The following is a 288358-nucleotide window of genomic DNA, read 5'->3' on the forward strand; positions in this document are numbered from 1 at the left end:
TAACTAAATAAATAAATAAAGTGATGTGCCACGTTCACTCATCATTTTCTCAGACTCAGAGACCTAACCTGTCAAAGGACATTAGCTTCAGACAATTTATACCTTTGCAATAGATTACTATCCAAAATTGGTTGGATCATTTTGGAAAATATTAGGAGATTTAGGAGCTATTAGAATAAAAATTATTTTATCCTTAGAGACTACAAGTGTGAAGTTGTAGGTTGGAGAATATTTTCAGTTGTTCCTTTAAATAATAGGCCTGGTAGCAACAAATACCAGTTCTGTGTGTTAGCAAATGTTTCACAGTAGAAATATGAAATATACATACTTCTTTTTACCTGGTTCAAAATATAAGTGTGTAGGCTGAAGACAAATACTTATTCCTACCTTAGTGTTTGAAAATATGGTGCTCTGTATTTTAGTTCATCTTGAAAAATAACTCCAGGGAAAATGCTAAGTCAAGTATTGTTGTAATGAGATAGTTCTAAAATTCTAAGATCATTGTTCTTTCATTTTACAGATCTAGGAAGGGAACTTAGGGCCGGCTAGACAGGAGTGCAGCCATTGAGCTACACCCCATCCCAAAACTTTTATAAAACCTTGCTTTAGAGGGCGTAGAGGCAGCTCAGTGGAAGACAGTTGCCTGCTATGTCAAGCCCATGTTCACTCTTTACATCAACCAAACAGCAAGAAGAGCAAACAAAAGTCTAATCTTCACTAAAAGTTTTGGGGATATATATTAACAGAGTTAATAATAATAATAACAATTATTATTATTATTCTTGTTGTTATTAATAAGTATTTTGTGAGTGCAAACTAAGTCCCACAGTAACTGCTTCATCTTTTCTGTGTAATATATTACATTCTCATTTTATTTCAATCCTAAAAATCAGGAAGGTGTGAAATGTAAATTCTTTTATAAAAATTTTGCCTTTACACTAAAATTAACTAATTACCTAATTAATTAATTAAGAAAAATTATAACTGCTTCCAACAGAAAAGAATTTTGGATAAACATGCCAATTTCCTGATACTTTACAAGGGTAGTAACTGTAACCTTTCTAAAAGTATATGGAAAGACAGATTCGGGATGATTTTTAGTACCTAGTCACCTCCCTAAAGTAAGAACTCCATTAATTTTTAAAATACATTGTTTCTACAGACAATTTATTGGTCTTCTCACAAAATAAAAGTATAAAAGCTCCTCCTAGAGTTATTTTATTGTTCTATTTTCCTCAAAGTGTTGAATAAATAACCAGAAACTTTTTAACACATTTATATTTATATATGCCACTGTAGTGACTGTTAAAAACTGTTTGCTGGGGTTGGGGATTTAGCTTAGTGGTAGAGCGCTTGCCTAGCAAGCACAAGGCCCTGGGTTCGGTCCCCAGCTCCGAAAAAAAGAAAAGGAAAAAAAACTGTTTGCTGAGTTGACCTTGTCTCATGATATTTCAGAGGGAAAATTAGAAGAATTTTTAAAAATAGTACAAAAATTAAATATGTAAATCAAGTAGAGTATGAACATCAGTATGGATATAAACTTTAAACATTGCATTGTTTGAAATATTTATTTTTTCATCTTTATTAACTTGAGAATTTATTATTTACATTTCAACTTTTACTCCCCTTCCCAGTTTCCAGGCCAACATCCTCCTAATTCCCCCTCCCCTTCTATATGGGTGTTCTTTTCCCCATCCTACCCCGATTACTGCCCTCCCCCCAACAATCACCTTCACTGGGGGTTCAGTCTTGGCAGGACCAAGGACTTCCCCTTCCACTGGTGCTCTTACTAGGCTATTAATTTCTACGTTGCAATTGGAGTCCAGGGTAAGTCCATGTATAGCCTTTGGGTAGTGGCTTAGTCCCTGGAAGCTCCGGTTGGTTGGCATTGCTGTTCATATGGAATCTCAAGCCCCTTCAAGCTCTTTCATTCCTTTCTAAGATTCCTTCAACCAGGGTCCCATTCTCAGTTCAGTGGTTTAATGATGGCATTCGCCTATGTATTTGCTGTATTCTGGCTGTGACCCTCAGGAGAGATCTACATCCAGTTCCTGTCGGCCTGCACTTCTTTGCTTCATCCATCTTATCTAGTTTGGTGGCTGTATATGTATGGGCCACATGTGGGGCAGGATCTGAATGGGTGTTCCTTCTGCCTCTGTTCTGAACTTTGCCTCCCTATTCCCTCTTCTTTGCCATTTAAAAAAGGAGTGAAGCATTCACATTTTGGTCATCCATCTTGAGTTTCATGTGTTCTGTGCATTTAGGATAATTCGAACATTTGGGCAAAATATCCACTTACCAAAGAGTGTATACCATCTGTGTTTTTCTGTGATTGGGTTACCTCACTCAGGATGATATTTTCCAGTTCCATCCATATGACTATGAATTTCATAATGTCTTATTTTTGATAGCTGAGTAATATTCCATTGTATAGATGTACCACTTTTTCTGTATCCAATCCTCTGTTGAAGGGCATCTGTGCTCTTCCCAGCTTCTGGCTATTATACATAAGGCTGCTATGAACATAGTGGAGCATGTGTCTTTGTTATATGTTGGATCATCTTTTGGGTATATGCCCAAGAGAGGTATAGCTGGGTCCTCAGGTATTTCAATGTCCAATTTTCTGAGGAACCTCCAGACTGATTTCCAGAATGGTTGTACCAGTCTACAATTCCACCAACAATGGAGGAATGTTCCTCTTTCTCCACATCCTCAGAAGCATTTGCTGTTACCTGAGTTTTTGATCTTGGTTATTCTCACTGTTGTAAGGTGAAATCTCAGGGTTGTTTTGATTTGCATTTCCCTTATGACTAAAGATGTTGAACATTTCTTTAGGTGTTTCTCAACCATTCGGCATTCCTGAGCTGTAAATTCTGTTTAGCTCTGAACCTCATTTTTTAATAGGGTTATTTATCTCCCTGAGGTCTAACTTCTTGAGTTCTTTTTTTATTTTGGATATAAGGCCTCTATCAGTTGTAGGATTTGTAAAGATCTTTTCCCAATTGGTTGGTTGTCATTTTGTCCTGACGAAATTGTCCATTGCCTTACAGAAGCTTTGCAGTTTTATGAGATCCCATTTGTCAATTCTTGATCTTAGAGTATAAGCCACTGGTGTTTTGTTCAGGAAATTTTCTTCAGTGCCCATGTGTTCGAGATGCTTCCTCATTTTACTTCTATTAGTTTGAGTTTATCTGGTTTGATGTGGAGGTCTTTGACAAACTTGGACTTAAGCTTTGTACAGGGTGATAAGCATGGATCAATCTGCATTCTTCTACATGCTGACCTCCAGCTGAACCAGCACCATTTGCTGAAAATGCTATCTTTTTTCCATTGGATGGTTTTGGCTCCTTTCTCAAAACTCAAGTGACCATAGGTGTATGGGTTCATTTCTGGGTCTTCAATTTCATTCCACTGGTCTATCTGTCTGTCTCTGTACCAATACCATGCAGTTTTTATCACTATTGCTCTGTAATAATGCTTGAATTCAGGGATAGTGATTCCCCTGGAAGTCCTTTTATTGTTGAGGATAGTTTTAGATATCCTGGGTTTTTTTTCATTCCCAAAGAATTTGGAAATTGTTCTGCCTAACTCTCTGAAGAATTGGATTGTTATTTTGATGGAGATTGCATTGAATCTTTAGATCGCTTTTGGTAAAATGGCTATTTTTACTATATTAATCCTGCCAATCCATGAGCATGGAATATCTTTCCATCTTCTGAGATCTTCTTCAATTTCTTTCTTCAGAGACTTGAAGTTCTTATCATACAGATATTTTATATGCTTGGATAAAATCACACCGAAGTATTTTACATTATTTGGGACTATTATGACTATTATGTGTCGTTTCCCTAATTTCTTTTTGGCTAGTTTCCCTTTTGTGTAGAAGAAGGCTACACATTTATTTGAATTAATTTTATACCAAGCCACTTTGCTGAAAGTGTTTATCAGGTTTAGTAGTTCTGTGGTGGAACTTTTCTGATCACATAAATATACTATCATATCATATGGGAATAGCGATATATTGACTTCTTCATTTCCAATCTGTATTCCTTTGATCTCCTTTTGTTGTCTGATTGCTCTGGCTAGAACTTCAAGAACTATATTGACTATGTAGGGAGAGAGTGGGCAGCCCTGTCTCGCCCTGATTTTAGTGGGATTGCTTCAAGTTTCTCTCCATTTAGTTTAATGTTAGTGACTGGTTTGCTGTATATGGCTTTTACTATGTTTAGGTATGGGCCTTGAATTCCTATTCTTTCCAGGACTTTTATCATGAAGGGGTGTTGAATTTTGTCAAATGCTTTCTCAGTATCTAATGAAATGATCATGTGGGTTTAATTCTTTCAGTTTGTTTATATAATGAATTATGTTGAAGCTTTTCCATATATTAAACCATCACTGCATGCCTGGGATGAAGCCTACTTGATCATGGTGGATGATTGTTTTGATGTGCTTTTGGATTCGGTTTGCCAGAATTTTATTGAGTATTTTTCTGTCAATATTCACAAGGTAAATTGGTGTGAAGTTCTCTTTCTTTGTTGGGTCTTTGTGTGGTTTAGGTTTAGGAGTAATTTTGGCTTTATAGACGGAATTCGGTAGAACTCTGTCTGTTTCAATTTTGTGGAATAGTTCAGATAGTACAGGTTTGAGGTCTTCTATGAAGGTCTGATAGAAATCTGCACTGAACCCATCTGGACCTGGGCTCCTTTTGGTTGGGAGACTTTTCATGACTGCTTCTATTTCTTTAGGACTTTTAGGGTTGTTTAAATTGTTTATTTTATCCTGATTTATCTTCTGTACATGCTGTCTGTCTAGGAAATTGTCCATTTCCTCCAGATTTTCAAGTTTTGTTGAATATAGGCTTTTGTAGTAGGATCTGATGATTTTTTGAATTTCCTCTGTTTCTGTAGTTGTCTCCCTTTTCATTTCTGATTTTGTTAATTTGGACACACTCTCTGTGTCCTCTTGTTAGTCTTGTTAAGGGTTTATCTATCTTGTTGATTTTCTCAAAGAACTAACTTTTGGTTCTGTTGATGCTTTATATAGTCCTTTTTGTTTCTACTTGGTTGATTGTATCTCTGAGTTTGATTATATCCCGCCTTCTACTCCTCCTGGGTGTATTTGCTGCTTTTTTTCTAGAGTTTTTATGTGTGCTGTTAAGCTGCTGACATATGCTCTCTCCTGTTTCTTTCTGCAGGCACTCAGATCTGTGACTTTTCCTCTTAAAACGCCTTTCATTGTGTCCCATAAATTTGGGTATGTTGTACCTTCATTTTCATTAAATTCTAAGAAGTTTTTAATTCCTTTCTTTCTTCTTTGACCAGGTTATCATTTAGTAGAGCATTGTTCAATTTACATGTATATATGGGCATTCTTCCCTTATTGTTGTTGAAGACCAGCTTTAGCCCGTGGTGGTCTGATAAGACGCATGGGATTATTTCTATATTTCTGTATCTATTGAGGCCTGTTTTATGACCTATTATATGGTCAATTTTGGAGAAAGTACCATGAGGTAGTATCCTTTTGTTTTAGGATAGAATGTTCTATAAATATCTGTTAAGTCCATTTGGTTCATGACTTCTCTTAGTCTGTCTATGTCTTTGTTTAATTTCTGTTTCCATCATCTGTCCATTAATGACAGTGGGTCTTGAAATCTCCTACTATTATTTTGTGAGGTGCAATGTGTGCTTTGAGCTTTAGTAAGGTTTCTTTTATGTATGTAGGCGCTATTGTATTTTGAGCATATATATTTAGGATTGAGAGTGCATCTTGGTGGATTTTTCCTTTGATTAATATGAAGTGTCCTTCCTTATCCTTTTTGATGACTTTTAGTTGAAAATTGATTTTATTCGCTATTAGAATGGTTACTCAAGCTTGCTTCTTCAGAACATTTGCTTGGAATGTTGTTTTCCATTCTTTCACTCTGAGGTACTGTCTGTCTTTTTCTATGAGGTGTGTTTCCTGTAGGCAGCAGAATGCAGGGTCCTTATTCCATATCCAATTTGTTAATCTATGACTTTTTACTGGGGAGTTGAGTCCATTGATGTTGAGAGATATTAATGAATAGTGTTTGTTGTTTCCTGTTATATTCGTATTTGGATGGGAGATTATGTTTGTGTGCTCTTCTTCTCTTTGTTTTGTTGCCAAGATGACTAGTTTCTTGCTTTTTCTATGGTGTAGCTTGCCTTCTTATGTTGGGCTTTGCTATTTATTATCCTTTGTAGGGCTGGATTTGTAGAAAGATATTGTGTAAATTTGGTTTTGTCATGGAATGTCTTGGTTTCTCCATCTATGTTAATTGAAAGTTTGCTGGATACAGTAACATGGACTAACATTTGTGTTCTCTTAGGATCTGTATACCATCTGTCCAGGATCTTCTGGCTTTCAAAGTCTCTGGTGAGAAGTCTGGTGTGATTCTGATAAGTCTGCCTTTATATGTTACTTGACCTTTTTCCCTTACTGCTTTTAATATTTTTTCTTTGTTTTGTGCATTGGGTGTTTTGAGTATTATGTGACGGGAGGAATTTCTTTTCTGGTCCAATCTATTTGGAGTTCTGTAGATTTCTTGTATGTTTATGGGCATCTCTTTATTTAGTTTAGGGAAATTTTCTTCTATGCTTTTTTTTGAAGATATTTACTGGTCCTTTGAGCTGGGAGTCTTCACTCTCTTCTATACTTATTATCCTTAGATTTGATCTTCTCATTGAGTCCTGGATTTCCTGTATGTTTTGGACCAGTAACTTTTTCTGTTTTACATTATTTTTGGCAGTTGTGTCAATGATTTCTATGGAATCTTCTGTTCCTAAGATTCTCTCTTCTATCTCTTGTATTCTGTTGCTGATGCTTGTATGTACGGCTCCTTGTCTCTTTATTTGGTTTTCTATATCCAGGGTTGTTTCCCTTTGTGCTTTCTTCATTGCTTCTATTTCCATTTTTTAATTCCTTCACCTGTTTGATTGTGTTTTCCTGGAATTCTTTCAGGGACTTTTTGTGATTTCTCTCTATAGGCTTCTATTTGTTTATGTTTTCCTCTGTTTCTCTAAGGGAGTTCTTTATGTCTTTCTTGAAGTCCTCCATCATCATGATCAAATGTGATTTTCAATCTAGATCTTGCTTTTCTGGTGTGTTTGTATGTTCACTGTTTGCTTTGGTGGGAGAATTGGGCTCCAATGGTGCCATTCAGTCTTGGTTTCTGTTGCTTGGGTTCCTGTGCTTACCTCTAGCCATCAGGTTGTCTCTGGTGTTAACTTGTTCTGCTATTTCTGACAGTGGCTAGACCGTCCTATAGGCCTGTGTTTCAGGAGTGCTATCGACCTGTGTTCCTGTTTTCTTTCAACCAGTTATGGGAACACAGTGTTCTGCTTTCAGGCGTGTAGGCTTTCTTGTCCATTGGTCTTCAGCTGTTCCTGTGGGCCTGTGTCCTGAGTCCACCAGGCAGGATGCTTGGAGCAGAAAAGTTGGTCCTGTGGCTGAAGTGGTTCCTGGGCAGCTGCTTTGAGATCTCCGTGAGGGCAGCAACCAGAAGGGCCTGCACTGCCTTTTCCAGGGGCCCTGTGCACCAGGGTCCCAGATGGCGTTAGGTGTTTTCCACTGTGGTCCTGCGGCTGAAGTCAAATATTTACTTTTGTTTTTACACTGTGAGCCTATGACTATATGTACTTGTGCGCATGTTACTACATTGGCCCTGGTGAGCATAAGAGGGTTTTAGATTTTTGGAGATGGTTGTGAGTTATTTAAAGAAGGTGCTATGAATGAAACTTTGCTTCTTTGTAAAAGCAGTAGGCATTCTTAATTGTTAGTCATATTTGCATGTGTATATATGCAAATATAATACATATATATGTATACACACACACATACACATATATATATATATACATATATATATATATATATATATATAACAATGGAGGAGAGGTGAAGAGAAAGAAAATGTTGTGAGTAAATTACAATCCCAAGCTTATCAGAAAAGAAATAGGAAGAGATCAAATCTTTGAAAGGATCAGGAGTCTTCTAAGTAAATGAAGCATATAGTCTTTCATAATTATTATTCCTTTGCTGTAAATATGCACTATGACCAAGGCAAATCTTATGAAAAAGATCATGCAATTGGGAGCTTGCTTACAGGTTCAGAGGCATAGCCCCTTGTCATCATGGCAAGAACATCATGGCACAGCTGAGAGCTACATTCTGGTCCAGAGACCAAGAGAGACACTGTGCCTGACTTGGGCTTTTAAAATCGCAAATTCCACTACTAATGACACACTTCTTCCAAAAAAAAGCCACACCACGCCAATAAGGTCCCACTTCACCCTCCATATAACCTTTCAAATGGTGTTATTCCCTGGTAACTAAGATTCAAATATGTGTGGATGGAAATTCTTATTCAAGCCATAACAGAATAACGGAAGGTAAAAGTGGAGTAGTTTAGGTTTATAATGACCAGAAGAAAAACAAATTTTCTTCAAGTTGATAGAGAGGTGCATGTGAAAAAGAGAGTTATTCCTTGATAAACAACAGAAGAAAACAATAATAAAGTGTTGGGAGTGGTGCCCTAAAAACCCTCCATTATTGATGTTAATATTATGGTCAGAGTTAAGCATGACTGGGTTCATGGAAAACCCCCAGCCAGGTGTAGAAGACTAATGCAAATCTGGTTCTCAGGATGCCCAGTGATATGACAAACCTGTAACCTTTCTGAAAAATCTAACATTTTTTTGATATCAACTGACCACATGAGTACTATGTCCTTGGCCTGTGAAAATGTTTCCCATTTCCCCCCTCTCTCTGTTACCCCTCTTATGGTATAAATACAGCCTTGGAAAAAAAATGTTGCCTTGATCAGACTCTTGTCTTCATGTCCTTCTTCATGACTCTTGTGCCCCATTTTTTCCCGGTACCCTCTGCACCCTTGTTGACTGTCTTGCAGGATGGAACAACTGGAGTTCAATATGTGGCTGTTTGGGGGTCTCCTGGTGGAGAATATCATCCCCCGGTGAAGAGACAGGCCTGTCTTCCTTCTCATGCAGAACCTTTGCTCCTCTCGGAGCCTTTGCTCCCCCCTCGAAGCCTTTGCTTCCCCTTCGGAGCCTTTGCTCTCCCCCTTCTGGCAACTGTGGACCACCGACCTTGGTTTAGCTGCTTGGTGTGTTTCTCCCCGGACTATACAGATCTCAGTGGTGAGTGATGGGACAAGCATTCTACAGTCACCTTTTGTGACAGGACTCAGGGAGTCACTCAGGATGTGAGGAATAGTGTTAAGAAAATAGATTTAAAGAAATTCTTAGACTTTGTAGGAAATATGTGTCCATGATTCCCTAAGGAGGGAACAATTGATTCAAAAAGATACGGTAGAGTTAGTGATTGTTTTAAAGACTATTATGAGACTTTTGGCCCTGAAAAAATTCCAGGAGCCTGCCTCCCTCCCCTTATCCGCTGGCCCTATTCCAGGAGAGGAGTCAGTCTCTGGTATTAAGTCATCTTCCTCATCAGTCACCATTGACATGGAGAGTGCCTCTGTTTCTATCCCCACAGCAGCCAGTTCCTGCTCCTGTGGTCAAAATGCCCCACGTTGGGGGGCAGGGGAACCCCTAAAGTAGTTCCAGAAATAATCTGCAGCAAACTGAGAGGAACTTTGTTTCTCTAGACAGAATTCGGAACAGGCTTTGGCTATGTTTACCCTATGATGCTATCTGGAGAAAATCTTGGCACCCGCTCTTCAGCCTACTCCAACTGGGGGCTGTGTCCAAGGTCAGGATTAATGTTTTCATTTCCATGGGCCTTTAACCCAGTGAGACAGCTTAGTGAGGGGCTGGAGACTTGCTACTGGAGTCCTGGATTTCAGAGGCACAGAGAGGGCTTTAGTTCTATTAAAGGTCAGTATTCCAGTGTTAGCAATCTCCTTATTGGATGTAAGAGGCAGGAAGGCCAGCTCAAGTGTGACTCCTGCCTCAGGAATGACAGTGGGAAGAGTCCTTATAGATCCAGGCGAGCCAATTATCTCCGACTATAGCTAACTCTCTGATACCCAAAACTTCAATTGGATCACACACACCCTGAGCGAGCCTCCCTTCAACACTAGAGGTTCAAATGCTTTTCTCCCCTGGTTTCTTGACTCAAGGTCACCAGGCATATCTGACAGCCTGGGAAAAACTTCCCCCTAAATCTGACTTTTCTCCCGTGCTCACCAACGTGCTCCAGGGAGCTGACGAACCAGTTCTTTTGTCAGACATTTGACATCTAGCCCCTAGGTCCTAACCATCTCTCCATCCATTTGTTATTAGTTCTTACTGGAAGCCTAGTGTCGTTTAGAAGCTGGGTCTCTTGAGAGGCAGAGCCACAGAGCTGACACTGAAGGGAGATACTCCTTAAGGGAGACTCTAAGTCCAGAGAGAAAGTCAGTAACAGACACCAGCTACCCCTTTGCTCACCTTTCTGTTTCTCAGGCACAAAGCTTACATTTGTTTTTGCACTTGTCTTTTCATCCCAAGAAAGCTTCCTGGTTTAGCTGTGTGACTGAATGCTATTTGTCTACTGATCTGGTTGTTCCACCAGGTCTCACCGGGCTACCCCCTAGCTTTTATGCCTGGCTCCTTTCTTCTGTTCTTAAGAATTTTATCACCTAATACACTGTGTTGTTAGACTTATAATACCTCCCATCCTACTAATACACATGTCCCAGATTCCCGTTGTGAAGGTTCTAATTCTAAAACAAGGGGATGGTGCATCCCTCTAAATATTAAATTTACTTCCACGGGTCAAAACGAGCATTGAACAGATGGATATACTTGGGCCCTTAAAATGTTTCAGTCAGGTGCCGATGCAGGGATCATATTTACCGTAAAATTGTTAAAAGAATTTACGCATTTCTACTCCCCGGCTTCTGGGACTCACCCCAAGAAGGAGTCCATGGAGGTGCCGAACACAAACAAGGTTCAGGGCACATGTAACTTCATCTACAGCCTGCACTCCACCGAGAGGAGCTGCCTGCTCAAATAGCTGCACCGCTTTGAGTCCATTGCCATTGTACAAGAAAAATTCGAAGTTCTACCACCCACTTCAAGACAGCTGAGATGTCTTCTTCCACAATGCGATAACTTTCTTAGGGTTTGTCTTTTTGGATAACGCAATTATGATTGTGGCAGGAACCCAGATTGAATTGTCTATTTGAGTTATTTTGGGGAATTTCAACAATGGCAGTCAATATGTTATCTTTTCCTTCTATGTATCAACGTATTTAATTTTCAGTTATTGATACTATACTGTACTGACATGGGGTTCGCTTATTTCTTATATAACATGCACAGAATACCTATTGTTATCTTTATTTTTTTCTGATGGTTATAATTTAATGCTGAGGTTTCTCCAAATTATTTAACATGTTTAATATCAGTTAAAGTTATAATTTCCTGCTGGTGGTATCCCTTCTGTGATATTTCACGGTAAACATTTATAATCATATAAATTCATTCAATTTTTAACTTCCACATCTATCCAAAATGGAGCAGTGTTTTAAGTATATCTGTCTATTTCAATTTCGACCCACACTGTCTTTAAGAGTCAGAGGGTTAATCAGAAAGAACAATTGTCTGGCCCCCCTTTTTACATAAACTACATGCTAATGGTATACTTATTTCTGGTCAGCTTTTTACCTTTAATTTCCCAACTTTGAGTAAGCACAGTGAATTCTGGTTTGTGAGAGAAAGGCAGTGCTTGGATACTTCCTGTGTTTTAGAATAGTGTTAAAGAGAGCATGAAACAGGTCAGAGAAGGCTTAGGAAAGAGAAAACAAGAAAGAGAAAAACTGAGAACTGGTATCAAAATTGGTTCTCCACCTCCCCTTGGTCGTCCATCCTGCTTCCTTTTCTGTTGAGCCCCCTAGTAGGCCTTCTTTTGCTTATATTTTTTGGCCCATGGGCATTTAATCACTTAACCAGCTTTATTAAACAACAGGTAGATAATATAGCAGCAAAACCTATTCAGGTATATTATCATAGGCTAACTATGGAGGATGCATTTGGTGAGGGCCAAGCTCACCTATACATCTCCTCCCATCCCAAGCAAAGGATCTTTTTGTCCTTGAGCCAAATGAGGCCAACATTCTTTTCTGTGTGCTGTCCTGATGCTTTTGGTGAAACATCAACAAATCATCACCCCTGTGTGCTGAGCTTGATAGTCAGTGACGGGTAAGAGAGTGATATATTCACAAATAAAGGGCCTAAGACAGGAGGACCGCCATTAGCTGCTGCCTTATCCCATGATGGACCCTGGTCATGAGATTCTCTAGGCCATGTGACAATTATTGCTCCAAACTAAAACAGACGCAGTTCCCGAGGACCATTGGCCACCTTTTCATTTGATTATAAGGAAGAGGGAGATGTTGGGAGTGATGCCCTAAAAACCCTCCATTACTGATGTTAATAGTCTAGTCAGAGTTAAGTATGACTGGTTTCATGGAAAATTCCCAGCCAGCTGCAGAAGACTAATACAAATGTGGTGGTCAGGATGCCCAGTGATATTACAAACCTGTAACATTTCTGAGAAACCAACATCATGCTGACTAATTATATGACAAACCTGTAACCTTTCTGAAAAAACCAACATTTTTTGACATCAACTGACTACATGAGTACTGTGTCCTTGGCCTGTGCAAATGTTTCCCACTTCCCCCCTCTCTCTGTTACCCCTGTTATAGTATAAATTCAGCCTTGAAAAAAATAAAATTGTTGTCTTGATCAGACTCTTGTCTTGGCATTCTTCTTTGTGTCTCTTGTCCCCCATTCTCTTCTAGGTACCCTCTGCACCCTCATTGACTGTCCTGCAGGTCGGAACAGCTGGACAAGAAAATAAAGTACAATGTTATCAGCTTAGGTTACATATGATTGCTTATGGTTGTTGTTCTCAAAAGTAGACTATGTTAATTTCATCTCTTTCTGGGTGAATGTTTATTTATTAAACCCATGGCATTATTTGATACATATTTAACATTTTGTATAATGATTTAACATAAAACATTACTTGAAGTTTCAGTTCTTGTTATCTAGCAGGGATATTAAGGAAAAGAGGATTATGATTTCAGAAAATATTCATAAAAGCTATATGTATGTGACAGCAAGGTTTGAAGAGATTTTTTTCTCTTCACCATATCTCTCTGATGACTAAAATGTAAGTTCAATTGATGGTCTACACTAAATTATATTATATATTAGTACTACATATAAAGTATGATAGGTTTGATTTACTGAAACTTCATAGAGCATGTTTTTAACATACATGGAATTAAATTTGATCATTTTGCCAAGTATAATATATCAAAAAATGAGAGTGTCTTCATTGAAGTACTTTGTGAATAGCCAGCTTCCTAAATGTCCAGGTTTTTCATGGCAGCTTTTATTTTATTTCTCTGTATTCAGTCCTTATTTTATTTTCTTAGACAGTGTATAATTTCTTAGTATGGGCTGCTTTAAAGATGATTTGACTTTTAATTCAACAAGTGTACTCTCAACAGGGTGAGATTAAGTGTGCTGACTTCAATGACTCATCTTGGGCTATTACATCAGACTGTACATATCTTATTCTATAAAGCTAATCTTACTCAATTCTCTACTTATTTAGCATTCTCATTACTACTTTTGCATAATAGGCTGAGAACATTATATCAATTTGCATAATTATTCTGACTTATAAAATAATAGCCATTTGCCACTGATTTTTGTTGCTACTTAGATGCTATGCAAAATAAGATACCATATAGCATGAAAATTTAAAAACAAAGATATCATCTGATTTATAATATCCATGATTTCACAAGTGTTTTATTTTTTTATTTTTTTGAGAAGATTCTGAAGGAAATATAGAAAATAGAATGATTGACCATAAGTTTAAGAGGCAGAGCATGAGGATGCTCTAAATTCTGGACCATATTATATAGTTAGTAGCAATGAGGAAATACACTGATTACCAAGCCTGATCGAGCCTGGAGCATGCCAAGTACAGACATCACCTTTTACATTTTTTGATACACAATTAAGTGTTGGAACAGCCTTCTAGATGCACAAAGAAAATGTTATTAATATTTTCACAAGGCTGTTAAGTCATCAATACAATGTTAATGTATTCACAAGGCTGTGACTACATCAAATAATGCCATGGGTTTAATAAATGAGCATTCACCCAGAAAGAGATGAAATTAACATAGTCTAATAAGTAATCAATACAATACTTTTACACTCTACCTTAAAGAAACCTCATGGTCATTAGCAGTTATAATTTCCTCCCTCCAGCTCCAGGCATCCACTAACCTTTCTGTCTATACAGACTTACTTGTACTGACACTTAGTATAACTGAAATTTCATTTGTGACCTTTTATTAGTGACTACCTTCCCTTAAAACAATGGCTTCAGGATTCATCAGTGTTACAGCTTGGATCAGTACATTACTTTTTTTTTAAATACATGAATCATATCGCAGCATTGGAATATATTCATTGGTTATATCTAGCCAGTATTATTTCTATTTTGGCAAATACACATAAAACCACCATGACATTTAAGCATATTGAACTGTGAGACCATATCTTTTGGGTTCAGACTCCATATTAGAGAACCTGTCCTAAGGTTGACACACTGGCACCAACACCAGTTTCCAGGTTACCTGCAACAAGACCTATGTCTAGCATCAGTTTCCAGGTTATTCCCCAACAAATCTACATCTCCAGTATAAAAAACTGCCCCTGACACTTTGCTTCCTACCAACCACTGATCAGGAGAAAAGAAGTTACATTTATGGTTTGGCTCCTAATACCATCCAGTTATGTTAAAAACCATAATTGTCCACAATCAGATTGTACCAGGCTAGATACCCCTCTTGCTTCTATAAATACTTGCCTGAAACTAGGCTCTGGACCCTCTCCTATTCTTCTGCATCAGAGACAGTGGTGTAGTGCAATCTATAGCATAAATAAAAAGACCTTAATGCAATTACATCTAAATAGGCTCCTTGGTAGTCTGTTTGGGATTAACACTTCCCTGGCACAAGAGAAGTGTTTAATTGTGTAATTCAATCACTAATAACTCTAAGTACAGATTTTTGTTTAATTTTTAAACTAGCTTTATAGTGAAATATTTTCATGAGGAAAATAGGAGAAATTCCCTATCCCACCCCCACATTTTTGCAAATTATTCTTGTATTTTTTGTAGTCTAATAATTTTTACATTTTAGACATTTCAAATGTAATTTTAAAAAGTATCTCAGCCAATTTTGGTTTTCAGTTCTGATGACAAATGAGGTTGAGCCTTTTTTGAGTCCTGCTAAGAATGAGCATTTCTCCATGTGGTAATGATGCTGAGGCTCTAAGCATCTTCTAACTTTGGAGGCACCCAAATTCATCCTTTTACACGTTCATATCGGGTTGCATCATGGCATTTGTTGAAAACACTGTTACTTCCCCGTTTAAAACTGTTAAAATAGTATTCTTGAAAAGTCTATTGACTGTATGTGGTTGTGTTTATTTTTGGACCTTTACCCTTATTTGCATATTGCCATTTTTAGGACAATATTTCAAAGCCTTGGTTATTTTAGGTCAGTAGTAAATTTGTAAATCAAGATATGAAAGTCTATAAATTTTGTCCTTTAAAAAGTACTTTATATTTTATGTTCTCATTACATTCTTATATAATTTTTAATTAATTTATTTATTTTTACACTCCATAATTTCCCCCCCCCCCCGGTCAGAGTTTCACATCCCTCCTTTTCCCCCCTGCACTCGTCCACTTTTTCTCCAAAAGGATTTACCCACCACCCACCCCACCCACCCCACCCAGCCCATCCACCCCACCAGACCTTTGAACTTTCTTGGACCTCCAGTCTCTTGAGGGTTAGGTGCATCTTCTCTCACTGAACCCAGACCAAGGAGTCCTCTGCTTTATATGTGTTGGGGGCCTCATCTCAGCTGGTCTATGCTGCCTGGTTGGTGATCCAGTGTCTAAATGATTTCAGGGGTCCAGGTTAATTGAGACTGCTGGTCCTCCTACAGGGTTGCCCTCCTCCTTAGCTTCCTCCAGATTTTCCCTAATATAACCAGAGGAGTCAGCAGGACAGGTTTTAAACTTCTACCAAAAACTGTAGAAGTTTTAAAAGAGACCTTTATATTTGAAGATAAAGTTAATTGAAAATTTTTACTATTTTAAACGCATTTATTGCCTAGAGAACAGATTACTTCTAAGATTTTAAAAATATTTTTAGTAATATTTATTCTTTGTGATCTACATATATGCAAATATTTTCAAGTTTATTTTATCTATTTAAGTTTATTTTATATTGTATTTTATATTTTGTTGTTTGGTTGAGTAGAATGATAAAATTCCTTTTTTTCCCCTCGGAGCTGAGGACTGAGCCCAGGGCCTTGTGCTTGCTAGGCAAGCACTCTACCACTGAGCTAAGTCCCCAACCCCGGAATTATTATTTGCATATTCATATATTTCATTTTGTATTACATAATAATACAAATAAGTAATTTCACATATTATAGACTTTCTTATAACTATACTCTATTTGCTGACTAGTACTGAGCATATGCATAGGAGAATTCTTTGGCTGATGCTAACAGTGTGGCTAAGTCACATGTAATTATGAATAATTTTAAATTTTTTCTATTAAAAGACTTTATTTCATCTTCTTGCTCAATGGGCCTGGCTAGAAACTCCACTTCTCAGCTTCTTCCAGTTTTTGCTGGTTTTTATTACATAGTATCTTCTATATCTATCTATCTATCTATCTATCTATCTATCTATCTATCTATCTACCTATCAATCCATCCATCTATCTATCATCTATCTGTCCATCCATTCTACCATCTATCTATATCTATCATCTATCTATATCTATCGATCATCTATCTATCTAGAGAGACTTAAGGTGTAATTCCTTTTGCTTTTGATATTGATTTATGTCATGGATTTCACATTAGTGAGAGGTAAATCCCACCTGGCCATAACATACAATCATTTTACACATTCCTGGGTTTTAATTTGCAAGTATTTTGTTGAATATTTTGGCATTCTATTTGCCTGCACTTTTCATGCAGTAACTTTCTTTCATTTTGCTCCTTCAGCCTCACTGGTGGAAGCATCCATTTTCTGATTATCTTATAGATTTGTGCAAAACTGCTGCTAATTCTTTAAATTCCTGCTTGAATTCATCAAACAAAACATCTAATTTATGTATTTTCTTCATAGTAATTGACTTGTAATTGTTCAATGGTTACGTACATTATACACATCATGCACATTTTCTATTTCTCTTAAGTAAGTTTTATTCTATCTAGAAATTATTAATTTTTTCTATGTTATTTAATCTGTATACATTAAGTGACTCAGAGTATTACTTTGTAATATTTTATATCGCAAAGTTCAGCATATTTGGTCTTCACTTTGTCCTCCTTTCTTCCAGATATTTCCCTCTATCTCTGCCTTTTCCCCGTCAAGGCTCTGTATTATGTCTATATCTGAATTCTGCTTAAGCTTGCATCTTATTTCACCTTAAGTTTACAGTAAGTTGATTTCTGCTTATATAATACCTTTTAGCTTAATGGCCTATGTCTTCACCATGAACTCATTGTACATGTTGTTCCATGTGCTTAGAACTCTAAAATTTAAACTTTGTTGCTATTTGTTCAATGAGTTTTTTATTTGAGATTTATATATTCACTAAATAATAATAATTAAAATATTTCACATATATAATATATATATATGAAATTAGGAACCCAACCATATCAATATATTGGCACAAGTTTATATAACTAAAATAATTTTCTGAAGAACCAAAGAATTATTTTGCTTGGTTCTAAAGTTTAACAGTTCCTATGTGTTTAATGATTTTATATATATATATGATATATATAATATATTTACATATATATAATATATATTTATATATATGTAAGATATATATATCTTTTTAGCACTATCCATTTTCCTACATTGTATGTATACCAAATAAAATATGCAATTTATATTCTTTATTCAAATATTTAAAAGCAATAGGTAATATTGTTTCATTTTTTCATATCTGGTATAGCCATCCCTCCCTTAGAATTCCTTTGAAACTAAACTTGAAACTACATCACTGACACAGACTTTTCTCATGGCCTGAAATGGTATCATCAAAGGAGTCAATCTATTTTCACTCTTTGCTTCTAAATCCTGACTCACCCTCCGTGAAGAAGGAAGTATTCTAAGCACAAATGCAGAGCAGTTTTCTTTGATTTTCATATTCTAAAGTATAGCTCACTCAATGAATGTAGTGAAATACCATTGATTGTTTTAAAGCACTACCCTGGGAGTTGACTGCGAGGCCAAAATAAGTCACATTATCTGTGTGACATTGAGCCAGTGTTCCAAATACTTTTGCATCAGTTTTTGTTTTTGTTTTCTACAAAATGCCAATAATGAGAGAAGATCTCCTTACATTAATAACCGTACACAAATTTTTAAACCAATTAAAACCCTTCTTGGCAATTTCAAAATGATAAGTCCCTGTTTATTTTTGTTTTATAACTGTGGCTTAATAAATTTACGATTATATGTTTATGCAGCTGTGTATGTGTGAACTTGTAAACATTCCTATCAATCAGATTTTTTAATTTATTTTTAAAGAGGATAAAGTAGATGTGCTTTGCTTTCATGAACCCTATATATTTTCTTAGTGCATCTACACAAAACACAGAAAATTTAAATGAAAAATATTAAGAACTGTTTCAATTATGTAAAATTAGGTGAATGAGAGATTTCATGATTGTTTGTTATAAAAGTGAAAAGCATTCTGTTTATATCCTAAATATTAGATAAGTTTAGAAAATGGTTCTGGAAGAAATATTAAATGTGGCATTTGTTTACATGAATGTATCTATACAATCTTGTATGAGTATGCACATATAAGTATTTAATGCACATATTCATATATTACATACATAAAGTTGTATGGTTTACTTAACAGACTTGAGCAAATCTGTGCACTTAACCCAATCACCACCATTTCTTTCTGGATTTGCAAGACTGTGAAGCAAGTCTGAGAAAGTCTCTGAATTACATTTTACTAAATAGACTTCCATTGAGTTATAAAAAGCTATAGTAATGTGAGTAAATGGAATTTACTAATCTTAGAATGGAGTAATAGTTGAATATAGTCATCATGGATATAAAAGATCATGGCAACTCCTGGTAAGCTTTACTCTGATTTTCTTCTGTTCCCAATTTATCATCTTGATTACTGACCATGCTGATCAACCTGATTTCAGGGCTTCCATGCCATCTGGGAGTATGAACCCAGATATTTAGTAACTACCTAGAAGGAAGGGGAATCCTACTTTGCTGTCTCCCATTGATAATCCTAGTTTAACAGGTCTTTTCTTACATTTCTTCTGAACTTCATGCTAATCATGTGTACAAAATCTCCTGAAAAAAAAGATAAGTACTCTCTTATCCTCCATCCCAACTTTCTATCTTTACAATCTTTCTAGCATAAGCAATTATTTCCTAATACAGGTGATGCTGAAGCTAGATGATTTATCCATTTTAATTTTTACTTATTTTTCACAACTGTACTGTCGCTGAAGTATCCGCAATTTTTTAAGTACACTATAGCTGTTCAGACACAACAGAAGAGGGCATCAGATCTCATTATGGATGGTTGTGAGTTACAGTGTGGTTGCTGGGGTTTGAACTCAGGACCTCTGGAAGAGCAGACAGTGCTCTAACCACAGAGTCATGACTCCAGCCCCCTCATTTACTTTTAAAACACGTGCAGTCTTGATCAGTTGAGACCCATGAGGGGAATATGATTTTCTATAATATGCTGATTTTATGGGGAATATGATAGCATACAGATAAAGGTTAGAATAAAGAAAATAGTCTATTTCATCAAATAATAGAATTTTATAGGAACCTCTTTGCAATGTTCCCTTTCTTATTTCTGTTAGATTCGGGATGAACTTTAAAGGTTTCACACACTATCTACTCTAAATTTTTTGGGGAGGAAAGGAGAGATTCTAATTTCACTTTCCAAACATAAGCACATTATAATTTTTAACTAATAATGTGGTCAGCTTGACATTAACTAGAATTCAAAACTGGCTTTATAATGCAAGGCTCTGTTCCTTAGAATGTTAAATATTTTCCCATAATGAGCCATTTTCAAGAACTAAATATTACAATTTTTCTCATAAAATCAGGTCTACTTTCCTTTTATCATTTCATTTGCTGGGACAAGTTGAGGAGGAGGGCTACTCCATAGGAAAACCAACAGTGTCAGCCAACTCAGACACTAAGCCACTAAACAGGTAGTATGCAGTATCTGGTTTAAGGCCCCTTAAACATGTACAGCAGTGAAAGGAGCAGTACTTAACCCTAAAAAAAATTGAGGGCCCATGGACTGGGGAGGTCTGGTGTGGTAGGAAGGGTGGGAAGGTAGGTACATCCTCTTGAAGATGGTATAGCAGGAGAAGGAATGGGATGAGGAAATATTGGAGCATAGACTGGGAGGATAAGGGCTGGACTGTAAAAACGATTGAAGATAATTTTTATAGGATTTTTTTTTACATTTCAAATGCTATTCCCTTACAGGGTTCCCTGACCATAAGACCCTCCCTGTGGGAGCCATATTGGATTTGGGCCTGGTTGCTTTGTCACTGTTTGGCCTTAGTCTTAGATTGTAGGATCAAAAGCCTCTCCCTGTAATTTATGGCACAAGAAGTTTACATTCATGGAACGTTTTCAGCCAGAACAAGACCCTTCTGGGTCTCCAGCAAGGTACTTATCACCTGAGTCAAAGAATTAGGTTGGCCTTCCTGGTTATTTTCCTAATTTATTCAGGTCACATAGTAGGTCCTTTGTTACCAAAGTCTCAGCCAGGGTTCCCCACTGTGCTTGACAGATACCTGCTAAGTGGTGTTCTTTGGATATATAGTTTGGTCAATAAAGAAACAAGAAGCTATCTTCCTCTTCTCGCTTGAGACGAATAACCTGTGTGTGTGTGTGTGTGTGTGTGTGTGTGTGTGTGTGTGTGTGTGTGTGTGTGTGCTTCTTTCATCCCACAGGCTTTCTCCTGATTCTCGGTACCCTGTTGGTGCTGGCGCCGACACCTCCCACTTATTTATGAGGGTGTTCCCCCTTGAAAAACACCCCCCTGCCACCCTGACATTCCCCTACACTGGGAGTTCCAGCCTTGACAGGACAAAAGGCTTCTCCTCCCATTTGTGCACAACAAGGCCATCCTCTACTACATATGCAGCTGGAATCATGTTGTCTGTCCAAATGTACTCTTTGGGTAGTTGTTTAGTCCCTAGGAGTTCTGGTTGGTTCGTATAGTCATTCTTATGGGGTTGCAAGGCCATTCAGCTCCCTCAAACCTTTCTCTAACTCCTGTTCTAAGTTCAATGATATTGGGCTGGGGATTTAGCTTAGTGGTAGAGCGCTTACCTAAGAAGCGCAAGGCCCTGGGTTCAGTCCCCAGCTCCGAAAAAAAAGAACCAAAAAAAAAAAAAAAAAAAACTAAGTTCAATGATAGGCTGCTAGCATTCGCCTCTGTATTTGTCATGTTCTGGCTTAGCCTCTAAGGAGACAGCTATATCAGACTCTTTGCCATCTTGTTTTCATCAATATTGTCAATGTTTGGTGGTTGTATATATATATATATATATATATATATATATATATATATATATATATATATATATATATATATATATGGGATGGATCCCAAAGTGATGCAGACTCTGGATGGTTATTCCTTCTGTCTCTGCTCCAAACTTTATTTCCCGTTTTAAGAAGGACTGAAGCAACTGAACTTTGGTCATCCTTTTGGAGCTTCATGTGGTCTGTGGATTATATCTTGGGTATTTAGATCTTTTTGGCTAATATCCAATTATCAGTGAGTGCACACCATGTCTGTTTTGCCGTGATTATGTCACCTCCCTCAGGAAGAGATTTTCTAGATCCCTCCAATTGTCTATGAATTTCATGATGTAATTGATTTTGATAGCTGAGTACTCCATTGTGTAGACATACCACCTTTTCTCTGTCCATTCCTCTTTTGAAGGGCATCTGGATGCTTTACAGCTTCTGTCTATTATAAATAAGGATACTATGAACATAATGGAGCATGTGTATTTGTTATGTGTTGGTGCATTATTTGGGTATATTCCCTGGAGTGGAATAGCTGGGTCCTCGGGTAGTACTAGATCCAATTTTCTGAGGAATCTCCCAACTGATATCCAGAGTGGCTGTACCAACTGACAATAACACCAACAATGGAGGAGTGTGCCTCTTTTCCACATTCTTGCAAGCATCTGTTGTCAACTGATTTTTTTTTTACCTTAGTCATTCTGACTGGTGTGAGGTGAAATTTCAGGGTTGTTTTGATTTGCTTTTCCCTGATTACTAAGTGTTTTGGACATTTCTTTATGTACTTCTCAGCTGAGAATTCTTTATTTACATTTATACCCCATTTTAAATAGGGTTATTTGACTCTCTGTAGTCTAACTTCTTGAGTTCATTGTACATATTAGATATTAGCCCTCTATCAGAGGTAGAATTGGTAAAGATGATTTTCCTATCTGTTAGTTACCATTTTGTCCTAATGCTAGTTTTATAAGGTCCCATTTGTTAATTCTTGATCTTAGAGCATAAGCCGATGCTGTTTTGTCCAGGAAATTTTCCCCAGTGCCCATGTGTTTGAGGCTCTTCCTCACTTTTTCTTCCATTACTTTGAGTGCATCTAGTTTGATGTGGAGGTCTTGATCCACTTGGACTTAAGCTTTCTACGGGGCCATAAAAATGGGTTGATTTTCATTCTTCTACATGCAGACCTCCAGTTGAATCAGTACCATTTGTTTTGAAATGCTATCATTTTTATACTGGATGGTTTTAGAACCTTTGTCAAAGATCAAGTGACCATAGGCGTGTGGGTTCATTTCTGGGTATTCAATTCTATTCCATAGATCTTCCCACCTGTCTCAGTACCAATGCCATACAGTTTTTATCACTACTGCTCTGTAATACAGCATGAGGTCATGTGTGGTGATTCTCTGAGAAATTCTTTTAGTGTTGAGGATAGCTTTAGCTATCTTGGGTTTTATGTTTTTCCAGATGAATTAGCAAATTGTTCTTTCTAACTCTATGAGGAATTGAGTTGTAATTTCGATGGAGATTGTCTTGAAACTATAGACTGATTTTGGTAAAATGGCATTTTTTTTACTCCATTAATCCTGCCAAGCCATGAGCATGGGGGATCTTTCGATATTCTGATATCTTCTTCAATTTCTTTGATCAGAGTCTTGAAGTTCTGGTCTTACAGATCTTTCACTTGCTTGGTTAAAGTCTTACCACAGTATTTTCTGTTATTAGTGACTACTGTGAAGGATATCATTTCCCTAATTTCTTTCTCAGCCTGTTTATCCCTTGAACAGAGGAAGGCTACTGAATTGTTTGGGTAAATTTTATACCCAGTCACTTTGCGGAAGCTGTTTATCAGATTTAGTATTCCTGTGGTAGAACTTTGACGGTCACTAAAATGTACTATCATATCATCTGCAAATAGTTATATTTTGACTTCTTCCTTTCCCTTTGATGTCCTTTTGTTGTCTGATTGCTCTGGCTAGTACTTTGAGTACTATATTGAATAAACACGGAGAGAGTGGACAGTCTTTTCTAGTTCCTGATTTTAGTGAGATTGCTCCAAGTTTCTCTCCATTTAGTTTAATGTTGCCTACTGCATTTCTGTATATTGCTTTTACTATGTTTAGGTATGGGCCTTGAATTCCTGATAATCCTGGACTTTTACCCTGAAGGGATGTTGAATTTTGTCTAATGCTTTCTCAGGATCTATTGAGATGATCAAGTGGTGTTTTTTTCCTTTGAGTTTGTTTACATTGTGGATTACTTTGGTGGATTTCCATATATTGAACCATTCCTGCATCCCTGGGAAGAAACCTACTTGATAATTATGGATGATCATTTTGATGTGTTCTTAGATTTGGTTTGCCAGAATTTTGTTGAATACTTTTGTATCAATAATCATAAGGGAAATTAGTTTGAACTTCTCTTTCTTTGTTGGGTATTTGGGTGGTTTAGGCAAAAATATAATTGTGGCTTCATAGAATAAATTGGGTAATCTATCTTCTACTTCTATTTTGTGTAATAGTTTGGACAGTATTTGTACTAGGTCTTCTATGAAGGTCTGATAGAATTCTGCATAGAACCCGTTTGGTCCTGGGTTATTTTTGGTTGAGAGACTTTTCATAACTGCTTCTATTTCTTTAGGAGTTATGGGAGTTTAGATGATTTATCTGATACTTATTTAACTTTGGTACCTGGTATCTGTCTAGAAAATTGCCCATTTCATCGAGACTTTCTAGTTTTGTTGAATATAGGCTTTTGAAGTAGGATCTGGTGATTTTTTTAATTTCCTCAGATTCCATTGTGATGTCTCCCATTTCCTTTCTGATTTTGTTCATTTTGATACACTCTCTGTGCCCCCGGTTATTTTGGCTAAGAGTTTATCTATCCTGTTGATTTTCTCAAAGAACCAGCTCACGGTTTTGTTCTTTGTATAGTTCTTGTTTACACTCGGTTGACTTCAGCCCTGAGTTTGATTATTTTCAGCTTTCTACTCCTCTTGGGTGTATTTGTTTTTTTTTTTTTTGTTGTTGTTCTAGTGCTTTTATATGTGCTGTCAAACTGCTGATGTATGTTTCTTTGGAGGCACTCACATCTATGAGTTTTACTCTGCGCACCTCTTTCATTTTATCCCATTAAGTTTGGGTATATTGTGCTATCCTGGTCTTTAAATTCTAAAAAGTCTTTAATATCTTTATTTCTTCCTTGACCAAGTTATCACTGAGTAGAGCTTTGTTCAACTTCCATGTGTATGTGCGCTTTCTGTCATTATTTTTATTATTGAATATGAGCCTTAGTCTGTGGTGATCTGATAAGATCCATGGGATTATTTCAATCTTCTTGTATCTGTGGAAGCCTCTTTTGTGGGTGATATGGTCACTTTTATACAATGATGATGAGGTACTGAGAAGAAGGTATATTCTTTTGTTTTAGGATGAAATGTTCTTTAATTATCTGTCAAATTCATTTGGTTCATAACTTCTATTAGTTTCTCTATGCCTCTGCTTAGTTTCTGTTTCCATGATCTGTCCATTGATGAGAGTGGAGTGCTGAAATCTCCAACTATTGTTGTGTGAGGTGCAATGTGTGCTTTGAGCTTTAGTAAGGTTTCTTTTATGAATGTAGGTGCCCTTGAATTTGGGTCAGAGACATTCATGATTGAGAGTTCATCTTGGTGGACTTTTCCTTTGATGGATATGAAGTGTTCCTTATCCTTTTGATAACTTTTGGTTGAAAGTCAATTTTATTGGACATTAGAATTTATACTCCAGCTTGTTTCTTGGGACCATTTGCTTGGAAAATTATTTTCCAGCCTTTGAAGTAATGTCTGTCTTTGTCACTGAGGTATGTTTCATGTATGCAGACCAATGCTGCATTTTCTTTATGTATCCAGTCTGTTAGTCTATGTCCTTTTATTAGTAAATTGATACCATTGATGTTAAGAGATATTAAGGAATACTAATTGTTTCCTGTTATTTTTTATTGTTAGAGGTGGAGTTATGTTTGTGTGTTTCTCTTCTTTTGAGTTTGTTGCAAGAAGATTGCTTATTTGCTTTTTCTAGGATGTAGTTTCCCTCCTTGTGTTGGAGTTTTCCATCTATTGTCCTTTGTACGGCTGGGTTTATGGAAAGATTTTGTGTAAATTTTGTTTCCTCATGGAATATCTTGGTTTCTCCATCTATGTTAATTGAGAGCTTTGCTGGGTATAGTATCCTGGGCTGCCATTTGTGTTCTCTTAGGGTCTGTATGCCATCTGTCCAGGATCTTCTGGCTTTCATAGTCTGTGGTGAGAAATCAGGTGTAATTCTGATAGGTCTGCTTTTATGTTACTTGATCTTTTTCCCTTATTTCTTTTAAAATTATTTCCTTGTTTTGTGCTGTTTGTGTTTTTACTATTAAGTGACAGGAGGAGTTTCTTTTCTTCTCCATTCTATTTGGAGTTCTGTAGGCTTCTTGTATGATATTAGGCATCTATTTCTTTAGGTTAGGAAAGTTTTCTTCTATAATTTTTTGAAGATATCTTTGGCACTTTATTTTGGAAGGATTCACTCTCTTCTATACCTGTTATCCTTAGGTTTGACATTCTCATGCTGTCCAGGAGTTCATGGGTGTTTTGTGTTAGGAGTTGTTTGGGTTTTACATTTTCTTTGATGCTTCTGTCAATATTTTCTATAGTATCTTCTGCCCCAGAGATTCTCTCTTCTATCTCTTAAATTCTTTTGGTGATGCTTTTGTCTATGACTCCTGATCTCTTTTCTAGTTTTCCTATCTCCAGAGTTATCTCCTTTTGTGATTTTTTTATTGTTTCTTTTTCCACTTTAAAATCCTGGATGGTTTTCTTCAATTCCTTCACCTGTTTGTGTTTTCTGTAGTTTTTTTGAGGGATTTTTGTGTTTCCTCTTTAAGGGCTTCTACTTGTTTACCTGTGTTGTCTTTTATTTCTTTAAGGGAGTTATTTATGTTCTTCTTAACGTCCTCTGTAATCATCATGAGATGTGATTTTATATCCAAATCTTGCTTTCCGGTGTGTCTGGATTTCCGTATTTTCTCTGGTGGGAGAACTAGACTCTGATGATGCCAAGTGCCTTGGTTTCTGTTACTTAGGTTCCTGAGCTTGCCTCTGGCCATCTAGTTGTTTCTGGTCTTGGCTTGTCTTGCTTTATCTGACAGTGGCTGAACCCTTTCTGTAAGCCTGAGTGTCAGCATTCTTGTAGACCTTTTCTTACTGCCATATGCAAACGGGGAGCTGTGAGACTGGTTCAACTCTGGGTGCAGTGGGTTTGTGTGTCCTGAGGCCTCCAGGTGAGTAGTTTGGAGCAGAAACATTAGTCTTATCTCTGCTCTCAGGTGTCAGTGCTCCTGGCAACTAGTTAGCTTTCACCTCTGGGCACAGGCAGAAACCAGCAGTTTCCAGCCCCTGACTGCTCCTAGCTTTCCATTGTCAGAGGCACTAGACAGGTTCCTGTTGGTCAGGAATATGACCAAATTGAGGTCACCCCTGAGCTCTCACGAATGTCCACAGTTCTGAGAATCCAGCTCTCTCCCCCATGGGATTTAGATATAGAGAGCTGTGGGACTGGTTCAGCTCCGGATGCAGGCAGAAACCAAAAGTGTTCTTTCCCAGATTGCTCCTGGGTTTCTGTGTCCTTAGGTCTGCAGTCAGGTCGCTTGGACCAGAAGAGTGGTCTTACCTCTGTTCTCAGGTATGTCAGTGCTCCTGGTGGCTGACTTTCAGGTCTGGGCACAGGCAGAAAATGGGTCCTGCCGCTGAGTATTCCTTGTTTCCTGTGTCCAGTGGGCACTAGGCAAGTTCCTGGAACTAGTGGAGCTAAAGTGGAGGTCTCCCCTGAGCTTTTGGGATGTCTGCACTTCTGAGAATCCAGATTTCCCCCCCCACAGGATTTGGTAAAGATGAGTTTTTTTAAAAAATGAAAACAAAGCTGATTGTTCTTACTTCCTGACATCTTAGCATCCTTTTATGCTGCCTGCTAGAGAAAACTTTTTTTTTATTAACTTGAGTATTTCTTATATACATTTCGAGTGTTATTCCCTTTCCAGGTTTCCGGGCAAACATCCCCCTCCCCCCTCCCCTTCCTTATGGGTGTTCTCCTCCCAACCCTCCCCAGATTGCCGCCCTCCCCCCAACAGTCTAGTTCACTGGGGGTTCAGTCTCTGAGGTGAGTTTCCTGTAGGCAGCAGAATGCAGGGTCCTCGTTGCGTATCCAGTTTGTTAATCTATGTCTTTTTATTGGGTAGCTGAGGCCATTGATGTTAAGAGATATTAAGGAATAGTGATTATTGCTTCCTGTTATATTCATATTTGGATGTGAGGTTATGTTTGTGTGCTTTTCTTCTCTTTGCTTTGTTGCCAAGATGATTAGTTTCTTGCTTCTTCTAGGGTATAGCTTGCCTCCTTATGTTGGGCTTTACCATTTATTATCCTTTGTAGTGCTGGATTTGTAGAAAGATATTGTGTAAATTTGGTTTTGTCATGGAATATCTTGGTTTCTCCATCTATGTTAATTGAGAGTTTTGCAGGATACAGTAACCTGGCCTGGCGTTTGTGTTCTCTTAGGGTCTGTATGACATCTCTCCAGGATCTTCTGGCTTTCATAGTTTCTGGGAGAAATCTGGGGGTAATTCTGATAGGTCTGCCTTTATATGTTACTTGACCTTTTTCCCTTACTGCTTTTAATATTCTTTCTTTATTTTGTGCATTTGTTGTTTTGACTATTATCTGACTGGAGGTTTTTCTTTTCTGGTCCAATCTATTTGGAGTTCTGTAGGCTTGTTGTATGCATATGGGTATCTCTTTTTTTAGGTTAGGGAAGTTTTCTTCTATGATTTTGTTGAAGATATTTACTGGTCCTTTGAGCTGGGAGTCTTCACTCTCTTCTATACCTATTATCCTTAGGTTTGAACTTCTCATTGAGTCCTGGATTTCCTGTATGTTTTCTGCTTTACATTATCTTTGACAGTTGAGTCAATGATTTCTATGGAATCTTCTGCTCCTGAGATTCTCTCTTCCATCTCTTGTATTCTGTTGTTGAAGCTCGTATCTACAGCTCCTTGTCTCTTATTTGGTTTTCTATATCCAGGGTTTTTTCCATGTGTTCTTTCTTGATTGCTTCTATTTCCATTTTTAATTCCTTCAACTGTTTGATTGTGTTTTCCTGGAATTCTTTCAGGGATTTTTGTGACTCCTCTCTATGGGCTTCTACTTGTTTATTTATGTTTTCCTGGAATTCTTTCAGGGATTTTTGCTATTCCTCTCTGTAGGCTTCTACTTGTTTATTAATGTGTTCCTGTGTTTCTCTAAGGGAGTTCTTCACGTCTTTCTTGAAGTCCTCCAGCATCATGATCAAATATGATTTTGAAACTAGATCTTGCTTTTCTGGTGTGTTTGGATATTCCATGTTTGTTTTGATGGGAGAATTGGGCTCCGATGGTGACATGTAGTCTTGGTTTCTGTTGCTTGGGTTCCTGTGTTTGCCTCTCGCCATCAGATTATCTCTAGTGTTACTTTGTTCTGCTATTCCTGACAGTGGCTAGACTGTCCTATAAGCCTGTGTGTCAGGAGTGCTATAGACCTGTTTTCCTGTTTTCTTTCAACCAGTTATGAACAGAGTGTTCTGCTTTCGGGCATGTAGTTTTTCCTCTCTACAGGTCTTCAGCTGTTCCTGTGGGCCTGTGTCTTGAGTTCACCAGGCAGGTCACTTGCAGCAGAAAAGTTGGTCTTACCTGTGGTCCCGAGGCTCAAGTTCGCTCGCAGGGTGCTGCCCAGTAGCTCTCTGCGGCGGCAGCAATCAGGAAGATCTGCGCTGCTGTTTCTGGGAGCTTCTGTGCACCAGGGTTCCAGATGGTGTTTGGTGTTTTCCTCTGGAATGAGTAATGTGTGGAGAGTGCAGTCTCTTCTGGTTTCCCAGGCGTGTCTGCCTCTCTGAAGGTTTAGCTCTCCCTCCCACAGGATTTGAATGTAGAGAACTGTTTATCCGGTAGATCCCTTCAGGTTCTGGAGGTGTCTCAGACACAGTGGTCCTGCTGCTCTTGGGCCCTCCTCCATGGGAACGAGAAAACTTTTTTTTGTTGTTGTTGTTGGTTTGTTTAAGAGTTTCCTAGTATTAGATTAAACCTATATAACATTCTTCCCAATTTAAAGAGAATGGAGTCACAAGAATAGCTTAAGGACAGTGTTTTACTGTGTCCTTGGCCCCTATAATTGGAATAAAACATCTTTTAGGAGCATTTTTAGAATTTATTCTTACCACAATCAAATTTTAAGACAATTACTTTTGGGGTAATTTTCCAATCCTTAAATAATGAACTATTTTGTCCTTTTATCTCATGGAATTTTTCCTGTATTAAAGGTTTGTCTCACAATACTGGATTAATTAAAATGAGGCTTAGACATTCTTGATTCGCAGTACAACTTGAAAAGAATAAATGATCTTCATGACAAATGCTGTTAATGCCATAATTTGAGCCTAGTACTGACTAGTAAACTGTACTTGCTGCTTAAAAAAACAGGTGGATGCCAAAATAATTCAATATACATAAGGATATTTTCCTAAGTATATCTTTTTCTTGATTTAAAGGCTTTAAATAAGAAAACTGATGTAAACAATGACATCGTTTCCTGTTAGGTGTAATTAGTAAATATTAATAAGATATTATAATTATTTTTATTTGTTTTAAGAATTGGTACTTCTCACTATATATACCAGTGTGACCTCAAATTCATGTTAATGAGGGAACACTCCCTACATAGTTCTGGTTGGTAACATAACAACTTGCTGCTACGTTTCATTAACTAAATTAACTATTGCACAATTTCTATTTCTTCTAGTACCAATTCTGTCCAATGGTCTGTCACATTAAAGAAACAAAATTATTTTCAATTTCTCAATATGAGTATTTTGAATATATGTACCTAGTTGTGATAAAAGTACACTATATCTTATAGCATTTTAAACATTTGCAAGCAATGATATTATCCTATTGTTATCATTTGCAACTTCTATAAATTAAACAGCAGTTTCAATATATTTCTAAAGTGATAAAAGAGGCCTATTATACATCATAAAACACGTTGATAGTATGAAGAAATATTTTAAATATGATATTAAGAACATAAACAATAAGATAAAAAAATGATAGTTTGAACAAAGTATACATGTAAAGATTTTATAGAGCATAATAAGTCAGACTAGAAGACTTTTGAAACATTTATACCTGAAAATGTTTCACTTTTGAGAGTGTACTCATAAATCAATGTAGACAAATAAAATTCTAATTTAAAAAACTTGCCAAATACAGTACCATGTGATTCTTATAGGCTTTATTAATGAAAAACCGAAGATATGTGTTTAGAGGTGTTGCTCAAGCAAAGTAGTAGGATTTTGTAATTAAGACTTCATTTAAGCTTGCTTTATTTCCAGACAATATCACATACAAACACAGATGTGTCCTAATATTGGGACCAGGTTATTCACAAAAACTGAATACCCTTTTATGTGAAACTTCAGCAGTGCTCCTAGGCAGATTATTTAAGAACATTTTCAGAGGCTAAAACTTAGAAGAATAAGTTTCCCTTCGAATGAAAACTAAGAAGAACAACATACTTCCAGAAGGTCAGCACCCCTATAAGTCTGGGGCACAGAATGACTGTGTGCACTGCTTGATAGCAGAGTCAGGAGAAGAAAGAGGCAGGGTTAAGAGAACACAAATACTCTTGCAGTCCATTTAGAGCTGAGCTATTTAAGGACAGACATGTACTCAAAAGCTTTTGATTTCACTTTGATTTGTTACCATTTTCACTTCAGAGCTATCTCACATATCATGGAAAGCAGAAAGTTGTAATGGAGGGAATATATAGATCATATATCTTTTTATTGTAAAATAGAATTCACCAGACACACTTCTTACAATGATATTAGTTATTCAAGTTGTATAACTCCACTTATTTTGATTCCATTTTCATTTTATTTGTTAATAGAGTATACAGTAACAAATACCATGGCTCAAGTGGCTTAAAAACGTACAAGTTTTTACAGTTCAAGATGCTGGAAATTCAAGCCCAAGGTTTTGTGTAAAATTTTCTTCTTGGCTTACTATATTCTTACCTTTTTATTAAGATGTGTGTGTGTGTGTGTGTGTGTGTGTGTGTGTGTGTGTGTATGTGTGTGTGTCTATGTGTGTCCATGTTTGTATTCTATCTCAGAAGATGTTAGTCATATTGTACTAAGATATACCCAGCAGATTGCACTCCAACTATGTCTTTCTAAACATAACATTTTTATTGATTCTCTGGGAATTTCACATCACGTACCTGATCATCACTGTATAGTCTTTCTTTGTCTGCCCCCTCACACACTTTTGACCTCTACCCTCACAAAAGTAAAAATAGGAATAAAAAATATAAAAATAAAAGTAAGCCATTACAATTTGGAGCATGGTTTAACCTTCAGTTTCATGGCCCTTAAATAGAACTGAGTCTTTCCCCTCTCACACACTTTTTTAAGGCAACCATCTAGGTAGAACATAGAGCACAGACTACATGAATCTCATGTTCTATAGTACTGTCAGTAATGCTGGGTAACTGACAGTTCCTAGTAAGCACTCTAGGAATAGAGAGAATAAAATGACCATTCCATTCTTCAGTCTAACCAGGGACAATCAACAGTCATGAGAGGAGACAAAGATACCTTTGTTTTTACCACTGCATCTGCCAACTAGTCACATGTCAAAAATACTACCTTATATTTTTTATTCATCATTTCAAACCAAATATACTTCCCTTTTTTCTGGTTTTAGAATATTAAGAGCCAAACTGTCTATTTAATTTGTAGTAATTACTTTCCCTTTTTATGAGCATGATTTCTTCACAAAGCATGAAGCATTGTTTTGTCAAGGAAACATGATTGTGACCTGGTGCCATGATATTTAAAACTAACAGTATATATTGCCCAAGCAACTGATCCAGAATTATGATCACAGTAAGACTTCCCTAAGAAGACCTCGCTACACACCAGTGCTAGCTGACATGCAGTTTAGTGGTAGAAAACATGGTGAATATGCCTCATGTGCAGATCTGGGGCCTGAATCCCAAGTGAAAACAATTTTTAAGTAAACTTTGAATTTATTTTTACCCTGCCCGTTATTTATTCATTTTAGGAATAAAAATGTTAAACCTATTCCATACACTTAAATCTTCTCAAGTGTCATATATAGTTTAGTCACAGAGAATATAGTTGAAGTATATATTGGTATGTGAAACTTTGAGCAAATATATAAAATTAAAAATTGTAAATATATCCAGTAAAATAGTGAACTTTCTCAGAATGACAAAAAAGAATGAAATTTTTAAAGAGAGGAACAAGAAGACTCGGCTTACTGTAACAATACAAATACAAAGCTTTGAATTTAAAGCAAATACGATGACTGCTTATTTATAACCTTGATATCTTCAAAAATAAAACTTCCCCACACAGAAATTCGAAGTTATCCCAAGTGGAATCCTGGAGTTTTGTTCAATGGGTCTAAGTTCATCACAGTAACAAGCTACCTAACTCACCTCACTCTGGGTCTTTAAAGGTCTCTAGTCAGCTATGAGATATTTACTATCTGTCTCTCAGAGAATAATGCACACTCAACCTCCCTATCATCTTGTGTGCTTCAAAAGGCAGAAAGAATCTTCATATGCTGTTACTAAACAAAAGGAATGAAGATTATTTTCTTAAAAGTGGTTCATTATTTAAATACATGTTTCATTAGAAATAAACGTTGGAAACTTACTCAATTTGCTGATGGTAACATCTTAGAACAAAAGTGAAAATTTTTTTGAAAAAAATTGCCAATTTGTTTTTTTTTTTTGCCAATAGCCCAAGTTGTGCTAGGGTTCTTTTTCTCTTCTCTCTCTCTCTCTCTCTCTCTCTCTCTCTCTCTCTCTCTCTCTCTCTCTCTCACACACACACACACACACACACACACACACACACAAACACAAACACATTTCCATACACAAACATACGTATGCAAACATAATACACACAAACATAATTTACCTCTCAGTAGTTTCCTTTTGATTAATGTATATGCCCTCTGTGATACTGAAGATAATAATAAAGGATTATATTGTGATAAAAAGCAACATTATACAAATGAGACAAAGAGAGGTGGGCAAAGTGCTTTTACTAAGTTCCTCTGGGCAACATGAACTCTATGACACTTTGTCTGGATACAATTAGATTATATTGAAGAACTGGTCTACCTTGCAGGGGAGAGCTTGAAGGCAGAGGTTTATATGCAGGCTGCTCAGTTTGCTTCTCTAGATTAGGCTATATCCAAAAATATTTGAATCAAGTTAGATACAGAGCTAGAGATGATGACTAAGAAGAGACATTGTGCTAGAAAGAGATGAGATTTTTTTCTAAATGACACTAAGACTGACTGTCCCATTAAGAAAATGGCAATGTTATATTACTTTTAAAATCTGCTACAGAAAATGGGATTATGTATGTCTGTCTTTTCTTTAGCCTCTTAACCCCCAATTCTAAAATATAAGGATTATACTTTTATAGAAAGTTTTGTGGAAATATGTTGGAGTGAGATTAACTTTTCAAGTTTATGTAGCTACAGAGCAGTGATGTTTAGGTTTAAGTACATAAACTTCTTGTTAAATTTTACTTATTTTCTTTTGTGCATGTGTCTATGTGAATGTATGCACATGCATGAATGTGCAGATAGCACCACTCTGTGTGTTTGTGTGTGTGTGTGTGTGTGTGTGTGTGTGTGTGTGTGTAAGACCCTCAGGATCCTCAGGAAAAGGGGAAACAAAAGAGCATGACTGGTAAGAAAGAGGCTCTTTAAGGTCTAACGCAATGAAGGCCAGCCCTTGGCATGCCATCTCATTTGATTCAGTGGGGCCTGGAAGATAACCTTCAGGAGGTGTCCTTTAAATACACACAAAAGACACTTTTGATGTGTGAATTAGGAAGACTTTTCCTTGGAATAAGCTCTCACACAAACTCTAAATAAAGCCACAGGTTAGGGTGAGATTGCAGCGTTTCTATTCTCAGACATTACTCATTCCTTCATGTATCCATTCCTCTCCTCTGGGAGTAGCAATTGCAGTCCAAGTGAAGCAGCAGCAGACTCCAGATTCCATTGTCAGTCCTTGTCTCTTCTGTTCACTTGCAGTTTGTGATGACCTGAACTAAATTATGTGCAGACTCCAAAGCTGTCTATGTAGCTAAACCAATAAATGTGAGTGAGCAGAACACTTGTTCTTAAATTCTCATTTAAACTCTGACTCACAATCTTGTCTCTCGTGAAAAGCCTGGAAGTATCCAAATAAAAAGAGAGAAAGACGTCAGGAAGGTGCAGAGCTTTGTTTCCACACAACACAGGCTACCTTCTTCTGGGTGAACTAAAGCCCCACCTGCTGTGTGGTCACATTGGTACCTTCACAGTGAAGATGGCGAACTCCAGCCATAGCAGCAGAACCGTCTTTGAGATGAAATTAGGAGAGAAATACAGAGGTGAGCATGAATTTCTCTTAGTAGCTGTGATAATTCCTATTTTCCATTTTAAAAAATATTCTGGTTAAGAATGTGGTACCCTTTTCTTTTGCATAAAACTCCTCAGTTTTTTAAAAATCCTTTAGTAAATCTTAATGTTTACCTTCCATTCCCTACATGTTTCCAGACACATATTGAATGATTTTTATAAGCAGAGACAGAGAGAAAAAGAGAGAGAGAGAATTCTGACGTGTTCAAAACATTAATGTTTTATTTGCATATGTATAAGCACAAAGTTTATCCTTTTCAAGAGCAATTCAGATATGGAAGACTTTTGCAGTTAAATAGGTCCCACTGTTTTGCAGCATTTTAAGCTATTACAGAGAAAAATCTCACTTGCCAATCTGCAACTTGTAATTTGAGAATATCTAGGAGTAGTGGAACACTTCACAATGTAACGCAAGCTGTACACTCCACAGCATTAAAAACACATTTCTGGGATACACTGCACACTTTGAACTCACTATTGTGCTAGGATTTTCTCTACTGATTAACTAGATTAGAAGTTTTAAACTTCCTGACTAAATTATAAAGTTCTAAATTCCTTAGTTTGCTTCATGGGCTCCTAAATGCTCCCTTCTCCTTATTTCTCTGTTTCACTGCCTCTGCTTCAAACTAAGAACATTGCTTTTTGCCGAATACTAAAGACAACATTAATAAATTATGAGCTTGTTCATAAGATATGGATAGTATATTATAGAAGACAAAATTTAACCAAATGAACTAATTAAAAAGCGTTAAACATAACAAGCTCAAATAATAACACTTAAAAATGATCAAAAATTATAAATTAAGCTTTTGGAATTGAATGTTGGAAATTTGTATCAAGTCTTTAAATTATTTTTCTTTTGTATCATATGACTCATCATTTTTTGCTTTACAATCCATACTATATTTAAAACATAATTGAATGAGGGAGACAGAAGAGCATATCTGATGTGCAAAGACAGTGACAGGCCTCAGTGTGAAGAAGGGACATCAGCAGAAGCACTAGCCACTGTGGGATGACAGAAGTAAGTTGACATGAATGCTTACCAAAAGCCTTCATGAAACACTGGAGTGGAAACAGTCCTTTCACAAAAATCCATCTGTACGACTGCATGTTCATTCGTATATTGAAATGTTCACAGTTAATTTTTTTCACTGATAATTTTACAAACTTGTTTAATAACCACAACTATAAAATTTTCTATAAAAGACATTTGCACAATTGTGAAATTGCATATGTCAGATATAAATTTAGAAATTAATTCTGGTGTAGGCTGTAGTTTTAAGTCTTAGCTTAGTAGATAAAGGTTATTAAATAGTACCCAGGGAGCACACTTAACAATCTCTTTGTCCATGTTTTGTATACTGTTCTATAGAAAATAAAATTCTTTATAACTTAAGCTAAATAATAAGATAATTTAAAAATCTCAATGTGTGTTTACATGAGTACAAGTGTTTGTATGTCACTGTGTGGGTACATATGTGTGTGCCTGTATTTGTGTATTTGTGTTGTGCATGTGTGTATGAATGTGTTTGTGGGGCCATATACTTGTGTGTGTGTGTGTGTGTGTATGTTTATCTGCATGCAATAGTGGTAAAAAGTATAAAAAAGATGCATTTTAGTATCACATACATATCAACAATATCATCATTGAAATTATAAAATAACCAGAGGAAAAGCCACTTAAGAAAAGGAAATGCCAGATGTGGTTCAGCTCTCAAGAGGTAGAAGCAGCAGATCTTTTTGATTTTGCGGCTAGGCTGGTTAATGAAGCAAGGACCAGACTGTCGAGATGCAGCAGTGAAAAGAAGTGAACACACAAAAAGTTCTGGAACATATTGTGAAAGCAAGCTCAGGTCAATGTGCTCAAGCACAGATGCCCAGTATCCTCAAGCTACAAGTCCAAAGTGGAACCCAACAAGCCAAGATTTATTTGGTTTATTTTTCCTGTGCATCTCATAGAAATCAGGATTATTATTTCACAGATTTGTACATCACCATTTCAAAAGAAGCTACAGTGAATATAGTAACCTGGAAAAAGATAGTATTTTATTCATTATTTTGTTAGCATACTAAATCAAGATCATCTGAAGCAAAGGGTTAATGTTCCAAATTACTAATTAAAATTCTTATTTTTAAACATGCTAAATATAAGAACAAATTCATTCTAAACCAAGGTAGCAAAATAATCAACCCTAACAACATACATAAAAGTAATATTATGCATGTTGAGAAGGTTTTACCCATATATCTATGAATATATAAAGGGAATACATTTACGTATTATATATGAGGCAAACATAACACTTAAAAAACTCTATGCAACAAATTTGAAAGGTATGTGGGAAGATAGGAGGGAAATAAAGAAGAAAAAGAAAGAAAGGAGTGATGTTATTGCAATCTCCAAAGAAAAAACAAAAAATATTTGAAAGTACATTAAAGAAATGATTGAAAAGTTTAAAAATACTGGTAAAAAGTTAACCAATAATTAAATGACCCATAACATGTAAATATATATATATATATATTACATATATACATATATAGTGCATAGTACTATGTTATATAATATACTATCACATGATTCCCACTCCCCACTCAATACTTTGCTACCCTGCTCTTAGTGATCTCTAATTTTTGTTACTCCTTTTGGTTTGTCAGAGAATGGACCTGAGTCACCTTCAAGAACAAGAGTTTCAGTGAGTCACTGCCAACAGATACTGGTTTCTGAACTCTGTCCTTCCTGTTATAGACGCCTCAACTTAGGTGGGTTGATCTAGGCTGATGAGTCTCTACTAAGGGTTTATAAGTATGGACCAGTGCTCCAAAGAACATTGTTTCACTGTTGTTTGATTAAACCTTTGTTCATTCAGATGTCCTTGATGACCTAGCAGTCATGAATGTGCATGCTTACTTTTTTGGTTCTGTTTTTTTCAGTGTTGAGAAAGCATTTTGAGTTGAATATTTATGGCTCTTCTTGTCTTTATGAACCCCAAAGGACACCTATCTTCCTACCAGAGTCCTTGCATATTTATTTTATATGTACTTTGTAAGAATGATTCCACTCTTTTCGGACTGAATAAGCCAGGATAGCCATGTTTTCCCTATATGCCAACAGTCTATATATTCTCATAATACAAATGATTAGATGGCTGCACTCCATTGGCTTGGAACATATAGTATAATTTTATGTTAATACAACTTTATGAAGAGTTTGTGAATGACTAGGTACACCTAGTGTTTATATCTGCTATTATACTTAGTAGTATGAATAGTGGTAAACAAGAAGACTTTTAAAACATATTTTAATAGTGCGTGCAAATTTTGTGTATACATTCTTACTACGGAGAATATTAAATTATTATCAGTATTAAAAACAAGTTAGGGATATTTAAAAACTTCATCCTTAGCTCATAAAGGCTAGTAAGAGCTTCAACATAGCAGATTCTTTAGGAATTTGAACCAGATCTTTAACTCTCACCTCACTGTTAAAGTCACTTAAAAATGTAATGGGTGACTTGCTTAAATCATAGGTTTGAGACTTTAACCCAAGCATCAAAGACTATGGATCGAACAGCTACCTAGTCATACCTGGTCTGTACTATCTAAATTCATCTTGATTGGAATTGGCTAATTAAACCAGATAAATGGAAATTAAATGGCTTAATTTAAAATAAATTCAGAAAAGATAGAAGTGAAAACACAGACACTTTGAGCAATCAGAAATCCCCGAAGCTATCTGGATTCTCTTCACTAATCCCTGGATGATTTCAAGAAATCACATGTGTTATTTCCTACTGTGTATTGTGATTACTTATCCTATGGCTCATATGTAATGCAAAACAGAAAATTTGAAATTATGAAAACATATGTTTTGAATACAAATTTACTTAGAAGAACTTTCCGCATTTAGAGAGTCCCAAGAGAATTCCTTCAACCCAGCTTGGCTCTAGTGCTCAGCAGATACTTAACAAATGTCTTTCCCTATGGTAAGGCAGGAATTTCTTAAGAAGAAATGCAATATATTGGGTTGATACTCCAACAGGGATCTGCAGCGTTAATGTATCTGCATGTTTTTAAAACAATATGACATTAATTATTTGTGAATATAAACACATAATAATTGTACTAAATTAGTTTTTAATTTAACACTTAAGGGAAAGATCACTTTGGTTACTGTTCCTTGTTGATATAAGTGTTAATAATGGATGGGCTCGCTTAGCTACCAGAAACTTCCAATCCTCTGGTGAAAACATAGAAACAATATATATTTGACTACAAAATCAAAAGTATATTATCATGAATTCCTTTTGTAGTAATTTTAAGTTCTTCCCTTTGCCTGCCCTCCTCATGCTGCAAACATACATATGCAAACAAAATGCAAACGATCCTGTACAAAATAATTTATTTTTTTTTCATTTGAGGAGGAAAGCCATGAGCCAATAATCATGGGAGAGCAAAACTCTGAAACAGTGATGCTATTCACAACAAGACACATGCCTTACATACATGAGCTGAAAACTGTCTTGGGCTTAAAGTAATGGACATCAGTGATTAAAGGAACAGGTAGAGCTTTTAAATATTAAATAATAATATGCTGTAAAAATGCAAAAGGCAGTCATGTAAAGAAAACAGTTTTAGGACATCTCTGGATAATGGTAAGAGATTAGCTCTTTCATCTATTTAAATAAAATATGAAAAAATAAAAATAGCAATATGAAAACTAGGGATAGATAAATTCTTAATAGAACAAACTGAAAGCCGAGAAACATATCCAGGATCATATGTAAGATACACAGTCATTCAACATATGTTGGGTTGAGACAATCAGCCTATTTCAAAGGAAAAGTAATGCTGAGTTTATGTTCTCTTTGTTAAGATGAAAACAGATTCCAGCTACAAGAAACAAAACAAAACCCAGAACTTTTAAGCAGAAAAGATATGATTTTGAAACATATAATTTACTTATTTTTCAATTCTAGAAGGAGCAATGTTTTTCTTTTCTTTAATTGGATCTTTTTCTTTTCCTTTCTTTTCTTTTTTTTTTTTTTTTTTTGGTTTACATTTCAAATGTCATCTCCTTACCCAATTTCCCACCCATAACTCCCCTATCCTCTCCCCCTCCCCCTGCTTCTATAGGGGTGTTCCTCCAACTACCCATCCACCTCTTCCTGCCTCCCTGCCCTGTCATTCCCCCACACTGGAGCATCGAGCCTTGGCAGAACCAATGGCTTCTCCTCTCATTGGTACACAACAAGGTCATCCTCTGCTACATATGCAGTTGTAGCATGGGTCTGTCCATGTGTACCCTGTGTATGGTGGTTTAACACTGAGAATTCTAGTTTGTTGGTATTGTTGTTCTTATGGGGTTGCAAACACCTTTAGCTCCTTCAATCCTTTATCTCCTCTAATATGGACCCCATTCTCACTTCAATGGTTGGTTATGAACATTCACCTCTGTATTTGTCATGCTCTGGCAAAGCCTCTCAGGAGACAGCTATATCAGGCTCTTTTCAGCTTGCACTTCTTGGCTTCGGAAATATTGTTTGGGCTTGGTGGCTGTATTTGGGCTGGATCCCCATGTAGGGCAGTTTCTAGATGGCCTTTCTTTCAGTCTCTGCTCCAAACTTTGTCTCCATATTTCCTCCTGTGATTATCTTTGTTCTCCCTGCTAAGAAGGACTGAAGCATTTGTACTTTGTTCATCCTTCTTCTTGAGCTTCATGTGTGATATCTTGGGTAGTACAAGCTTTTAGACTAATATACACTTCTCAGTGAGTGCATACCATGTGTGTTTCTTTGTGATCAGGTTACCTCACTCAGGATGATATTTTCTAGTTCCATTTGCCTATGAATTTTATGAAGTCATTGTTTTTAATAGCTGAGTAGTACTCTATTATGTAAATGTATCACATTTTCTGTATCTATTCCTCTGTTGAGGGACATCTGGGTTCTTTCCAGCTTCTGGCTATTATAAATAAGGCTGCTATGAACATAGTGGAACATGTGTCCTTGTTATATATTGAAACGTCTTTTGGGTGTATGCCCAGGAAAGGTACAGCTGGGTCCTCAGGTAGTGTGCTACAACTTTTTTCTTAAAACAGGAAACAACCTTTAAAATATACAATTTAGAAACAAAGCTTAATTTACAACACATATATTAATACCTATCTTACAAGACTTCAAGAATAAAATAAAAGGAGATGGGGTTAAATTGCTTCTTGTTTTCTTTTATTCATTGTTTTTATTTTGCCTAGTTTAAATGTCATGTACTTTCATGGGAGATGCCAGGATTCAATTGCATGGTTCATTTGAGGAAAAGAGGACCCAGGAATTCTTTCTGCTCTGAGCCCCTAGTGAGCAAAAGAGAGTAAGCCCTCCTCTTTTTATTTTATTTATTAATAAATGATTTTATTTATTATTAATTTAATAATTTTGTTGTTTATATTTCAAATACTATCTCCCTTCCAGTCTCCCCTCCACAAGCCCGCCTATACCCTTCCCTTTTGGCTCTAAGATAGTGTTCTCCCACTCACCTAGCTACTCCTGCTTCACTCTTCGAGTGTCCTCCTTCTCTGGGACATCAAGCCAACACAGGACCAAGTGCCTTCCCTCCCGCTGGTGCCAGGAGAGGCACTGTTTTGCTACATATATAATGGAAGCCATGGATCTACCCATGTCTACTCTTTGTTGGTGCTTTAGTCCCTAGAAGCCTTGAGGGGTCCATTTAATTAATAATATTGTTCTTCCTATGGAATCGCAATCTCTTTCACTCCTTCAGCCCTTCTCCTAACTCTTCCATTGGGGTCTCTGGACTCAGTCAATGTGATTATCAGCATCTGTCTTAGTCAAGGGCTGACAGAGCCTCAAAGAGGACAGGCATGCAAGTTTCCTGTCTGCAAGTATATCTTTGCTCAGTAATAGTGTTGGGGTTTAGTGACTGCAGATGGAATGGATCACATGATGGGATGGACTCTGAATGGCCTTTCCTTCTGCCAATGCTTCATTTTTTCCCTGTGTTTCCTTTAGATAGGGATAATTCTGGGTTAAACTTTTTGAGATGGTTGGGTGGCCACATCCCTCTACTCCGGGCCATTTCTATCTACTGGAGGTTGTGTCTTCAGGTTGTATCTATCTGCTGTTGGGTATTTTGGCTAATGTCCTCCCAATGGGTCCTAGAAGCTTTTTGAATCTCTGGCATGTTTTCTAGTGGTTACCCAAATTTCCCACATCCCAAATACTACTTATTTCTATTTTTTTCTCTGGGTCCTTTAGATTTCTCTCCTATCTCTTCCCATACCTAGTCCTGACCCCCTTTTTTCCTCCCAACACCTCTCCCACCCATCTTCCCTCCCTCTGCCTCCTGTGATTTTTTTCATACCCTTTCTAAATGGATTTGAAGCATATGCACTTTGAATTTCCTTCTTGTTGACCTTATTATGATCTATGAGTTGTGTCATGGATATTCTGAGTTTTGGACTAATATCCACTTATCAGTGAGTACATACAGTGTATGTCCTTTTGGTCTAGGTTACCTTATTCAGGGTGATATTTTCTTCTTCCATCCATTTGCCTACAAAATTTGTGAAATTGACATTTTTTACTAGCTGAGTACAAGTCCCTTCTACCACATTCTCTGTACCCATTCTTTGGTTCAGAGACACCTCAGTTGCTTACAGCTTCTGACCATTATAAATAAGGCTGCTATACACATAGAAGAGCATGATTTCTTGTTAAATTTTGCACACCTCTTGAGTATATGCCCAGGAGTGATATATCTGGATCTTCAGCTAGAACTATTTGCAATTTATTAAGAAACTGCCAGACTGATTTCCATACTGTTTTTAATAGTTTACAATCCCACCAAGAATGGAAGAGTTCTCCTCATTTTCCCTATCCTCTACAGCATCTATCTTCATATGCATTTTTGATCTTAGCCAATCTGATTGGTGTAAGGGGGAATCTAAGTGATGACTAAGGATGTTGAACAATTATTTAGGTGCTTTTCAGCCATTTGAGATTCCTCAGTTGAGAATTCTCTCTTTAATCTCTACTCCATGCTTTAACTGGGTTATTTGGTTTTCTGGAGTTTAACTTCTTGAGTCCTTTGTAGATTTTGTATATTAACCCTCTATCTGATATAGGGCAGTTAAAGATCTTTTCCCAATCTGTAGAAATCTGTTTTGTCCTATTGAAAATGTCCTTTGCCTTTCAGAAGCTTTTCAAATTTATGAGGTTTCATTTGGCAATTGTTGATCATAGAGCCTGAGCTATTGGTGTTCTGTTCAGGAAAATTTCCCCTGGGCCTATGTGTTCTAAGTTCTTTCCCACTTTCTCTTCTATTTCATTCTTCATATCTGGCTTTATGTGGAGGTGCTTGATCCACTTGGACTTAAACTTTATAAAAGGAGATAAAAACGGATCAGTTTATATTCTCCATGAAGACCACCAGTTACACCAGCACCATTTGTTGAAAATGCTGTCTTTTGTGGTTAGGACAAAACGGCAACCAACAGATTGGGAAAAGATCTTTACCAATCCTACAACAGATAGAGGCCTTATATCCAAAATATACAAAGAACTCAAGAAGTTAGACCGCAGGGAAACAAATAACCCTATTAAAAAATGGGGTTCAGAGCTAAACAAAGAATTCACAGCTGAGGAATGCCGAATGGCTGAGAAACACCTAAAGAAATGTTCACCATCTTTAGTCATAAGGGAAATGCAAATCAAAACAACCCTGAGATTTCACCTCACACCAGTGAGAATGGCTAAGATCAAAAACTCAGGTGACAGCAGATGCTGGAGAGGATGTGGAGAAAGAGGAACACTCCTCCATTGTTGGTGGGATGGCAGACTGGTAAAACCATTCTGGAAATCAGTCTGGAGGTTCCTCAGAAAATTGGACATTGAACTGCCTGAGGATCCAGCTATACCTCTCTTGGGCATATACCCAAAAGATGCCTCAACATATAAAAGAGACACGTGCTCCACTATGTTCATCGCAGCCTTATTTATAATAGCCAGAAACTGGAAAGAACCCAGATGCCCTTCAACAGAGGAATGGATACAGAAAATGTGGTACATCTACACAATGGAATATTACTCAGCTATCAAAAACAACGAGTTTATGAAATTCGTAGGCAAATGGTTGGAACTGGAAAATATCATCCTGAGTGAGATAACCCAATCACAGAAGGACATACATGGTATGCACTCATTGATAAGTGGCTATTAGCCCAAATGCTTGAATTACCCTAGATCCCTAGAACAAACGAAACTCAAGACAGATGATCAAAATGTGAATGCTTCACTCCTTCTTTAAATGAGGAAAAAGAATACCCTTGGCAGGGAAGAGAGAGGCAAAGATTAAAACAGAGACTGAAGGAACACCCATTCAGAGCCTGCCCCACATGTGGCCCATACATATACAGCCACCCAATTAGACAAGATGGATGAAGCAAAGAAGTGCAGACCGACAGGTGCCGGATGTAGATCGCTCCTGAGAGACACAGCCAGAATACAGCAAATACAGAGGCGAATGCCAGCAGCAAACCACTGAACTGAGAATAGGTCCCCCGTTGAAGGAATCAGAGAAAGAACTGGAAGAGCTTGAAGGGGCTCGAGACCCCAAAAGTACAACAATGTCAAGCAACCAGAGCTTCCAGGAACTAAGCCACTACCTAAAGACTATACATGGACTGACCCTGGACTCTGACCTCATAGGTAGCAATGAATATCCTAGTAAGAGCACCAGTGGAAGGGGAAGCCGTGGGTCCTGCTAAGACTGAACCCCCAGTGAACTAGACTATGGGGGGAGGGCGGCAATGGGGGGAGGGTTGGGAGGGGAACACCCATAAAGAAGGGGAGGGGGGAGGGGGATGTTTGCCCGGAAGCCGGGAAAGGGAATAACACTTGAAATGTATATAAGAAATACTCAAGTTAATAAAAAAAAATGCTGTCTTTTTTTTCCACTGTGTAGTTTGATTTGTCAAAAAAAATCACATGACCATGGGTGTGGGGCTTATTACTGGGTATTCAATTTTCTTCCATTGATCTACCTATCTGTCTCTGTACCAATATCATAAGGTTTTTTTTTTTTTAATAGCTGTTGCTCAGTAGTATAGCTTGGAATCAAGGATGGTGATTCCACCAGAAGTTCTTTTATTGTTAAGGATGGTTTTTGCTATCCTGGGGTTTTGGTTTTTTTGTTTTTTGTTTTTTGTTTGTTTTTTGTTTTTCCAGATGAGGTTCAGAATTGCTCTTTCTATCTCTGTGAAGACCTAAGTTAGACTTTGGATGGGGATTGCATTAAATCTGTAGGTTGCTTTGGGTATGATGGCTACTTTTACTATGTTAATTCCACTGATCGATTCGCTGGGGAAATTTTTCTGTTTTCTGAGGATTTCTTTCTTCAGAGATGTAAAGTTTTTGTCATACAGATTTTTCACTTGATTGGTTAGACTTACACAGAGATATTTTATATTATTTATGGCTATTGTGAAGAGTACTGTTTCCTTAATTTCTTTCTTAGCCTGTTTATCCTTTGTATAAAGAAAGGCTACTGATTTGTTTGAATTAATTTTATATCCACCAACTTTGCTGAAGGTCTTATCGGGTATAGGAGTTCTCTGGCAGAATTTTTGGATCACTTATGTATATTATCATATCATCTGCAAATAGTGATACCTTGACATCTTCCTTTCTGATTTGTATCCCTTTGACTTTTTTATGTGATCTTATTGCTCCATCTAGAACTTTGAGTACTACACTGAATAAATCTAGAGAGCGTAGGCAGCCTTTCTTGTCTTGATTTTAGTGGGATTGCTTAAGTTTCTCTCCATTTAGATTGATGTTGGCTGCTGGTTTGCTGAATATTACTTTTGTTATGTTTAGGAATGTGATTTGAATTTCCAATCTTTCCAAGAATTTTAAAAGGGGCACTGTAATTTTTCAAAAGAGTTTCCAGCATCTGATGAGATGGTCATGTGATTTTTTTCATTAAGCTTGTTTATATAGTGGGTTATGCTGATGAATTTCTATGTTTTGAACCACCCTGCATTCCTAGGATGAAGCCCAATTGATCATGGTGTACGATCATTTGGATATATTCTTGTATTCTATTAGTGAGAATTTTATTGAGTATTTTTTGCATCGATATTCTTAAAGGGAATTCATATGAAGTACTCTTTCTTTTTTGGGTCTTTGTGGGGTTTAGGTATCATCTTAAATGTGGCTTCATAGAATGAACTAGATAGTATTCATTTTGCTTCAATTTGTGGAATAGTATAAGTACTGATATTGGGTCTTATTGGGTCCGATAAAATTCAGCAGCAAATTTTACAACCATCTGGCCATGGACTTATTTTGGTTGTGAGAATTTGAATGACTGTTTCTACTTCCATAGGGTTTATTAGAATGTTTAGTTTATCTGATTTAACTCTCATACCTGGTATCTTTCTAAAATCATCCATTTCATGTAGATTTTCCAGTTTTGTTGAGCATAGGCTTTTGTAGTGAGATCTGATGGCTTTTTGAATTTCCTCAGTTTCTGTTGTTAAGTCTTTCATTTTCATTTCTGATTATGTTAATTTGAATACTGTCTTTGTGCCCTTTAGTTAGTTAGGCTAAGTGGTTATCTTGTTGATTTTCTCAAAGAACCAGCTCTTGGTTTTGTTGATGTTTGTATCGTTCTCTTTGTTTCTAACTGGTTGATTTCATCTCTGCATTTGACTATTTCCGCCTCTACTTCTCTTGGGTATGTTTGCTTCTTTTGGATCTAGAGTTTTGAAATGTAAGTTGCTAGTGTAGTATTTCTCCAATTTGTGTGTGTGTGTGTGTGTGTGTGTGTGTGTGTGTTTGTGAATGTAATTAGTGCTACGAATTTTCTTATCATTGCTTGCATAATACCCCATATGTTTAGATATACTATGCCTTCATTTTCATTAAATTCTAAAGACTTTAATTTCTTTCTTTCTTCCCCAACCAAGATATCATTCAGTAGAGTGTTATTCAGATTCCTTGAGTATGTGGGCTTTCTGTCGTTTTGTTGATATTGAAGAACAGCCTTTGTTTATGCTGATCTGACAGAATTCTTGGGATTATTTCAACTTTCTTGTATGTGTTCAGGCTTAGGGTTTGTTTTTGGGTTTTGTTTTTGTTTGTTTTTTGGTCGGATTATATGGTCAAATTTGAAGAAGGTACGCTGAGGTGCTGAGAAGACTGTGTACTCTTTTGTTTAAGGGTGAAATGTTCTGTATATATCTGTTAATTCCATTTTCTTCATAGCTTCCTTCAGTTTCACTGTGTGTGCGTTTAATTCTTCTCTGATCTGCCCTGTAGTGATAGTGGGGCGTTAAAGTCTCCCACTATTGTTGTGTTAGGATCAATGTGTTTTGAGATTTAGTAATCTCTCTTTTACAAATGAACGTGCTCTTGCATTTGGGGCATAGGTGCTCAGAATTGAAAGCTCATCTTGTTGGATTTTTCCTTTTATTAGTATGATGTGTCCTTCACCATCTCTTGATAAATTTTGGTTGAAAGTATATTATAAGGGGCTGGAGGGGGGCTATAGCTACATGAGAGGGGCCTGATCTCCTGGGAGACTAGGAATGCTCCTGCCATTCCTTAGGATCCCCAGGGATTCTGATTCCATTGTGTAAAGAGATATTAAAGACAAGTGATTGTTGGCTCCTGTTATTTTTGCTGGTAGTGGTCCTGTTTATGTATCTAGTCTGTTAGCCTATGATCTGTATTGGTTATCTGAATCCATTGAACTTGAGAGATATTAAAAACAAATGATTGTTAGCTCCTGTTATTTTTGTTGGTAGTGGTGGTATTGTGTTTCTGTTGTTCTTTCCTTTTGGATTTGTTGTTAGATGATTAATTTCTTTTTTTTTTCTGGGATGGAGTTTCCCTCTTTGTTTTGAAGTTTTCCTTCTATAACCCACCGAAGGGCTGGATTACTGGAAAGATGTTGTTTAAATTTGTTTTTTTCATGGAATATCTTTGGTTCACTATCTATGGTGATTGAGAGTTTTGTTAGGTATAGTAGCCTGTGTTGGCATTTGTATTCTCTTAGGTTCTGCATTATATCTGTCCAAGATCTTCTGGTTTTTCAAGTCTCTGTTGAGAAGTGTGATGTAATTCTGTTGGTCTGTTTTTATATGTTACTAGACCTTTTTTCCTTACCACTTTAATATTCTTTTCTGTGCAATTCAAGATTTGGTTATTATTTAACTTTTCTGGTTAAATCTATTTGGTCTTCTGTAGGCTTCTTGTATAGTTTTGATCATCTCCTTCTTTAGTTTAGTGAAGTTTTCTTCTACCATTCTGTTGAAGATGTTTCCCAGCCTTTACCTTGGGGAATTTTCTGTCTCATCTATTCCTATTATCATTAGGTCTGGTCTTTCCATTGAATCCTGCATTTCCTGAATGTTTGGCTTAAGAGATTCTTGCACTCTGTATCTTATTTGATTGTTGTGTCAATATTTTCCATTGTCTCTTCTATGCCTGAGAATCTCTCTTCTACACCTTGTATTCTGTTGTTGATGCTTACATCTGGAACTCCTGATCTTTTTCCTAGGTCATCCATTTAAAAGGTTATCTCCTTTTCTGCTTTCATTACTATTTATTTCTATTTCCATTTTAGATCCTGGACAGTTTTGTTCAATTCCTTCAACTGCTTGATTATGTTTTCCTGTATTTCTTTAAGGGATTCATGTTTTCTCTTTAAAGGATTTTACCTGTTTACCTGTGTTCTGCTCTCTTTTTTTAAGAGAGTTATTTATGTCCTCTTTAATGTCCTCTATCATCTTCATGAGTTAAATATTTACATTGGAGTAAAATTTTAAGGGGGTGTTAGGGTATCCCGCACTTGCTGTGGTGAGAGAACTCAGTTTTGATGGTGTCAAAGACATTTGTTCCTATTGCATATGTTCTTGCGTTTGTCTTTCACCATTCAGTTAACTCAGGTGTTAATTGGCCTTGATGTGTCTTATTGGACCCAGTTTGTCTTGTCAGCCTGTGAGCCAGATTGTCATGGACCTCCTTGGAGTCAAGCTCCCTCTGGGAGCAGAATGGGTTCTGGAGCCTCCTCCACAGGTGAGGATGTGACCTGTGGTCACATAGGCTTGAGACAGGTCAGTCATGTAGAAGCAGGACCACATTCCGAAATAAGTAAATGAGGTATTCCCAAGCTCTCAGGTCAATCCAATAGGAAATACCTGCTATCATACCCTGCTCCATCTTGAAACTGTGTTTAAGAATCCTATTCAAAAGGGTTAAAGGTGTAGTAATGACTCCATCCTCTGAGAGCTTCTGTCATAGGAGCTGTAACATCGGTGCTTGGGGAAGAGGTTTGCTTTCCCGAAATCACTGCCAGAAGCTCCACTGCACCCCTCGCCAGATAGTCAGTTCCCTGTTAGCTCTGCCTGGCCTGATGTTCTGCAGCAGAGGCAGAGACAGAGGCAGAGCAGCACTGGCAGAGGAGGCAGTGGAAGGTGTTCCCGCTCCCTGCCTGAGTTTTCTCCTTTCATCTGAACCTGTGCACCTAGTTGGACCAGAGATCTTCGCGAAAGCCTCCAACATACACACCCACATATTTTCTCTTTAAAAAGCTGTGAAAGTATTATATAAAATTGTCTTATTTCTATCTTACGTTTTTATTAAATAGGCATATATCTTACTCAAAATAATTGGAAGATATTCCAATTGCTATCACTAGTATGTAGAAAACTAATTTGCACATTAAACCATGCACATAATTGTGAGATGCCACATGTAATTTATATGTGTGTGTGTGTGTGTGTGTGTGCGCGCGTGTGTGTGTGTGTGTGTGTACTAAAGTACTAATTAAGGTAAATATATCTATATCTATAAACATGCTCCAGTTTTCTGTAACTAAGAACATTGCATTTGTGATCTATTCTTACTTATGTATAGGGAAACATATAAAGGGAATTAATTAATTTTAAATTATCTTATCACTTTCCCTTTTATTTTCCTTCTCAGCATTAGTAAAGTAATTTAATAAATAAAGTGATTCTTTGAAGTATGTAGAAGAATTTAGTGTTTAAACTGAATCAATCAATGGAAGAAATTTCCTTTTGGATGTTCCAGTTTCCAATCATCATAGATACAGTGTGTTTAATATACATTTCCTTGGATGTGACTTTGTGGAGAACCTGGATTCTATGTTTATGAGGAATCTTTAGTGTTGCCTATAATATGGACTTATATATGACTAAACAGTTCTCTGCACCCAAATCCCGTGGGAGGGAGAGCTAAACCTTCAGAGAGGCAGACACGCCTGGGAAACCAGAAGAGACTGCACTGTCAACACATTACTGATTCCAGAGGAAAACACCAAACGCCATCTGGAACCCTGGTGCACTGAAGCTCCCGGAAACTGCAGCACAGATCTTCCTGGTTGCTGCCGCCGCAGAGAGCTACTGGGCAGCACCCCGTGAGCGAACTTGAGCCTCGGGACCACAGGTAAGACCAACTTTTCTGCTGCAAGTGACCTGCCTGTTGAACTCAAGACACAGGCCCACAGGAACAGTTGAAGACCTGTAGAGAGGAAAAACTACATGCCCGAAAGCAGAACACTCTGTTCATAACTGGTTGAAAGAAAACAGGAAAACAGGTCTATAGCACTCCTCACACACAGGCTTATAGGACAGTCTGGTCACTGTCAGGAATAGCAGAACAAAGTAACACTAGAGATAATCTAATGGCGAGAGGCAAACACAGGAACCCAAGCAACAGAAAACAACATGGCATCATTGGAGCCCAATTCTCCCATCAAAACAAACATGGAATATCCAAACACACCAGACAGGCAAGATCTAGTTTCAAAATCATATTTGATCATGATGCTGGAGGACTTCAAGAAAGACGTGAAGAACTCCCTTAGAGAACAAGTAGAAGCCTACAGAGAGGAATCGTAAAAGTGCCTGAAAGAATTCCAGGAAAACATAAATAAACAAGTAGAAGCCCATAGAGAGGAGACACAAAAATCCCTAAAAGAATTCCAGGAAAACATAAATAAACAAGTAGAAGCCCATAGAGAGGAGACACAAAAATCCTTGAAAGAATTCCAGGAAAACACAAACTTTTGAAGGAATTAAAAATGGAAATAGAAGCAATCAAGAAAGAACACATGGAAACAACCCTGGATATAGAAAACCAAAAGAAGAGACAAGGAGTTGTAGATACAAGCTTCACCAACAGAATACAAGAGATGGAAGAGAGAATCACAGGAGCAGAAGATTCCATAGAAATCGTTCACTCAACTGTCAAAGATAATGTAAAGTAGAAAAAGCTACTGGTCCAAAACATACAGGAAATCCAGGACTCAATGAGAAGATCAAACCTAAGGATAATAGGTATAGAAGAGAGTGAAGACTCCCAGCTCAAAGGACCAGTAAATATCTTCAACAAAATCATAGAAGAAAACTTCCCTAACCTAAAAAAAGAGATACCCATAGGCATACAAGAAGCCTACAGAACTCAAAATAGATTGGATCAGAAAAGAAACACCTCCCGTCACAAAATAGTCAAAACACCAAACACACAAAATAAAGAAAGATTAAAAGCAGTAAGGGAAAAAGGTCAAGTAACATATAAAGGGAGACCTATCAGAATCACACCAGACTTCTCGCCAGAAACTATGAAGGCCAGAAGATCCTGGACTGATGTCATACAGACCCTAAGAGAACACAAATGCCAGGCCAGGTTACTGTATCCTACAAAACTCTCAATTAACATAGATGGAGAAACCAAGATATTCCATGACAAAACCACATTTACACAATATCTTTCTACAAATCCAGCACTACAAAGGATAATAAAGGGTAAAGCCCAACATAAGGAGGCAAGCTATACCCTAGAAGAAGCAAGAAACTAATCGTCTTGGCAACAAAGCAAAGAGAATGAAAGCACACAAACATAACCTCACATCCAAATATGAATATAACAGGAAGCAATAATCACTATTCCTTAATATCTCTCAATATCAATGGCCTCAGCTCCCCAATAAAAAGACATAGATTAACAAACTGGATACGCAACGAGGACCCTGCATTCTGCTGCCTACAGGAAACACACCTCAGAGACAAAGACAGACACTACCTCAGAGTGAAAAGCTGGAAAACAACTTTCCAAGCAAATGGTCGGAAGAAGCAAGCTGGAGTAGCCATTCTAATATCAAATAAAATCAATTTTCAGCTAAAATTCATCAAAAAAGATAAGGAAGGACACTTCATATTCATCAAAGGAAAAATCCACCAAGATGAACTCTCAATCCTAAATATCTATGCCCAAATACAAGGGCACCTACATACGTAAAAGAAACCTTACTAAAGCTCAAAACACACATTGCACCTCACACAATAATAGTAGGAGATTTCAACACCCCACTCTCATCAATGGACAGATCATGGAAACAGAAATTAAACAGAGACGTAGACAGACTAAGTGAAGTCATGAGCCAAATGGACTTAACAGATATTTATAGAACATTCTATCCTAAAGCAAAAGGATATACCTTCTTCTCAACTCCTCATGGTACTTTCTCCAAAATTGACCATATAATTGGTCAATCAACGGGCTTCAACAGGTACAGAAAGATAGAAATAATCCCATGCGTGCTATCGGACCACCACGGTCTAAAACTGGTCTTCAATAACAATAAGGGAAGAATGCCCACATATATGTGGAAATTGAACAATGCTCTACTCAATGATAACCTGGCCAAGGAAGAAATAAAGAAAGAAATTAAAGAGCAGCTCTCTGCCTCCAAACCCCGTGGGAGAGAGACCTCACCGCCTGATCAGGTGGGCACTCCTGAGGCTGCAGAGCGGAGGAGACCACCAACACTGCCCACCCCTGCCCACATCCCTGGCCCTAGAGGCAACTGTATAAGGCCTCTGGGTTCCCGTAGGGGAGGGCCCAGGAGCGGCAGGACCCCTGCGCCTGAGACACCGCCGGAACCTGAAGGAAACAGACCGGATAAAGAGTTCTCTGCACCCAAATCCCGTGGGAGGGAAAGCTAAACCTTCAGAGAGGCGGACACGCCTGGGAAACCAGAAGAGACTGAACTCTGTGCACATCCAGACGCCAGAGGAAAACACCAAATGTCACCTGGAACCCTGGTGCACGGAGGCTCCCGGAAAGAGTGGCGCAGATCTTCCCGGTTGCTGCCGCTGCGGAGAGGAATTAGGCAGTACCCCACGAGCAAATTTGAGCCTTGGAACCGCAGGTAGGACCAACTTTTCCCCTGCAAGAAACCTGCCTGGTGAACTGAGGACACACAGAGGCAAAATTCCTCTAGGACCAGGCACTTCCTCTGTTTACCTGAAGTCCCACACCTGCGGATCCCAGCCCGCAGCAGCTCTCTGCTCCCAAACCCCGTGGGAGAGAGACCTCACCGCCTGATCAGGTGGGCACTCCTGAGGCTGCAGAGAGGAGGAGAACAACAACAATGCCAACCCCTGCCCACATCCCTGGCCCAAGAGGCAACTGTATAAGGCCTCTGGGTTCCCGTAGGGGAGGGCCCAGGAGCGGCAGGATCCCTGCGCCTGAGACACCACCGGAACCTGAAGGAAACAGACCGGATAAACAGTTCTCTGCACCCAAATCCCTTGGGAGGGAGAGCTAAACCTTCAGAGAGGCAGACATGCCTGGGAAACCAGAAGAGACTGCACTCTGTGCACATCCAGACGCCAGAGGAAAACACCAAATGTCATCTGGAACCCTGGTGCACGGAGGCTCCCGGAAAGAGCGGCGCAGATCTTCCCCGTTGCTGCCGACGCGGAGAGGACTTAGGCAGTACCCCACGAGCAAACTTGAGCCTTGGAACCACAGGTAGGGCCAACTTTTCCCCTGCAAGAAACCTGCCTGGTGAACTCAAGACACAGGCCCACAGGAACAGCTGAAGACCTGTAGAGAGGAAAAACTACACGCCCGAAAGCAGAACACTCTGTCCCCATAACTGGCTGAAAGAAAACAGGAAAACACGTCTACAGCACTCCTGACACACAGGCTTATAGGACAGTCTAGCCACTGTCAGAAATAGCAGAACAAAGTAACACTAGAGATAATCTGATGGCGAGAGGCAAGCGCAGGAACCCAAGCAACAGAAACCAAGACTACATGGCACCATCGGAACCCAATTCTCCCATCAAAACAAATATGGAATATCCAAACACACCAGAAAAGCAAGATCTAGTCCAAAATCATTTTTGATCATGATGCTGGAGGACTTCAAGAAAGACGTGAAGAACTCCCTTAGAGAACAAGTAGAAGCCTACAGAGAGGAATCGCAAAAATCCCTGAAAGAATTCCAGGAAAACACAATCAAACAGTTGAAGGAATTAAAAATGGAAATAGAAGCAATCAAGAAAGAACACATGGAAACATCCCTGGACATAGAAAATCAAAAGAAAAGACAAGGAGCTGTAGATACAAGCTTCACCAACAGAATACAAGAGATGGAAGAGAGAATCTCAGGAGCAGAAGATTCCATAGAAATCATTGACTCAACTGTCAAAGATAATGTAAAGCGGAAAAAGCTACTGGTCCAAAACATACAGGAAATCCAGGACTCAATGAGAAGATCAAACCTAAGGATAATATTGGTCTATTGGTCTAGAAATGTTGAACTTAAGTTTTTTCCATTTGTACAGGGGTAACACACTGTATTAAATATGTATTGGTCTAGAAATGTTGAACTTAAGTTTTTTCCATTTGTACAGGGGTAACACACTGTATTAAATATGTGAGGTCTTATATATGTGGGTTTGATTACAAAAACTAATAAAGTATTCTCTAAATTAAAAAAAAAAAGAAATTAAAAACTTTTTAGAATTTAATGAAAATTAAGGTACAACATACCCAAACTTATGGGACACAATGAAAGCTGTGCTAAGAGGAAAACTCATAGCGCTGAGTGCCTGCAGAAAGAAACAGGAAAGAGCATATGTCAGCAGCTTGACAGCACACCTAAAAGCTCTAGAACAAAAAGAAGCAAATACACCCAGGAGGAGTAGAAGGCAGGAAATATTCAAACTCAGAGCTGAAATCAACCAAGTAAACAAAAAGGACCATAGAAAGAATCAACAGAACCAAAAGTTGGTTCTTTGAGAAAATCAACAAGATAGATAAACCCTTAGCCAGACTAACGAGAGGACAAAGAGAGGGTTTCCAAATTAACAAAATTAGAAATGAAAAGGGAGACATAACTACAGATTCCAAGGAAATTCAAAAATCATCAGATCGTACAATAAAAGCCTATATTCAACAAAACTTGAAAATCTGCAGGAAATGGACAATTTCCTAGACAGATACCAGGTATCGAAGTTAAATCAGAAACAGATAAACCAGTTAAACAACCCCCAAATTCCTAAGGAAATAGAAGCAGTCATTAAAGGTCTCCCAACCAAAAAGAGCCCAGGTCCAGACGGGTTTAGTGGAGAATTCTATCAGACCTTCATAGAAGACCTCGTACCAATATTATCCAAACTATTCCACAAAATTGAAACAGATGGAGCCCTACCGAATTCCTTCTATGAAGCCACAATTACTCTTATACCTAAACCACACAAAGACCCAACAAAAAAAGAGAACTTCAGACCAATTTCCCTTATGAATATTGACACAAATATACTCAATAAAATTCTGGCAAACCGAATCCAAGAGCACATCAAAACAATCATCCACCATGATCAAGTGGGCTTCATCCCAGGCATGCAGGGATGGTTTAATATAAGGAAAACCATAAACGTGATCCATTCTATAAACAAACTGAAAGAACAAAACCACGTGATCCTTTCATTAGATGCTGAGAAAGCATTTGACAAAATTCAACACCCCTTCATGATAAAAGTCCTGGAAAGAATAGGAATTCAAGGCCCATACCTAAACATAGTAAAAGCCATATACAGCAAACCAGTCACTAACATTAAATAAATGGAGAGAAACTTGAAGCAATCCCACTAAAATCAGGGACTAGACAAGGCTGCCCACGCTCTCCCTACCTATTCAATATAGTTCTTGAAGTTCTAGCCAGAGCAATCAGACAACAAAAGGAGGTCAAGGGGATACAGATTGGAAAAGAAGAAGTCAAAATATCACTATTTGCAGATGATATGATAGTATATTTAAGTGATCCCAAAAGTTCCACCAGAGAACTACTAAAGCTGATAAACAACTTCAGCAAAGTGGCTGGGTATAAAATTAACTCAAATAAATCAGTTGCCTTCCTCTATACAAAAGAGAAACAAGCCGAGAAAGAAATTAGGGAAACGACACCCTTCATAATAGACCCAAATAATATAAAGTACCTCGGTGTGACTTTAACCAAGCAAGTAAAAGATGTGTACAATAAGAAATTCAAGACACTGAGGAAAGAAATTGAAGAAGACCTCAGAAGATGGAAAGATCTCTCATGCTCATGGATTGGCAGGATTAATATAGTAAAAATGGCCATTTTACCAAAAGCGATCTACAGATTCAATGCAATCCCCATCAAAATACCAATCCAATTCTTCAAAGAGTTAGACAGAACAATTTGCAAATTCATCTGGAATAACAAAAAACCCAAGATAGCTAAAACTATCCTCAACAATGAAAGGACTTCAGGGGGAATCACTATCCCTGAACTCAAGCAGTATTACAGAGCAATAGTGATAAAAACTGCATGGTATTGGTACAGAGACAGACAGATAGACCAATGGAATAGAATTGAAGACCCAGAAATGAACCCACACACCTATGGTCACTTGATTTTTGACAAAGGAGCCAAAACCATCCAATGGAAAAAAGAGCATTTTCAGCAAATGGTGCTGGTTCAACTGGAGGTCAACTTGTAGAAAAATGCAGATCGATCCATGCTTATCACCCTGTACAAAGCTTAAGTCCAAGTGGATCAAGAACCTCCACATCAAACCAGACACACTCAAACTAATAGAAGAAAAACTAGGGGAGCATCTGGAACACATGGGCACTGGAAAAAATTTCCTGAACAAAACACCAATGGCTTATGCTCTAAGATCAAGAATCGACAAATGGGATCTCATAAAACTTCAAAGCCTCTGTCAGGCAAAGGACACTCTGGTTAGGACAAAAGGGCAGGCAACAGATTGGGAAAAGATCTTTACCAATCCTACAACAGATAGAGGCCTTATATCCAAAATATACAAAGAACTCAAGAAGTTAGACCGCAGGGAGGCAAATAACCCTATTAAAAAATGGGGTTCAGAGCTAAACAAAGAATTCACAGCTCAGGAATGCTGAATGGCTGAGAAACACCTAAAGAAATGTTCAACATCTTTAGTCATAAGGGAAATGCAAATCAAAACAACCCTGAGATTTCACCTCACACCAGTGAGAATGGCTAAGATCAAAAACTCAGGTGACAGCAGATGCTGGAGAGGATGCAGAGAACGAGGAACACTCCTCCATTTTTGGTGGGGTTGCAGACTGGTACAACCATTCTGGAAATCAGTCTGGAGGTTCGTCAGAAAATTGGACATTGAATTGCCTGAGGATTCAGCTATACCTCTCTTGGGCATATACCCAAAAGATGCCCCAACATATAAAAAAGACACGTGCTCCACTATGTTCATCACAGCCTTATTTATAATAGCCAGAAGTTGGAAAGAACCCAGATGCCCTTCAACAGAGGAATGGATACAGAAAATGTGGTACATCTACACAATGGAATATTACTCAGCTATCAAAAACAATGACTTTATGAAATTCGTAGGCAAATGGTTGGAACTGGAAAATATCATCCTGAGTGAAATAACCCAATCACAGAAAGACATAAATGGTATGCACTCATTGATAAGTGGCTATTAGCCCAAATGCTTGAATTACCCTAGATGCCTAGAACAAATGAAACTCAAGACGGATGATCAAAATATGAATGCTTCACTCCTTCTTTAAATGAGGAAAAAGAATACCCTTTGCAGGAAGGGAGAGGCAAAGATTAAAACAGAGACTGAAGGAACACCCATTCAGAGCCTGCCCCACATCTGGCCCATACATATACAGCCACCCAATTAGACAAGATGGATGAAGCAAAGAAGTGCAGACCGACAGGAGCTGGATGTAGATCGCTCCTGAGAGACACAGCCAGAATACAGCAAATACAGAGGCGAATACCAGCAGCAAACCACTGAACTGAGAATAGAACCCCCGTTGAAGGAATCAGAGAAAGAACTGGAAGAGTTTGAAGGGGCTCGAGACCCCAAAAGTACAACAATGTCAAGCAACCAGAGCTTCCAGGGACTAAGCCACTACCTAAAGACTATACATGGACTGACCCTGGACTCTGACCTCCTAGGTAGCAATGAATATCCTAGTAAGAGCACCAGTGGAAGGGGAAGCCCTGGGTCCTGCTAAGACTGAACCCCCAGTGAACTAGACTGTTGGGGGGAGGGCGGCAATGGGGAGAGGGTGGGGAGGGAACACCCGTAAGGAAGGGGAGGTGGGAGGGGGATGTTTGCCTGGAAACCGGGAAAGGTAATAACACTCGAAATGTATATAAGATATACTCAAGTTAATAAAAAAAAAAAGATGGACTTTTATAAAATTGGAGTAGAGACTGTGAGTACAGACAGCCAATGACTTCCCCAAGTTGAGATGAGATGCAAGTGGGAGAAAGGACTTTTTTTCCTCCATCTTTATTAAATTGGTTATTCCTTATTTACCTTTTAATTGTTATTCCCTTTCCCAGTTTACAGGCCAACATCCCCATAACCTCTCCTCCTCCCCTTCTATATGAGTGTTACCCTCCCCATCTTCCCCCCATTACCGCCCTCTCCCCAACAATCACGTTCACTAGGGATTCAGTTTTTCCCCTTCCACTGTGCTCTTACTAGGCTATTCATTGCTACCTATGTAGTTGGAGCCCAGGGTCAGTCCATGTATGAATGAATGTATGAATTTATTATCATTTTCTTATTAAAAAACCTTTATATTTAAATATATTTTGATCATATTCTTCTCTGTCTCCAACCGTAATTCCTTCAGTTCTTTCTGTTGAGCTTATATTTCGTGACTTTTTTAAAAAAAATTTTAAAGGGGGCTTTGCTTTCTAGGTTTTTGGGTTTTGTTGTTGTGTTGGTGGTTTGTGTGTTTATTTATTTATTTGTTTTTGATAATAAAAAAGTTAAAATGTGGTAGATAAGAATTGAAGTTTTTTTAAGGAAAAGAAAAAACTACACTCTCTACACTATATTCTTTCTGACTTGGAAGAAAACTTTAGAGAAATATTCAATGATGAGGTGGCAAAAATGTGTTATTACAACATATTTGTGGTATACTCACAATACTGTAGGAATGAGATATCCTGCTTAATCATCGAAATCTCACTATGAAGAAGACCAGATATACCAGTTAGTGAAAGTGACCCATGGACCATGCCCTAAATCTAGGCAGTTAGCAAGCCACGGCACCATCAATACTTGAAAAAGTCCTCAAATTATGGCCGAAGATCTCATTTTCCAGACAAAGACACAGGTGTCTCAAGAAAAAATGTCAGACTGAAACTTACATTGAGGCTACTGAATCCTCAGCCAATCCCTTGGCTGCATAATAACACATTAGTACCTAGAGACTCATGGTCCTATGACGCAGTCTACTCTCTCACTATTTTTTTTTCATCTGTTTCTTGCCTCATTCACAGAATGGATATATTCTTGATTTATAAGCAAAAGGACCAGGATTAAATTCCTCAGAACACACAAAAAATCTGGGAAAGTGTGGCAGCCAGCCACCTGCATTCCTAGCACTCAGGAACCAGAGGCAAGGGGTCACCAGCTCAAGAGGATTTACTTGACTGGCTGGCATTATAGAGTTCTAGGTCCAACCAGAGTGTCTGCTTCAATAAATAAAGTGAAGAGAAGTGATCAAGAAGAATAACTCATATCAACCTCTGGACTACATCACTATCCCCCCACCCCCGACACACACTCCAGAAAGAGAGAGAGAGAGAGAGAGAGAGAGAGAGAGAGAGAGAGAGCGCCTTTGTTTTTCCACCCATACCAATGTCTGTATGCATTCACACACAAAACCCATACACATATGCATACATAAAAATAAACTATGTGCATATGATACTAATGGGCTAAGTACTACTAAGTCCTTACTAGGTGTTGACCCATTTGGAATGAAGCATTTCAGAAATGTCTGGTTTTGGTTATAATGCTTCCAATTTACTTTGCATATGTTATTCTAAAGCATCCATTTCACTTATTAGTTAAAAACAATGCTTCCTTCTTGATGTTTCTCACATAGGATATTCTTAGAGATATTATTTCTGTTCCATATAATAATTAATTGTAAGTGCAGAAGATCCATGTCCTTTATTAATTTATTTATTCATGTGCTCAGTTTCAGTATCAAAATGTTCTAAATTTTCATTCTGTGAGTGGAAGACACCAGTGAACACAACACATCTATTTGTACCTCTTATGTTTCAAAGAAAAAAAATGAGGAGACAGTGTCTTTTTTCCACATTATTTTGATGAATGTTATTTAAAATAAGAACTTTACTTTTCTAAACATAATGGTAATGTTTCACATATGCTTGGTTCAGGGAGTGCTACTATTAGACGGTGTGGCCTTGTTGGAAAAAGTGTGTCACTGTGGTTGTGGTCTTGGAGACCCTCCTCCTAGTTGCCTGAGGATGCTCAGTCTGTTCCTGTAGAAATCTCAGCTCCTCCTACACCATGCCTGCCTGGATGCTGCCATGCTCCTGACTTGATGATAATGGACTGAACCTCTGAACCTGTAAGCCAGCCCCAATTAAATATTGTCCTTTATAAAACTGACATTGATCAGGGTGTTTGTACACAGCAATAAAACCCACTTTAAGCCAGCATTTTCTATAAATTAAGAAAATTGTATTTTTCAGATTTACTTTATTAACCTATATTAACCATAATGTGAATTTCAGTGTGATATTTACACATATATGCCATATGCAGTGACCAATTCTTACTTCCTCCCATCTCCTTCATACACATTGCTATACACAAACCTCACACAAAACTGATGACATATGTGGAGGAAAAGTATGGAATTATAGAACAGGTCAAAGAAACTTTAGGAAAGTCACATTGTTACAGTCAACAACTTTCTAGGTATCCTTACATTCACAGAAATCAAAGCCTTAATAAATACATGGAATTATATTGAACATTTTGGGATGGAGTGGGTTGAAAAAGCACGGGACTGATGTGCTGACCATTTAATAATTTTAATAATAGAATGATGGAAGTAATTATTGGAATTAATGGAATTAATGACCAGAACATAGGAGTGAAATCTAACATTAAAATTACATTTGCTATCATAAGGAGTAGTAATATTTTTTGGTTAATATTAAGTCCCAAGCCTGTAATGTTACCCACAAACATTAGTTTCTTATTTGTTTAGTTCTTATAGCAGTGCAGAAGATAAGCCAATTCTAAACCAGTATAATTCTTGCCCATCTAGGAAATCTCCAACTTTATGAAAACAATATTGGAATGGATCAAATTATTAGTGAGTACATTCTACATAGCACATTTTCAATATTTTTACTCAGGATCCTAAATGAATACTAAATCAACTAGATTATATATAAGGATATGCATACAACCATGAAAACATAGAGAATGTTCCTAATGCAAACTTCTGCTATGTGTTAATTTCATAAACCTTTACATCCCCAGTATCGTGGTTTAAAAACCTGAGGTTTTGCAGAAATGAAATACTGCAGACTTTAGTACTCTGCATCAACTGGAGTGTGCAGTGCTATATTTGCAATATGCTATAAGGTTAAAGTTTTAGAAGCTTATGTTCAGTAGCTGCAAAGAAATTTATTAGGGAGGAGGGAAAAAGAGGGAGATCAGGATGGAGAGAGAGAGAAAAGTTGGAGGAAGTAACATACAGCTAGACTCAAGCATAACATGGAACATTTGAATTAATGAAGTTTGGCATGGTGGCATTTCTTGGTTGTCAACTTGTCAAGATCTAGAAACAAATAAAACCCAAATGAATATGCATACCTGTGAGGGACTTTTTGCTTTTATTAAATTATGTAAAGTGGGAAGACTCAATTTTAATCCAAATTTCTGAGGTGAAAAGACAGACCTGTCATCCGGATCTTTTGAGGTAGAAAGATCCACTGTCTGCTGTATGTAAAGGACACAGAAGAATGAAGCTATTTGCTTGCTTGCTCTTCAAAGTCGACTTTAACAAGTCCATTTCTTCAGAGTCATTAGAACCTTCTTTCTCACTATCCCAGAATATCTGAATACCAGAGGAGACACCCAGACTCATAGACTCAAAATGACTGGAATCTTGGACCTTTGATTCATGGGCAGCAATTGTTAGACCAGCTGGACAATAACCTGTAAATCAATCTAAAAAAATCCCCTTTCTGGTATACATAAAAAATTTCATTATAATATTTTTGTTACTCTAGAGAACCCTGAGTTCTCCAGAATCCAGTAAATAAACTGAGATAAAACTATGATTTTTACAATTAGAAAAATAATGAAAATTACCTGATGCATTGTATTTTGTCAGAAAATATCTACTATGTTCCATTATTATCCCTAGAAAGATGTCCACTATCAGAATAATTAACTTTTCATTCTTCACAGCACAATGTAAGCATTCAAAACCTTTTACAAAATTAAGTAGTAACTTAGAAACATTTGGGTATTGTTCTATACCCTAATAACACTTTTTTGTCTGCATTGTAACAGCTAAAGCCTTATCCATTTGCATTGCCTTTGGATCTTTGGCCCGAAAGCCTAGCTCCCAGGACAAAACACAGGAGAAAGGATTCGATCTGATCATTATACAAAAAGATGCAGAAACTTGCATAGGATGATAGAAAACAGTTGCAGGCTCTTTCCAGAAATTAATTAAAATATGATTCTTATTTCATATTCGTCAACTGTACTTACTCTCAGAGCGTGTGTGGTTAATGTGCAAAGATCACAGTATACCTTAAGAACAAAATAAAAATCAAGTAATTCATGAGTTACTGTTTTTTAGTATTATTTTACTTCTCTTTCTTTGCTTTTCTTTTATTTTTGTTCTCCTTCAACCCTCCCTTCTTTATTTTTTTCTGTTTTGACTTCCAAACCACTGGTATATAAGCCAAAGATGATGTTCATTGCTGGAAAAAGTGGCGTATCATGTTGACAATGGTTTAGTATGACAAAGCAGATGAAAACCCAAACGCTGAAAAGTCTGGAGACTCTGACTCTCTTGATACAAGAAGTTATAGTGAATGAACCTGTGAGGTTTAACTTTAATAAAACAGTTTACTGAAGGTATCCGATCATAGGGTCACAGGATTGGAAAAGTGGGAGAGGTTATTGTTTCACTCCCAAGGAAACTACTGCAACTGAGCTGTCAGATCACATCTGCAATGCAAATTCCACAGGGCTATACAGAACCCAGTTTATCTTGAGTGCCCCTCATTCTGCTAAGTATTGCAACATCGCTCTTTGCTTTATGAACTTGTATTATTTTATCTGTGACCAATTCATACCACATGCACCATTTACCTTAATCCATGAGGAAACTCAAATATAGGGTCATGTTTTAGACTTTAATATATAGAAAGATGGGATTTTCCAGAGAGTTTCCTTCTTGTTTGTACTGCGCCAAATAGTTACCATGGGAAGTCATGTGTGACTCTGATATTTATTAATCACCTTTTCTTCTATACAAGTTACCTCAAAAGAATTGAACGTTTTGTAGGTTAGCTTTCTTTCTTTATTATAAAATCATTTTAACACAGAAAACATGTATAATACAATTAAGTAACAAGAGGAGGATTCCACACTGAAAGAGCTCAGTTAACTATTGATATCATTCACCAATTGTGATTAAATTAATGGACTGCCACTGACACATTATCTTCTGGACTCAATAGCTGACATTAAGATTTGCTATTGGGATACATATTATGAATTTAGGGATATCTATCTTGGTATGAAGTACTATTGGAATATTCTGAAGAATACCTATCAGCTTTAAATTCCTTTAAGCTTTAACCATTTCTCTTTATATCCTCCAAAAACCACTGCTAAACACTATATATGTATATATTTGTCTATCTGTCTGTCTGTCTATCACTCTATCTATCTAATCTATCTATCTATTTATCTATTTTCTCAGACTCAATAGATTTTTCAGTTTTTAATATGTGAGGTACGTGGAACCAGGCTTTGAAGATTTGAATTTTTATTATGAACTGAACTTTACTTCATGCTATGTGATGTTATGAAGGCTAATTTCTGTTTTTACTTTCAATTAGTCATGAAGATATTTCATTAATATTTTATTAATGATATTTTATTAATGATGTTATTAGGTATATATTTCATATTCTGTCTTTCCCCATGTTTTTACACAAATTTTATTTGTTTTTATTTCACATTTAGGTCCATGATTCATTTTGAGTTAATTTTTGCAGGTGGGTGCTCAGTGTCCCTGTGCCATTAGCTGAGATGAGTTTTGTTGCTGTCTAATATCGTTCTTGTTCCTTGGTAAAGTATTAATTTTCTATGTCTATATGGATGCGCTCCTGGGCCCCCTATCTGCTTCCATTTATATGTGGTCCCTGGTCTTGATTCCTATAATTTTCTACAAATTTTGGCTGGACATTATAAGTCCTCCAACATTTTTCTCCTATCCCTAGCATTAAGTATGCTATTCTGAGTCTTCTTTTGCTTCAACATAAAATTTTCTATGTTTTTATCAATACCCACAAATAATTTGCCAAAAAAGAGATTTAATATACAATTTTGATATAGATGACTCAGCATTAGTATTCCTAAAGCAATTTTAAGTATAAACAAGTACAATTTTATTTTGCAGAAGGAGAAAGTACTAAAATACAAATATTCTTTATCATTTTTTATTGAAGGAATTAATATACCTTTACAAGAAAGAAGTTTGCTTCTTGAATGTGAGCCTTTGAGAACAAAATTGCATTCCAGAAACCTCCACATGATAAATTGACTCTAGTTCACCAGCTTGGGGAAAAATTGCTGTGAGCATTATATGTATAAGAAATAAATTTATGAGTATTTACGCTATTAGTAATTGCTTTGTCCCCTGTGGCTGCATTCTTTTGCCAAATCCCATTTATTACAATAACTCCCACTGCTCTAAGTTTGTGAGGGAGTCTGTACTGAGAATAAAAGAAAGCCTTTGGGTGAATATCACTGCTCATTTGGCTTTAAAACAATATTATTTTTTGGGATTTCATTGCAAACTTAGTTATCTATTTGAATATATACACGTGTGTGTGTGTGTGTGTGTGTGTGTGTGTGTGTGATTTTTTTACATAAGGCATATTTTGAAGACCTAAATGTTCTTTCAGTTCTTGCAAGTCTCCTGGATGAACATCTAGTGGGTAGCTGTAATTAGGAAATGACAGTAATAGTCTAAATCACAGCCATCTTTAAGTTTTGCTTTTAAATGTTAGTTCCACACTAAAAGGTATATTCAATAGATTCACATTCTACAGTTTATGTGTTTATATTGCTATAGCATGATATTTTGGAAATACTGAAATGGAAATTAAATTGATATTAAAAGGGAAAGCTATTATATTCAAAACAAGAATTAACCTGAAAAAACAAGAGTGCTAGCTTAAAGTGAAGAGATAGTGGGTGTCCAATGTGGTGTGGTAGTATACTCCTTTATTCTTAGCACTTGTGAGGAAGAGGCTGGCAGCTAGATTTTTATCTTTCAAAAAAAGCAAAAGTGAGAGTGAGAGAGAAATTGATTATTTTGGAGCTCAGGAGGGAGAGTGAGAATGACTGATAATTTAACTATTGATATATGACATTATAGTCATATCTAGAATATCTAGACATATCTAGAATTCTATTTTCTTATGTGAAAAATAACAAAACCCATAAGTTATCTGTTTTAGATACTAACATTCTGGAAGACTTTACTAAAAGAATGTTAAATTACATGTCATTTTTGGAAACTTGCATTTTTAAAATAACAGACACATTGATAAAGAAGTGAGATTGATTTAACATTCTGAGAATTGTTGTTTTCTACTTTTAAATTTATTAATAAAATATTTACTTTAATATTTATGCATTATAAGTTGAGAAAGATGGAGGAATTTGAGTGCTTCAATCTAGTTGTATTAAAATGTTTATTACATAAGCCAAATTTCTTGATCTTGACCTTCGATGTGCATAATTGCATATGTATGTGTGTGTGCATGTGTAACTCTGTGTGTGTATCCCTGTAATAACACTTAATAAAACAAGCAATAGAGAGAACATAGAGCAGGGCTAGCAGAGATTTAATAGAGGGGAGGATTATTATAATTATTTTAGAATCTCAAAACAAGAAAACCACAAGCTTTGGTATATCAGGAAGTGGTGGAAGACTTGGAAAGAATTTTGGAGGAAGAAGGGTAAACATGACCAAAATACACTGTACAAAATTCTCAAAAAATTAAAATGAAAAAAGATTCAAATCAGGAAACCAACAAAGGGAATAACTTTTGAAATGTAAATAAAAAATATCCAATAAAAAATATTTCAAAACTAAAACCAAAACAAATCCTATAGAAATAATAACATGGAGATAAGAAAAAGAGACATAAATATAAAGTATACAATGTAATAAAATGGTAAAATGGAGTTGATTAGATGTTGTGAAAGAGTTTTTTTTTTGGGTGTAGTAGGATTAATTATTCAGCTGGGGAGGTAGCTCAATAGCAGAGTGGCTTCCAAATATGCAGGCAGTTTTCTGTTCCTACCCTAGAAGGATACATTTTTGAGAGAATGGAAACTTAAATCAGGTATGACTCAAATAGTACAACTGTTCAATTTCAGTATCATATATATATATATATATATATATATATATAAAACATGGTTATTTTTTTCTATTTTCAATATGATAACAACAGTTAATATTTTCAAAGTTTTTATTCTAGATACTCTTGTTTTGGTCCCAATTTGAGTAAAATCCTTAGTATTTTCCATCTGTGGTTTGAGGATTGCTTGACTTCAGGCTTTTTTTTTTTTAAAGAAACACATCAAAGAAGTCTATGATCTCTCTAAATAATGCAAGAGCCTAAGAAATCTTCTAGACAGACAAAGAATGCTGGAGGTCAGTGGGGATAGAAATGTGAAGAGATAGTGGGTGTTCAATGATTTGTTGTCCAAATTTAAAATGCTAGAAAAAGGGTTCTAATCGTACATAAACAGAAAGTACTATTAATATTGGACTTTGAGATCCTGTTGTAAAGGATAGTAGTAACTTCAGAATGGAACTGAAATGTACCTCCTCTTCTACTCTAAATATTTTACCATGTCATTACAGCCTCTGTATCTCTGTTTATCCAGTCATACTACCAATCAATAGCACGGGAAGCTTTCCATCCACTTTAAAATGTCTCCTATTGACTTTTATCAAACAATGGTAAAATTTAAAGATAAACAATTTTGGACTTGCTTTATGTGGATATAAGGAGACATAAGAGGAAGTAAAACATACTTCATGAACGTTAACTGTGTTCAGTTTTGAATATCTACTCTGATTCAGTGACTTTCACTAATGCTGTAAGGGACAGAAAACACACATTCCTCAACTCAGCAACTATTCATCAAATAACTACTTTTATTAAGTGTTAATAAAGACATAAAACACAAAACATAAGCAATCATTGTTGAAGATTATATTTTATTTACAACCAATGCATCTGTGTGATACATTTAAGACTGGAAAACTATATAACAATGTAAACTATACAACTATAAAATAATGTAACTATAATCAATAATGAATAAATAATGCAAATCAGCATTCATGTTTGATATAAAATGCAAAACTTGACCAAAGCAACCATATCAGGTATTGCTCTTTATAGAAACAGCTCTCTGGATTGGTGGATGATGAATAGATAGATAACAAACAGCTAGTACCAAAGCATGTAGATAATAGGTAGATAAAGGTTAGGTACATAATAAATGATGAACAGAAAAGTGGCTAGATGATTCATATTCATAAATAGATGATAATTAGAGGAATGAAAGAATAGGAGATAGGCTGACACTGGATAGAGGAAAGATAAAAGAAAATTAGGGGGTAAATGACAGATGGTAGTAAAAATGTTGATTAATTTATGATAATTTATAAATATATGATTGAATAAATAGATCGGTAGCTAAATAGATAAAATGATAGGTAGATATATGATAGATAATATAGTTGATTCTAAATGGTCTGATTCTCTATCGTCATGAAATTTTGTGATTTTCTTTCTCAAACCTAAGAGTGTCAACTAGTCAGTGTTGTTGTTCTAGTGAGAATTTAAAAGTATACGAAGTAGGAAAACAAATAAATATAGCTTGTACTATGCATGCAGTAGAAAATCAAAGTATTTATCAGGCACAGGGAACAAGGTTTAAGAAAATCTCCCTTTGGTTTTACTTAGATCTCTAACAGATTGGATGAGGTACACATATACTATGTAGAAAAGTCTACTTGTTTTAATAATTCAAATATTATTGTTATCTAGAAATAACACAAGAACATTTAACCAAATATGAGATCACCACATAATTGGTAACATTTATACCCAAAATCATGCTCCACAAGGAAGGACTTAGAGACATTTAGGATGCATTATTGAAAATCTTCACCAGTCTGGAAGATAATTTGTGTCCCACCACTGTGACCTCAGAATTACTTGAAGTACCTAGCATAGCATAGCCTAATTATTAAAACAAAAACAAAAAGACATGATTCTGCACCAGAAGGATTTTTCTAAACTATAAAAACACTATCCTTTGGAGCTATATAAGGCAGGTATTGAAGAGACGAACTCTTAGCTAATGGTGAGTTGTTGGTAGTAAAGGGTTAAGCATTATAACCATTTTTCAACATCATTGGAGTAGGAACATACAAATGGCAATAATTTGGCTCACTAGTTATCTAGAGTGTGAGAACTTACAAGTTTTGATGATGGAAATGAGGAAGTCCAGGAAACAGGTGTAATGACACTTACAGTAATAAATTAAGTGTGGCAAATCACGATTTTGGAAAAATTACTCATTACACTGAGCACTATAAACAAATATTCCATCTCAGCTTTCAATACTTGGCTTGTTAACATACTATCCATGGTGTCAAAAGGCTAGGCATAATCTAACATCACAAGTTCCTAATAACTAAAGCAGAGATAGCCAGTGCCACTCTGGAATTCTCAGTGTTCTCATAGTGATGGAATAGTACAAGGGTTTGTACTATTCTCAACAAAATCTACTTGTGGTCAGTTGATAGATTTTTATCATCTCCATATTGGGAGGCAAAATTCATTCCAATGATCCATCTTTTCCCGAAAGACAAATTAACAGGATAGAATGTCTGCAGAATTCCAGAGATCCCTCCTTTGAGTTCTTCTACAATTCATTATATAATTCTAGTAATTCTGGAATTAATTATGGTCATAGGACCTAACAACAAAAGGAATGTGACAATATCTACATTTCCAGAATCATAAAACTTGAAATCACAACTCAGGGGACATTCTTGTGATAACATTCTGTGGAATTTGTACTAAAATGAATGTCTTACTCTGGTTGTTAGGATTCAAGAGTGCATAGAGTGAAGGGAATGAACTACATATGAAATGACTCATGCTCCTCCTGGTTGCCATAAGAGAAAATAGACACAAGGCTGTTAGTGCCTTAAGACCATTTTAATTTCTTCAAGATAATAAGCAATGAACTCAACCAACAAAGTGACAGAGTTAACTAAATTAATTTTTATGAGGCAAGAGATAGTGTGTGACTATACCACAGGCATTCAGAAGAATCTGTCTTGGTGCTTCTGTGGCCCATTGACCCCCATTAAAAACAATATAAATAGTAAAATACTGATAATCCTATGCTAGTTAGAGTTGGCTGTTTTTGATTTTGTTTGGAGATTCCTTCAGACTAGGATCTTGAGGAGCCAGCCCTTAGTAGAAGTAACAAGGGGATGGAGAGGAATTTAGATAAGGAGTCACAATTTTGCCTGAGGAGATGCCTCAGAAATTCAAAATTACAAGGCATGTAAACAAATAAAACATTTTTCTTCGATATTTTTTGCAAGCAATAACTTCAAAAAACATGAAAACTGTACAGCAGACTAATGCCTCAGTAATAATGACTTTTAAGATCAGTAGTAAAATTATAATGAACTGAGAGTAACTCCATAAAACAAAAAGTGTAAGCATTCAGATAGCTTCAAGCTATTTTGGTTTTGCAGTTTTAAGCTTCTTGCCAAATTTTCCTATCTTTTTCCTTTTCCATTCTTTTATTATTGGATATTTTCTTTACTTACATTTCAAATGTTATCTATCCCCTTTCCCCATATTCCCTCTGGAGTCCCCCTATCTCTTCTCCCCTCCATCTTCCTCTATGAGAGTGCCCCCCCGCACCCACTCTCTCCCATCTCTCCCCTCCTTGGCATTCTCATACAAGGGGTGGGAATAATTGAGCCTTCACAGGGTCAAGGGCCTCTCCTCTCATTGATGCCTGATAAGGCTATCCTCTGCTTGTTGGGTCAGATTGGCTGATATTGTTCTTCTTCCAATGGGGTTGCATATTCCTTCAGCTCCTTCAGTCCTTTTACTAACTCCTCCACTGGGGGCCCCAATTTCAGTCCAATGGTTGGTTGAAAGCATATGACTCTATTTCTGAGGCTCTGGCAGAGCTTTGCAGGAAACAGCTATATCAGGTTCCTATCAGAATGTAATTCTTGGCATTCACAATATTGTCTGGGTTTGGTAAGAGTATATGAGATAGATCCCAGGGTGGGACAGTCTCTGGATGACTTTTCCCTCAGTCTTGACTCCACACCTTGCTGCCGTATTTCCTCCTGTGAATATTTCGTTCTGCCTTATAAGAAGGATTGAATCATCCACTCTTTGGTCTTCCACCTTCTTGAGCTTCATGTGGTCTGTAGATTGTATCTTGAGTAATCCTTACCTGTGAGTACATACCATGTATATTATTTTGTGATTGGGTTAGCTCACCCAAGATGAGATTTTATAGTTCCATACATTTGCCTATAAATTTCATGAAGTTATTGTTTTTAATAGCTGCATAGTACTCCATTGCATGAATATTTTCTATATCCATTTCTCTGTTGAATGACATCTGAGTTTTTTCTAGCTTCTGGCTACTATAAATAAAGGTGCTATAAACATAGTGGAGCATGTGTCCTTGTTATATTTTGGAGCATCTTTTGGATATATGCCCAGGAGGGTTATAGCTGGGACCTCAAGTAGTACTATGTCCAATTTTCTGAGGAACATCCAGACTGATTTGTAGAGTGATTGTACCAGTTTGCAATCTCACCAACAATGGAGAAATATTCCTCTTTCTCCACATCCTTTCCAGAATCTGTTGTCCCCTGAATTTTTGGTCTTACACTATTCTAACTGGAATAAAGTGGAATCTCAGAGTTGTTTTGATTTGCATTTCCCTGATGACTAAGGATGTTGAACATTTCTTTAGGTGCTTCTCAGCCATTTGAAATTTTGCAGTTGAGAATTTTTCTTTAGCTCTGTCCCCCATTTTTTAATAGGGTTATTTGATTTTCTAGAGTCTAACTTCTTGACTTCTGGCTTTCTTTGCTATAGAATTCTTTACAATTTTAATGGTCCTATCATCTTTCTAAGGTCTCTTTATTTCTTTACTATGTAATCTTTTCCTCCTTGATTTTATGTTGCTACCTAAATTTCATCATGGATCTTCATCATTATATTTCCTTATACAAGGAATTGTTTACTGTTTACTATGATTCATAAAATATTATTTTATCTCTGCATGCTTCATTAATTTTTCTAAATTATTACAAATAATATTTACATTTTAATATATAATTATATATAATATATAATATTCAACACATAATGAATTTTTATCTATAAAATTTTATAATTTTAAATTATAATTTAATACTAAAAATGTTTGTTTTATATTGTACTTTCTCTTGTAACTCAGCTAATATTTTAAAGATGTGTCCATGATATATACAAATCTCTTAGACCTGAAGGGCATTTTCTAGTCTCTAGGTTACTTCAATACATACCTGCTCACTTCAAGTTAAGGTTTCTTCTGCCATCACTGAAGCCTGCATTTCTCCCTGGTAGATTCTGAAACAGAATTTCTAATTCTAAACTCTAAGTATTAATTTGATGCATATATTTTATGATTGATTTAAGTAAGAAGTGACCAAAATTTTTTAAAGCAGTTTAAGCATTTATTGGTTGGTTCCTGCTTTTTAAAATTTATGTGTTATAAACCATTTGTAAAATCTATTTGTCTAAAATAATTTTTCTAAACAATTCATTTTTGAGATACAAAGGATTTAAAGATAAAGAAAATTAAAAATGTCCTTGTTTTAGTTAGTTTGTTATCTTTTATTATTATTTTTACATTCCTACCACAGTTTCCATACTCTCCTTTCTTCCCAGTACTCCCGTACTCCCTCCAATTTCCCTTGTGCCCCTTCTCATTACTTCTCAATTTCTATTCAGAAAAGGTCAGACCTCCTAAGATATCAACCAAACATGGTATGTTAAGTTGTAGTAAGACTAGGTACTTCCCCTCTTGAGAAAAATGTTCTTAAAAGCAAGAAGGAGAGCCAGAAAACCCTCTGTTCTCACTGTTAGGATTCTCACAAGAAGTCCAAACTATACAACTGTAACTTATATGGAGGGCTTAGAATGGTCTGAAGAAGGCTACCTATATTGTTGGTTCTATGAGTCCCTATGAGCCCTGGTTAGTTGATAATGTGGATTTTCTTATAGTTTTCTTGGCTATTGGCTCCAACGATCCTTTTTCTCTTTTTCTGCAATTTCACCAGCTCAGCCAAATATGTGGTTATGGGTTTCTACTTCTTATTTATATCACTTTCTAGACTGATCTTTTATGAGATGAATACTCTCTGATGAAAATTAGGCTATTTAACAATTTGAGTATAGCAGACTATCACTGCAAATCATTTAAATAACTTTTTTGTCTATTTTTCCAGTTGTGTTTCATTCTATCCTAGGTGTCTAGAAAATCCAGTTTCTGAATCCTGCACCTCCAAGTCATGTCAGAAGTGAGCTCCACCTTGTGGCAAAGGTTTCAGACTAGAACAGTCATCAGTTGTCCACAATTTCTGCACCTCTTTTACAAAAAACATCCTTTAAAAAAGAAAAATTGTAAGTTGAAGAATATATTGCTGTGTTGGTGTCCCAATTTTTCCCCTGAACATCTTGTATGCATTCAAAAAAATTTATAATTTTTAAGGTTCAACTCCTCACTAAATTATGCTACTGTCTTATTATATTCACTTCTTAGTTCTGTAGCTTTATCTTTTTAATTAAGATTTAAATTCATCTACATATTATTAGTGTGTACATTGTGTTATAATTGGGGTATGACTAAAAGTTTTTAATTGTCATATAGTAATAAATAATTCATTCAATCTGAATAACTAAAGAATTTTTAGTTGTACTATTACTTCAGCCATGTAATGTATGGGGACACTTTGCTCAACACCTGCTTTCAAAGGGGAAGGCAGTTTTCCACTGGTGACTGGTCTGGCGCTGCTTGTATTCATGTGCCAAATTGGGCTAAAGATCTGGTTGCCCCATGGTGAAAAATTTCCTCCTACACAGGCCTTTGTTGTGCACACCTTACTGCCCGTCCCCAGTTTAAAACTATTGGTTAAATAAAGCTAATAGCCAGTTACTGGCAGGAATTAGAGAGAGAGTGCTTGAGGTACCCAAGTTCAGGATCATAGGTAGGAAACACAGGGAGAGAGAGAGGAGAAAAGAGAAGGGGAGAAAGAGTACAGAGGATGAGAAAACAAGGAGAACAGAAAGTCTACATTAGATGTGATGGACTAGCAGCATGTGCCCAAGCAAAATGCCTGAAAAGCAGCCAGGACACCAGATTGCTGGAGTAGAAATAACTCACAAAATTTCCAACAGTAAGTATTCAGGAAGCATATTTTTCGAAGTAAGAGAGAAGTGTTAAAGAATTAGATTAGGGTTAGCCCCTAATAATTATGCAGAGCTTAGTAAACAAATAATAGTTTGAGTATCATTAATTTGAAGCTAGATGGAGATAAACATAGTTCATATAAATTTACAGTTTTCTTTATGTTCATAATGCAGACTAAGTACATTATATACACAAATGTGCAACTACAAGCTTTGAATACATTCTATGAGGCATATACAATAAGGAAGTGAACTAACAGCACACATCTCAGAATGTCTCTGTATATAAGCAATGCATAGCTATATTTAGAAATTTTGTTCTTACGTTTAAAATTTATGAATTACTGTTTTTTTTTGTGTGTGTGTGTGTGAGTGAATTTGAGATCTAGAATGGTAGAATAATCCATGATTAGGGCAAACATGCACTAATGGAATTGAGAAGACATCACTGGATACTTAGAGAAAATTATTATTACTTACTTATGTTTTATTCATACTTTAATGTCATTGGAACCAGGAAGATACTAAGAGTAAAATTCATAATTACTAGAAGATTAAATTACTTCCTTGAAAATGTATTTCACATGAAAAGAAAAATAAAATAAATTGTGAATGAAATTAAGAATTTTTCTTGCAAAGCACTTTAATAAAAAGAGTGTGTCATAAATGTATGATGTTTGTGTGTGAAAGTACATGGTTGAGCATGTCACAGCCTTTGTGGAAGTCAGGAGATAATGTTTATTGTCAGTCCTATGCTTTATATTGTTTGGGACATGATCTAGTGTTTTTTTGTTGTTGGGTATGTCATAACTGTACCATATAAAGTCATCCTGCTGGTGATTCTTCTGTCACTGCCTCTCATTTTGTCTTCACTTCCCACTTTGTCTCCACTTACTATTTTGCCATAGACTCGATGGAAATATCCATATTTGTTTCGGTATTCTATTTTGGAGATCTATACTCCACTCCTCTGACTCTGCTCCATTTCCCTTACTGAGACATCTTCATAGAACTCTCATTCTATTGCCAAAATATCTTAAACAAATGTAAATCTAGGAAGACTTACTTCCCTATTTAATAGCAAAACATATAGAAGAAACTTCATAAAATATCTTTGAACTCTGACCAGAACTCATTTATCATATTTGAAATTTTGTATTTCATTGACATGCAAAAGAATTTGCTTCATTGTAACATTTAATAAATATATATGCATAATTACCTTCTTTATATATTTGCCCTTTAACACTATCATTTACACTTCTCTTCTCTTGACTGTCCTCTTCTTTCTTGCTTATGCTTTTATATAAGATTAATTAATATTAAATAATATTAATTTTACGAAAATGAGATTTATATTATTTTAATAGAATACCTCTAATTAATAATGAGCTGAATTTCGTTACAATTACTTGAAATAAGAGAAAGGTCCACAGAAGCCATGACATGCACACACAGAAGCATGCACTTTCGCACATAAACATCATTCATACCTACATGCATGCATACATACATACATACGTATAAAATGACATACTTAATTTGTGACATACACTAATTTATTAAAGTGCTTTGGAAGAAATATTCTCAATTTCATTCATAATTTATTTTATTTTCACATGAAATAAGTTTTCAATAGTGTAATTTAATCTTCTAGTAATTATGAATTTTACTTTTAGTATCTTCCTGGTTCCAATTGTATTGAAGTATCACTCATAAGTAATAATAATTTTCTTTAAACATCCGCTGATGTTTTTCAATTCCATTAGTACATGTTCGCCCTGATCATTGATTAATCTACCATCATACACCGTAAATTCACTGATAAACAAAGAAAATAGTCATGTATAAATATAGAATAAGAACAGATTCTTTCCTTTTTTCTTTTTCTTTTTTTTTTTTGCTTTCTAAACTTTTTTATTGGATATTTTTATTTAAATTTCAAATGTTATTCCATTTCCATGTGTCCCTTCCATAAGCCCCCTATCCTATCCCCCTGTGTTGTTGTAAAATTTTAAAAGGGCTGTCTTTTACCCAGCTAGGTCTGTTACCACAGTGCCCCAAGATATCTGATCGATATCTTGCCAGAAGCATACATCCCAACTCCTTGGCGGCCCAGTGTCTCGGCCGCCACACACTCTCCCAAAGTCAAATCTCCACAATCCAATAACCTTTGATCCAATTAACAAAATATAATAGCCCACCTAAATATACAAAGCCCTGTACACACCCATCCCTTAAGAACATTCTTAATGGACTGGAGAGATGGCTCAGAGGTTAAGAGGACAGACTGCTCTTCCAGAGGTCCCGAGTTCAAATCCCAGCAACCACATGGTGGCTCACAACCATCTGTAATGAGATCTGATGCCCTCTTCTGGTGTCTGAAGACAGCTACAGTGTACTTAAATAAAAAGAACATTCTTAACAACCTGTAAAGGTACAGCATGGAATCTGAACGTCAGCCTCCATGTTCTCTCCTGGTGACTTCTCCTGCAGTCTCGTCTGGTCTCCTGTCCTTTCCATTCCAGTCTCCTCCTCTTCCTTCAGACTTTTTTACTGCCCATTCTTCCTTCTCGTCCAATGATAGGCCTCATTCTATCTTGTACCTGTCTCACCTGTATGACATCATCCCATACCCGCCTCCTTCTTCTATGAGGTATTCTCCCTCCCCAACTATCCCTTCTCACCTTGACATTCAGTGGGGGTCCAGCCTTGGCAGGATCAAGGGCTTCTCTGCCCCTTGATGCCCAAGGCCATCCTCTGATACATATGCAGCTGGAACCATAGGTCTGTTCATGTGTATTTTGGAGTACTGGTTTACTTAGTCCCTGGGACCTCTGATTGGTTGATATTGTTGTTCTTACAGGGTTGCAAGCTCCTTCAGCTCCTTCAACCCTTTCTCTAACTCCTCCAATGGGGACCCTGTTCTCAGTTCAGTGGTTTGCTACTAGCATTCGCCTCTGGATTTGTTATGCTCTGGCTGAGCCTCTCAGGAGACAGCTACCTCCTGTCAGCATTCACTTCTTGGCTTCATCAATATTGTCCAGATATATACATACATACATACATACATACATACATACATACATATATATATGTATATGCATATATATATATATATATATATATATATATATATATATATATATATAGAGAGAGAGAGAGAGAGAGAGAGAGAGAGAGAAAGAGAGAGAGAGAGAGTATTCCAGGTGGGTAGGCTCTGAATTGTCATTTCTTCAGTCTCTGCTCCAAATTTTATCTCCATATTTTTGGTCTCCATATTTCCTCCTATTAATATTTTATTCCCCCTTTTAAGAAAAAAAAACAAAGCATCTGTGCTTTGATCATCCTTCTTCTTGAGTTTGATGTGGTCTGTGGATTATATTGGGTAATTCGAGCTATTGGGCTAATATCCACTTATCAGGGAGTGCATACCATTTGGGGACTTTTTGTGTGATTGGGTTACCTCACAAAGCATGACATTTTCTAGTTCTATTCATTTGCCTATGAATTTCACGAGTCAATGTTTTTCATAGCTGAGTAGTAGTCCATTGTGCATTTGTACCACTTTTTCTGGGACCATTCCACTGTTGAAGGGCATCTGGGTTCTTTCCAGCTTCTGACTATTATAAATAAGGCTTCTATGAACACCATGGAGCATGTGTCCTTGTTATATGTTGGAACATCATTTGGTGATATGTCTAGGTGTGGAATAGCTGGTCCTCAGATAGTAGTAGATCCAGTTTTCTGAGGAATCTGCAGGAAGATTTCCTGAGTGGTTGCAAACCCACCAACAGTGGAAGAGTGGAGAAAAAATTTCTAATTATTGCAATGCCTTGCATATCTATATATATATTCTGAGAAGTGTGATTTTAGATCACTTCCTTATTGTATATGCTTAACAGAAAGTGCACAAAAGTTATAGGTGACATTCGTGTATGTAATATACTTAGTCTTCATTATGAGCTTATAAAAATCTGTAAGTCTTCTTAATTTCTTAATATTAGAAGTGCTTACTTAAAAATTAAGAGCAATCTATTTTTTATAAAATTCCCTAGAATTCTTTTTGTACTTTAAAACTCTAGAATAACTGGTTTGAATAACTTATCTAACCTAATCGACATAGCAACTGCAGCAAGGGATCCAACCCTGCAGGCATATTTTTCACATACAGTGTCCATTCTTATAAATAATAATGCTGGAATAACCAGAACATATACAATATTGTAGAATTGCTACATCTCAAAGACAAGCTCTTGAGATATATATTGAAAACATGCATTCTTAGCTTCACTAATTCTACGCAACTTGATTTCATGTGGTGGCAAATTATCCAAGATTTTTTTGGGGGGGCGAGTTTGAAAATAAATATTGAAAAGTGATCCTAATATGATGTCACAATAAATTTTATCATATTGAATAAAGGATGTTTAATGATCATGTAAGAGATTGAAAAACTTGATTAAAACTAAAACGTAGAATGTAAAACAAGTAGAGTATCCAATACTATTAAAGCCATCTCCAGAATGTGTTAAATTATTCATCATTTATAACTTTAAATGATTTAACATTTATATCAATAAATACACAAGAGGTATAATCTGAGGTAAAAACTTGCTCTTTAATCATTCTTTTTTTTTTTTTGGTTCTTTTTTTCAGAGCTGGGGACCGAACCCAGGGCCTTGAGCTTCCTAGGTAAGCGCTCTACCACTGAGCTAAATCCCCAGCCCCCAGTCTAGTCATTCTTAACTATATCTATTTATAGGCTTGATCCTACAACTAACTTCCTAGGCCTTTAGAAATCTCATTCTACTGAGCTATTCTACCTTTCTCTTGAGTTCATCCTTAAAGGCTTTTTGAAGCAGAGAGGGGCCTTGGAGTGGGAAAAGTGAGAAATTTATATTAAAGGTCAAGCCAAGTCAGTAGGGGCTGGACCATTTCACTTTTAAGGTGGGGTAGCTCAAGGCCACCCAGTTAACTTAACCTAAGGTCATAGATTCAAAGAACCCAAGACCTCTCTTCAGCAACTTGACTTAAAATAGTCAGAAACTTTCCACTTTTAATCATTCTTATCTGTGGAGGCTTCTAGAGGCACAGCCAAAGTACTTCTTTCCAGGATATACCTAAACATATCTGACACATGCAATATCTATTTAAGCTTTCATATTTTGCTAACATTTTTAACAATTGAGTTTCTATGTACAGTAATCAAATATCCTATAATAATCATTGGAACTAAGAATATCATATTTAATATGTTATTTCCTGGTGCTCATGCTTGTGCACCTGTTAAATGGCCGTTATAGCACCTAATAAGTATCCTTCTCTTGGGCATTCATAGTGAGAATCTCCTGTGTAAAGGATGACTAATTTCAGCATAGAGGCCTGTCAGAATTCTCATGTCAGATATTTCTATATTTTACAGTACAATTTAATAATATAGAAAAGAGGAGGGATGACCCATCAGAGACATTCAGTCCATCCCTGTATTTCTACAAATCTGAAGAAAGCAGGGCAAATGAGGAGCCTTGTGTGTGGGAGTAGATTGGGGCTGAGGCCTGAAGATATTAAGGATCACTTTGTGCACCTTGACCACCCACTATATTGCCTCAGGACAGATTGCTTTGGCTGTGAATGCTTTTACACACAATAGGTCACAGCTGCTGTTTGGGCATTCTTCCATATCCACACATGTGCTGGCAGAGTTGCTCTGTGTGAACTCTAAGTGTGGCTGGCACAGGCTGCTTAAGGTTGTTTACTGCACTTGCCATCTTTCTGAGTCTCTGTGAATGGAAGAGGATCAGGCATTTTTATTAGCAGAGATCATAGAAACTTCGCATTCTTGGCATGAAAGATAGACCAGGCCTCAACCTGCATATAGGGGTTTTGAAAGAAAATGACTCAGTGACTATGTAAACACACATTACAAGTCAGATAGAAATAATCTCAGGGGGAAAACAAAGGATTTCACTTAATAAGCTTGAAATAATAGAAACTATAGAAAATTTATTAGCTTATGGACATGAACAATGTATGGAAAAGCAGTATATCGCTGAATAAATTAGGAAGAGTCCTTTTAGTTTTCTTTTTTTTTTTATTATTAACTTGAGTATTTCTTATATACATTTCAAGTGTTATTCCCTTTCCCGGTTTCCGGGCAAACATCCCCCTCCCCCCCTCCCCTTCCTTATGGGTGTCCCCCTCCCAACCCTCCCCCAATTGCCGCCCTCCCCCCATAGTCTAGTTCACTGGGGGTTCAGTCTTAGCAGGACCCAGGGCTTCCCCTTCCACTGGTGCTCTTACTAGGATATCCATTGCTACCTATGGGGTCAGAGTCCAGGGTCAGTCCATGTATAGTATTTAGGTAGTGGCTTAGTCCCTGGAAGCTCTGGTTGCTTGACATTGTTGTACTTTTGGGGTCTCGAGCCCCTTCAAGCTCTTCCAGTTCTTTCTCTGATTCCTTCAACGGGGGACCTATTCTCAGTTCAGTGGTTTGCTGCTGGCATTCGCCTCTGTATTTGCTGTATTCTGGCTGTGTCTCTCAGGAGCGATCTACATCCGGCACCTGTCGGTCTGCACTTCTTTGCTTCATCCATCTTGTCCAATTGGGTGGCTGTATATGTATGGGCCACCTGTGGGGCAGGCTCTGAATGGGTGTTCCTTCAGTCTCTGTTTTAATCTTTGCCTCTCCCTTCCCAGCCAAGGGTATTCTTTTTCCTCATTTAAAGAAGGAGTGAAGCATTCACATTTTGATCATCCGTCTTGAGTTTCATTTGTTCTAGGGATCTAGGGTAATTCAAGCATTTGAGCTAATAGCCATTTATCAATGAGTGCATACCATGTATGTCTTTCTGTGATTGGGTTAGCTCACTCAGGATGATATTTTCCAGTTCCAACCATTTGCCTACGAATTTCATAAACTCGTTGTTTTTGATAGCTGAGTAATATTCCATTGTGTAGATGTACCACATTTTCTGTATCCATTCCTCTTTTGAAGGGCATCTCGGTTCTTTCCATTTTCTGGCTATTATAAATAAGGCTGCGATGAACATAGTGGAGCACGTGTCTCTTTTATATGTTGAGGCATCTTTTGGGTATATGCCCAAGAGAGGTATAGCTGGATCCTCAGGCAGTTCAATGTCCAATTTTCTGAGGAACCTCCAGACTGATTTCCAGAATGGTTTTACCAGTCTGCAATCCCACCAACAATGGAGGAGTGTTCCTCTTTCTCCACATCTTCGCCAGCATCTGCTGTCCCCTGAGTTTTAGATCTTAGCCATTCTCACTGGTGTGAGGTGAAATCTCAGGGTTGTTTTGATTTGCATTTCCCTTATGACTAAAGATGTTGAACATTTCTTTAGGTGTTTCTCAGCCATTTGGCATTCCTCAGCTGTGAATTCTTTGTTTAGCTCTGAACCCCATTTTTTAATAGGGTTATTTGTTTCCCTGCGGTCTAACTTCTTGAGTTCTTTGTATATTTTGGATATAAGGCCTCTATCTGTTGTAGGATTGGTAAAGATCTTTTCCCAATCTGTTGGTTGCCGTTTTGTCCTAACCACAGTGTCCTTTGCCTTACAGAAGCTTTGCAGTTTTATGAGATCCCATTTCTCGATTCTTGATCTTAGAGCATAAGCCATTGTGTTTTGTTCAGGAAATTTTTTCCAGTGCCCATGTGTTCCAGATGCTTCCCTAGTTTTACTTCTATTAGTTTGAGTGTGTCTGGTTTGATGTGGAGGTCCTTGATCCACTTGGACTTAAGCTTTGTACAGGGTGATAAGCATGGGTCAATCTGCATTCTTCTACATGTTGCCCTCCAGTTGAACCAGCACCATTTGCTGAAAATGCTATCTTTTTTCCATTGGATGGTTTTGGCTCCTTTGTCAAAAATCAAGTGACCATAGGTGTGTGGGTTCATTTCTGGGTCTTCAATTCTATTCCATTGGTCTATCTGTCTGTCTCTGTACCAATACCATGCAGTTTTTATCACTATTGCTCTGTAATACTGCTTGAGTTCAGGGATAGTGATTGCCCCTGAAGTCCTTTTATTGTTGAGGATAGCTTTAGCTATCCTGGGTTTTTTGTTATTCCAGATGAATTTGAAAATTGTTCTGTCTAACTCTTTGAAGAATTGGATTGGTATTTTGATGGGGATTGCATTGAATCTGTAGATTGCTTTTGGTAAAATGGCCATTTTTACTAAATTAATCCTGCCAATCTATGAGCATGGGAGATCCTTCCATCTTCTGAGGTCTTCTTCAATTTCTTTCCTCAGTGTCTTGAAGTTCTTATTGTACAGATCTTTTACTTGCTTGGTTAAAGTCACACCGAGGTACTTTATATTATTTGGGTCTATTATGAAGGGTGTCGTTTCCCTATTTCTTTCTCGGCTTGTTTCTCTTTTGTATCGAGGAAGGCAACTGATTTATTTGAGTTAATTTTATACCCAGCCACTTTGCTGAAGTTGTTTATCAGCTTTAGTAGTTCTCTGGTGGAACTTTTGGGATCACTTAAATATACTATCATGTCATCTGCAAATAGTGATATTTTGACCTCTTCTTTTCCGATCTGTATCCCCTTGATCTCCTTTTGTTGTCTGATTGCTCTGGCTAGAACTTCAAGAACTATATTGAATAAGTAGGGAGAGAGTGGGCAGCCTTGTCTAGTCCCTGATTTTAGTGGGATTGCTTCAAGTTTCTCTCCATTTAGTTTAATGTTAGCAACTGGTTTGCTGTATATGGCTTTTACTATGTTTAGGTATGGGCCTTGAATTCCTATTCTTTCCAGGACTTTTATCATGAAGGGGTGTTGCATTTTGTCAAATGCTTTCTCAGCATCTAATGAAATGATCATGTGGTTCTGTTCTTTCAGTTTGTTTATATAATGGATCACGTTGATGGTTTTCCGTGTATTAAACCATCCCTGCATGCCTGGGATGAAGCCTACTTGATCATGGTGGATGATTGTTTTGATGTGCTCTTGAATTCGGTTTGCCAGAATTTTATTGAGTATTTTTGCATCGATATTCATAAGGGAAATTGGTCTGAAGTTCTCTTTCTTTGTTGTGTCTTTGTGTGGTTTAGGTATAAGAGTAATTGTGGCTTCGTAGAAGGAATTCGGTAGTGCTCCATCTGTTTCAATTTTGTGGAATAGTTTGGATAATATTGGTATGAGGTCTTCTATGAAGGTTTGATAGAATTCTGCACTAAACCCGTCTGGACCTGGGTGCTTTTTGGTTGTGAGACCTTTAATGACTCTTCTATTTCCTTAGGAGTTATGGGGTGGTTTAACTGGTTTATCTGTTCCTGATTTAACTTAGATACCTGGTATCTGTCTAAGAAATTGTCCATTTCCTGAAGATTTTCAAGTTTTGTTGAATATAGGTTTTTATAGTAAGATCTGATGATTTTTTGAATTTTCTCTGAATCTGTAGTTATGTCTCCCTTTTCATTTCTGACTTTGTTAATTTGGACGCACTCTCTGTGTCCTCTCGTTAGTCTGGCTAAGGGTTTATCTATCTTGTTGATTTTCTCCAAGAACCAACTTTTGGTTCTGTTGATTCTTTCTATGTTCCTTTTTGTTTCTACTTGGTTGATTTCAGCTCTGAGTTTGATTATTTCCTGCCTTCTACTCCTCCTGGGTGTATTTGTTTCTTTTTGTTCTAGAGCTTTTAGGTGTGCTGTCAAGCTGCTGACATATGCTCTTTCCTGTTTCTTTCTGCAGGCACTCAGCGCTATGAGTTTTCCTCTTAGCACAGCTTTCATTGTGTCCCATAAGTTTGGGTATGTTGTATCTTCATTTTCATTAAATTCTAAAAAGTTTTTAATTTCTTTCTTTATTTCTTCCTTGACCAGGTTATCATTGAGTAGAGCATTGTTCAATTTCCACGTATATGTGGGCATTCTTCCCTTATTGTTATTGAAGACCAGTTTTAGGCCGTGGTGGTCCGATAGCACACATGGGATTATTTCTATCTTTCTGTACCTGTTGAGGCCCGTTTTTTGAACAATTATATGGTCAATTTTGGAGAAAGTACCATGAGGAGCTGAGAAGAAGGTATATCCTTTTGCTTTAGGATAGAATGTTCTATAAATATCCGTTAAGTCCATTTGGCTCATGACTTCTCTTAGTCTGTCGACATCACTGTTTAATTTCTGTTTCCATGATCTGTCCATTGATGAGAGTGGTGTGTTGAAATCTCCCACTATTATTGTGTGAGGTGCAATGTGTGCTTTGAGCTTTAGTAAGGTTTCTTTACGTATGTAGGTGCCCTTGTATTTGGGGCATAGATATTTAGGATTGAGAGTTCATCTTGGTGGATTTTTCCTTTGATGCATATGAAGTGTCCTTCCTTATCTTTTTTGATGACTTTTAGTTGGAAATTGATTTTATTTGATATTAGAATGGCTACTCCAGCTTGCTTCTTCTGACCATTTGCTTGGAAAGTTGTTTTCCAGCCTTTCACTCTGAGGTAGTGTCTGTCTTTGTCTCTGAGGTGTGCTTCCTATAGGCAGCAGAATGCAGGGTCCTCGTTGTGTATCCAGTTTGTTAATCTATGTCTTTTTATTGGGGAGTTGAGGCCATTGATATTGAGAGATATTAAGGAATAGTGATTATTGCTTCCCGTTATATTCATATTTGGATGTGAGGTTATGTTTGTGTGCTTTCATTCTCTTTGTTTTGTTGCCAAGACGATTAGTTTCTTGCTTCTTCTAGGGTATAGCTTGCCTCCTTATGTTGGGCTTTACCATTTATTATCCTTTGTAGTGCTGGATTTGTAGAAAGATATTGTGTAAATTTGGTTTTCTCATGGAATATCTTGGTTTCTCCATCAATGTTAATTGAGAGTTTTGCTGGATACAGTAACCTGGGCTGGCATTTGTGTTCTCTTAGGGTCTGTATGACATCTCTCCAGGATCTTCTGGCTTTCATAGTCTCTGGCGAAAAGTCTGGTGTGATTCTGATAGGTCTCCCTTTATATGTTACTTGACCTTTTTCCCTTACTGCTTTTAATATTCTTTCTTTATTTTGTGCGTTTGGTGTTTTGACAATTATGTGACGGGAGGTGTTTCTTTTCTGGTCCAATCTATTTGGAGTTCTGTAGGCTTCTTGTATGTCTATGGGTATCTCTTTTTTTAGGTTAGGGAAGTTTTCTTCTATGATTTTTGAAGATATTTACTGGTCCTTTGAGCTGGGGGTCTTCACTCTCTTCTATACCTATTATCCTTAGGTTTGATCTTCTCATTGAGTCCTGGATTTCCTGTATGTTTTGGACCAGTAGCTTTTTCCGCTTTACATTATCTTTGACAGTTGAGTCAATGATTTCTATGGAATCTTCTGCTCCTGCGATTCTCTCTTCCATCTCTTGTATTCTGTTGGTGAAGCTTGTATCTACAGCTCCTTGTCTCTTCTTTTGGTTTTCTATATCCAGGGTTGTTTCCATGTGTTCTTTTTTGATTGCTTCTATTTCCATTTTTAATTCCTTCAACTGTTTGATTGTGTTTTCCTAGAATTCTTTCAGGGATTTTTGTGTCTCCTCTCTATGGGCTTCTACTTGTTTATTTATGTTTTCCTGGAATTCTTTCAGGGATTTTTGTGTCTCCTCTCTATGGGCTTCTACTTGTTTATTTATGTTTTCCTGGAATTCTTTCAGGGATTTTTGCGATTCTTTCAGGAATTTTTGCGATTCCTCTCTGTAGGCTTCTACTTGTTCTCTAAGGGAGTTCTTCACGTCTTTCTTGAAGTCCTCCAGCATCATGATCAAAAATGATTTTGGACTAGATCTTGCTTTTCTGGTGTGTTTGGATATTCCATATTTGTTTTGATGGGAGAATTGGGTTCCGATGGTGCCATGTAGTCTTGGTTTCTGTTGCTTGGGTTCCTGCGCTTGCCTCTCGCCATCAGATTATCTCTAGTGTTACTTTGTTCTGCTATTTCTGACAGTGGCTAGACTGTCCTATAAGCCTGTGTGTCAGGAGTGCTGTAGACCTGTTTTCCTCTCTTTCAGTCAGTTATGGGGACAGAGTGTTCTGCTTTCCGGCGTGTAGTTTTTCCTCTCTACAGGTCTTCAGCTGTTCCTGTGGGCCTGTGTCTTGAGTTCACTAGGCAGCTTTCTTGCAGCAGAAAAGTTGGTCTTACCTGTGGTCCCAAGGCTCAAGTTCGCTCGTGGGGTGCTACCCACGGGCTCTCTGCAGCGGCAGCAACCAGGAAGACCTGTGCCGCCCCTTCCGGGAGCTTCAGTGCACCAGGGTTCCAGATGGTCTTTGGCTTTTTCCTCTGGCGTCCGAGATGTGTGTGCAGAGAGCAGTCTCTTCTGGTTTCCCAGGCGTGTCTGCCTCTCTGAAGGTTCAGCTCTCCCTCCCACGGGATTTGGGTGCAGAGAACTGTTTATCCGGTCTGTTTCCTTCTGGTTCTGGTGGTGTCTCAGGCACAGGGGTCCTGCCGCTCCTGGGCCCTCCCCCACGGGAGCCCAGAGGCCTTATACAGTTTCCTCTTGGGCCAGGGATGTGGGCAGGGGTGAGCAGTGTTGGTGGTCTCTTCCGCTCTGCAGCCTCAGGAGTGCCCACCTGACCAGGCGGTTGGGTCTCTCTCTCACAGGGTCTGGGGGCAGAGAGCTGCTGCGGGCCGGGCTTAGTTTTCTAGAAAGAAATAAAAAGTAAAAATATCCCTTACTAGAATATTATACAAAAAATCAAAAGCCTTTTAGAGTGTAATTTTGGAGTTGTCAGTTGTTGGCACTAAAAAGCCATAAAAGGACTGGAAGCATAGCTTATTGGATAAGAGTCCTTGTTACTCTTTCAGAGGAGTAGATTTCAAATCCCAGAACCTCTATGAAAGACTTACAATGGCATATAACTCCAACTCCAGGAGATCTGACACCTGCTTTTGGCACACACACTAAACCACACACATGTTCATATATAAAAAGTAATTCAAAGCCTTAAGATGGGATAAAAAGATTGCTTATTAGTTAAGAGTATACACTGTTATTTCAGATGACCCTAGTTAAAATCCCAACCCCATTTTGGAGCCTGCATAAATAACTGTAATTCCAAATCCAAAGGATAAAAACCCTCTTCTCATTGTAGTTACTACATGCACATAAACTACCACACACACACAAAGTTTAATTAAAAATAAATGACAATTTAAATACACACACACACACACACACACACACACACTCCTAAATACAACCTACTTAATTCATCTGTTACCTGTCTGTATGTTTTCCAGGCTAATAATTTGGTATTGGATAATCAATTGATGTTCTTGTTTCTAGTGAAGACAGATTCTGCTGATCTCAGCATTTCTTAGTTTCTTGTTCATTCTTCAGTATTGATACCTCTCAGATATTCATCGTCCACTTTGTCATGTATGATGTTGTTGTCATTGTTCACATTATGCACAAGAAATCATGTTGGGCAAGCTTCATGGGTAGATCTTCTGATATTCTGAAATGTGTATAACAACATTCATTGAAAGATAAAGAAAGACTATCATTATAAAAGTTAGGAAGTGTATATGTGGTGGTTTAGAGGTAGCAAGGGAAAGAAAATGTGACATAAATACATTAAAATATCAAACTATACAAAAATTGCTAAAAATGAAAATAAATGACTACAAGCATGGCTCAGCAGGTAAAAAAGCTCACTGGTTTCCTAGAGGATCTGGATTCAAATTGTAGCATCCTAATTGAGCTCACAACTTTCAGTGACTCTAGTCCCAGAGCTCCACAGGACACCAGGAGTGCATATGGTGCATTGACATATGTATATATACAGACAAATCCTCCACACATATAAAACAGATAAATACATAACGTAAAAAGAAGTAAAAGGCACTCAAACTGCAGGAATGCTGCAGTCCAGACTCCTCCCTGATGTGAAGGGAACCCGATCAAACAGCTCCCTGAACCCAAATCCCATGGGAGGGAGAACTAGACCTTCAGAGGGGCAGACACGCCTGGGAAGCCAGAGGAGACGACTCTCTGCCCACATTTCTGACTGCAAAGAAAAACGCCTAGCACTATCTGGGCCCACTGTGCACAGGGTACCAAGAGAAGGCTGGGCAGGAACTTCTGGTTGCTGCCCTCATGGAGAGCTGAAACCTGGCCCTGAGGAGCGACTTCAGGCCCAAGACCAGAGGTAAGACCAACTTTTCTGCTCCAAGTGACCTGCCTGGTGGTCTCAGGACACACGACCGCAGGAACACTTGAAGACCAGTAGACAGGAATAACTACACACCTAAAAGCAGAACATGCGCTTCCCATAACTGGCTGAAAGAAAACAAGAAAACAGCACTCCTGACACATAGGCTTATAGGACAGTCTAACTCTGTCAGAAATAGCAGAATAAAGTAACACCAGAGACAACGTGATGACACGAGTCAAGAGCAGGAACCCAAGCAACAGAAACCAAGACTACATGGCATCAACAGAGCCCAATTCTCCCACCAAAGCCAACACTGAATATCCAAACACACCAGAAAAGCAAGATCTAGATTTAAAACCTTCTTCAGTAATAAAATTAGTAATAGAAAATTTGAAAATAATGTTGAAAAAAAGAACAAAAGCAATCATATTTCTAAATAATATCAGGAAACTATGGTGTTGATATAAGTAACCCAAGAAGTAAATTAAAAGGAAAAGGTGAAAGAAGAGCTTTATAAGAACAAATTAAAAGATCAAATATCCTGGGCTGAAAAAAAATGGTCACCACTTAGCATGAATCAGAAACTGAGTAAGACTAAAACACTGCCTTCAATTGCTGAAGGAAAAATCTTACCTATCAATAAATCTAGGAATAGAAGACACTGGTAAAAAAAATTGAGTGGCTAAGTTCAAACTAATTTTCCCTTATGAACATGCATTGGGTACTGTGAGATATTTATGGAAAGTTATTTCAATATATATTTTTTCCTAGAAATGAAAACATGAATTTTAAAATGATGCTGCCATTGAAATGCTGGCTAAACAAGCCCCAGTTTTAGCTGAGAACTATTGTCAATTGATTTTCCTCAGTAGAGGAAGCATCGATTTTAGTTTAAGTATGTGGCCCTTGATAGAATTCCAGTGCTCCAGGGGATCATTCTACATCCACACATACTAAATGGACTCAAAGAGTTAACAAAGGAAACCTGAGGATGAGAGGGTGACTTGACAGAGAGGTACATCTGGCACAGCTTGGAGGCACAAAAATGATCAAAATGCATTGTATAAATATACAAAATTCTCAAAAATGAGTAAATATTTTCAAGTTATGGTAGATTAAAAAAGTCTTAGAGAATCAAAGCTTTGAACACATACCCACATACAATGTACGACAAGAAGAAGAAGACTCAAGTTTCTGTAGGAGTAAAATAAGTAAAAATTCTAGGAAAGATGTTTGAAGTACACCAACAAACACTTGCATTAAAATTTTTTTCTATTTCTTAATTTTATTTATTTTTTTCTTTTTTTTTATTATTAACTTGAGTATTTCTTATATACATTTCGAGTGATATTCCCTTTCCCGGTATCCGGGCAAACATCACTCTCCCCCCTCCCCTTCTTTATGGGTGTTCCCCTCCCAACCCTCCCCCCATTGCCGCCCTCCCCCACCAGTCTAGTTCACTGGGTGTTCAGTCTTAGCAGGACCCAGGGCTTCCCCTTCCACTGGTCCTCTTACTAGGATATTCATTGCTACCTATGAGGTCAGAGTCCAGGGTCAGTCCATGTATAGTCTTTAGTTAGTAGCTTAGTCCCTGGAAGCTCTGGTTGCTTGGCATTGTTGTACATATGGGGTCTCGAGCCCCTTCAAGCTCTTCCAGTTCTTTCTCTGATTCCTTCAACGGGGGTTCTATTCTCAGTTCAGTGGTTTGCTGCTGGTATTCGCCTCTGTATTTGCTGTATTCTGGCTGTGTCTCTCAGGAGCGATCTACATCCGGCTCCTGTTGGTCTGCACTTCTTTGCTTCATCCATCTTGTCTAATTGGGTGGCTGTATATGTATGGGCCACATATGGGGCAGGCTCTGAATGGGTGTTCCTTCAGTCTCTGTTTTAATCTTTGCCTCTCTCTTCCCTGCCAAGGGTATTCTTGTTCCCCTTTTAAAGAAGGAGTGAAGCATTCACGTTTTGATCATCCGTCTTGAGTTTCATTTGTTCTAGGCATCTAGGGTAATTCAAGCATTTGGGCTAATAGCCACTTATCAATGAGTGCATACCATGTATGTCTTTCTGTGATGGGGTTAGCTCACTTGGGATGATGTTTTCCAGTTCCAACCATTTGCCTACGAATTTCATAAACTCGTTGTTTTTGATAGCTGAGTAATATTCCATTGTGTAGATGTACAACATTGTCTGTATCCATTCCTCTTTTGAAGGGCATCTGGGTTCTTTCCAGCTTCTGGCTATTATAAATAAGGCTGCAATGAACATAGTGGAGCACGTGTCTTTCTTATATGTTGGGGCATCTTTTGGGTATATGCCCAAGAGAGGTATAGCTGGATCCTCAGGCAGTTCAATGTCCAATTTTCTAAGGATCCTCCAGACTGATTACCAGAATGGTTGTACCAGTTTGCAATCCCACCAACAATGGAGGAGTGTTCCTCTTTCTCCACATCCTCGCCAGCATCTGCTGTCCCCTGAGTTTTTGATCTTAGCCATTCTCACTGGTGTGAGGTGAAATCTCAGGGTTGTTTTGATTTGCATTTCCCTTATGACTAAAGATGTTGAACATTTCTTTAGGTGTTTCTCAGCCATTCAGCATTCCTCAGCTGTGAATTCTTTATTTAGCTCTGAGCCCCATTTTTTAATAGGGTTATTTGTTTCCCTGCGGTCTAACTTCTTGAGTTCTTTGTATATTTTGGATATAAGGCCTCTATATGTTGTAATACTGGTAAAGATCTTTTCCCAATCTGTTGGTTGCCGTTTTGTCCTAACCACAGTGTCCTTTGCCTTACAGAAGCTTTGAAGTTTTATGAGATCCCATTTGTCGATTCTTGATCTTAGAGCATAAACCATTGGTGTTTTGTTCAGGAAATTTTTTCCAGTGCCCATGTGTTCCAGATGCTTCCCTAGTTTTTCTTCTATTAGTTTGAGTGTATCTGGTTTGATGTGGAGGTCCTTGATCCACTTGGACTTAAGCTTTGTACAGGGTGATAAGCATGGGTCGATCTGCATTCTTCTACATGTTGCCCTCCAGTTGAACCAGCACCATTTGCTGAAAATGCTATCTTTTTTCCATTGGATGGTTTTGGCTCCTTTGTCAAAAATCAAGTGACCATAGGTGTGTGGGTTCATTTCTGGGTCTTCAGTTCTATTCCATTGGTCTATCTGTCTGTCTCTGTACCAATACCATGCAGTTTTTATCACTATTGGTCTGTAATACTGCTTGAGTTCAGGGATAGTGATTCCCCCTGAAGTCCTTTTATTGTTGAGGATAGCTTTAGCTATCCTGGGTTTTTTGTTATTCCAGATGAATTTGCAAATTGTTCTGTCTAACTCTTTGAAGAATTGGATTGGTATTTTGATGGGGATTGCATTGAATATGTAGATCGCTTTTGGTAAAATGGCCATTTTTACTATGTTAATCCTGCCAATCCATGAGCGTAGGATATCTTTCCATCTTCTGAGGTCTTCTTCAATTTCCTTCTTCAGTGTCTTGAAGTTCCTATTATACAGATCTTTTACTTGCTTTGTTAAAGTCACACTGAGGTACTTTATATTATTTGGGTCTATTATGAAGGGTGTCGTTTCCCTAATTTCTTTCTCGGCTTGTTTCTCTTTTGTATAGAGGAAGGCAACTGATTTATTTGAGTTAATTTTATACCCAGCCACTTTGCTGAAGTTGTCTATCAGCTTTAGTAGTTCTCTGGTGGAACTTTTGGGATCACTTAAATATACTATCATATCATCTGCAAATAGTGATATTTTGACTTCTTCTTTTCCAATCTGTATCCCCTTGACCTCCTTTTGTTGTCTGATTGCTCTGGCTAGAACTTCAAGAACTATATTGAATAACTAGGGAGAGAGTGGGCAGCCTTGTCTAGTCCCTGATTTTAGTGGGATTGCTTCAAGTTTCTCTCCATTTAGTTTAATGTTAGCAACTGGTTTGCTGTATATGGCTTTTACTATGTTCAGGTATGGGCCTTGAATTCCTATTCTTTCCAGGACTTTTATCATGAAGGGGTGTTGCATTTTGTCAAATGCTTTCTCAGCCTCTAATGAAATGATCATGTGGTTTTGTTCTTTCAGTTTGTTTATATAATGGATCACGTTGATGGTTTTCTGTATATTAAACCATCCCTGCATGCCTGGGATGAAGCCTACTTGGTCATGGTGGATGATTGTTTTGACGTGCTCTTGGATTCGGTTTGCCAGAATTTTGTTGAGTATTTTTGCGTCGATATTCATAAGGGAAATTGGTCTGAAGTTCTCTTTCTTTGTTGGGTCTTTGTGTGGTTTAGGTATAAGAGTAATTGTGGCTTCATAGAAGGTATTCGGTAGTGATCAATCTGTTTCAATTTTGTGGAATAGTTTGGATAATATTGGTATGAGGTCTTCTATGAAGGTTTGATAGAATTCTGCACTAAACCCGTCTGGACCTGGGCGCTTTTTGGTTGGGAGACCTTTAAAGACTGCTTCTATTTCCTTAGCAGTTATGGGGTTGTTTAACTGGTTTATCTGTTCCTGATTTAACTTCGGTACCTGGTATCTGTCTAGGAAATTGTCCATTTCCCGAAGATTTTCAAGTTTTGTTGAATATAGGTTTTTATAGTAAGATCTGATGATTTTTTGAATTTCCTCTGAATCAGTTGTTATGTCTCCCTTTTCATTTCTGATTTTGTTAATTTGGACGCACTTTCTGTGTCCTCTCGTTAGTCTGGCTAAGGGTTTATCTATCTTGTTGATTTTCTCAAAGAACCAACTTTTGGTTCTGTTGATTCTTTCTTTGGTCCTTTTTGTTTCTACTTGGTTGATTTCAGCTCTGAGTTTGATTATTTCCTGCCTTCTACTCCTCCTGGGTGTATTTGTTTCTTTTTGTTCTAGAGCTTTTAGGTGTGCTGTCAAGCTGCTGACATATGCTCTTTCCTGTTTCTTTCTGCAGGCACTCAGCGCTATGAGTTTTCCTCTTAGCACAGCTTTGTGTCCCATAAGTTTGGGTATGTTGTACCTTCATTTTCATTAAGTTCTAAAAAGTCTTTAATTTCTTTCTTTATTTCTTCCTTGACTAGGTTATCATTGAGTAGAGCATTGTTCAATTTCCACGTATATGTGGACATTCTTCCCTTATTGTTATTGAAGTCCAGCTTTAGGCCGTGGTGGTCCGATAGCACGCATGGGATTATTTCTATCTTTCTGTACCTGTTGAGGCCCGTTTTTTGACCAATTATATGGTCAATTTTGGAGAAAGTACCATGAGGAGCTGAGAAGAAGGTATATCCTTTTGCTTTAGGATAGAATGTTCTATAAATATCCGTTAAGTCCATTTGGCTCATGACTTCTCTTAGTCTGTCGACATCACTGTTTAATTTCTGTTTCCATGATCTGTCCATTGATGAGAGTGGTGTGTTGAAATATCCCACTATTATTGTGTGAGGTGCAATGTGTGTTTTGAGCTTTAGTAAGGTTTCTTTTACATATGTAGGTGCCCTTGTATTTGGGGCATAGTTATTTAGGATTGAGAGTTCATCTTGGTGGATTTTTCCTTTGATGAATATGAAGTATCCTTCCTTATCTTTTTTGATGACTTTTAGTTGGAAATTGATTTTAGTTGATATTAGAATGGCTACTCCAGCTTGCTTCTTCTGACCATTTGCTTGGAAAATTTTTTTACAGCCTTTCACTCTGAGGTAATGTCTGTCTTCGTCTCTGAGTTGTGTTTCCTGTAGGCAGCAGAATGCAGGGTCCTCGTTGCATATCCAGTTTGTTAATCTATGTCTTTTTATTGGGGAGTTGAGGCCATTGATGTTGAGAGATATTAAGGAATAGTGATTATTGCTTCCCATTATATTCATATTTGGATGTGAGTTTATGTTTTTGTGCTTTCATTCTCTTTGTTTTGTTGCCAAGACGATTATTTTCTTGCTTCTTCTAGGGTATAGCTTGCCTCCTTATATTGGGCTTTACCCTTTATTATCCTTTGTAGTGCTGGATTTGTAGAAAGATATTGTGTAAATTTGGTTTTGTCATGGAATATCTTGTTTTCTCCATCTATGTTAATTGAGAGTTTTGCAGGATACAGTAACCTGGGCTGGCATTTGTGTTCTCTTAGGGTCTGTATGACATCTCTCCAGGATCTTCTGGCCTTCATAGTTTCTGGCGAGAAGTCTGGTGTGATTCTGATAGGTCTGCCTTTATATGTTACTTGACCTTTTTCCCTTACTGCTTTTAATATTCTTTCTTTATTTTGTGCGTTTGGTGTTTTGACTATTATGTGACGGGAGGTGTTTCTTTTCTGGTCCAATCTATTTGGAGTTCTGTAGGCTTCTTGTATGCCTATGGGTATCTCTTTTTTTAGGTTAGGGAAGTTTTCTTCTATGATTTTGTTGAAGATATTTACTGGTCCTTTGAGCTGGGAGTCTTCACTCTCTTCTATACCTATTATCCTTAGGTTTGATCTTCTCATTGAGTCCTGGATTTCCTGTATGTTTTGGACCAGTACCTTTTCTGCTTTACATTATCTTTGATAGTTGAGTTATTGATTTCTATGGAATCTTCTCCTCCTGAGATTCTCTCTTCCATCTCTTGTATTCTGTTGGTGAGGCTTGTATCTACAGCTCCTTGTCTTTTCTTTTGGTTTTCTATATCCAGGGTTGTTTCCATGTGTTCTTTCTTGATTGCTTCTATTTCCATTTTTAGTTCCTTCAACTGTTTGATTGTGTTTTCCTGGAATTCTTTCAGGGATTTTTGCGATTCTTTCAGGGATTTTTGCGATTCCTCTCTGTAGGCTTCTACTTGTTTATTAATGTTTTTCTGTGTTTCCCTAAGGGAGTTCTTCATGTCTTTCTTGAAGTCCTCCAGCATCATGATCAAATATGATTTTGAAACTAGATCTTGCTTTTCTGGTGTGTTTGGATATTCCATGTTTATTTTGGTGGGAGAATTGGGCTCCGATGATGCCATGTAGTCTTGATTTCTGTTGTTTGGGTTCCTGTGCTTGCCTCTCGCCATCAGATTATCTCTAGTGTTACTTTGTTCTGCTATTTCTGACAGTGGCTAGACTGTCCTATAAGCCTGTGTGTCAGGAGTGCTGTACACCTGTTTTCCTCTCTTTCAGTCAGTTATGGGGACAGAGTGTTCTGCTTTCGGGCGTGTAGTTTTTCCTCTCTACAGGTCTTCAGCTGTTCCTGTGGGCCTGTGTCTTGAGTTCACCAGGCAGCTTTCTTGCAGCAGAAAGGTTGGTCTTACCTGTGGTCCCGAGGCTCAAGTTCGCTCGTGGGGTGCTGCCCATGGGCTCTCTGCAGTGGCAGCAACCAGGAAGATATGCGCCTCCCCTTCCGGGAGCTTCAGTGCACCAGGGTTCCAGATGGCCTTTGGTGTTTTCCTCTGGCGTCCGAGATGTGTATGCAGAGTGCAGTCTCTTCTGGTTTCCCAGGCGTGTCTGCCTCTCTGAGGGTTTAGCTCTCCCTTCCACGGGATTTGGGTGCAGAGAACTCTTTATCCGGTCTGTTTCCTTCAGGTTCTGGCGGTGTCTCAGGCAGGGGTCCTGCTGCTCCTGGGCCCTCCCCCACGGGAGCCCAGAGGCCTTATACAGTTTCCTCTTGGGCCAGGGATGTGGGCAGGGGTGGGCAGTGTTGGTGGTCTCTTCCGCTCTGCAGCCTTAGGAGTGCCCACCTGACCAGGCGGTGAGGTCTCTTTCCCACAGGGTGTGGGCGCAGAGAGCTGATGCCTCATTAAAATTTTAAATACTATATTTTCCTCATTTTCAATGTGAGTTATGTTAGGCATTACAGTTTTATTAACAGTAAGCAAGAAAATATGGCTCCTTTTCAAATCTCTGTAAAAAATAGGAGGTACTACATTACAGTTTATCTGCCTCGATGGAGAACAGCGTGTATAGTGTGTGTGTGTGTGTGTGTGTGTGTGTGTGTGTGTGTGTGTGTGTGTGTATGAAGGGTTAGATAAAAGAAAATTCATACTTGTGTGAGGAAGTTTGGGTCCAAATTGAACTGGAAGGATACTGGAAGGACATGTTGCCACTGAGTTTACACACTATACTACCTACTCTTGATTCTTTTCCACAAATTCGATTCTCTCTAATAATACATCCTTCTATATGATTTATCACATCTCACATTTTAATGATTAGGTAAAGTGAACAACAGTAAATGTAGTCACACTCCTTCATGCTGACTTGTCTCTGTCAGAGCTTTGAGGCATAGTTATTTCCTACTATACAAGTGATTATTCATAATGCTGCATAATTCATTACCAGCACAGGTTATTTATTTCTATCAGAGGGATGTCTTGATAGAAATGGTGTAGCACAAATGGTTACATAAGCATGTCTGTGATGTTTGGACAGGGGTGCCAAGTGTAATGAGGAAATAAAGAGTTGAGTGAGAAATCCCCCTTCCCCAGACGTCATAGTCAGAAGATGCCAAAGAAGACCCCACAGAGCGATATAGAATGACACAGAATACAAGTAGTTGTAGAACTGCATTGGTCATTGTCAATCCTAGCAAGCTAGGATTGGGGTCCCAATTTGGAGAGAAAGTCCAGTTTAGTAAAAAGAAAAATGCTATCAGCACCTAAAAACTAGAGCTAGTAGTATCATCGAGATCCAGGAAGGAAAGGTTTGAGAAGTCCATGTAGATATAAAGACAAGAGTTCAGGTAAAATGAGAACAGCAAACAGATCATTCAGGAGGACATGTAGGTAGAACCAAAATCATTGGTAAGTTCTGAGTGCTTAGTGTTCACTGCTAAGACACTCACAAAATTCAGATTTCATATAGAAGCTATCAGAAGGCAAATAGCATTTCTTCTTTATGATTAATTTCTATTACATAGACAAGGATAGTGAAAATTCATGGAAGAAAAATATTTTAAAATGAATAAATGGTGAAGAAATACATATTTATGGCAGTAGAAACTAATTAAGAAACACAACAGGAATGAGAGAGAAATACAAATGAATGTTAAAATGCCAAGCAACCAGAGCTTCCAGAGACTAAGCCACTACCTAAAGACTATACATGGACTGACCCTGGACTCTGACCCCATAGGTAGCAATGAATATCCTAGTAAGAGCACCAGTGGAAGGGGAAGCCCTGGGTCCTGCTAAGACTGAACCCCCAGTGAACTAGTCTATGGGGGGAGGGCGGTAATGGGGGGAGGGTTGGGAGGGGAACTCCCATAAGGAAGGGGAGGGGGGAGGGGGATGTTTGCCCGGAAACCGGGAAAGGGAATAACACTCGAAATGTATATAAGAAATACTCAAGTTAATAAAAAAAAAAAACAAAAAAACAAAAAAAACCAAAAAAAACCCAAATGAATGTTAAAGCTGGTGAAAACAGGATATTGATGTGGTCTAAATTAAACCCCACAAAGTGCTTAATACCTAATTTAAAAGGGTGAGAGAGTACAGTAAAAACATCAAGGAAGACACAATAAACAATGTGAGCCTTGCTGAGGTCCAGATATGCCAGCATCAGTTAGTGCTGATGAGCTAACAGTAGTTGCTGTTAATTTGGTGATGTTCTAATAAAATATTAATAGACTCAAGTCAGACAAGGTGAGCAAGATAACTTTTTTATTGTTCAAATGAGAAAAATATGTCCGAGGAACAGATCCTCATTAAAGAGCACATATATACTCAACAAAGTAAAATAGTTTTATCAATTTTATTAAAGTAAATAATGCCAATCTAAGACTGATTTGCATAATAATATAACATCATACAAATGTTCCTGCTTTCATTTCTAGTTGATGAATACAAAATAACCTTGTCTTTAAGGAATTAAAACCTGAAGTATCCAAAGAAAAATAATAATGTATCTTTTTCTCTAAAAGTAATCTATGTATTTGTATGTTTCTTTTGTTTGTTTTTTCCATTTTCCATTTTTTCCATTTTAAATTTTATTCTTTAATCTTTTTTTTAGAGTTCAGACTTTATGCCCATCCTGGTCCACCCTCTGACTGTTCCACATCAAATACCTCTTCCCTAGCTCCCTGCTCCACCGTCTCCGAAAGAATGTCCCTACCATGCAAACCCAACCCCACCATACCTCCCATATCCCTGGTGCCTCAAGTCATTTGAGGGTTAGGTGCACCTATTCTGATTAAGTCAGACATGGCAGTCTTCTGCTGCTGTATATGTGTTGGCAGCCTCATATCAGCTAGTGCAGGATGCCTGGTTGGTGGCTCAGTGTCTGAGAGATCTTGGTAATCCAGGTTAGTTGAGACTGCTAATCTTCCTATATGGTCACCCTCCTACGCAGCTTCTCCCAGTTTTCTATAATTCAACCACAGAGGTCACCAGCTTCTGCCCATCTGACTTGGTCAGCTGCTTCTTGTGTCTTTCAGATAGCTGTCATGATATGCCCCTTTTGGTGAGAATATCATAGTATCAGTAATAGTATCAGGCCTTGGGGTCTCCCCTTGAACTGGATTCCACTTTGGGCCTGTCACTGAACTCATTTTCCTCAGGTTCTTCTCCATTTTTGTCCCTGCTGTTCTTTCAGTCAGGAACAATATTGGGTCAGAGTTTTTGACTGTGGGATGGCAACCCCATCACTCCATTTGATGCCCTGTCTTTCTACTGGAGGTGGGCTCTGCAAGTTCCCTCTCTGCACTGTAGGACGTTTTATCGAAGGTCCCCACTTTGTGCTCTGACCACCCAGGTCTCTAGTACTCTCTAGAAGGTTGGCCCATTTCATATTGCCCATTGTTGCCTGTTTCAATTATTTCTGCTGGTCCTCAGGACCTCAGTCCTATTCCCACCACCCAATACCTGACCATGTTTCTTCTCCTCCCTTCTAGTCCCCTGTCCCTCCCAGATCCTTTTCTCCATCCCTACCTCCGGTGATTGATTATTTCTCCTTCCAAAATGGGATTGAAATATCCTCACTTGTGAGTTTTGGCTTGTTAACCTTGAGTTCTGTGGATTGTATCCTAGGTCTTCTTTATTTTTTTTGTCTAAAATACTTATTAGTGATGACATACCATGCATGCCCTTTTGGGTCTCAGTTATCTCACTCAGGATGATACTTTCTAGTTCAATCCATTTGCCTTCAAAACTCACAATGTCCTCATTCTTGATAACTGAGTAATATTTCATTGTGTAATGAAATGAGCCACGTTTTCTGTATCCATTCTTTTGCTGTGGAACATCTGGGCTATTTCCAGCTTCTGGCTATCAAAAATAAGGCTTCTATTAAAATAGTCGAACAGGTGCCCCTGTGGCATGATGGGGCATCTTTTGGTATATGCCCAAGAGTGGTATAGCTGGGTCTTCAGGTTGATCTATTTCCAATTTTCTGAGGAACATCTAGATTGATTTCCAGAATGGTTGTATCTGTTTGCAATCCTATCAGCAATAGAGGGGTGTTCCTCATTCTGTACATCCTCGCCAGCATATCCTGCTACGTGAGGTTTTGATCTTAGCTATTTTGAGTGGTGTAAGGTGGAATGAGAGGATTAATTTGATTTGCATTTCCCTGGTGACTAAAGGCTTTGAACATTTCTTTAAATTCTTCTCAACCATTCAAGATTCTGCCATTGTGAATTCTCTGTTTAATTCTATACCCCATTTTTTGATTGGGTTGTTTGTGTTATTGGTGGTTAGCTTTTTGAGTTACTTATATATTTTGAATATTAGTCTTTTATTGGATGTGTGGTTAGTGAAGTGTTTTTCCCAAAGTTAGATTGCTAATTTTTCCTATTGGCTGCATCCTTAGCCTTACAGAAGCTTTCCAGTTTCCTGAGGTCCCATTTATTAATTCTTGATTTTAGAGCATGGCCCACTAAAGTTGTGTTTAGGAAATCTCCCCCTGTGCCAATGAGTCTCTTTTCCACTTTATTTTCTATTAGATTCAATGTACCCGGTTTTATGTTGAGGTCCTAGAACTCCTTGGACTTGAGCTTTGTGTAAGGGGATAAATATGAGTCTATTTTCATTTTTCGACATGCTGACTGCAAGTTAGACCAGCAGATCAATTGTCCATATGTGGTTGTTTTATTTCAGGATCTTCAATTGTTTTGAACTGATCAACATGTCTATAGGTATACCAATACCATGCTGTTTATTATCATTGTTGCTCTGTAATATAGCTTGAGATCAGGAACTTTGATTCCCCCCATAGTTTTTTCATTGTTAAAAATTGTCTTTGCAATTTTGAGTTTTTTGTTTTTGTTTTTGTTTTTCTGTATGAAATGAAAAGAGAGACATAACAGAAACTTGGGGATGTTAAAAAATCATCAGATCATACCATAAAAGCTTATAATAAAAAACCCTGAAAAATCTAGATGAAATGGATGATTTTCTAGACAGATACCAGATACCAAAATTAAATCAAGAGCAGGTAAACTATTTATACAGGCCTATATCCACTAAGGAAATGGAAGAATTCATTAATAACCTCCCGACCAAAATAAGTATTTATATATTTCTATATGTTTATATAAGTAAAATTAAGCAAGTTGAATATATGTTATTTACATACATGAAATGAATTTTGAAAAAAATTATCTAGCTTCCCTTATGGATCAATACAAATGTCAAGTCTGTCTAGTGGGTTTGCAATATTTACACGTAGAGGTCTCATGAAAAGAAGTTTATCATTCAGACAGTGACTAGAATTTTGGTATCATGATCCAAACCTTAGGAAAGTCAGTCATCAGAACTAATTTCTTAAGTTCTTAGTGTCCACTGTCTACATATGAATAGAGGTTGAACACTGTTCACCCCCAAGATTACCTGTTTAAGAAGGGGCCTTTCAAAAGCATGAAGGAGCATACTCTTATAGCACAGTAAGTAGCCAATCACTGGGGTCATTATCAGTGACAAGGTACAGAACACACATAAAGATTTCAGGTGATGACTAATTTTTTAAAGTCTATATTTAATATACATGGACTTTATAATCTGATTTATTCAGTCTTTCCTCATTACTGATGCCTGTAGAGGCATGGTCCTATGAACCTTAAGATCCTGTTACTAAATAATAAAAAGAAGAATCCTGTGAATACCATCCAGAAGAAAAAGGGAAGAGAACTGTAACTCTGTGATATGGGTGACCTGTCATAAGATTGTCACTCAAGACAGCAGCCAAAGATCATATTGGAAATTAATGGTCTTGGACAAGCTGAGTCAGCAAATACTCGGGATTTCCCCTGCCACTGGCCTGTACAGAATCTGAAATTACCCATGACACTGTCCTTTTCAGAGTTTGAGTAAAATCGTGGAGGAAGGACTGGACACCTGCCCTGGAGCCAAGGACCAAGAAACTTTTTACCTGTGCATGGGTAGTAAAAATCATAAACAAATACCCTCTTACATCATGAAAGTACATTCAATACTTAGTGATGACCAATGCTGTTCTTTCCTGTTTTGTAAATACAAAAGCATTATCATTAATTCATGAAAATATGGAAAACCCATTATGAGACTATCTTCAAGGAAACAAAGGATTAGTCTTAAAATCAGATTGCTAGTAACCCTTGCAGATTTACTAATCATTCCTTTTCTATAGATGCTAGCAATGTCTTTTGACACATTCACAACAGTCATTTGTGCTCCCTACATTGATAAACAGTTACATTTTGACAGTCTCTCTGAATTGAGTGATTCATTCCAGAGTGCAAATCAACCTACTCCCACCTTTTCCCACTTGAAACCAAGCATCTCCTGAGAAAGAAAAGCAGATTCACTGAAATGTGATGCAGAAGTCTTATTATCAGCCCATCTCTGCATCTATAAACTGAGATTTGCCTGAGGATTTTGCCACAACTTTATTTAGTTTCCTGCCCTGTATTAAGTTTTAATTCCCCATTTCTGTCATTCAATAACAGCAATTTTATTCCAACTAGACAAAAATTTTTATGTCTTTCATTGTTTTGGAGAAATAATTGTGAAATTTTCCTGTAAGAAAGGACTATAAAAAACAATACCATCATATAATTTTTGTTCTAATAATTACTCAGGATCACAGGTACTGATTCTATAAAACGATGAGTTTTAAAACAATCTTCAATATTATCTTTCGCAGAATATAATTTAACCATGTTTTATTATTTATTTAACAGATATTGGTTAAATTCCATAAATGTTTGTCCTAGAGCTCTAATAGAAACAAAATACTAATGATTCTAGGAAAGGACATAGGAGTTTTTAGTTATATGCTTGGAAAATTTGTATTTACCAAATAATTGACAAAGCACAGTTATTCAATGTAGGAAGAAAATAAGAGAGCAACACCCTTAAAGTAGATAAGAACACTGTCAGATACACAACTTACAAATAATGTAATTAGACTCAGCATAAAGTGATGGAGGCATGGAAGTGAAAACTTAGTCACTAAAGGGAGAAGTCAAAGACATGCTTTGGGAAGAGATGGTGTCAGCAGTATGTTCAAAAGTTAAATGAAAAAATTCAAAATAAAAAAGATAAGGAAGATGATTATGCAAGCAGAAATAATACACGTGAGAGGCTGGGTCTTAGAACAGAGATTTTGCCAAATCATGAGATTATCTAGGAAATGAGGGCACGGGTAAGTCTTCAGAGGAAAATATGTGAGCAAAAGAAAGTTATCTTATTTTTAAGGAGCCCTAACTGTGTGCAATGATAACATTGCAACTCTTAGTTTGGTAGTACTTTTGGGAAAGTTTAACTTCTCCAACAAAACTTCTTCAGTGACCACAATAAAATAAAACAACATAAATATGCAAACATCAAATTCATTGTTTAGCTTATTATGAAAAATAGCTCTTACATTGCCATCTATAGTGGAAGCATAAATTCCATACAGTCCTTTATGCTCTTCTATTCAAAGTAAATATTGCACATTTTATGAATTGAAAGGTTGTAACAACATGGCATTGAAAAATTTAGTGGATATACTTTCAACATATGCTCACTGCATATGACTGCTATACTTTTGCAATTTTTAAAACCGGTCAAACTTTATAAGGTATTATGGCTATTATAAGTTCTTTCTGATCAGTGATCTTTGACATTATTATTGTCATTGTTTGAGTCAAATACTTAACTTTTTATAAAAAGGTGATTAACTTAATAAATGTTATATAGGTTTTGGCTCCTTGGTCATTAACCTATACATATGTGCTTTTTCCTTGGAATTCCTAATTTCCTGAGAACTGTCAATAGGCCTGTAATATCCAAATTGAAGGAAGAATCCTATGCCTATCCTAAAAGCTGTTAAACTTTTAGATGAGCAAGACATGTCAAAATTTCTAGTCAACATCTAAGCATCTGGAAAGAAGCAGTTATTTTGTGATACTAAAGAATAATCTTGAAGGGAATTAAAGTTCTCATTAAATAAAAAGGAAAATGAAATAGCTTCTGCAATGATCTATCTACTAATAATGGAGAAAGGTGGATGCACCAATTGACAGACTTTGACTATAGAGAAACTATCTTTGTGTTTAAAGAAGATACCATCTGGAAATCTCACAGCTAAAGAAAAGAAGGCAGTGCCTGAACTTTGGCTGATGCAACTGCTATCTGAATGCTTAATCCAGTGTCCCCTTGAAATTCTTAAAATCCTAAGGGTTGTTTTATGTGGCATGTTAAAAGTTGCAGTTAATATTATTAAATCTAGACTTCTGTGTTCCTTGAGTTGATTAGGAAAGCCTGGATAGTGGTGTATCTGTTTACTACAGTGTTAACTGAAAATATCTAGGATAATTGTAAGATTTTGAGACATAATTTTTTTTACTCCTCTTTTACTCTTTATTTTAACTTTAGTCATTAACATCCTTGATTATGCAACAACTCTGTAACATGCAATGAGAGTTAATAGTGTCCTCATTCCTTGAAGTACAACAATGATTCTGTGGCACATGGATCAAAGACTAAGCCTGATATCTAAAACTTATTTAAGAAATGTACTTATGATGTTAATTTAAACATCCTGCCATAAATTGAAATTCTCAGAACATATTTGAGAAAGGCAGATAGTTCTTCATGGAAAGAAGTCTTAGAGGCTTTAGGGCATATTTGTGACTCATGAGATAGTGAGCTTTAAATATCAAGATAACCAAGGATATGGAAATGTCAATTCTTACTATTATAGATGATTTGGGATTCATTCATTACTTCAGTGGGGTAGGGAAAAAACTACAGACATGTGAACAGTGGTCAGAGTTATAAAGAGTAATGAAGCCTAAAGATGTTGGGGCAGAAGAAGAGTGGCAAAGAATGTCTCTGATTCAGATGAATTCTGTTCCCAGCAGACATGCTGGTAACATTGCAGAGAAAAGAACAGGGTATTTAAAACATCCTGAAAACCAAATTGAAACAGCAGGAAGAGAATATTAGTAGACAGAGTCTAAATTTGGAGTAAGTTTTACTTCAGCATAAATGTTTTCAAGAAACATCTCATGCTTTGGGGAAAAATGTGTGAAATAAGGAGTTAACCTGATTGTCCTCACAAGCAATAAAGCATACAAGATTTGTTGTCCTACTCTGAGTTGTCCCTTTCATAGGCTGCTCCTTCCTTTTTACTTTGAGACTGTTTCCAAGAACTTCAAGTATCTTGTAATTTTCTCTATTTGCCACACAAATTCAATGGACTATGACATGATCTTCCCTGTAAGATGACACCAGATCTGTCTCAAAAATGGTAGAATAATGACATATGTAAGCTTCAGAAATTGATAAATATTCTTTCTTATTTAATATCTTTTATTTAGGTCAATGCAGTTATTAGAATTACACTTACTTAGGATGAAAAATCAAGTTCTGTTACTTACTAACTGGACAAACTAGCAAATGAGAGTTACTCTTTGAGATCTCAAAAATAAAAGTCCACTGTAAAATATTCTGCACTTGTTTCAATGTAGAAAATGGAGATTTTGTATACATACTTTTATCCAGGTAATTGTGCAAATGTCTGTTTTAATTTGATAATTTCTTATTCTGTTTCTTAAAGACAGGGCAACTTCACAATTTTAGGTCATGGTAAACAGTTTTATTGAAAGTTTTCACATAGTGCTATTCCCTCAAGTGTGAGTGGAATAAAATCTATAAAACCCAAAACAGTTAGCTGTTTAAGGGGATGAAAACATTTTCTAAGGAAAAAATAATTAATATTTCCCTTTCTCATTTCTAAAATATAGATTAAAGAACTATAAAGTTTAGCAAATTTTATTTTTATAAAGACATACATTTCTTATAAGTATTATCAGATGAAATTTTACAAACTCGGCCTTAAAACATGATGTATACATATCTACAAAATGAAGTAAGGCAGAGGTATTTGAAAGTCAAATAACTATCTCAGCAATTACAGTATTGGCTGCTCTTGTAGAGGACCCAGATTCAGTATTAGGCATCCACATGGTGGCTCACAACTCTCTGTAAAGCTAGTTCCAGGAGGTCTAGTACCCTTATACATAGAATAAAAATAAATAAATCTTTAAAACAAACAAACAAACAAATAGATCTTCAACAACAACAAAACCACAGCAACAGAAAGGCAACCACAGTTCCTTAAAAGAGAAGAACTGCTCATGGATTAATAATTAAAACAGGGTGCAGTGAAGGTGAAGGGATGCTATTCCCACAAATGAGACTAAGAAAACACAGTAGACATGGACAATGTCAAGCTTGTCTTGGTTTTGGTTTTGTTGCCCTTTAAAATCCAGTTACAAGGAACATAGATATATAACCAGGAAATCTGTAAGATACTGACATAGTTTCAGATATTTCTTGGAACAAGCAGAACTATAACATGTTCCCCAACAGAAGTATAAATCATTCTTTGGCAGAAGTGAATGAATTAAATATCTTATTGAAAAGGAAGGGTTATTTATTATGAAGTTACTTCAATAGCTCTAGATTTATGGTGGTTATACCTGACACCAGGCAGTAAAGAAGATTTGTTCCTTCTGCATCCAGATATACGATTTGAGATATATTTTAAAAAATGCATTTAGATTATGATTATCAATGTTGATATTTGTTGATTTAATTTTCACAAGTTAAGTTATGAAATCACTCTTTAGCAATTTATAAAGTATGAGGTCAGAGTTTGTAGAGATGAATTTGTTAAGAAAAGCAAGAACTGTGTCTTATGTTTATGTGCATAAAGAAACTCAGTACATCTTTGCATTTTGTTTCATATCAGGCAGGAAACATTTGTAATTCAGTTTGTTTAGTTCTCCTCTACAAATTTGCAAACATTAATTCTATTTAGAACTGGTTGCCTTTTGAAAATAAATAATTATTTGCTTTCATTATAGAATTGAGAATTTAAATTCCTTCCTTCCTTCTCTTTCTCTCTCTCTCTCTTTCTCTCTCTCTCTCTCTCTTCCTTTCTTTCTTTCTTTCTTTGTTTTTTATCTGTTATTTGTGCATCTACATCTGTCATAGCTTACATGTGGAGGATAGAGAGCCAACCTGCATAAGTCAGTTTTCTCCTCCTAGTGAGCTATTGTACATGATGAGTTATTTCTTTACCTCAATATTTTTTGGAAAAGATATTTATTATAATTTAGCAGGGTTTTAAACTATGTTCAATACACATTAATAGGAAATAAACACAATAAAGCTAATATTTAATTTAAATGAATGGTATTATTGATTATTTTAATTATTATTATTATACTTCCATGAGAATATTTATGTTGTTTTACAGTTTTTAAACCTATGTATTACTCTTAAGGACTTCCTCAACTCCCTACCTATTTTGATACTTGATAAAAAGTGTCAAAAATGTAAAAATCTTATATATTCGTTCTTCTACATATAGACATCCAGGTAGTCCAGCAACATTTGTTGAAAATGCTTGTATGTGTAGCAAAAACATTCCCTACTTTTATATGAAAAGGGAAGATATGAGAATTCCATACTTCTTGCATGTAAATTTAATGTAATTAAAGTCTAAAAAAATGAATATAATGCTAATTGTGAATATGTGTATAGTATAATTTGTTTGCAATCTGGTGTCGTCATGGTCTCTCTTCAAAGGGTACAATTAAAAACCATAAGTTAGATATTTATAGATCTTTCTATCCTAAAACAAAAGGAACCACACAAAAAGCCAACAAAAAAGAGAACTTCAGACCAATTTCCCTTATAAATATTGACAAAAAAATCATCAATAAAATTCTGGCAAACTGAATCCAAGAACACATCAAAACAATCATCCATGATGTCAAGTAGTCTTCATCCCAGTTATGGAGGGATGGCTTAATATATGGAAAACTATCGACGTAATACACTATATAAACAAATTGTAAGATAAAAACCACATGATAATTTCATTAGATGCTGAGAAAGCATTTGACAAAATTCAACACCCCTTCATGATAAAAGGCCTGGAGAGTATATACCTAAACATAGTAAAAGACAGATACAGCAAACCAGTAGCTAATATTAAACTAAATGGAGAGAAACTTGAAGCATTCCCACTAAAATCAGGGACTAGACAAGGCTGCCCACTTTCTCCCTATTTATTCAATATAGTTTTTGAAGTTCTAGCCAGAGCAATCAGAAAATAGAGATAAAAGGGATACAGATTGGAAATGAAGAAGTCAAAATATCACTATTTGAAGATGATATGATAGTATATTTAAGTGATCCCAAAAGTTCCACCGGAGAACTAATAACCTCATAAATACCTTCAACAAAGTGGGTTGGTATAAAATTTACTCAAATAAATCTACACAAAAGAGAAACCAGATGAGAAAGAAATTAGGGAAACGACACCCTTCAAAATAGTTGCAAATAACATAAAATACCTCAGTGTGACTTTAACCCTTCAAGTTAAAGATCTGTATGATTAGAACTTCAAACCTCTGAAGAAATAAATTGAAGAAGATCTCAGAAGATGGAACGATCTCCCATGCTCATGGAGTGGCAGGATTAATATAGTAAAAATGGTCATTTTACTAAAAGTGATCTACAGATTCAATGTAATCCCATCAAAATACGAATCCAATTCTTCAGAGTGTTAGACAGACCAATTTGGAAGTATGTCTGGAATAACAAAAAAGTCAGGATAGCTAAAACTATACCCCCAAAAAAAGGACTTCTGGGGGAATCACTATCCCTGAACTCAAGCAGTATTACACAACAATAGTGATAAAAACTGCATGGTATTGGTACAGAGATAGACAGATAGACCAGTGGAATAGAATTGAAGACCCAGAAATGAACCCACACACCTATGTTCACTTGATTTTTGACAACGGAGCAAAAACCATCCAATGGAAAAAAGATAGCATTTTAAGCAAATGTTCCTGGTTCAACTGGAGGTCAGCATGTAGAAGAATGCAGATTGATCCATGCTTATCACCCTGTACAAAGCTTAAGTCCAAGTGGATCAAGGACCTCCACCTCAAACCAGATACACTCAAACTAATAGAAGAAAAAGTGGGGAAGCATCTCGAACACATTGACACTGGAGAAAATTTCCTGAACAAAACACCAATGGCTTATGCTGTAAGATCAAGAATCGACAAATGGGATCTCATAAAACTGCAAAGCATCCGTAAGGCAAAGGACATTTTGTTAGGACAAAATGACAACCGACCAATTGGGAAAAGATCTTTACAAATCATACAACAGATAGAGGGCTTATATCCAAAGTGAAAAAAGAACTCAAGAAGATAGACCACAGAGAGACAAATAAACCTATTAAAAAAGGGGTTCAGAGCTAAACAAAGAATTCACAGCTGAGGAATGTCAAATGGCTGAGAAACACCTAAAGAAATGTTCACCATCTTTAGTCATAAGGGAAATGCAAATAAAAACAACCCTGAGATTTCACCTCACACCAGTGAGGATGGCTAAGATCAAAATCTCAGGTGACAGCAAATGCTGACGAGAATGTGGAGAAAGAAAAACACTCTTCCATTGTTGGTGGGATTGTACAACCATTCTGGAAATCAGTCTGGAGGTTTCTCAGAAAATTGGACATTGAACCACCTGAGGACCCAGTTATACCTCTCTTGGGCACATACCCAAAACATATCCCAACATATAACAAACATAAAACATAAACACAAACAAAGACACATGCTCCACTATATTCATAGTAGCCTTATTTATAATAACCAGAAGCTTGAAAGAACCCAGATGCCCTTCAGCAGAGGAATGGATACAGAAAATGTGGTACATCTACACAATGGAATATTACTCAGCTATCAAAAACAATGACCATATGAAATTCATAGAACTGGAAAATGTCATCCTGAGTGAGGTAACCCAATCACAGAAAAATACCCATGGTATGCACTGCACTCATTGATAAGTGGATATTAGCCCAAATACTCGAATTACCCTAGATGCACAGAAAACATGAAACTCAAGAAGGATGACCAAAATGCGAATGCTTTCCTCCTCCTTTAAAAGGGGAACAAGAATACCCTTGAGAGGTTATAGGGAGGCAAAGTTTAAAACAGAGGCAGAAGGAACACCCATTTAGAGCCTGCCCCACATGTGTCCCATACTGATACAGCCACCAAACCAGATAAGATGGATGAAGCAAAGAAGTGCAAGCTGACAGGAACCGGATGTAGATCTGTCCTGAGAGACACAGCCAGAATACAGCAAATACATAGGCGAATGCCATCATTAAACCACTGAACTGAGAACGGGACCCCTGTTGAAGGAATCTTAGAAAGGACTAAAAGACCTTGAAGGGGCTTGAGACCTCATATGAACCACAATGCCAAGCAACCAGAGCTTCCAGGTACTAAGCCACTACCCAAAGACTATACATGGACTGACCCTGGGCTCCAACCTCATAGTTAGCAATGAAAACCCTAGTAAGAGCACCAGTGGAAGGGGAAGCCCTTGGTCCTGCCATGACTGTTCCCCAGTGAAGGTGATTTTTGGGGGAGGGCGGTAATGAGGAAAGGATGGGAAGGGGAATACCTATAGAAAAAGGGAAGGGTAGGGTTTAGGGGGATGTTGGCCAGGAAACCGGGAAAGTGAACAACAATCTAAATGTAAATAAGGAATACCCAAGTTAATAAAGATGAAAAAAGTATGTATGTATGTATGTATGTATGTATTTATTTATTTATTTATTTTCTCAACATAGGGTTTTTTTGTGTAACCAACAGTCCTGGCTGTTGCTCTGTACACCAGGCTGGCCCTGAACTCACAGTGACCCACCTGCCTCTGTCTCTCAAGTGCTGAGATTAAAAATGAATACTTGCATGTGCTGTGTGTCCTTTTAAGAGATTTGGGAGATTTCTTCACAGCAATCAAGGATTTATGTGGAAATGAATCCATCAACATTTGCCAACAAATAGATCATGTGTATATACTTAAAAGAAATATCAACTTAGTTTTGAGTGTGATGCCAGTCTGTTGAACACCGGTCTTGCTGCAGGCCCCAACAGCAGAGCTATTTTTTTCCTCTTTAGATTTGGCCATCCACCTCACTGGGGACATTCTTTCATGCCAAAAGTTATGTTTCAATTCCTAATTTCTCGGGGAAAATGTCAAAACTTATGTGTTCAGCTAGCATTTCTACATTTTTTTTGCTACACTTGATATTTTGATTATTTTAGTTGCTACCCTCAAATATTTTCTACTTTCCATCCCTCCTTTATTAATTTTTCTTTCCCTTGTATATTTTTCACATTATATTGGTTGTCCTGTCCTATATTTTGAAATTATCATAGCTACAAAAAATGAGGAAAAAGTAGATTGCACAAATTTGGCCTTTTGCTTCAAATCTTGGCTATACAATAATAAGCTTTGTAAGAAAGAAAAAAATAAATTAATAATATGATAATATGTATGTACACAAAGGGAAGATTAGAAAATATTTGAGTCTATGGAGAAATTAGTGGGTATATACTAAAATCGTAAAATTCATATTACTCATTGTGTACAACATGTGTTTGGCACAGTCAAAATTATTTGTCAAAGAAAAATTATGAGAATCCAGTATTGCGGGGTTGGGGATTTAGCTCAGTGGTAGAGCGCTTGCCTAGCAAGTGCAAGGCCCTGGGTTCGTTTCCCAGCTCCGAAAAAAAAAAAAGAAAAGAAAAGAAAAGAAAAGAAAAGAAAAGAAAAGGAGAATCCAGTATTGCAGGAAAAGGAGAAGATGGAATAAAAAGAGGGAAAAAATCATTGCCAACATTTTTCTAAATGATCTGAGCAATTCCAGAAAGAATTGAGTTAATAATCAATGTCTCAGCTGTTACTGACAGGTTTACACAGAAACTTTATATACATTTGGAAAATTTTTGAGTATTTAAATCGCCTACATTTAGATAATGTATTGATTCAAGAGACATATTTGGAAACAAATGTTTATAAATTATCTGTTTTACACAATAGGAAGATTTTAGTATCTGACCAAGAAATCATTTTAAGTTCCTCTACAACCAGGAATGGTGGTGCATATCTGTAGTAATCCCAACACATGAAAGTGGGAAGGAGACTGTGAAGAGTTCACACCTAATTTAGACAAGAAGTTCAAACCCAGGCTATACTACATGAGAGTCTCTCAAAACTAAGTAAGTACATACATAAAATTTAAATAAAAAATAAAATAAAGATATATAGGTGAACAAAAACTATGTTCTTAGTGTTATGAATGTCAAGAGCATCCTCTCCATGCCACAACTGTTTACTCTATAGCTGGAATGATACACACAGAAGCCTGTTGTTCTGTGAAAAGTGAAACAGTTTTGATCATGGAGGAAAATCTGCACAGGTTTTGCTTTTTTTTTTTTTCACCTTTTTTTGAATTCTTGTTCTCGGTTAACTAAAATTGTAGGAAAAGAAACTCAAAATAAATTAACAAATGCTAGAAAGTGGTGACACGTTCCTTTAATTCCAGGACCTGCGAGGCAGAAGCAAGAAGATCTCTGAGTTCAAAGTCAGTCTTTTCTACAACATGAGTTTCAGTATAGCCAAGGTTATATAGAGAATATATTAACAAAGACTGTTCCATTTAATTTTCCTACCAAGACAGTTAGCCCTCTAATCTCTAAACCCAGTACTATAAATGTTCTGCAATTAAACCAAAGCGTACTTAAGCATACTTGTTATATGTTTCTTCTTGGGAAGGAAAAGATTTTTATCAAATCTAAGCATTGTCTGGAAAGCAGTTTCAGTACATCATCAAAGTCCAATTTGCCCTTTTGTTTCTATTTTGAGGAGTCTCTGGCACATAATGGGAGATAATATGTTTCACATTAGGAATTTAGTCTTCTGAAGGAAGCATAACAGGTATATTCTTCATAAAGCAAGGCTCAGGATCAGTTACACATGTTTAAAAGTTGAAGAAATAATATATACCTTTTCATTGAATTTTTTCTTCCTAGAAAAATCCATCTTCTTTATAACACAAAAGACTTGTAGAATATTGTGATGCTGTGAGTTGATTTGATATGTCATTGAATAATATATAATGCAATTTGAAATTTTGGATACATTCTATTTTAGAATATATATCCCGTAATTTTCTATTTTCATTTATCTAATTGCAGTCTGAATACTGCATCTGTGTGCTAGGTACTGAAATATTTCAGTTCTTTCTAAGACCTAAAGCCATTTCTAGATCTGAAACAGAAATTGAATCATTTACATTCTTTCCTCAACATGGCTTGGCTAAAGGCCAAGATTAACAGAAGTTCTATTATACCTATTTTAACCCTAGCTTTAAAAAGACCATTGTGGCATCATATGACATCATATCTGTCATTGTGACATCATTATGTCAGAAGTGCAGAAAATCCTGAGGGCTCAGAAAAAACAACTACTTCTGCTTATATTCCTGGCCCAAGAGGAACAAATGAAGTGCCTTCTGTGCCCTCTAGGCACAGGAACCTAGGAGCAGTCAGGAGCAGGAACCTTCTGGTTTCTGCCTGTACCCAGATCTGAAAGCCAGTCACCAGGAGCACTGACACAACTGAAAGCAGAATTATAACCAACTGTTCTGCTCTGAGCAACCTGCCTGTGGCCTCAGGACACACAAACCCAGGAGCAGTCTGGGATAGGACACTACAGTTTCTGTATCTACCCAGAGCTGAACCTGTCCTACAACTCTCTGTACCCAAATCCCATGGGGGAGAGAACTGAACTCTCAGAAGTGGGGACAATCATGAAAGCTCAGAGGAGACCTCCACTTCTGCTCACATTCCTGCCCCAAAAGGAACCTGCCTAGTGCCTTCTGGAAACAGGAAATTAGGAGAAGTTTGCAGAAGGAACTTCCAGTTTCTGCCTGTGCCCAGAGTTGAAAGCCAGTCACCAGAAGCTCTGAAACACATGAGAACACAGTTAAGATCAACTCTTCTGCTCCAAGTGACTTGACTGGAGGTCTCAGGACACAAACCCCGGAGTAGCCAGGACAGGACCCTTCTGGTTTCTTCCTGGATCCTGATCTGATTTGGTCCCACAGCTCTCTGTACCAAGATCCAGCTGAAAGATAGCAGGTCTACAGGAGTGCTGCCACAGAGGTTTACAGAAGGGTAAAGTCACTGTCAGAGATAGCAATACAAGCTAACTAACACCAGAGACAACTTGATGGTGGGAGGAAAGCGCAGGAACCTATGCAACAGAGACCAAGATTATTTGGCATCATCAGAGCCCAGTTCTCCCACCAAAGCAAATATGGGATATACAAATATACCAGAAAAGCAAGACTTAGATTTAAAAATCACATCTTGTAATGATGATAAAGAACTTTAAGGAGGATATAAATAACTTTCTTAAAGAAACAGAACAGGAAAGCTGAAAGCCAGTTGCCAGGAGCACCTACACACCTGAGAGCAGAGGTAAGACCAAATGTTCTGCTCCAAGTGACCTTCCTGGTGAACCCAGGGGACACAAAGCAGAAGTCCTCTAGAACAGGGCACTTCTAATTTCTAGCTGTGCCCAGAACTGAACTGATCTCATCCCACAGCTCCCTGCTTCCAAATCCTGTGGGGGAGAAAGCTGAACATCCAGAAGTGTGGACCATCCTGAGACTACAGGACAGACTGCCACTTCTGCCCAACTTTGCCCATTTCCTTAACCCAAGAGGAAACATAGGAATATAGGAGCAGTTAGCAGCAGGAACCTGCAGTCCAGGTCTGTGCCCAAAACTGAACTAAACCAGTCAAACAGCTCCCTGCATGCTCATCCTGTGGGGGAGAGAGCTGGACCCTCAGAATTTCAAACACTCCTGAGAAATCAGGGGAGACTACTCTCTGTCCACATGCCCCACCTAAGAGGAAATTGCCTAGTGCAATCTATGCCCCGTGGCCACAGGGACATAGGATCAGTAAAGGGCAGGATCCTTCTGGTTTCCTCCTGATCTAAGAACTGAAAGCCCATCATCAGGAGTACATACACACCTAAGAGAATAAGTAAGACAAACTCTTCTGTTTTAAGAGATCTACCTGGAGGTTTGACAAAGTTCAACTCCTCTTCATGGTAAGAGCCTTGGAAAGATCAGGAATTCAAGTCCCATTCCTAAACTTAGTAAAAGCAATATACAGCAATCCAGTAACCAACATCAAACTAAATGGAGAGAAACTTGAAGCACACCCACTAAAATCAGGGTCTAAACAGGGTGGTTCTCTCTCTCTCTCTCTCTCTCTCTCTCTCTCTCTCTCTCTCTCACTCTCTCTCTCTCTACTTATTCAATATAGTCCTTGAATTCCTAGCCAGAACAATCAGACAACACAAGGAGGTCAAAGAAATAAAAATTGGAAAGGAAGAAGTCAAAATATCACTATTTGCAGATGATATGATAATATACTTAAGTGATCCCAAAAGACCCACCAAAGAACTACTAAACATTGTAAACAACAACTTAACCAAAGTGGATGGGTATAAAATTAACTCGCACAAATCAGTAGCCTTCCTCTACTCAAAGGGTAAATAGGCTGAGAAAGAAATTAGGGAAATGACACATGTCATAATAGTCCCAAATAACATAAAATACCTCAGTGTGACTTTAACCAAGCAAGTGAAAGGACTGTCTAAGAACTTCAAGTCACTGAAGAAAGAAATCGAAGATCTCAGAAGATGGAAAGATCTTCCATGCTCACGGATTGGCAGGACTAATATAATAAAAATGGCCATTTTGCTAAAAGCAATCTACAGATTCAATGCAATCCCCATCAAAATTTCAACTCAATTCTTCACAGAGATAGAAAGAGCAAATTGCAAATTCATTCAGAATAACAAAAAATGCATGATAGCAAAAACTATACTCACCATTAAAAATTTCTGGGGGAATCACCCTCCTTGACCTTAAGTAGTATTACAGAGCAATAGTGATAAAAACTGTATGATATTGGTACAGAGACAGGCAGATATATCAGTGGAATAGAATTGAAGACCCAGAAATGAACCCACACACCTGTGGTCACTTGATTTTTGACAAACGAGCATGTAGAAGATTGCAAATTGATTCATTCTTATCCTGTACAAAGCTTAAGGCCAAGTGGATCAAGGACCTCCACATCAAACCAGATATATTCAAACTAGTAGAAGAAAAAGTGGGAAAGAGCCTCGAACACATAGACACAGAGATAAGTTTCCTGAACAAAACACCAATGGCTTTTGCTCTAAGATTAAGAATTGACAAATGGGACTTCATAAAGCTGTAAAGCTTCTGTAGGGCAAAGGACACTGTCATTAGGACAAAACAACAACAAACAGATTAGGAAATGATCTTTACCAACCCTACAACTGATACAGGACTAATATACAGTATATACGTAGAACTCAAGAATTTATACTCCACAGAGCCAAATAACCCTATTAAAAATGGGGTAAAGAGCTAAAGAAAGAATTCTCAGCTGATGAATATCAAATGGCTGAGAAGTACCTAAAGAAATGGTTGACATCCTTAGTCATCAGGGAAATGCAAATCAAAACAACCCTGAGATTCTACTTCACACCAGCCAGAAGGGCCAAAAAAAATCTCAGGTAATAGCAGGTGCTGGAGAGGATGTGGAGAAATAGGTACACTGCTGCATTGATGGTATGATTACAAGCTGGTCCAAGCACTCTGTAAATCAGTCTAGAAGTTCCTCAGAAAACTGCATGTACTACCTGAGGACCTAGAACCACTCCTGGGCATATACCCAAAAGATGCTCCAACATGTAACAAAGACACATGCTCCACCACATGTTCATAACAGCCTTATTTATAATACCCACAAACTGGAAAGAACCCAGATACACTTTAACAGAGTAATGGATACAGAAAATGTGGTACATCTACCCAATGGAGTACTACTCAGCTATCTAAAAAATGACTTCATGACATTCATAGGTAAATGATGGAATTGGAAAATATCATCCTGAGTGAGGTAACCCAATCATAAAAAAAAAACACATGGTATGCACTCACTGACAAGTGAATATTAGCTCAAAAGATCTAATTACCCAAGATACAATCCACAAACCACATGAAGCTCAAGAAAAAGACAATGAAAGTGTCGATCCTTCAGTCCTTTCTAAAAGGGAGAACAAAGTGTTCATAGCGGTAGAAATGGAAACAAAGTTTGGAACTGAGACTGAAGAAATAGCCATTCAGAGCCTGATCTACCTTCAGATCAGCCACCAAACCTAGACAATATTGATGAAACCAAGAAGTGCATGCTGACAGGAGCCTGATATAGCTCTGCTCTGAGAGGCTTAGGCAGAGCATGACAAATACAGAAGCAAATGTTAGCAGCAAATCATTGAACTGAGAATGGGGCCCCATTGGAGGAGTTAGAGAAAGGATTGAAGGGGCTGAAGGGGCTTTCAACTGGATAAGGACAACAATTACAATCAAGCACAGCTCCGAGGGACTAAATCACTACCCAAAGAGTACACAAGAACAGACTTATGGTTCTACCTGTATATGTATCATAGGATGGGCCTCGTTGGGCACCAATGGAAAAGAATCCCTTGGTCCTTCCAAGGGTGGATCCCCTTCCCCCAAGTATATGTAGAGGAATGTCAGAGCAGGGAGGCGGGAATGAGTTGGTTGCGGAGGGTGAATACACTTATAGGAAAAAGGGGGGAATAAATGGGGACTTATTGTCAGGAAAGCATGGAAAGAAATAATATTTGAAATGTAAATAAATAATATCAAATAAAAACAAAAGGAAAAAAGACAATTATTCTGACAAAATATCTTCTATGGTTTATCTAGGTGAGATCTTAGTTTTTCAGTTTGTAATTTATTTGAAAAATACAGTCTCTATGTGTTTTTTACTTCTTGGACTCTATGTTCAGACATAACTTGTTTCAAATGTACATTCTGGTAGTTGGTTGTGTTAATTTTATAAGTCCACCTGAATTTGTTAATAGAATAATTTTCATATTTCTAAAATAAGACATAGATTCTCACAATCTTTCTGCTATTATAATATTCATTAATCCAGTGCATTTGTCAAAACTCCTTAGGGTAAAGTTCTTGACATAGTTGTGGATAAATACTAAATATAAAATGCAAATACAAAAGAAACCTTTTTTTCTCAGCATTGTAGCATTTTGGAATTTGCTTGATTGTAATCACAACACCTTCAAATACTCATGGAAGGATTACCAAAATTTGATAACAGTCTGGTCTAGCTAGCAAGTTCAAGGTCAGTTTCAACTATAGAATAAAACTATGTCTTCAAAACAAAAACCAACCAATTTGTAGAGAGGTTAAGGTGGTAAACTTCTTGCAGAGAAACATGAGGTCATGTGTTCAGGTTATCAGAACTGATGTTGAAAATATGTTGTTGGCACATAGATGGAGGTGAGAACAAAGTATCTTTGAGCTTACTACTCAAGTCTGGGACTTATATGTTTAGCTTGTGACATTGACTCAAAAATGAAGTGGAGAATGATGGAGGTGATAGCTAACATCTCAACATCTACCTGTGCTGGCCAGTACACATGAACCTTTCTGTCTACTGTTTTAGTGAGTATTCTATTACTGTGAAGAGACAGCATGACCAAATAAGTTCTTATAAAATAAAGCATTTAATTGATGCTTACTTGCAATTTCAGAGGTTTAGCCCATTATCACTATGGTGGGGAACATGGCAGCAAACAGGGAGGCATGATATAGGACAAAGTAGCTGAGAGTTTTACATTCATAGAGACTGGAGGAGACACTGGGGTGTGATTAAGCTTTGGAAACCTCAAAACACAACTCCATTTGCAAACTAGGCCATAATCCCTAACCCTTTTCAATTAATGCTGTTTCCTGATGACAAAGCATGTACATAACTGAACCAATAAATGAGGCGCAGTCTTATTCATACCACCGCACATATTATCTAACCACTCATGTAAGAAGATCAATAGCACCCTTCCAGTCTAGAACAGTTCCCTGAGGAGACCTCAGATGCTGGCTCCACACCCAGTCAAACAATCAAACAGCTGAAGGAATTAAAAATGGAAATAGAAGCAATCAAGAAAGAACACATGGAAACAACCCTGGATATAGAAAACCAAAAGAAGAGACAAGGAGCTGTAGATACGAGCTTCACCAACAGAATACAAGAGATGGAAGACAGAATCTCAGGAGCAGATGATTCCATAGAAATCATCGACCCAAATGTCAAAGATAATGTAAAACGGAAAAAGCTACTGGTCCAAAACATACAGGAAATCCAGGACTCAATGAGAAGATCAAACCTAAGGATAATAGGTATAGAAGAGAGTGAAGACTCCCAGCTCAAAGGACCAGTAAATATCTTCAACAAAATCATAGAAGAAAACTTCCCTACCCTAAAGAAAGAGATACCCATAAGGCTACAAGAAGGCTACAGAACTCCAAATAGATTGGACGAGAAAAGAAACTCCTCCCGTCACATAATATTCAAAACACCAAATGCACAAAACAAAGAAAGAATATTAAAAGCAGTAAGGGAAAAAGGTCAAGGAAAATATAAAGGCAGACCTATCAGAATTACACCAGACTTCTCACCAGAGACTATGAAAGCCAGAAGATCCTGGACAGATGTCATAGAGACCCTAAGAGAACACAAATGCCAGCCCAGGTTACTGTATCCTGTAAAACTCTCAATTAACATAGATGGAGAAACCAAGATATTCCATGACAAACCCAAATTTACACAATATCTTTCTACAAATCCAGCACTACAAAGGATAATAAATGGTAAAGCCCAACATAAGGAGGCAAGCTATACCATAGAAGAAGGAAGAAACTAATTGTCTTGGCAACAAAACAAAGAGAAGAAAAGCACACAAACATAAACTCATATCCAAATATGGATATAACAGGAAGCAATAATCACTATTCCTTAATATCTCTCAACATCAATGGCCTCAAATCCACAATAAAAAGACATAGATTAACAAACTGGACACGCAACGAGGACCCTGCATTCTGCTGCCTACAGGAAACACACCTCAGAGACAAAGACAGACACTACCTCAGAGTGAAAGGCTGGAAAACAACTTTCCAAGCAAATGGTCAGAAGAAGCAAGCTGCAGTCGCCATTCTAATATCAAATAAAATCAATTTTCAATTAAAAGTTATCAAAAAAGATAAGGAAGGACACTTCATATTCATCAAAGGAAAATTCCACCAAGATGAACTCTCAATCCTAAATATCTATGCCCCAAATACAAGGGCCCCTACATACGTAAAAGAAACCTTACTAAAGCTCAAAGCACACATTGCACCTCACACAATAATAGTAGGAGATTTCAACACCCCACTCTCATCAATGGACAGATCATGGAAACAGAAAATAAACAGAGACGTAGACAGACTAAGAGAAGTCATGAGCCAAATGGACTTAACAGATATTCATAGAACATTGTATCCTATAGCAAAAGGATATACCTTCTTCTCAGCTTCTCATGGTACTTTCTCCAAAATTGACCATATAATTGGTCAAAAAACTGGCCTCAACAGGTACAGAAAGATAGAAATAATCCCATGCGTGCTATCAGACCACCACAGCCTAAAGCTGGACTTCAATAACAATAAGGGAAGAAAGTCCACATATACGTGGAAATTGAACAATGCTCTACTCAATGATAACCTAGTCAAGGAAGAAATAAAGAAAGAAATTAAAGACTTTTTAGAATTTAATGAAAATTAAGGTACAACATACCCAAACTTATGGGACACAATGAAAGCTGTGCTAAGAGGAAAACTCATAGTGCTGAGTTCCTGCAGAAAGAAACAGGAAAGAGCATATGTCACCTGCTTGACAACACACCTAAAAGCACTAGAACAAAAAGAAGCAAATACACCCAGGAGGAGTAGAAGACAGGAAATAATCAAACTCAGAGCTGAAATCAACCAAGTAGAAACAAAAAGGACCATAGGAAGAATCAACAGAACAAAAAGTTGGTTCTTTGAGAAAATCAACAAGATAGATAAACCCTTAGCCAGACTAATGAGAGGACACAGAGAGTGTGTCCAAATTAACAAAATCAGAAATGAAAAGGGAGACATAACTACAGATTCAGAGGAAATTCAAAAAATCAGATCTTACTCTAAAAGCCTATATTCAACAAAACTTGAAAATCTGCAGGAAATGGACAATTTCCTACACAGATACCAGGTACCGAATTTAACTCAGGAACAGATAAACCAGATAAACAACCCCATAACAGCGAAGGAAATAGAAGCAGTCATTAAAGGTCTCCTAACAAAAAAGAGCCCAGGTCCAGACAGGTTTAGTGTAGAATTCTATCAGACCCTCATAGAAGACCTCATACCAATATTATCCAAACTATTCCACAAAATTGAAACAGATGGAGCACTACCGAATTCCTTCTATGAAGCCACAATTACTCTTACACCTAAACCACACAAAGACACAACAAAGAAAGAGAACTTCAGACCAATTTCCCTTATGAATATCGACGCAAATATACTCAATAAAATTCTGGCAAACCGAATCCAAGAGCACATCAAAACAATCATCCACCATGATCAAGTAGGCTTCATCTCAGACATGCAGGGATGGTTTAATATACGGAAAACCATCAACGTGATCCATTATATAAACAATCTGAAAGAACAAAACCACATGATCATTTTATTAGATGCTGAGAAAGCATTTGACAAAATTCAACACGCCTTCATGATAAAAGTCCTGGAAAGAATAGGAATTCAAGGCCCATACCTAAACATATTAAAAGCCCATTTACACCAAATCAGTTGCTAACATTAAACTAAATGGATAGAAACTTGAAGCAATCCCACTAAAATCAGGGACTAGACAAGGCTCCCCACTCTCTACCTACTTGTTCAATATAGTTCTTGAAGTTCTAGCCAGAGCAATCAGACAACAAAAGGAGGTCAAGGGGATAGAGATCGGAAAAGAAGAAGTCAAAATATCACCATTTGCAGATGTATAGTATATTTAAGTGATACCAAAAGTTCCACCCGAGAACTACTAAAGCTGATAAACAACTTCAGCAAAGTGGTTGGGTATAAAATCAACTCAAATGTTTAGCCTTCCTCTACACAAAAGAGAAACAAGCCGAGAAAGAAATTTGGGAAACGACACCCTTCATTATAGATCCAAATAATATAAAGTACTTCAGTGTGACTTTAACCAAGCAAGTAAAAGATATGTACAATAAGAACTTCAAGACTCTGAAGAAAGAAATTGAAGAAGACCTCAGAAGATGGAAAGATCTCCCATGCTCATGGATTGGCAGGATAATATAGTAAAAATGGCCATTCTACCAAAAGCAATCTACAGATTCAATGCAATCCCCATCAAAATACCAATCCAATTCTTCAAAGAGTTAGACAGAACAATTTGCAAAGTCATCTGGAATAACAGAAAACCCAGGATAGCTAAAACTATCCTCAACAATAAAAAAACTTCAGGGGGAATCACTATCCCTTAACTCAAGCAGTATTACAGAGCAATAGTGATAAAAACTGCATGGTATTGATACAGAGACAGACAGATAGACCAATGGAATAGAATTGAAGATCCAGAAATGAACCCACAAACCTATGGGCACTTGATTTTTGACAAAGGAGCCAAAACCATCACATGGAAAAAAGATAGAATTTTCAGCAAATGGTGCTGGTTCAACTGGAGGTCACCATGTAGAAGAATGCAGATCGATCTATTCTTATCACCCTGTACAAAGCTTAAGTCCAAGTGGATCAAGGACCTCCACATCAAACCAGATACACTCAAAATAATAGAAGAAAAACTTGGGAAGCATCTGGAATACATGGGCACTGGAAAAAATTTCCTGAACAAAACACCAATGGCTTATGCTCTAAGATCAAGAATCGACAAATGTGATCTCATAAAACTGCAAAGCTTCTGTAAGGCAAAGGACACTGTGGTTAGGACAAAATGGCAACCAACAGATTGGGAAAAGATCTTTACCAATCCTACAACAGATAGAGGCCTTATATCCAAAATATACCAAGAACTCAAGAAGTTAGACTGCAGGGAGACAAATAACACTATTAAAAAATGGGGTTCAGAGCTAAACAAAGAATTCACAGCTGAGGAATGCCAAATGGCTGAGAAACACCTAAAGAAATGTTCAACATCTTTAGTCATAAGGGAAATGCAAATCAAAACAACCATGAGATTTCACCTCACACCAGTGAGAATGGCTAAGATCAAAAACTCAGGTGACAGCAAATGCTGGTGAGGATGTGGAGAAAGAGGAACACTCCTCCATTGTTAGTGGGATTGCAGACTGGTACAGCCATTCTGGAAATCAGTCTGGAAGTTCCTCAGAAAATTGGACATTGAACTGCTTGAGGATCCAGCTATACCTCTCTTGGCATATACCCAAAAGATGCCCCAAGATATAAAAAAGACACGTGCTCCACTATGTTCATAGCAGCCTTATTTATAATAGCCAGAAGCTGGAAAGAACCCAGATGCCCTTCAACAGAGGAATGGATACAGAAAATGTGGTATATCTACACAATGGAATATTGCTCAGCTATCAAAAACAATGACTTTTTGAAATTCGTAGGCAAATTGTTGGAACTGGAAAATATCATCCTGAGTGAGGTAACCCAATCACCGAAAGATATACATGGTATGGACTCATTGATAAGTGGCTATTAGCTCAAATGCTTGAATTACCCTAGATGCCTAGAACACATGAAACTCAAGACGTATGATCAAAATGTGAATGCTTCACTCCTTCTTTAAAAGGGGAACAAGATTACCCTTGGGAGGGAATAGAGAGGCAAAGATTAAAACAGAGACTGAAGGAACACCCATTCAGAGCCTGCCCCACATGTGGCCCATACATATACAGCCATCCAATTAGACAAGATGGATGAAGCAAAGAAGTGCAGGCCAACAGGAGACTGATGTAGATCGCTGCTGAGAGACAGAGCCAGAATACAGAAAACACAGAGGCGAATGCCAGCAGCAAACCACTGACCTGAGAATAGGACCCCTGTTGAAGGAATCATAGAAAGAACTCGAAGAGCTTGAAGGAGCTTGAGACCCCTTATGAACAACGATGCCAAGCAACCAGAGCTTCCAGGGACTAAGCCACTACCTAAAGACTATACATGGACTGACCCTGGACTCTGACCTGATAGGTAACAATGAATATTCTAGTAAGATCACCAGAGGAAGGGGAAGCCCTTGGTCCTGCTTAGACTGAACCCCCAGTGAATGATTGTTGTGGGGAGGGTGGCAATGGGGGGAGGATGGGGAGGGGAACACCCATAAAGAAGGGGAGGGCGAGGGATTAGGGGGATGTTTGCCCTGAAACCGGGAAAGGGAGTAACACTTGAAATGTAAATAAGAAACACTCTAGTTAATAAAAAAAAAATAAGCTTTGACAATATCTATCTTTCTAACATTAAAGGTTTTCCGAGCATCAGGCTCATTTTTTTCGGTAACCATAATCATCAACCAAAACATAATTGTATTCCTTTTGTCAGGTCTTGTGCATACTAACCTTAGTAAAGAAGAAGTTGGATACTTGAAAACACCAGGAAGCATATGCGCAAAATCTCGCAACTAAAGTGGAAGGGAAACATTGTTGAGTGTGAACTCCAGACTTGCTAGCCATGCATTTGACTTTTAAATTATGGCCTTAGTCTCAAGCCAAATTCTTGTTGATGGATCCCTTTTGGTGGTTTTGTTTGCTCATTTTATCCTTTGACAATAAAACCATAGATCCTTCCAGTTTGTGGAAGTAGCATGGAAATAGCTTTTGTAGAATATTAATTGGTATATCCTAATATGATTAGAAATGTAATTCTAATTACTGTATACTATATGATTAGTCAATTCTGTTTTGAGTTTAAAGCAAGATAAATGCTAAGTTGAATTAAACATTAATTCAGTAATAAAATGATAATAGATCTTAGTCTTTACATGTATGTGTATATAGGTTATATGTATTCCCGAACAACCATGTACCCCCCCACACACACACACACGACAGACAGACACAGACAGACAAGCAGGCTGGGGGTAAAGAGAGAGAGAGTATATAAAACAGGTCTACTTTCTGATCTTTACTTAATTTTGTTTTGAATCATTCTTTACCATCATAATTTGATTTTGATTAAAAATTATTAAAACACTCAAAAAATCTCACAACTAAAGTTTTCTTTTAAAGCAAAGATCAGAAAAAAGATATATCTGGATAATAAAGCAAAGTTTAGAAATAGGGTTTCTCTTCCTGATAGTCTCTGTAGAAAATAACAGCACTATTCATAAAAAGGTATGAAAAGAGGGGAACGCATGGACACTTACCCTTGTCATACTGTGATAAGCAGAGTCCCCAACCCAGCCTTGGGCAGGGATTGAGAAAAATAGGAGAGCCAGGTCTACTAAGTACATTTTCTCAGCATGATGTCATTAGAGACCATGTGAGATTTCTCTTTCTTATGATGAGGGAACCCTGCAATTCTGCAAAGAATGATGTTTTAGAAAACTGATTTGACAACTGATGAGTTTACTCTTCCACTTGTAGCATTATTGTAAGCTGCTGAAACAGTGACAGCTAGGTATTAGTGAAACCCATTGAGAATTCAGCTTACTTCTCTGTACCTGCATTAATATCAACTTCTTGCAATTCTGCCATTATAGACCCATTGGGATATGTTGACTTTAGTTTCCACCTGGCAAAAACTTTGCCCTGTTATTTTTACACTCAGCAGTGTCAGAAAAATAACTGTTGATACTCAGAAACAAAACAAGATAAACAGTCTCCTAGTATAATAGTTCCGTGTGTTCATGTTTCAATAGAACGTAACTCCTAGCTCTGTTAATCAGAAATAGAAATTCCCCTTGAATGACAAAATTCAATCAACAGATTCAACCATCAGGAGATGGTACAGATGTCAAAATTATTTGGCAAGGATTTCAGAGCACTCAATATAAAATACCTCTACAAACAATTAGAAAATTGATACAAACAAATGGAAAAATAAAAATGAAATACCAAAAAATCTAGAAATAAAAATAAAACATCATTTAAAATCAATATTCGCAGGCAAATGGATGGAACTAGAAAATATTATCCTGAATGACGTAACACAGTCACAAAAGAACACACATAACATGTACTCATTGACAAGTGGATATTATGAAAAAAGCTCTTACTGCCCATGAAACAACTTACAGACCATATGAAGGTCATGAGAAAAGAAGACCAAAGTGTGGATGCCACAATCCTACTTAGAAGGAGAAACAAAATAATCATGGGAGGTATAGGGTCGGTAGGACTTAGGAAGAAGAGAAGGAGAGAAGGAAAAGGGAGAGGCAGGATTGGGTGTGGGAGGAGATGAGGGGATGTACAGAGAGAAAGGAAATTGACCAGAAGTGTGTACTAATGTACAAAGTAACAGATGCCTGGAAAGTAAGAGGATCCCAGGATCCAACAAGGATGACATTAGCTGAAATACGCAACAAAGGGGAGAGAGAACCTTTAGAGACCAAACCCAGAGGTAAGACAACATACATCCTCTTCTGGCCTTTATGAATGTACACGTAAACACAAATATGTGCAAATACCATAAAAGCACATAAGTTTATCCATACACTAAAATTAGTCTATGAGTTTTGTTCCATGGTAATTCCAAAACTACATTCTTAAAGTCTCACAGACACGACTGCCTAATCATAAGGTGAACAAGGGACAACAACAATAACTAATACACACCAAATTATGAGAGAAAGACCATGAGGCCTCAATCCTTCAGAAAAAAATACAGGCAGTTAAGAAATGGAAAGAATGGCAGAAATAATCTTCACCAAACTAGAACACATTTATTCAATACCAATTGAAAAGTTCTGAATACATATATCTGGGTAACTTTATACTTATTGGTAAGACAGTATTTAGGAAGATATATGTTTACAAATTATATATAACAACCATTAGTGGAAACTATAAAATGAATTTGAAAGAGAACAAGCAGCATTTCATGGGAGGGTTTGGAGTAAGGAAGGGGGGAATAATGGAATTGTATGATAATATCAATAAGATTTAGCAAAATGTTTTATAGTATTCAAGCAGGGATAAATACATGCATCAGTGAAATAACAGCGAAGAGATGACTTTTGTACAACTAAGAACAACTGTTTCTTTTTAAGCTGAAATGTAAATTGAGTAAAGACAGAGTTTTAAACACAGGAAGCAATTACACTTAGCCAAAATGAGCACATGGGCAAGTCTATGTAAGGCACTGAGGCACATAAAATTAAACTCTAGGGAGAGAAAATGTTAACCATAAAGCGGTGAATCTTTCAAATCTTTAGAACGTAATGTAGATAAAACTTACAATGTGGGCATATGTGAAAATTTTTATGCACAAATCCAAAGAAACAATCCACAAGAGAAAATTAATTATTTTTACTGTATCTTACTAAAACTCAGAAAATGTACTCTGTAAATATCATTCAAGAACACAAAACAATGAGTTTCAAACCTAAAATATTTGTAACCACACATTTGTAAAAATACTTATACTTAAGAATATAAGAAGGACTCTCAAATTCTAAAACCAACCCAAATACTCTACTTAGATAATAAACTAAGATTCCATAAATGTATTCCTACATGTTATTGCATATTTAGAAGGAAAATAAACATATCAAAATGCACTCCTCATCTGTGACACTAAGAATCATTAAGTTAACTTTGATGTATCCGGTAACAAAACTGTTTAACTGAGAATATAAACAATATGAGTATTGTCAAAAAAAATTGAATACCTGAGGATCTCAAATATTTGCTGTCAAAGTGAACAAATCAGTCACTGACGGCATCTTGAAGTTTACATATTGGCTACCATGGAATTCAGTAATGGCACTTTTCAGATAATTATTTCAGAAAACATAAAGCCAATTTTATATTAACAGTCACGCATGACTGCTCATAGAATCTTTATTTGCCGTAGTCCAACACTAGAGGTAATGAATCATGCAGGAAGGCCTGGGTTCCATACCCAACCTTGTAAATTATGACAGATACAGCAATACATAACTGGAAGTAATCTCAGAGAGGAATCTGATTTAGGCTAGAACAAAGATAGGCTTCAAGAAAGAATATGACTTTGGCCTAGGACAGGGAAGTAGGCTCAGATATTTTTGGTCATCCTTATATAACTTTAGGAACAGTGATCATGGAACTTTGTTTATTGCCTTGTTTGTTCCTTGACTATTTGTGTTTATTGTCTCTTTGTTCCCTTAACCTAGAACGGACCTTATTACTTGCATGCAATTAAAAGAGTATAAAGCAGTCTAGGATAAAATAAATTTGCCTTTTAGCCTTAGAACTGGCTAGGAGTCATGCTACACTGTTGTCTAATTGTCACTTTCTTTTTAAACCTCACTCCACCACTGGAGAACTTGTTGACTGAAGGAGCTGGCTTGATCAGGTGGCATCTCAACGTCCAGCTCCAGTAAGATGATACAGTCAAGGTCACCGGGGGAAAGGAAGCATGCGCAGAGGAAAATTTGGGCCAGGGGTGAATAAACCCTATAAAACTGGGGATTGGTAATGGCAGAATGCCTTTTGTATATATGCTTAAAAATATGCTAAAGGCTAAAGGGGTAAAAATAAGTCAGAAACAAATTACCCAGTTTCTGATTTTTATAGGAGAAATCTGTTCTTGGTTCCCTGGGAAGGGTGCAATAAGTGACAGACATAGGAGGAGGTGGGAGAAGGAATAAAAGGGTACTATACAAAGCATGGTCAGAAAAAGTTCCAATAGAGGCTTTTAGACATTGGACCTTAATTAGAGGTACTTTACCCCCTAGACCTGAGAGAGAGAAAAGCAGTCCTCCCCAACTATCAGGCCATGTTTTGGTGAAAAAGAAGGAAAGTGAATGTAAGCTGTTTCAGAGCTCTCCTAGGGACAAAAGGAGGTCAGGAGAAGTTTTGCCTCCTTTCTGGCTCCTGTTGGAAGAATGCTTAGTTTTTGTTCTGGGTCCCTTAGGTAGGATATCTGGGTCCCTTTGGTGGGACATCATCTAGTTCTCTTCTCTCTCTGTCTATTGTCTGTCCTTGGTGCAGCAATCTATCCATGTCTGTCAATTTTTATGTCTGTGTTTTGTGTTTCATTGCTTGAATGTTGTTCTTTGTTTCATGTTCAAAAAAAATGGTTAAAACATTATCTGCTGGCTATTCATCCCTTGATTTAGTTTTAACCCATTTCAAAAAAAAAAAAAAAAAAAACAGTAAAAGTAAAAAGCAGTCTCAATTGTCCTTTGCAGCCCCGCACTTGTAGCTAGGAGTCTAGCACAGCTGGAGAAGCTCAGCTAGGGGCTGATTGTCTGCACAAGCCAGTATCAAAGGCAGCAGTTTCTCCACTTCTATGGTAAGGAAGCTGATACTTGTTTCTCCTAGAAAAATCTGTGCCTGTAACTATTTAGTTCATCAAGTGACAAGGTGCTCCTCTATTGAAATTGCAGCTGGAAAAAGAAAGACTTTTGTCTGGCTTAAATAAGTAAATGTGTGGCCACTTTTTTGTTTCTAATTGGTTTTAAGTATATAAATATGTTCTGCATGTCTTTTCTTTAGATTACTGGTTTATATGTTATTGGGTATGATTAAAAATTTGTAATATTGGCAAGAGGAAGTTAGCTTAAAACTTGTAACTCAGGGTTAGAGTCATTCAGAACAACATGTGGCATGAGCCAACCAAGAAAAACAGGTCTCTAAAGATATGGCTAACTTGGGTAATATTTTATGTAATACTTATCCTAGAAAACAGACTGAAAAGATAAGGTTTGTTGAGATGTTAGAGGCCGAACCATCGTGTGTTCGTGTGCAGAAATAGGCAGCCAGACTTTGCAGCATGGGAGTGATGCACTTGGTGTTGATTTCACAGAGACAGGATTGTTTGTTGGAGGTTGAATTTTGATTTCCAAACTTGTGATTGTGTACTCTGGTACTGCAAAGGAAATTTGAAGATTGTGATTAAACTGTCAGTCTTCCATTGGCTGCAGTTTGGAGTTCAATCGCAGTCTCAAGATATTTCAAAAAAAAGGCAGGGACCTGGTGAGCCTTTTCAGGAGTTAGTTGATAGACTAAATAAAGCATCAGGGAGAGTGTTTGGAGATGTTAATGCTACAATGCTTTAAGTAAAATAATTGGCTTATGAGAATGCAAACACAGCATGTCAGGGCACTATCAGACTTATAGAAGGACTGGAACTATTATAGACTATATTAGATTATGGTCTGACATTGGTCCCTCTTATATGCCGGATATGGCCATAGTTGCCAAGCTACAGAAAAAAAATGCAACATGTTTGATCTCAACACACTGGAAAAGGAAAAAGGAGGGTTAATGGGCCCCCTGGAAGTTGTTTTGGATGTGGACAGACAGGATATTTAGAGAGGAATTGTCCAAATAAAACTTAGGAAAATAGTGGGGAAAAAAAGGAGTCTGTCCTAGATGCAACAGAGAGGCACACTGAACTAAGGAATGCAGGTCTAAGAGACTTAGGAAATCCTCTCCCTCCAGGAAATGAGAGAGGAGGCCAGCCCCAGACTCTGAAAAAAATGTTATGGGGTAATACAGTTCATTCCCCAGCAAAACAATCCTTTCAGAATCTCTTCTGAGCCACTCCAGGCAGTGCAGGACTGGACCTCAGTCCCTCTACCTACACAGTATTAACTCTTGAAATGGAAATGCAGGCTTTTCCTACTGGAATATGTGGTCTGTTGTTGTCAGGACATGTAGGACTGTTCCTGGGAAGAAGCAGTGCCACTATGGAAAGACTAATGATTGCTCCACAAGGTGTAGGTGCAGATTATACAGAGGAAATTAAAATTATGACTTCACCTACCCACAATTCTGTCACTTAACCTGGACAAAGAATTGCTCAATTATTCCTTGTACCATTGGTTATGACAAAAATAATGTTAAAACTACTGTTCGAGGGGCAAAAGGATTTGGTTCTTCAGATACTTATTGGGTCCAAACAATAAAAGCTGAAAGACCTAAACTAGTTTTAAGAATAAGTAGAAAAATATTTAGAGGCTGCTTGATACACCACCAGATGTATCTGTAATAACATCTGTTCATTGTCCTGGATCTTGACCTAAAACAACTGTAATTACTCTACTACAAGGGATAGGACAAAGTTAAGAGTCCTGCTCAAAGCAGTGATCTCATTGGGAGGATGAGGAAAGTCAACAAGGATGTTTTCAACCTTACATTGTTTCTAGTGTGCTGGTTAATTTATGGGGGCGAGATATAAAAAAGGACATGGGAGTCCTTTTATGAATTTCAAATAGCAAAGTTACAAAACAAATGTTTGACTATGGTTATTTGCATAACCAAGGGTTAGCTATGCAAAATCAGGGAGGATTGGAGCCCATTATAATTACCCCTCAGGAAGGAAATACAGGTCTAGAGTATTTTTAATGGAGACCATTGACAAGCCTATACTCCAAGCAGATAAAATTACTTGGAAAAGTGATGTTCCTGTATGGATGGATCAATGGTCTCTTACTTCAGAAAAAATTGTGGCCATTCAACAGCTAGTGCAGAAGCAATTGCAAGCTGGCCACCTTGAACTTTCTAGTTCCCCCTGTAACTCACCTATATATATATCATTAAGAAAAAAACCAGACAAGTGGAGATTGTTACAAGATTTATGAAAGGATAATGATACTTTGGAACTTATGGGAAAATTACGATCTGGCTTACCTACCCAAGCTGCCATTATAAAAACTACATGTAAAATTATCATAGATTTAAAAGATTGTTTTTATTCTATTCCTGTGCATCCTGATGACTGTAAAAGATTTTCATTTAGTGTGCCTGCTTGTAATTTTAAAGAATCCATGAAGTAATACCCTTGGAAGGTTTTGCTTCAAGGTCTGGCTAACAGCTCTATACTGTGCCAAAAATTTGCTGCTGCTTCAATACAAGAAGTTGGGACTATTATTTCTTCTGTGTATATTGCTCATTATAGAGATGATATTTTATTAGCTGATCCCTCTGAAAGAGTTTTACTACAAGCTTTTGCTCTTATACAGCAAGTTTTAGAATCTTGGTGATTAGTTGTTGTTCCATAAAAGATTCAAAGCATTATCCTTTTCAATATTTGTGTCATCAGTTATATTCTAAAAAAAAAAAACTGTGGCACAGAAAATTCAAATAAAAAGGGATAATTTACTTACTTCAAATGATTTCCAAAAATTGTTAGGAGATGTTATTTAACTAAAACTTCATTTTAAGCTCATGGCAGTCAAACTTAAACCTCTGTTTGATATTCTTAAGGAGGATGCAAATCCTAATTGCCCTCCACAATTAACTGAGGAACAAATAGCTTTGCAAAAAGTAGAGGAAGCTGTTAGCCAATAACATATCCATTATATAGACTAAGATCAATTGTTGACTGTGTTTTTGCTACTTTCTCATGTGCCCTCAGAAGTTCTTTGGCAAAAGGGACCAATAATGTGATTCATCTTTCCTCATCTCCAAGTTTTAGCATCCTATTCTGAAGTTGTTGCTGCGTGAATACAGAATTGTGGGATATAATCACAAAAAATATTTTGGAAAAGAACCTGATGAAATATTTATACTTTATTCCAAACAGCAATTAGATTGAGTGTTGCAGAATATTGATGTTTGGCCTATTGCATGCAGAAACTTTTCAGGCAAAATTGATAATCACTATCCAAAAGACAAGTTAAAAATATTCTTCTATGCATGCTTTTGTATTTCCTGTAAATTTACTCATGCATCCCATAAAGTATGTGCTTACTGTATTTATGGATGGTTCATCTAATGAAAAAGCAGCATGTATGGTTGGTCACATGTTCATTCTCTTAAATTTCCTCCTGCTTCAGCACAAATAATTAAACAATGTGCTGTAGCTACTGTTTTTGGAATGCTGAAAAACATCAAGCTTTTAATTTGTATACTGATAGCCAATATATAGCTCACGGTTTACAATTGCTTGAAACTGTTCCTTTTTTAAATACTGCTAATTCTCAAATTTTGCAATTGCTTATGCAAATACAACTCAATTTAAAAAAATGTACTGCTCCTTATTTTGTAGGACATTTAAGAGTTCATACTGGATTGCCTGGACCCCTTAGTGAGGGCAATGCTACAGCAGATTTGTATACCATGCAGGTTACACATTTTACATAGGAGCAGTTATCCAGGTAATCTCATTCTTTACATCATCAAATAGTAATAACTTGAGAAAACAATTTGGTATTTTTAGAGAATGTTCAAGTCAAATTGTAAAGAGTTGTCCTGAATGTCCTCAATTTTTACCTGTACCACATAATGATGTTAATCCTCCAAGACTCTTACCTAACCAACCAATGGCAAATGGATATTACCCATATTCCTGATTTTAGGAAATTAAAATATGTGCATGTGACAATTGACACCTTTTCAGCCTTTCTAATTGTAACTGCTTTAACAGGAGAAGCAACTAAAAATGTAATTAGTCATTGCCTATGTTGTTTTTCTATACTGGGTGTTCCCAATCAAATTAAAACAGAAAATGGGTGGCTATTGCAGTCATTTGAAATATTGTGTTGACAATTTAATATTACCCATATTACTGGGTTTCCTCATAATCCTCAAGGACAAGGTATTGTGGAACTTTAAAACAATATCTTCATAAAATAAAAAGGGGGAGTTAGATCCCTGTATACCACACAATTAAATTATGTTCTATTCATTTTAAATTTTTAAAAATTTGAATGTCAAGGAACTATCTGAGTGTCTATGGCACACTACAACTAGGCATACTTATGCCTAGGTAAAATGGAAGGATCTATATACTGCCATATGGCATGGTCCTGATCAGGTGTCAATATGGTGAAGATGGCATGTTTGCCTTCTTTCCTCAGGATGATGAAGGAACATGGTACCTGCCAGAGAGAATGGTGAGACATGTTGAAGCTGGAACAAAGAATGATGCTGACTGCAATCTTGACAAGTGCCCTGACAATGATGATGAGAAGCTGTATTGGACATATGTTCCTGACTCACCTTTGCTTGTCTACATCCCAGATTGGACAAGCCGACTTGCTACAAGCTTTTAGACCTTGTGGGACAGAGAATATAGAGACTGGAAATTGCCATTGAAAAAGTAATCAAATAGGAAGTTATAATGACTCTTTCCTTTAATGTGACATTGTCCCGCGCTACGTCTCGCCAGCAGGAACGACGCGGCACACACAGGATCCTACTGCAGAAAAGCTTTAATGCATCTTGAGAGGGAGAGCATAAGCTTACAATGCGGAGATGCCAAGTGAGGAATAACCGTCCCTTATATAGGAAACTATCCTCGCCTGGGACGTGTCACTCTCTGACTGGTCGCTGCCAATTATGCCAGATGACATACCAAAGCATACGGGTCCCTTTGAGTAGGGAAGTTACCAGGCGCCTGCGTATTGCCCTTTTTACTAGGTGCATTCTGCCGGATGCCGGTGCCATCTTGTAATGGAGTATGTGAGGACAGTTCCTCACATCACATTATGCTGAATCAATCATGGGCTGCTCTAGAAATCAAACCAATATTGGAAAAAAAAGGAAATGACAGTCTTCATCAGAAGGCTGGTCCTGGACATTTTCAGAGAAACATTTGGAATTTAGCTGCAGTCCTTTATGAAGATATGTTAGCAATAAATAAAACTGGGACAGGATCTGGACTTTGAACAATTGTTAGTGCATATGTTAAGGCTCCCAATCTTTTATTAATTAGTCATGTTAAAATTACTTTTGTTTCTTCCATAGTATTTAATGTAAGTTGTATTGACTGTACACTTTCTAACTGTTTTAATGTGTTGAAGTCTGACAAATCTGTTATGGTGGTTTATCAACCAGCTTCTGTTTTACTGCTGTGAGGATTACAGGAATTGGTATTCTGGAAAAATTCACAAGTACTGGAAGAAATGAGGCAGGCTTTAGACAGAAGCAAGAGGGGAGTGGGCTTGATTATTGCTGACATAGCAGGTTTAATTAATACATTAATAGATAACACTATTGTTTCTGCAATTGCTTTAACACAAGTTAAGAAAGCTACTTTGTTAATCATTTACCAAAAAATGTTACTAATGTTCTGAGTACTTGAGGATTTAGATAGGCATTTTGATTCTCTTATTGATACTATTCAAATTATTGGAGAGGAATGTCAGAGTTTAAGAGTAAGAAGCCATCTCAAGTGCCATGCCAAATACCAATGAATTTGTGTTACTTCTAAAGTTTACAATGATAGTCACTATAATTGGGAAAAGGATCAAAGACAGTTGTAGGGTATTTGGTATAATACTAACACCAGATTATGAATTTAAAGAATGCTAATCCATTGAGCTTTGATGCTGCACATATTGCAGATAAAAATCACTGATGACCTGAGATAAGTATTTCCATCTTGGTTAAGCTTCAAGAATGACACATATAGCTTGATCATGCTAGTCCTCCTGGTCCTAGGAATACTTTTATTCCTGCCCATTATGATAAAGCTTGCATTTAACAATGTCAACATGTTAGTGGCCAAAATACTTGACTTGGAACTAAGAATGGACTCCCCAAGACTTATTAATGTAACAGGCTGGCAGTCAGATACAGGTAAGTTCTGCACAGAGCCTTACCAACCTAAGACAGAAAGGCGTTGCTTTTGATAATGCATATTCCAGGATGAGTAAGTAAGGCACTCTTGTCAGAATAACCTAAGACATACTCAGTCTTTATGAAATAAAAAATGGGGAGATGTGGTGAATCTTTGGGGCACTTTGCAAGAATTTGACATTAGGCCAGGACAAGGAAGTGAGTATACTTCAGGCAGGAATCTGATTTTAGACTGGAACAAAGAAGTAGGCTTCAAGCAAAAGTATGACTTTGGCTTAGGACAGGGAAGTAGGCTCAGATATTCTTGGTCATTATTATAAGCCCTTAGAAACCATGGTCATGTGACTTTGTTTGTTGCCTTGTTTGTTCCTTGACTATTGTGTTTATTGTCTTGTTTTTTCTCTTAACCTTGAAATGGTCCTATTATATGCATGCAATTAAAAGGATATAAAGCAGACTAGGAAAAAATAAGTTCACCTTTCAGCCTAAGAACTGGCTGGGGGTCATGCTATAGTGTTGTCTAATTGTCTCTTTCTTTTTAGTCTTCACTCCACAGCTGGAGAACTTGTTGACTGACTTAGCTGACTTGGTTAGAGAGAGACAAAGAGAGAGAGAAGAGTAGTAGAGGCCATGAGCATGTAGAAAGAGGGTGGGGAATGGGAAGAAGAAGGGAGAGTAAGGATCTGGAGGAAGAGGAGAGAGGAAGGGGCTGGTTGCAGACCCCCTTTGATTGTGAAGCAGCCATACCTGTTTGTTGCCATGTAACAGTGTGGCTCAGCCTAGACTAAGTGCTAATATTCCCCCAATGTTGGTTTAATTAAAAAAAGAAAAATTAGAAAGAGTTGATGGTGGAGCAGGAATATGGTTATCATGATCTCTAGCTATGTCCTGCTAATTAGGGGGCAATGCATCTCTGGGAAACTTTCAAGTACTAGGAACGTCAGCTGTTTTCTTGGTGTCCAGTGTCTGTGGAACCATCAGTGGATAGATAAGAAGGAACAGGTCCAGTAGAAACATCTGTATCTGTGAGAGAGGATGGGAGGTTCTGAGAGTTGCTTCCCTGAATCTTTCCTGGATGTAGTAAATGTCTGGAATTAACAAGATGCTGAAACACACACATGCACACACACGTACATGCACACATGCATACACACATGCACACACGCGCGCACACACACACACACACACACACACACGTACACGCACACACACACAGTAGAGAATAAAATTAATTATGTTTGGGAGAAAAAAACAAACACCCTTATGTCTTGTTGGTTGTGGGTGAGATGAGTCTAAATCCAAGGAACAGGAAAGGAATGCCATCCTCTGGAATAGGTAGTAGGTGGGAACTTTAGTCTATTGATTAGCAGATGTACTTATATGCATGAAGTCTATTTGGTCCATTAGAGGAAGGTCTAATTAGGTTTTCTATAGCTTATAAATTTACAAAAGGCTTAAATTTATTAATAAAATGAACAATCTTTAAGATAGTTGGTATCAGGAACCAACTTTACCGCTGGTTGCAGATCGCCTCCCAACTCAGTGGTAATGTCACCTATAGGCCACAGGAACCCACACATCTGTTGCCATGGCAATCCCCACACATTCCTACTGTCCATTTGGTTTACCTCCCAATTTTACCTTCAAGTGGTTACATCACAGCCTAAATAAAAGGCAGACCCTTCCTGACCTTTGCTCTTTCCCCTTCTTTCTCTTTTCCCCCTTTGTCCTCATTGTCCCCTTTTGTCCTCTTACCCCACAATAATCCGCTTTCATGTTTAACTGCCTTGGTGTGGTGTGGTGTGTCTGGATTTGAGCTATGATTCTGTCATAACAAAGTTGACTTACAGATGACAAAAACCTTTCATGTAGCAGAAGGAACAAGAAGCACTTTTTCATTCTGTATAGGGGACTGATTACATTACATTTAGAAAAATGAGAAACAATTCAAAGTTTATAATTGAGGGACAAAAGAAACTCAAAAACTTGACCTTGTGAATATTATAGTTGATAAAATAGTTTAGCAAGAGAAACACTTTGTAAGACTAATGAGGGACCAAACCGGTGGATCCCTGCCCGCAGCAGCTCTCTGCTCCCAAACCCCGTGGGAGAGAGACCTCACCGCCTGGTCAGGTGGGCACTCCTGAGACTGCAGAGTGGAAGAGACCACCAACACTGCCCACCCCTGATCCCATGCCTGGCCCAAGAGGAAACTGTTTACGGCCTCTGGGTCCCCGAAGAGGAGGGCCCAGGAGCAGCAGAGCCACTGCGTCTGAGACACCACCAGAACCGGAAGGGACCGACTGGATAAACAGTACTCTGCACTGAAATCCCATGGGAGGGAGAGCTAAACCTTCAGAGAGGCAGACACGCCTGGGAAACCGGAAGAGACTGCACTCTGCACACATCTCTGACACCAGAGGAAAACAACAAACGCCATCTGGAACCCTGGTGCACGGAAGCTCCCGGAAAGGGTGAAGCAGATCTTCCTGGTTGCTGCCACCTCGAAGAGCTCATAGGCAGCACCCCAGGAGCAAACTTGAGCCTCGGAACCACAGGTAAGACCAACTTTTTTGCTGCAAGTGACCTGCCTGGTGAACTCAAGTAACAGGCCCAAAGGAACAGCTGAAGACCTGTAGATAGGAAAAACTACACACCGTAAAGCAGAACACTCTGTCCCCATAACTGGCTGAAAGAAAACAGGAAAACAGGTCTACAGCACTCCTGACACACAGATTTTTAGGACAGTCTAGCCACTGTCAGAAATAGCAGAACAAAGTAACACTAGAGATAATCGGATGGTGAGAGGCAAGCACAGGAACCCAAGCAACAGAAACCAAGAGTACATGGCATCATTGGAGCCCAATTCTCCCACCAAAGCAAACACGGAATATCCAAGCACACCAGAAAAGCAAGATCTAGTTTCAAAATCATACTTGTTCATAATGCTGGAAGACTTCAAGAAAGACGTGAAGAACTCCCTTAGAGAACAAGTAGAAGCCTGCAGAGAGGAATCGCAAAAATCCCTGAAAGAATTCCAGGGAAACATAAATAAACAAGTAGAAGCCAATAGAGAGGAGTCACAAAAATCCCTGAAAGAATTCCAGGAAAACATAAATAAACAAGTAGAAGCCCAAAGAGAGGAGTCACAAAAATCCCTGAAAGAATTCCAGGAAAACATAAATAAACAAGTAGAAGCCCATAGAGAGGAGTCACAAAAATCCCTGAAAGAATTCCAGGAAAACACAATCAAACAGCTGAAGGAATTAAAAATAGAAATAGAAGCAATCAAGAAAGAACACATGGAAACAACCCTGGATGTAGAAAACAAAAAGAAGAGACAAGGAGCTGTAGATATGAGCTTCACCAACAGAATACAAGAGATGGAAGAGAGAATCTCAGGAGCAGAAGATTCCATAGAAATCATTGACTCAACTGTCAAAGATAATGTAAAGCTGAAAAAGCTACTGGTCCAAAACATAGAGGAAATCCAGGACTCAATGAGAAGATCAAACCTAAGGATAATAGGTATAGAAGAGAGTGAAGACTCCCAGCTCAAAGGACCAGTAAATATCTTCAACAAAATCATAGAAGAAAACTTCCCTTACCTTAAAAAAAGAGATACCCATAGGCATACAAGAAGCCTACAGAACTCCAAATAGATTGGACCAGAAAAGAAACACCTCCCGTCACATAATAGTCAAAACACCAAACACACAAAATAAAGAAAGAATATTAAAAGCAGTAAGGGAAAAAGGTCAAGGAACATATAAAGGCAGACCTATCAGAAACACACCAGACTTTTCGCCAGAAACTATGAAAGCCAGAAGATCCTGGAGAGATGTCATACAGACCCTAAGAGAACACAAATGCCAGCTCAGGTTACTGAATCCTGCAAAACTCTCAATTAACATAGATGGAGAAACCAAGATATTCCATGACAAAAACCAAATTTACACAATATCTTTCTACAAATCCAGCACTACAAAGGATAATAACTGGAAAAGCCCAACATAAGGAGGCAAGCTATACCCTAGAAGAAGGAAGAAACTGATCGTCTTGGCAACAAAACAAAGAAAAGAAAAGCACACAAACATAAACTCATATCCAAATATGGATATAACAGGAAGCAATAATCACTATTCCTTAATATCTCTCAATATCAATGGCCTCAACTCCCCAATAAAAAGACATAGATTAACAAACTGGATACGCAACGAGGACCCTGCATTCTGCTGCCTACAGGAAACACACCTCAGAGACAAAGACAGACACTACCTCAGAGTGAAAGGCTGGAAAACAACTTTCCAAGCAAATGGTCAGAAGAAGCAAGCTGGAGTCGCCATTCTAATATCAAATAAAATCAATTTTCAACTAAAAGTGATCAAAAAAGATAAGGAAGGACACTTCATATTCATCAAAGGAAAATTCCACCAAGATGAACTCTCAATCCTAAATATCTATGCCCCAAATACAAGGGCTCCTCCATACGTAAAAGAAACCTTACTAAAGCTCAAAGCCCACATTGCACCTCACACAATAATAGTAGGAGATTTCAACACCCCACTCTCATCAATGGACAGATCATGGAAACAGAAAATAAACAGAGACGTAGACAGACTAAGAGAAGTCATGAGCCAAATGGACTTAACAGATATTTATAGAACATTCTATCCTAAAGCAAAAGGATATACCTTCTTCTCAGCTCCTCATGGTACTTTCTCCAAAATTGACCATATAATTGGTCAAAAAACTGGCCTCAACAGGTACAGAAAGATAGAAATAATCCCATGCGTGCTATCACACCACCGCGGCCTAAAGCTGGACTTCAATAACAATAAGGGAAGAATGTCCACATATACGTGGAAATTGAACAATGCTCTACTCAATGATAACCTAGTCAAGGAAGAAATAAAGAAAGAAATTAAAGACTTTTTAGAACTTAATGAAAATGAAGGTACAACATACCCAAACTTATGGGACACAAAGCTGTGCTAAGAGGAAAACTCATAGCGCTGAGTGCCTGCAGAAAGAAACAGGAAAGAGCATATGTCAGCAGCTTGACAGCACACCTAAAAGCTCTAGAACAAAAGGAAGCAAATACACCCAGGAGGGGTAGAAGGCAGGAAATAATCAAACTCAGAGCTGGACTAGACTACCTGAACATATGTAACAGATATGCAACTTGTTCTTCATGCAGGACCCCTACACCTGGAGAGAAGACTGTTCCTGAATCTGTTGCCTACCTCCCTATGCATCCCATTTCCCTAACTGGATTGCTTTGTTTGACCTCAGTGGGAGAGGATGTGTCTAGTCCTGCCGTGACTTGATGTTTTGAGGGATGATATGATGATGATGATGATGATGATGATGATGATGATGATGATGATGATGATGATGATGATGATGATATTTAGAGGAGAGCTCCCCCTTTTCAGAGGAGAAGGGGAGGGAGGAATGGGGGAAGGTTCTGCATGAGGACATGCTAGGAGTGAAAAGGGGTAATGCTGGGATGTAAGTAAATAAATTAAAATGATTTAAACTCAAGACATTTAGAAAATTGAATTATCATGAATAGTGCACTCAATTGTTAAAACACTAAAAGTTGAAAATAACTGAATGTAATTTAAGTAATTTCAGATATTTTTAAGTTTTTATTTTCTTTCTTCAAAATAAATTCTATTACTCCCCTAGTTGATTATGCTAAAATTTAGAATTGTGAAAATTGTAATTTACACATAGAAAATTCTACAAAACTTTGAATTTAGAAGTGATACTTTAGGTATAATACCAAAGATTATCAATATAGAAAATGTTTGATAAATTCATTTCAACCAAACTGAAGTCAATAATTAATAATAATAATAAAAATAATAATAATAATTTTAAAAAACAAAAAGTAGGACAGGACCTTAGATTATGCATTTGCACAATCCATACCTGATAAATACCTGCTCTCCAGGGTTAAGAAGACAGCTCTGTGGCTAAAGTGCTTATTACTTATTCCTTTATTAATAATAATAATAATAAAAATAATAAGTTTAAAAAACAAAAAGTAGGACAGGACCTTAGATTATGCATTTGCACAATCCATACCTGATAAATACCTGCTATCCAGGGTTAAGAAGACAGCTCTGTGGCTAAAGTGCTTATTACTTATTCCTTTAATAATAATAATAATAATAAAAATAATAAGTTTAAAAAACAAAAAGTAGGACAGGTCCTTAGATTATGCATTTGCACAATCCATACCTGATAAATACCTGCTATCCAGGGTTAAGAAGACAGCTCTGTGGCTAAAGTGCTTATTACTTATTCCTATGGGACAGACTTAAATGCTCAGTATTTGAGTACAAGCTTAGTACAGTGGCATACTACCTAGCTGTAAGTCCTGTGTTGGGGAGATGGAGACAGGAAAAAATTTCTGGCCTTTAGTTCAGACAACACAGCTCAAATGGTGATCTTCAGGTATACCTCAAAATATTTACCTTAAAAAATACTAAAGTAAAAAATATAGTGGAGAACAATAGAATACAGGAAATGCATGAACGGTCAACCCTCGGTCTATACATGCATAGATAAGTACAAAAGCCCCCCACCCCACCCCCACACATACATGCAGAGAGAGAAAGGCAGAGACAGAGACAGAGAGACAGACAGAGAGAGAAAAACAGAGTAAGAGAGTGGGGGAGGGAAAGCGAGAGGAAGGGAGGGAGAGGGAGGGAGAGAGGGAGAGCGAGAGGGAAAGGGAGGGAGAAAGAGAGAATTGCGTGGGGAACAAGAGAGCTTTTATAATTTTTTAAATGTAATGATGAAAAATTGAGAATCTAATCAAACTGATATATTTTAAAATCCACTTGCAGAAAAGACATTTTTAAAAATAAGTCAATTGACTATATCTGTTGCCTTACAGAAGCATTTTAGTTTCACCAGTTCCCATTTATCAGTTTCTGAACTTAAAGAGTGAGCCATTGGAGTTCTGTTTAGGAAATCCTCCTCCCCATATACCATCTAATGAGTTCAAGACTCTTTCCCAGTATGTCTTCTACTAGATTCAGTGTATCTTGTTTTATGTTTAAGTCCTTGATCTAATTGGACATGAGCTTTGTGCAAGGTTACAAATAGGGGTCTATTTTCATTTTTCTACATACCAACTGCCGGCTAAACCAACACCATTTTTGAAGAGGCTTTCTTTTTCCCATTGTGTTTTTTGTCTTCTTTGTAAGAGATCAAGTGTCCATTAGTGTGTGGTTTTATTTCTGCATCTTCAATTCTATTGCATTGATCAACCTGTCTGTCTCTGTATCAACACCACACAGTTTTTATCACTGTTTCTTTATAGTACGGTTTGAAGTCAGGGATGGTGATTTGCCAAGAATTTCTTTTATGGTTAAGAATTATTTTCACTATCTGGAGTTTTTTTGTTTTTATCCTTATGAAAATAAGAATTGCTCTTTTCATGTCTGTAAAGAATTGTGTTGGAATTTTTATGGGTATTGCATTCAAATCAGAAACCTAGAGATTGGGGAAATGGCTTCACTAAAACCACATCCAATAAAAGGCTAATATCAAAAATACATAAAGAGCTCAAGAAGCTAACCTCCAAAAAACCAAACAGCACAATAAAAATGGGGTGTAGAGCTAAACAGAGAATTCACAACAGAGGAGTCTTAAATGGCTGAGAAGCAGTTAAAGAAATGTTCAAAGTCCTTAGTGATCAGGGAAATGTAAATCAAAAGAAGCGTGAGATCCCACCTTACACCAATCAGAATGGGTAAGATCAAAACCTCAGGTGACAGCACATATTGGACAGAATGTGGAGAAAGAGGAACACTCCTCCACTGCTGATGGGATTGCAAACTGATACAACCACTGATTTACAAATCAGTCTGGAGGTTCCTCAGAAAATTGGAAATAGATCTAACTGAAGACCCAGCTATACTACTCTTGGGCATGTACCCAAATGTTGTCCCACCATGCCACAGTGGCACCTGCTCTACTGTGTTCATAGAGGCCTTATATTTGATATCCAGAAGCTGGAAGTAATCCAGATGTCCCACAATGGAAGAATGAATACAGAAAATGTGGCTTATTTACACATTGGAATATCATCCAGCTATTAAGAACAAGGGCACCATATTATTCTCAGTGAGGTAACTCAGACATACATGGTATTTACTCACTAATAAGTGACTATTAGCCAAAGAAATAAAAAGTACATAGAATACAATCCACAGAGCTCAAGAAGCTTAACAAACAGAAGGGCCCAAGGGAGGATGTTTTGGTCTCATTTGAGAGGAATAAGAAAACAATCATGTGAGGAAGAAGGGTGGAACCTAGGTATGAGAGGAAACAGGGAGGGGAAAAGAGGAACATGACCAGTTATGGGGGGAAGACAGGAGTGAAGCCCTGAGGGCCAGCAGAATGAACGGAAACTTGCAACCTTGAACAGTCAGAGGTGGGAGAAGCCTCTAGAAAGTATCAGAGACCTGGCAGGTGAGAGACTCTCAGGACTCAAAGTGTGGGACCTTAGATAAAATATCCAACAGCAGGATGAAAGAACTGGTAGAATTTACCTCCAGTAAAATTCATCAAGTGGAGGGATGGGGTTGCCTTCTCACAGTCAAAATCTATGACCCAATATAATTCCTGTCTACTAGAAATGCAGGGACAAAAATGGAGAAGAGATGGAAGGAAAGGCAGTCAGTTCAGTGACAGGCCCAACTTGTAATCCATCTCAAGGGGAGTCTTCAAGTCCTGACACTACTACTGATGCTATAGTATGCTTAGAGGCAGGAGCCTAGCATGGCTGTCCTCCAAGAGACCCAACAAACAGCTGATTAAGACAGAAGCAAATACACCTAGCCATTGGACTGAATTTGGGGACCCCTGTGATTTTATTAGGGAAAGGCTAGAAGAAGCTAGGAGAGTGAGCCTATGGGAATACCAGAAGTCTGAACTAACCTGAATCTCTGAAATTTCATATTGACCTAACAACCAGGCAACACACACATGCTGGTCTGAGGCTCCAGACACATAAACAGCAGAGGACTGCCTAATCTGGCCTCAGTGGGAGAATCTCAAGAGACTTTAGGCCCCACGGAGTGGGGAGGACTGGCATGGTGGGGTATATTCTATTGGAGACAGGCGGAGGAGACATGGAATGAGCAACTGTGAGAGGGTGGACTAGGAAGGTGGCAATGACTGGACTGTTAAAAATAATGAAAAAATTACTCAAGTTCTTGGCACAACAGAGGCAATTTAAAAGCAATAATAATTTAAATCTCAGGATAAATTATCATCCATAGTCACAAAAAGATGAAAGTGTAGCAGACCAGCCTTTTCTAAAAATGTTTAATTTTCTGTCCTTATGTAAACCTGTAAGTGGTGTTATTAAAAATAATTTAAATAAAAATATGCCTTCCATTAAATTATTATCATTCCTATCAAAGGCTATCTCTCCCAAACCCATGTGTGATTCTTGCTGTCTCTTCCTGTGAATTTCTGGATGAGAGCATAATGATTGTAAGAACCAAAGGACCAAGGCACATGCTGTAAGATAAAGCCATCTATATACACAATAAGGCTCTACCTGTGAAATCTCAAGAGTATGCCTGCCTCTAAAAGGAACAATCACAAGAGCAATTAGCATGTTAACATAGATGTGTGAAATGTTCACAAGGCTTCATTCCTCAGTGAAGTACTACAGGCAATTAATGACTGCCAAGATAGAATTAATGCAACTAAACAGACTCAATGTGCTGTAATTTTATATAACTACACACATGCATAACAACCATTAAAGAGGATAGTGACATTAATTTGAGAGGGGTATATGGCTTGAAAAGGGAGAGAGTAGGTTAGATAAGGTGTAAATAGAATAAATATACATAGGATTAAAATTATTTAAGTTGAAAAAATTGTGACAGTAACAAAGAATAAGTGAATTTGAATCATGCAGAATGTGTAGTATGGAAGATTTACATCTTTTTATAAAACTATATCTTAATATTTTTATCATTGGAATATTTTTAACTAATAGACCATATTTGATAAAGCATGCAGAAATTATTTCTTTTTCACATTGATTAAATTATTTATTTACTTTACATCTCTAATGTAGCTTTTCCTCCTTCCTGTCCTTTCAGTCCCTCCCTTTCCCTACCCTCTCCTAATACTCCTCTTTGTCCTCAAAGAAGGGTAACCTCCCATGGATATCATACAGCGTTGGCCTATCAAATAGCAGTAGGATCAGGCACATCTTCTTCTATTGAGGTTAGACATGGCAGTCCATTTAGGGGAAGGGATCCAAAGGCAGGCAACAGAGTCAGAGACAGCCCATGCTCCTGCTGTTAGAAGTCTCCCCCGCAAAGCAAAGCTGTAAATTGGTTACACATGAGTAGATGGCCTACATTTGTATACTCTCTGGTTGGTGATTCAGTCTCTCTGATACCCTATGAGACGAGATTAGTTAGCTGTGTAGGTTTTCTTGTGGTGTCCTTGACCTCTCTGGCTCCTTTAATTCTTTTTCTCCACCTTCCACTGGATTCCCACGCTCTTCCTAATGTTTGACATTAGGTCTCTGCATGTGCTTTGATCAGCTGCTGTGTGTAACCTCTCAGATAACTACTATGTTAGGTATCTGTCTGCAAATATAGCAGAATATTATTAAGAGTATTAGGAGTGGTCTTTCTCTCAAGGGGTTTTAAGTTGGGCCAGCCATTGGTTTACCATTCTCTCACTTTCTTTTCCAAACTTATCCCTGCACATCTTGTGGGCAGGGCAAATAGCAGATCTAAGGTTTTGTGGCTGAATGAGAATCCCAATCCCTCCATTGAAAGTCTTGCTTTTACAAAATGTAACCAGTTCAGGGGTTCCATTTGTTGGAGTCTTAGCTAGGGTCAGCCTCATACATTATTGTGTTTGAATAATTCTATGTTTCTAGCTTATGCCAGATATGCCCCTCACTCACATATTTTTCCTCCTATATCTCTTTCCCTTCATCCTTTCTACAATCTATCCCTCCTGTTCCCCTCCCCACACTCTATCCTACACAGATCTCTCCCTCCACTCACCCCTAATGTCTATTTTATTTCCTATTCTCAGTGAAATTCACACATCTTCCCTTGAGCCCTCCTTGCTACTTAATATTGTTGGGTATGTGGATTGTAGTATGGTTATCTTGTACTATATGGCTAATACCCACTTATAAATGACTAAATGCCATGTGTGTTTTTCTAGGTCTGAGTTACCTCACTCAGTATGATATTTTATACTTTCATCTATTTGCCTGCAAATTACATGATTTCAATCTTTTAAAGTAGTTGAATAGTATTACATTGTGTAAATGAATCACATTTTCTTTATCTATTCTCCAGTTCAGGGACATATAGATAATGTCTTGTTTTGGCTATTATGATTAAAGCTTCTATGATCTTAATTGAGCAAGTGTCTTTGTGGAATGATGGAGCTTCTTTTGGGTATATGCCTAGGAGTGATATAGGTGGGTCTTAAGATAAAATTATTCCCAATTTCCTAAGAATTGACCAAATTAGTTTCCAGAGATACTACAATTTTCTCTTTTGCAGAATATCTTGCTCACCTCCTTGTCTGCATGAGCTGCCACTTTTTTTAATTTAGCCATTCAGATAAGTATAAGATAGATTCTTAGAGTCATTTTGATTTACATTACCTGTTGACTCAAGATTTTGAACATTTCTTTAAGTACTTCCCAACCATCAGAGATTATTCTGTCAAGAATTCTGTTTAGATCTATACCTCATTTTTTATTGGTTTATCCATTCTGATGGTGTCTAATTTCTTTGGTTCTTATTGTGAAATTAGCCATCTGTAAGATTTAGACCTTTTCCCATCTACAGGCTATCGTATTTTCCTATTGACATTGTCTCTTGCCTTACAGAGATGTTTCAGTTTCATGAGGTCCCATTTATTAATTTTGGATCTTAGTACCTGAGCAGTTGGTATTTGTTCAGGAAGTTGTTTCTTGTACCAATGTGATCAAGGCTGATTCCCATTCTCTGGTCTCTTTGACTTTGTGTATCCAGGTTTATGTTCACCTGCTTGATTAACTAGGTGTTGAGTTTTCTGCAGGATGATCAATACAGGTCTATTTGCATTCTTCTACATATAGACACCAAGTTAGAGCAGCACCATTTATTGAAGATGCTTTCTGGTTTTACATTGTACAGTTTGGTTTCTTTCTCAAAATTAAGTACCCATGGGCATGTACGTTTTCTTCCAGGACTTCTAATATATGAAATTGGTTTTCAGTTTTTATTACTACTACTCTGTAGTCCAATTTGATCAGGGATCGGAATACTTCCTAAAGCTCTTTTATTGTACAAAATTGTTTTATCTTTCCCAGGATCTTCGTTTCTCCAGAAAAGTTGAGTATTTTTTGAATGTCTGTAAAGAATTATGTTATAATTATGATGGAACTTGCATTGTGTCTATACATTAATTTCGGTAAAATGGCCATTTTTTACTGTGTCAACCCAACTAATCCATGAGCATTGGGAGATCTTTTTACCTTCTAATATTTCTTCAATTTCTTTCTTCAAGACTTGAAGTTCTTATCATACATGTCTTTCACTTGTTTTGTTAGGGTTATACCAAGGTCTTTTATTTGTGGCTATTGTGAAGTGTGTTATTTCCCTAATTTTTTCAGCCCATTTATTATATGTATAAAGGAGGCCTACTGATTTTTTTTTCAGTTAATGGGTATCCAGCCATTTTGTTGAAAGTATTTACCAGTGGCAAAAGTTCTCTGATGAAATTTTTGGAGTTACTTATATATACTATCATATCATTTGCAGATAGTAATACTTTGACTTTTTTCCTTTTAATTTGTATCCACTTGATCTCCTTCTGTTGTCTTACTGCTATAACTAAAACCTCTTCTGCTATGTTGAAGAGATATGAGAACAGTGAACAGTCTTGTGTTGTTCTGATTTTAGTGGAATTGCTTTAAATTTTTCTCCATTTAATTTGGTATTGACTATTGGCTAGCTGTACATTATCTTTACTGTGTTTACATATGTGCCTTGTATCCCTGATCTCTCCAACACTTATATCATGAAGACTTTGTCAAAAGTCTTTTCAGGATCGAATAAGATGACTATGTTTTTTTTTCTATCAGTATGTTTATGTGGTGGATTACATTTGAATCTAATTTGTGAGTATTTTATTGAGTGTTTTTGCATTAATATTCATTAGGGAGTAATTCTCACATACCTGTAGGGAAATTTCCCCCTAGTTATTTGATTGGCTGATAAAGACGACAGGAAGCCAATCTTTGGGTGAAGATGTGGTGGCAGTATCTTCTGGGAAGAACAGGAAAGGAAGGGGAGGAGAGTGGGATCAGACCAGGTGGAGGACTGAGAGAGAAGATGAAGGGAGCAGGAGATGAAGATGAACCATAACTACAAGGCCTAGTAGCTAGGGATTTCATAGCTGGACAATACAGTAGTGAAGTGGTATATCTGTCCCATCTAAGCCTGCAGCTTATAATTATATTATTGAGTGGTGTTTTCTTTGCATGGGCATTTTAGGGTTGGAGATTTACTATTACAAAACTGGCTGGTATATTATAAGTCTCTAGAGTTTTTATTTCATGAGACAAATGGGATCTAAGTGAGCAGTAGCTGGCATTCTTCAAGCCAGCCAGAAGGGGTGGCTCCAGGAATTTCAGGAAAGACTGGTTCAGTCAGCTCAGTTAACAGAGATTGAGGAAGCTATCTTGGGAGCTTTTGACCAGAGCAGCTTGGCAGCAGGTTGGCCATGGGAACCATAGCAAGATAGCTGATTAAGGCTAGCCATGGGGGTGGGCAAGACCGCTAAGGCTGGCACATAACCAGATTTAGTGTGGGTTCATTTTTAAAACTACACCCAAGACACACCTTTACTCCATTTGGATAGGATCCTATATACAATTATGGGATGGGCTGGGGTATAACAAGGCATTTCCTATTGGCTTGGTCTGAGATGTTAGGGAAGCACATGTGGAAGCATCTGGGGCATTACCCCTACCTGGTTTATGACCACAGATTTCTCTCTGGGGGACTGTAGCTATGTGACAAAGGCCTGGTGCCAGGAGAGGCAAAGCTCATACCATCCCTTTAGGATGCACAGGACTTCTAGCCTTAGTACAACCTTACCAGACTTCCTTGCATGGTTCACTGTTCTGCAACACATAAGTACGGCATTTATACCATTGCACCCCATCTTTTCTCCCCTCCAACTTCTTAGCGGCACCCCAACTCAACTAAAACCTCTCCTCTAATTACCATTCACAAATACACACACACACACACACACACACACACACACACACACACACACACACACATTTTTCTGCCAAATCCACATAGCATTCCTCTTCAGTGTATGCATGTGCTGGCTAGTCTTGTGTGGAGTTGACACACAAATTAGAGATATCAGAAAGGAGGAAACCTTAATTGAGAAATTGCCTCCTTAAGATCTGACTGTAAGACATTTTAAAATTAGTTATTGATAGGGAAGAGCCAGCTTAATTAGCTCTTAATTAGGGTGTTACTGCTGAAAACAGACACCATGACCATGGCAAGTCTTAAAAAGGACATTCAATTAAGGCTAGCTTACAGGTTCAGAGGTTCATTCCAGTATCATCAAGTAATGAACATCCAGACAGGCATGGTGCAGGAGTAGCTGAGAGTTCTACCTCTTTATCTGAAGGTCCCCAGTGGAAGACTTACTTCTAGGCAGCTAGGGTGAGAATCTTAAGCACACATGCACAGTGACACACCTACTCAAATAAAGTCACATCTCCTAATAGTGTCACTCCCTGGACCAAGAATATATAAACCATCACACCTATCTTTATGTTATTACCAAGACTAAAACTTATAAATTCACATTTATATAGAATACAGAAAAGAAAAGAAAGATCTGGGTCACTAGTTTCAGTTCAAATTAAATCAACATGGTGTACAAGTAAAGTGACTTTTATTGAATGTTTCTGCACAATTCTGCACGATTCTGAAATGATTGCAACCTTTAAGTGACTGTATCAAACATTTGTGGCTTATTTGACATAAAAAGATCATTCTCTACCCCTGAAGAGCCACTTGAAGAATACCATCCACTTTGCTTTTAAAAAAAAAAATTCTGTAAGTCTATTCAAAGCACATTAAATAGTTACTTTTGTGTTGCTCTTTTAAAATTGTTTTTTTCTTACTCAAACATGGAGCAGTTTCTACATATTTTTCACAGAAATAATGCATTGATGGTCATGCTTTTCAAAGTCTCTAACTTTAGAACTGCAGCCTAATTACAGTTAGTGTTGAATGGTCAACAATATAAAATAAATCTAAAAATATTTTAAATAAATTTTTCCATGATTTCTAAATTTTCTATTATGGACCTGATTATTTTGTCTTTTTAAAACTCATACAAACACATCTTTTCTCCAGTTGAAATGCACAGTAGAGATCAACTATAATGATCATAATTAATAGAAATGCCTGCATTCTTTAGTAACATCAAAACACTTGATTGCTGTCTCTAAAATTCTAGCTTCCTATCTTGTGATACCTGCTTTCTTTTCAGTGTGACTAAGCATACAGTAAAAAGTTTACACTCCCTGCAACAAGGAATCCAGGGAGAGAAAAAAAAACATTAAGAACCAAGTTACTACATCTAAACAGAGAAAAGCAAAATCAGGTGTTGGTCACCAAAGTTTAAGTTTCCTGACTTCTACATCTACTTCAAGAATCAAACAGGAACAGCATCATCTTGCCAGATGTGCTACTGAAGCAGCAATCCAAGGAATCTTGACACCTGCACTCTCAAGTGGTTTGAAAAGTGCATCCTGTTCACATCATACCAAACTTCACATTCCTCCCAAGACAGCAAAAGGGGTATTATGACTCATTCATTTTCTCAAGAAAAACTTAACACCTCAACCTATGTTTCACTGAAATGAATAACAAATTCTCATCTGTAGCAGTAAAAAAGTTGTATTAGCCCAGCTAACAATTCATCACATTAATGAATACTTACTCAAGGAAAGATAAATTTGTTTCACAAATGATACTACGATACATCCACTGCATAATTTTTCAATGCTTGAGTGTGTGTGTGTGTGTGTGTGTGTGTGTGTATGTATGTTTGTGTGTGTGTGTGCGTTTTAAAGGTAGATAGGCCACTGAAAACTGCATAACTCATGTCTACCTCTTTCAATGAGATTTTCAACACAGCTAGATAAAAATTAGGTTGAAATTCTAAAATCCATATTCCCATCTCTCTCTCTCTCTCTCCCTCTCTCTCTCTCTCTCTCTCTCTTTCTCTCTCTCTCTTTCTCTCTCTCTCTCTAATTCTAAATGTCATTCATGCCACAAATGAAGTGGCTTTCGGGTTTCCCACTTAAGTTTACGCCCTAGTTCAATCTTCCTTAGATAAATATAGCCCTTGGATTTACCATGATATTCTAGGAAGTCACCTAGTACCAACACTGTTCAAACTATTCCACAAAATAGAAAGAGAAGGAACACTACCCAATTCCTTCTATGAAGCCACAATTATACCTAAACCACACAAAGAACCAAAAAAGAAAGAGAACTTCAGACCAATTTCCCTTATGAATATGCCTTTTATGTGCAAATATTTTAAAACTAAATGTTATTTTATTTCTTCAGAAAATTTCCAATTCAGTTTTCTTCCAAGAGTCAAATTACCTTATTAGCCAGTAGTCACAGAGTCTTGCCTCTTCACATCTTTGTACTGTTGACCCTGCCTTTCCTCTCACTTAATCCTATAGTATAGCCTTCCTCTGTATGGACATCCTTATCAGGGAAAATGATTTTAAAAGTCTGTGTCTAATGCAAGTGTACAGTGATGCTTTGTCTTTTCTAAAGAACAATTTTGTTTACACTAAGACTTCAATGTGAGAGAGCCAAAAAAGTAGTGAATAAAATTAGGAAGATGGTATGAATTTCTTTAATTTTTTATGACATAGGAGGCTTACAATAATAGAGTAGGGCATAACACCTTGATAACAGAAAATGGAAAGCTTTCTTCTCTTTTACTTTTTTAAGAGCTGCCAGTGCCTGAATGATTAGACTTCACTCCTAAACCAGGTAGCATATGGGGATAACCTTGAAAGAGTTAATATCTCCTTTCAAACTCACAACTGTAGTTGCAGTGAGATGAAAACAGGGAGGCATATAAGAAAGAAAGAAAAGTTGAAAATATGGTTACTATATTCTACTGCAGAAATACAACTTTTCTTCTTTATCTGGAGGCACTACATACTTTGGACAATGAAGCAAAGTGAGCTTTGAAACATAGTCAGCCACCATGGTGCTTAAAAAGTATTGAATGATCATGGTAGATATTCTGACCTTTTTCTTTTAATTCTCCTGGGTATTTCTTTAGCTCGTTAAAGAGGTTTTTAAACAATGCTCAGCTTCATTTTCAAAATCTCTCTCTCTCTCTCTCTCTCTCTCTCTCTCTCTCTCTCTCTCTCTCTCTTTGTGTGTGTGTGTGTGTGCATGCCTGTGTGCATGCCTGTGTGCTTGCCTGTGTGTGTGCTTGCCTGTGTGCATACCTGTGTGTGTGTGTGTGTGTGTGTGTGTGTGTGTGTGTGTGTGTGTGTGTGTTGAGGGGATCCTAAGGATCAAACTCTGGTCATGTTTTCTCCCTCACATTTACTCACTGAACCATCTTTCCAGTCTGACTACATGTTTTAAAGAACTGGGAACTGACTACAGAAATTTCCATTGTTCATGAGGAATATGACCAATATATGAAATGGAAGCTCAGAGAGCATGGGTTACTTCCCAGTACATTCTAAGCGAATGTGTGTTACTTAATGTGAATACTCAAGAAAGTAATTTGCACAGCTTACAAGTATAGCCTTCAATAACAACAAAAATGACAGAAAGCCATATACCTATGGGATCTGAACAATGGTCTACACAATCACAACTTGGTGAAGGAAGAAATAGAGAAAGAAATTAAAGACTTTTTAGAATTTAATAAAAATGAAGGCACAACATCCCTAAATTTATGGGATATGATGAAAGCAGTTATAAGAGGCAAATTCATAGCTCTGAGTGCCTCCAAAAAGAAACTGGAGAGAGCATACATTAGCAGCTTGACAGCACAACTAAAAGCTCTAAAACAAAAAGAAGCAAACACACCCAAGAGGAGTAGAAGACAGGAAATAATCAAACTCAGGGATGAAATCAACCAAGTAGAAACAAACAAACAAACAAACAAACAAAGCTATACAAAGAATAACAAAACCAGGAACTGGTTCTTTGAGAAAATCAACAAGATAGATAAACACTTAGCCAGACTAGCCAGAGGACACAGATAAGAGTATCTAAATTAAGAAAATCAGAAATAAAAAGGGAGACATAACAACAGAACCTGAGAAAATTCAAATAATTACCCTATCCTACTACAAAAGCCTATATCCAACAAAACTGAAAAATCTGGATGAAATGGACAATTTTATGGACAGATACCAGGTACCAAAGTTAAATCAGGATCAGACAAACTATATAAACAGTCCCATAGTTGTTAAAGAAATAGAAGCAGTTATTAAAAGTCTCCCAACAAAAAAAGTCCAGGGTTTAGTGGAGAATTCTATCAGTACTTCACAAAAGACCTAATAGCAAAACTGTCCAAACTATTCCACAAAATAGAAAGAGAAGGAATACTGCCTAGTTCCCTCTATGAAGTCACAATTATACCTAAGCCACACAAAGAGCCAACAAAGAAAGAAAACTTCAGATCAATTTCCCCTATGAATATCAGTGCAAAAATATTCAATAACTTTCTTGCAAACAGAATCCAAGAACACATTAAAACAATCATCCATCATGATAAGTAGGCTTCATCCCAGGGATGCAGGGATGGTTCAATATACAGAAATCCATCAACATAACCCACTATATAAACAAATTCAAAGAAAAGAACAAACACTTGGTCATCTCATTAGAGGCTTAGAAAGCATTTGAAAAAATTCAACACCCCTTCATGGTAAAAGTTTTGGAAAAATCAGGAATTCAAGGCCAATACCTAAACATAGTAAAAGCAGTATACAGCAAATCAGTAGCCAACATCAAACTAAATGGAGAGAAACTTGAAGCAATCCCACTAAAATCAGGGACTAGACAAGGCTGCCCACTCTCTCCCTACTTATTTAGTGCAGTACTCAAAGTCCTTTCCAGACCAATCAGACAGCAAAAGGAGGTAAACGGGATACAAATTGGAAAGGAAGTAGTCAAAATATCACTATTTGTGGATGGTATGATAGTATACTTAAGTGACCCTAAAAGTTTCACCAGAGAACAACTAAGCCTGATAAACAACTTCAGCAAGTGGCTGGGTATAAAATTAACTCAGACAAATCAGTAGCCCTTCTCTACACAAAAGATAAACAGGCTGAGAAAGAAATTAGGGAAACAACACCCTTTATAGTAGTCCCAAATAATATAAAATACCTCAGTGTGACTCTAACCAAGGAAGTGAAAGCTCTGTATAAGAACTTCAAGTCTCTGAAGAAAGAAATTGAAGAAGATCTCAGATGATGGAAAGACTTCTCATGCTCATGGAGTGGCAGGATTAATATAGTAAAAATGGCCATTTGGCCAAATGCAATCTGCAGATTTAATGCAATCTCCATCAACATTTCAACTCAATTCTTCATAAGAGACAGAAAGAACAATTTGTAAATTCATTTGGAATAACAAAAAACCCAGGATAGTGAAAACTATCATCCACAATAAAAGAACTTCTTCATAAATCACCATACCTGACCTCAAGCTGTATTACAAAGGAATAATGATAAAAAGTTTATGGTCTTGGTAGAGAGAGAGGCAGGTAGATCAATGGAATAGAATCGAAGACCCAGAAATGAACCCACACACTTGATCCTTGACAAAGGAGCTAAAACCGTCCAGTGTAAAAAAGATAGCATTTTCAACAAATGGTACTGGCTCTGCTGGAGGTCAACATATAGAAGAATGCAAATATATACATTCTTAACACTCTATCTAAGTGGATCAAGGACCTCCACACCAAATCAGATACTCAATCTCATAGAAGAAAAAGTGAAGTAGAGCCTTGAACACCTGGGCACTGGGGAAAATTCCCTGAACAAAAAACCAATGGGTTATGCTCTAATATCAAGTATCGAAATGGGACCTCATAAAATTCCAAAGCTTCTGTCAGTCAAAGGACACTGTCATTAGGACAAAATGGCAATCAACAGATTGGGAAAAGATCTTTACCAATTCTACATTCAATAGAGTGCTAATATCCAATATACACAAAGAACTCAAGAAGTTAGATTCCTGATAATCAAATAGCCCTATTAAAAATGGTGTACAGAGCTAAGCAAAGAAATCTTGTCTGAGGAATATTAAATGGCTGAGAAGTACCTAAAGAAATGTTCAATGTCCTTAGTCATCAGGGAAATGCAAATCAAAACAACCTTGAGAATCCAGCTCAAACCAGTCAGAATGTCTAAGATCAAATAATTAGATATACCAAGAACCCAGGTAAACCACTCCTGGGCATATACCCAAATGATGTTCCAGCATACAACTAGGACACATGCACTATGTTCATAGCAGCCTTATTTATAATAGTCAGAAGCTGGAAAGCACCCTGGTGTCCTTCAACAGAGGAATTGATACAGAAAATGTGGTACATCTACGCAATGGAGTTGTATTAATGTTCTTAAAAGATGGATGTGTATTGGGCTTTGTATGTTTAGGTGGGCAATTATTTCTTATCAATTGGGTCAAACGTTATTGTGTTGTGTGTTCTTTTATGTGACGGTTTGAGTGTAGAAAAGTGTGCGGCAGCTGGAAACACTGGGCCACCACAGAATTGGGATGTGTGTTTCTGGCATGGAAACCTGCCTTGGGAACTAGATAGGTAGACAGATTGCTGCCAGGCTCAGAGAGAGGCCTTTGGCAGTGTGATATGGGATGGAGCAGAGCAGGTGAGACACTTTCCTGACTGAGTTTTACTATGTCTATCAGATATCATGGGGCAGTGCAGTGTAGACCTAGTGGGAATAAAAGACTGTTTTATTTTTTATATTTTTACAACAAATAATCCTTACTCTATTTTGAGTTCATAGTAACTGACAGCAAATACCCACTAAATAAACAGAAGCCCAATACCTTTTATTCCATTCTTTTACAGTCTTTTAGAGTTTATTTAATGTCTGACAATTGTGGTAAAAATAAATGTCAGTATTCTCCAGTCTGACTTCACAGTTATCATCACTAGAATATCCTCAGTACAATGACTATTGAGTACTGAATGCTCAGTTGCAGTTCCATTTCTCCACTTATTCCAAATGCTGTTTTACATCATGGATCCTATTTGGAAGATAACATTACACAACAAAACTCCAAACTCAATTTGTATTGCAAAAATGAGAAAAGGCCTGTGATCTTTAAAATTCCTTGCATACAAATACCAAAGAAACAAGAATCTGATATTACTAAGCATGAACACTGATAGAGAGTGGCTGAGGATTTCTCTAGAGTAAAGGACATTAGGTTTTGTTCTTAAGAGAGTAACAAGAAAACCAATGGATTCAATAATTTTCTTAAGAGACTAGATATGGTAGAGCTCCTTAATATGACTTTCAGAGTTGATCAAGATAATTAGAACTAGGTTATATCTCTTTCAGTCTTTAGCAGTGAATTCCATGTGTAAATTCGTAGTTTTAACAGATCTCACAACCAGATACTTTTTCTTACAATTGAAATAAAACTTTTTCCTGGCCAGCTTTTAGGTAAAGATAAGGGTGTTGAACAAAACTGCATTTTCTACCAGCCAAAATACCTTTTGTCACCATATTATTTCATAATTCAGGTGACTGCATAATGTCTATAATGACATTTATGGTAGTGTAATGAGAACTAGCACCAAACAAGAAACTGGCTATGCCAGATGTCAGAACTAAAATTACATCATTTTTCTTAAAGCTCTTACAGAAACTCTTTCTGGTAATACTGGGTTGAAATCTCAAGAATACAGAGTAAGTTTCAAAATTTGTCCTCAGAAAAATTCCTGGAACACTTTGCCAAGGAAGCTTGTTTGGATAAGATAGTTCATAAATGGAGTGAGGAATAAAATGAAAGGTAAAACTTGTCTTGATGCAAAATATACAGACAGAGGAATAAAAATTACAATCCATTTGTATAATATTCTTAAAGTACCTGGAGGGTTAAAAGTAAGTACTGGTATTTTATAAATCATATTAACAATGATCTTGGCAGGTAGGTATATTCTACTGTGAAAAACATATATGCAATAATGATATAATAATGATATGAGGCACTATATGTTGATGGTACTATCTAAAGGTTTTTGGTGCAAAAGATTTAAAGTCAAAGTTATAACAGCATTAAAGTTTTTTTAATGAGAATTGCAGATTCCAGTGGTGAGAAATGGCCAGAATGTTTACTAGGTCTGACATGAATTATTAATAAGTAGTAAGATTTAGCTGCATATGCGAGGAAAAAGAGGGATAGAAAGTAATTCAAATCCTTTGTGTATGATCAGTGAAAATCATGGACATTTGTCCTAATTCACAATATGGAGTTGTGTTCATTAGTTGTACCCCAGGTATCAGTTCATTCCCCAGTCTCTGCTGTTTTGCAGGAACTGCTATCATTACTCATAGGAAGGAATGAAGAAAGGGCTCTAGAAAAACTAAGCAGTTAACTCAATGTGTATTTTATTCTTATCAGAAGATATTAAGAGCCTGAAGAATGTTCACCTCTAAATGGTGAACACACATACACACACATACACGCATAAATACACATAGGTATGTGGGTTCATTTCTGGGTCTTCAATTCTATTCTATTGATCTACCTGCCTGTCTCTGTACCAATACAATACAGTTTTTATTACTACTGCTCTATAATACTGCTTGAGGTCAGGGATGATGATTACCCCAAAAGTTCTTTCATTGTTGAGTATAGCTTTAGATATCCTGGGATTTTGTCCAAATGAATTTGCAAATTGGTCTTTCTAACTCTATGAAGAATTGAGTTGGAATTTTGATGGTGATTGCACTGAATATGTAGATAGCTTTTGGCAAAATGGCCACTTTACTATATTAATCCTGCCAATCCATGAGTATGGGAGGTCTTTCCATATTTTGAGATCTTTTACAATTTCTTTCCTCAGAGACATGAAGTTCTTGTCAGACAGATATTTCAGTTGCTTAGTTAGAGTGACACCGAGGTATTTTACATTATTTGGGCTTATTATGAAGGGTGTCATTTCCCTAATTTCTTTCTCAGCCTGTTTATCCTTCGAGTAAAGGAAGGTAACTGATTTGTTTGAGTTAATTTTACACCGCGACACTTTGCTGAAGTTGTTTATCGGGTTAAGTATTTCTCTGGTGGAACCTTTGGGGTCACTTAAGTATACTATCATATCATCTGCAAATAATGATATTTTGACTTCTTCATTTCCAATTGGTATCCTTTGACTTACCTCCTTTTGTTGTCTGACTGTTCTGGCTAGGACTTGGAGTACTACATTGAATAAATAGGGAGAGAGTGGGCAGCCTTGTCTAGTCCCTGATTTTAGTGGTATTGCTTCAAGTTTCTATTTAGTTTAATGTTAGCTACTTGTTTGCTGTATATTGCTTTTACTATGTTTTGGTATGGGCCTTGACTTCCTGATCTTTCTAGGACTTTTATCATGAAGGGGTGCTGAATTTTGTCAAATGCTTTCTCAGCATTTAATGAAATGATCATGTTGGTTTTTTTTCTTTGAGTTTGTTTATAAAGTGGATTACATTGATGCATTTCCATATATTGAAACATCCCTGCAACCCTAGGATGAACCCTACTTGACCATGATGGATAATCATTTTGATGTGTTCTTGGATTCGGTTTGCAAGAATTTTGTTGAGTATTTTTGCATCAATATAAGGGAAATTGGTCTGAAGTTCTCTTTCTTTGTTGGGTCTTTCTGTAGTTTAGGTATAAGCGTAATTGTGGCTTTCTAGAAGGAATTGAGTAGTGCTTTGTCTGTCTTTATTTTGTGAATATTTTGGACAGTATTGGTGTGAGGTCTTCTACAAAGGTCTGATAGAACTCTGCACTAAACCCATCTGGTCCTGGACTATTTTTGGTTTGGAGACTTTTAATAAGTTTTAAATGTAAAAATTATTTATTTTAATCTAACATTTTATAACATATGGTAGCTGCTTGAATTCCATTTATAAATCCAGTCCTACAACTGGACTAATAGAACTCTATTTTTCCCAGCTTCCCTGTATTCTAGACCCCCTGAAAACTTACTGTGAGTTCAACCCTTGACAATGGTCACATAATAAAAACTTTCTTCCACAGAGCTATTGTTTTGCTGAAATGTCTATTTAGCCACACTCCTTAACACATAATATGACTTTAGTCTTACCTCTATCTTTTCTAATTAATATTTCTCAATCACATTCTCTGGCATTAAACATGTAAGAATCTACTCAGTGAATTTAGTCTCTATGGTTATTTGAATTCAAGAGAATAATAGTTTGGCTTTGATTATAAATGACAAATATACTAATTAATAAGACATTTTAATACTTTAATATTCCTTAAATAAAATAACATTAGAAATATGTTCAAAAGTGGTAATTAGAATACAAAAGAGAAATATGTTTGTTTTTGATGGCATGTTACATGAGAACACAGGGATTAGATCCCATTGATGAAAAAGAAGAGAACAAGATTCCATGCATAATAGAAGACAGGCAAGTTAAAGTATCAGCTGGTCATAGTCAGACTAATATGCAAACACGATGCACCAAATATACAATAATAAAACTTTATTTTTGGGAACTACAAGTTTAACTGCTTAAACTGAAAATGGCAATAGTTTTAATTCTTGATTCACAGCTTGGAAAAGAGCTATTCTCTTTATTGAAGCATCCTTTTGAGGATTGACATAGAAATTAAGCATATGTCAATCACATTTATGTCATTTCATATTTCAGTTTGCTTATTTATTAATAATATATAGAGTTTTCAAGATGCTTCCACTTTCAATCCACAATTTAAAAATTTGATGATAGAGAATGTGTTTACAGGAGGTATGTGTGACCCGAGGCCTTTGTTTGATTTTTCATTCTAGTAACTCCAGATAACAAAATAGTTTCTTGAATTTGATACATGAGCAATAAATAGTTTTTTATTTTAAATACATGCATTAACATATTTGTAGAAATTATCTCCACCATGCTTTCAACTATCATTTATTTTTTGTATACTATGAACCAGATCTTCTAAGCTTCAGGCTGTAGTTAGTTGCAAGTAAGACCTACACATGCCCCACTCATTTCAGGAGTAGTGATCTAGAGAGGAAGAGAGACAAGGCTCAAAGATGAAAATGTAGAACACCAGGGAGCTCTGCTCAGCACCTACATACAGCCGCTCACAATCACCTGGAACTCTAGTTCTAGAGGATTCAACACTCCCTTTTGACCTCTGCTAGCACATTATTTGGTAGTAAGAATTCCTTTCCTAGGGTGCAGGAAGCCTCATTTCAAGATGTGATTATGTGGAATCAATGACATTTGCCCAATGTCATCCTAAAGTGAAATTTATTTAAAATTAATGTATATTTAAGGACCCCAAATCAATGACTAATGCACAATTATTCCTAGAATGGATTTGTTTAGCCTAGAAATCACTAGGCTATACAGACAAACAGAAAAGAGTATTAGAAAAAATGACAGTCTTTAAAAGTTTATTAAAAGAGCAGAAAACTAAGTAATCTTGCTTTTTCCCAAACACAGGGCACAAAGTCCAGCTTAATCCACACACACAGGGTGGAATTATTCTGCCTGTATTGCTTAGAGATGGAGGGAGATTCAGATCCCTGAAGTGAGGCAACTCCAAAATCTGTTTTTAATATATTTTGAAGAGACAATTTTTTTCAAAAGTCTCCTTTATTCTGAAATCACAGACAGTTGTGAAGATCAACATAATTACAAAATTTTGGCAGGACACAAAGTACTTGGTACATGGGACAAAGATTAATAGGCTAGTATGAGGATTATTAGAGAGGATACTGAACTCTGACATATCATGAGACTTTTCAGTACCAGTTCTTAGGAACAACTGGAAGAACTGAAATATGAGGTGTTTTGGAGTGAGATGAAGAAGAGCATTGTGATGGTAGAAGACAGAATTTAGTGCAAGCAGTGCACTGGAGGCTTAAAATAAGGAATTCATGTTTTCCTCAAGGGGGTGGAATAATTTGTTATCCTCACTGGATCTGAGTCACACAAGCCCTTGTGTGTTTTTAAGGGTCTTTCTAAAGCCATTCAATTGAAGAGCAAAGACATGTCCTTTTGAAATCGGGATGACACTCAGTTGCTCACTAGTTACCTAAACTAAATTAAAAAAAGGAAAAGAGTAAATTGCCTTAGTGTCAATAGATATTTTTTCTCTTTTTCCTGACTAAGAAATAATGGGAACAACTGCCTTACGCTTCTACCTCTCACACTTCCTACTATCGCAGACCTTAACTACTTTATATTTTTTAAAACTTTACTTCACTTGTTCTGATGTATGCATTTGGTGTGTGTGTGTGTGTGTGTGTGTGTGTGTGTGTGTGTGTGTGTGTGTGCGTGTTTGTGTGAGGAACTCTACATCAGGACTTGCATGTGGGTATCAGAATCCAACATGCAAGGATACAATTCTCTCCTTTTACCAGTCATCTTTCAAGGATGGAATCGAGGGCTTCAGAGTAGGCAACACATGTTTTCTCTTCAGTCCCTCTATATTTCTTGTCAAACTTTAAGCCAAGATAAACTTTTTAAATCTCTCTCTCTATATATATATATATATATATATATATATATATATATAGAGAGAGAGAGAGAGATAGATAGATAGATAGATAGATATAGATATAGATATATAGATGTAGATATAGATATAGATATAGTTAGATAGATAGATAGATAGAGACAGATATGTAGATATATAGATATATTAGATAGATAGATAGATAGATAGATAGATAGATAGATAGATAGATAGATAAATCAAATTTGTCACAGCAATGAGAGAAGTAACTCATAAGTTAGGTGCAGAAGCAGTTGCAAGAATCCTTCTTAAGCATGCTGAAAGACTGTTAGATTAAGTTAATTATGCTTTGTGGATTGATGCCTATATGCAGGGCAGGCACAAGCTAAGGCAAGGCTTGTGGTTCAGCAGTGAAATAGTAAGGCAGGAAAAGAGTTTTGGAGAGAGGGAGGAGAAGGAAAAGAACCAAGATGGAGGACAGAAAGGACGACCCAGATCTGTGTAGCCTTAAAGAGCCACAGGTAGCTATGAATATTTCCTAAGAGATGGATTTTTATAGGACAATTTGTCTTATTAAATGGGCAGTTTATGTCAATATTAATTGTCTGAGTTTATTGTATAGATGTTTTGTGGGGTGAGAATTTACTGATATACATCTGATCGAAAAATTACAAGCTAATTTAGTTTTGATTTTACTTGGTTGCTGGGAATGTGAGCAGACTCCACAGCAAGAGAGCCATGGGATGGTCTCTGTATGGGACTGGCAAGGCCCTTGGGAACTAGATAGGTGGCTGCTGATAGGGCTAGCCCTGGCAGCCAAGATAGCTGCAAGGCCAGAGAGTAGTCGGCTGCAGTGTGGCATGGAAATTGGAAACTTAGTAAGTCAGGTTGAGACGTTTTACTGATTGAGATGAAAATGCCCCACAGATGCCATGTGGCCCACCGGTACCAGCAATAGCATGGGTTAGTTTGTCTATTATTAATATTTACTAGAACAATGCTTGTCAGTGAATTCCCTGATAAGATTGAAGACACAAAATGGTACCTCCAAAATATTTATGCAAGAAATATTTCCTAGTTAAGGAAGTTGTGATTTCAGATGAGAAAGTAGTCATTTTTTAAAACTTTTCTCCCTCATTTCTTGGATTTGATTTATATTACATGTACTTTGAATAAGGTTAATTGAGAGTCTCTGAGCTTCAGGGATTGACTCATATCATGTAGAAAACTGATGATCAAGAACTTGCTCTTCCTTAAGTCTGTCCCTTCCACCATAGATTGTAATTGTTGTTCAATGCTCACTGTTTTTCAAAAGACATGCCCAGTACCTTTGGTTTCTCTTCTGTATTAAAAGGGTTACTGGACAGGAAAGCACTCCAGAGCAATTGAAATTCTGTGAATTTTGTCATGTTGATTTGATTATTTATGAGTTTTATGCTTTTAGGATACTAATTCGTGTTCTTCGCAATGCCAATTATAATCTGTATTCTCTAAATTTCCTACTTTTTACACAAACTCATGATTCTGTGACTCTATAAATAGAAGCAGCAGTAAAGTGACAGCATGTTTAAGCAATATACATTGCTTGTTCTGTCGCTGGCATACGCTGAGTTGGCAAAGAGAAGGTCTTTTCATTTTCTTGAGGATCACATTTAGATAGTATTATTAATTCCATTTTGTCTGTGAACCAATTATGCCAGGGTAATATGCCACTCTCTGAAAACACTGTAGGATGATGTCTCACTCTATTGATGGCCAAGGCATGTTCCTAGAAACAATCTGAATACCAAGAGTCAGTAAGTTCTTGCCATCTATTCTATTGAAGATAAAATGGCGGCTATGAGATAGGAGGACTCATTACTGCTATGGAAAAAGAAATAAGAAAATACCAGTGACCCTAGTGTTTACACGAGAAAAAACCCTTACATTTCCATCAAACAAGAGTGTTCTGACTGTCAATTCTAACTTGCTCCTGCCTCCCAGTGCCTGTGGATTTTACACTGTTGTTCACTTCAGTGACAATGAGAGGTATCAGGTTCTTTGTGCAAAAAATGTCTCCTCTGTGCAAAGATCAGTCTGATGTCCCCTCTGTATATTGTCAGCTTCCACCTGGCAAGATTTATGCTTGGAAGGAATTGTGTGATTGTATGAAGTTTACTCAGATAAATCAGCAGAGTGTATTTACCTTATGCTCAATTATTCAGCAATCTTAATCATATCCACAAAGGCTCTTTTACCATGTTACATTACATATAAAAATTTGGCTCAGGAAAGAAAATAACCTGAGGACTAAAACTCAGTCTTTCTCAAATTTTCAATAGAAACAGTATAAAGAAGGAAGAGAATGTGAGATTTGAAGAGAACTTTTATAATTAAGTGAGAATTTGGAATATTAGAACCATAAAGTGCTAGACTCAAAGGTCAAGCATGTACAATTCGTGAAAGAATCAATAAAAAGCCTGATATTGTAAATGTTATGAAGTAGCTCTAGAGATCATTAAATTCAGTGATATCATAGAAGTCTGATGTTCAACAAGAAGATGAAAATCTTTTGTACTATTGCTCATAAAACTAATTGTAACTGAATAGACAAACTGAAAAACTCCCCAGAATTTTTTATTATGATGTCATGGACGAGAGCTCCATAACTCGTAATGAATGCTTTAGTTATGTCTCATTCAGAGACATCAAACATCTTAGCCATTTTAAATATAAAAATCACTAATACAGGAAGATGTTGGAGATTATTGTTGCCTATTTGGCTATTTATGGTCCTATTTGCACTTCTGAATTATGTAGTACATTAAGTAATGATAAGACTTACAAACAAGATGGAAAGTCAGTGAAAGAAAAAAATTAAAATCCATTGTTCCATGTCTGCCTTCCAGTATACATGGTGGTGAAATGTGAGATTGTGAAGTCTTCACTGTCATAACTTCATGCTTCTGATCCTTAGGGGTACATCAGCATTATTAAGAACTGCTACATGTTTGCAAAACTTCCTTTGAAATGAAGATGATGCTGGCATCCACAGTAGCTCCAGTCTTTCTGGATGGCTACAAAACTAGCCATGTGTAGATATGTGAATGAGATGAATGGCCAAAGCTTGCTTGGCCAGTAGACCCAATCAGACTATAACCACAGTGGTTTCTGAGTGTGTAGATGGCTGAGTTCAGAAGAATACTCCCCTGGGCTACTTTGTATCACCAAAATTCCTTGGAGTTTCTGTCTTCAAATAAAATATTTTAAATAAGCTCAAAGCATCATGGCCTTCATCCAACGAAAGGTTGTTTCCAACGCTCTACTATGGTCTTAGAAAGTACTTTCTGTTGATATTAAAGCTTTCCTTTTTCTTGTTAAACAGCAAAATGTTTTTCAAATATTTATGCTCTGTATTATTTTTTGCTCCCAAATTTCACTGTAAATCTGAATAAAACCAGCTCTCACTAACCATGTCTTAAACGGTGACTTCCTTGAAATATCTTTTGTCAAACTGACCCATCCAGCAGGTCAGTTATTCAGGGTCCCGAAGATGTGCTACCTCAGAGTCAAGGGGGGGAGAAAAGAAGGAGACCAAGCAAGGTTCTGTTGTCAAGGTCTCGTTTATTGAGAGGAATGTACAGCATTTAAAGATCTGAAGCAGGAATTGAAGCAGGAACTGAAGCTTAGGGCGGGGGAGTACTGGGAAGTGCCCAAAAACATAAGAGAAATCATTAAACTGCAAGATATTCTCCTTAGACAATGAGGCAACAGTCTTCTGGGGAGAAGTTCTTTGAAAGGTCAAGCCCTTCTCAGGAATCTGCTCAGGGCAGGGCTCTAGCTTTGCTTAGTTCAGATGTCTGGTCCCCGACATCTCCACCTTTCCTTAACTATCAGTGGGAAGAAGTTCTGTCTATATGGTGTGCATCCACAACCAGCACCTGGTCGGTGAAGCCCACTGTCGTAGTCTACACAGGTTGCCCCCACGTCTGGCACTCTCACTTAGGTTTCATTATATCCACCAGGGTGGAAGTAGTGGCCTGAGATAGTTCAAACATGTCTCACAGAGTGCTCAGCCCGGCCATGTTGAGCCACTCTTGCAGTTAGGACTGCACCCCAATGGCTAGGAACAATCTTATGCTTTAACAAACCATTCTGGACTATCCGTGTGTGTTTTGTGAGAATGGGAAACCCAGATCATGGACCCGTGCTTATCGTGTCATAGGGTTACTTCACAGCGGTGAGGTGTGCACCTGGTATGTGGCACCATAATATTCCCATCATTGAGGCTTCCACCAGTGACTGATTTTCCAGCCTGAGTTATAGGTTGTATTTAGGGTGGAGAAGTCCAGGCCAGCCGTTGGCAACCCAAGGGGAGTATCACACTCCCCGGTTGTCTCAGCCTCCTCACAATGGAGGCAGTGGTAATGGACTGAGACCTGTTGGTAGCTGAATCCACCTGGGCCTTGATAAAATCATTTAACTTTTAAGCACCCATGGGCCAAAGTAGACGAGTAGCAGGAGTCCTATAAAGGGACCCAGGATACTGGGTAGAAGAGTGGTGAGCAGGGGAGAGGCAGAAAACCAATTTTTATACCAAGCTTCACTCTTTTCTCTTTCTCTTTGTCTCTTTTGTAGACTTTCTCTTACTTTTCTAGGCTGTTTTCTACTAATCCTGTCTTATCAGCATAAAAGCAACACTCCTTGAGGGCCGCACAGAGCCCTCCCTGTTGGAGAAAGAGAAGATCTAAACCCCTTCTATTTTGTAGAGCAACCTCAGCCAAGGAAGCAACTGAGTCTTTAATATAGGTTATTCCTTGTTATAGCTCACTGATGTCCTTGTCTATGGTGGCACTGAGCTGATGATAACTCTGTTGGGAGGTGATCAGGTAGGCAACCCCAGTTCCTGTCCCCACAGCTGACAGGCCTAGAAGTACTGCAAGAGTCACAGCAGTGACAGGTTGCCTCTTTCCCAGAACTGCAGGAACTCAAAATTGGTCCAGGGAACTCGTGCAGCAATGGTGGAGTTGGCAGACACCACATCTCTGGTGCCATTAAGAATCACCCAGGTATAGTTGAAGATCTGATGAGGCTATGTAGCAAGGGCAGACGTGATGATGCTTCCAAGGATCCAGATGAAGGTTCCCCTGGTCAGCATGGTCTGTAATTAAGCATAGTTAGACTTTTCCTCAGGGTTGTCCCCTGGGTGGGTTAAGGGCCCTAACAAGGTGCTCGGGTAGCCAACGGGTCCCCTCAGTCTTTGAATCATAAATGGAGGCTGATCCATGTCCCCAAATGAGGACCAGATCAGGGCCATATCATTGGGATGTTAATGGGTCCTTCCATAGGACTGGTGCATAATCATAAGAATTATGGGGGTGCCACAGGCGATCTACTGCAGTTTTCCATCTTTGTATATGTAGTTAAGGACAAAGAGTACATGATTTATTAAATTTTTGTGATTACCGAGGAGGGGGAATATTATTCCCCCATTTGACTGTAATTTATGGATCATATTTTTAAGGATTTGGTGAGTTCTTTCAACTATACCTTGTCCCTGAGGATTATAAGGAATGCCCATGACATGTTTAATTCTGAGTTGGGAACAAAAGTCTTTAAAATTAGAGCTAGTATATCAAGGTCCATTATCTGTTTAATAATCTTAGGTTGAGGTAAAACTGTGACGCAAGCCAGAACATGACTTATAACAAATTTGGTGGCTTCCCCTGTCTGCAGGGATGCATAGATAAAGCCGCTAAGGGTATCAATGGTGACAGGAATATATATTAATTTACCAAAGGAGGGTAGATGGGTGACATCCATTTGCCAGAGCTCTCTAGGAACCAGCCCACGGGGGTTGACCCCTAGGTGGGGGTTAGGCAGTAGGGTCACGCAGCCTTTGCAACTACAGAGTATTTTGCGAGCCTGTTCACGGGTAATCTTATATTTAATCCTAAGGGTTTGTGCATTAAGGTGATATAAGTCATGTGCTTTTTGGGCAAGTTTAAGGGGCATAGAGAAGGCCCCCTGGGCCAAGGCCACGAGCCAGGTGAGGTGATCAACGGCATCATTACCATCAGCCAAGGGGCCTGGCAATCCGGTATGTGCTCGAATGTGTCCCACAAAGAAGGGGCAAGAATGCCTCTGAATATACTTTTGTAAGGTGGCAAACAGGGGGGCAGCACTGGTGGTAGGCTGAATATAGGGCACTGTTTCTAACCGGGGGATAGAAAAGGCAAGATATGAACTATCCGTATACAGGTTAAAGGGTGCTTCAGGCAGCGCATGAAATACTGCGAGGATAGCTTGAAGCTCCAACAGCTGAGCAGAATCTAAAGGGGTAGAGAACTGTTGTATTTGACCATCAGTGAAAAATGTGGCTTGTCCATTAGAGGAGCTGTCTGTAAGATAAATGGACTCCTGACATAGGGTGATCACGTATTACCTTTGGAAAGACCACTGGGACTGCAATTTTGTGAAAAAAACTGTATCAACTTATCTGAGGAGTAATGATTATCTCTCTTACCCTGAAAGGCAATGCAGCTAATTGTCCATTCATCTACCTGTTGACTGAGCCAAGAGACTTGGGAGGGGCTACAGGGTAAGATTAAAGCATCGGAGTCCTTTCCAAAGAGCTTATGGGACTGTTCTCTTCCAAGATGTATGATTTGTGCAACCAGCAAGCGATAGGTGGGAAGGACCCTTGTTGAGGAGGCAGGTAAATGTATCAAGTAAAGAGGATATTACTGCCAAAAAACAGCTGTTGGGGAAAAGGAGGTAGTAAGGACATCATTGGAAAATGTCAAGAATACCAGTGAAAAATCACAAGGAGGAGCTTCCTGTTTCTCAAGATTATTTAACTTTATGGTCTGCTTTTTCCTGGGAGAAGCTTCCGGCTTCTCAAGACTGTTCTCTAAGATTTTAATCTAACTTTATGGTCAGCTAGTTCCTGGGAGAGAGTTGTCAAACCGACTGATGTGAATTACCCATTCTATAGCCCTAGGAGAAGCTTCCTGGAACATACAATCCAGGGCCTAACCATATATATATATATATATATATATATATATATATATATATATATATATATTTTGGTTTTGGTTTTGGTTTTCTTTTTTTTTTTTCTACTCTGAACCTTTGTCTAGTGGCGGGAGGCAACTTTAAAACTTCTACCTTTCATTCCCCACTTCTTCTAGTGGCTAGTTCTAATCATAGAACTAAATTAAAACATGACATTGCTGACGTAACATCAAAATCTGAACAGCACTTACTCTTTCTCTAATGAAGGTAGCTAGCTTATTTAACACACATGAACCTATAATCAGAAACAGAAGCAAAATTAAGAAGGGTCCCATAAGGGAAGTTATCAGAGTAGTCATCCAAGGAGAGCTATTAAACCAGCTCTCGAACCATCCCTGATGGTCTCTGTCTCTCTGTCTTTTGTGTAACTTTTCTAAAAGTTTACTCACAGAGTCTTTAATTACTCCTGAATGGTCTACATAGAAGCAACATTTTTCTTTTAGTGTAACACACAGACCTCCTTCTTTAAGGAATATCAGGTCAAATTAATCTTCTCTTATTCTGAAGGACTATCTCTGAGAGGGGGGTTAGGGATTCTTGGAGGTCAGCTAAAAAGTCTTTTTTACTCTTTCTATATCTAAGTCAATGGCAATTCTGAATTCTCCGTAAGCCTTGTGTTGCAGGGCAACAGCAGATGTCTTGTAGCTGCCCTTGCAGCACCTAGATTCAGCCTAAAAATAGCCCTAAGTAATTCTCAACTCTCTTTTGTGTCTTACTAAGTCTTTAGCATCAGGATTCCAATCTGGACACTATCTGAACCTACACACAAAGGTCATGACTGACTTTTAGAACTTCTAAACTTATACAGGTTGTAATCCTTAAGGCACAGTCCCAAGAAGTGTTAGGAGTACTAACATATGCAATATTACATCATTTGCAATAGAAATCAAGCCTATTCCCACACCTATCCCGATGGAAGCCAGGGCAAACATGAAATTCTTGCTTCTAAAGCACATGCCTCATGTGAGCATATAGATTTCCTGTAACAGCTACTAACTAGCATCTCAAGTGGGATGGTGAGAAAACAAGAAGAGAGTCCATAAAATAGAGGTCCACCGAAAAGGACAAAAGCATTCAGTCACACAGAAAGACAATCCAAAGATTAACAGACAGAAAAGCAAAAGCACAAAAACAAAAAACAAGTGACCACCGCAAGATTGTCACAAAAACTGAACTGATTCAGATGGGAGCTTCCATGACCTCACCAAAGACAGATTAAGAGGAGCGGATTCCACAGCATTCCTCCTTCCTAACCAGAATCTTCCCATTGTCAAAGTCACAAGTAACAAAAAACAAAGACCTAAGACACACAGACAAAGACCACTCTGGAAAAACAGACAGCCAGAAAAGCGGGTCTTTTCTCCAATCCAAGAGAATCACTGAATCCTCACTGGCACCCAGACGGGAATCTCCCAGGCATCCCTGGAGTCCCTTCTCACCTCTCCTAGGGCAGCGTAATCGGTGAGCCCCTGGCACATCTACCGCTCAAATTTGCGTCTCTCCTGAGACATGAGCCTCCCTCTCATCCCGAGGTGGGAGCAACTGCAAAACCAGAACTCCAGAACTCCAGAACTCTCGATCAAATACAGACCCAGAGTAGCAAATACAGATTCAGAGTTTAGTTGGCACAAAACACAGAGGCACAAAGACGCAGACACTATTTCCTGAATGGGAACCGCCTTGGATCCTTCTTCTTACAATAAGTCATTTCAACACTTTCCTACCTTATCCCAACTATAGGAGCTACTTTCTGGTCCTTCAATAATAAACCAAGGACAAGTTTCTGACACAAAGACAAAATAATTTAAAGAGATCCTTTTTCATAACTCTTATTCCTCTCTCCCTGAGTGAAAGCTTGATCTCTCCTATGAAACAAGCTTCCTTAGACAATACCTTCCCCATGACAATGGGACGACATTTATTTGGGGGCCCTCTCTTACCTCCCTCTCCAGCGACACACGAGAGATGCGGCCTGAAGAGTCCTCAGTTTTTCCGCAGATGTCCTGTCTCTGTCGTCCGGTAGTTGGCCGTGCTTCACGTCCCTGTTCAGGCGCCACTTGAACCGTCCAGCAGGTCCAGTTATGCAGGGTCCTGAAGAGGCGCTACCTGAGGGTCAAGGGGAGGGGAGAAAAGAAGGAGAGGTTCTGTTGTCAAGGTCTCATTTATTGAGAGGAATATACAGCATTTAAAGATCTGAAGCAGGAATTGAAGCAGGAACTGAAGCTTAGGGCGGTGGAGTACTGGGAAGTGCCCAAGGACATAAGGTAAATCATTAAACTGCAAGATATTCTCCTTACACAATGAGGCAACAGTCTTCTGGGGACAAGTTCTTTGAAAAGTTCAAGTCATTCTCAGGAATCTGCTCAGGGCAGGGCTCTAGCTTTGCTTAGTTCGGACGTCGGGTCCCCAACGACAAATGATTCAGCCCACTATTTTTAGGGTGTTTCTCAAAGTTTCAGGATCTAGAACACACATAATTAAACTCTTATTGAAAATGTAATGCAAACTAGCTCTTGTCCTATTTAAAATAAAATCTTCTTTCTCATCAAAAACTTCATAAGCCACAAAGTATTTGTTGGTTAATTCCTGTTCTTGACTTCTAAGTGTCCATCAGAATTATCCTGCAGCTTCTAGTCAGAGAACTCTACTAGTTCCCTATCCACTGCTCCAAGAACTTACAAATTCTTTTCTTTCTTGTTTCAAAAGTTTCTGAATGACATGGACAATTAGTCACAGCAGGCATCCAACTTGACTGGTACCAATTTCCTGGAAGTATTAGCTTTCTCACCATTGTGAGAAATATACTTAACAGGGACAATATAAGGGAAGAACAATCACTTTATTTGGCACTTTCAGAGTTGTCAAGTCGAGAATTTATAGTGAAGAGAAGATGTTCTTTCCTGTTGGTGCTTTGTTATTTTGTTTTATCCCTGGGTTCCTGATTACACTATAAAAGGATAGAGTTGCTCTCACCCAAAACTATGTATTTAGACCTTTGTATTTCAGCTCTCTTAACATATCCTCATCTGTTTTGTAGCCAACAACGATATTTTCTTTGCTTATCTCTTCTTGCACTTCACAGTGCTTATAATGCAGGAATAAAACTGAAGGTTCAGCACACTTTCCTCTGTTTTTATAAGAAAATTCTACATAATTCCTTCCCCATTTTCTGACAGGAACTATATCATTCATTTTCTAGATTAGACTTCTTTATAAGAAGACTAATTGTTATTTCCTTATTCTTTTTTTTTTTTATTAACTTGAGTATTTCTTATATACATTTCAAGTGTTATTCCCTTTCCCGGTTTCCGGGCAAAATCCCCCTCCCCCCTCCCCTTCCATATGGGTGTTCCCCTCCCAACCCTCCCCCCATTGCCGCCCTCCCCCCATAGTCTAGTTCACTGGGGGTTCAGTCTTAGCAGGACCCAGGGCTTCCCCTTCCACTGGTGCTCTTACTAGGATATTCATTGCTACCTATGGGGTCAGAGTCCAGGGTCAGTCCATATATAGTCTTTAGGTAGTGGCTTAGTCTCTGGAAGCTCTGGTTGCTTGACATTGTTGTACTTTTGGGGTCTCGAGCCCCTTCAAGCTCTTCCAGTTCTTTCTCTGATTCCTTCAACGGGGGACCTATTCTCAGCTCAGTGGTTTGCTGCTGGCATTCGCCTCTGTATTTGCTGTATTCTGGCTGTGTCTCTCAGGAGCGATCTACATCCGGCTCCTGTCGGTCTGCACTTCTTTGCTTCATCCATCTTGTCCAATTGGGTGGCTGTATATGTATGGGCCACCTGTGGGGCAGGCTCTGAATGGGTGTTCCTTCAGTCTCTGTTTTAATCTTTGCCTCTCCCTTCCCAGCCAAGGGTATTCTTTTTCCTCATTTAAAGAAGGAGTGAAGCATTCACATTTTGATCATCCGTCTTGAGTTTCGTTTGTTCTAGGGATCTAGGGTAATTCAAGCATTTGGGCTAATAGCCACTTATCAATGAGTGCATACCATGTATGTCTTTCTGTGATTGGGTTAGCTCACTCAGGATGATATTTTCCAGTTCCAACCATTTGCCTACGAATTTCATAGACTCGTTGTTTTTGATAGCTGAGTAATATTCCATTGTGTAGATGTACCACATTTTCTGTATCCATTCCTCTGTTGAAGGGCATCTCGGTTCTTTCCATTTTCTGGCTATTATAAATAAGGCTGCGATGAACATAGTGGAGCACGTGTCTCTTTTATATGTTGAGGCATCTTTTGGGTATATGCCCAAGAGAGGTATAGCTGGATCCTCAGGCAGTTCAATGTCCAATTTTCTGAGGAACCTCCAGACTGATTTCCAGAGTGGTTTTACCAGTCTGCAATCCCACCAACAATGGAGGAGTGTTCCTCTTTCTCCACATCCTCGCCAGCATCTGCTGTCACCTGAGTTTTTGATCTTAGCCATTCTCACTGGTGTGAGGTGAAATCTCAGGGTTGTTTTGATTTGCATTTCCCTTATGACTAAAGATGTTGAACATTTCTTTAGGTGTTTCTCAGCCATTCGGCATTCCTCAGCTGTGAATTCTTTGTTTAGCTCTGAACCCCATTTTTTAATAGAGTTATTTGTTTCCCTGCGGTCTAACTTCTTGAGTTCTTTGTATATTTTGGATATAAGGCCTCTATCTGTTGTAGGATTGGTAAAGATCTTTTCCCAATCTGTTGGTTGCCGTTTTGTCCTAACCACAGTGTCCTTTGCCTTACAGAAGCTTTGCAGTTTTATGAGATCCCATTTGTCGATTCTTGATCTTAGAGCATAAGCCATTGGTGTTTTGTTCAGGAAATTTTTTCCAGTGCCCATGTGTTCCAGATGCTTCCTTAGTTTTTCTTCTATTAGTTTGAGTGTGTCTGGTTTGATGTGGAGGTCCTTGATCCACTTGGACTTAAGCTTTGTACAGGGTGATAAGCATGGATCGATCTGCATTCTTCTACATGTTGCCCTCCAGTTGAACCAGCACCATTTGCTGAAAATGCTATCTTTTTTCCATTGGATGGTTTTGGCTCCTTTGTCAAAAATCAAGTGACCATAGGTGTGTGGGTTCATTTCTGGGTCTTCAATTCCATTCCATTGGTCTATCTGTCTGTCTCTGTACCAATACCATGCAGTTTTTATCACTATTGCTCTGTAATACTGCTTGAGTTCAGGGATAGTGATTCCCCCTGAAGTCCTTTTATTGTTGAGGATAGCTTTAGCTATCCTGGGTTTTTTGTTATTCCAGATGAATTTGCAAATTGTTCTGTCTAACTCTTTGAAGAATTGGATTGGTATTTTGATGGGGATTGCATTGAATCTGTAGATTGCTTTTGGTAAAATGGCCATTTTTACTATATTAATCCTGCCAATCCATGAGCATGGGAGATCTTTCCATCTTCTGAGGTCTTCTTCAATTTCTTTCCTCAGTGTCTTGAAGTTCTTATTGTTCAGATCTTTTACTTGCTTGGTTAAAGTCACACCGAGGTACTTTATATTATTTGGGTCTATTATGAAGGGTGTCGTTTCCCTAATTTCTTTCTCGGCTTGTTTCTCTTTTGTATAGAGGAAGGCAACTGATTTATTTGAGTTAATTTTATACCCAGCCACTTTGCTGAAGTTGTCTATCAGCTTTAGAAGTTCTCTGGTGGAACTTTTGGGATCACTTAAATATACTATCATGTCATCTGCAAATAGTGATATTTTGACTTCTTCTTTTCCGATCTGTATCCCCTTGATCTCCTTTTGTTGTCTGATTGCTCTGGCTAGAACTTCAAGAACTATATTGAATAAGTAGGGAGAGAGTGGGCAGCGTTGTCTAGTCCCTGATTTTAGTGGGATTGCTTCGAGTTTCTCTCCATTTAGTTTAATGTTAGCAACTGGTTTGCTGTATATGGCTTTTACTATGTTTAGGTATGGGCCTTGAATTCCTATTCTTTCCAGGACTTTTATCATGAAGGGGTGTTGAATTTTGTCAAATGCTTTCTCAGCATCTAATGAAATGATCATGTGGTTTTGTTCTTTCAGTTTGTTTATATGATGGATCACGTTGATGGTTTTCCGTATATTAAACCATCCTTGCATGCCTGGGATGAAGCCTACTTGATAATGGTGGATGATTGTTTTGATGTGCTCTTGAATTCGGTTTGCCAGAATTTTATTGAGTATTTTTGCGTCGATATTCATAAGGGAAATTGGTCTGAAGTTCTCTTTCTTTGTTGTGTCTTTGTGTAGTTTAGGTATAAGAGTAATTGTGGCTTTGTAGAAGGAATTCGGTAGTGCTCCATCTGTTTCAATTTTGTGGAATAGTTTGGATAATATTGGTATGAGGTCTTCTATGAAGGTTTGATAGAATTCTGCACTAAACCCGTCTGGACCTGGCCTCTTTTTGGTTGGAAGACCTTTAATGACTGCTTCTATTTCCTTAGGAGTTATGGGGTTGTTTAACTGGTTTATCTGTTCCTGATTTAACTTCGATACCTGGTATCTGTCTAGGAAATTGCCCATTTCCTGAAGATTTTCAAATTTTGTTGAATATAGGTTTTTATAGTAAGATCTGATGATTTTTTGAATTTCCTCTGAATCTGTAGTTATGTCTCCCTTTTCATTTCTAATTTTGTTAATTTGGACGCACTCTCTGTGTCCTCTCGTTAGTCTGGCTAAGGGTTTATCTATCTTGTTGATTTTCTCAAAGAACCAACTTTTGGTTCTGTTGATTCTTTCTATGGTCCTTTTTGTTTCTACTTGGTTGATTTCAGCTCTGAGTTTGATTATTTCCTGCCTTCTACTCCTCCTGGGTGTATTTGCTTCTTTTTGTTCTAGAGCTTTTAGGTGTGCTGTCAAGCTGCTGACATATGCTCTTTCCTGTTTCTTTCTGCAGGCACTCAGCGCTATGAGTTTTCCTCTTAGCACAGCTTTCATTGTGTCCCATAAGTTTGGGTATGTTGTATCTTCATTTTCATTAAATTCTAAAAAGTTTTTAATTTCTTTCTTTATTTCTTCCTTGACCAGGTTATCATTGAGTAGAGCATTGTTCAATTTCCACGTATATGTGGGCATTCTTCCCTTATTGTTATTGAAGACCAGTTTTAGGCCGTGGTGGTCCGATAGCATGCATGGGATTATCTCTATCTTTCTGTACCTGTTGAGGCCCGTTTTTTGACCAATTATTTGCTCAATTTTGGAGAAAGTACCATGAGGAGCTGAGAAGAAGGTATATCCTTTTGCTTTAGGATAGAATGTTCTATAAATATCCGTTAAGTCCATTTGGCTCATGACTTCTCTTAGTCTGTCGACATCACTGTTTAATTTCTGTTTCCATGATCTGTCCATTGATGAGAGTGGGGTGTTGAAGTCTACCACTATTATTGTGTGAGGTGCAATGTGTGTTTTGAGCTTTAGTAAGGTTTCTTTTACGTATGTAGGTGCCCTTGTATTTGGGGCATAGATATTTAGGATTGAGAGTTAATCTTGGTGGATTTTTCCTTTGATGAATATGAAGTGTCCTTCCTTATCTTTTTTGATGTCTTTTAGTTGGAAATTGATTTTATTTGATATTAGAATGGCTACTCCAGCTTGCTTCTTCTGACCATTTGCTTGGAAAGTTGTTTTCCAGCCTTTCACTCTGAGGTAGTGTCTGTCTTTTTCTCTGAGGTGTGTTTCCTGTAGGCAGCAGAATGCAGGGTCCTCATTGCGTATCCAGTTTGTTAATCTATGTCTTTTTTTGGGGGAGTTGAGGCCATTGATATTGAGAGATATTAAGGAATAGTGATTATTGCTTCCCTTTATATTCATATTTGGATGTGAGGTTATGTTTGTGTGCTTTCATTCTCTTTGTTTTGTTGCCAAGACGATTAGTTTCTTGCTTCTTCTAGGGTATAGCTTGCCTCCTTATGTTGGGCTTTACCATTTATTATCCGTTGTAGTGCTGGATTTGTAGAAAGATATTGTGTAAATTTGGTTTTGTCATGGAATATCTTGGTTTCTCCATCAATGTTAATTGAGAGTTTTGCTGGATACAGTAACCTGGGCTGGCATTTGTGTTCTCTTAGGGTCTGTATGACATCAGTCCAGGATCTTCTGGCCTTCATAGTTTCTGGCGAGAAGTCTGGTGTGATTCTGATAGGTCTCCCTTTATATGTTACTTGACCTTTTTCCCTTACTGCTTTTAATATTCTTTCTTTATTTTGTGCGTTTGGTGTTTTGACAATTATGTGACGGGAGGTGTTTCTTTTCTGGTCCAATCTATTTGGAGTTCTGTAGGCTTCTTGTATGTCTATGGGTATCTCTTTTTTTAGGTTAGGGAAGTTTTCTTCTATGATTTTGTTGAAGATATTTACTGGTCCTTTGAGCTGGGAGTCTTCACTCTCTTCTATACCTATTATCCTTAGGTTTGATCTTCTCATTGAGTCCTGGATTTCCTGTATGTTTTGGACCAGTAGCTTTTTCCGCTTTACATTATCTTTGACAGTTGAGTCAATGATTTCTATGGAATCTTCCGCTCCTGAGATTCTCTCTTCCATCTCTTGAATTCTGTTGGTGAGGCTTGTATCTACAGCTCCTTGTCTCTTCTTTTGGTTTTCTATATCCAGGGTTGTTTCCATGTGTTCTTTCTTGATTGCTTCTATTTCCATTTTTAATTCCTTCAACTGTTTGATTGTGTTTTCCTGGAATTCTTTCAGGGATTTTTGCGATTCCTCTCTGTAGGCTTTTACTTGTTTATTAATGTTTTCCTGTGCTTCCCTAAGTGTGTTCATGTCTTTCTTGAAGTCCTCCAGCATCATGATCAAATATGATTTTGTAACTAGATCTTGCTTTTCTGGTGTGTTTGGATATTCCATGTTTGTTTTGGTGGGAGAATTGGGCTCCGATGATGGCATGTAGTCTTGGTTTCTGTTGCTTGGGTTCCTGCGCTTGCCTCTCGCCATCAGATTATCTCTAGTGTTACTTTGTTCTGCTATTTCTGACAGTGGCTAGACTGTCCTATAAGCCTGTGTGACAGGAGTGCTGTAGACCTGTTTTCCTCTCTTTCAGTCAGTTATGGGGACAGAGTGTTCTGCTTTCTGGCGTGTAGTTTTTCCTCTCTACAGGTCTTCAGCTGTTCCTGTGGGCCTGTGTCTTGAGTTCACCAGGCAGCTTTCTTGCAGTAGAAAATTTGGTCTTACCTGTGGTCCCGAGGCTCAGGTTCGCTCGTGGGGTGCTGCCCACGGGCTCTCTGCAGCGGCAGCAACCAGGAAGACCTGTCCGCCCCTTCCGGGAACTTCAGTGCACCAGGGTTCCAGATGGTCTTTGGCTTTTTCCTCTGGCGTCCGAGATGTGTGTGCAGGGAGCAGTCACTTCTGGTTTCCCAGGCTTGTCTGCCTCTCTGAAGGTTTAGCTCTTCCTCCCACGGGATTTGGGTGCAGAGAACTGTTTATCCGGTCTGTTTCTTTCAGGTTCCGGCGGTGTCTCAGGCACAGGGGTCCTGCCGCTCCTGGGCCCTTCCCCACGGGAGCCCAGAGGCCTTATACAGTTTCCTCTTGGGCCAGGGATGTGGGCAGGGGTGAGCAGAGTTGGTGGTCTCTTCCGCTCTGCAGCCTCAGAAGTGCCCACCTGACCAGGTGGTTGGGTCTCTCTCTCACCGGGTCTGGAAGCCTATTTCCTTATTCTTAAATAAATATAAAATGCTACTTTTATTTTCTATATACTTTTTAAGGATGAAAGATTCAATAATAAATACAAATGTAGTTGGCCAATTATTTCACCATCCTGCCTCCAGTTTTCTTTTATTTTCAGGTGTGTTAACATCATCTGTAGATACTTACTCATTTTAGTTGCCTAGCAAGAGACCAAAATATCTGGTCAGCTTTTGTCTTCCAATGGTAAGCATCTGTGTTTTAACACCTGGTATTTCAAAGGATTGCTGAATTTAAATTTTAAATATTTTTAGTCCTGTTTGCGAGATATAAAATATAACAACATAGAACCCCTGATGACAATTTGATGAGATATGAGTTATAGGATATTAACAAATATTTGAGGGAAGAAAAACTGTCACATAAGGGCTCTAAAGTTGGACCAATCTTCAGTTCCACTCCTAATGCCTTCTCATTACCAAAATTTGATATGCTCTGTCAGAAATAAAACTTGATCTACAATTCATATCCCACAAAATTCAAGCCCCCATACCATACCAAGCTGCCCCCAAATTCGTAACTTTAACTCCTAAGAATGTGTATTCAGAGTATGTCTAACTTTAGAGATCATGTTCTAAAGGGATGATTACATTAAAATGCAGCCAATATTGTCTGATTACAATATTGTCTTACTGGACTCATATTCTTATTTACAGAACAGGTTTGGGAACATTTTGAGTTAACAGGAAGCCATACATAAAGATATGTTAGTGAAGGTCACAAGAAGACAGCACTAACAAGAAAAGGGATGCTTCAGAAAAGACCTAACCAACAGACCTAATCAATATCTTGACATTGTTTTATATCACCCCTAAATTATCCATTCAATAGCTGAAAGAGAGTGAATTAATTCTTTATTCAGGTTTTTAAAATACAGTTCACAGGCAAATTGTTGCTGAGGTAATTGTCCTTAAATATCCTTCGGCATATGCAGAGCAGGAGGATTGGCTCATGTATATTTGTTACAATTATCTATCTAAAAGTCACTGTTTGATCTAAGAAGTAATAAAGAAAGAAATTAAAGAGTTCCTAGAATTCAATGAAAATAAAGACACAACATATCTATATTTATGGGACACAATGAAAGAAGTGCTAACAGGAAAATTGATAGCACTAAGTAGCCTGGTAAAGAAATTGAAGAGATCCTAGTTAGCAACTTAACAACACAGTGAAGAGCTCTAGAACAAAAAGAAGTAAACACACCCAAGAGGAGTAGAAAGCAGGAAATAGTCGAACTCAGAGCAGGAATCAACCAAACAGAAACAAAGAGAGCTATATAACGAATCAACAAAACCAAAAGCTGGTTCTTTGAGAGAATCAACAAGATAGATAAACCCCTAGTCAAACTAAGTAAAGAGACCAGAGACAGTATTCAAATTAACAAAATCAGAAATGAAAAGGGAGATACAACAACAGAAGCTGAGGAAATTAAAAAAATCATCACATACTACTACAAACGCCTATATTCAACCAAACTGGAAAACTTGGGTGATGGAATAGATGATTTTCTAGACAGATATAATGTACCAAAATTAAATCAAGAGCAGATAAACTATCTAAGCAGGCCTATATCATCTAAGGAAATAGAAGACATTCAAAAATCTCCCAACCAAAAAAAGGCCAGGGCCAGATAGATTTAGTGCATAATTCTTGCAGACCTTCAAAGAAGACTTGATACCAACATTCCTCAAAATATTCCACAAAATAGAAACAGAGGGGAACCCTACCTAATTCATTCTATGAAGTCACAATTACTATGAAACCTAAACCACCCAAGGGCCCAACATAAAAAGAAAACTTCAGACCAATTTTCCTTATGAATATCAATGCATAAATACTAAATAAAATTCCCAGAAACTGAGTCCAAGGACACATCAAAACCATCATCCAGCATAATCAACTAAGCATCATCCGAGGGATGCTAGGTCGGTTCAATATATGAAAATCCATTAATGTATTCCAGTATGTTAAAAAAAGAAAGCAAACAAACAAACAAAAAAGCAAAGAAAAAAATCACATGGTCATCTTCTTAGATACTGAAAAAGTATTTGACAAAAATACAAAACCCCTTAATGTTAAAAGTATTATAGGGATCAAAAATTCAAGGCCCATAACTAAACATAATAAAAGCAATTTACAGCAAACCAATAGCCAAAATTAAGTGGAGAGGTGCCTAAAGCAATCCCACTAAAATTAGGGAAAAGACAAAGATGCATATTCTCCCCATATCTATTCAATATAATACTAGAAGCTCTAGCTAGAGCTATAAGACAACAAAAGGAGATCAAGGCAATATAAATTGGGAAAGGAGAAATCGAGGTATCACTATTTGCATATGACAAAATAGTATATATAAGCAACCCCAAATATTTTACCATGGAAACTTCTACAGCTGATAAACAACTTCAGCAAAGTGGCTGGATATATAAGTTACTCAAACAGATCAGTAACCTTCTTCTACTTAAAGGAAAAACAGGCTGAGAAAGAAAGTGGGGTAATAACAACCTTCACAACAGTCACAAATAATATGAAATAGCTTGAAATTACTCTAACCAAACTAGTGAAAGATCTGTTTGACAAGAACAAGACTCACAAAAAAAATCGAAGACCTTAGGATATGGAAAGATCTCCTTTGCTCATATATTAGGAGAATTAACATAGGAAAAGTGGCCATCCTACCAAAATCCCTCAACGTATTCAATGCAATCCCCATGAAAATCGCAACAAAATTCTTCAAACACATGAAAAGACACTTCTCAAATTCATCTGGAAAAGTAAAAAACCCAAAATACTGAAAACAATTTTTAACAATAAAAGAACATCTGGGGGATCACCATCCCTGACCTCAAGCTATACTACAGAGCAATAGTGATAAAAACTACATAATAGTTGTACAGAGACAAGCATGTTGTTCAGGCAAATAGAATTGAAGACCTGGAAATAAAACCATATACTTTTGGAAAATTGATCTTTGATATGCAATGGAAAAAAGAATGTATCTTCAATGAATGGTGCTGGTCCAATTGGCCTTCTGTATGTAGAAAAATGAAAATAGACCCATATTTGTCACCTTGCACAAAGCTCACATCCATATGGATCAAAGCTCTCAACATAAATCCAGATGCACTGAACCTAATAAAAGAGAAAGTGGGAAAGAGCCTTGAAATCATTGGCATAGGGGGAAATTTCCTAAACAGAACTCCTACTGCACTGGAAAGCTTCTGTAAGTCAAAGGCACATCCAGTAAGCAACCTATAAATTGGGAAAAATCTCCACTAACCTGAATACTTTATATATTCAGAATATATAAAGTATTCAAGAAGCTAACTACTAAGAAACCAAACTACCCAATCCAAAAATTGGGTAAATAACCAAATGAAGAATTCACAACAGAGGAATCTTAAATGGCTGAGAAGCATTTAAAGAAATGTTCAAAGTCCTTAGTGATCAGGGAAATGAAAATCAAAATGACCCTGAGATTCCACCTTACACCAATCAGAATGACTAAGATCAAAACTACAGGTTGTCAAGAATGTGGAAAAAGAGGAACACTCCCCATTGCTGGTGGGATTGCAAACTGGCAAAACCACTCTGGAAATCAGTCTGGATATTCCTCAGAAAATTAGATGTAGATCCCAGCTATACTACTCTTAGGCATATAGCCAAAAGATGCCCTACCATGTCTCAGGGGCACATGTTCCACTATATTCATAGCAGGTTTATTTGTGATAGCTAGAAGCTGGAAATGAACTAAATGTCCCACAGCACAATGGACAGAAATGTGGTTCATTTACAGAACGAAAAACTACTGAGTCATAAAGAACAGACATCCTGAGTTTTGCAGGCAAATGGATGGAACTAGGAAATATCATTTTGAGTGAGGAAACTTAGACCCAAAAGAACATGCATGGTATGTACTCCCTAATATGTGAATATTGGTCAAAAAAAAGTACAAAATGAAATACCCAAGATACAGTCCTCAGAACTCAAAATGGTCAACAAGCTGAAGGACCCAAGTTAGGATGCCTCAGTCCCTTAGTCCCTTTCAGATCATGAAAGCAATCACAAACAGGGGTGGGGGGAGGAGGGACTGGGAAGGGAAAGGGGACAGAGGTGGGAGAGGGGAACATGATCTGATGTTGGCATGGGATGGGGTTGCTATCCCACAGTTAAAATTCTGACCCATAATTTTTCCTGTCTGAAAGAACTGCAGGAATGGAAATGGAGAAAATTCTGAGGAAAAGGAAGTCCAGTGGCAGGTCCAAATTGAGTTTGAGCTCAGTGTGAGGCCCCAAGGCCTGACACTGTTACTGAGGCTATGGTGTGCTTACACAGGGACCTATCATTGATGCTTTTCAGATGCTAAGAAGCAGCTGAAAGAGTCAGCTACAGATTTTATACCCAACCAATGATTAGCAGCTGCTGACTCCTGTGATTGAGTCAGGGAAAAGCTGAAAGAATCTGAGGAGGAGGGCAACCACATGAGAAGACCATCAGTCTCAACTAAACTGGACCCTAAGGATCTCTCAGACACTGAGCCACCAATCAGTTAGCATATATTACCTGAAATGAAGCCCCCAACACATATGTAGCAGAAGATGTACCTACTCTCCAGAGAGGTGGGACCCCAGGGAGTGGTGTGTCTGGTGTGGAGGGTACGGGGTGGAGACATCCGCTTGGGGATGGCAATGTGTGGTTAGGGTTGGAAGTATGGGATGTGGAACAGTTGAACGGTGGACTGGTAGGTGGATAACGTCTAGACTGTAACAAAGATTAAGGGATAGAAATAAAAATAAAAGCCACTATTTTCCAAAATCACTGTGTCATTTTAAAATTCTCCTATACAATGTTGCAATTAGTGTACTCAACGTTAGTGTGCTCAAGATTTTTATTTGTATGTTCTAAGTAGATGCTATTATTATTTTGAGTTTTATCTTCCATTTTCTCATGATGTAAAATTGAGCGTATTTTCTGCCATGAGCCTCCATCCTGAAGAGCATACAAAGGAGGCACAAAGGTGTGGCTTTAAATTCTGGGTCTCGAGACATTCTAGCTCTCTCTAACTATACTGAAATGCTGATGATAACTTCTAAAAATTCCTAAAAACGTTCTTGTCATTTTTGAAGGTAAAAAGCTGCTAGTTTAGGAGATTGACACCTGTAGCCAAACAGGGAGGATTACATAATGTGGCCTTTTTTCAGTCTCAGCCGGAATTGTGCAACTCTAACTTTCAGTTTGCTAGTTGGAAGTCACAGGGAAAAAAAGGAGCACTCTGAAAAGTGATTATAGCATTTATTACTAAGTTGTAAAATGTTTCTTATAATAACTCTCTAAGAAAATGGATGAAAACAGAAAGATTATAAATGGGGCAAAGGAAAAATTATTTTTTCTCTTTGTCCTCAGTACTTATACATCTTTCAGAATACATGATAACGTGTTAAAAAGTTCATCACAAGTACACACATTAAATCAAATCATTAATTGAAGCAGAAGTTAGCAATAGAGAATGTTTACATGCATATCATTTAGGAGTAAAACTATCTGTCTAAACATTCATCACTTGTCACAGCTCTACAGTCTTGTTGAAACTTAAAAACTACAAGTTATTAGTGAAGTCTTGTAGAGATAAACCAAGTAAATTTTTTTTCTTTTTTTTTTGTTCTTTTTTTCGGAGCTGGGGACCGAAGCCAGGGCCTTGTGCTTCCTAGGCAAGCGCTCTACCACTGAGCTAAATCCCCAACCCCTCAAGTAAATATTTTATCTTCTGTTCTAGCACCTATAATAAATCATTAGTTTTCTATTTATGACCTTTGGTTAATTGTTTTACAACCTCTTGGACTTTGCCCTGAGTAGTAGTAAGTCTGGATACTATCTAGAAGCAATTAACTGGTGACACATGGGAGACGGACATAGTTCTCATTGTGGTTTTGACAATCAGAAAAGAATCTAGTAGAAGTCCTACTATAAATTCGTAACTTACGGAAAAGTTTTAACTAAGTGATCATACCAAATGTATATGTGTGTATATATCTATATGCACACATATATTTGGATAATTGCATGTTATTATCTTTGTGATTATTATTAACTAGGTATCATCGTGCTTTATTTTCTATAACAGCTTTAAAATTACATTTGATCTGAATTTAAAAATAAGTGCACCAAAGATAAGAGCTGTTAAGTTGCTTAGGATTGTACAGAAACCTGAACCTCCCACTCCTGGGGATCTTATGTTATCTTCAAGTGTCTGTATGCATCTAAACTCATGCATACACATTTCCAATCATATACACATATACAAAAAATCTTTAACATTAAATATAAATGTTAAATGTTTCAAACATTTAAAACTTTAGTGTGTGTGTCTTCATTTGCATGCATGTGTATGTGCCTCTATCTCTCTCTGTGTGTGCTTGTGTGCGTGTGTGTGTGTATTTGTGTGTGTGTGTGTGTGTGTGTGTGTGTGTGTGTGTGTGTGTATTAGAAAGAACATGCCACAGCAATAAGGTGGGGTTTAAAGAATACTTTAAAGGAATCTGTACACTCCTTCTACAATGTGGATCCCAGAAACTAAATCAGGTCACTAGGTTTAAAAGAAAATTATTTTACCTGCTAAAACATCTTACCAGTCTACAAACAAACAGACAAACAGACATACAAAGAAACCAACAGAAAAATGGACAGATAGACATATAGATGAACACAGATACATAGACGCATAACAGTTTGTCATCTATTCCTAATCTACTTCATAAAATTTAATGGGTTGTTGGATGAGCTGTGAAAGAATTCATCAATGGTCACAAATTATATTTAGGATTCACTTTTTCTTTAGCCAGTGCCATTTTAGAATTTTGGTTCTCAAAATAAGATATAAATGTCAACAATGAAGCTGTAGCATAGCTCACAAATGAAAGAAGCAAAGCCAATTACCTAGTTCTTTTCCAACAGGGGAAAGTATTTGTCAGCAGGAAAGTCTTCCCTGATGCTAGCAAGAAATTAGGAGATGCTTGGACTGGGTGAATACTTTTTTATTGAAAAGGATTAGAAGATACAGATTTGTGTGTTTAAAATAGTACATTTAACTTTTTCCAGGCACTCTGTTTGGAAATTGCCATTTCGTTTTCTTAAAGCTCAAATAACCAACCCTGAAGAATACTTCAGCCAAATACTTTGCAGAAAATGGTGACCTTAGACTCTCCAAATAATTAGTCTAGAAATGATTAACCTGGGTGAAACTCATAATGTTGAAGGTATAAGTTCTGATTAATCATTAAGGATTTTATATTGTTTCAAAACTATTTATTGTACAATAAAATTTAAAATAAATTCAAGCATTAAGATGTTCAAATATCAAAAACATAAGTAAAAATAAATTTCATTCAACATCCTTTCTGGATAATATCTCCATACTCAAACTTGTCAACATTGTGTATTTTATTTTTATGTTTTTGCGTTTTTTATGGCACATGAACATCAACATGAGCACATACATGCACATATTTATACATGTAATTTTTTCATAATTATTAAAAAGAATAAGTAATGATTAATAGTTCTAAGTTCATTGCTTTTCTTCTGGGGAATCACAAAAATGTTTACCTATCAGTAGATAGCAAAATATTATAACTTTATATATACTCTCACTGTGTAATTTTTTAAACTTGTTTTCAATCTTTGATATAGGAAATGGCATCATTTAGGTTAAGTTTTGTAAAAGTGCAAAATTATCCCTGCACTGTGACCTCAAGAAATGTGTACATTTAGCAGTCTGTTAATTTCACAGTCATTGAAAACCAAGCTCCCTTCAATACACTGTGCAAATATCCAAATCCAGTTATATTACCTAAAACATATAATTAGCATTAGAGGACTTTGATAATGTAAATACTAGTAATTCCTTTTCTTTATGAAGTATGTCACTTTCTTTATGCTCACTCCTCCTCCACTTTAATAGCTGAGCAGAACTCATCGACAAAGACAGGAACATAGAATTTTCACAGCACAACTAGGGACTGTAAAGCCTGGAATATTAGAGAAAATGTGAGAAAATGCCAGAAGATATGATTATAACAAAGTACAATCATATAAATTCTTTTAGGGAAATATATCTTTCATGTTAATAGGTCAGAAAATTAGGAAATTAAGACATCATTTTAAAAAGTTAGTATTTATACAAATTAGATGAAAGTCTCTTGGATTCAAGGACAAAACCTCAAAAGTGTTTTCCACAAAGAATGATAGAGGTAAAGTTTTCTCTTGCTAAGTTTTTGAAAAATGAAGAATAATGCTATTAAACAAATTTCTTTTTCCCTCAGGGAATATCTTGGACTAATATCAGTAATTCTGCCTTAGAAATTGATAATACAGTGTAATAAAGCATGACAAGGACATCAAGAAATAAAGTCAAGTGTTGGTTGGATGATCAAAATAAAGAAAATCAAGATACTTTGTACAATGGAAAGGACATGACTTTCAAGGAGTCATTTCTTTATTAATGTCAATGTGATTAACAGGTCTCCTAATAACCCATCAAGAAGAGTCATCCAACTGTAACTCAGGAGACAACCAACTGTAAAGAAATGGGCCTTTTCTTAATTGTATGTAGAAATATCACTAAGTGATTGATATAAATTATCACAAACCAATGTTGGCTATTTCTTATTTTGACAGCGCTCCTACTGCTGCCAGATTCAAATGTTTGTACAGGACACAAAGAGGAACTTGAAACCTGAGTCTAAGCACAAAATGACTAGTTGTACACAACGTATATTTTCTGAGCTTTCAAAACCCTTGTGGTCAAAACCTTTCAGATGTGCACGTTCATTAATTTTCAGTGTTTTAAAGAAGCTTAGCACTGTTCTTCACAAAAATTGGTGATTTTTTTTTGAACCTGACATATAGGCTTTCCTGTTTTATCTCTGCTTTTAGCAGCACTATTTTTTCCTTTCCTTTCCTTTCCTTTTCTTTTTTTTTTTTTTTTACTTTCTGACAATAGCCATTGTAACTGGTGATGATAGCTCTTTGTGATTTTGATTTCCATTTCTTTGACCACTAATACAATTAAGGTTTATTCATTTTTCCCACAAACATGCTGGCTGTTTTCTCTTGACAACTATTTATTTATAACATTTGCCCAGATTTAATTGTAGTTTTCTTGTAATTGAGCACTTTCCATTGTTTTGTTCATTTATTTTGTTTCTCATTACCTCTTTGATCAGACTTTTATTCAAATAGGCTGTTTTCTCTTGGGGATGAAACAGATTTTGACAGTTCCTGCAGCACACATTGCTCTTGCAGTATGTTCCTTCTCTGCTGGTTGCTTCTCAGCTATTGGTCTCTTAGTAGCTGCATGCCCTTTCTCTCCGCTCTAAGGCATATTTGGCTTCCTGTGACCCACATATGTCTTGCCTATCTTGAACTTTGACTTCTGGGCAGACACCATGTCTGATTTGGCTTGCAGGTTGCTAACTGTTACTTTCACTTTTTTGATTGAAGTTTGTGATATCTGTCCTGGAGATGAATGTCATTCCTGTGTATAGTCTTTGTATAAGGGTCCAGTTTCAACATAAACCTCATGTTTCTCACTTTATTCTGTTTCAAACCTTCTTGAGTGGTCATGAGCAGTGGGCTCTTTGGATCTCTGGGCTTTTCACATTTCTGTTAGTGTCTGTGTTTATCAGTCCTGTGCATTTGGAGGTTATCATTTCTCTTGACGGAATCAACCTTATACCACATTCCTTTCAACTCATATAACTTTGGAAAGCACTTTTGGTCGAAACACAGCAATGCTCCATACGCCCACCTGGTGATATTTTAAAATGCTCAGCTTGCTTACATTAAGCAGAATAAAACAAGGGATGTTTCTGAAGCCCCTGCACTGGATATGTGTTCAGGTCATTATTTTGCCTTGCCTTCTCTCTTTTGCTGAGAGGCACAGCAATAGATGTCAGTCCCTTAAGTTCTTAAGAAGTAGAGCAGCATTTTCAGTCATCTTGAAGTGGTAAGCACCACTTTCAATCTCCAAAATGGTTCAGAAATTTCCTCAACATGATTACACTTTGGGTATCACCAAAGCTAGGAAGACCAAGTAAGCCAATGAAGAGCAGAGGACTTTGGGGTTGTGTTCACTCTGAGGTGGGAATGACACCAAGTTTCAGTTGGTATCAATTTGTAGCCCTGGCCAGAGCAGTGGGTTTCACTACTTCACACCACAGGATTAAGTACCAGACTGATAGCCTGCTAATTCACTGTCTTACAACAAAGGGCTATTTGTTGTTTTTCTGCCATCTGGTGTGAACAAAGTTCACAAAATCCGATCAAATGGGAACTTTGAAAACACCTAGCAATGCAACATTTTTGCCAGATAGTTCTGCCTTTTCAGAGTACACCAATATGAGGAGGCTGGCATAGACTTTGGTGGGAAGAGACATTGTTTTATTTAGCCTTTTAGAGACAGAGCATCATTTTGCAACTTTGTCTGGCTGAAAGTGCCAGGTAGCCCAGGTTGACCCCCAAATGTATATCTTATTCTATCTTGACCTCCAAAGTGTTGGGTGTGTGTGTGTGTGTGTGTGTGTGTGTGTGTGTGTGTTTCACTCAAACTCTTGTGACTTCAGTAAACACATTGGTTTATTATATTTAAGTAGGCAATAAACAACAAAAACATAGAACATATAATAAATTGTACTATGCCAGGGCAGGGTATGGTAACTATACCACGATAAATTGCATATTTTGTGAGCAATTAGGAGTAATTACCTCTAAGTTTTCAATACTGGAAAATAATGATAAAAGGATAAAAACAGTATGTTAATAAAGAGTTTTTAGTTTAAAGTGTGTATAATAGTCCAAAAAGTAAAGTTAACTTTTGAAATATTTTGATATGTCAAATTATGATATACTACTACACAGTAAATTTGTACAATCAAAATATAAACATACTTATTCTAGTCAATAATTTGTTTATCAGCCCCTGAGATTACATTTATGAAACATATATTTTAGACTTACTAATAGCACACGTATTAGTTGCAGTCCAAAATCAGTATGAAAATTATTAAGTAACCTAATTTTGGCATTAGTTATATGTCATCAATCCAGAACGTATCATCCCAGCAGAAACCCCACTGTTGCTCAGGCAAGATGTGCTTTGTATTCTACTGAGCAGGAAATGCTATAAGGGTGCTCATGCTAAAATTTTCTTTAATCCTTCATTTCAAAATAAAGCAACAGTCCAGTCTCATAGTAATAGAAGCAAATTTTCTGACCTTTGACTTAAATTCATTTCTTACTGCATTCCAATAAACCATAAAAGAAAAGAGAACCTAGTGGTTTGTGTTAGTAAGAGGAAACAGCATCATACCAAGGGGCCCAGCAAATGGGAAGGAGAAGTTTGGCTACTTAGTTTACTTTGTTGGGCAGGTCTACTTCAGCTGAGCCAAAATGAAGTAACTGTGGACATTTTCAAGATTTGATTTTTCCATGTATCCTTTGTGCCTGGCCCAGGCGATTTTCTTATGTTTATTTTTGTCTAGATTACTTTTCCTATTGCTGTGGTAAACATTGTCATAAAAGCTACAAAAGGGACAAAAAGTTCAGGCTCACAGTCCATCAAGGCAGAGCAGTCAAGGGCAAGCAACTGGGCATATTATGTCTACAGCAGGAAAGCAGAGAATAATGGGTAGGTGTACACAAGCATTTAGCTCCTTTCTATATGTATACAGTTCAGGGTGGAAATGGCCCCATCCACAATTAAATAGACCTTCCTACATCAATTAATCTCATCAAGATAACCCCTCACAGCCTTGCTCAGAGGCCATCTTTTAGCTGATTTTATATTTCTTCAAGTTGACAATACTATCACGTCTCATTACTTCTTGAATGATACTAGGGGAAAGAAGCATTTAGACTAGTATTTTAAACCTAGAACATACAAACAAACCCCATTGTGACCTTATCACAATGTCAACCACATGTACAGGTAGACTCAGAGAATCCTTTCTTTTTTTAAAGCTTCTGTAAATTTCAATGTGATATCAACAAACCAGAGCATAGTGAATGCTATACTTGCTGGGATGCTATTTCAAAAAAAGAGGTATGCTTGGGACTTTCTCTAGCATAATCTGCAAACTGAAGTTCATTGTCCTCTTAGAATTCCTCTCATGTGGTTGCTGCCTTGCTTTAGTGAAGGGATCATGATAAGTTTTCCTGTTTCTTGGTGTTATGAGTATATATTTCAGGAATATAATGGTATACAGAGCTTGATGGAAGTCAAAGTATGTTCCAACTGACTGTTGGGACTTGCGGTTCTTGAATCTATCTTACTGTCAAGTGACTAAAAAAATTTGGAAACATATATGTGGTTGCATGCTTGACTAGTACCATGTTATACCTGTTTTCAAAGATATGGCTATGGATGAGGAGAGAGAGAGAGAGAGAGAGAGAGAGAGAGAGAGAGAGAGAGAGAGAGAGAGAGAGAGAAAGGCAGACAGAGAGAGACATAGTGTACTGAAAGAAGACACTCAAGCACTCATGCCACTCCAGGGAAGCCAAAAGACTGGCACCCAATTACCCTCCGTGGAATGCCACTAAGATGTATATAAGTGTTATAGAGAGGGGGAAAAGATAGAGTACATGGTGGAGAGAAAGGAAAGCTTAGTGGATTATACACTGTGGAGACAGCAAGTGAAGACCCTTCAGCTGTGAGAAACAAGATATATTAGGAGGCCATGATGAGTTCCTTCCCTGGGGTGCTGCCAAGAGCCATGTCTAAGTCCATGGTCTTGCTGTAGCTAGGGTCTGTATTGACATATGTGGCCTAAGTTACTACTAAAGGCTAGTCAGATGTCCATAGTTTGAACTGCCACCAGAGAACATGTGGTTATCTGACGACCATGCTTACTCAGAGGAGACATGCTGACCTTAGTGCTATGCTGCCACCTGTGGGCATGGGGACATCCAAGCACATGCTGCTGTCAGAGGCCATGTCTGAGTCCATTTCCCTATGGCATCTGGGGTTTGTGTTTATGTAACCTGGCCCATGGGAAACAAAAGGGCATACATATGTCCCTGATCAGGACTGCTATGCTTAACTGATCCTGTTCCTTGCCAGCCACCACACATAGGAGACTAGTCCCTGCACTTCACCTGAGCAGCACAGTAGAGTTGACTCAAGGACATGAAAGCAAGACAGCTGACCCTGTCCATTGCTGGCTGTGGCATTAGGTGAACTAGTAAGGGCCTTGCTGCAGAGGGCTGACTAACTCAGATATTTGGCCAGATCCAGATATTTGATTTGGCCCACCCCAGCATCTATTCCATGTATGATCTGCTGGAGAATGTGAAAGGGTCAGGCCTGTACATCCAAAATTGTGAGATCTCCATGACGTGAGGCAACAAGAGGATATTCAGGAGAATTTCTCATGAAGATCCAGTATTAATAGTGTAGCAGCAGCCAGAGGTCTTAAAACAAATTAATGACTCATTGCAGTGAACATTTGCAAATGAAGAATATAGTGTGACACTATCAAACACTGCAGTTTCCAGGACATCATTTGGTTGCTGTTGATAATGGTGGTGGTGGTGGTGGTAGTGGTGGTGGTGGTGGTGGTAGTGGTGGTGGTGGTGGTGGTAGTGGTGATGGTTTTCCTTATTTTCTCTGTAGGGGGAATATGAAGTGACAGGAAGATGAATGGAATTGTGGCACATGATATGAAATTCACAAAGAATCAACAAAGTTTAAAGAGATACCATAACAAAAGTCACATTCAATTACTTTTTCTTTGAATTTAGACCTTATCAAGAAAGTTATATCTTTAATATCGAATTTTTTTGATTTTTTAAAAAAGAAAAAACATGCTAATAATAAAGCCTTTGTCTAAGTTTCTTTTATGAAATATGAGCCTTATAGGTAATGTGCTTTGTGAATGAATATGTATTGATCAAGAACTTACTGGTATACAGAGAAACACTTCCTCATAGGCTCCAGATGGCCTCATTGATAAAAAGAATACTTGTGTTTGTTTGGGCATTTTATACTTCAACCACAAGGAAGTAGTTGCCTGTACATTTAATGGTGAGATATCAGTGATCTTCATATGCAAATGAATCATGTAACAGAGAAAACTTGGGAAGTTGTGTTATACTCAGTCATAAATGAGGACGTTTATCCAGCTAAAATAAAAGTCTTATGGTTACTGAGCTTGGATAATGCAAGTTTTGATTCCACGAGTCAGGAGACAGAGAAAGTTGGTTATCTATGAGTCAAGGCCAGTGTGGTATACACATCTTTCAGGAAAGTAGGGCATTTGGGAGACAGTAAAAAAGAAAAGTTGCTAGTTAAAAGAGAGTTTCTAGACTGTTATTGTGAAATTTGTAGAATATGGATTTCAATAAGATAAGCAAATAAGGGCATTTGATATTGTTCAACTATGGGTATTATTTCAAGGAACCATGGAGCAGATACACAATAAAAAAAAGAGAAAAGCAAAGAGTATGAAACAGCAATTTTGCTAATGCTATCTGATTCAGGCCATGATAAAGGGGCTGTGTTTCTGACCTAAACACTCTTTGTGTCCTAAACAGATGACATTCTAAGGGCAAAGAAGCTGTTTGTTTTTTGTTTTTTTTTTTTTTATTTCAGTAAGTTTAGTTATGAGTGATGGTTTGCTTGACAAACTTTTGGAATAAAAATTGCTGAACCATGAGGAGATGGAGAAAATAAAATTTGAAAAGACCACTGTCAAGGTCTTTGGGAAAGACCTGAGTTTGGTACAAAATGGATCTATTTGCAGTATTCTACATACTGACATCCAGGGTTTCCAGCATCTTCATTTGGTGAAGATGCTTTCTTTTTTCCAATGTATATTTTTGGCTTCTTTATTAAATCAAATATACATAGGTGTGTTGATCTACATCTAGGTCTTGGATTAGATTTCATTGACTAATCTGGCTGTTTGTATGCCACTACCATACAGTTTTTTTTACTCTTGTTTTATTGGATAGCTTGAAATCAGGGATGGTGATACATCTGAAAGTTCTGTTATTATACAGGATTGTCTTAGCTCTCTTGGGATTTTTGTTCTTCTACACAAAATTGAATGTCCTTTCAAGGTCTGAAAAGAATTTATTGTAATTTTGATGGATATTGAATTGAATCTGTAAGTTGCTTTTGGTGAGTTAACCATTTTTACTAAATTATTTTACAGATACATGAATATGGGAAATTTTTCCATGTTCTGATATATTTTATTACCCCTGAATATAATATAAGAGAAAGTGAGGAATAGCCTTTATTGCATTGGTACAGAAGACAACTTCCTGTACAGAATATGTGTAGCATAGACACTAAGAGCAAAAACGAATAAATAGGACCTCTTGAAACTGGAAATTTTCTGTAAAGCAAGCACACCATTAACAGGACAGAATAGCAGCCTGCAGAATGAGAAAAGATTTACCAACTCCACGTCTACACAGGGCTAATAGTTAAAATATATTAAAAAACTCAAAAACCAGCTAACAAAAATCAAATAATCCAGGCCGAGAAGCCATGGCAGGACAATGGAGGCTGACGTAAAGATCTCACTCTGTGTATTTACAGGTTGTTATCAATGTTCTTAAGGGATGGATGGTACTGGGCTTTGTATGTTTAGGTGGGCAATTATATCTTATCAATTGAATCTAAGATTATTGTGTTGTGTGATCTTTTATGTGAGGGTTTGAGTGTAGGAAAGTGTGTGGTGGCTGGAGACACTGGGAGGCCGCGGCGGAGATGGGATGTGTTTCCACCAAGATATCTATCAAGTATCTTGGGGCACTGCAGTGCTGAAGCTAGCAAGGTAAAAGACAACCATAGTTCTTTTAGAGTTTTACAACAACAGATGGTGAACCAGTGTCATGGGCAAGAATCCACTAGTAATCCTAAAAGTTGAGAGAAAGTTTTTATTTTCTAAGAGGAGGCCAGGGCCATGTTAAGTCATGTGATACCTCAAGCGTGAGGAAATTAACAAAGAAACAGGGAAATAGCCTGGGCTGGCAGGTTGTCAGTCCTAGGCTGTGTGATAAGTAATGGCAGCTCAGAGAGTTAAAGATTAAAAGCTGCTTTTTAAAGAAAGTTGTTTAGAAAGTCTTTCAGGATACTCATACTCTTTTTAACGTGGGCTCCACAGGAATTTGGGGTTAATTTCCTGATATCACAGAGTACAAAAGCCTATCAGGCTCATTGTTTAGCTTGCTTCCTTTTTTAAAAAAATTGTTTAATCTTCATAATGGGTGTGACTGAGTTTTATGGTTATATTATTACTCTGGGAGAGAGCAAGATACAAGCTTTTCTGGTTACAGATTAAGGAACACAGTATTTTGGGAGAAAGATTTTTGTCTTTGTGTTTTTAAAAAGTGTGATTAGGCTATGGAAACCTCACAGAGTCATACTGATCAGATTTGATAGAGGTAGACTGCCTGAAACATTAATGCAGGAGAATCAAACAAAAAGATATTTCGATTCTAAACTTTTGTCTTGAGAGTTGTATTTTACAGAGTGTGCCTACTAGGATTCTTGGTCTCAAGGACTTTCAGCTGGATCCAGTCAGGACACATCGGCTACAACATTTATTCCATTCTTCCTACCCCCTACCTTCAAGGATATCTCAATGCCCATGTACAGCTTGAAGAAGTTATAGAGGAGTCATCACCCCAATTCCCTGAAAGTGGTTATTCTAAGGTTGTTTTTACAAGGAATTTAGAAATGATTGTAATTTAACAGGGAGGAATTAGCTAGATTGAGTTATACGGTCGTAATGTCATTTGTTAACTAAGCTAAAATCATATCTTTGCTTTGTTATAAAATTTATTTGTTAAAAGTTTAAAAGTACAAGGTTTAGAGCCAGGCCTACTATTTATGTCATTACAAACTTCTGAGTTGATTACACATGTGAGTTAAGGGCCAACATATTGCTGACCTTGTAAAAATACTTTCAAGATATTATTAAGATATAAAGACAATAGTCCAGATTGTCTTATATAGGTAGATGGTTCTCAAAAACGTCAGAAATCCATAAAATTTGAGATTTAAAGTTATTTATCTTTTGTTGAGACGTATCTGCTCCGAATAGTCCCCTTTGGCGGATATAACGAAGAATTTGAACATCTCTACCTCCAGGTAAGGCAATGCTGTGTGGCTAGGCAGCCACTAGACAAAACTGTCTGTTTCATCTGCAGACTATGCTGTCCAGAAAAGGACAAATTATGCAGAATAGTTGACTGATAAACTCTTGCCAAGACAGGGTCATCAGCCCTTCAAAATCTGCATTTCAAGAGTCTGTCAGTTAATTTTGGGCCAGAAAGCTGAAGACTTGCACTCACATGTTGCTAACAGGGACTGTGCTAGTGGAGATTTGTCTTTACAACCTCTCAGTTCTAGAAGCCGTGTTAGGCTTCCCATGTGTATAGATATTTGGTCATTCTCAGATTTCTGACGGGATTGAAGACTGATTATAGTCTTATAGCCTATCAGGCTGTTTAACTCTGAATATACATATTTTATTAGATAGTTATCAAATAGTATACAAGCTAGCCCAGATATAATATAGATTTTAAGCCTTTCTTAAGCTGGAATGGATAACTAAATGTTCTCTTTAACTGATATAGTGTTGGACTGGGTGTTAGATATATTTTATGCTTTTAATTACAAACTGATAATAGTTGTACTCAGCTTATATTTGAGAGAAAAGTTTATTGTTTTTTTTTAATTAGACTGAAAGGGTAAAATGTGGGATGATGTCACAGGTGAGGCAGGTACAAGATAGAAGGAGGCCTGTAATTGGATGAGAAGGAAGGATGGGTGGGAGAAAAGTCTGAAGGAAGAGGAGGAGACTGGAATGAAGAGACAGGAAGAGAAGAGGAGGAGAGGCTGAGAAACCGTGACAGGACAATGGAGGCTGACATAAAGATCTCACTCTGTGTATTTACAGGTTGTTATCAATGTTCTTAAGGGATGGATGGTACTGGGCTTTGTATGTTTAGGTGGGCAATTATATCTTATCAATTGAATCTAAAAAAAATTAAATAATCCAAGTAAAACAGGGTACAGTTCTAAAAGAGAATTCTAGAAAGAGGAATTTGAAATAACCAAGAAATACACAAAGTAATGTTTAACATCCTTAACCATCAAGAAAATGTAAATCATTCTTATACCTGTCAGAATGACTAAGATCAATAACACAAGTGATAGCTGAAGCTGATGAGAACTTGAAGAAAGGGGAACACTTGTCCATAAGATTAAGCTCCTGAGAATGCAAACTTGTACAGCCAGTATGAAAATCAATATGGCAGTTCCTCAGAATGTCGGGAATCAATCTACCCTGCTATACTACTCTTAGGTATATATCCAAAAGACATTTCACCCTAACACAAGGATACTTGTTTAGTTAGATTCATAGAAGCTTTATTCATAGTAGTCAGAAACCGAAAATAACCTTGATGTCCCTCTATCAAAGGATAGAATAAAAAATGTGGTAAATTTACAAAAAAGGAGTATTACTCTGCAGTCAAAAACTATAAAATCATGAAATCCACTGTGCACATAAATAGAACTACAAAAAAATTATAATAAGTAAGGTAACCCAGGCCTGGAAGACAAACATGTACTCCCTTATACATGAATATTAGCCAATAGAGGATAATTATGTTATAATGCACTGACCCAGAGGTGGTAAATAGCAAGGAGGGCTCAAGATTGGACTCCTAGTTCACCCATGAGCTGAGAGATAGATTTTAAGTATGGACTTGGAGTAGATGAGGATTAAAGTGGGAGATATAGGGCAAAGGGTAAAAAGAAAAGAACACTGGTTGACATAATTGGAATATATACATACTCCACATATATGTACATTACTTCAATTCCCAGTTATTCTGCTCCTGCTTTGTGTCATGGAGATCCTGTCAATTATCAATGCCATTATTGGTCCTCTGTTTCTAATAATTTCTGATTCTTTTATACATTGTTTCTTATGTTTCAAATTATTACTCCTATCAAGATAAACTAGTATCAGTACAGTCTGTAAGGGACTGACAAACATTTGTTAGTCCTCTAGTTTGTCTTTGTGTCTTTTTCGGGATTCTCTTACAATCTGAAGACATACCAACTTTCTGCTTTGAGAATTTTAGGCAGTGTGAGCTACAGCCTGGAAAACAACCAGTCTTCATTCTGAATTTTCAGTAATGTGTACATAGACACAGATACACACACACACACACACACACACACACACACACACACACACACACACACACATACATACAAACAGAGAGAGAAAGAGAGAGAGAGAGAGAGAGAGAGAGAGAAGGAGTCTGATATAATGTTTTAGATCTGGGTCTACAATATTTATACTTAACTATAATTAACAAACCTTACCTGGAATGCAACAGAGTAAACCCAAGGAATCCCTTGTCAGAAGCAGACTATCTTCAAAATATATGATTTGAATGTATGAATGGGAGGGTACTCCTGATGCAGCATGCTCTCTGGGGAATACAAATAGACAGAGTTAGTATAGCATGGTGACTGACTAAGACGCCACATCCTTCCTAGGAGAAAAATCAGCATAATTTTGCTTAGTCTGACCTCTATTTGCCTATATTCCAAAGCATGATCTTGTAGAAAGCTCAAGAGAGTTTCTAACTCATTAATTCCTGCCAATTTCATTTTTTTATAGCACAGAGTATCATATATAGTATGTGGATGGTACTAGAAATGAAGACTAACACATTTACTGGAGTTTTCAGTTACTGAACTTCTGATGAGCTCTTCATAGAGCTGAAATAAAATTCAATGTGTTTCCTATTGTATTGAGTTTCCCCACTATGATGGTTTGATATGCTTGTATATGTTCAAGGAATGGTACTGTTAGTTGTGGCCTTAGTGTATCATTTTGAGCATGGGCATGGGCCTAAGACCCTCATCCTAATAGCCTGGAAGTCAGTCTTCTATTAGCAGCATTCAGATGAAGATGTAGAACTCTCAGCTCTGCCTGTACCATGCCTGCCGAGTGCTGCCGTGTACCCACCTTGATCATAATAGACTGAACTTCTAAACCTGTACCCAACCACAATTAAATATTGTCCTTATAAGAGTTGGCTTGGTCATGGTATCTGATAAAAGCAGTAAAATCCTAAGACACACACCAGAAGTCTTAGTGTGAAATCACTTTAGTTTGAAGCCAAATACAATATTGAGTATTTCCAATATTTGTTCCATAGAAGGTTGTGACATTAACAGTGAATTTGTACTTATCTGGGAAATATTTGACAGTATGTTGAAAGTTTTACTAATGACATGAGTTATTTGAAGAACATCGAATATCATTTCCAGGATCAAGAGTTCTGTCTAGGTTCAACGCAGGATAATCATAGGCTATGTGGCCATGTGAAGTTTTCTCACCCTAATTTATCCATGTATAAAATGGAATTAACACTACAGTCCCTTAGAGAACTACAAGATCTTTTAAAGGCCCAACCCATTGCTTGATAGAAGCAGAATCAAAAACAGTGAATTTTTCTTCCAAATATACTATATTTATTGCTCTTAATATCTATAGAAACACAGAGTCATGAGATTGAGTAAAAGAAGATCTAGAAAATATGCATTATAACTTCTTTTGCAAAGATGGCAACTGACTCTCCCTTAACATCATGAACACTACAAAACTTAGAATTATTAAAATGAACATGTAAAGCACATGTTCATTACAAGTAAGTTCAAAGAAAATTAAAGAAGTTTTGGAGAGGCCTCATATTCAGCAAAGCTATGAAAGCAAATGAGGGGCTCAATGTTCCAGCCATGTGCACAGGGCAGCCACTCTTGAGCACTAATGGTAATGACAGTGCCTCAAAGAACAGGCTCAAAGCAGGAGTGTCTGACCTCCTCCACCTAATCTAATTCGTTCTGTGAAGTTCAGAAACTCTTAGTTAACCCTAATCAAGATATGTGTGATGTAAATGAAATTTAAAACTTTAAGAGAGGGCAGTTTAAAATGGTTGCTTTAGTTTCTTCATTCACAACTTCCTTAATCAAGAAAGCTCTCTTTCATAAATATGACAGAGTTCCACTTGCAACTAGAACTTTCCTATTGAAATGATATTTCATTTCAAATAGCTTCATTTAATAGATTTTAAATATGTTTTCAAATGCTAGTTCTCTGTTGCCAGCTTACCTGCTACATTTGTTACTTTTATCAATGTTATGACAAATACTTAAAAATAACAAATGAAGAAACACAAAATTACTTTCACTCACAGTTAAGGTAGAGCACAGTCACCATCAAGGCAGGCCAGAACATGTGAACATGAGACCCTCGTCCTATTACTATCAAAGTCATAAAGTAGCAGCTGTCAAATTCCAGTAATTGAACTTGTTACCACCATTTTTATTTCTTTTGAGTTTTAATGAACATGATGGCTCTGTCTTCTCAAGTATACTTATGGAATTAAGGAATTCTCATTGTAAGCCTCTGGTGTACTGCTTGCATCAAAATCTGACTTCTTTCATCAGGATACTCTCCTTGAACTCACCCAATATACCCACAGCTACTTGCAAAGACACTGAAATCTTGAGTTCTCACACCTCTCATGCAAACTGTAGGGGAGCCTTTACTATGTCCTTCAGCATCTTAAACTTCAGCATCTAATCCAATATCCCTCACACTAGTATCATATCACTTACTCTCCAAAATACCTGTTCTTCTTATTAAATCTTAACTTTCAATTTTTAAATTTATATTTATTTTCATAATTGTCTGTAGTTTGGGTATAAAAGAAAAAAATTTTAAGCACACCTAAAAAAAGAGTAAAAGGATTATTATCTAATCCAAGCATTATGAGGATTTATATAGGGCTTGGTTTGGACCTTTGCACCCTAAGATTATAGGGAAGCAAGGTTACTTGATTTCCTTATTCCACAGTAAACATTTACAAGACTATGTCAAAGTGAAGAGGCTCTTTTTTCCTTTTGCTTGTGTCAAGCTGATATAAAACTAGGGAGGACAACACCCAAACTCATAAGCTACGTAAATTGTTTCTTTCCTTGAGTATATACCCTAGCATCCCAATCTTTCATTTACCACCTGACTCTGCATTGCCTAGCTTCTGTATTGCCATGTCTTTCCCCCAATATTTGCTCAATGGAATGTGTTTTCTAGATCTCTGTCTTCCTTTCTAGACTAGAGCTTCTACCTTGAATGAGAAGCAAGAAACTATCTCTTGAAACTTCGTAATAGTGTTGTAGATATAGCTCATAACAGGTAAACAAAGCCAGTAGTTGAGGCCAGCCCTTTCTTTTGTTAATAATTTAAGTAAAACTTATATTTACTGAATTTGTATGTTACAGTAACCAAAACAAAGAAGCCAAGAACTAAGGCATCTAATCACAGGGTGAAAGAAAATCCCAGAAAAGAAGTTATATCTCGCTATGAACAGAAACTTCCTGGAATAAGGTTTTGTGTCTGCAGAGATGGACAGACCAATTGGAATGGCTGTACTGTAGAAATGTTGGAATTTTGTAGGTTCAGAGGCTGATTACTTCATCTTAGACTAGTGTTAGCCTTCTAGAAAACCCATTCCTGTTCCACTCTACACCTGAAGTAGCACCTTATGATAATAAATTAAAACCTCACAGAAGCTAGTAACATAGAAGAACATGCGATTTAACCAATTAGAAAGGTAAGATTGTCATCAGATGACACTGTATGACTATAGCAAAGCTTTTCCCCACATCAGTGTGTCTGTATCTTCTTCTTAAGCTTGCCAATGCATTTTAAACTTACCTTGATTTATAACTTTCTTTGTTCTCCAAAACTAGAAAAGCATTATGAAACTACTTCCATATTGGAAATTGGAATTTGGGGTAAACTAAATCTGTGTACTTGGGTGCTGGTCATTCAAAATGGCTCCAAAATGAACTATCTCTCCCTTGTTACCTTTAAGGTGAAAGCTGTGGTTTTTTTGATGACACAAGCAGTTCACCTTGATGTATCCTTATTACCCTACCAACACCCTTTGTTCTCCCATGCCTAGCAGGCACCCTTGCTAATTCAAGGGCCTCCCCCACGAGGGAAACAAGTAGTTTGATATCAAACACACAACTCTCCTTCTGCTCCTCTGAGTCCAATCCTGCTGTCTTTCTTTCTTTTTTTTTAAATTTAGCAAAAGTATGCATTTAATTTCAGTTTAGTTATAAGAGAGACAAAGAATGACATTGTTGGTAATCACCTATAAAGAGTTTCCATTGGTAAATGCATTATAAATTTTGGTGATTTGTATTTTTGTTGTTGTTTGTTTGTTTGTTTGTTTTTTCTCTTACTGGGTACTTTTTATTAACATTTCAAATATTATTCCCTATCCCAGTTTCCCAGACATAAGCCCCCTATCCCATTCTCCTCCTCGTTTCCTATAAGTGTGTTCCCCTCCCTATCCTATCCAACCCCCTTTTTGCTCCCACCCCCAACATTCCCCTACACTGGGGATCCAACCTTGGCAGGACCAAGGGCTTCTTTTTCCTTGGTTGCCCACAAGGCCATCTTCTGCTACATGTGCAGCTGGAGACATGGTTCAGTCTATGTATAGTCCTTTAGTACTACTTTAGTCCCTGGGAGCTCTGGTTTGTTGGCATTGTTGTTCTTAGGGTATTGCAAGCCCCTTCAGCTCTTCCAATCCTTTCTCTAATTCCCCTAACGGAGATCCTGTTCTCAGTTCAATGGTTTGCTGCTAGCATTCGCCTCTGTATTTGACATTCTCTGGCTGTGTCTCTCAGGAGACATTTATATAGGCTCCTGTCAGCATACACTTCTTAGCTTCATCAACCTTATCTAGTTTTGGTGGTTACATATGGCCCTGCTGCCTTTCTAACTCTGCAACAGAACAGGAACAGTAACTTCAGGAACCTCTTCTGACCTGCCTCCTACCCTTTTTTCCACTACTCATTGCTTAAATCTAGCCCCCAACTGCAAAAGGCACCCCTGCTAGCCAACAGGTCTTACAAGCCAGACAGTAGTATACTGACTACAGATCTTCTCTTCTCCCTTTGTTCTCCCACCTCCAATCTCAGAGTCTCAGCACCAGGCCTGCAGCAGAAACACCTGTGGCAGCCTTTCCTGCCCACTTGTTCACTTGTTCGATCTCCTGTGAAACCACAGGTCTTCTACCTTCTCTTCCTGGGCTTGTTGCTTTGTTACAGCTCATTTCTTTCTTGATGGCTAAGACTCACTCCCTTCCTTTCCTGAGCCCTTCCAAGTGTTGAGGAAAGATCATTATCAGGGTTGACCCCTTGGCACTTAAACTTAAGTTAAATTAGAGAAATAAACATGCGCACACAGTAATTGTGGTTATTTCTCAATCTGCATTCCCGCCCTGTTGGAAAGGAAGTTGCTAGATGCTTTCAGTTTCAGTAGCTCTGCATTATAGGAGAGAAACGCCATGGCTGGTGAGTTTTCTCAGTTGTTAAAGGGGCTCGTTTGGGGAATAAGTCAATTGGAAAAAGACTCATTTCTCTGAAAGCCATCATTAGTTTCTGGAGTTATTTAGCTGAGCTGAATCTGGGCAAAGGGAAGACTGTAGATGTCTGCACAGAAGATTCTTGAAGCCGTAGTGTCTGGCTAAGGCTAGAAAGGAAATGGTGTTTTACTTGTATCCTGCCATCGTTGCCATCATTTTTGCAATCTTTTCTTTTAAGTCTCTAATCTGACAGAGGGAACTGGATGAGTAACAGAGATGGTGACAGCAAAAGAAAATGGTTTATGCTTCTTGAGTTCTAACAGAAAGACGGTAACTCGGTACATGTGCCTCACACTGTATGTTTTTGTGTAATATTAAAGGGCAAATGTGAAGCAGAGATAGAAAAAAGGAGCAGGGAAACGATGTATGTGAGAGGGACATTATGCTGATTCACTCTGAAAGAGAGCAGGCCTTCTTTACTACATGAAAGGAACATTCAACTGTTTTCTTGACTTGAGAATTCTTTGTGCCTTAAACAGACAAGATCCTGAGGGCAAAGAGGAAGCAATTTATCAACTCAGTGAGTGTAGGGACAATAAATGGATTGCTGGATGAACTTTTAGAGAAGAGAGTCCTGAACCAGGAAGAGATGGATACAATCAAACTTGCAAATATCACTGTTATGGAAAAGGCACGAGACCTGTGCGATCATGTCACTAAAAAAGGACCCCGGGCAAGCCAGATGTTTATCACTTACATTTGTAATGAAGACTGCTACCTGGCAGAAATTCTGGAGCTTCAGTCAGGTAAGAACCTGCATCTTAGACCAAGTGGAGAGTCTATATATTTGGATAAGCAAAGTCTGATGTATTCATTTCTTATGTGATTTCAAGACAACTCTCTTAGCTCCAACTCCAGACTCCCATTTCTATGTCTCTGGTCCTGTTGTGTGTCACATGACTCCTTTACTCATATTCTTTCTGCCGTGTGTCCTGTAGGTTACATCTGCCTCAATCTCACCTTGCTATGGTGAATTAATTTCCTTTGTCTCTCTTCAGGTCCATCAGCTGAAACTGTTTTTGTTACAGAAGATTCTAAGGGAGGACATCCTTTCTCCTCAGGTACACATACTGGAAGAGGAAAAACACCCAGTAGACCCTCATCTTGTTTGCCATTTTCTCATGGGGTAAACAGAGGTTGGGGTGCTCTGTGTAACTAACATTTTCCTCTTCTTATCCTCTGTATATCTTGCTGAGCAAAGCAGTTCTTGTATATTTATACTAAAACTTTCTTAGTCTATAGCCAAGTATTAACTTGCTCATTAAGTACCAAACTTTACCATTCTAGTACCTAGTATATATATTCCCATTTTCTCTGGGCATTTTATCTAAACACCCCCCAAAGATAAATTTGTCATTCTTCCCTATCCCACTTTTAGCAGTTTTTTTAGTAATGCTTCAACACTGGCAGTTGTTCAAATGTGAAACTCAAAATGCAGCCTACCACTTCTTTCCCCTCCCACCTCCTTTCAGTCTGTGGCTAGGTTTTAATGACTTACTCTTTCAAATCATCAACCACTTTATCACACACCTGTTATCATAGCACATAGTAGCTGCCTATCATGAATCTCCAGTTATCTATGGCAACTATAATTTCCTTGGTCATTAGCGGAATAATAGTTATCATATACCAACTGTACTCCAGACATTACTCTGTAGAGTGTTCAAGAATAAGTATACTTTTGACTGAACTGAACTTGCATAAATAAATAATAAATGAATATTTATTTAAAACTCTCACTAAGTTAAGGCTACTAGCATTTCAGGCCTAGAAATGATAATGCAAACTCTTATTAAGGTAATATTGAATGCAGTAAGAAAGTCAATATTCACCTTTGTTCTTACATGGTTAGAAGGCAGTTACTTGTGCATGATGATTGTAAAATAGTCATTCTCACTAAGCAAAGAGCTCTCTTCCATGCCAGACATCTTCTACGCTGTGTCACACACTTACAGCTGACAGAACTAACAGAACTATGCTTACAGTTTTCCTTTAAGGGACATTGCAAAGAATATGAGTAGGTTGTTTGTGGAAGACATTGTAAGCTCAGCCTAGATGTGTCACACAATAAACACATGTGTATCTTCTATTGACTACAGCTGATCACACAGACAGGATACATTCTGGAATGATGATAACAATGACAGCTTGGTAGTTTAGGGTGGTGGAATCCTGTGGACACTGAGTACAGATTCTGAGATTGTACAGTCAACTTTACTAAACAAAAAGCAAAAATAAGCTTCATTTCACACAATATATAGAATTCCCACAAAAAATTACTTATGTCTCAAATGACAAAAAAACACCTATTGGGGTGGTCTACACTGAAATGTTCACTCTACATTATGGAAGCTGAGGTAGTCAGGACACACACATCCCTCGCTTATAGTTTTACTTTTGAGTAAGTTCATTTCTTTCTTAAGAAATAACTAAAGCTGTAAATTATAAGAGCAGTTTTCCACCATAGTTCTGAAATAATTTAATTTAGAAGACAATCATTTCTCCCCAGGTCAGAAAGTCAAGTGTTTAAAAATATCAATTATCCACTGGATAGTGATTAATAGTGATTAATCCACATGCTTTCTCTGATATTTCATCTGATGTGACATTTCCATATAATTGAATACTTTATTGCATTATTGAAAAAATTCTCTAGTGTAAATAAATATTTGCTTAGTTTGTTGTTGCTTTAAACATATTTGTGTAAAGGCAAGATGTTTTACAAATTAATGAATATTTTAACATTTTTCCAGTATACTAATTCTAAGTAGCATGAATTCTTTTCTACAACAAACCGATATTTGTGACTTTGTTTAACTTGCTAAACACAAAACAATTTATCTAAATGCCTTTTATAATTAGTTAAATTCTGTTCATTATGATTGATTAATTTCTATTCTCCAGGTAGCTAGGTGAATTGTTTTTATTTTTAAATAATCCAAGTTTATAGCAAATCATTTAGAAGTTTATCATCTTGTTTGATGATACTGAACTTTGAATCTAATAAAAGCCTTAGGAGTTACTGACATAAACTATTGTAAAACACTTATTCAGAGATAGATACAGTCAATAGTGAGTGATATGAATTCATAAAATTTGTAAGTTAACTTTATCACTTACCCTTCTATTCTACCTCACTTTCCTTCTAGTTCACGTATTCAATATTGTATTCCTTTTTTCATTTATGTGTAAACACAGTAGAAGGTGATGCTGGGGCAGAGGATCATTTCTAAAAAGCACTTGATGCCTACTAGTATGCATAATTTTATAAAATAATAGGCAAACATATTTTTTAAAATTATTACTATAATCACATAAATATTTTCTACCCATACCCACCACTTAAAATTTTCTCCTAGTCTCAAATACTTTCTAAAATAAATATTAAACATTTTAATACTCCTTGTTTTGTTTTTATTTAAAATATTTGTCAAAATCTAACCCCAAGGTAGATTCCACACCACTAGGGATCTCTGGGTGGGAATATGTATCTTGTTCTGCAATGTGGTAATGAGGTCAGGGTTGCCTGTCACCACATGTAGCTAAGGCTGTAAGAGAATGGATTGGAGAACACTAGCGTGAAAGGCATTTATTGAATTTTTCATCTCTTACAGAAACAAAAGAAAAACTGAACAAAGAAGGTGGCGCATTTCCTGGACCGAGTGGTTCCCTCAAGTTTTGCCCTTTAGAAATAGCCCAGAAGTTATGGAAAGAAAATCATTCAGAGGTGCTACGCTCCGAATCTAGGATGGAACAAGCTCAAGAATACTGGGGGCATCCCCAAGGGTGGAATTTCTGTGTCATGGCCAAGTTAATTGCAGCTTCTCAAATTTAGCGATTAGGAACCTAAGTCAGATGTGGAACCACGTTAACTCTACAGTTAATGAGCCCCCCATACTCCTAAGTCACACAATTTTACAATTCAGATATCCTAGCTACAACCCCCCTTCATTTTTAAAATTTCAATTTCAAAATCAAGGTCAGATGCCCAGAACTCACCTGGTGTTTCATAGATTCCATCAGCTTTCAGGTTCCTCCCTATTTTTAATCTGACTTTAACAGGATTGGTTTCTTGAAAGGATTAAGAGAAAGGAATTAGGAATTTTTATAAACACATAAAGTAGATAATGAAATAACAAGGTTCTTCATTCAATCTGCTTTTCATACAGATTTATCCAATAATGAAAACACCCACTCGTACACGTCTTGCCCTCATTATCTGCAACACAGACTTTCAACATCTTTCTCGGAGAGTCGGAGCTGATGTTGACCTCAGAGAAATGAAGTTGCTGCTGCAGGATCTGGGGTATACTGTGAAAGTCAAAGAAAATCTCACAGCTCTGGTAAGACTTCTCAGGGTATAGAAACGGTGTTCATGTCTTTTTTTCCCCCTTAGAAAATGCTAGAAGACATGTTATAGAAGCTAAAGATTGAAGTTTTGCTAGTTCTGTACTGGTGATATCCTTTGGTGACTAGCCACTGAACGTAATGCATGCCTGTCAAATGCAAACATGGTTTAGCCAAAGTCTCACGTAATATCCAATTGTAAGAAGTTTGTATCAGTTCAATAATTTTGGATGACTTCCTATAATTTTATAGCCTTGCTTTATAAAAAATTATAAATTAAAATTTTCATTTTCATGTCACTCACATTTATGTATTTATGCAAGGACTCCTTTTACTGTCCCTAGTAAAATCACAGCGTCAAATCACTTGTCTTGTCTCACACAGGAGATGACAAAAGAATTGAAAGAATTTGCTGCCTGCCCAGAGCACAAGACTTCTGACAGTACCTTCCTTGTATTCATGTCTCATGGTCTCCAGGAGGGAATATGTGGGATCACATACTCTAATGAAGTTGCAGATATTTTAAAGGTTGACACAATCTTTCAAATGATGAACACATTGAAGTGCCCAAGCTTGAAAGACAAGCCCAAGGTTATCATTATTCAGGCATGCCGTGGAGGTGAGTGTTTAAAATAACAGGGCATTCCCAGTGAGACTTTATCATTTATGGATAGACAGTACTCTTCAGTGTTTGGAGGTTGATTCTCAAATATTAAACATCTATTTTACCACTCATGTATTCTGTGAGTTTTAGTTCAAATTGGTAAATATTTGCTTCATTTTTTCACCAGTGAATATCACTATCAATAATCAGTGCATGTATATTGATCTTTGGGTATTATTGGAAAAATAATTAAGGGAGAAAGGAATTGTTGAGACATGGATTATAACAAACATTTTATACATATTCATAAACACACATATTAATAGATATAAATAAAAGGCAGACTAATGAGTTTAGAATAGGTTTAAGAGAAGTTTCAAGACAGCAATAATTCTCTTGGAAATTGTTAGTAATATGAAATCAGTTTTGGTTTTCCAGAGAAACAAGGAGTGGTGTTGTTAAAAGATTCAGTAGGGAACTCCGAAGAGGGATTCTTAACAGATGCAATTTTTGAAGATGATGGCATTAAGAAGGCCCATATAGAGAAAGATTTTATTGCTTTCTGCTCTTCAACACCAGGTAAAGGGTTTTTTATACAGATTACTTTTGTCTCTGTTACTGTTAGAAAAAAAGACTCTATATATACATATAGCAATATATAAGACTTTTGGGTTTTTTTTGTTTTGTTTTGTTTTTTGTAATTGCATTAAGGTCTCCTAGGTCTCCTTATTTTATTTATTTTTATTGGATAGTTTATTTATTTATGTTTCAAATGTTATCCCTTTTCCTGCTTTCCCTTCTGGAAACCCCTATCCCATCTTCCCTCCCCCTGTTTCCACCCACCCACCCACTCACCCACTCTTGCCTCCCTGCCCTGTCATTCCCCTATACCGGGCTATCAAGACTTTCCAGAATCAAGCGTCTCTACTTCCATTGATGTCCTACAAGAGGCCATCTCTGCTACAGATGCAGCTGGAGTCATGGGACCCTATATGTGTATTTTTTGGTTGGTGGTATATTGCTTGGAAGCACTAGGGGTCTGGTTGGTTCATATTGTTGTTTTCTTATGGGTTGTAAACCCCTTCAGATCCTTAAGACCACCTTTAAACTTCATATCCAATCCCTCTTATCCGCACAGACAAAATATATGTGTCTTTTTTCTGAACTAGTAAACTCTTCATGCTGCATAATATTTCCCCTAGAGCTATAAAAGTTAAAAGTTAAATAGATGAACATCCTCCCTAAAGTTCCATAAAATCTTAAAGGTGTACATCACAGAGTTTAGTCAGAACACAATTGTACACAAGTATCAAGTATTTACAGAATCCTGATGATGGGGTTATGGAGACAGGAAGATTGATCACTTAACCTGAGATTCTCAGAGACTATGAAAACCTGGACAAACACTGTAATCTCAGTGTTCCTATGAGTAGTTAGGAGTGTTGATATAGGCCAATCTCTTCAAATCATACAGACCAGCTAGTTTATGTTACGTATTAGAGGATAAGTAAACTTTAATGTGAGGCAGTTTTATACAATAAAACAAATATTGTAAGTAATTGAAATGTATGCTAACTGGTTATATTCAGATTATATTCTTGCATTCCCATTTATTACATCTAAATTAAGTATAATTCTTTCATCATGCTGAAATTGCTTCAAATTTCTCACCATTATATGTTAATATTCTGTTATTGTGGCAAGGACTGAATGAGGTGATATTTGTGAAATATTGAAGAATTCCTAAAACATTAAGTTACACTTATTATTAAAGTTCTAATTTGAATTCTAACTTAAGTTACTATGTTAAGGCTTAATTAAAACTCATTTGATTCTTTTATTTTCTGAATTTTACCTTTTTTGAGACCTACATTCTTTTACTCAAATGTGTCCTTAAGGTCTCACATCTAATTAAATAGCTTACAAAATTATATTGCTGACTATGGTTACACCCTCCAGATATAGCCTATTTCTACATTGGGTGAACCATGCCTTGATGTATATATCCCTATATTTTTTCCTATGTTAAAATCACAATGCCCATTGATACACTCTTGGCCAATAGGGCCTTGCTGAACTTTTGGCTACTAATAAATTCTGGCAGATGGATAATCATCTGAAGAAATATACCAATCAGTAAGCTCACGAGACTCTGTTACATAGATATCATACTCATGGTCACTCAGACATTCCTAATTATATTCAGTGCATCACTAAAAATACAAAAAAAAATGCATGCAGGAACGACATATAAGGGAGAAGAATTGGTTAATGAGTGAAAAGAAGTTAAAGAGAGAACAAGTCATAAACATAATCAGATGCATTTTACACACGGAAGAAATTGTCAAAAAATAAATGTATTTAATTTAAAAATACCATACCAAAGCACCCACAGGTTTCCAGCTTAAGAATGCAAATAGCTTTATTATTAGATGTAACTCTTCCTTCGAATAATTTCCTTTTGTCTTGCACCATATATTGATCTCTAGTTCTAGAGTCTTCTGCACTCTTGCCATCCCCAAACTGAATTCTGCCTTCCTTTTTCTTGCCTTCTTCACTATTCCCTATACATGATTCAGACTCTACTCTTTTACTACCAAAACCCAGCTGCAATTTGCCTGTGTAAATGCCAATCACGTACTAGGACTTTTCTGAAAAGAATCTGGCCTTTTACTCTTTTCAACAAACAAAGTGCTTTCAGAGATATCTGCTTCCACTCCTTTCCATTTCCTTTACGTCACTTAGATATTTGTGGTTTGTCATCTATTCTTCAAATATCTCTTTTAGTAGAAATAATTATTCTCACATTATAGTTAAGAACATTGCATTTTAAAATGTACAATGAACTTCTATCATAGTCATTGAATTGCATGCTAGAGACACAGAGTCAGATACTTACTTTCCCAAACCTAATCACATTCCCTTCTTTAGTTAGCCTATCTCTCTGTTAGATTTTCACCTCCTTGAAATTAGAAGCTACACTGTCTGAATGTCTGCATTGTTTACAGCAACCATCTTGAGTAAGAGGGAAAATGTTCCCATTGAATTTTGTATACACTGAAAAAGTAGCAGGCAGTATATAAAATAAAGTATAAACTCTATAATGTGTCCACTTAGAGTGGAAAGGCTGGATCTATATCAAGGATTAGGTCTACCCTAAGATTTGGAATGTACTTTATTTACAGATAATGTGTCCTGGAGACATCCTGTCCAGGGATCTCTCTTCATTGAGTCACTCATCAAACACATGAAAGAATATGCCTGGTCTTGTGACTTGGAGGACATTTTCAGAAAGGTGGGGCTCTAGATGCTTTTCAATTCTACTTCTCTGGTCTTTGGCTCCTCAAACTGCTTCCAATGAAAAAGTTCTATGCATGTTTGTCATTCTTTCAAAAGGGATGTTTATTTATTTACTGGTTATTCAGCAATCCATATGTCATGTCAATGTTTTATGATTAGGTGCCTCAAGAAATAATTATATATATATTAACCTATATCCTTATCTTGGTAGAATATGGAGCAGAATTTAATATATCTGTACCCATCATATTTGTCAACTACAGAAAGAGACTTAATAGTCTGGGAAATATTCTCATAACTTTAGTTCTTATATTACCATGGGTTATTGTTTCATTACTTACTGTCATGTCAGTCAATGCAGTCTTTGTCCACCTTGAGTTGAGACTGTACTCTCTGAAAATTATCGCTCCAAACCTTGCTTTCACTTCTAGGTTCGATTTTCTTTCGAACAACCAGACTCTAGACTACAGATGCCAACCACTGAAAGGGTGACCCTGACAAAACGTTTCTACCTCTTCCCAGGACATTAAAGTATGTCATACCAATGTATTTGTTCACTTGTGTGTTTGTGCATTTGTGTTTGTGTGTGCATGTGTATCTTCATGTGCCTCTGTGTGTGTGTGTGTGTGTGTGTGTGTGTGTGTGTGTGTGTGTGTGTGTACAATAAGGGAATGTTGAATAAAGACCACTGAAGAGTAATATAACTGATTCGGATCCAAGTTTCTACATCTGGTATAATATGGTGAGAACAGAGACAGACTGAAGGGACACCATTTGTCTACAAATTACTTTGATTTTTTTTAACATTCTCAGATTTTCATGGTTCTTTCTCAGAGTTGGCTGTTACGTAACAAAATTTTGAGAAGCCCATGCTCTATGTGTCTGCATTTTTCTCTCAGTAGGATAAACACTTAGGCTCTCTCTGTTGTGAGTGTATATACCAGCATTGCAGTGTGATACTGTATTCTGCATACATCTCAGCAGAATGCTCATGTTTTTGTTATTTCTCTTTTGTATAGGAATCCAAGACTTCATTCTTATGTACCTGTGTTGGGAATCATGCCAATAAGAAGCCAATAATCCCCAAAATGATACAATAAATTTCAAAACAAAACAAAAAAGCTATCCTGTTTGTTGTTGCTGTTGCTATTAGATTTTCCTTTATTTGACTTGATTTTTAGAGCAAAAGAAGAGTAACTTAAGTCTTTATTATTCAACTTGTTCTTAGAAAATTTTACACATGTATAAAATGCATTCTGATTACTGCAACCTTATATCCTCTATAGTATTCTTCTATCCCTACAATTATTCTCTTCTCTAAAATTCCCATTCAAACACCCATATCTTTTCTTGTTTTTGAGACTCACTTAGTTTAACCAGAATTACCAGTGTGACCATGGGAATGGAGTGTCTCCTGGATACTGATAGATAACTTCCTGGAAACACAACTGAAAACAGTTTACTGCCTCTCTCCCGGAATCCCTCAGTAGTCACAATATCAGCAGGGTTCTTAGACTTTATTCTTAGGGAATCATACACTTTTTTTTTCCAGAGCTGAGGACTGAACCCAGGCCTTGAGCTTGTTAGGCAAGCGTTTTACCACTAAGCTAAATCCCCAACCCTTAGACTTTATTCTTAAATGCAGCTCTATCTGATTGGCATTATTTCTTTTTACGATATAATTTGCCTGTTTTTTCCTATAATCATATAGATACCACAGCCTTATGAATTCCAATAATTTAGCGCTCAGCAGTAGATTTGTATAAAATAGACCTGGGACATGATAGACAAAATAATAAATGGTATCTCAAAATGGAGTATTTACTTATTACTTTGGAAGCTTTGGGCACAACAAAGAAACCTCTACATGCTATTATGCTTCATAGATCCCAAAAAGTCATGGATCTAAGAATATTGATTTAGCCTAAGAACCTTAAAATATCACACTCAACAAACAAGCAACCAGGGAACAATTACCAAACAAGCATGACATTGAACAGAAGGGCAGTAGTGTCATTATTTTATCCAGTCTCTCAGCAGTATTTGTTAAGTGCAGGAGGAGCTGAGGAAGGTCACTTCCTTTAATCCTGCCTATTTAACCCAATATTCCCTAAAGCCTCCAAGTTCAACACACCACAGCATTTGTCTTTTCCCTTTCTCTAATCATTCCCCTGATATACCTCTCTCCCAAGATCATGTGATCATGCATTCATTCTCTTTCAGCCTGCAACTGCCTGTATGAGTAGCCTTTGTTCAGGGGGTACCAACCAGTAGAAGTATTCAATCACTTGAAGCAAAAATTTTTACAAAAAGATAGTCTTGCACAGTTAATGGAATTCTTCCAGGGGTGAGGGGACAAAAGGCTTGCTCTGAACTATGTCTAATAAAAAACTAAGTCTGTAGGAATATGTATAGAAAGGTTATACTACTGTGAACAACACACTGAAATAGGAAACAATTGCTTAATTCTCCAGTAGAAATGAGACTGTTAAATTGTATGGACTTAGAACTGATGTTTTAGAAAGCAAAGGTCGAGTTACTGAAAACCAGAAAAGAAAAAAACAGTTCTGTGTCTTACTGGGGCCTTGAAGAATAGAGAAAAAGGAAAACGCGTTCAAAGGATGAGGCCTCCACGGCATTTTTTTTTTCTTTTTTCTATTTTTGCAGCCTATGTAGTTGTGTTTGCTTGTTCCCAAGAGATCAGGAAAAAGGAAGCCACTTTTATGAGTTACAGGCATTTCCCCACAGCATTTGATCCTTTCTGAGTGGCTCTTTCAGCAGCTCCTGGAAATCCCCGCCTCCATATGCTGATGAAATGCCCAAGTAACTTTCAGTTTATTCTCCGAAGCTCTCTGCAGGGTGCGAAAGAACTGAGGCTTTTCCTCATGGCTGGTGAGTCTGGGGGCTCTTGCTGAATAGGGACTAAGATTTGAGTACTAGAATTTAGTTTATCCTTAGCTTTGGGACAGCAGGGAATTAAAAAAAAAGTGTGGGGACAAAGCAGATCAGTAGCATAGAAGCCTGATTACTCTCAGCCAGAAACTATGGTGTATAAGGAATTGTGGAGATGCTGAGATGTATGCAGCTTTGAGCCACAAAAAAAAATGATCCTTTATTTTCCTGTTTGGAAATCAGAAGGGAGGGTCAAGCCAGAATAACACATATGAGACAATGCTAGAAGTCTGTAATGAACTCTAAAACTTCTTTTTTTCCCAAGATGCTGATTGGCACATATTTTAAGTCACCACCCATTTCCCAAGCCTGAAGTTACCCTCTTGTTCCATTTTAAATGGTTTCATTTTTCTTGCTACCTCTCTGCTTCTGCTAAAACCAACTGTGTTGTAACTTGTTCTTAGATTCCTATCACAATGTTTTGACTCACTTCTTCCTTTTCACGTCTTAGCCTTCTGTTCCATCATTGGCATTGCTTTTAAATCACTCAGAAGCTGAAAAGGCACAGGACTGAAAATCACTTGGTGTTTTGGTAGCAAGTGTTCAAATGCATCTTATCACTTCTTTGGCTTTATTCACAAAATGTGTATGTGAAGATGGGCAGTTTCTGTTTTGTTTTTTAAAGATGAGCAGTTTCTTTTTTTTAAGTGTTATAATTAAAGGAGTCATTAAGGTTTCAGGTAACTACTCTGCCCTCACCCTGATTAGTTAAATATTAAAGAGATTTACTGCAAACTAAATGCAATTCTGCAGTTTGTTTAGAACAAATTTATACATTCCTATGTTTGTGATTTGCAGTAAATTTGTTCTCAGTTTTGATATTTTAGATATCTATTACTATAGTTTCTTACTCAAGATTATAGGTGACTATCCTTTTCATTTAAACACACAGATTATATATAGAGATATATATAGATATATATAGATATAGATTATGACATAGACATATAATATAAATAGAGATAGAGATAGAGAAAGATAGATGTAGGTAGATAGATATATACAGATATAGACATATAATATAGATATAGATAGATATGTAGATGAATGATATACATAGAGATATCAACATTTCAGACAGATTTTCCTACCTGAAAAGATGCACTTTTCTATGTTTCTGTAGACCAATGAAAACTTGATTGCAGCCTTACAGAGAAAAACAAAGTCTTTACCCTACAGTTTCCTTCTACTGTGTTTTTCTACTCCTTTGATTTTTCCTGGTTGTAGTTCTTTCCATGTGCTCTATGTTTCATCTTCCAATGTTTAACTTAAACTCTAGGATGGCTTATTTTTCATGATGTCAGTAAGTTATCTGTTGAGGAAAGGAGTTAGGCTGTTGACAGAATTTTCTTAGAGCACATAATACAGAACACCTGCTCACCAGAGAAAGGAAAACCACAACAGACTAAAGTAACGATTACACCAAGCTCAACTGGCATGAACTTGAGTTTTTATTGATGTTACTTACAAGAAATAGGTATGACTCAAACACAACTGCATCATCAAAACGTTCATGTCATCATGGGTGATGGCTCTTGAAAACAGCAATTCTGGAGCTTTGCACTTGCTTGCAGGACACTGCAGTCTGAGAATCTCTTCTCTTTCATTCTGAGGTAAAGTCTCCTTCCTTCTGGGGAGCAGATGTTTATTTTTACTGGAAGCCTTTGAGGATCTTCCAAGTTTCCCTTCCCTCACATATGTGACATTTTGTTTAATCCATTTATACCTCTCAATTTCTTCCAGATGGACTGATTTTAAAGGTAAAACTGCTATATGACAAATGGTATAGTCCCTAAATTAAATTCAAACCTGTTGCTGGCTGCCTCATAAGCAGGCACGCCATTTTCTGATTGATTAAGAGACTGAAATAACAGATAATCAAATAGTAGGAAAGAGAAACAATGATATTAGACAAAACTAAGCCTAGTACCCTTATACATATAAACATCCATAACATTTTATTATACTGCTTGGGACTAAAACTACTGACTGGATGAATTTCACCTTCTAACTTTCCCCTTTAATTTCATTATTACTGCAAACCTACCTAAGTAAATAATTATAGTAGCAACAAAATAGTCTATGATTATTATAGTTGTAATATTTTTATGTGACTTCTATTTAATTGTCTGTGCCTTCATGTTCACAGTTATGTGAGCATGGTTGTATTACCATTGTTGTTTTATGGCTGATGAAAAGTTGCATTTGTGAGCTTAGGTCCAATGTCCTTTGAGCAGAGTAACCTTGTTCTCACACGCAGAACACCAATATTACCTTATTTTTTCTGCAAAAATCTTTAAAATAAATACATGCATCTGATCATTGCCTTTTATGCTGCTGTTGCCCACACTTGACCAGAGTATCTGTTTCTACTACCCAGCCCCTCCAGCTTCCTGTTTACGTAAGACACTCTGGAGATACTTTCAGCCTTGCCAGGTCTCACTTCCTCCTGGGAGACACTGTGTTCTGATGGATGAAAGCTTTTAAAAGTGATTTTCTTGAACACATCAGCCATTTAAATGATTGTAGTGTCTTATATTTCATTTGTTTGAATAGCTATTTTTACCTTTGCCCTATAAACTTTGCTGTACAAGGACTGAATTTCAAAATGGCATTGCCAAAGCTAGAAAACTATCATTTAAACAGAGATGTTCAATAAAAATTGCTGACTCAAGGGAAAGACCAACGCACCTCCCCTCAACTTGACATCTTCCAATGTGCTAGACTTCTTGTTTTAATATGCCAAGTCTACCGTGTTCTTAAATATTCTTAAAGAATAGAGTTCATAGTGTGTCTTCATACGTTAGCTATCAGTAACTCAGAGAGAATTATTGAAGACTACATTTAAATCGTAAGTAATGGAGACTGGTTGATGGTACAGGGCATCCAAAGCATGGAATCTAATGGTGAAATGCTGATATTTAGGCTGGAATCATTATTATGAAACAAGAAATGCCAGATATGGGAAAACCAGGTACTAAATAACAAATACTTTGAAATTTGGAAACATGGAGGGAATTTACCAAATTTAGTGCTAACTAAGCTGAAATGTGAAGTATAAATTGAAGACAACACTAGAAGAAAGGAGCACATGGGAGTTTAAACCTTGCATATATTTGTACGTAATTTATATACTAAAAGAAGATTGTATGTTTAAAAATCAGTGAGCAAGACAGATGATAGCAGAAATGAAGCTGAGTGATAGGCCTAAATTTAATTTGAGAACTTAGAATATTCAATTTCATTGTGAAGAATATATGAGAAACATGCAATTTTTCCAAGTCCACCAAGTAATTATGGATAGAGTATCTCTCTAAATTGCTACCCACCCCACATTTCTATTCTTTTCCTGGCTGTACTCCTTTTATATGCCACGACTAAGTAAAATCATATTGTATTTTAGATTTGTGTGCATGGCTTGGTTTATTTCACCTAGCACAATGTCTTACAGTTTCATCAACATATTCACAAAAGTCAGAACTTCATTTAAAATACTGTTTTATAAATGCTAGAACACTATCTCTATTCCTAGAGCTTTATCTATCTACAGCTACATCATCCCCATCTATTCTCTATGATCTGTTTCTTTACCTATCTATATTCTTTCCCTTATTCATTCATGTATCCACAGACATACTGTCTCTATATCATAGCTGATTAAACAATATTGCAATAAGCAGTTTGTAGTATTCGTCCACTATCCTTATTTCATAAAAAGGAGAAAAACAGGTGTGGATTTGATTGATCCGTGGCAGTTATATATTATTTCTGAAGAATGTCCATGAATCATTTTTATTATTCTAATGAGTATACTTGTTTATACTGCCATCAATAATGTGCAAAGGATCACTTTCTTAGCATACTCTACATCACTAACCTTGTGTTTTTCTTTTTCATTTTTATTTATTCCTCTCTTGTATAATAATACATCTTGATCATAGCTTTTGCTCCCTCCACTCCTCCCAGTTCTCCATACCATGTCCAGTTCCCCCTAAATCAACTGTGTTCCCATGTCTCCCCTCGGGAAGAGCAGGCCTCCCAAGGACATCAACGGAACACAGCCTAGCAAAATTGAATGAGATTAGCACAAATCTTCGCTCTCATCAAGGCTGGACAAGGCAGCCCAATAGGTAAAAATGGGTCCAAAAAGCAGGCAAAAGATTCAGAGACACCCCTACTAATACCATCAGGAATACCCCCAAAACACCAAGCCAATACGTGTAATATATGCAAAGGACCAAGAACAGACACATGCAGACTCTGATAGCTGCTTCAGCCTCTGTGAACACCCATGAGCCCTGCTTAGTTGATTCTGTGGGTTCTTCCATTGTCCTCCCTCCTCTCTGGCTCTCACAGTCCTCCCCCATTTCAAGGGGCTTTCCACTCTCTGAAGGGAGGGAACCAAAGGAGACCTTAAACCTAGACTGTCTCTCCACCCTTTGTTTGGCTATAGGTCTCTGCTTCTTTTCCCATCAACTGCCTGAGTTAGCTTCTCTAAGGATGACTGGACTAGGTACCAGACCTATTAGGATAGCTGAAAACATCATTAGGAATCATTTCATTGATTTTTCCTTCATTGTATAGTCACGTTTGGTTTTACTCTATGTCTCTGTCTATCCAGCTTCCAGTTCCTTACCATCCAGGCAGTGTGAGGCATGCCTCTACTGGCATAGTGCTCAAATTAAACAGTCATTTGTAGGTCACTTTCTCAGGTTCTGTGACATCATTGCCCCAGTAAATCTTGCAGGCTGAACAACTGATAGCATGAAAGTTTTATGGCTGTTTTGGTGTTCCATTCTTGCCTGGATACAGAAGGTGGAGTGTTCAGGTTCAATATACTCCATCACTAGGAGTCACCACAAGGGTAGTCCTGACTCATACATTCCAGGGAGTTTACACTACACTAGGTTTCCACATCACCCCTACCCAAATGCCCTGTAACTCCAGTCATCCCTTCCTGTACCCCCAGCCTCCACTGCTATCTCCCTCTACCTCGTTCTTCTTAGTCCTATCCCCAACCTCCCTAGTCCACTTGCAAAGTCTATTCCCTCCTCCACAAAAGATAAATGTATCCCCTTTATGGACCTCCTTATTACTTATCCACTCTGGGTTTGTGGATGTAGCCTAATTAACATTTATTAAATGTGTGATATCCACTCATAATTCTGTATACACTCTTGTCATCTTTTTGTGTTCGAGTAGCCTCACTCAGGATGATACTTTTTAGTTCCATCCACTGTTGTGCAAATTTTATGATGCCATTTTTAACTGCTGAGAAATACTTTATTGTGTAAATACACGATAATTTCTTTATCCATTCTTTAGTTGAGAGACATCAGGGTTGTTTCTAATTTCTGGCTGTTATGAGTAAAGTTGCTATGAGCCTAGTTGAGCAAGTGTCTCTGTGGTATGCTGAAAAATCCTATAGGTATATGTTCAAGATTCACACAGCTAGGTTTTCAGGTAAATCAATTCCAAATTTTCTGAGAAACTGCCATATCTATTTTCTTCATTTTAATGATTTGTTAATTATTTTGTTTATTTGCATTAATTAATTAATTTCACTCAAGATTTTATTCCCCTCCCGATCCACTCTCTTACTGTTCCAGATCCCATACCTCCTCTCTGACCCCCTGTCTCCACTAGAAGTAGGATCAACCCCTCCAGACCTCTAAACTTTCTGGGGCCTCCAGTCTCTTGAGTGTTAGATGCATCTTCTCTGACTGAACCCAGACCTGAGAGTCCTCTGCTGTAAATGTTTTGGGGGCCTCATATCAGCTAGTGTATGCTGTCTGGTTGGTGATCCAGTGTCTGAGAGATCTCAGGGGTCTAATTTAATTGAGACTGCTGATTCTCTTATAAGGTTACCTTCCTCCTCAGCTTCCTCCAGCTTTTCCCTAATTCAACCACCGAGGTCAGGAGATTCTGCTCATTGGTTGGCTGAAAATATCTGCATCTGGAACTTGAAGCTTCTTTGTGGGTCTTTCAGAAGACAGTCATGATAGATCCCTTTTTGTCAATGCTCTACAGCCTGAGTAATTGTGATAGGCCTTCAGACCAACCCTTGAGCTGGAACCCTTTCGGGGCCTGTCTTTGGACCTTCTTCTTCTCAAGCTCTTCTCCATTTTCATCCATGAAGTTCTTTCAGATAGGAACAATTATGGGTCAGAATTTTGACTCTGGAATAGCAACCCCATACCTCCATCTCATCTCTAAGGGTCTCTGGTGCATTCTGGAGGATCCTCCCAACCTCCTATCTCCTGAAGTTGCCTGTTGCCATCCTTTCTGATGACCCTCAGATTTTCAGACCTTTTCTCCCACCCAATACCAGATCACGCTCCCCTCTCACAACCCTCTTCCCCTTTCCCTCCCTGTGCCCTCCCTTTCTCCACATTTGTGGTTGCTTTCTACTCACTCCTAGTGGGACTGAGGCATCATCACTTGGGCTCTTTAGCTTGTTGAACTTTTTGAGTTCTGTGAATTGTATCTTGGTTATTATTTATTGTTTGTTTGGTTGGTTTTGGCTAATATCCACATCTTAGGGAGTACATACCATAAATGTCCTTTAGTTTCTGAGTTACCTCACTCAGGATGATATTTTCTAGTTCTATCAATTTGCCTGTAAATCTCAGGATGTCCTGTTTCTAAATGACTGAGTAGTTTTCTCTATCCATTCTTCTTTGGTGTAACATCTGGGTTGTTTCCAGCTTCTGGCTATTACAAATAGAGCCACTATGAACATAGTGGAATGCATGCTCCTGTGGGGCATTTTTTGGGTATATTCTCAAGGGTGGTAGTGTTCAGTCTTTAGGTAAATCTATTTCTAATTTTCAAAGGAACCTCCAAATTGATTTCCAGAGTGGTTGTATCAGTTTGCAATTCCACCAGCAATGGAGGAGTGTTCACTTTCTCCACATTCTAACCAACATGTGCTGTCACCTGAGGTTTTGATCTTAGCCATTCCGGTTGTTTAAGGTGGAATCTCAAGGTCATTTTTATTTGCATTTCTCTGATAACAAAGGACTTTAAACATTTCTTTAGGTGCTTCTCAGCCATTCAAGATTCCTCTGTTGTGATTCTCTGTTTAGTTCTATGCCCTATTTTTTGATAGGGTTGTTTGAGTTTTTTTGGTGGTTAGCTTCTTGAGTTCTTTAAATATTTTTTTTGGATATTAGCCCTCTATTGGATGTGAGGTTAGTAAAGTTTTGTTTTCCCAGTCTATTGACTGCCAATATGTCTTATTGACTATGTCTTTCGCCTTACAGAGGTTTTCCAGTTTCATGAGGTCCGATTTATCAATACTTGATCTTAGAGCATGAGCCATTGTAGTTCTGTTTAGGAAATTTCCTCTTGTGCCAATGATTTCAAGGCTCTATCTCACTTTCTCTTCTATTAGATTCAGTGTATCTGGTTTTATGTTGATATCCTTGATCCACTTGGACTTGAGCTTTGTGCATGGTAAAAAATATGGGTCTATTTTCTTTTTTCTACATAGAGACAACCAGTTAGACCAGCACCATTTATTGAAGATGTTTCCTTTTTCCATTGTAAATTTTTAGCTTCTTGTCAAAGATCAAGAGTGCATAATTGTGTGGTTTTATTTCTGGGTCTTCAATTCTAGTCTATTGATCAACCTGTCTCTGTACCAGTACCATATAGTTTTTATCACTATTGTGCTGTAGTGGAACTTGAGGTGAGGAAAGATGATTCCCCCAGGTGTTCTTTTATTGTTAAGAATTGCTTCTCTATTCTGGGTTTTTTTGCCTTTCCAGATGAATTGGAGGATTGCTTTTCCCATGTCTTTGTGTTGGGATTTTGGTGGGAATCGCACTGAATCTGTAAATAGCCTTTGATAGGATGGCCATTTTTACTATGTTAATTCTACCAATCCATGAGCGTGGGAGATCTCTCCATTTTTTGAGATCTTTGATTTCTACCTTGAAGTTATTTACATTTCAAATGTTAACCCCCTTCCAGGTTTCCCCTCTGTAAACCTTCTCCCACTGATGCCAGACAATGCCATCCTCTGTTACATATGCAGCTGGAGCCATGGGTTCCCTCCATGCATATTCTTTGGTTGGTGGTTTAGTCATGGGAGCTCTGGGGAATCTGATTGGTTGAATTGTTGTTCTTTCTATAGAGTTGCAAACTCCTTCAGCTCCTTCAGTCTTTCAGCTAACTCCTCAATTGGGGTCCTGTGCTCAGTGAATGGTTGGATGCAAGCATCAACATCTGTATTGTTAAGGCTCTGGTGGAGTCTCTCAGGAGACAGCTGTATCAGTCTCCTGAGAGAGCAATTCATGATATCAGCAATAGTGTCTGGTTTTGGTGGCTTCACATGTGAAGGTCCTCAGGTGGGACAGTCTCTGGATGGCCTTTCCATCAGTCTCTGCTCTACTCTTTCTTCCTCTATTTTGTTTAAACAAGAGCAATTTCGGATTAATATTTTGAGATGGGTAGGTTGCTCCATTCCTCAACTGGAGGCCTTGCCTAACCTTTGAATATTGCTTCTACAGCTTCTCTCGTCCCTTTGTTGGGTATTTCAGCTAACGACATCCCTTTTTGGCTCTTGGGAGCCTCTTGCTTTCTTGGCATCTGAGACTTTCTGGTGGCTACTCCAAGTTCCCCACCTCCCATTGCTGCATACCTCTATTTAATTTCCTGACTTTCTATACATCTTCCCCCATCCCTGTCTCCTCCCATACCCTCTTTTCCCTTCCCCCTCCTCTATTCCTTCCAAGTTCCTCTCACTCTCTACCTCCCATAGTTATTTTCTTTCTCCTTCTAAGTAAGACCAAAGCATCCACACTTTGGTCTTTCTTCTTCTTGAACTTCATATGGTCTGTGAATTGTATCATTGGTATTCTGAGCTTTTTTCCTGATATTCACATTTCAGTGAGTATATACCATATTGGTTTTCATGGAGACTATAAAAATTTGTGTCATGTTAATTATGATCAGTCTGTTACTCATCAGATGTTATCTTACTGTGGCTTTAATATTCATTTCCTGATAATTAGAATTGCTGTTTGTATTTATACATACAACATGCTACCTGTACTTTTCTGCAAATTTATCTGTTTAGTTCCTGTCACTATTTTGTTACTCTATTTTCTTGCTATTAAAGCTGTTAAGTTGTTGTTGGCTCTCTTATATAATCAAGGTATTAGCTTCTCAAATTGCAAATCTGTTCTTCAGTTCCACAGGCTGTGTGTTAATCCATTGTTTCCTTTGGTTTCAGCTCAGTTGCTTTATTGTTTTTGCTTATTTATTTGTTGTTTACATTGATTTACATTAATTTGTCTTAACTACACTTAAGATTATTAGGGTGAAAATCATTGCACAGAGTAATATAACTGGAAAATCCTCCTGTGTTTTCTGGTGTTATATAATTAGTGGTCTAAAAGTGTAATTATTGAGGTACTTTTCTTTTTGTTTGGTCTGCCATTTAGAAGTAACTTTATTCCTCTACAAGTGCATACATAGTATTTACTGAGGAGGAGATCTTTACTCATTGCACGCAGGTTCACAGTGCTTTGGTTGAAAAGTATCTGAGGAAAATCTTTGGCTATAATTACACCCTATTATATGGGCTTTTATGTTTGCTTCTCTGTGGGCCTCATTTCACTTTGATTATTTTAGCTTTGTAGTTACATAGTGTTTCTTCTCTTGCCATTTAATATTTTAGTCATGATTTCTTAGACTATTTTTATTTATTTTGATATTAAAATTATAATAAAAGTCCATCATTTTCCCATTTTCTTCCCTCCCTCCAAAGCCTCGAGTATATCTCTCCTTGCTTTCTCACACATCCTTGTGATCTAACTTTTCTTGTTCTCTTTCAAATTCAGTCTCTTTTTTCATCAATTCCTGTTATATACAAATATGTACTTTGAGTTTTACAAGTTGATGTGCTATGAATTTTTAAAAGATTTCTACTTTTATTAAAATGCCATTTGATTTTTGATAGATATCATGTTGAAATTATAGTCTGCTTAGATGTTGTGGCTATTTTAAACAATTTTGACCCTTTAATTCCACAAACACAGGGTATCCCTCTATTTATACATAACATTTCATTTCTTTTTCTAATATGTATTAGTTTTCACAGTATATATCTTTCACTTCCTTGGCCAAATTAATTCTTGTGATGATTTTTGTAGCTATGTTTAGTGGAATTTATTTTTTAAATTACTTTTCAGATACATCTTGCCATAGAATGGGTAGCATTTTTACATTGAATATTTTCATATATCTATTGAAAAAAATTTCATATAATATATTCTGATCAATGTTTCCATTGCTTCAACGTCTATCTGATCACACTTCCCTCTCTCTCTCTCTCTCTCTCTCTCTCTCTCTCTCTCCTTAGAACAAAAGAGCAAAAACAAAAACAAAAAAAAAAACAAAAACAGAAAATGAAAACAAAACAAAAAAGAAAAAAAAACCCAAACCAACCCTCCAAAAAACAGGCCAGTAAAATATCAAAGTAGAATAAAAAAAAAACAACAAAAATAGAAAAAAACTTAAAGAAGTACACACATAAGTAAAACTAATATAAACATAAAATTAAATATCATAATATGTATCAAAATACTAGTAATGTAAAAGGGCAATATGAAACAAAATACCTAAATATATCACCTTGAATTTATTTTGTATTGGACATTGACAGCTGGGCATGTGACTACCCTTAAGAGTGGTTTGTATATCCAATGAGACTCCATTGGAGAAAACTAATTTTTAAGTCATATGATCTACTAGTACAATAAGTAGTTTGTTTTTATTATTATTTTTTTAAGTTGGTAAACTTGTGGAAACAGGCACTCACTATATATCCAAGGCAGGCCTCACATTTGTAGTCATCCTTTTTTCTCAGTTTTTGAAGGGTGAGAATTCAGATACCTATATTACACCTATTAGTTTCTAAAGCTTTGGTAAAAAGTTTGAAGATCCTGGTTATAAGACTACTTTCTGTTTTCCTAGAATCAGTTGCTCTCTATTTTGTTTTCTGATTTCTAGAATTTTCAATATTTTATAAAACAAAAATGTAGAGGATAACTTTGTTTCTTATCATAGTAAAAATTATGTTATTTGTTGACATTGAATATGATGTTATCTACGGTGAATGACATATTTATGCATATATATATAATTTTCCATCTTATTAATCTCTTTATTTTCTTCTATTGATCACCCATTCAGCACTGTTCTTTTTTGAATATTCAAATTGCTACAACAGAGGACCAGAGTTTAGGCAAAGTAGATGCTTCAACACTAGCCTGAGTTCTATTTACATTATCAAACTTCATGAGATGACGTTTATAGACTATCATCCAAGACCAACATCTCTTCATCTCTTCTATATAGAATTGACACTCATACCAAACACAGGTTTTCTCTTTTCAATGTCTTGAAACAACATATTAGTATGTTTTCAAGCATCTCTTCACCAAATGACATGGAATACCATATGCTGTTAAAAAGATTGTCTCTAATATCAGAGCTACCATATTCTGTTTAATTTATAGCATTTTTATGATTTGATCAATTAATAGCTAAGTTCTCTGTGTATAGGGTGTAAGTCTTACTAACATCTTTTTCACAAAAATTGTTCTTGTGACATCTTGGGAAAGCATTCATCTAAAGAGTTGGCGCAATGGCAAATCAGCAATTTTTATTATTATAAAGCCTATGTCATGGTTGAGTATTTATTATCTTTTTTTTATTGTTTTTTTTATTAATTGAGTATTTCTTATATACATTTCAAGTGTTATTCCCTTTCCCGGTTTCCGGGCAAACATCCCCCTCCCCCCTCCCGTTCCTTATGGGTGTCCACCTCCCAACCCCCCACCATTGCCGCCCTCCCCCCATAGTCTAGTTCACTGGGGGTTCAGTCTTAGCAGGACCCAGGGCTTCCCCTTCCACTGGTGCTCTTACTAGGATATTCATTGCTACCTATGGGGTCAGAGTCCAGGGTCAGTCCATGTATAGTATTTAGGTAGTGGCTTAGTCCCTGGAAGCTCTGGTTGCTTGACATTGTTGTACTTTTGGGGTCACGGGCCCCTTCAAGCTCTTCCAGTTCTTTCTCTGATTCCTTCGACGGGGGACCTATTCTCAGTTCAGTGGTTTGCTGCTGGCATTCGCCTCTGTATTTGCTGTATTCTGGCTGTGTCTCTCAGGAGCGATCTACATCCGGCTCCTGTCGGTCTGCACTTCTTTGCTTCATCCATCTTGTCCAATTGGGTGGCTGTATATGTATGGGCCACCTGTGGGGCAGGCTCTGAATGGGTGTTCCTTCAGTCTCTGTTTTAATCATTGCCTCTCCCTTCCCTGCCAAGGGTATTCTTTTTCCTCATTTAAAGAAGGAGTGAAGCATTCACATTTTGATCATCCATCTTGAGTTTCGTTTGTTCTAGGGATCTAGGGTAATTCAAGCATTTAGGCTAATAGCCACTTATCAATGAGTGCATACCATGTATGTCTTTCTGTGATTGGGTTAGCTCACTCAGGATGATATTTTCCAGTTCCAACCATTTCCCTACGAATTTCATAAACTCGTTGTTTTTGATAGCTGAGTAATATTCCATTGTGTAGATGTACCACATTTTCTGTATCCATTCCTCTGTTGAAGGGCATCTGGGTTCTTTCCAGTTTCTGGCTATTATAAATAAGGCTGCGATGAACATAGTGGAGCACGTGTCTCTTTTATATGTTGAGGCATCTTTTGGGTATATGCCCAAGAGAGGTATAGCTGGATCCTCAGGCAGTTCAATGTCCAATTTTCTGAGGAACATCCAGACTGATTTCCAGAATGGTTTTACCAGTCTGCAATCCCACCAACAATGGAGGAGTGTTCCTCTTTCTCCACATCCTCGCCAGCATCTGCTGTCACCTGAGTTTTTGATCTTAGCCATTCTCACTGGTGTGAGGTGAAATCTCAGGGTTGTTTTGATTTGCATTTCCCTTATGACTAAAGATGTTGAACATTTCTTTAGGTGTTTCTCAGCCATTCGGCATTCCTCAGCTGTGAATTCTTTGTTTAGCTCTGAACCCCATTTTTAATAGGGTTATTTGTTTCCCTGCGGTCTAACTTCTTGAGTTCTTTGTATATTTTGGATATAAGGCCTCTCTATCTGTTGTAGGATTGGTAAAGATCTTTTCCCAATCTGTTGGTGGCTGTTTTGTCCTAACCACAGTGTCCTTTGCCTTACAGAAGCTTTGCAGTTTTATGAGATCCCATTTGTCGATTCTTGATCTTAGAGCATAAGCCATTGGTGTTTTGTTCAGGAAATTTTTTCCAGTGCCCATGTGTTCCAGATGCTTCCCTAGTTTTTCTTCTATTAGTTTGAGTGTGTCTGGTTTGATGTGGAGGTCCTTGATCCACTTGGACTTAAGCTTTGTACAGGGTGATAAGCATGGATCGATCTGCATTCTTCTACATGTTGCCCTCCAGTTGAACCAGCACCATTTGCTGAAAATGCTATCTTTTTTCCATTGGATGGTTTTGGCTCCTTTGTCAAAAATCAAGTGACCATAGGTGTGTGGGTTCATTTCTGGGTCTTCAATTCTATTCCATTGGTCTATCTGTCTATCTCTGTACCAATACCATGCAGTTTTTATCACTATTGCTCTGTAATACTGCTTGAGTTCAGGGATAGTGATTCCCCCTGAAGTCCTTTTATTGTTGAGGATAGCTTTAGCTATCCTGGGTTTTTTGTTATTCCAGATGAATTTGCAAATTGTTCTAACTCTTTGAAGAATTGGATTGGTATTTTGATGGGGATTGCATTGAATCTGTAGATTGCTTTTGGTAAAATGGCCATTTTTACTATATTAATCCTGCCAATCCATGAGCATGGGAGATCTTTCCATTTTCTGAGGTCTTCTTCAATTTCTTTCCTCAGTGTCTTGAAGTTCTTACTGTACAGATCTTTTACTTGCTTGTTTAAATCACACCGAGGTACTTTATATTATTTGGGTCTATTATGAAGGGTGTCGTTTCCCTAATTTCTTTCTCGGCTTGTTTCTCTTTTGTATAGAGGAAGGCAACTGATTTATTTGAGTTAATTTTATACCCAGCCACTTTGCTGAAGTTGTTTATCAGCTTTAGTAGTTCTCTGGTGGAACTTTTGGGATCCCTTAAATATACTATCATGTCATCTGCAAATAGTGATATTTTGACCTCTTCTTTTCCGATCTGTATCCCCTTGATCTCCTTTTGTTGTCTGATTGCTCTGGCTAGAACTTCAAGAACTATATTGAATAAGTAGGGAGAGAGTGGGCAGCCTTGTCTAGTCCCTGATTTTAGTGGGATTGCTTCAAGTTTCTCTCCATTTAGTTTAATGTTAGCAACTGGTTTGCTGTATATGGCTTTTACTATGTTTAGGCATGGGCCTTGATTTCCTATTCTTTCCAGGACTTTTATCATGAAGGGGTGTTGAATTTTGTCAAATGCTTTTTCAGCATCTAATGAAATGATCATGTGGTTCTGTTCTTTAAGTTTGTTTATATAATGGATCACATTGATGGTTTTCCGTATATTAAACCATCCCTGCATGCCTGGGATGAAGCCTACTTGATCATGGTGGATGATTGTTTTGATGTGCTCTTGAATTCGGTTTGCCAGAATTTTATTTAGTATTTTTGCATCGATATTCATAAGGGAAATTGGTCTGAAGTTCTCTTTCTTTGTTGTGTCTTTGTGTGGTTTAGGTATAAGAGTAATTGTGGCTTCATAGAAGGAATTCGGTAGTGCTCCATCTGTTTCAATTTTGTGGAATAGTTTGGATAATATTGGTATGAGGTCTTCTATGAAGGTTTGATAGAATTCTGCACTAAACCCGTCTGGACCTGGGCTCTTTTTGGTTGGGAGACCTTTAATGACTGCTTCTATTTCCTTAGGAGTTATGGGGATGTTTAACTGGTTTATCTGTTCCTGATTTAACTTCGATACCTGGTATCTGTCTAGGAAATTGTCCATTTCCTGAAGATTTTCAAGTTTTGTTGAATATAGGTTTTTATAGTAAGATCTGATGATTTTTTGAATTTCCTCTGAATCTGTTGTTATGTCTCCCTTTTCATTTCTGATTTTGTTAATTTGGACGCACTCTCTGTGTCCTCTCGTTAGTCTGGCTAAGGGTTTATCTATCTTGTTGATTTTCTCAAACAACCAACTTTTGGTTCTGTTGATTCTTTCTATGGTCCTTTTTGTTTCTACTTGGTTGATTTCAGCTCTGAGTTTGATTATTTCCTGCCTTCTACTCCTCCTGGGTGTATTTGCTTCTTTTTGTTCTAGAGCTTTTAGGTGTGCTGTCAAGCTGCTGACATATGCTCTTTCCTGTTTCTTTCTGCAGGCACTCAGCGCTATGAGTTTTCCTCTTAGCACAGCTTTCATTGTGTCCCATAAGTTTGGGTATGTTGTATCTTCATTTTCATTAAATTCTAAAAAGTTTTTAATTTCTTTCTTTATTTCTTCCTTGACCATGTTATCATTGAGTAGAGCATTGTTCAATTTCCACGTATATGTGGGAATTCTTCCCTTATTATTATTGAAGAACAGTTTTAGGCCGTAGTGGTACGATAGCACGCATGGGATTATTTCTATCTTTCTGTACCTGTTGAGGCCCGTTTTTTGACCAATTATATGGTCAATTTTGGAGAAATTACCATGAGGAGCTGAGAAGAAGGTATATCCTTTTGCTTTAGGATAGAATGTTCTATAAATATCCGTTAAGTCCATTTGGCTCATGACTTCTCTTATTCTGTCGACATCACTGTTTAATTTCTGTTTCCATGATCTGTCCATTGATGAGAGTGGGGTGTTGAAATCTCCCACTATTATTGTGTGAGGTGCAATGTGTGCTTTGAGCTTTAGTAAGGTTTCTTTTACGTATATAGGTGCCCTTGTATTTGGGGCATAGATATTTAGGATTGAGAGTTCATCTGGGTGGATTTTTCCTTTGATGAATATGAAGTGTCCTTCCTTATCTTTTTTGATGACTTTTAGTTGGAAATTGATTTTATTTGATATTAGAATGGCTACTCCAGCTTGCTTCTTCTGACCATTTGCTTGGAAAGTTGTTTTCCAGCCTTTCACTCTGAGGTAGTGTCTGTCTTTGTCTCTGAGGTGTGTTTCCTTTAGGCAGCAGAATGCAGGGTCCTCGTTGCGTATCCAGTTTGTTAATCTATGTCTTTTTATTGGGGAGTTGAGGCCATTGATATTGAGAGATATTAAGGAATAGTCATTATTGCTTCCCGTTATATTCATATTTGGATGTGAGGTTATGTTTGTGTGCTTTCATTCTCTTTGTTTTGTTGCCAAGACGATTAGTTTCTTGCTTCTTCTAGGGTATAGCTTGCCTCCTTATGTTGGGCTTTACCATTTATTATCCTTTGTAGTGCTGGATTTGTGGAAAGATATTGTGTAAATTTGGTTTTGTCATGGAATATCTTGGTTTCTCCATCAATGTTAATTGACAGTTTTGCTGGATACAGTAACCTGGGCTGGCATTTGTGTTCTCTTAGGGTCTGTATGACATCAGTCCAGGATCTTCTGGCCTTCATAGTTTCTGGCGAGAAGTCTGGTGTGATTCTGATAGGTCTCCCTTTATATGTTACTTGACCTTTTTCCCTTACTGCTTTTAATATTCTTTCTTTATTTTGTGCGTTTGGTGTTTTGACAATTATGTGACGGGAGGTGTTTCTTTTCTGGTCCAATCTATTTGGTGTTCTGTAGGCTTCCTGTATGTCTATGGGTATCTCTTTTTTTAGGTTAGGGAAGTTTTCTTCTATGATTTTGTTGAAGATATTTACTGGTCCTTTGAGCTGGGAGTCTTCACTCTCTTCTATACCTATTATCCTTAGGTTTGATCTTCTCATTGAGTCCTGGATTTCCTGTATGTTTTGGACCAGTAGCTTTTTCCGCTTTACATTATCTTTGACAGTTGAGTCAATGATTTCTATGGAATCTTCTGCTCCTGAGATTCTCTCTTCCATCTCTTGTATTCTGTTGGTGAAGCTTGTATCTACAGCTCCTTGTCTCTTCTTTTGGTTTTCTATATCCAGGGTTGTTTCCATGTGTTCTTTCTTGATTGCTTCTATTTCCATTTTTAATTCCTTCAACTGTTTGATTGTGTTTTCCTGGAATTCTTTCAGGGATTTTTGCGATTCCTCTCTGTAGGCTTTTACTTGTTTATTAATGTTTTCCTGTGCTTCCCTAAGTGTGTTCAGGTCTTTCCTGAAGTCCTCCAGCATCATGATCAAATATGATTTTGAAACTAGATCTTGCTTTTCTGGTGTGTTTGGATATTCCATGTTTGTTTTGGTGGGAGAATTGGCCTCCGATGATGGCATGTAGTCTTGGTTTCTGTTGCTTGGGTTCCTGCGCTTGCCTCTCGCCATCAGATTATCTCTAGTGTTACTTTGTTCTGCTATTTCTGACAGTGGCTAGACTGTCCTATAAGCCTGTGTGTCAGGAGTGCTGTAGACCTGTTTTCCTCTCTTTCAGTCAGTTATGGGGACAGAGTGTTCTTCTTTCGGGCGTGTAGTTTTTCCTCTCTACAGGTCTTCAGCTGTTCCTGTGGGCCTGTGTCTTGAGTTCACCAGGCAGCTTTCTTGCAGCAGAAAATTTGGTCTTACCTGTGGTCCCGAGGCTCAGGTTTGCTCGTGGGGTGCTGTCCAGGGGCTCTCTGCAGCGGCAGCAACCAGGAAGACCTGTGCCGCCCCTTCCGGGAGCTTCAGTGCACCAGGGTTCCAAATGGTCTTTGGCTTTTTCCTCTGGCGTCCGAGATGTGTGTGCAGGGAGCAGTCTCTTCTGGTTTCCCAGGCCTGTCTGCCTCTCTGAAGGTTTAGCTCTCCCTCCCACGGGATTTGGGTGCAGAGAACTGTTTATCCGGTCTGTTTCCTTCAGGGTCCGGCGGTGTCTTCGAAGGGGTCCTGCCGCTCCTGGGCCCTCCCCCACGGGAGCCCAGAGGCCTTATACAGTTTCCTCTTGGGCCAGGGATGTGGGCAGGGGTGAGCAGTGTTGGTGGTCTCTTCCGCTCTGCAGCCTCAGGAGTGCCCACCTGACCAGGCGGTTGGGTCTCCCATGTGTTCTTTCTTGATTGCTTCTATTTCCATTTTTAATTCCTTCAACTGTTTGATTGTGTTTTCCTGGAATTCTTTCAGGGATTTTTGTGTCTCCTCTCTATGGGCTTCTACTTGTTTATTTATGTTTTCCTGGAATTCTTTCAGGGATTTTTGTGTCTCCTCTCTATGGGCTTCTACTTGTTTATTTATGTTTTCCTGGAATTTTTTCAGGGACTTTGCGATTCTTTCAGGCATTTTTTGCGATTCCTCTCTGTAGGCTTCTACTTGTTCTCTAAGGGAGTTCTTCACGTCTTTCTTGAAGTCCTCCAGCATCATGATCAAAAATGATTTTGGAACTAGATCTTGCTTTTCTGGTGTGTTTGGATATTCCATGTTTGTTTTGATGGGAGAATTGGGCTCCGATGGTGCCATGTAGTCTTGGTTTCTGTTGCTTGGATTCCTGTGCTTGCCTCCCGCCATCAGATTATCTCTAGTGTTACTTTGTTCTGCTATTTCTGACAGTGGCTAGACTGTCCTATAAGCCTGTGTGTCAGGAGTGCTGTAGACCTGTTTTCCTCTCTTTCAGTCAGTTATGGGAACAGAGTGTTCTGCTTTCCAGCGTGTGGTTTTTCCTCTCTACAGGTCTTTAGCTGTTCCTGTGGGCCTGTGTCTTGAGTTCACCAGGCAGCTTTCTTGCCACAGACAAGTTGGTCTTACCTGTGGTCCCGAGGCTCAAGTTCGCTCATGGGGTGCTACCCACGGGTTCTCTGCAGCGGCAGCAACCAGGAAGACCTGTGCCGCCCCTTCCGGGAGCTTCAGTGCACCAGGGTTCCAGATGGACTTTGGCTTTTTCCTCTGGCGTCCGAGATGTGTGTGCAGAGAGCAGTCTCTTCTGGTTTCCCAGGCTTGTCTACCTCTCTGAAGGTTCAGCTCTCCCTCCCACGGGGTTTGGGTGCAGAGAACTGTTTTTCCGGTCTGTTTCCTTCTGGTTCTGGTGGTGTCTCAGGCACAGGGGTCCTGCCGCTCCTGGGCCCTCCCCCACGGGAGCCCAGAGGCCTTATACAGTTTCCTCTTGGGCCAGGGATGTGGGCAGGGGTGAGCAGTGTTGGTGGTCTCTTCCGCTCTGCAGCCGCAGGAGTGCCCACCTGACCACGCGGTTGGGTTTCTCTCTCACAGGGTCTGGGGGCAGAGAGCTGCTGCTGGCCGGGATCCGCGGGTGTGGGACTTCCGGTAAACACAGAACGTGCCTGGTCCTACAGGAACTCTGCTTCCGTGTGTCCCAAGCTCTCCAGGCAGCTCTCCCGCAGCAGAAAAGTTGGTCTTACCTGTGGTCCCGAGGCTCAAGTTCGCTCGTGGGGTGCTGCCCACGGGCTCCCTGCAGCGGCAGCAACCAGGAAGACCTGTGCCGCCCTTTCCGGGAGCTTCAGTGCACCAGGGTTCCAGATGGTCTTTGGCTTTTTCCTCTGGCGTCCGAGATGTGTGTGCAGAGAGCAGTCTCTTCTGGTTTCCCAGGCTTGTCTGCCTCTCTGAAGGTTCAGCTCTCCCTCCCACGGGATTTGGGTGCAGAGAACTGTTTATCTGGTCTGTTTCCTTCAGGTTCTGGCGGTGTCTCAGGCAGGGGTCCTGCCGCTCCTGGGCCCTCCCCCACGGGAGCCCAGAGGCCTTATACAGTTTCCTCTTGGGCCAGGGATGTGGGCAGGGGTGAGCAGTGTTGGTGGTCTCTTCCGCTCTGCAGCCTCAGGAGTGCCCACCTGACCAGGCGGTTGGGTCTCTCTCTCACAGGGTCTGGGGGCAGAGAGCTGCTGCGGGCCGGGATCCGCGGGTGTGGGACTTCCGGTAAACCGAGTATTTATTATCTTAATTTGTATATTTTATAGTAACTTCTTACTTAACTGATTTTATCTTATATTGTTGACAGAAAACAACCACCCTGATAAACCACTTAAGGTGTTGGAAGAACTGGGCAAAGAGTTCCTTACAGAGTACCTAGAAAAATTGGTACAAAGCAATGTATTGAAATTAAAGGAAGAAGAGAAACAAAAATTTAACAATGCTGAACGCAGTGACAAGCGCTGGGTTTTTGTAGATGTCCTGAAAAGGAAACACAACCAAGTGGGCAAAATGCTTCTCCAGACATTTCTTAATGTGGACTCAGGCAGCCACCATGGTGAAGGTAAGATCAGAATGCATTGTGAAGAGTTCAGGATAGCCATGATCTGTTGTCAGGTCCAACACTTTATAATTATCTAAATTATCATTTTTCTGTAAATAGACAACCTTTCAGAAAGTGTTTTGACTTTCATAGGTGGGATCCAGTTTCCAACGTGGTAAAAAAGCTAAGTCCTGTGTTCAAGCTATTTTGAGAAATAGCGAGTCACCTGACAATTATAGAATGGAACCCTAATCCTAAAGTTTATCACTTTGTGAATTTTGTGACCCTTATCAGTCTTAGCATCTGTCTAAGCATCCTAATACTTTCTCTCATGTTTTTGCAGAACTAGAAACATAACTCAACAAATACTGGCTCTCATCCAAGGTTCTTTTCTGGACTACATATTCACTTAGCACTGCCTGCACAGTTAGTACTTCTGAGCACATGTTCCATTGTTTCATGAAATGAACATGTGTACAGCTAAGCACTGTCTTCTCCCATTAACTCAATTAGATGCTTTCCCACAAACTGAAAGAATCACAAGGATAAAACTAAACTAAAAGTATTGCATGCAATAAGGATCAGAATAATAGGAAAATGTTCAAGATATTTTTAGTAATTTCAAAAATTACACAGAGGTCCAAACTCTGAGCTTAATTGAATTGAATTGAACTGAATGTTCAGCAGAGAGGAAGTACAAGTGTGCACTCTCTTGAAGAACTCTGGGCTTTGTCTGGATTGGAATCTCCAAGACAGCACGAAAGCACTGGTCCAGTAGACCAGGCCACAAGGGAGAAAAGGATGTGAGAATAGGTGCAGGCTCTGGCTAGTCACTTGCATATGGATTTAATCCTGACGATCTGACAAAAGATAGTGAAGGATAGGAGGAATCCAGTATATTTGTATGTTTACTCTGAACTAATTTATGTCAGGAACTTTTAAACAGAAAGAAGCACTTGAGGTTCTACTGACCAAAAATTATATATTTGTCTTACCTAAGAGGAATCCTTCATTTGTTATATTAATTCGATAGGATTTCTTTCAAGTTTATGGGAATCAAAAATTAAAAATTTATCTGAATTCATATTGTTTTATAATTTCTTCTCCTTCAGAGAGGAGCTAGGAGACACTTGCGCAGAGTAACACATGTCAAAATAGTAAAATGTGTGATACATTGCACTGAAGAATATAAGAATATTACTAATATTATTTCCTTGTTTTTCCTTACATTTTATATGATATTAGAAAAGTTAAACTGGAATATTAATTAAAGTGATTTTCTAGTGGATAACACTCTGGTAAATAAATTATTCTTGGCAAAGATACAATTGAAATAGACAAGGATAAGGTGTCTTTTAAGAATAAAATCATCAGAAATTTAAAGTTGTTGAGTATGGAAAAGTCAGATTTGGCCCCCAAATTACAGTGGCATTCTCCCAAGAATTACCAGAACTCGGGGTCTCATTGTTGGGCTTCTCTGCTTTTTGCATCAACCTCCTCCCTCTGCAGTCTTAGTTGTGCTGTCGTAACAGTAGTGCTGATGACTGTCACTCATCGTTTCATATCAAGAGTCATCTTCACTTCGTTTTCTTCTAGACCATTCTGCCCAGCCAACAAATCAGGTCTCTAAATAGGACTGAAACACTTACATTATCTGATATATTTTACAGCTAATTTGGAAATGGAGGAACCAGAAGAATCAGTGGACACTCTCAAGCTTTGTTCCTCCGAGGAGTTCACAAGGCTGTGCAGAGAAAAGAAGCAAGAAGTACTGTCCTTTGCTGTTGGCATAGAGACACCAAAACAATTCTTCATACTAAAGACAGTTTCTTAAGCCTCTGATCCCAAGGGATAGTGATATAACTGCTTTAAATTATGATTTTTATTGTGAACAAATTCAATTTTTAATTCTTTTAATTTTTTTAATTCAATGATAAAAATCATGGTGTTCATTTAGTTCATTATTTTCTTCTTTTTTCTTCTCTTTCTCTCTCTTTTTTCTTCTTTTTTTATTTTCTTCTATTCATAAATTACAAAAATTTTATCTGCAGTCATGGAATCAAAATATAAAATAATACAGTTGACTAATAGTTACCTGTAGACTGGTTTAGAAGAGCACACATAGTGAAGGTTTATTATAACAGTATACAAAATATAATATTGACAATATTATACAGTAATGTTACTAAATGCACTTTGTTTCATAATTTTCTTGACATGAATTGATCATATCTTTGGATTTTATAGCTAAGCTAACCCTTACAATCTAGGAAATTTGACTTTAGCCCTTGAGAAGGACATAGATAATATCTTTCAGTTACAAGTTGAGCAATATGGAAGCTATATGAGATCTTAATAAAGCAATGTTTATGATAGTCAAATAGAATTTCAAAAACCTCAAGTAAGCCAAATTCATTGTATGTCTATTTTCTACAGATTTACCCAATAAAGGAGACCAATGGCCGTACTCGAAAGGCTCTTATCATATGCAATACAGAGTTCAAACATCTCTCCCTGAGATATGGGGCTAACATTGACATTAGTGGCATGAAAGGCCTTCTTGAAGAGTTGGGCTATGATGTGGTGGTGAAAGAGGAGCTTACGGCTGAGGTAAGAGCCATTGAAACCTCCTATGCTGGGAACATGAAAAGTTTGATTCACAGGTAAACATTATAATGTTAAGGAGAATCCTCTACCAAACTCAAATTAGGAAAATGAAATCTGTGCCTTTTGTAAGTTTCAAATATTCTATGTACCATACAAAAGTGCCCAGCAGTGTGGGTTCATGCAGTATTCTTCTTTCCAAAGTGGAGCAATTGAGACTCAGTGTCAGAACATGACAATGTAGCAAGCACTGAATAGGAAGCAGGCAATCCACATTTCACAATACAATGTAGCATACAGAATGACAATCAGCCATACAAAACATATCTACAGAGAATAGTATATGTGCTTATCTATAAAACTTAAAGTGAATGCATGTTAACTCAAACTGAAAGGTGGGAAAGGAAAGGGGAAAGAGTTGGAGAGTGGAGTTCAGTAAAAGATGAGGCTGTCTAGAAAACCTAATGAAGATAACGAAGACACTGAAATGCATTACTTGAGCAAGGGGCTCTGAAAAAGTATCAACAGGGAGACTTTCAATTTGCAAGGGGTGCATAAGCTACATGTGAGAAGGTACAAGATGATGCTAAGTGTCTGAGAGACACAGGAGATGAGAAATATAATGAGACTGGATGCCTAAGTTTAGTTGCTCTCAAAGCACATAGGAAGGCCTTTTGAGGGCAATATTTAGTACTAATAGAACAGTCCAATGCCTACAAAATAAAAGATATCATACACATGAAAAAGGAAACATAATAAGAGACATGACTCTGAGTTTTCACCAAAGCAGCTCACACAGTGTTACTAAGTATGGGGCCTCGAAGTACTTCTAAGAACAAAAAGCAAACCAACTATGATTACTGGGTACCCAGCAAGTAAAGTAACAGATTTTTTGTATGTTTCCAGTGTTGGTTTTATGGAAATGAGGAGGTAAGATATATCTTAACTATCGTCCTAAAGGAAGTCATCGGTTTTTTCCAGGGCATGGAATCAGAAATGAAAGACTTTGCTGCACTCTCAGAGCACCAAACATCAGACAGCACATTCCTGGTGTTAATGTCTCATGGCACATTGCAGGGCCTTTGTGGAACAATGCACAGTGAAGCAACTCCAGATGTGCTATTATATGATACTATCTATCAGATATTTAACAATTGTCACTGTCCAGGTCTACGAGACAAACCCAAAGTCATCATTGTGCAGGCCTGCAGAGGTGGTAAGGTTTCGGTGGAACTGTGAACTCCTAGGCTGTTAGCTATGCAAGATAATGCCACATAGGCTTTGTGTCTAGGAGAAATAACTTTAGGCTCTGTTTAGTTTTCAGAAATTAAAGGAACCAGTAAGAAATGCCTTCAAATGTGCCAGTACAAAAATTTGTCTGGTTAGTGGAAAGATTTTCATATAAGCAGTACAAGTGATTAAGAACTTTTCCAGAATCCCTGAGTCAATTGAGAGAAGTATATAAATATTAGAGCAAAATCATTTTAATGTTTGATATACTTGTGGTTTTTATATTATCATTTTGAAATTTGTATTTGAAAGTAGGAAAATCTCCAATACCATTATTGTATCTGAGTTCAATACCCTATTCTCATTAATGGAAGGATCATAAGACCATACAGAAATAAAATCAGCAAAGAAACACCAGGGTTAGACTACATTTTACATCCAATGGGAATCAATAATATCCACAGAATACTGTGATCAACATATACAGAATACATATTTGCAATCCCAGTTCTGGGAGAAAAGGACAGGTAGATAACTGTAGAAGACAGCACAGTGGACAAATACCACAATATATTGTCATGTTTGTGGCTAGTATATAAAATGTATATATAATACATTTACTCTTCACCAAGATTACCATTCAAAATATTCCTCATGCTAACTTTTTTTAAAAAATATAGTAAAATATAGAATCAGCCCAGGTTACCTTCAACACATGACTGGATAAAAAAAAGTCTTTATGCTTAATTAGGTACTGCAAAACCATAAAAAGAATAAATTCCTGAAATGTGAAGGAAAATAAACGTAACTCTATATCCCGATGTTAAGCAAGAGGAATCAATCACAGAATGGTGATTGTCCATGCTAGTATTCAGATTCCTATATATGGACACTGAATAAAAAATATAAAAATGTGATCTGAAGGTATAAGAGTGTTTGTATGTGAGGAACCATATACATACCATATATAGTAGCTGTATTCACACACACCAGAAAAGGCCATTGGATCTCAATACAGATGGTTGTGAGCCACCATGTGGTTGCTGAGAAATGAACTCAGGACCTCTAGAAGGGCAGTCATTGCTCTTAACTGCTGAGCCATCTCTCCAACACCCCAACCCATTTACTTTGAAATAATAAAATTCAGGTCTTCTTTCATTACATAATGCTTTCTTGTGTGCATTAATCTCATTGTTCTATACATTTAATTATTAGTTAGTAGCTATGCTGATATCACACTTTGGATATAATTAATAATAATGGGAACATGCATATACCTATTATATACTTAATTTTATTTACATTGAAACAGAATTTTGCTGTATATTTTCCAACTTGTCAGAACTCATAGTAATCTCCTGCCTCAGTCTCTGAGAAGCTGGGATTATAGTTGTGTACCATCATCTCCAACATGTAGGATGCCCATAGGCTTGTATGACTTTAAATTCATATAACCATGGACTTTTAAGTAACTAAAGTAGAAATAAATTCTCTATAGCCAGGTGTTGTAAAATGAAGCAGATCTAAAAGTCCTCTGCTGATTTTAGTAAACACATTCTTATAATTTTTGTCTCTGCCCTTATTTTTTCTTATCATGTAACAAATCTCACTTATCCTAGCGAAAAAGAAATTCACTCTTAGTCTGTTTCTCTGCTCTGTCTGAGTGTGTGTGTGTGTGTGTGTGTGTGTGTGTGTGTGTGTGTGTGTGTGTGCTCTTACTTAAAGTGCTTGTAAGTATATGTGAAACTAATTAGAATGAGTGCTTAAAATGACTGAGGTAGAAAACTGGAAGCCCTACTGAGTGTGATCAGTGCTGTAGAATGTATTGTTTCTCCAGGAAACCCTGGGGAAGTGTGGATCAGAGAGTCTTCAGGAGCCCACTCCTACAGAGCTGTAGATCTACCTAGGAATATGGAAGCTGATGCTGTCCGCATGAGCCATGTGGAGAAGGACTTCATTGCCCTCTACTCTACAACACCACGTATGTGTTTTCTCAACTATACAGCTTTGCAGATCAAAAGCCATCTTTTTATTAGATTTTTTTTGTATTTACAATTCAAATGTTATACCCTTTAATATCCGCCCTTGCCCCTGTTTCTATGAGGGTGCTCCCACACCACCAGCCTGGCATTCCATTACACTAGGGAATCAAGCCTTCACAGAATCAAGAGCCTCTCCTTGTACCCACATACGCATATGTAGGTAGAGTCATGGGTCCCTCCATGTGTTCTTTTTGGGGTTTTTTTAAGTTACTCATTTTTCTTTCTTTTTTTTTCTTTTGTTTATTGGAGTTTTTACTTATATTTCAAAAGTTATCCCATTTCCAGACTTCCCGTCCATAAGCCCCCTATCTTATCCCCACTCCCCTTATTCTACAAGAGTGTTTCCCCTTCTCAACCATCCTCTCCTTCCTGCCTCCCTGCCCTGACATTCTCCTATATGGGGGGAGAGGGGTACAGCCTAGGCAGGACCAAGAGCTTCTTCTCCCATTGGTGCCCAACAAGTCCATCCTCTGCTACATACGCATCACAGGTCTATCGATGTGTAATCTTTGGGTAGTAGTTTAGTCCCTGGGAGCTCTGGTTGGTCGGTATTGCTGTTCTTGTGGGGATAAAAGCCCCTTCAGTTCCTTCTATCCTTTCTCTACTTCCTCCAATGGGGACCCCGATCTTAGTTCAAGGGTTTTCCTGCTAGCATATACTTCTGTATTTTCATGCTCTGGCTGAGCCTCTCAGGAGACAGCTATTTCAGGCTCCTGCCAGCATGCACTTCTTGGCTTCATCAATATGGTCTAGAATATATATATATATGCTGTCTCTGCTACAAACTTTGCCTCCATATCCCCTTCTATAAATATTTTTGTTCACACTTTTAAGAAGGACTGAAGCATCTGCACTTTGGGCATCCTTTACTTCTTCTTGAGCTACCTGTGGTCTGTGGACTGTATCTTGTGTAATTCGAGCTTTTAGGCCAACATCCATTTATCAGTAAATGTATACCATGTGTTTTTTTTTTTTTTTCGTGCTTGGGTTACCACACTCAGGATGATACTTTCTAGGTCGATTCATTTGCCTAATGGTTTTCACAAAGTCATTGTTTCTGATATATGAGTAGTACACATCATGTAAACATACCACATTTTCTGTATTCATTCCTCTGTTGCAGGGCATCTGGGTTCTTCACAGCTTCTGGCTATTATAAATAAGTCTGCTATGAACATAGTGGAACATGTGTCTTTTTGTATGTTGGATCATCCTTTGGGTATATGCCCAGGAGTGGTATAGCTTGGTCCTCAGATGGTCCAATGTCTGAGGAACCTCCAGACTGATTTCTAGTGTGGCTGTACCAGCTTGCAATCCCACCAAACAATGGAGGTGTTCCTCTTTCTTCACATCCTTGCCAGCATCTGTTGTCACATGAGTATTTGATCTTAGCCATTCTGACTAGTTTGAGGTAGAATCTAAGGGTTGTTTTGATTTGCATTTCCCTGAGGACTAAGGGTGTGGAATATTTCTTTAGGTGCTTCTCTGCCATTCAATGTTCCTCATTTGAGAATTCTTTGTTTAGGTTTGTACCGCATTTTTTGAATAGGGTTGTTTGATTTTCTGGGGTCTAACTTGTTGAGTTATTTATATATATTGGATATCAGCCTTCTATAAAATGTTAGTTGATAAAGATCTTTTCCCAATCTGTTGGTTGCCATTTTGTCCTATTGACAGTGTCCTTTGCCTTACAGAAGCTTTGCAATTTTATGATATCCTATTTGTCAATTGTTGATCTTAGAATTTAAGACATTGGTGTTCTATTCAGGAAATTTTCTCCTGTGTCCATGTGTTTGATGCTCTTTCCCATGTTTTCTTCTATTAGTTTCAGTGTATCTGGTTTTATGTTGAGATCCTTGATCCACTTTGACTTGAGCTTTGTACCAAGAGTTAAGTATGGGTAATTTGCATTTTTCTACATGTTGACCTCCAGTTGAGCCAGCACCATTTTTTGAAATTTTTTTCCACTGGATGGTTTTAGCTCCTTTATCAAAGATTAACTGACCATAGGTGTGTAGGTTCATTTCTGGATCTTCAATTATATTCCATTGATTTACCTGTCTGTCTCTGTACCTATGCCATGCAGTTTTTATCACGATTGTTCTGTAATACAGCTTGAGGTCAGGGATGGTGATTCCCCCAGAAGTTCTTTTATTGTTCAGATTAGTTTTCACTCTCCTGGGATTTGGTTATGCCAAATAAATTTGAGAATTATGTCAACTTTATGAAGAATTGAGTGGGATTTTAATGGGGATTGCAATGAACCTTTAGATTGCTTTTGGCAAGTTGAGCATTTTTACTATATTAATCTTGGCAATCCATGATCATGGGAGATTTTTCCTTCTTCTGAGATATTTTTTTCAATTTCTTTCTTCCATGACTTTAAGGTCTTGTTATATAGATCTTTCATTTACTCTGTTAGAGTCACAACAAGGTATTTTACATTATTTCTGTCTATTGTGAAGGGTACAGTTTTCCTAATTTCTTTCTTTTTAATCTCTCTCTCTCTCCTCTCTCCTCTCTCTCTCTCTCTCTCTCTCTCTCTCTCTCTCTCTCTCTCCCCCTCTCCCCCCTCTCTTTCTCTCTCTCTGTTTTGTTTATTTGTTTATCAGCTGTAGGTGTTCTCTGGTGGAATTTCTGGGGTCACTTAAGCATACTACTATATCATCTGCAAATAGTGAAATTTTGACTTCGTCTTTTCAAATTTGTATCCCTTTGACCTCCTTTTTTTGTCTGATTGCTCTGGCCAGGCCCTCAAGTACTATATTGAATAAGTAGGGAGAGAGTGGGCAGCATTGTCACTGTGGTAGGTTTCCTGTATGCAGCAAAATGGTGGTTCCTGTTTATATATCCAGTCTGTTAGTCTATGTCTTTTTATTTGGGGAATTGAGTCCATGATGTTGAGAGATATTAAGGAACAGTAATTACTGTTGCCTAAATTTTTTTTGTTGTTAGAGAGGAATTATGTTTGTATGGCTATGTTCTTTTGGATTAGTTGAAAGGAGATTATATTCTTGCTTTTCCTAGGGTGAAGTTTCCCTCGTTGTGTTGGAGTTTTCCATCTATCATCGTTTGTAGGACTTGATTTGTGGAAATATGTTGTGTAAATTTGGTTTTGTCATGGAATATCTTGGTCTTTCCATCTACGGTCATTGAGAGTTTTGCTAGGTATAGTAGCTGGGCTAGCATTTCTCTTCTCTTAGGGTTTGTATGACATGTGCTCAGGATCTCCTGGCTTTCATAGTCTCTTGAAGAAGTCTGGTTTACTTCTGATAGGTCTGCCCTTATATGTTACTTTGCATTTATCCCTTACTACTTTTAATATTTTTCTTTGTTTTGTGCATTTGGTGTTTTTATTTTTAAATGATGGAAGGAAATTTTTTTCTGCTTCAGTCTATTTGGAGTTCTTTAGATTTCTTATATGTTCATGGGCATCATTTTCTTTACATTAAGGAAGTTTTCTTCTATAATTTTGTTTAAGATATTACTGGTCCTTTATGTTGGGAATTTTCTCTCCCTTCTATACCAATTATCGATAGGTTTGTTCTTCTCATTGTGTCCTATATTTCCTGGATGTTTTGGGTTAGGAGATTTTTGAAATTTCTTTAACTGTTTTGTGTTTTCCTTCCTTCCTTCTTTCCTTCCTTCCTTCTTTCCTTCTCTCTCTCTCTCTCTCTCTCTCTCTCTCCCTCTCCGTCTCCCCCTCTCTTTTCTCTTTTTGTTATTTTTTTTTGTATCTTCTGCACCTGAAATTCACTCTTCTATCTATTGGAGATGCCTATGTCTTTGACTCCCGATCTCTTTCCTAGGTTTTCTATCTCTAGGCTTGTCTCCCTTTCTGATTTCCTTATTGTTTCTATTTTCATTTTAGATCCTAAATGGTTTTGATCAATTCCTTCACCTTTTACATTGTTTTTCCTGTAATTCTTTAAGGAATTTTTGTGTTTCTTCTTTAAGGGCTTCTACCTGATTACTTGTATTCTCCTGTATTTCTTTAAGGGAGTTATTTATGTCCCTCTTAAAGTCCTCTATCAGCATCATGATATGTGATTTTAAATCCAAATTTTGCTTTTTCCAATGTCAGTGAATCCAGGACTTGTTTTGGTGGGAGAACTGGGTTCAGATAATGCCAAGCAGCCTCGGTTTCTGTTGCTTAGGTTCTTGTGCTTGCCTCTTACTATCTGGTTATCTCTGGTGTTATTAGTTCTTGATATCTCCGACTAGAGCCTGTTTTTTCTGTGAGCCTTGGTTTTTAACTGTGTCAGCACTCCTGCAAGACAGTTCTTTCTGGATGGAATTTGGGTGTGGAGAACTTTGTCACAGAGTTAGCTCAGGCTTTATGGAGACCACAGGGCTCTGTGGTTCCTATGCTTTGTGCGCTCCTGGTGGATCCTTCTTTGGCCAGTTATTAAAGGAAAAGTGGTGGTCTCCTCTGTGAGCTTAGGACAGCACTCTTGGGAGACCAGCTCTCAGGGTGGAATTTGGGTATGGAGGGGCAATGGGACAGCCTTAGCTCCAGGATATTGACAGAGACCCAAAAGCCATCTTTATATAGCAATGGTCTGACACAAATTTTGAGGCAAACTTTATGTTAAATAAATGTGATTTTTGTTTTGAGGACATGTACTCTTTTTACACGACTTTTAAGACTGGCTTTTTACTATAATTAAAGAATTGTATTATATATTTATATACAATATATAGTAAATATATATAATTATATAGTAATATATATATATATATATATATATATATATTCAGGATATTTCTGTCCAGAGGATACTCTTCGTAACTTTTAACAAACATGATTGATTCCTTTTTTTTAATGAAATTTGTTCAACATTCTTACATAAAGGTCATAAATCACAGAATTATCTGCTTCTTTTCAAATATTCAGGCACAAAGACATTTTGGCCAACATTCTGTCCAATTCTAGATAGATCAATTTTACGACATGGTTCACTAGGAAATGGTATCCTGTTAAAGAAGATGAAGAAGTCACATTTGCAGGTCTCAAGGACTGGCACAGTGTTGATTGTTTGACCTGTGTATGTGTTCCCTAAGGTGCTTTCTGTCTACTTTTTAAATTTATATATTTTTCAGGGTTCTTTTTAAAAATATTTTGTGGAGGCAAACTTGACAACCTCAAGCAGCACAAGTTTAATGTTTGCACTTAATTAGATTGAAAATTTATGTAAGACACCATCAGCACAGAGTATATCTGCTGTCCTCTCTCCTCCCAATATATATCAGTCTCATCTATTTTCCTTACTGAGGATTTTTTTTGAAAACATTGTGCATACAATCTACACTTTACAGATCATTATTGTTATTTGTGATCTATATGTGATACATGGAAATCCAGTAGACCCTATAACTTATTCATCTCCTGTACCTAAAATATTGGTTCTGTATAGTATTTTATTATTATATGTAAAAAACAAACAAACAATCAAAAAATCCAAATGACATAATCTATAAAAAAGAAACCCTAAATGTTGTCTATCAATAGGAAAAGAGTTACTATACAAAATGAGTTAGTGTAGGCATATCTATACTTCCCTTCATTGCAAGTTGATTGCTAGGCTCTGCTTAAAAAAAAAAAGTAGGGGCTGGGGATTTAGCTCAGTCGTAGAGCGCTTACCTAGGAAGCGCAAGGCCCTTGGTTCGGTCCCCAGCTCCGAAAAAAAGAACCAAAAAAAAAAAAAAAAAAGTAAAGCACAGAAAATCCATAACACATTGTATGACACTTTCTGTTTTCATAGACCACTTGTCCTACAGAGACAAAACAAGAGGCTCTTACTTCATCTCCAAACTCATTTCCTGCTTCCGGATACATGCCTGCTCTTGTCATCTATTTGATATATTTCTGAAGGTGAATGTTTTACAGCTCATTTATATTTTTTATCAAGATTTCACTATACTCACTGTTCACATTTCAATAACATAGTTAGACATGCAAAGGAAAATGGGCTCTGTTTTTTATTCACATGTTTAAAATTTAGCTTAGAAAAAGATATTAATATATTCCAGTGAAAGTTCTAAACAGATTAGAAAAATACAAATATAAGCTTACATATTATGAATTGTCAGACTAAATACTAGGCTCTTTCATGAGAAATAGTTTTGGAAAGAAAGAAGATTATTAACATGAACAAAAGGGAGGATAGATGTTTGTGAATACAAAATTATAAAAGACATTACATATTTGTGAGAAAACAAACACATTTTTACAAATTAGAGAAAGTGGCTTTCTTACAGTACTTGGGGTATCTGTGAAGAGAGACCTAGGAATTCAACTTTTCAATTGAAAATAGATTATTTTAATAAATAATATATCCTGATTATGTTTTCTCCTTGCTCTACTCCTCTTAGTTCCTCCCCCCACCTCGAAAACAGAACCCTTCCTTTTCTATTCTTCATCAGAAAGCAAACAGGCTTCTAAAAGATAATAAAAGAAATAAAATATAACAGCAATTTAATAAATTAAAGTAGGATTTTGGTGGTGACGGTTTTTGTTGTTGTTTGTGTTTGGGGATTTTTTTGTTATTTTTATGTTTTGTTTGTTTTCCTTGTTTGTTTGATTGTGGAGTTTATTGTTGTTTGGTTTGGTTTGGTTTGATTTGGTTTGGTTTGGTTTGGTTTGGTTTGGAGGATTTAGAAATGTAGCATATTGTTTTATTCTAGTTCTCAGTGATCTCTAGTCTCAATTTCAGATATGGGCCCTATTACATGGAATGGAAGTTTAATCAAATAACTTTTAGGTTGGCTACTCCACAAATTTTATGCCATTATGTACTAGCATATCATACAGGCAGGACATTATTTGAGTAATATTTTTATATTAACCCTGGACCAGATATGGAGAAAAACTTTATAAAAATCATTCTGCCTTCTATAGGTGATTGGTTTATCTAAATAACAGAGTCCATTGCAATAAAGAAACTTTCCAGTTTCATGAGTTCCCATTTATTAATTGATGACCTTAGTGCTTGATGGTGTAATGTTCGGAAAGTCCTGGTCCAGTGAGTTCAAGGCTGGCCCTTCACTTTATCTTCAATTAAGTTCAGTGTAATCTATAGTATTTTGTTGAGGTCTTCGATCTCTTTGGAGATAAGTTTTGTGCATGGTGATGAGTATAGATTTATGTGTATTCTTCCACACCTAGTCATCCAGTTAAACAAATATTTGTTGAAGATTCTATCTTTCATCCAATGTTAATTTCTAGATTGTTTATAAAATACCAGCTATTTTAGACTATGTTGTTATTTGAGACTATGGTAAAAGGGGTTGTTTCCCTGATTTCTTTTGTTCATCATTGTATATGGAAGGGCTACTGGTTTTCTTTGTAAAGAAGTTGTGTGTTCAGATGCTTTGCTGGAAGTGTTTATCAGCTATAGTGATAAACCACTACAGTTTTTATGGTCATATATTTATTTGCAAATAAAGATTTTTTGATTTATTTATTTCAGGTTTGCATTTCTTTTGTCTCTTCAGTTGTTTTATAGCTCTAGATAATACTTGAAATGCTATATTCAGTAGACAAGAAGAGAGTAGATAACTGTGTCTTGTCTTGTTCCTGGTCGTAGTGTAATTGTGTTTTTTTTTTTTTCCATTTAAGTTGACTTGTCTATGTGCTTGTCATAAACTGCCTTCATTGTGTTAATGTATGTCCCTTGTATCCCTAATCTCTAGCACTTTAATCATAAAGTGGTATTGCAATTTGTCCAAGTGTTTTCTGCACCTAATCATGTATGGTGAATCTTGTGGTTATATCATTCAGTTTGTTTATTTAGAGGAGTTCATTTATCACTTTACGTATAGCAAACCATAAATGCATCTTGAAATGAAGCCTACTTGATCATGGTGGATGATTGTTTTGATATATTCTAGGATTCTGCTTGTGAAATTTTTATTGAGAATTTTTTGGACCTAAGTTCAATAGAGCAACTACTGTAGTTTTTTTTAGTTGGGACTTTATGTTGCTTTATTATTAACTGTGGTACTATAAAATGGATAGGGCAATATTTGTTCTGTTTTGTGGAATAATTCAAGATGTATTCAAATTTGTGGGACATGTTCTACCTGGGCAGCCTGGCCTGGCCTCAGTGAGAGATGAAGCATCTATCCTTGCAGAGATTTGAAGTGTGAGAGTGAAGGAATATCCATACGGGCCCCACCTGCTCAGAGAAGAAAGGAAGGGCTATGGGGGAAATTTGTGGAAAGAGATAAAGGTGTGGGGATTGAGTGGGATGTAAATTGAATAAGGAAAAATTAAAATTAAATTAAGAAAAAAAAGAAGTCAGTGAGATTTTAATTTACTTCAATGAACTCTCATTTTGGCTGCTACTTAAAAATAGGCCATGAATAGGAAAGGGAATTAAGGTTGGATAGTCTCAGATTAGATATGATGTTTATTTCTATGTATAGTAATCTTATAAACCCCAACTGACTCTGTTTTCAAAGAAACGCCATTTTGTGCAAAACCAGGGGCTAACCTCCAGTTCCAGAAAGAAAGTTCATCTGAGCAAACATCCTATGACAACGCCACCCGCTTAACAACAGCCAGAATATAATAGCAGGATCAAGGTACATAGAGACATGGTGCAGAAAAATACATAACCTGACCATCCTGTTTGTCACGTGGTTCTGCCCTGGTGTTCAGTTCCTGCTGATTATGCCAGAAATGCAGTTTTTAAAATATTAACTTGTAGAGTTAGATGGAGATTCCCCAAGCTTGCTGTAACCATAATAAAAAACCTACATCCCTAGACTCAGGGCTCTTACTCTGACCCAACGCAACTGTGAAAGTCGGAGAGACCCTACTCCTGAGCCCTTAATAAAAGACCATTGTGCATTTGTATTGAAATTGGCACCTCGGTGTTTTTAGGCTCCCTGTGACTTGGACATAACAGTCTTACATAGAATAGTATAGTAATGTTGAGTTAGACTTTCCATTAGCTTCCTCCCAATAACTCCTAAATTCTTTTCATCCCTATAGTTTTCTGCACTGCAATAAAGTATGTCTTCTGTCAATCTTGAAGCTTATACAATCCATATTTTATTTATGGTTTTAGGTGCAACAATCATTTGAAAAGGCAAGTATTAATTCCCAGATGCCCACCATTGATCGGGCAACCTTGACAAGATATTTCTACCTCTTTCCTGGCAATTGAGAACAGTAAGTAGATTTCCTTTTAGAGAAATGACTACTTAGCTTGGTTGGCCTAGTTCATTGACTCCTGGCACATTTATACTTCTATACTTTTAGATTCTATTTATCACTTCAAACAATCAAGCAAATGATAAAGGTTATAAGAAAAACAAAGATAAAACAAAAAAGCAACAATAAATGGTGGAAAATTTAACTTGACAATTATTGAAGTAAATTAGATTATGCCCATATGTTTATTAACATTTTTATCATTTCTCTCTTGCGGTACATCTTTTTATCACCTGCATAAACCACAGAGAATCCAAGTGGATATCAAGGGTGTTGACAGAAAAAGAAATGAGTGAGGGAATGGATTCTCTGTGGAATAAATATACATACCATCTATGCATTCTTTTTCTCCTCTGCAGAAGCAGCTTGAAGAAGTGATCTTGGCCAAGGATCATGATATATACCTGCAATTCCAGGATTAGGGAAACTGAGGAAAGAATAATTATGAATTCAAGACCAGCCTCAGCAATACTGTGGGATTCTGTCACATAAACAAGCAAACAAGCAAAAATAAAACAAACAAACAAAAAACTTTACCAAAAGGGAACATGTATTTATTTGTGTATATAAATTTAAAAATTTAAAAGGCAAATAATTGTCTTAAGTTGGGTTCTTTAGTGAAGAATGTTTAAATTAAAATGGTAGTAAATTGAAGTGATAGGGAATAGCCAACTGTAGTTTCAACTTTAGGGCTCACATGATGTCCACAATATGTGAAAAGAAAAGCAGGGAAGTTACCTCTGGAAGGAGGATGAAAGAAAGCTGTGATTGTAATGGTCAGCTTTTATTACCCAACTTGACAGAATCAAGAGTATCTTGGAGACAAGCCTCTGACCATGCCAGCGATACATTATGTTGAGTAAGTCAAGTGATGCAGAGATGCCTAGCCTAATAGTAGGAAGGATCATATCCTAAGACTGAGACCTGGAAAGCAAGCTGTACATGAGAACTTATCACTTTCTTCTTGGTTATGAGCATAAAACCCTAAGTTCCTGGAAAATTAATGTCCATCATGATAGACTATACCCTCAAAACTCTGAAGCATGGTAAACCAACTCTTCCTTCAATTGCTTTTGTCATAACATTTTAAAAATAAGATTGCAAGTAGATAAGACATAAATGATTAGATGATATGCCTTGCACACATTTAGATATTATTAAAACATATCAGAAAGACTTGAGGTGACTCAGTGAGTCAACATACTTACTGAGGCAGGTGAAGAATTCAGTCTGGTCCTTGGGTCCTGCATAGTAAAAGGAGGAAAATAAAAATGACTCATTTCACAAGTTGTCTTCTTGTCTCTATACAGGAGTATGTAAACACATACACACACACACACACACACACACACACACATACACAGAGAGAGAGAGAGAGACACAGAGACACAGAGACACAGAGACACAGAGAGAAACAGAGAGAGAAATAAAAGTTCTAAAAATCTTAATAACATGTATTAGCAATGAAGTGTTGTAATCAGAATCCTGCTGCACTATTGGCTGTGGTGAGTTGTTTTATAGCCAGATAGCCAGCATGACACACAATATGGTGTTTATGCATTTCAGGGACCAATCTGTGTATTTAAACAAAATGATTAAAAACAAAACTTCAAAGAAATATTTTAGTAGTTTTATTCATGACAGTAACATCCACAATATTAAAACATGGCAATAAATCAAAAGCAAATGGATAAACCGAATGAAATGGCATTCTACTCAGTCTGCAATGTGAATGTTATTCACGTTTAAAACAAAGAGTATTCTGCATACCGCAACATCAGTGGCTACTGTGGACATAATACTGTGCAATGAGAAAGAAAGAGTATGGAATTGCTCTGAAAACTTAGACTAATCTGACTCTTAAAGAGACAGAGAGAAAAGCAGCAATAGCAGACACTACAAAAGGAGGAAAGGAGTACTGTTTAGTTTTCGGTTGGTTTTTTTTTTCCTTTTAACTTGCATTATGAGAAGGGAAGCTTGACAGTGGTCTTTAAAGAATAAAGCGATTCCTTTGCTTTGGGGTTCTGGTAAAAGGAGGGATGAAGCATCATCTTGGCACAACTTGTCTATATCACAACATGGAAGAAACACTAGAAGGGAAACATCTGAACATACAATGGATCAAGCACATTATCCACAGAGACCAATATCAGCAGCTCCTAAGGGTGCCAGCCCAGTGACAGAATTTATAACTGTCAACTTTATTTTCTAATAATTTGTCTTTATAAAACCCAGCATTATGTAAAAATCATCCCAGCACATAAATACTGACATGCTCAGACCATAGCAGATGATAAATGTTTAATTGGTATAGTGCTTTAGTTTTATGAATGAAAAAAAACAAGCAAAAAATTAAAATAAAATCTAAGAATGAATGCCAAAGGGAACAAGGTAGTCTCATGAACAGTTGTGAACTACACTGTAGTCTAAAAGTTGTTCAAGATGGTAAGCATATTATTTACACTTCTCCACAATTAAAACATGAATACCAAAAATGAAGTATGATAACAGGGAAGATGAAGAATGGATCTCAATTTATGTACACAGAAGAAAGTGAAGTCACTTGTTAATATTGTAAAATAAAAAGGAGGGTTAAGTGTATTTTCAGGTGAGTATGCTGGTACAGCCTACAACCTTAGCACTCATGAGGCCAAAGCCAGAAAGAAGATCAGGACTTTGAAATCAGCCTGGGGCTATAAATTTTTCCTCAAAAAATAATTAATTTTAATTTGGTGAAATAAAAGGCATTAAAAGCCATGGTATCAACACCGAGAAAGAGATCAGTCTAGCTATAGTTTGCTTTTATATGAACTAGGCAATGACAGGAAATATATTAATTAACATACTGAAGTACCTGAAAAAGGTACAGATGTACAGTAAAAAAGTGAGTGAGACATGCATGTGGAGCTGGCCCTGTGACACAGATCTCTGTACCCAAATCCCATGGGGAGAGAGCTGGATTCTCAGAAGAGTGGACAATCCTGAGACCACAGGTGAGACCACCACTTCTGCCCATATCCCTGGCCCAAGAGGAACCTGCCTTGAGCCCTCTAGACACAGGAAAGGAATAGCACTCTGGAACAGGATCCTTTTAGTTGCTGCCTATGCCTTGAACTGAACCTGTGCTACAGTTCTCTGTACCAAGATCCCACTGGGAGAAAGCCAGTCTCCAAGAAGGCTGGCAAACCTGAAAGCACAAGTAAGACCATCACTTCTGCTCTGAGGCACCCGCCCAGAACTCTCAGAACTCAGGAACCAAGAAACAGTCAGGGATAGGATCATTTTGGATTCACAGTGTGCTCAGAGCTGATCCTGTGCCACAGCTCTCTGTATCCAGATCCCGGAGAAATGGAGAAAGCCATTCTCCAGGAGTGTTGACACACAGGCTTACAGGAGGGTCAAACTATTGTCAGAGACAGCAAGCCAGCTAACACCAGAAATATGCAGATGTCAAGAGGCAAAGGCAAGAACCTAAGCAACACAAAGAAAGGCCACTTGGCATCATCAAAATTCAGTTCCCACCAACACAGCAAGCCCTGGATTGCCCAACACACTGGAAAAGCAAGATTTTGATTTAAAAATCACAACTCATGTTGACATTAGAGGACTTTAAAGAGGACATAAATAACTCCATTAAAGAAATACAGCACAGCACAGGTAAACAAGTAGAATCCCTTAAAGAGGAAACACAAAAACCCCTAAAGAATTACAGGAAAACACAACCAAACAGATGAAGGAATTGAACAAACTGATCCAGGATCTAAAAGCAGAAATAGAAACAATAAAGAAATCACAAAGAAAGACAACCCTGGAGATAGAAAACCTTGGAAAGATAACAGGGGACATTGGCACAAGCATTACCAACAGAATACAAGACAAAATCTCAGGGGCAGTAGATACCATAGAAAACATTGATGCAATGGTCAAAGAAAATGCAAAACACAAAAAAGCTCCTAATCCAAAACATCCAGGAAATCCAAGACATAATGAGAAGATCAAACCTAAGGATAATAGGTATAGAAGAAAACAAAAATTCCTAACTGAAAGGGCCAGTAAATATCTTTAACAAAATTATAGAAGAAAATTTCCCTAAACTAAATAAAGTAAGCTTCATTTCAGGGATGCAGGACTGGTTCAATGTATGGGCATCCATCAACATAATCCATTACATAAATAAATTCAAAGGAAAAAGATCACATGTTCATCTCATTAGATGCTGCAAAAGCATTTCAAAAAATTCAACACTGCTTCATGTTAAAAGTTTTGGAAAGGTCAGGAATTCAAGGTCAATACCTAAACATAGTAAAAGCAATATATAGCAAACCAGTAGCCAACATCAAACTAAATGGAGAGAAACTTGAAGCAATCCCACTAAAATCAGGGGCTGGACAAGGCTGCCCACACTCTCCTTACCTATTTGATATACTACTAGCAGTCCTAGCCAGAGCAATCAGACAACAAAAGGAATACAAATTGGAAAAGAAGAAGTTAAGATATAGCTATTTGCAGATGGTAAGATAGTATACTTAAATGACACCAAAAAATGCCACCAGAGAACTCCTAAACCTGATAAACAACTTCAGCAAAGTAGCTGGATATAAAATTAAACAAATCAGTATCCTTCCTCTACTGAAAGGATAAAGAGCAAGAGAAAGAAATTAGGGAAATGACACCCTTCACAGTAATCATAAATAATATAAAATACCTTGGTGTGACTCTAACCAAGGCAGAGAAAGATGTGTATGACAAGAACTTCAAGTCTCTGAACAAAGAAATTGAAGATCTCAGAAGTTTGAAAGATTTCCCATGCTCCTGAATTGGCAGGATTAATATTGAAAAATGACCATCTTGCCAAAAGCAATCTACAGATTCTGAAAGACCCCTGAAGTGGGGAGACCCTCACTCAAGTCTCAGGAGGACACGATCCCCCAAGAACTCATGAGAGACCGATCTTGATGCAATCAACAAGAGGTTTATTGAGAGGGACGACAGAAACCAGTGCACTGGGGTCAAGACTCGTATCCCACACAGGGGTCGAGGAGTTTGACCTCAAATGGTTGGAAGAAGGGGTATTTAAAGGAAAAACCATACTGAATCACAAGGAAGAACCGCCTGTTTCTCATGATTGTTACCGAATCACAAGGAAAAAAACTCCTGTTTCTCATGATTGTTTTTTTAAGATTTTTATCTAACTTTATGGTTAACCAGTTCCTGCTACCATAGTCAACTGCTATTATGGTCAGCTGCTATTATGGTTAGCTAGTTCCTGGAACAAAGTGGCTGAACCAGCTGGTGCAATTACTCTTTCTGTGATCAGCTAGTTTCCGGAACAGGCAGTTCCAGGGCCTGCTTTTGGCTTCAACTTTTGTCTAGGGGGCAATTTTAAACTTTTTCCTTTCAAATCAATGTAATTCCCATTAAAATTCCAACTCAATTTTTCATGGAGTTTGAATGAGCAATTTGCAAATTCATTTGGAATAAAAAAAAACACAGGATAGCTAAAACTATGAGAGGTGTATGTTCGCGGTCAATCATTGAACTGAGAATTGGGTCCCCATTGCAGAGTTAGACAAAGGATTGAAGGAGCTGAAAGGGTTTGCAATACCGTAAGAACAACAATACCAACCAACCAGAGCTCCCAGGGACTAAACCACCATCCAAGGTGTACACATGTACTGACCCATGACTCCAACTGCCTATGTAGCAGAGGATGACCTGCTTGGGCATCAATGGGAGGAGAATTTCTTGGTCCTGCCAAGGCTGGACCCTCCATTACAGGGGAATGTTAGGGTAGAGAGGTGGGAAGGGTTGGGTGGATGGGTGAGGGAACACCTTCATAGAAGAAGGGGGAGGGAGGAGGGGATAGGAAGTTTATGGACGGGAAACTAGGGAAGGGGCTAACACTTGAAAGGTAAATTTAAAAAATATCCATAAAAAACAAGTATATAAGAGTGAGAAATGTTGGAGGGCCTGATTTTCAGTGTAAACTTTCCTCCACTGTGCTTATTCATTGAATTATGTAGTGTGTTAATATGACAAATATTTTAAAATTATATTCTACACACTTGATAGTTCACAACCTATTAAACTATGTATTTTCACTATGTTGCTTTCAAGAAAAGAAGAAAGAAGTTTGACACTGACATTGTGTTAGCCTTTTGATTGGATTAAGAGAGTCTTATGTTGCCATTGAGGCAAGAATGGTTCTGAGGGAGTTTCTGGACAGGACAGACTACAGATTGGTGGGGAGCAGGAAGCTACCCTGGATTTGCTTCCCCTAGTACTGAGGTCTAGAAGAGGTTATGAAACAGAAAATGGAGAATTACAAGTGAGTGCATTGTGCTCCCTGTTCTGTCAAGAAATGAGGATGTTTTCTTCAGGTTGCAGTCAACAAGTTTTCTACATGGACTTTCAGATTTCCAAGTTGGAAAAGTCCACAAGACTTTGTGAAGGCAGGCCTGGAAATTCACCTATTCTTTGAAGATGAGGTGTTAGTCAGACCAATTAGCTCCTGAGGGCAGTAAGGCAAAAAAGGCTACTAGAAGAAGGCAAATGGATGAAACCAACAACATTAGAATTGTATTAAGTATTGTATGAGGAATAGGAACAATTCTGAAAGAAATGACTAATATGCAGCATCCTGAACCATGAAATTAAAGTAACAAATGCAGCATTCATTTCCATTTTATAAGCATTTCCCTTATTTAACTTTTTCTGCCATTATTTATCCATATATTTTCAAAAGTTAGAGGAAAAGACTGTCCTGTGCATTTAACATACTGCAGTGCGCACTGGTGTCTCCCAGTAAGTAATATCTGAAATTGACAAACAAACCTGCTGATTTGGGAAAATGAAAACAAAATAACTTACTTTGAGTTTCTATTGGCGGTACCAGCATCAAGGTATGGCATCTCAGTCAGCATCTCTTTCAGCTGAAGCCCTGTGAATTGACACATTCTGGGTTCACCAAGTACCACTGTTAGCAATATTTTGTCTAAACTCTGCCCCAGTGACCTGGCAAAAGGTATGCCTGACCCACTATAAAAGGGTCTGCTTTCCTCCTCCTCACTTTCTCACTCTTGCCTTTTTGAGCCCTCTCTGTCCTTTTGCCTCTTCCCTCCTATCTTCCCATTTCCTTCCTTTCTTTCTTTCCATGTGCTCATAGCCAGCCTCTCTCTCTCCCTCTCTCTCTCTCTCTCTCTCTCTCTCTCTCCCTCTCTCTTCTACCCTCCTAACTCCCCCCTCCCATGCCCTGAATAAACTGTATCCTATACTATACCACTGTTTGGCTGGTCCCTCAAGGGAAAGAAATGGCTCAGCATGGGCCTTCAGAGGCATCCCCTTCCCACAGCTTGCCACACATCCACCAAACATATTCTTTCTCTCCTTTATCCTTTAATAAATACAACAGGCAACGTTTGCTGGTTTCTTACCTTTGTAAAGGCCCATAGAGGTGCTAAGAAAACAACTCAGAGTGCATTTTGAAATTGTGTTAAAGATTGACTGAATTGAGAATGAATTGTCTGTGAGTATACATTTTCAGTCAGAAAAAATTAGGAAGTCAAAGAGAAACTCTGCCTATCAAAGCAGAGCCCTGTGTTTACTTTCTGGGCAATGAGCAGGAGAATTTCGTCAGCAGGAGTTTCGAGTGACACAACACCATCGGTATGTTTCTGGGAAGGAAAGGCAGACTGTTTCTCAGATTGCTTTCAGTTTCATTGCTTTTTATGTCCAAGAATCCTGCACTGCCATGGCTGGTAAGTGGGTCCTTTCTTTGTTTATAGTTGTTATGAGGGAGCTACATATGGATTTCTGAGAGCAGATATAACAACATGGAAGGGCTTCATCACAGCAGAGCTGTTAGTAAGTGGGAGCAGGAAGCTATGGCGTAGCACATGTTGAAGCAGATGACATACAGACACTCAAAGCCATTTACGATCAGCATTTCCAACTGTGGGAAAGACAGGAAAATGGATGTCTCTAGACCCAAGCTTTTAATGTTTTCCTGTAGTGTAATTTAAGGTTTGCTTTTTGACTCACTGACTAGAAGTTGTCTCCCGCCACTCTGTGGGTGTTCTGTTGTGAGGATGAGAAACTTTACTATGGAACTATGCACTCCATCTTTTTCTCAGTATCTGAACTACTTTCAGCAGCAAGCAAGCCAGCTAGTTTGATTTCTTCACTTCTACACAGAGCCCTCCAGGAGCACTGGAAATATAAACAAAATGAGGGACAATATAGCTGTAATGTGTTCACATTTTACTATGCTATATATGGAATACAATGTCATTTTAAGTTATTTACAAAACGAGCAAAATTAGAAGGATCATGAGTGATCTCCAGGAAAGTCAGACATCACATATCTATGATTGAATCACCTGATGAAATGATTTCTCTTCTCTTTAAATCAGTTTCCTCCTATACAAATTTGGAATGTGTTAAACAATATAAATGCTCTCATGGATTTATAGACAAATTGTCACTCAACTGTCACCTGATTAAATATATTATATTCTCAAAAATGAAAGAAAGACTTTAAAAAAAAGAAAAGAAAAACCCATGGGTCCCATCTTAATGCAAGAAGTATAATTTCCAAGAAATCCTTTCAAGGGAGTCCTGTTTATTTAGTTATGTGGGAGATTCTAGTCTATTTGAATTTGAAAGCTAGTAGTATAGAAACAGCTATCTAAATAACTTTCCATGTCTAAATGCTATTATTTTACAGCCAAGAGAACACATGAAAGGGATCCAATCTACAAGATCAAAGGTTTGGCCAAGGACATGCTGGATGGAGTTTTTGATGACCTGATGGACAAAAATGTTTTAAATGGCGATGAGTTACTCAAAATCGGAGAAGGAGCGAGCTTAATCCTGAGCAAAGCTGAGAACCTGGTTGAAAGTTTCTTTGAGAAAACAGAAATGGCAGGAAAAATATTTGCAGGTCACATTGCCAATTCCGACAAACAGCTGAGTTTACGTGAGTAGTTCTGGCCAAAACACCATCAATTCCTTCTTTTCCACTGCCTACAAGGCTTCTATGTTTACTTCTCTTGCTCTTAAGGAAATCTAACCTCTCCATATCCTGTAGGCTGTTGCTTATCTATTTGTTTAACAGATGAAAAAGGCCCAGATTCACCCAAAGTACATATTATTCCTGAATATTTTATTTTTCCCTTAACAATTGCACCATTGATTACTCCAGGAAATTTACACATTCATTAGATTATTGTATTTCCCTGTCCTAAAACACGGTCATGAGAATACATATTATGAATACATATTAATAACGTAATAAATGACTGTGACTGATGGCAGGTACTCAGCAAATATTCAGTCATATTGATGAAGAAAGAGCAGGGATTTTTAAAAAAAATTTTATTTTCTTTTTTATTGGCTATTTTATTTGTTTACATTTCAAATGTTGTCCTCCTTCCAGATTTCCCTCTCTGCAAGCCCCCTATCCTACCACCCCTTGCCTGCCTCTATGAGGGTGCTCTCTCACCTCACCATCCCAGGATCCCCCTATACTGGGTCATCAAGCATCTACAGGACCAAGGGCCTCCCCTCCGATTGATAACAGATAATGCACTTCTCTGCTACATCTGCGGTGGGAACCATGGGGTCTCTCCATATGTAATCTTGGTGGTTTAATCCCTGGAAACTCTGGGAGGCCCAGTTAGTTGATGTTCTTCCTGTGGAGTTTCAATCCCCTTCAACACCTTCAGCTCCTGCTCCTATTCTCTTGGGGTGTCCATGCTCAGCCTTACAACAGGCTGTGAGCCCCTGTATCTCTATTGATCAGGCTCTGGCAGGGCCTCTTGGGGAACAGCTATGCCAGACTTCAGTCACTCAGAGCTTCTTGGCATCAGCAATAGTGTCTATATTTGGCATCTGCAGATGGGATGGATCCCTGGATGGGGTAGTCTCTGCATGACATTTCCTTAATTTCTGCTTCATTCTTAGTCCCTGTGTTTTTTTGAGACAGGGGCTAGACAATTCTGGGTTAAAATTTTTGAGATTTGTTGGTGGCCCCATCCCTCAACCAGGGCCTGTGCCTATCCACTAGACATTGTCTCTACAGGTTCTACCACTCCTATGTTGGGTATTTTTGTTTCCCATTGGGTCCTTGGAACCTCTTGCTTCCCTGGCATCTGGGACTTTCTAGTGGCTATCCTGAGTTCTTCATCCATCACTGCTACATACCTCCATTCAATTTCCTGATCCTCTGTACTTCTCCCCTGTCTCTTCCCACACCTGATCCTGATCCTGTCTCCCCTTTAATTGTGATCTAAGTTTCTGGTCACATCCTGGAGATTTTAGGTTCAAACAAACAAAAAATCTCCAAATTTCAAGTGTAGTGGATTATTAATTTATCTCTAAAAACAAGAAGTATTGTTAGATTTTGAGTATGGAGCTGTCGCATTCAGGCCCCAGGTTTTGTATTTTGGTAGGGCAGCATGAATCACTGAAGGTCCACGATCATACCCTAGCAGTTGATACAGAAAATGTATACGTTAATTGTTAACATTTTCATCGTGTATTTGATGCTGTATAAAAACAACTTTAATACAGTCAAGTATATCTATGTTCTTAGAAAAATTATTATTACAAAGAAACTCTGGTAAAGGCTTTGTCTACATCTTTATATAAAAATCAAAGAAAAGTTTTTGTTTTATAGAATCTGTGCCTCCATTTTTTATTTGGAAAAGTCTAGGATGGTTATAAACAAAACTGAAGCTTGGAAAACATTGGAATACCCATGTTTGAAAGAGCAACTTGGGCATTTATTTATCAGTGCTTTGAGAGGGTTTTCATGCATATATGGCCTAGAAATGTTGTTGTATCTGCCCCCAAAATCTGCTGTTCAGCCCGTTCAGAGCCTGCCCCACATGTGGCCCAAACATATACAGCCACCAAAATAGATAAGATGGATGAAGTGCAAGCTGACAGGAACCAGATGTAGATCTCTCTTGAGAGACGCAGCCAGAATATGGCAAATACATAGGTGATGCCAGCAGGAAACCACTGAACTGAGAACGGGACCCTCGTTGAAGGAATCAGAGAAAGGACTGGAAGAGCTTGAAAGGTCTCAAGACCCCATATGAATAACAATGCCAACCAATCAGAGCTTCCAGAGACTAAGCCACTAACTACCCAAAGACTATACATGGACTGACCCTGGACTCTGACCTCATAGGTAGCAGTGAATAGCCTAGTAAGGGCACCAGTGGAAGGGGAAGCCCTTGGTCCTGCCAAGACTGATCCCCCAATGAACGTGATTGTTGCGGGGATGGTGGTAATGGGAGGAAGATGGGGAGGGGAACACTCATATAGAAGAGGAGGAGAAGGGGTTAGGGGGATGCTTGCCTGGAAACCGGGAAAGGTAATAACAACTGAAAGGTAAATAAGAAATACCCAATTTAATAAATATGGAGAAAAGAAAAAGAAAAAAAAGAAAAAATCTGCTGTTCATATTGTTTCAGAATTTCCTTCTGATGATGAAGAGGATGAACTTCAGAAAATGTTTACACCATCTTCTGCATCAGGTAATTACCTCTATGTGACAGACTGCAACAGAAACCATTTGATCTCTAGGTTTTTGTTGGATATTTTTATATTTGCATTTCAAATGTTATCCCCTTTCTCAGTTTCCATTCATAAACACCCTATTCCATCCCCTGCCAGCCTGCTTCTATGAAGGTATTCACTCACCCACCCACCTACCCGTTCACGCCACCCTGCCCTGACATTCCCCTACACTAGGGCATAGAGCCTTGGCAGGTCTAATAGCTTCTCCTCCCATTGATGCCGAGCAGAGGCATCTTCTGGTACATATGCACCTGGAGCCATGGGTCTGTGCATGTGTACAATTTGGATGGTGGTTTAGTCCCTGGGAGCTCTAGTTTTTTTGGTATTGTTGTACTTATGGGTTAGAAACCCATTAATCTCCTTCAATCCTTTCTCTAAGTTCTCCATTGGAGACCCCATTCTCAGTTCAATGGTTGGTTGCAAGCAGGTTGGCTGCAAGCATCTTCCTCTGTATTTGTCAGGCTCTGGCAGAGTCTCTCAGGAGACAGCTATATCAGGCATCTGTCAGCATGCACTTCTTGGCATCAACAATATTGTCTGAGTTTGGGAGTTATATATGAGCTGGATCCTCAGGTGTGATAGTCTAAAAATGGCTGCTCCTTCATGCTCTGCTCCAAACTTTGTCTACATATCTCCTCCTAGGAATATTTTTGTTACCCCTTCTAAGAAGGACTAAAGCATTTGCAATTTGGTCATTCTTCTTCCTGAGCTTCATGTGGTCTATGGATTGTTTCTTGGTAATTGAGATTTTGGGCCAATAACCACTTATCAATGAGTGCATACAATATGTGTCTTTTTGCAATTGGGTTGCCTACTCAAGATTTTCTAGTTCCATCCAATTCGCTATGAATTTCTGAAGTAACTGTTGTTAATAGCTGAAAAGTATTCCTTTGTGTAAATGTATCACATTTTCTGTATCCATTTGTCTGTGGAAGGGCATCTGGATTCATTCCAACTTCTGACTATTATAAACAAGGCTGCTATGAACATAGTGGAGCATGTATCCTTGTTATATGTTGGAGCATCATTTGGTTATATGCCCAGGAGTGGCATAGCTGGGCCTTCAAGTAGTACTATGTCCAATTTTCTTTTTTTCCCATCTTTATTAAATTGGGTATTTCTTATTTATATTTCTAAGGAACCTCCAGACTGATGTCCAGAGTGGTTGTACCAGCTTGCAATCCCACCAAAATGGAGGAGTGCTCCTCCACCTCCACATACCCACCAGCATCTGTTCTCAGCTGAGTTTTGAACTTAGCCATTCTGACTGTTGTGAGGTGGAATCTCAGGGTTGTTTTGATTTGCATTTCCCTGATGACTAAGGATGTGAAACATTTCTGTAGGTGCTTCTCAGCCATACAATATTCGTCAGTGGAGATTTTTTTTTTGTTTACCTCTGTTCCCCATTTTAATGGGTTATTTGATTCTCTGAATTCTATCTTCATGAGTTCTTTGTATATATTGAATATTAGCCCTCTATCAATTGTAGGATTGGTAAAAATAGGGGTTGGGGATTTACCTCAGTGGTAGAGCACTTGCCTAGCAACCACAAGGCCCTGGGTTCAGTCCCCAGCTCCGAATTAAAAAAAAAAAAAGAGGATTGGTAACAATATGTTTACAAGCTGTTGGATGCCATTTTGTCCTAATGACAGTATCCTTTGCCTTACAGGAGTTTAGCAAATTTATGAAATCACATTTCTTGAATCTTGATCAATGAGCGTAAGCCATTGGTGTTCTGTTCAGGAAATTTTCCCCAGTGCCCATGGGTTTGAGGATGTTGCCCAGTTTTTCTTCTATTAGTTTTTGTGTATTTGGTTTTATGTGGAGGTTCTAGATTCACTTAGACTTGAGCTTTTACAGGGCAATAAGAATGGATTGTTCTGCATTCCCTACATGATGATCTGCAATTGAACCAGCACCATATGTTGAAAATACTCTTTACTCCACTGGGTGGTTTTAGCTTCTTTGTCAGAGATCAAGTGAGCATAGGTGTGTGGGGTTATTCTGGGTCTTCAATTATATTCCATTGACATACATGCCTCTTTCTGTATGAATACCATATAGCTTTTATTACAGTTGCTCTGTAATGCAGCTTGAGGTCAGGGATGGTGATTGACTGATAATTTCTTTTCTTGTTGAGAATAGGTTTTGCTATCCTGGGTTTTTTGATATTCCAAATGAAGTTGCTAATTGCTTTTTCGAACTTTATGGAGAATTTAGTGGGAATTTTAATGGGGATTGCATTGAATCTGTAGATTGCTTTTGCCAGGAAGGTCATTTTACAATTTTAATCCTGCCAATCAATGAGCATGGGAGATCTTCTTCAATGTCTTTCTCCAGAGGCTTGAAGTTCTTGTCATACAGATCTTTCACTGACTTCGTTATAGTCACACCAAGGTATTTTATATTATTTGTGATTATTGTGAAGGGTGACTTTTCCCTAATTTCTTTCTCAGCCTGTTTATCATTTGAGTAGAGGAAGGCTACTCATTGGTTTGAGTACAATCTATATCCAACCATGTTGCAGAAGTTGTTTATCATGTTTAGGAGTTCTCTGGTGGAATTTTTTGGGGTCATTTAATTGAACTATTATATCATCTGCAAAATAGTGATATTTTGAATACTTCCTTTCCAATTTGTATTCCTTTGACCTACTTTTGTTGTCTGATTGCTTTGGCTAGGGCTGCAAGTACTATATTGAATAGGTAGGGAGAGAGTGGGCAGCCTTGTCTAGTCCCTGATTTTAGTGGGATTGCTTCAAGCTTCTCTCCATTTAGTTTTATGTTGGCTACTGGTTTGCTATATATTGCTTTTACTATGTTTAGGTATAGGCCTTGAATTCCTGATCTTTCCAAAGCTTTTAACATGAAAGGGTGTTGAATTTTGTGAAATGCTTTCTCAGCATCTAATGAGATGATGATGTGTTTTTTTTCCCTTTCAGTTTGTTTATAAAGTGGATTACATTGGTGTGTTTCCATATATTAAACCATCCCTGCGTGCCTACAATGAAGTCTACTTAATCATGATGGATGATCCTTTTGAGGCGTTCTTTGATTCAGATTGTGAGAATTTTATTGACTATTTTTGCTTCAATATTCATAAGGGAAATTGGTCTGAAATGCTCTTTGTTGGGTTTTTCTGTGGTCTAGGTATAAGCATAATTGTGACTTCACAGAAGGAATTGGGTAATGTTCCTTCTGTTTCTATTTTGTGGAGTAGTTTGGAGAGTATTGGTATTAAGTGTTCTACGAAGGTCTGATAGAATTCTGTACTAAACTCATCTCCTCCTGGGCTTTTAGTTGTTCTTGTTTCGGTCAACTTTAAATGACTGTTTCTATTTCTTTAGGAGTTATGGTACTGGTTTAATGGTTTATCTCTTCCTAATTTAACTTTGGTAACTGGTGCAGGTCAGGAAAATTGTCCATTTAATCCGGATTTTCCAGTTTTATTGAATATAGTCTTTTGTAGTAGGAATTCCTGATTTTTTTTTTAATTTCCTCAGATTCTGTTGTCATGTCTCTCTTTTCATGTCTGATTTTGTTAATTTAGATATTCTCTTTGTGCCCTCTAGTTAGTTTGGCTAAGGGTTTATCTATCTTGTTGATTTTTCTCACAGGATCAGATCCTGGTTTTGTCAATTCTCTCTATAGTTCTTTTTGTTTCTACTTAGTTGACTTCAGCCCTGAGATTGATTAATTCTTGCTGGCTACTCCTCTGGGTGTATTTGCCTTTTTTGTTCTAGAGCTTTTAGGCTCTCTCCAGTTTCATGTTGGAGGCATTCAGCTGCTGACACATGCTCTTTCCTGTTTCTTTCTGCAGGCACTCAGCGCTATGAGATTTCCTCTTAACACTGCTTTCATTGTGTCTCATCAGTTTGGGTATGGTGTGCCTTCATTTTCATTAAATTCTAAAAAGTCTTTAATTTCTTTCTTTATTTCTTCTCTGACCAAGATGTCATTGTGATGAGCATTGTGCAGCTTCCTGGTCCATGGCAATCTGATAGGATGCATGGGATTATTTCAATCTTCTTGTATCTGCTGAGGCCTGTTTTGTGACTAGTTTTTTTTTCTTTTCTTTTCTTTTTTTTTCTTTCTTTTTTTTTTTTTTTCGGAGCTGGGGATTGAACCTAAGGCCTTGCGCTTGCTAGGCAAGTGCTCTACCACTGAGCTAAATCCCCAACCCTTTGTGACTAGTTTTACGGTCAGTTTTTGAGAAGGTAGCATGAGGTGCTGAGAAGTAGATATATTGTTTTGTTTTAAGATGAAATGTTCTATAGATATCTGTTAAATCCATTTGTTCATAACTTTTGTTAATTTCTCTGTGTCTCTGTTTAGTTTTTATTTCCATAATCTGTCCATTGACGAGAATGGGGTGTTGATGCCACCCACTATTATTGTATGGAGTGGAATGTATACCTTGAGCTTAAGTAAGGTTTCTTTTATGGATGTAGGGGCCCTTGCATTTGGAGCATAGATGTTCAGGATTGAGAGTTCATCTTGGTGGATTTTTTCATTGATCAATATGAAGTGTCCTTCTTTAGCCTTTTTGATAACTTTTGATTGAAAGTTGATTTTATTCGATATTAGAATGGCTACACCAGCTGGTTTCTTGGGACCACATGCTTGGAAAATTGTTTCCCAGCCTTTTATTCTGATATAGGGTCTGTCTTTGTCACTAAGCTGTGTTTCTTATTTGCAGCAAAATGCTCTGTCCTATTTACATATACATTCTATTATTCTATGTCTTTTTACTGGGAAGTTGAGTCCATTGATACTGAAAGACATTATGGACCAACGATTGTTGTTTTCTGTTATTTTTGTTGTTAGGGGAGGGATTATGTTTGTGTGGCTTTCTTCTCTTGGGTTATTTGAAAGAAGATTATGTTCTTGCTTTTTGATCATGTAGTTTCCCTCATTGTGTTGGAGTTTTCCATCATTATTCTTTTTTAAGGCTGAATTTGTGGAAAGATATTTTGTAAATTTGGTTTTGTCATGGAGTATCTTGGCTTCTCCATCTATGTCCATGAGAGTTTTGCTGGGCTGAGATTTATGTTTTCTTAGAGACTGTATGACATCTGCTAAGGATCTGTTTTTCATAGTCCTTGTTGAGATGTCTGGTGTGATTCTGATACATCTGCCTTCACATAATACATGGGCTTTTTCAATTACTGCTTTTAATATTCTTTCTTTGTTTTGTCCATTTGCTGTTTTGACTACCATGTGATGATGGGAGAAATTACTTTTCTGGTCCAATCTATTTAGAGTTCTGTAGGCTTCTTGTACATTTATGGGCATACTCTGTAGGTTAGGGAAATTTTCTTCTATAATTTTGTTGAAGATATTTACTGGCGCCTTAAGTTGGGAATCATCGTTTTCTTCTATACCTATTATCTGTAGGTTTTATCTTTTCATTGTGTCTTTGATTTCCTGTATTAGGACAGGAATTTTTTCATTTTCTTTTATTTTTTTAATTTTGATATTTTTATTTACATTTCAAATGTTATTTCCTTTCCCCCTTTTCCATTTATAAGCCTCCTATCCCATCCCCATCCCCCTTTTTATAAGGGTGTTCCCCCTCCCCAAACAACCCCCTTCCTGCCTCCCCACCCTCACATTCCCCTACACTGGGGGAGTCCATCCTTGGTAGGACCAAGAGCTTCTCCTCCCATTGATGGCCAACAAGGCCATCCTCTGCTAAATGAAGCAGGAGCCATGGGTCTGTCCATTTGTAGTCTTTGTGTAGTGGTTTAGTCTCTAGGAGCTCTGATTTGTTGGTATTGTTGTTCTTACGGGGTTGCAATGCACTTCTTGGTTTCATCAATAGTGTCTAGTTTTGTTGGCTGTATATATAAGGCCTGGATCCCCTGGTGGGGGAGGTTCTGAATGGCCATTCCTTCAGTCTCTGCTCCAAATTTTGCCTCCATGTCAACTTCTATGAATACTTTTGTTCCCCCTTTTAAGGAGGACTGAAGCATCCACACTCTGGTTGTCTTTCTTCTTGTGTTTCATTTGGTCTGTAGATTGCATCTTGGGTAATTAGAGCTTTTGAGTGTTTTGCATTTTCTTTGCTTTTGACAATGATTTCTATGGTGTCTTCTTTCATGAGATTCTATCTTCTGTCTCTTGTATTCTGTTGGTAATGCTTGTGTCTATGACTCCTGTTCTCATTTCTATGTTTTCTATGTCCAGGGTTGTCTTTCATTGTGATTTCTTTATTGTTCCTATTTCAATTTTTAGATCCTGGATCATTTTTGTTCATTCCTTAATCTGTTTGTTTGTGTTTCCTATAATTCTTTAAGGGATTTTTATGATACCTCTTTAATGTGTTCTCCCTGTTTACCTATGTTGTCCTATATATCTTTCTTTCTTTTTTTTTTTTATTAACTTGAGTATTTCTTATTTACATTTCGAGTGTTATTCCCTTTCCCGTTTTCCGGGCAAACATCCGCCTAATCCCTCCCCCTCCCCTTCTTTATGGGTGTTCCCCTCTCCATCCTCCCCCCATTGCCGCCCTCCCCCCAACAATCACGTTCACTGGGGGTTCAGTCTTAGCAGGACCAAGGGCTTCCCCTTCTACTGGTGATCTTACTAGAATATTCATTGCTACCTATAAGGTCAGAGTCCAGGGTCAGTCCATGTATAGTCTTTAGGTAGTGGCTTAGTCCCTGGAAGCTCTGATTGCTTGCCATTCTTGTTCATAAGGAGTCTCGAGCTCCTTCAAGCTCTTCCACTTCTTTCTCTGGTTCCTTCAACGGGATTCCCGTTCTCAGTTCAGTGGTTTGCTGCTGGCATTCGCCTCTGTATTTGCTGTATTCTGGCTGTGTCTCTCAGGAGCGATCTACATCCAACTACTGTCGGCCTGCACTTCTTTGCTTCATCAATCTTGTCTAATTGGAAGGCTGTATAAGTATGGGCCACATGTGGGGCAGGATCTTAAGGGGTTTCCTTCAGTCTCTGTTTTAATCTTTGCCTCTCTATTCCCTGCCAAGAGTATTCTAGTTCCCCTTTTAAAGAAGGAGTGAAGCATTGACATTTTGATCATCTGTCGTGAGTTTCATTTGTTCTAGGCATCTAGGGTAATTCAAGCATTTGGGCTAATAGCCACTTATCAATGAATGCATACCATGTGTGTTTTTCTGTGATTGGGTTACCTCACTCAGGATGATATTTTCCAGTTCCAACCATTTCCCTACGAATTTCATAAAGTAATTGTTTTTGATAGCTGAGTAATATTACAATTGTGTAGATGTACCACATTTTCTGTATCCATTCCTCTGTTGAAGGGCATCTGGGTTCTTTCCAGCTTCTGGCTATTATAAATAAGGCTGCGATGAACATAGTGGAGCACGTGTCTTTTTTATATGTTGGGGCATCTTTTGGGTATATGCCCAAGAGAGGTATAGCTGGATCCTCAGGCAGTTCAATGTCCAATTTTCTGAGGAACCTCCAGACTGATTTCTAGAATGGTTGTACCAGTCTGCAATCCCACCAACAATGGAGGAGTGTTCCTCTATCTCCGCATCCTCGCCACCATTTGCTGTCACCTGAGTTTTTGAGCTTAGCCATTCTCAGTGGTGTGAGGTGAAATCTCAGGGTTGTTTTGATTTGCATTTCCCTTATCACTAAAGATGTTGAACATTTATTTAGGTGTTTCTCGGCCATTCGGCATTCCTCAGCTGTGAATTCCTTGTTTACCTCTGAACTCCATTTTTTAATAGGGTTATTTGTTTCCCTGCGGTCTAACTTCTTGAGTTCTTTGTATATTTTGGATATAAGGCCTCTATCTGTTGTAGGATTGGTAAAGATGTTTTCCCACACTGTTGGTTGCCATTTTGTCCTAACCACAGTGTCCTTTGCCTTACAGAAGCTTTGCGTTTTATGAGATCCCATTTGTCAATTCTTGATCTTAGAGCATAAGCCATTGGTGTTTTGTTCAGGAAATTTTTTCCAGTGCCCATATGTTCCAGATGCTTCCCTAGTTTTTCTTCTATTAGTTTCACTGTATCTGGTTTGATGTGGAGGTCCTTGATCCACTTGGACTTAAGTTTTGTACAGGGTGATAAGCATGGATTGATCTGCATTCTTCTACATGTTGACCTCCAGTTGAACCAGCACCATTTGCTGAAAATGCTATCTTTTTTCCATTGGATGGTTTTGGCTCCTTTGTCAAAAATCAAGAGTCCATAGGTGTGTGGGTTCATTTCTGGGTCTTCAATTCTGTTTCATTGGTCTATCTGTCTGTCTCTGTACCAATACCATGCAGTTTTTATCACTAATGCTCTGTAATATTGCTTGAGTTCAGGGAGTGATTCCCCCTGAAGTCCTTTTATTGTTGAGGATAGTTTTAGCTATCCTGGGTTTTTTGTTATTCCAGATGAATTTGCAAATTGTTCTGTCTAACTCTTTGAAGAATTGGATTGGTATTTTGATGGGGATTGCATTGAATCTGTAGATCGCTTTTGGTAAAATGGCCATTTTTACTATATTAATCCTGCCAATCCATGAGCATGGGAGATCTTTCCATCTTCTGAGGTCTTCAATTTCTTTCTTCAGTGTCTTGAAGTTCTTATTGTACAGATGTTTTACTTGCTTGGTTAAAGTCTCACCGAGGTACTTTATATTATTTGTGTCTACTATGAACGGTGTCGTTTCCCGAATTTCTTTCTCAGTTTTTTTTTTTTTTTTTTTTTTTTTTTGTGTAGAGGAAGGCTACTGATTTATTTGAGTTAATTTTATACCCAGCCACTTTGCTGACGTTGTTTATCAGCTTTAGTAGTTCTCTGGTGGAACTTTTGGGATCACTTAATTATACTATCATATCATCTGCAAATAGTGATATTTTGACTTCCTCTTTTCCGATCTGTATCCCCTTGACCTCCTTTTGTTGTCTGATTGCTTTTGCTAGAACTTCAAGAACTATATTGAATAAGTAGGGAGAGAATGGGCAGCCTTGTCTAGTCCCTGATTTTAGTGGGATTGCTTCAATTTCTCTCCATTTAGTTTAATGATAGCAACTAGTTTGCTGTATATGGCTTTTACTATGTTTAGGTATGGGCCCTGTATTCCTATTCTTTCCAGGACTTTTATCATGAAGGGGTGTTGAATTTTGTTAAATGCTTTCTCAGCATCTAATGAAATAATCATGTGTTTTTTTTCCTTTCAGTTTGTTTATATAATGGATCACGTTGATGGTTTTCCGTATATTAAACCATCCCTGCATGCCTGGGATGAAGCCTACTTGATCATGGTGGATGATTGTTTTGATGTGCTCTTGGATTTGGTGTGCCAGAATTTTATTGAGTATTTTTGCATCGATATTCATAAGGGAAATTGGTCTGAAGTTCTCTTTCTTTGTTGGGTCTTTGTGTGGTTTAGGTTTAAGAGTAATTGTGGCTTCATAGAAGGAATTCGGTAGTGCTCCTTCTGTTTCAATTTTGTGAAATAGTTTGGATAATATTGGTGTGAGGTCTTCTATGAATGTCTGATAGAATTCTGCACTAAACCCGTCAGGACCTGGGCTCTTCATTGTTGGGAGACCTTTAATGACTGCTTCTATTTCCGTAGGAGTTATGGGGTTATTTAACTCGTTTATCTCTTCCTGATTTAACTTCGGTATCTGGTATCTGTCTGGGGAATTGTCCATTTCCTCCAGATTTTCAGGTTTTGTTGAATATAGGAATTATAGTAAGATCTGATGATTTTTTGAATTTCCTCTGAATCTGTAGTTATGTCTCCCTTTTCATATCTGGCTAAGGGTTTATCTATCTTGTTGATTTTCTCAAAGAACCAACTTTTGGTTCTGTTGATTCTTTCTATGGTTCTTTTTGTTTCTACTTGGTTGATTCAGCTCTGAGTTTGATTATTTCCTGCCTTCTACTCCTCCTGGGTGTATTTGCTTCTTTTTGTTCTAGAGCTTTTAGGTGTGTTGTCAAGCTGCTGACATATGCTCTTTCCTGTTTCTTTCTGTAGGCACTCAGAGCTATGAGTTTTCCTCTTAGCACAGCTTTCATTGTGCCCCATAATTTTGGGTATGTTGCACCTTCATTTTCATTAAATTCTAAAAAGTCTTTAATTTCTTTCTTTATTTCTTCCTTGACCAGGTTATCATTGAGTAGAGCATTGTTCAATTTCCACGTATATGTGGGCATTCTTCCCTTATCGTTATTGAAGACCAGTTTTAGGCCGTGGTGGTCTGATAGCACATATGGGATTATTTCTATCTTTCTGTACCTGTTGAGGCCCGTTTTTTGACCAATTATATGGTCAATTTTGGAGAAAGTACCATGACGAGCTGAGAAGAAGGTATATCCTTTTGTTTTAGGATAGAATGTTCTATAAATATCTGTTACGTCCATTTGGCTCATGACTTCTCTTAGTCTGCCTACGTCTCTGTTTAATTTCTGTTTCCATGATCTGTCCATTGATGAGAGTGGGGTGCTGAAATCTCCTACTATTACTGTGTGAGGTGCAATGTGTGTTTTGAGCTTTAGAAAGGTTTCTTTTACGTATGTAGGTGCCCTTGTATTTGGGCATTTTAGGATTGAGAGTTCATCTTGTTGGATTTTTCCTTTGATGAATATGGTGTCCTTCCTTAACTTTTTTGATGACTTTTAGTTGAAAATTGATTTTATTTGATATTAGAATGGCTACTCCAGCTTGCTTCTTCCGACCATTTGGTTGGAAAGTTGTTTTCCAGCCTTTCACTCTGAGGTACTGTCTGTCATTGTCTTTTAGGTGTGTTTCCTGTAGGCAGCAGAATGCAGGGTCCTCGTTCATATCCAGTTTGTTAATCTATGTTTTTTTATTGGGGAGTTGAGACCATTGATGTTGAGAGATATTAAGGAATAGTGATTATTGCTTCCTGTTATATTCATATTTGGATATGAGGTTATGTTTGTGTGCTTTTCTTCTCTTTGTTTTGTTGGCAAGACGATTAGTTTCTTGCTTCTTCTATGGTATAGCTTCCCTCCTTGTGTTGGGCTTTACCATTTATTATCCTTTGTAGTGCTGGATTTGTAGAAAGATATTGTGTAAATTTGGTTTTGTCATGGAATATCTTGGTTTCTCCATCTATGTTAATTGAGAGTTTTGCAGGATACAGTAACCTGGGCTGGCATTTTTGTTCTTTTAAGGTCTGTATGGCATCTGTCCAGGATCTTCTGGCTTTCATAGTTTATGGCGAAAAGTCTGGTGTGATTCTGATACGTCTGCCTTTATATGTTACTTGACCTTTCTCCCTTACTGCTTTTAATATTCTTTCTTTATTTTGTGCCTTTGGTGTTTTGACTATTATGTGACGGGAGGAGTTTCTTTTCTGGTCCAATCTATTTGGAGTTCTGTAGGCTTCTTGTATGCTTATGGGCATCTCTTTCTTTAGGTTAGGGAAGTTTTCTTCTATGACTTTGCTGAAGATTTTTACTGGTCCTTTGAGCTGGGAGTCTTCACTCTCTTCTATACCTATTATCCTTAGGTTTGATCTTCTCATTGAGTCCTGGATTTCCTGTATGTTTTGGACCAGTAGCTTTTTCCACTTTACATTATCTTTGACAGTTGAGTCGATGATTTCTATGGAATCTTCTGCTCCTGAGATTCTCTCTTCCATCTCTTGTATTCTGTTGGTGAAGCTCGTATCTACAGCTCCTTGTCTATTCTTTTGGTTTTCTATATCCAGGGTTGTTTCCATGTGTTCTTTCTTGATTGCTTCTATTTCCATTTTTAATTCCTTCAACTGTTTGATTGTGTTTTCCTGGAATTCTTTCAGGGATTTTTGTGACTCCTCTCTATGGGCTTCTACTTGTTTATTTATGTTTTCCTGGAATTCTTTTAGGGATTTTTGCGATTCCTCTCTGTAGGCTTCTACTTGTTCTCTAAGGGATTTCTTCACGTCTTTTTTGAAGTCCTCCAGTATCATGATAAAATATGATTTTGAAACTAGATCTTGCTTTTCTGGTGTGTTTGGGTATTCCGTGTTTGCTTTGGTTGGAGAATTGGGTTCTGATGATGCCATGTAGTCTTGGTTTCTGTTGCTTGGGTTCCTGCGCTTGCCTCTCACCCTCATTCTAGTGTTACTTTGTTCTGCTATTTCTGACAGTGGCTAGACTGTCCTATAAGCCTGTGTTTCAGGAGTGCTGTAGACCTGTTTTCCTGTTTCCTTTCAGCCAGTTATGGGGACAGAGTGTTCTGCTTTCGGGCGTGTAGTTTTTCCTCTCTACAGGTCTTCAGCTGTTCCTGTGGACCTGTGTCTTGAGTTCACCGGGCAGGTCGCTTGCAGCAGAAAAGTTAGTCTTACCTGTGGTCCCGAGGCTCAAGTTTGCTCCTGGGGTGTTGCTTATGAGTTCTCTGCGGCCACAGCAACCAGGAAGATCTGGGCCGCCCTTTCCAGGAGCTTCTGTGCACCAAGGTTCCAGATGGTGTTTGGTGTTTTCCTCTGGAATCAGTAATGTGTGCAGAGTGCAGTCTCTTCTGGTTTCCCACGTGTGTCTGCCTCTCTGAAGGTTTAGCTCTCCCTCCCATGGGATTTGGGTGCAGAGAACTGTTTATCCGGTCAGTCCCTTCAGGTTCCAGTGGTGTCTCAGACGCAGTGGACCTGCTGTTCCTGGGTCCTCCTCTACGGGAACCTAGAGGCTGTATCTGTCCTATATTTCTTTAAGGGAGTTATTTATGTCTTTTTTTTCCAGGTAACTTAGTATTTATTTATTTATTTATTTATTTATTTATTTATTTATTTATTAGTTTTTTCCATCTTCATTAAATTGGGTATTTTTTATTTACATTTCAAATGTAATTTCCTTTTCCGGTTTCCAATCCAAAATTCCCCTAATCTCTCCCCCTCCCCCCTTCTTTTTAGTGTATTTATTTTTATTTTTTTCTCCATCTTTATTAAATTGGGTATTTCTCATTTACATTTCAATCGTTATTATTTTTCCCAGTTTCCAGGCCAACATCCCCCTAATCCATTCCCCTCCCCTTCTATATGGGTGTTTCCCTCCCATATACACATTGGAATACTACTCAGCTATCAAAAACAATGACTTTATGAAATTTATAGTCAAACAGATGGACTGGGAAATATCATCCTGAGTGAGGTAACCCAATCACAGAAAAATACCCATGGTATGCACTCACTGATAAGTGGATATTAGCCCAAATGCTCGAATTACCCAAGATGCATAGAACACATGAAATTCAAGAAGGATGACAAAAATGCAGATGCTTCACTCCTTCTTTAAAAGGGGAACAAAAATACCCTTGGGAGGGAATAGGGAGGCAAAGTTTAGAACAGAGGCTGAAGGAACGCCCATTAAGAGCCTGCCCCACATGTGGCCCATTAATATACAGCCACCAAACTAGATAAGACAGATGAAGCAAAGAAGTGCAGGCTGACAGGGACCGGATGTAGATCTCTCCTGAGAGACACAGCCAGAATATGGCAAATACGTAGGCAAATGCCAGCAGCAAACTACTGAACTGAGAATAGGACCCCCGTTGAAGGAATCAGAGAAAGGACTGAAAGAGCTTGAAGGGGCTTGAGACCCCATATGGACAATGCCAACCAATCAGAGCTTCCAGGGACTAAGCCACTACCCAAAGATTATATATACATGGACTAATCCTGGGCTCCAACTGCATGAATAGCCTATAAGGGCACCAGTGGAAAGGGAAGACCTTGGTCCTGCCAAGACTGAACCTCTAGTGAATGGGATTCTGGAGGGGAAAGTGGTAATGGGGGGAAGATGTGGACGGGAACACCCATATAGAAGGAAAGTCCTCTAACGTCAACATGAGTTGTGCTTTTAAATCAAAATCTTGCTTTTCCCAACGCATCGGGCTATCCAGGGGTTGCTGTGGTTGTGATAACTGGATTCTGATGATGCCAAGTGGACTTGGTTTCTGTTGCTTAGGTTCTTGCCCTTGCCTCTTTCCATGTATTTACCTCTGATATTAGCTGGTCTTGCTGTGTCTGACAGTGGTTGACCCTCCTATAAACTTGATTATCAGCACTACTGGTGAACCAGCTCTCTCCTAGCAGGATCTGGGTACAGAGAACTGTGGCACAGGGCCAGCTCAGAGCACAGACAGAAACCAGAAGGATCCTGTCGCAGACTGCTCCTCAATCCCTGTGTCCTGTGTGTTCTAGGCAGGTTCTTCTTGGGCAAGGGATGTGAGTAGAAATGTTTGTCTTATCTGTGCTCTCTCATGTGTTAGTCCTGGGAGACCAGCTTTTTTCCAGTGGGATCTGAGCACAGAGAGCTGTGGCACAGTGTCTGCTTTGCGCACAGGTGAAAACCAGAAGCTTATCTCTATTTTTATGTCCCAGGAAAGACTCAAGGTAATGTAGTCTTCTACATTTTCCTTCTCAGAAGTGTCAACAGTATATAACTGCTGAGTTAGACAGAGTCACTTGACACTGGAGACATAGCCATTGGTTCCTCATATCCAGTGGACGACCTCTCAGCCTTCAGCAAATAGACAACAGAATTTGGATTCAGGCATTACTAATAATAATACACTATAAAATAAGAAAAGGAGGAGATGACACTAGAGGTTAAGGAATGGGGACACAAGCAGGAGTTTAAAAGAAATAGTGTTAAACCTGAGAATTGTAAGGGGAAAATTTCACATGCACAATTGTCTAGTTGAGCTTTCCTTTGGGGTGCACCAGGGATTGGCAAACCACCTACCTCACCCTAAATAGAGATTTGACAGATGTTCCACTGCCAGTCTCTTGAGATCCTGTGTATAGTAGAGATGAGATATTCCCAGGGTTGAGTGAGTTAGCTGTTATATACTGATAGAAAAATAAAATGCAAGGGAAGGAACAAAGGCAAGGCCATATACAAATCATGTGAATGGGGCTGCAAGTTTAGTGTAGATTAAAACCTATGTTTTTGCAATTTATATTATGCATAAGAAACAGGAAAATCATGAATTTATTCATTGCCCATCTTAGCTGTAAACAGAGCCCTTAGCGTATAAAGCATATTATTCCTGTTTTGGACTGAATAGTGGTGCACTGGCATGATCACAATGCAATGTATCAATATACTGAAGTTTCAAAAAAACAAATAAAAATTATATTTGAAACAGAATACTGATTCTCCTTTTCTTTGTCTACTCCAGATTCTGAAAAAGAAATTAAAGTCAACAAAAATGAGGGACAAGATTTATTGAAGCAGATAATGTCTTTTTCTCTGATGGGTAATTGCACCAAACCTCCTGTTTCATTGGTCTTGCTTGTCATTTAGGAATGGGGTCACAGGTTCCCTGAATTATTGCAGAAATCACTTTATGGAATCTCAGTAACTCTGGGGATTTTTCATCCTCTACCACTTGAAAGTTTTTCAAATCCTGGTTTTCAACTTCTCTTCAGAATCCAGGGGAAAAGTAGAAGATGAAGAAATGGAGGTAAATGTTGGAGTGGCCCATGCATCACATCTAATGCTTACAGGTAATGTCAATTCCAGGGTGTATGCTGATGCCATTTGCGAGAAAGTAAATTTTCGAAGCTTTTGTGGAATCTGGAACTAGGGCCACAGTCAAGAAGGCCTTACTGCAAGGCCATCATTATCACTGACATGTGCTGTCATTGCCCATGTTTTAAAATGATGTTAATAACATCTTTAAATTTATAAAACAGTAGAGGCTTAAGAAATTACTAGCACAAACAAGATGTAGTTAAGTATGTTTGTATACTGCTCTTTAAATTTTATATATAATTAAATAAAAATACCTAACATTACATAAGTCACATTCTTTGTGTTCACCAAAGAAATTGATGAACTAGTGTAGTTTATTAAGGAATTACACTTATCTAGAAAGGGGAGTTATAGGAGAATTTCAGGGCAGGGAGGTGGGAGGAAGTGAGTAGGTGAGGGAACACCCTCACAGAAGCATGGTGGAGAAAGGGATAGTAGGTTTCTGGAGGGGAAACCAGAAAAGGGAATAACATTTAAAATGTAAATAAAAAATCTAAAACAAGAAAAAGAATGCTATATTTTTAGAAGTTCTGACAAACTAAGGAATGAAACGTTTGTGAATTTTTTTTTATGTTTGCATGCCTACACCATACATTAAATGATATACTGAATTTCTGTTCTCAATACTTGGTTTATATGGCAGCAAGAATGATAGATCAAGACCCCTTAATACCATTGAGTTTATAAATTAGTGAGTGGTGGTATACCATAAACATGGAAAAAGTAGTATAAATTAATTTAACAGATAAAAGAAAGAGAATTAGACTAGAGAAAGCAATTGCATAGGTAAAATGGGTTGAGGCTTGAGGATGTTTAGTCAAGCTCACATCTATTGAGGAGCTATATTAGAATATACCTCCAAGGAGCAAAGGAAATTTGTCCAAAACTGTTGTACAAAACTAAAGGCTAGGGTAGACCTGATACAAGAATGACCTTGTCATGTCCAAAGTCCTTACGGAAGGTTATAATCTCACAGGGAAGTAGGAAATTGAATGCGAAATGAGTAAAGCCATGAGTGTTAGGTACAGAGTCTGACATATGATGCCTATGCCTTCTTTTCAGTGGAAAAGGAGTCTACTATGGTAGACGTGTACATGCATATGTGCTAATTTGTGTGCATGCATGTGTGTGCATGAGTATGAATACAAGTATTCACATGTGTGTGCATGCTTGTGTATGTGTGTGCATGTGTGCATACATGTGTGCATGTGTATGTATGGGTGTGTGTAAATGAATGTGTGCATAGGTGTGAATATGCATGTAGGCATGAATGTATGTATGCATGTATGTGTTTCCTGCGAAATTGCTTTCATTGAGAGTTGTCATTCCCTAAAACTTTGATCAAATATAGACCCACTGATTAGTCCGGTCATCTCTGAGAGTTAAAAAACACCCAACTGTGTCCTAAGCAGATGCAAATAGCAAGAAATCCTTTATGTGTAAGATGTTTCTGTAATCTCAGCTTACACATCATAAATCAGCAAAAAGAGACAAGAGACTGTTGATAGAGCCAAACATTATTATGAAAATACAAGAAGAGCAGAGGGAGAGAGGAGGAGAGCAAGATGCAAAATTCTAAGTAAATGATCTACCAAAATTCTTGTGAGGGATTGAGAAGGTTTGGGGTTCAAAGCAGAAAGGGAGGCAGTGTTCTAAGCAAGGATATTCACTTCCTTGTAGTATGAGAGAAAACGAATAGCGGCCAAGGTAAATAAATGATTAGTGCTTAAAAAGATCAGGAGGGTCACTGTCCTTTGGAAAATCAAGGACATAAGAGCAAATGTTTTAAAGAAGTTGAAAATATTCAATTATTAGTAATGAAGTGGTTTTCTTCTCCGGTGCATCAAACTAGATTACGATTAAAGACTTCTTTTGTTTTTATATTTACAAGCAGTAAATATGGAATAATTCATGAGGTCATTATTAAGGTGTTAAATGTTATCTACATGGTCCAGATATAAAGGTGTATATTTTGCAATATATAGAACTGTAAAGAACCACTAAACCGATGTGGGCTTCCTGTCACTGAAATGGCCTGAAAGGGTAGAAAAATCAGAATATTAACTACCTATTTAAGTCAACTAAATAAAGCTTAACTTTCTTACAAAGTTTAGATCCCTAAGTTTATGTGATTTTAATTTATTGAACTTGAAAGACTAGACAATGTTGGCCACACTAGAAAAGCACAGTGTCAGTGATAAACAGAAAACAAAAGAAAGAAAAAATCAAGAGCTTTGCTTCAGTCATTTATATATGAATTTGTTTTTTTTTCTCATTACTTTTTGAGGAGCATCAATGAGCACTCCAGAATTATAAACTGGGGGCTGTGACATGTGCATGACTTACAGAGTTGTGTCAGTTCTTCGTTTCTGTTTTCTCTTTCAGTTCCTCAGGGAATCCAGAGCACAGAAGTACAGGATTCACTGAAGCTATGTTCTCGTGATTGGTTTTGTACGATGAAGACAGAAAGGGCAGAAGAGGTGATTAGCTTTGGAACCAGGGGACTAGAGTTGGCCCATTCAGGCTATGCACACAGATTCCTTCAGATTAAATGAAAGAAAATGAACTTTATCTAATCAAGTGGTTCTCTTCCTAAATTTTTTCCCATATTTAAATCTTATCTCAAAGTATGTCCTCAAATCCACCCCACCAGATAATCCAAGCCATGTCACTAGTTGAAATTTATACTCTATTCAGGCAACGATATATGTTTTTAGTCTCACATTCTATCATTTCGTCAACACAGCATAACTTTATCAGCAACATTCTGTTGTTCACAACTACTTCCGTCCTCATTGTACTGATTGTAGAGATATGAAGAGGACCCTTTCTTAAATTCCATGTGTCTGATAACTGCAGATATATCCAGTGATGGAGAAGGAAGGCCGAACCCGCCTGGCCCTCATCATCTGCAACAAAAAGTTTGACTATCTTTTTGATAGAGATGATGCTGAGACTGACATTTTGAACATGAAAGAACTACTTCAAAATCTTGGATACTCAGTGGTGATAAAGGAAAACCTTACAGCTCAGGTAATGGCCCCAAAGATGGGGGCAACCTTCCCTGTGCTATTGTCAACCTATCTTTGGGTAGCAACCAGAACAAATTGTATTTGCTCCAGAGCAGGATTTCCTGGGTTTTGACCTTGTCCAAAGTGTAGTCTCATAAAAAGTATTCACAGAATGCTTTGCAACATTATTTCAACAAAACAGGAGGCATTTCTTAATTGTTAGTCTGGATGTTGCTATTAATTGATGTTCTAAGAGAAGCATAAGCTCTGAGTTTTGAAACTTGCAGTACCTAGAGAATAAACATATAAAAATGTAACAATATCGGAAAAATATGCCTAATTATTGTGAGTTATACAAAGGTTATAATCTCAATTCTGTCCAAACAACCTAAGAAAATTTGATTAAAACATGCAAAACTTGATATTGTTTGATAGCAAAAAAAATTTATATTTTCAATTTTTTCAATATAAACTCTGTGTATCAGTTCTTTTAATGAGAATTTTCTAAAACCTAATTGTAATAAAGTTGGTTTTGATTATATTCTATCTCTCAGGTTCCTTAAAAATCCAAGATTCTCCTTAAAGACATAGGAATGAAAGCTATGTTTAATAAAAAACAAAAGAATAATGTTCATATCATTTTCTGACTTGATGTAAAAAATGTTACTTATCTTACCACAGCACTCTGCCTAAATTACTTGATTCCTAGAAGTTTAGTTTTTGTGAACTTCCTCTGTCACTCAGATACAAACTTTATTTGGAGAATACATTGGGAATGACTCTGCAGTCTTTTTAGGAAATGGAGACAGAATTAATGAAGTTTGCTGGCCGTCCAGAGCACCAGTCCTCCGACAGCACATTCCTGGTCTTTATGTCCCACGGCATCCTGGAAGGAATCTGTGGGGTGAAGCACAGAAACAAAAAGCCAGATGTTCTTCATGATGACACTATCTTCACCATTTTCAACAATTCTAACTGTCCGAGTCTGAGAAACAAACCCAAGATTCTCATCATGCAAGCCTGCAGAGGCAGTGAGTCAGAGTAAAGGATCTAGCATGTGGTTCTGAACTTTCTTTTATGAGTCTGGCATATTCCAGTAGACAAATGGGGGAAGGACATTTTAGTACCTTTTGTGTGTACAGTCCAAAAGATACTATCTTACATTTTATGTTTTAAAGAAACAATAAGTATCCTGGGATAATAAGAAATGCCCCAGTCATTTGTCAACATTGTGGGTGTTGTATTGTTCTTGTTCACCGGGGCTTTTTATATTTTTGAGGCCAGGAAGATGGCTTAGTGAGTAGAAGTGCTCACTGTGCAAGAACAAATCCCAAGGTCCTATGTGCAAAGTTAGGCACAGCATGTCTTCACACAACCCCAGGATCATAGATGGTAGACACAGGCAAGATTACTGATGCTTTGCTAGCAAGTAAGCTCCAGGTTCACAGACAAATCCTGTCAAAAGGGTAAGGTGAAGAGTGATAGAGCAAAATCACTGTCATATTTTTTCTTCAGCCTCTGAGTGTGCAAAAGGACATTGATAACTTGCCCTCATATATGTATATGATTCATACACATGAAACATGTGCACATCAATATTTGCATTTTCAATTAAATCATAATGCAATGTAGCAAATAAAGTATATTATAGCATTTGTATATTTTATGGACTATGCAACAGTGAATGTGTGTTACATTTGTTTAAGAAGTGTCATCTCTCCTAGGACATACTGGTACTATTTGGGTATCCACAAGCAAAGGGATAGCCACTGCTGATACAGATGAGGAATGTGTGTTGAGCCATAGATGGAATAATAGTATAACAAAGGCCCATGTGGAGACAGATTTCATTGCTTTCAAATCTTCTACCCCACGTAAGTGACTTCAGATGTCCTGACTCTATTAGTAGTAGTTTTTAATATAACATGCTAGGCTGAGATAATATATTTTCAATAAACTGTCTATGTCTAATTATTGGGATGCTTTTGGTGGTAGAGATATTTAAAGTATTTCAGTTTTCATGATTAGATTTGCTTTAGAAATGATTAATGTGGACAGGTAATTTTGGGGAATCCAAAATTCAGATATTTTCACTATTAAAATAAATGCTATTTCACTTTGGTTTTCTTCTTAAACATGTTAGTGACTTATCAATGCATAACCTATAAGATCCCAAAATTCTACCAGTAAAAACAATCCTAAGCCTACAGCACGTACTGTGGAAACTATTAGCCTATTATTTTAATCTAATTTTTCGAAACTACTTAACACTGAAATGTTTGCCTTCATATTAATATAGGCAACAGTGGTTAATGATCTGTCTGTGACAGAGAAACTAGAGCAAATATGACATACAGCACAGAAACAAAACAATCCCAGTAGCTGAATGTCAATTTGGGCAAACATCCTTTTAAACAGTCATCTACAACAGGGCTCTACGAAGGATTTATAGAACAAGGCAGCTTGTGACAAGTTTGTACAAATCAGGATTCCTTGCATTCACATACTATGAGTATAAGGTCTCATGTGTGTATGAATCATTAGGAGATTGTGGTATGCAGAGTTCTGCTTCTGTGTGTATGCATTGAGCCCTGACATGCAACCTTTCTAATAAATCATAGTGATGTATCTGCAGCTGATGCATGGCCATATGTGATTTAAGAGAGATTAGCGGACTCTTTAAGTATAGACCAGAGAAGGAAAACTAAGAGTGGCCACCTACACCTAGATAAGGTGCATTTTTATTTATTTTATGTATTACAATTTTAATGAGATTTTATTTGAAAGAAAAATTCTATATATTTTACTGAAAAACAAGAAACTAAAAGTTATATGCAATCTGCACAGCATCTTTTATGGTAGTAACTTTGGAGAAATGTAAACACTGAAATGATGCAGATTTAACTTTTAAATTAAAGGAATGAAATGCAGTGTACTGAGGGTAGATGGAGTAAAGCAGGTTAGACTGCTATTGCAGAACTGAGACACAGAGATGATAATGATAACATGGAATGAGTCAAGTCATTGGCTCCAGTAAATTGTATGAGAAATGAACATGACTCATTGCTTTAGCTGATTTGACTGAAAAGAGATAGGGAATATGTAGGTGATACATTATCCAAAACCAGTACTACATTGAAATTACTTAATAGGATACTTTATTTTCCTAAAGATTGTACCATATTATTTCATGTCATAGTAATATTTTATTTAACAGAATCATGTATGGAAGGATGTACTATAAATATTCTCTGATATGTTATAAATTAACATGTGAATGAATGTTTTTAAGTTTTAAAGCGACAGTTTGAGATGGCATTGCCATAGCTGAAAGTTAAATGATGGATAAAAAGTTGAGAAATTGTTCATTTCCAGAAGATATCTGCCTTAACGGTATAGTTTGGGGAATTGTCAACTGCTAAAACAATATTTTCCAATGCTAAAGAGAGATAAAAACAATGGAAAATTGAGAATATTGTTAGAAATATTGTGGGGATGAGGTTGAAAATGCGCTTAAAAATGAAGACTAAGGATGAAAAAGGAATCCAGTGTGCTTGGCTTACAAACCAAAGGAAGAAAAACCAATGAATGAATTTCAGAGTTATTGGTAAGGCTCTCAGTGCTACCAGTTCTAATGTGAATGATAGGTCAAGTGCAGGTGAAGCTTTATAAATGAGTTTGACTTAGGGATTTAGAGATATTGGGGCAGGTGGCAGGCCCATTTTGTGACAGTGGTATAAGATCTATGAGAAGAAGCCAAATACAAGTAGAGTCTTGTGAAAGGAGCTGCCAAGGAAGGATAGCTTTAAATTCACTGAAGGAAAAAACTTAAGTGGCAGTTAGAGAACTGTTTCTCTCTGCTTTAACAACAGAAGCTCAGTTCAAAAGGCAGAGAAATTGTCTTCTTTAAGAGTATTACTCAATAGGAGAAATGTGCTAAAACAAATATAGCAGAGATGCTAGGACTGTTTACAGATGAGTTTTTCTTTACCATGAAGTGGATCCTGGAAGGGCCCTGTGACTTGCTTCACAGGATTTGCTTGCTGTGGACTGTAGCATTCAGCTCACCTATTAAAAAAAAAGAAAAACCTGTAGCTTTTTGATGGAGGATCTGCACGAGTACTCCATGTGTCTTATATGGAGCATTCTGCTTTACTCACCTTTGGCCCTCTGTCTTCTATGTAGTATCAGTCATACTTGGTTCCTAAAGTGTCATGCCATGAGTCTTCCACACTTCATTTTCATCTTTCCCATGCCTTCAATTACAGATAACATTTCTTGGAAGGTAGGCAAGAGTGGCTCTCTCTTCATTTCCAAACTCATTGACTGCTTCAAAAAGTATTGTTGGTGTTATCATTTGGAAGAAATTTTCCGAAAGGTAAGGGTTTGGTGTTAATCTTTAATGTTCTCTAAAACTGCCATGTGCTAAGAGCCATAAAAAGTTCCATTCTGATTATACTTAACATCCTATTTTTTTAAAGAATGTTTTAGATTACCACATATAAGCATTGTGGTTTTTTTTTTTCTAAAAACCCTCTGATTTTTAGACGCTTGTGCAGACACTTTTCATAAGTTCCTAAGTAACTTTGCCTGCATTACATGCAGGGAAAACCTAAAAAAAATGTTATAGTACTCAGCCACAGTCCTAACATACATCACAACTTTTGTTGTCATCGTTGTTGTTGTTGTTGTTGTTGTTGTTGTTGCTGCTGCTGCTGCTGCTGCTGCTGCTGCTGTTGGGTAGAGTAGCAAAAGCTGTTCCCTTCTTAGGAGAACTCTAAGGACTTTCTTTGCCACTACAGGTTCAATACTCATTTGAGGTCCCAGGTGAACTGACCCAGATGCCCACCATTGAGAGAGTATCTATGACACGCTACTTCTACCTTTTCCCTGGAAATTAACACAGCCTACTCTTGCAAATAAATGTATGTTAACATGTATTATTTCTTGTTAATAAATATATGTGAGGAGTGGATCTGGGAACCCATTTATAGTCTGTATAAAATCTGAATAGACTAGAAAATGATGGTGATCCACCAGCTTCCTGTTACTGTGGATATTACTTAATGAACCTGGGGAAAACCTTGGTTTTATTTGCTTTCATTGTAGTATAATGATTGCATTGTTAGAAATCATTAGTAGGGGTTGGGAATTTAGCTCAGTGGTAGAGCGCTTGCCTAGCAAACTCAAGGCCCTGGGTTCGGTCCCCAGCTCCGAAAAAAAAGAAAAAAGAAAAAAAAAAGAAAAAAGAAAGAAAAAGAAATCATTAGTAATCTGGTAGCCAAGCGGAAACCCACTGAGAACTAGAGTCTTCTTTCTGGAACTCAATCAGTGATATTTGATTTTCATGCAAGTACAACATTCTGTAATTTTAAGTACCACGCAGAGGAGTTATCTCTTAAGAAGAAGTAATTTTGCTGAACCACATACTCTGTGCTTATGGTAAGCATGGTCCGAGCCCCACATATAGACTGAGAAGACATTGCCCAAACTGTGCTGAGGAGTCTTGGTCTGCTTACCTACCTTCCCCTGGGGATCCATGAAGACCACATCTTTCTTTTGTAATATATATATATATATATATATATATATATATATATGTATATATATATATATATGCAAAGACTATTCTACTTATATCTTAAGTTCAGTACTGTGAAGGTATATTCACTTGCACCTTTTGAAAAAAAAGTGAAAGAATTATAACAAAAGAGTTCTTGTAAGAGGCTCATTTTTCCATAGAGAAGTTTTGAACCAAACTTTTTACCTATTTACTTTTCACAAATATCAGGATCAAAAATAAAATTGTAACTGGACCAAGGAACAAATGAATCATGAGAAACAAGAAGTTTCTCATTTTATAAGATTAAATCATGCTTGCTACAAAGCAAACATAAAAATTATATATTTAAAATAATAATCACTAACAAATTTTTTGAAAATATTTTTGTAATGATATCCACTTGTATTCAGTTCTGCCAGTAATTGTTTTGTTAGACCCTTTGATAATGGCAATGCAAATGTCCTAAAGTGTTGATCATCATGATGATTCTCATATGAAGCATGCACAATGCATTATTATTATTATTATTATTGTCTCTAACTTTACCTTTAGAGTTGTTGATTATTTATTCCTATACAAGTTTAAGTAATGATATTTTTATGCCTTTACTTTTGTTAACATGAAGTTAATTTTCTCAGAATATATGTCTAAAATAAAATCAGTGTATATATACAAACATTTCTATATATAATAACCACAAAATTACATGAGAAAACTATATGCATATTACTAATATAGGATCATCAACAATATACAACAAATGACTGCTCTTAAGACTGGCATACATTGAATAGTATTGAAAAGTGAAATTCACTGTAGCACCATTAATCACTTGGCTCCTCTGACACCAGTTCCCAGGTGTTAAGTGTTTACAAGAACACCAGCCTCCACAGGTTTATGGTGCATCACAGGTCTATTCTCTATCACCTAGCACTTGGACAATGGTTTACATATAAGCCATTTCCCATTGCTTGTCTTGATTTGCTTCTCAGTAGTGAATGTCATGCCATGTTGGGAATAACTGAGATTGGAGTATCTTGTGTTGTTTACATTTTCCTCATTTATTCTGATTTTGTATGCTTTTACAGGTACTTTTCGTAACAATCTAACAGGTTTTCTTACAGTTGGTATGAGATTTTAATAGGATTTAATTGCATTTAGGACTGTGCTCTGCTAACTCGTTGTTACTGCTCCTTTATACCAGATTTATATTCCTATTTTTATCATTCTTTCGAAAATTTTAAGAATAGCCCTAGAGTATCTTATTTTGACATTATTTTTAATTAAGATTTGTTTTTTTCTACACAGTTTCCAGTCAACTATTGGTGTAGATGAGAAGAAAAGAAAATACCAAGATCCCCAGATGTATAAAACTGAACAGTGAGATATTTTATAGAATACCATAAAGTTAGATAATTTTCCATAGGCTACTGTTGAGGGTAAACCTGACATGTAACAATTTACATGAAATGTATAGATTAATTCCTTACTTCCAAATTTCTACCCCTTTCAGTTATATCTATATCTATATCTATATCTATATCTATATCTATATCTATATCTATATATATATATATATATATATATATATATCTGTAAAGTAAGTAAAGACGAAGGCACTGAACAGCACATGGACGATCCCATTTTTGGTGAACCACATTCACTTATAAATTAATAATCAGAAATTTCTCACAAAGCATATTTTAGTTATAATGGAGCTGAAAATGAAGTGTCTGTTACATACTATTGCATATCTATCTAAAACTAATCATCTTATAGGGATAAGATAAAGGAGGCTCATTTCCACTGTTTCTCTTTGACATACATGGTTTCCATGCCGAGTGTCTGCCTACCATCATTTTAATTGGTTTGTTAGGATATATTTGACAAAATTATGCTATGTTTACAAGTTTTTTCCCTTAAGTGCTTTTGTAATAAAAATGCCCTCACACGTACACGTTTAAGTTTTTATCTGTTAGTATTAGTGAAGTAAACCCTCAAAACACAAAATACAAGGTTAAAGTATTAAAGACATTTTTTAACATTAAATATTGTAAAAACTCTAAGCAAAGATGAATTCTTCAGGAGCAGGTGTGATGACGCCCACCTACTATTTTTGTCATCTTGAGAATGTTATATCATTCTTTTTACTTCATTGAACTAAAATTAAAGTTATTTTTTATTCTTTGTTTTATAAAATGTTTAAGAATCTTTCTTGTCTGCATAGTAACTGTTAACTCACATTTCCTGTGGTTATAAGTTCTACATGAACATGCCTTGAAGTAGTGAAAATTACCCCTTCTTTGTGTTCTTCTTTAAGTCATACCAGATCTGCAATCTCTTTCCTAAAGTTTGCATTAAAAATTCAAGTTTTCTACCCTACTGACTTTTCAGCCTATGTTAAATCTTTACCTATCAAAAACATTTTATGAGCAGTGCTAAGTAAAGCTTTGCCTCTTATCATTTGTTCTGATGGACTCCTACGGAGCTTGTTTTTGCCATTTATGTGTCTACATCTTCACACAAGGACAAGGGTTCCATGAGGGATCCTCCTTTTCTCTGCTGTGCTATTTCCAATGCTAGCCCAACGCTTGGCAGAGAGATTATTGTCACTAAGCCTTTATTAGA

The 288358-nt window shown here is 37.5% G+C and overlaps 3 protein-coding genes and 4 long non-coding RNA genes across 14 annotated transcripts; 4 read left to right on the plus strand and 3 right to left on the minus strand.

Moving 5' to 3' along the window:
* The first annotated feature begins 60554 nt into the window (after positions 1 to 60554).
* LOC120094074 (uncharacterized) lies at positions 60555 to 65065 on the plus strand. The gene is made up of 3 exons (XR_005487941.2): positions 60555 to 61037; positions 61746 to 61793; positions 64700 to 65065. It is a non-coding gene; the product is annotated as an uncharacterized LOC120094074 (long non-coding RNA).
* Positions 65066 to 75880: 10815 nt separating this feature from the next.
* Positions 75881 to 76897, minus strand: LOC134479988 (uncharacterized). Its single transcript, XR_010054063.1, has 2 exons — positions 76719 to 76897; positions 75881 to 76110 (listed from the first exon to the last, which is right to left on the minus strand). It is a non-coding gene; the product is annotated as an uncharacterized LOC134479988 (long non-coding RNA).
* A 90-nt stretch (positions 76898 to 76987) lies between these two features.
* Positions 76988 to 212945, plus strand: Casp1 (caspase 1). Of its 3 annotated transcripts, XM_063264944.1 has the most exons (11): positions 76988 to 77076; positions 78949 to 78984; positions 204049 to 204315; positions 204568 to 204630; positions 207184 to 207296; positions 207739 to 207912; positions 208301 to 208535; positions 208959 to 209099; positions 211706 to 211815; positions 212252 to 212351; positions 212840 to 212941. In XM_063264944.1, exons 3-10 carry the CDS (start codon positions 204159 to 204161, stop codon positions 212348 to 212350), a joined length of 1092 nt encoding a protein of 363 aa, XP_063121014.1. In that variant the 5' UTR covers positions 76988 to 77076; positions 78949 to 78984; positions 204049 to 204158; the 3' UTR covers position 212351; positions 212840 to 212941. The 3 variants fall into 3 exon arrangements, 2 of the variants coding, with proteins under 2 accessions (XP_063121014.1, NP_036894.3); NM_012762.3 differs by lacking the exons at positions 76988 to 77076; positions 78949 to 78984 and adding an exon at positions 203480 to 203498 and having other exon boundaries at positions 212840 to 212945; XR_005487743.1 differs by lacking the exons at positions 76988 to 77076; positions 78949 to 78984; positions 212252 to 212351; positions 212840 to 212941 and adding an exon at positions 203354 to 203498 and having other exon boundaries at positions 208945 to 209099.
* On the minus strand, positions 165890 to 198863 carry LOC134479989 (uncharacterized). Its single transcript, XR_010054064.1, has 3 exons — positions 198438 to 198863; positions 171297 to 171462; positions 165890 to 167437 (listed from the first exon to the last, which is right to left on the minus strand). It is a non-coding gene; the product is annotated as an uncharacterized LOC134479989 (long non-coding RNA).
* A 1521-nt stretch (positions 212946 to 214466) lies between the features above and the next one.
* Positions 214467 to 250628, plus strand: Casp4 (caspase 4). Of its 6 annotated transcripts, none has more exons than XM_063264773.1 (10): positions 214610 to 214712; positions 234018 to 234677; positions 234760 to 235014; positions 236664 to 236761; positions 237430 to 237603; positions 238579 to 238813; positions 240665 to 240808; positions 246635 to 246744; positions 249947 to 250050; positions 250452 to 250628. In XM_063264773.1, the coding sequence occupies exons 1-9, from the start codon at positions 214625 to 214627 to the stop codon at positions 250043 to 250045; spliced, it is 1863 nt and encodes a 620-aa protein (XP_063120843.1). In that variant the 5' UTR covers positions 214610 to 214624; the 3' UTR covers positions 250046 to 250050; positions 250452 to 250628. The 6 variants fall into 6 exon arrangements, 4 of the variants coding, with proteins under 4 accessions (XP_063120843.1, XP_063120844.1, NP_446188.2 ...); XM_063264774.1 differs by lacking the exon at positions 250452 to 250628 and adding an exon at positions 249336 to 249458 and having other exon boundaries at positions 249947 to 250054; XM_063264775.1 differs by lacking the exon at positions 214610 to 214712 and adding an exon at positions 233492 to 233765.
* Positions 250629 to 250742: 114 nt separating this feature from the next.
* LOC102557277 (uncharacterized) lies at positions 250743 to 257661 on the minus strand. The gene is made up of 3 exons (XR_593747.4): positions 257526 to 257661; positions 256963 to 257032; positions 250743 to 251336 (listed from the first exon to the last, which is right to left on the minus strand). It is a non-coding gene; the product is annotated as an uncharacterized LOC102557277 (long non-coding RNA).
* A 176-nt stretch (positions 257662 to 257837) lies between these two features.
* On the plus strand, positions 257838 to 285092 carry Casp12 (caspase 12). The gene is given in 10 exon segments (NM_130422.1): positions 257838 to 257849; positions 258818 to 259069; positions 261576 to 261638; positions 277051 to 277128; positions 279542 to 279636; positions 280016 to 280189; positions 280964 to 281198; positions 281892 to 282041; positions 284436 to 284545; positions 284970 to 285092. Coding segments are annotated over 10 exon segments (1263 nt in total). The 5' UTR covers positions 257838 to 257842; the 3' UTR covers positions 285069 to 285092.
* Positions 285093 to 288358: the final 3266 nt, after the last annotated feature.

This window comes from Rattus norvegicus, chromosome 8, assembly GCF_036323735.1.
Source record: "Rattus norvegicus strain BN/NHsdMcwi chromosome 8, GRCr8, whole genome shotgun sequence".
Lineage (NCBI taxonomy): Eukaryota > Metazoa > Chordata > Mammalia > Rodentia > Muridae > Rattus > Rattus norvegicus.

Coding starts and splice junctions, on each gene's coding strand:
- Casp1 (NM_012762.3), top strand. Junction 208,536..208,958: donor TATTCAGGCATGCCGTGGAG/GTGAGTGTTTAA, acceptor TTGGTTTTCCAG/AGAAACAAGGAGTGGTGTTG. Junction 209,100..211,705: donor TTTCTGCTCTTCAACACCAG/GTAAAGGGTTTT, acceptor CTTTATTTACAG/ATAATGTGTCCTGGAGACAT.
- Casp4 (XM_063264773.1), top strand. CDS start 214,625: ATGCTGATGAAATGCCCAAGTAACTTTCAGTTTATTCTCCGAAGCTCT. Junction 214,713..234,017: donor GAGGCTTTTCCTCATGGCTG/GTGAGTCTGGGG, acceptor TCTCTCTCACAG/GGTCTGGGGGCAGAGAGCTG. Junction 235,015..236,663: donor AGGCAGCCACCATGGTGAAG/GTAAGATCAGAA, acceptor TATATTTTACAG/CTAATTTGGAAATGGAGGAA.